At 39.1% G+C, this 238188-nt stretch overlaps 5 protein-coding genes and 1 long non-coding RNA gene across 10 annotated transcripts; 3 read left to right on the top strand and 3 right to left on the bottom strand.

Annotated features, from left to right (window-relative positions):
• Nucleotides 1-15090: 15090 nt before the first annotated feature.
• Nucleotides 15091-18694, bottom strand: nts (neurotensin). The gene is made up of 4 exons (XM_057837582.1): nucleotides 18497-18694; nucleotides 17516-17577; nucleotides 15732-15998; nucleotides 15091-15376 (listed from the first exon to the last, which is right to left on the bottom strand). The coding sequence occupies exons 1-4, from the start codon at nucleotides 18558-18560 to the stop codon at nucleotides 15230-15232; spliced, it is 540 nt and encodes a 179-aa protein (XP_057693565.1). The 5' UTR covers nucleotides 18561-18694; the 3' UTR covers nucleotides 15091-15229.
• A 3304-nt stretch (nucleotides 18695-21998) lies between these two features.
• On the top strand, nucleotides 21999-41353 carry rassf9 (Ras association domain family member 9). Its single transcript, XM_057837858.1, has 2 exons — nucleotides 21999-22133; nucleotides 38748-41353. The coding sequence occupies exons 1-2, from the start codon at nucleotides 22087-22089 to the stop codon at nucleotides 39913-39915; spliced, it is 1215 nt and encodes a 404-aa protein (XP_057693841.1). The 5' UTR covers nucleotides 21999-22086; the 3' UTR covers nucleotides 39916-41353.
• Nucleotides 41354-87208: 45855 nt separating this feature from the next.
• alx1 (ALX homeobox 1) lies at nucleotides 87209-97589 on the bottom strand. The gene is made up of 4 exons (XM_057837006.1): nucleotides 96818-97589; nucleotides 96417-96673; nucleotides 94051-94179; nucleotides 87209-91147 (listed from the first exon to the last, which is right to left on the bottom strand). Exons 1-4 carry the CDS (start codon nucleotides 97017-97019, stop codon nucleotides 90809-90811), a joined length of 927 nt encoding a protein of 308 aa, XP_057692989.1. The 5' UTR covers nucleotides 97020-97589; the 3' UTR covers nucleotides 87209-90808.
• Nucleotides 97590-97705: 116 nt separating this feature from the next.
• Nucleotides 97706-184297, bottom strand: lrriq1 (leucine-rich repeats and IQ motif containing 1). 5 transcript variants are annotated; one of them, XM_057837292.1, is made up of 26 exons: nucleotides 184236-184297; nucleotides 181178-181261; nucleotides 175497-175573; nucleotides 172442-172532; nucleotides 172279-172376; nucleotides 172140-172214; nucleotides 169807-172053; nucleotides 169497-169649; nucleotides 169258-169408; nucleotides 161560-161753; nucleotides 160455-160585; nucleotides 159126-159199; nucleotides 158455-158548; nucleotides 142941-143117; nucleotides 135663-135938; nucleotides 135211-135322; nucleotides 132529-132654; nucleotides 132016-132099; nucleotides 125878-126002; nucleotides 125674-125742; nucleotides 125385-125461; nucleotides 124630-124731; nucleotides 105731-105821; nucleotides 105321-105381; nucleotides 105140-105251; nucleotides 97706-102290 (listed from the first exon to the last, which is right to left on the bottom strand). In XM_057837292.1, exons 4-26 carry the CDS (start codon nucleotides 172476-172478, stop codon nucleotides 102178-102180), a joined length of 4779 nt encoding a protein of 1592 aa, XP_057693275.1. In that variant the 5' UTR covers nucleotides 172479-172532; nucleotides 175497-175573; nucleotides 181178-181261; nucleotides 184236-184297; the 3' UTR covers nucleotides 97706-102177. The 5 variants fall into 5 exon arrangements, 3 of the variants coding, with proteins under 3 accessions (XP_057693275.1, XP_057693274.1, XP_057693276.1); XM_057837291.1 differs by lacking the exons at nucleotides 181178-181261; nucleotides 184236-184297 and adding exons at nucleotides 177560-177656; nucleotides 178067-178300; XR_009063293.1 differs by lacking the exons at nucleotides 97706-102290; nucleotides 105140-105251; nucleotides 105321-105381; ... (1 more) ...; nucleotides 181178-181261; nucleotides 184236-184297 and adding exons at nucleotides 124854-125079; nucleotides 177560-177656; nucleotides 178067-178300 and having other exon boundaries at nucleotides 124646-124731.
• LOC130916511 (uncharacterized) lies at nucleotides 125939-132667 on the top strand. The gene is made up of 4 exons (XR_009063296.1): nucleotides 125939-126102; nucleotides 126184-126343; nucleotides 126443-126481; nucleotides 132466-132667. It is a non-coding gene; the product is annotated as an uncharacterized LOC130916511 (long non-coding RNA).
• A 7848-nt stretch (nucleotides 184298-192145) lies between the features above and the next one.
• Nucleotides 192146-233229, top strand: slc6a15 (solute carrier family 6 member 15). The gene is made up of 12 exons (XM_057837286.1): nucleotides 192146-192329; nucleotides 193941-194396; nucleotides 202937-203094; nucleotides 203182-203308; nucleotides 204590-204780; nucleotides 216483-216593; nucleotides 219280-219521; nucleotides 219769-219961; nucleotides 222697-222889; nucleotides 223011-223170; nucleotides 230174-230336; nucleotides 231566-233229. Exons 2-12 carry the CDS (start codon nucleotides 194090-194092, stop codon nucleotides 231959-231961), a joined length of 2241 nt encoding a protein of 746 aa, XP_057693269.1. The 5' UTR covers nucleotides 192146-192329; nucleotides 193941-194089; the 3' UTR covers nucleotides 231962-233229.
• Nucleotides 233230-238188: the final 4959 nt, after the last annotated feature.

The raw sequence follows: 238188 nt of genomic DNA, 5'->3' as shown, positions 1-238188 counted from the left end.
AGAGCTGTTTTAATTTTTTTGCAGTTTTGCCAAATAAACAAATGGAGCAAAATTGCAGTGAGCAGATGTACATGACTGTATTGCAGCCAAAGGTGCACCTACAAAATACTGACTTGAAGGGAGTGAATAATGATGCAAACAATTATTAATTCATTTATATATTTTATTTCATTAACATCATTTTGAACAAATCTGTTTTCACTTTGACATAAACAGATTTTTTGCTAAATTATTTTTATTATGATTGATTTATATATGCAATTAAAGTGTAAAACATCCACGAGAGTGAATGTATATATATATATATATATATATATATATATATATATATATATATATATATATATATATATATATATATATACTCACCGGCCACTTTATTAGGTACACCATGCTAGTAAAGGATTGGACCCCCTTTTGCCTTCAGAACTGCCTCAATTCTTCGTGGCATAGATTCAACAAGGTGCTGGAAGCATTCCTCAGAGAGTTTGGTCCATATTGACATGATGGCATCACAAAGTTGGTGCAGATTTGTCGGCTGCACTTCCATTATGCGAATCTCCCGTTCCACCACATCCCAAAGATGCTCTATTGGATTGAGATCTGGTGACTGTGGAGGCCATTTGAGTACAGTGAACTGATTGTCATGTTCAAGAAACCAGTCTTAGAAGATTCCAGCTTTATGACATGGCGCATTATCCAGCTGAAAGTAGCCATCAGAAGTTGGGTACATTGTGGTCATAAAGGGATGGACATGGTCAGCAACAATACTCAGGTAGGCTGTGGCATTCCAACGATTGGTACCAAGGGGCCCAAAAAGTGCCAAGAAAATATTCCCCACACCATTACACCACCACCACCAGCCTGAACCGTTGATACAAGGCAGGATGGATCCATGCTTTCATGCTGTTGACGCCAAATTCTGACCCTACCATCCAAATGTCGCAGCAGAAATCGAGACTCATCAGAGCAGGCAAAGTTTTTCCAATCGTCTATTGTCCAATTTCGATTAGCTTGTGCAAATTGTAGCCTCAGTTTCTGGTTCTTAGCTGAAAGGAGTGGCACCCGGCATGGTCTTCTGCTGCTGTAGCCCATCTGCCTCAAAGTTCAACGTACTGTGCGTTCAGAGATGCTCTTCTGCCTACCTTGGTTGTAACGGGTGGTTATTTGAGTCACTGTTGCCTTTCAATCAGCTCGAACCAGTCTGGCCATTCTCCTCTGACCTCTGGCATCAACAAGGCATTTCCGCCCACAGAACTGCCGCTCACTGGATATTTTTTCTTTTTCGGACCATTCTCTGTAAACCCTAGAAATGGTTGTGCGTCAAAATCCCAGTAGATCAGCAGTTTCTGAAATACTCAGACCAGCCCTTCTGGCACCAACAACCATGCGGCATGCCACATTCAAAGTCACTCAAAGCACCTTTCTTCCCCATACTGATGCTCGGTTTGAACTGCAGGAGATTGTCTTAAACCATGTCTACATGCCTAAATGCTCTGATTTGCCGCCATGTGATTGGCTGATTAGAAATTAAGTGTTAACGAGCAGTTGGACAGGTGTACCTAATAAAGTGGCCGGTGAGTGTGTGTGTGTGTGTGTGAATATATATATATATATATATATATATATATATATATATATATATATATATATATATATTAGGGCTGTCAAAATTATCGCGTTAACGCGCGGTAATTAATTATTTTAACTAATCACGTTAAAATATTTGACGCAATTAACGCACATGTCCCGCTCAGACAGTATTCTGCCTTTTGGTAAGTTTTACAGCAAGGCTTTTTGTGCTGTCTAACAGCGAACTCTTGTGGTCGCTTTGCGACATGGTTTATTGTTGTCTTGCCAGTTCAATATGGCTGCACGACATCTCGGGCTGACGCCTACGTTGTAATGTTGTGCTTATATGATCCTTGGACAAGATTTGTCCGTAAGTATGGTTGTTGTAAAGAATGTACATATTATGTTAGTAAGCGAAATGTTATATTTTTTGTATGGGACGCTTTTTGTTTATGTTTAGTGAACCTGTATAGCGTGCTAAGCTAACGTTGTTGCTAATGCAATGCTTGTGTACTTTTATTTTGTAGTTTTACAACGGTCTAAAGAGGACAATGGTTTGAGGCCATTTTATTAATAAATCAGATGAAAAAGAAAGAAGTCTGATTATTATGGCGTCGTTCACTAGCTGTCTAGCTTTGGAAAAAGTAGACGCTTCGGAGAGAGGACAGCATAGACAGATTTAAATGACAGTAGAGTGAAATGCCCACTACAGTCCTTATGTACCGTATGTTGAATGTATATATCCATCTTGTGTCTTATCTTTCCATTCCAACAATTTATTTTACAGAATATATATATAATTTACAGAAAAATATAGCATATTTTATTGATGGTTTGAATTGCGATTAATTGCGATTAATTACGATTAATTAATTTTTAAGCTGTAATTAACTCGATTAAAAATTTTAATCGTTTGACAGCCCTAATATATATATATATATATATAATATATACATACACACAGACCATATTTTTCGGACAATAACTTGCAGTTTTTTTTTATAGTTTGGTTGGGTGTGCGACTTATACTCTGGAGTGACTTATGTGTGAAATTGTTAACACATTATTATATCATTTCACATGTTATTTTGGTGTTTTGGAGTGACATTGATAGTTAGGTAAACTTGTTAGCATGCTCTTTATGCTATATTTATCTGAATAACTCTTAATAGCTATATTACGTTAACATACCGGCCACGTTCGCATTTCGTTGTTCATGCATCATGTAGTATTATCATACTGTACACTTATTCGGCATGTTGTTCTCTATTGTATTTTTTATCTTAATTTGCCTTTCAAGATGACATATCTGTTCTATGTGTTGGATTTTATCAAGTAAATTTCCCCCAACAATACGACTTGTACTCCGGTGCGACTTATTGTCTTTTTTTGCCTCTTCATTGCGCATTTTTGGGCTGGTGCGACTTATACTCAGGTGCGACTTATAGTCCGATAAATACGGTATACAGCATGTATACTGTATTCTCCTCATAATTAAAATACAGTACTTTCTTGTGACTTTTTACCCCCTAATCTATGCTGGGGAAAAAATTAACCTCCTTTTGGATGGACTACAATTGAGGACTGGGTGAACTACAACTTGGCCCATTTTGTTGTAAGACTCTCAATCATTTTTTGATGGATAAAATTTTTCGAGAAAGATGTAATTTTTTTTTTTTTTTTACAAACACGTATATAAGAGGGAGACGTATTTTCGTAGGAACATTGTTAAAAGGTTGGAAAACCACTGATTTAGATAAATGACTGCAATGGAAGGAACACTTTCATCTACTAACATCACAACTATTGAAAAACTTTCAAGTTGAAAAATTATAGAAGCTGCTTGTATAACAAAAGGCTGCAATTGTCTAGGGGGGGAGAAGGACATCAAGTGAGTCATTTTAATTAGTGTAGGCAGGCAAAGATACTATCTTTGACTCATTGCCACAATTACTGACATCCCCGTGTTTGTAACACAGCGAGCCATCTGGCTACGGGATTGGGACGCGCCTGGCGTACCAGCAGAGACCTCAGCATCGTGCAAATATGTGTTTTGTCGACAGGGGGAAACGTGTGCAGGGCCTTGTTGCTGTCACATAGCTGCACATTTTCATGTCACACCATTTCCAGGCAGCAGAACACACACATATTTCCTGGGAGTGATAAGGTTAGTGCTACAGCAGAATCACTTTTCCAGGTTACTTCCTGACAGCTATAGCAATGTAACTGTTATATCTGGCATTGGTATTGACAGAATTGACAGACATTACTGTTATTGAAATTGAATTGAATGAAAGGCTGAATTGAATTATCTATTCTTCAATGGGAGCCTAGGATGTCTCCATCATTGAAAGTTAAGGATGTTTCCATTATTGGATTGGATGGATATAGTGATTGTTATGGCCTCCATTTGAATTGACAGAATTGACTGATTGAATTGACAGACATTTCCATATTCGCATACAGTCGGCCTTGGAATTGACAGATATTTCTGTTATTAGAATTGATGGATATAACAGTCATTGAAATTGAGTTGGAAAATCATCATTTGAATTAACGTGCATATGCTGGATATAGGCTATATCCAGGGTTTGCCTGTCAATATCTATATATTATAGCCGTATAACAGGTATATTACAGCCGTTTTTTGGAATTGACGGATATTTGGGTCATTGGGAATAACGGTTAAAGCCATCATTGGAATTGACAGATTTGACTGTCTTTTGGATTGACAGGTATCATATCATTGGAATTTACACATATAGACACAGTTGAAATTGATGGGTATGCATATAGTAATTATTTGATTTTTCTGTTGTAAGAATTGACTGATATTGCCATCATTGTGACTGACTGATATAGCCGTCATTGGAATTGACCAATGTAGCCATCTATGGAATTGATGGAAATACAAAGCCATGAGCGGAATTAACATATATAACCGCCGTTGGAATTGACTGATATTGACTAATCCCAAACATAGCCCTTATCCTAGCCATAAATTGAATTTAGAAATAACTGACTTAGATTTAGATGCAGATTTAGTTAAGTGAATAATTATCCAAGCGACAAATGCAATGTTCAAAATGAAATAATGTCCTGAACGTTGAGTCATGATGTTCAAGGCCCACCATGGTATTGTATAAGGAGTTGACACTGTCTGTGAGGGTCTTGCAAGACGCTGAAGTTGGTTTATAATATAGCTAAACCGATGGAACTCTCCATGGTGGCTGTTTTGCCCCTTTCCCACTGAAACTAGTGGGTCAACGCGCGCTTTTTTCCAAGCCGATGCAACCCACTAGCAATTGGCATTTGGCACCTTTCCCATTGACAAAAAAAAAAAGCCGTGTCTTTTTTTTTTTTCCGACCCGTCTAACCCCCCACCCCTCCTCAGCCGTGCGTAAGGTTGCGTCACATCACCACGCTAAAATGCGCGTCAACAATTCATTCAGATCAAGGAAGTAAACAATGCAGAGCAACATGTAAGCTTCCTTTCCGTTTGTGTTGTCCGTTTTCATGCTTTTTACTGCCCTCAAAATGATCGAAATGAAGCAAAGGATCAACACTCTGCTTGTGCTGAGGCAACGTAGGCAACGTGAATTCTTCTTCTTCTACTAGCTTTGTTGTTAGCATCGGTGTAACTACGGTTGTGGGGCGTGTTAAATAGGAGGTGACTGGCACGTTGTTATGACGCATCACGTAAGAGCCTATGTCACCACGTAGAAAAGGGTGTTGACTGTTGACCCGGGGTTTTGCTTTCAAACTGCAAGATGATCAGAGCCGAGGTGATTTTAACGCGGGTCGCTTGCCGGGTTGATTGACATGGGTCCAGTGGCGCCTCCAGAAATTTTTCATAGGGGTGGCCAGATGGGGCCCCTTAAAATTTGGGGTGGCCAAAATTAAAAGCCATAATTTCAGGTTTTCATTATATTATTGCAGTAAAAAGGTCAGGGGAAAACTAACAGAAAGACTTAAGGACACGGCTACTGATATACTTTGTGTAATATTTGATGTTACTAATGAATTAATGTGCATAGTCCATAACTGTCCAGTCAACATTTTGAGTTCCACAGCAATTCTGTTCTATTGTGTTATGTATATATTAGGCATAAGGTGTACATTTAACAAGACAAAATAATTACTGGTGAAAAGCAGGTGCTGGCAGATTTGCATTTGGGATGAAATGCATAACTGATGCTACAACAATCTAACGATATACTGGCAAGCGAGGTGGCCAGTGGGGTGGCTGCACTGCACGGGTCGAGGCGGGTCGCTGCACCTTTCCCACTGCCACCAAAAGCCAATTGTTAGTGGGTTGACACGGGTTGTTTTGGCCAGTGGGAAAGTGGTATTAGATTAAGAAATTAGGACTACGGTTTGGGGTTAGGGTTGAGGTTTAGGTTTAGGTACAATTTTTAAAAAGGTTAGGGCTAGGCTCTGTTAGATTAAGAAATTAAGACTACGGTTTGGGGTTAGGGTTGAGGTTTAGGTTTAGGTACAATTTTAAAAAAGGTTAGGGCTATGCTCTGTCAGTGTCAGTAAATTCAAATGACGGCTATTATCTATCAAATCTAATGACAGCTATATCCGTCAATTGCGAATAGAAATACAGTACCAGTATATGCGTCAATTCAAAAGACAGACATATCATATTCCAAATCCTAGCAATGCATCCTCACAATTTCTTTCAATGCAAATTAATGTCATTTATTGTAAAACTCTCCCCCCACACTTGTAACATTGTGGGTTAAATCCAATACTTGTAGTATTCCTTCTTCCCTCTGGGCTTGTGCCTGCCCACCAGGAAGATGTGACATCACCATAGCAACAACTCTGGTGTCTGACTGAGGCAAAGATGTCATGGGTTCTGTCAACGCTCACGTAGGCTACAGTGTCATTTTTTTCACAGCTAGTACACATTCATTGAAAAGGCACATTGTTCTCTGCAAAGACATTACGGCGCGTAAACGATGATTAGCTCGGAGTCAAGTGGTGGGGGCGTGTCTAATTAACTGCTGATAATCAAGAGGATTTATGGAAGAAGAGTGAGCATTTGACCCAGCATGGATATGCTACGCATTACATAATGTGAAGGCAAAGTTTATTAGTGAAGGAAAAAACATTTTGGAAAAAAAAATATCGAAGGCAACACGATTTCAGTCTAAAACAATTTATAATGATCTAACTACAGTGAGGACCAGATTTATTTGCACCCCTTGTGATTGTACAAGTTCACCCACTTAGAAAATAGGTAGAGATCCTGAAATTCCAATCATAGATGCATTTCCAGTTATAGCGACATAATTTAAAAAATAATTCAGAAGTCACATTGTTTGATTTTTCAAATTTATTTGTAAATTACTGGGGCTCATAAGTATTTGTACCCCTCCGAAAATCAGTGCTAATATTAAGTGCAAAAGCCTTTGTTTGCAATTACAGAGGTCAGACGCTTTCTGTAGTTCTTCATCAGGTTTTCACATATGGAAACAGCGATTTTGGCCCATTCCTTCACACAAATCTTTTCTTGTTCTGTCAGGTTTCGGGGCTGTCATTGAGAAACCTGAAGTTTCAGCTCCATCCAAAGATTTTCTATTGGATTAAGGTCTGCAGACTGGCTAGGCCACTCCAGAACCTTGATATGTTTTTTTATGAAGCCAGTCCTTGGTCAGCTTGGCTCTGTGCTTGGGATCATTTTCATGTTGGATGATCCAGCCACGACTCATCTTCAAGTCTCTGACTGAGGGAAGGAGGTTGTGGCTCAAAATCTGACAATACATTTAACCATTCATCCTTTGCTTTCTACAGTACAGTTGTCCTGACCCCTTTGCCATAAAGCAGCACCAAAGCATGAGGTTTCCACACCCGTACTTCACAGTGGGGGTGGTGTTCTTGGGATTGTACCCATCCTTCTTTTCCCCCACGCACAACAAGTAAAGTTTGCACCAAAAGGTTCTACTTTGGTCTCATCTGACCACATGACTTTCTCCCATGACCCCTCTGAATCATTCAGATGGTCCATGGCAAACTTCAGACAGCATTCACATGTGCTGGCTTCAACAGGGGAACCTTCTGCGCAATTCATGATTTTTAAACCATTTCACCGTAGTGTTCTACTGACAGTAGCCTTTGAAACTGTGCATCCAGCTCTCTTCAGGTCATTGACCAGCTCCTGCTGTGTAGTTCTAGGCTGAGCCCTCACTTTTCTCATCATGAGTGATGCCCCGCAAGGAGAGATTTTACATGGAGCCCCAGTCCAAGGTAGATTATCAGTCATGTTCAGCCTTTTCCATATTCTAACAATTGCTCAAACTGTTGATTTAGTCTCACCAAGCTGCTTTCTAATTGTCCCATAGCCTTTTCCAACTTTGTGGAGCATAGGCGGAGTTTGACGTTTGGGGCAGGGGGGGCACAACACGTTGATGACCCCGAAACGCAGTGTCAGCGATAAAATTAACTTACAAGAATATTTACAATAAAAAGTTGACAATGAGCGTTTTTTGTTTGCCATCATTATTGAGGGGAATTCTAAATCAGGCTTCTTAGGCAATACTTTTCGCCAAGATCGTCATCCATTGAATTTGGTACGCCCGCCGGTGTCGTGCCAATGTAGTTACCCCAGTCAAAAATTGTATCCCCTGGGCAGAGCCATATGGAAGTAGATTTGTGTCTTTATTATTCAATTTTTAAAAAGTTGCGTCAATTAAAAAAAAAAGAAAAGTTGCTTCAATCCAAATATAGATTTCCAACCAAAAAAAAGTCGCTTCAATCAAAAAAAAAAGTGTTTGAATGCAAAAATAAGTTTGAAACTCAAAAAACTTTAAAAAAAAAAAAAAAAAAAAAAATGCATGTGAAAGCTATTTTTCTTTGATCAATGTTTATTTTTTTATTTATTTTGATTGAAGTCAGGTTTTTTGTTGATTGAAGCAACTTTGTGATTGAAGTAATGTTGATTTGTGTCTGGGCCACATTTTGGCTAGGACATTTTTGTCTTTATTATTCAATCAAAAAATAAGTTGCTTCAAAAAAAGGTTTTCAAAAAGAAAAATCACTTCAATCAAAAAAAGAAAATTTTCAATCATAGAAAAAAGTTTTTGGATACGAAAAAATATTTGAGATTGAAAAATTTGCATTTGAACACTTAATTTTTCATTGAAAACGTTTTTTTGATTGAAGCAATCCTTTTTGTTGTTGGGCCATATTTTGATTATGACATTTGTGTCTAAATCATTCAATCCCCCCAAAAGTTGCTTCAATCAAAAAAAAAATATATATATATATATATATATATATTTTTTTTTTTTTTCCAATCAAAGAAAAAAATTCATTTTATATTTTTTTAATATTATATATGTATATATATGCATATATATGTATATATGTATAAATATTTGTTTCATTTTTGTTACAGTCTTAATTGCTTTACAACTTATATATAGGAAAGTCAATTACATGCAATGACAATTTTTGGCCACCAGGGGGGTCCTCCCCCCCCTTAAAATCCGCTTATGTTGTGGAGCTCAACAATTTTTTTGCTCTAGTGTTCTCCGAAAGCGCTCTGGTCTTGCCTATGGTAGCAGTTGGATTATGACTGACTGTGGGATGCACAGGTGACAATATTGAGCTCAAACAGGTGGTGGGTGGGTACTCATGGAGTAAAGGCAGATTTTTTAAAATAATAATAATACATTTTATTTATAACGCACTTTACATTTGAAAAACAAATCTCAAAGTGCACTGGCTTTTAAAGTAGACTAACAACTCTTTGAGTGTCATCATTATTGCTGATTCTCAGGGGTACAGCTACTTATGAACCCAAGTAACTTACAAATGAATTATTAAAAAAATAAGCAATACATTCTAATTTCTGGATTTTTTTTTTTAGATTATGTCTCTATGAGTGGAAATGCATCTACAATAGAAATGTCAGACATCTGCCTATTTTCCAAGTGGGTGAACTTGCAAAATCGCAAGAGGTGCAAATACTTCTGCTCCTCACTGTATAATCATGATCATCAATCATAATCATTCAGATACATACACACAAAAAATACAACTTCAACGTTAAGAATTTTGCTCACAAAATATCTGTTATAAATATATGTTTGTTTTTCTTAATACATGAGATTTTTTTTCCAAACAAAATACAGAAGGATAGTATATCTCATCTCTGAGTGTACCTGTACTCGTTTGCACCACTGTCATGAAAAGCGACGACTTGAATGACATCTAAGAATTGTTTTCTAAGGTTTGTTCAACACGTCCAGAATATGAGATTCTGTCTTCTGGCTTTTTAGTTGAGGGGAGGCACACACACGGATACACACACACGCGCGCGCGCGCGCGCACACACACACACACACACAGTCTTTGTAAAGTTAACTTTCTGGGCTTCGGAAGACAAAAAAAAGACAAGTGTTCCTTTGTGTTTTTTCAAAGTCGCCTCCGAATGTCTTTCAAATGAAAGTCAAGAACTTGAGGTGCCTGCAGCTCTCCAAAGTCGAAGTCTTTCTCGTTTATTCCTCACACATTTTTATTAAACACAACACGGTTAGGCATACAATTGTGCGGGAATAACCTTGGGCAGTACTCCACATGCTGCTTCACCGTCTCAAGCAAGAAAAAAAGCAATCCAAAAAGGGCAGGTGAACATGAGTTAGACAACACTACCATCTGCTGGCTGCAATAGCCACTCAACAGACATTTCACTTCAGACGGACAGTGATTCCATTGCTTTCTCAGTACCGTGGAACAAATACGTTATAGTCAGGGGTGCACATAATTTTTTTGCCCAGGTACTCAGAGGAGGACCTGGAGATGTGACATGGTCCTCATTGAGCTCGAGAGCCGACCCGCCTGATGCGATAAATTTATGACAAGCTTTACTTGGAGCCAATTAACTTCAATTAATTATATTAACAATTAATGCTGGATTAACATCAACTGGCACAACATAATTGTCATTACTTTGAAGTGAAATGTAAAGAAATAAAAAGCACCAATTCCAAATAAAGGGCATTATGCGGCTCCCACATTAACTCCAAGCCTTTTTAAAAGTGGGATGTCCTCCTCATAAGACCTCATTGAACGTGCATGTTTAGCTTTGTAAAATTCGAGCAAAAACACGTTTGTCAGTGCATGTCGCTGTTCATTACCTTTATTCCGCCACCTGTCCATAGGGCGAGTGGGGTCCTGTTTGACATCGATAGTTTGCTTAATTGTCACATGCTCTCTGTTTTTTTCGTGCTTTTCAAAGTATGGATGGCTGAAATTCTTTGACCCTACATAAATTGCGCTGCTCTTATCGGCGACATTGGGATTCTCACGGCACATTTTGTACCGCATTTCCGTGCGAGCATCATTTGCTTCTAGCCATGATACCTCTTGTAGCCACTTTTCAGCAAAAGTCCTTTTTTTCGGTAGCTCCGGTGACGTCGCTGTCGTCTGTCTGTCTTTTGACGGGGGTGGGGGAACACGGAAGTAATTACTCAGTGTGGCCTGCCTCTTCGACATTTTGAGAAGTTATTTTCTCGTGTCCGCCGCAAATACAGTGGTCAGCCATCGGTACGCAAAAGCGTATGGAACCCGTTGAGGGCCAGCGCCTTTGTCTACTTCCAGTACGCATGCGCGCATGCAGAGCACTTATGTGCACCCCTGGTTATAGTACAATACTTTATAGAATTTTTACTGTCATCGTCCTAAAGATATATACTGTATGTAAAAAGATGTTTAATACTGTGGTTGTAGTTCACGTTAGTGTAAAGCAGCAACAGTATAAAAAGTTCAAAACTGGTTTCCATATTTGTAGGGAAGTAACAAATTACATTTACTCTCGTTACTGTAAGTATTTTTCTTTAACTCGTTTTTTTTTTATTAGTAATTTGGGTTTTAATTACGTGAATATTTTTGGAATTGTAAAAAATGCATGTGCATCTGCTTGCCAGTACATACGCTGCTGGCCAAAAGTATTAGAACCCCTGCAATTCTGTCAGATTATACTCAAATGATCCCAAAAAATGATTGCAATTACTAATGCTTTGGTAGTAATATCTTCATTGATTTTGCTTGCAATGAAAAAACACAGAAGAGAATGTTACCTGTTACTTACCTGTGGCACATAACAGATGGTGGCAATAACTAAATCTCACTGGCAGCCAGTTAAAATGGATTAAAGTTGACTCAATCTCTGTCCTGTGTCCTTGTGTGTACCACATTGAGTATGGAGAAAAGACAGAAGACCAAAGAACTGTCTGAGGACTTGAGAAGCAAAATTGTGAGGCAGCATGGGAAATCAAAGGCTACAAGTCCATCTGCAAAGACCTGAATGTTTACCGTACGCAGTGTCATCAATAAGTGTAAAGCCCATGGCACTGTGGCTAAACTCCCCAGATGTGGAGAGAAAAGGAAAATTGACGAGAGATTTCAACGAGAGATTGTGCGGATGGTGGATAAATAACCTCAACTAACATCCAAACAAGTTCAAGCTGTCCTAAGTCCGAGGGTACAACAGTGTCAACCCGTACCATCCATCGGCGTCTGAATGAAACGGACTCTATGGTAGGATACACAGGAAGACGCCGCTTCTTACCCAGAGACATAAAAAGCCAGGCTGAAGAGTGCCAAAACCTACTTGAGAAAGCCAAAAACGTTTTGGCAGAATGTTCTCTGGTCAGATGAGACAAAAGTAGAGCTTTTTGGGAAAAGGCATCAACATAGCGTTTAAAGGGAGAAAAACGAGGCCTTTAAAGAAAAGAACACGGTCCCCACAGTCAAACATGGCGGAGGTTCCCAGATGTTTTGGGGTTGTTTTGCTACCTCTGGCACTGGGCTGCTTGACTGTGTGCATGGCATTATAAACTCTGAAGACTACCAACAAATTTTGCAGCATAATGTAGGGCCCATTGTGAGAAAGCTGGGTCTTCCTCAGATGTCATGGGTCTTCCAGCAGGACGATGATCAAAAACACGCTTCAAAAAGCACTAGAAAATGGTTTGAGAGAAAGCACTGAAGAATTCTAAAGTGGCCAGCAATGAGTCCAGACATGAATCCCATAGAACACCTGTGGAGCGATCTGAAAATGGCAGTTTGGAGAAGGCACCCTTCAAATCTCAGAGACCTGGAGCAGTTGGCAATAGAAGAATGGTCTAAAATTCCAGAAGAGCATTGTAAGGAACTCATTGATGGATCCCGGAAGCAGTTGTTCGCAGTTATTTGGTTTAAAGGTTGTAATACCAAGTATTAGGCTGAGGGTGCCAATACTTTTGTCCAGCCCATTTTTGGAGTTTTGTGTAAAATAATAATGATTTAATTTTTTTTCATTCTCCTTTGTGTTTTTTCATTGCAAGCAAAATAAATGAAGATATTACTGCCAAAGCATTTGTAATTGCAATCATTTTCTGGGAGAAATTGAGCATTATCTGACAGAATTGCATGGGTGCCAATACTTTTGGCCAGCAGTGTAGCGTCTTTCTGATTGGCTCTGATAATTGCAGTGCCAGACAGCAGCATATAGTAGAAATCCTGTTATGTGTGAAAAAACGTTCCACAATGCCGCCGTATTGGATGTTTTTGCTCACGATAGATATCACGTATACGTTTGTAAAGAAACAAGTTAGATGTTTACATTATGTTTAGTAAGGTGAGTGCATTTTCCATGTAAACTACACACAATACATTACAAACACGCACTCATATACGCACATCAATTCTGATGGCCAGATGTTAGTCTATAAAATGCATGGGACAGAACAATAATTATCATATTATCTTGTCTATACAGGTAGTCCCAGGGTTACGAACGAGTTCGGTTCCTACGCTGGCGACGTAACCCAAATGTCAACGCAAGTCGGAATTAACCCTTTAAGTACCCCTAAATCTCAAAATAACAATCCAAAAAGTCCAAAGGTATTGTATTTTGTTTAATGATGAAGAATACACTGCCCTCTGGTGGCAGCATTGGGTCTGGCTGGACTGTCGCCTTGTATGACTGACAAGCAGACTCAGAAGTCTAACATGGATAAAGGATAGCTGTGCTCTGGTTTGGTCCACATAAGTTATTTCAGCAAATATATGTTTGTCTATTAATTTGTGATTAAGTTTACAGCTACAGTTATTGGAGTTACGTGTCAGCGATTTGCTATAAGAATTTTGAATAAATTAGCATTTGCAACATTTAAGCTAACAGACTTTTGTTAGTCAAATTAATTAACTAATTTAATCCACTTAACATACATATTGATCAAACTAAATGGACGTTTGAACACCAATTGTTTTGTGTCAAGTGTTTTACTGTTAAAATGCGGTTGTTTTGAACATAAGCGTACATATGTTTGTTACAGCTTTAAAAATTGTCAAAAGTGAAGGTAAAAAGCTTCAAAAAGCACAGTTGCCTTGTTTGCTGTCTGTAAAGCTGAACAACTTTACGTTTAGTGAGGACAGAAATACGTACAAGTATATATCGAGTAGAACATAATATTTAATCAGACAATGATTTAAATAAAAAGAAATATGTGAATGTAAAGTCATTCAGGGGCCCCAATGGTCTTGAGGCCCGGGACTGCCTGCTGTACTGATTAAATGTAAGCTAAAAGTGGAGCAAACACTAGCTAGCAAACAATTACAGTATTTCATTATGGACTAGGCTTAGCTCCATCTGGAAACTCGCAATCTCCACTATAGGCTATAGCTCCGAAGTGAGGTCCCTTGTTAACAAACTAAACTAAATTCAATTGATGACAAACTAAATTCAATAAATTCTTGAAAAACTGTATTCAAGCCGATTTTAAAAAAAGAAAATTTCCACACCAACTTTCACCATCTGTAGGATACCAAAAAATGCCGTTATTATTTGGAATTCATGTTTTTGAATGGGTGAATGTCACTCATTGAGGCCGGGAAAAACCCGTATTTCTTATGGAGTGAGCTGGGACCTTGCTTCGGAGCTTTGTAATAGACATCGCAAGGTTCCAGATGGGGCTAGAGTGGGCGAAGATAATAGGTTAATTTTCAACATTACACTGACACACACCAACCTTCCTTTGTGAAGTACTTTTTCACATCCTGTTGGCCTTTTCTACCCCTCTCCTGTTTTGCTTTCTTTTCTTTCCTCTTTTGATAACCCGATTTTTGTTTTGAAAACATTTCTGCAGTACCGCGCACTCAGAGTCATTGACTGGTGTAAATGCGCACCGCTGCTCCCGGTCTGCTCGAAGGAAGGGCGGACCAAACCATTTAATGCAAATACGGGGGTTGGAGGGATGGCTGGCAATACATATGCTCTCTGGGTGTTTACTTTTTGCCAAAAACAAAACAAGAAAAAGAAATCCTTCATTTTATTCCAATTAAAATTATAATGATTAATATTTCAATTTGCAAACAATTACCTAATGTTCTAATTTTCTTTGTGGGCCCCATCAGGGCATGGGTCCTGAGAATCAATATCACTTTTCACACCATACAGGGCCCCTGGCTACCATACTTGTGTACCTCTGAAGTAAAAGAGACATGCTTTTTTACCATGATTCTTTAATGATGTACATAAACAAATCCAAAGAAAAGTGTCAATAAAGAAATATAGCTTATCATCCAATGTGATGCCGGACTATTTTTTTTAGTGAGAGGAGTGGCAGTGCGGGAACAAGTCAGCAGATTGGACGGGAAATCAGTAAATGTCACTTCGTTTCAAGATGTACGGCCTCCGAGACTTGGCTGCGTGGCTTGCTTGCCTCTTTAGGATGTACGGCGACTTGCGCTTGAGTGGCGCGTCGCCATCATTTCCCAACATGTATTCGCGGGACTCGTGGCGTAGCTGTTTGGAGAAAGGAATCGCGTTATTGGCGGGTTGTTTTTTTTTTTGCTTTGATAGAGAGAAACACCATCTCACAGATTTTATGCTGATGTTTGTGATTTTTTGCAAGTGCCTGAGGTTTTTGAGTTATGAGCCATCGTATACTCGATTTTTCTTGCTTTGTGTTGCGAGTAAAAATGTGACCTATGAGTAAAGCTATATCACCACAAGATGGCAGCAGAAAAATTAACAGCATTTGCCCAACATCTATTTGTATTTCTTACTTTGCAGTCAAATTATCAATCGTGTTTTAGGCTTATATTTTGTTGTTTGCTGTATTTGCCACAAACATGCCTGTGCTTTTTGTGTTACTCACCCTTCCCTGGCGACTGTGCAGCAGCGCCCTGCAGATGTGCTTCAGGCTGTAGAGTTCCTCCAGCCTTTGATTGCTCCACTCCCTCATCACTATTTGCTGTTCTGCCTCCTCTTCTTCCTCCGACTCCTCGTCTTCATCCTCCTCTCTGCTCTTCCACCACGCTTCTTCTTCCCCCTCGACGTCGTGCCGCAGAATGCCTGACAGCCTGCACAGGTTTTCCAGCGACAGCCGCCAGTAGGGGGCGCTCTGCTTCCCTGTCTCTTTCAGCTGTTTCAAAGAGAAAACAGATGTTTTTGGTATGGCTTCATGGGACATTTTTGTGGGTTCTCTCATGAAATCCCTTTTTTTTTTTTTTTTTTTTTTTTTTTTTTTTTTTTTAACAATTAGTGTTTTAAGTTGCAAATTTGATAGCAATTGGGCAAACTCTATAGAGGGCAAGTCTATTTTTGAGGGATCTTTGAGAGTGGCCAGATGAGCTTAAAAAAATATGTGCACATCGAATTTCATGTTGTTTCATAGCATAAGCTTCAGGGGTTACATTTAATCAACATTATGATACTCATAATCTAATGGCGAGTCATCAAACTTTGCCGCGATGCTTAGCCCTCAGGTTAAGCTGAAAATGCAAACCTTTTGCGATTTTTCGTGCCCTAATAGTGTATATCTAATAAATTTCTTTGTAATTATACAAAATTGTGTTTGAAGGACCTACAAAAATGATCCAAAACTGACTGCTTCAAAGCAAAATGGGCACCTTTTTGTGGGCTTTCAGACATGACCATGGGAGGAAAAATCTTTTTTTAATGGGACCCCAGTTAGCAGACTGACGTTGAAAAGATGATGGATCAACATTCTGCTGTCGATCTTATATCGTTGAATCAACATCACTTTTGCATCCTCAATTCATGTTCTTTCAACGTCGACATCCTTGCAAAACCTAAATGTTATTTCGATTATTAATAATATTGGAACAACGCTGAATCAATGTTATCTTTTCGACCAAAACGCCTGCTCATCCATAATTCAATGACTTTTCAAACATATTTCCCGGTCAATCATAAATCAACTATTTGTCAACATTAGTTCATCAACTATAAAACAATGTTAACCCAACCATCGCCTGACACACCATAGTACAACATTGTTTTAACGTCATTTGACATTGAAAATTTCGATGTCAACCATACTGATGATTTTGATGGAAAATCAACGTTTATTCAATGTTGGTCTGGGACCACACCGGGGGTATCCATTACGTCGATCAAAACGCCCCCCCCCCCCGAAAAAAAATCATAATTACTTAATCTTAATTAGTTAATAATCCGTTAATAATGTTGTGTGAGCACGTTGCTCACGTAACATATTGCACATGCACATTTTTAAAAAAATGTTTAGGTTTTTTTTTTTTTTTTTTTCCCCCTCCCTCAAACCCTCCCTTTCTCTCGTTTAGGTAGATTGCAGGAGGTTGTCTCACTGAAAAGTAGATCTTGGAGCAAAAAACAATGAGCACCCCTGGACTATACGAACACGACAATGAGGCTGCATCATGGGACAGAGGTTGTAGTCACGGCCAGAGGGTGTTACTGTTTCTCAATATGTACTTAAATCATTTGATGCAATTGACAGTAATAGACGTCCAATGCATTTGAAGTGTGAGAGCTGGCAGAATCACAGTCAGTGTCAGCAAGTGACTATATAATTAATACAGTGCAAGAGTTGAAATTTTGCTGAAATTCCTCATTTGAGCTTTTCCTTTGGCTTTACTGATGAGCGTGTTCTCATACCTTAGAGGCAAAGAGGCTGCTGAAGAGATCCTCTCCCATCGATCGTTGCTCCTGCTCCATATCTGAATAAATACGCAACACAAGCACAGGACACAATATTATGTAGACTTGCACGAGCAAATGGGGTGTAAGTATTAGCACTTTTGCTTTTGTTAAAATAAGGGATGTCTTTATTATTATTGGTAGTGGTAGTGGTGGTGGTAGTAGCAGTAGTAATAGTATCGGTATTTAAAAATAAATTAATTAATAAATGGGAAAAACCTTTGAAATCTATAAACTTTTTATTTAAACTCATGATTACCATTGCAATATTATCACCATAAACAATTGCATCTCACCCATTTATCACCATCATATAAAAGTTAGTTATAATTTTAGAATTCTATTATGAATTCAAAATAACTGTATAGTCTGGCAAAAAAATAAGGCTACAAATTATAATCATGCCTGTAATAATAATCAAAATCAAAAACAGCTACCAAGGCCATGAAATTTGCAATAATATTAACTTATACTGTAACCGATATAAATCGTATACAGTACTTCACATGACAGAGAAACAATGAAAGTGAATGTAAGAAACAAACAAAAAAAGTTGTCTTGGCTGAATTACTTGCCACTATTCAATATTTGTCAAATGTTGATCAAAATAATACCAATTATTTGTGTAAAGAAGAAAGTTTTATGGATTTTTTTTTCATTCAATTGGTTGATAATTACTTTTAAATTTTGCATTTACGTGCAACAAGGGTCTTAACACATGTTCAATTCGTTAGGTACACCAACTAACAAGATCCAACATTAAAAATTTAAAGAGGTAATGACACACTGCATCACACTGAAGCTTACGCTTCAGATTAAAACATTAGGAATATGTCTCAATGTGTTTGAGGCACAGTGTGTGAAGTGAATAATAAACGACTTCCATTCTAAACTAACATCACTCCCAAGTGAGCATTTTCCCACCTCGCTGCATCTTACCTGCACATAGTCCACTGCAGGTGAAGCACAGCAGCAACAGCAAGCCAGTCAAGTGAGCCTGCATTTCGTCGGCCAAAAAATAAAAATAAAACACACACAAAGAAAGAAAATTCAAGTAAAACAAGAAAATCCCCAAAGTAGCCTTATGTGATGTGAAGGAGCCTTTTAGTCCATGGAGTGAAAGTTTGAAGGAGGCTTCTCGTCTGCTTCTGATGAGGATTGCTTGGATGTGCGTCTCAGCTATATACAAGCCCCCTTCAGAATCCCCACCCTCTACACCGCCACCGTCATATCTTCGTACAGATGTGTCATCACACGTCATTCTACCGTCATTGATTAGTTTGTATTTTTATGAGTGTTATCTTATTTATGTATTTGACATCAAAAGTGTTTTGCTGAGTGATGATGGGATGGGGAGGGTCTGAGGGGGCTTGAAATAAGCAGATATTAGTCCTCAACAAAGCATCACTGCAGTTGTGCATAGGAGATTCCATTTTCTATAGCGATCTCATCGCAGAGAATGCTCATGTAGTAACAGCGATCTCCTTGTCAATTGCACTGAATTACTTCATCAAGCCATTTTAACACTGAATGTGTCGGCGGCGACACGTTCATGCATATCATCTTTGAAGCCTCATCAGGCTGTAATGACGTCACCCACGTGCCAGTGGTTGGTTTCATTTGAAAGTGCGGAAGTTGAGGTCCACGGCCATTTTTACTTGAAGTCACTCGACCAGGTAAAACTGGAGATAATGTTATTTGATTTTTAAAGTTTTATTGCCCCCATAAATAAACATTAAAACACTGCATAGACCATGTGTTTATGTCCATATTTCCATCATTTCTTATCCTTTTTCAAAACTGAGAGCACCACAAAAAACTACCGTATTTTTTGGACTATAAGTCGCACCTGAGTATAAGTTGTACCAGCCAAAAAACGTGCAATAAAAAGGAAAAAAACATTTATAAGTCACACCGAAGTATAAGTCGCATTATTGGGGGAAACTTATTTGATAGAATCCAGCACCAAGAACAGACATGTCATCTTGAAAGGCAATTTAAAATAAATAGAGAACAACAGGTTGAATAAGTGTACGGTATGCTAACATTACATGACGCATAAAGAACGAACTGAGAACCTGCCTGGTATGTTAATGTAAAATAGAGTTAATGTGATAACTATGGCATAGACAACATGCTAACAAGCAACAATGATATAATTATGTGTTAATAACTTCACACATAAGTCACTCTAGAGTATAAGACCCTCTGCCATACTATCAAAAGAAATGCGACTTATAGTCCAAAAATACGGTACATATCCCAGGAGCCAACGTGAGGTCACGAAGGATGGACGTAATGTGAGCATTTTTAATAGCGACTTTGAAACGTGCAGAATGAATCGAAAACTAAATTTAGCCATAGACTTCATAATGATATTGATGGGTCACATTTGCCAGACACTGTGCCACGCCTTCAAGTAGGGGGTCGTCCTACACTCCGTTTCAGTCGGTCGAAGTCGGTCTCAGTTATTCAACACATGCAGCATTCCAACGCCGGATTTAGGTTGAAAAAGTACGAAAGCTGTACAAAATACAAACAGGAAGGATCGTCAAAAAAATCAATAGGAGAAATTAACAATATTTACGTAAAATAAATGCTAACTGCCTAGGTTTTTTTTTTTTTTTTTTTTTTTTTTTTTTTTGCTTTTAACCAAGAATCGAGACTGTTGTACATCCATATCTATAAAGAATTCAGGGATTTAAGCATTTATTTCCAAAAAATTCAATGAAAAAGCTCTTTGTCATGGTAAGGTGGTGCCACAGTGAATAAAAAACTAGCAGCACATTCGACATATTTACAAAAAATAAATGCTAACTGCCCGTTGTTTTTTTTTTTTTTTTTTTGCTTTTAACCAAGGATCGAGACTGTTTTACATTCATATCTATAAAGAATTCAGGGATTTAAGCATTTATTCACAAGAACTTTCAACGTAAAAAGCTCTTTGTCTGTGTTTCCACTCGGTCAGCTTTGACGGAGATAGGCCCCCTGTTAATCGGCGCCGCACCCCGTGACCCGTCAATATCATTATGACGTCTACCAGTATGATTTAGCGCAAGGTAATGCATTATTTCATTAACTTCAGGAAGAGGATGGGCCAGATATGTCGTTGTTTTCTTTGGATGAGTCGGCGAGTGCGAAGTGACAGCAGTAGAAAAAACGGCGGAAGAGTAGGTTGTGTGACGTAGCGTGTGACGTAGCCCTGTATCCTGTACAAGAGGAAAAAACTAAGTGGCACGCCTGAAAAAATTGAACTGAACTAGTTTATTGTCATTATTTTTGAAAAGACGTTTTCTCAATGTTATATATACAGTATATATTTTCTTTTTACTATCAATCTTTTCAATTTCTATACACATGTATGTGTTCGAGAAGCTTGATTGTATGTACAGTATATACTTTTGATAAGGTGATGGGTGCAATATTCTTCACTTTTGGTCTCCTGTATGTAACTTGTTTTGACCGAAGTATGTAGAGACAATAAAAACGCCGATGACCATACCTGCTGTTTCTGTTGAATTATCAAATATAAAACTATTCATTCAACCTCTCATTTTTTTCTGTTGAATGTTTATCCAAACAAGTTGAATGAATATCATCAAGATTTAAAACGTTTCATTCAGCATGTTTGGTTGTCATTGGGACATCAATATTCCAAAATGTTGATTATAATTGGTCAGTGAAGAAAACAACAGCTTGGACATGAAGGTTATAGTGTCCTAAAAAAGGGAGATAACCAGGCCACTGTGAACATTTTTTTTCTTTGAAATGTAATGGCAACATCAAAGGCATTCAAATTTGGACAAAATAGCCCCAGGTGTTAGAGGGTTAAAGGGAAGGCCTATACTTTTTTTTTTTTTTAATCCAAAGACAAATTGTGAAAAAATATATTTAAAAAAAAACTAACTAACAATATGATGTCCTATTACGCATAATCCTTCGTTTATTAAATCAAGATACTCCTTTGACCCTTCAAAAACCAAAGTTGCATGTTACTTTGGGAAACTAGAATGCAAATGTGGATAGAAGATGCACAGTTTTTGGTACTGTTTTTAACTCCGAGTGAAACTGCTGTCATACAAAACAGATACTAGTACATATACAGGTAAATATTGTAATCTTTTGCTGTTTCAAAAATCCCCCATGATGCTTTAAAGACAAATAGATGCCCGTGTGGAAATGTGGTGGGAGCACAGAAAGTTCTCAGGAGTGTTTCAAAAGCTCATTTAACCACGGTTCCACTTTACCATTAAAAAGAAATGTAGCCAATGACTTTAAGATGCACCTGTCGTATCTTCAAGTACAACAGGTGCACGCACATTTGTTGTAATACCTCGAGTGACCCTTCAGGTGTTTGGGGGCAGTGTTACGCCAGGATAAAGTTCCACCATTGTCTCCTCCTTCTCCCTCCCGTTCTCCTCCTCCTCCTCCTCCGCTGGAGTTCCTGCCGGGACAACAAGGAACTTTTTGTCAGTCTTGCACAAGAAAAAGCACGTCGTGCTACTTGTGAGGAGTTTGAAACTTCTGCTATGGCTCCATTCGGGAAGAACTTCCTGAAAGCTCGTCAGAAAAACAGGTAATTTAATACTGCTGCATGCGCTCCTTCAGGGGGGTAGATTGTGTGGATAAGGTGGGCTTTTGGGTGGGAGTTTCCGTGCAAGTGAAAACCAGGTCAGGCATGTAAAGTGGTTTAAAAGTGTGTGAAACTGGTAATATAGGTGGGATTAGAATGATGCTAAGTGTATTACAGTGATATGAAGTTAATATTTGAATGAAAACAAGGGATCACAATCATTTTAAAATATATCATGAGATGAAATTGAGTCTTTCCTCTTTTAATGGATTTTCATTGATAATTTGCTATTGTAAAGTAGCAAAATACTCAATACTTGATACCATTTTCAATACTACATAAAAAAACATTAATTATTTGGTTAATTTTTGGGGCATCAAACACAGTTCTTGCACGCCCTCCCAAATCAAATGCACTGGACGTCTAGTGCAGTCAATGGCAGCCAATGAGTTAAGGAAAATGCAAAAACATTCTCAATTACTATCAAGAGTAGTGGAAAATCAAATTTACCCCATGACAACAAATTTCTGGTGCCCTGTTGCTGTGAGAAAAAAAAATAACTGAGTTGAGATACTTTTGCGCTTTTACAATCGCATATTGTATCCGGATTCAACATTTCAGTATCGATACTTTGTGATACTTTTATACCCATACCTACAGTGGTATGAAAAAGTATATGAACCTTTTGGAGTTTCTCACTTTTCTGCAAAAAATCATCAAATTTGATCGAATCTTTGTCAAAATCACACAGATGAAAAAACGGTGTCTGCTTTAACTAAAACCAAGCAAACATTTTTAGGTTTTCTTATTTTAATGAGGATAGTATGCACACAATGACAGAAGGGGGGGGGGGGGGAATAAAAAGGTGAACCATCGCATTTAATATTTTGTGCCCCTCTCCATTTGGCAGCAATAACTTCAACCAGACGCTTCCTGTAGCTGCAGATCAGTCTGGCACATCGATCAGGACTAATCTTGGCCCGTTCTTCTCGACAAAACAGCTGTAGTTTAGTCAGATTCCTGGGATGTCTGTCATGAATCGTTGTCTTAGGGTCATGCCACAGCATCTCAATGCAGTTCAAGTCTGGACTTTGACTTGGCCACTGGTATTTTGTTCTTCTGAAACCATTTTGAAGTTAATTTACTTCTGTGTTTTGGATCATTGCCTTGTTGCAGCATCCATTCTCTTTTTAGCTTCGACTGTATGACAGACGGCCTCAGGTTTTCCTGCAAAACATCCTGATAAACTTTTGATTTCATTCTTCCATTAATGATTGCAAGTTGTCCAGGCCCTGCGGCAGCAAAACAGCCCGAAATCACTCGCTCCACCATGCTTCACGGTGGGGATGAGGTGTTGATGTTGGTGAGCTGTTCCATTTTTCCTCCACACATGACATTTTGTGTTAGTCACAAAAAATTCAACTTTGGTTTCATCAGTCCACAAAATAGTTTTGCCAAAACTTCTGTGGAGTGTCCAAGTGCCTTTTTGCGAATATTAAACAAGCAGCAATATATATTTTTTTAGACAGCAGTGGCTTCCTCCGTGGAGTCCTCCCATGAACACCCTTCTCGTCCATAGTTTTATGTATAGTTGATGTGCGCACAGAGATATTGGACTGTGCCAGCGATTTCTGTAAGTCTTTAGCAGACACTCTAGGGTTCTTTTATTTACCTGTCTGAGTATTCTGTGCTGAACTCTTGGCATCATCTTTGGTGGACGGCCACTCCTTGGGAGAGAAGCAACAGTGCCAAACTCCATTTGTAGACAACTTCTCTGAATGACGATTGATGAACACCCAGACTTTTAAAGATGGTTTTGTATTATTTCCCAGCTTAATATAAATCAACAATCCTTGATCGCAGGTCTTCAGACAGCTCTTTTGACCGAGCCATGATGTACATCAGACAATGCTTCTCATCAAGACAATTCTTGTTTTATAGTGGGCAGGGCAGCTGTAAACCACTCCTAAGTGATTTCGCGCACACCTGACTTAAAATGTTTGGTAAAAATTGGTTTCAATTGCTCTTTACGTCTCCTTAGGCAGAGGGTTCTTATTTTTCCCCCTTCTGCCCTTGTTTGCATGCTAACCTCATTAAAATATGAAATTTATAAAAGCTTGGGTGGTTTTAGCTAAAGCAGGCACTGTATTTTCATCTGTGTGATTTTGACAAAAATAAGATAATATCTGATGATGATTTTATGCAGAAGTGTGGGAAATTCCAAAAGCTTCTGATACTTTTTCATACCACTGTAATATAAAGTAAAACCTAATACAAACCAATCAAATTTGAATGTTTTGTGTAACATTTTATATGAATATTACTACAAAAAAGACATATAGTGTATACTAGTATATCTGTACTTATATATACTGTATACATATATGGTGTTAGTGTTCTTGAATTCATAGTTTTGTCACATATTCTCACCCTTTCATATTCACAAGTATACAATGATTCCATGGAGGTTCTGTAGTGTGCCACTTGTATGTAATTACCAGCAAAATGTTCTGTGTCTTGATAGCCAAGGCCTTAAGCTCTTCCTCCAAGAATCTGCAACAGCAATTTAATCAAGTGGCTCACTCGGCCTTTTCATGTGTTTTTATGGTGACGCATGTTTGGAAAAAGCGAGAAAAATTAACATACCACCTCCAGAAAAACGCTTCTAAAAGCTCCTGTTGAGTGGCCTGGAGTGAGCCAACGCCATTCTTGAAGAGGTGAGGGCAGCAGCGAAAGCCTCAGCTGGCTCACAATTGGAATTAATTGAAATACGCTCGCCTTCTTCCAAAACACGGTTGGCAAAAGGGAAGCTTTTCTAGCAAAGTCCAGACGGTCTGTACTTCTGCACCTAATTACGAATGTTCTGGTCAGCCACATTGTCTAATGACAATTGTAGACCAATTTATTAGGTACACTTACTAGTCAAGAAGCTGTATATGAGGATATAATGATGATGAATGACATGGCCCATGATGACATGGGAATGGCATCTTTAGTGGTTTAATATGCATAGAGTGCATAGAATTACACGATAAATGAAGAAATGAATTTTAAAAATTTGGGGGGGGAACAGAAAATGACATTGTTTGATTTTTAAATAATTAATTTGCAAATCATGGTGGAAAACAAGTATTTGGTCAATACCAAAAGTTCATCTCAATACTTTGTTATGTGCTCTTTGTTGGCAATAACGGAGGCCAAACGTTTTCTGTAACTCTTCACAAGCTTTTCACACACTGTTGCTGGTATTTTGGCCCATTCCTCCTTGCAGATCTCCTCTAGAGCAGTGATGTCTTGGGGCTGTCATTGGGCAACACGGACTTTCAACTCCCTCCACAGATTTTCTATGGGGTTGAGATCTGGAGACTGGCTAGGCCACTCCAGGACCTTGAAATGCTTCTTATGAAGCCACTCCTTTGTTGCCCTGGCTGTGTATTTGGGATCATTGTCATGCTGAAAGACCCAGCCACGTCTCATCTTCAATGCCCTTGCTGATGGAAGGAGATTTTCACTCAAAATATCTTGATAAATGGCCCCATTCATTCTTTCCTTTACACAAATCAGTCGTCCTGGTCCCTTTGCAGAAAAACAGCCCCAAAGCATGATGTTTCCACCCCCATGCTTCACAGTGGGTATGGTGTTCTTCGGATGCAATACAGTATTCTTTCTCCTCCAAACAAAAGAACCTGTGTTTCTACCAAAAAGTTCTATTTTGGTTTCATCTGACCATAACACATTCTCCCAGTCCTCTTCTGGATCATCCAAATGCTCTCTAGTGAACGGCAGACGGGCCTGGACGTTTACTGGCTTCAGCAGGGGGAATGGTCTGGCAGTGCAGGATTTGAGTCCCTGGCAGCGCATTGTGTTACTGATAGTAGCCTTTGTTACTGTGGTCCCAGTTCTCTGTAGGTCATTCACGAGGTCCCCCCTTGTGGTTCTGGGATTTTTGCTCACCGTTCTTGTTATCATTTTGACGCCACAGGGTGAGATCTTGCATGGAACCCCAGATCGAGGGAGATTATCAGTGGTCTTGTATGTCTTCCATTTTCTAATAATTGCTCCCACAGTTGATTTCTTTACACCAAGCGTTTTACCTATTGTAGATTCAGTCTTCCCAGCCTGTTGCAGGTCTACAATTTTGTCTCTAGTGTCCTTCGACAGCTCTTTGGTCTTGGCCATAGTGGAGTTTGGAGTGTGACTGGCTGAGGTTGTGTCTTTTATAACGATAATGAGTTAAAACCGGTGCCATTAATACAGGTAATGAGTGGAGCTTCGTTAGACCTCGTTAGAAGAAGTTAGACCTCTTTGACAGCCAGAAATCATGCTTGTTTGTAGGTGACCAAATACTTATTTTTCACTCTAATTTGGAAATAAATTCTTTAAAAATCAAACAATGTGATTTTCTGGTTTGTTTTTTTTTCTTTTTCACATTCTGTCTCTCATGGTTGAGGTTTACCCATGTTGACAATTACAGGCCTCTCTAATCTTTTCAAGTAGGAGAACTTGCACGATTGATGGTTGACTAAATACTTATTTGCCCCACTGTAAATGTACTTTTAAGATGGATGTTATTTTTCAAAACAGAGGAAAAAAACTTCTGGTTTGCCTGACAATTTGCGTTGAAATGGCTAGAATGTCCTTTCTAAAAAAAAATTTTCATTGGTCATTTTTGCCTGCCTTTACATCCATGGAACCTGAGTTGATGATATTGCTCCTATTGTCCTGAGCAGCCAGAAAAGTCTTGAATGTTCATTTTCTGTTCTACGATTATTGTTGCATGCTCACTGAGCTGAAGTCTCAATTGCTTGGTGACACCAACATTCGTGTAACCGCCCGAGCCAAAGTGTCTCATGGTTGTTTTTGTTAGATAAAGAGGGGAAGTTCTGTGTTGTGTTTCTGTACCCACATCACAAGAACGACTCATCTCACAGATTAAGATAATGTTTTTTTTCCATCATTCCCCACCCAGATAAGCCCCCTGCCAGGAAGTGCTATCCTTCTTTTCTTTTCGAATACTCAAGAAAAGTTTACCCGTCCGTTTCTTCAAAAGACCCAACAACCCCATTTTACACTTCCAGATTTTGGGATCGTACGTCACATGTGTGTCAGCTGTGTGACAACCGTTTTATACATCACAATAGATGCTGGGCTGTGCAGTATGTCACGGAAACGCCTTTGCCATACAATAATCAGACCAAGGAGGCTGCTCATATTCACCCTGTGTTAACACACTGAGCATATTATTGTGGAAAAAAAAAGAGGTGAGGGCCATTCTTGTACTTCCTGTCTGGCACAGGAAGAGGTGATTGTGCCTGAGGAGAAATACAGGTGCTTCCCCACACGCACGCATGCACCCTGCAAACACATATATGCTCTTCCTGCTCTGAATGTGTTTATCTAGCTGTGTGTTAATATTACTTGTTTAAAATAACTTTTATAGGATATGACATGATTAATGACTAGTATTTTCCAGATGAACTTGTAACATTAGATACTAATACTCATACCTGTCAAGTTGTACGCTTTCTGCGTCATTTGTACAAGTGAGCACAAACTTTTAAATATGTACGCCGTACGTTCAAAACCTGTACGTTTTTCGTGCATTACGTTTTTTTTTTTTTGCCCGTCCGGATTTTGTCACCGTTTCGGCAACGGGACAATGTGCGTTACTTTGCGTTACTACGTTGGTTGAATGGACGCAAGAAAAGTCAGAGACACGAAGAGAGAAGAGTGTTTGTTGTGACGCTGTAGCAAACGCGATGCTAGGCTAGATGGCTCCAATATTTCCTGACTGTAGCCCAGGCCCGGCCCAGGCCATTTGGGGGCCCTAAGCAAAATAATGCAAAGGGGCCCATATTTTTGGCCCACCATTTCGTCACAGTGTAGTGAAACCCATACATGCAATCCAAGCCATACGTCCATATTTTGTATATTAATCAGATTTTGTTGCACTGCATACTTCAAACTTCTCACCCACAATGATTGTCAGTACTTACAGTAGATAGCGCCAAACCTTTTTCTAAAAGAGGAAAGAGAGAAGTTAAGAACTTTCATTTTTTTAAGCTTGTAATCAAGTATCAAAACTCACAAAAGTCAAATAAAGCAAACTGCAGTAAACAAAATAGAATATAAATTTTAAAATTGCCAGATTGGGGGCCCCCTAGTGGTCAGGGGCCCTAAGCAGCTGCATAGTCTGCATATAGGCTGGGCCAGCCCTGCTGTAGCCGACAGCCTACAATCTACACCTAGATATCACATGCATATAGAACTACATGTGAAATGACAGACTCGGCGGCGTTAGTAAACAGCCGCCATCTTAAAGCAGTAGATTTCTCAGAAGGCACTGTTGTAGTGAACCTTCCTAGTGAACCTAAGTAACTCTCTATCTAAAATACTCAAAATCTTGACTTGAATCTATCTTTAAATTATGAAACAGTTTTAAAACTTTCACATGTCGAAAGTTGACAGAGGGGAACTAATTCAAAAACAGGAGCAATTTTAACAACTTTATCAGTTGATTCACACCATTAAATGACTTCTAAACATAGCAAAGGTTACTATGTTTTGTTTTGTTTTGTTTGTTTTTTTGTTTTTTTTTAATGAAAAAGAAAAACATGAAAGGTGTCCTTGCCCGTGTATATATCCCCAACCTCATAGAGTGTATAGTCTTTTAAGTACTGTTATTTTATTTTATTTATTTATTTGTTTTTGGTCCATGAGAGCTGCTATTTTTTAATTTCGTTGTTTCTGTGTTGGAACAATGACAATAAATTATTCTGATTCTGATTCTGATTCTGATTCTGAACACCAGTTACTTTGCCAAGTAACTAATTTGTCTTACATTCAGGTCAATTACCTTTTGGGAGAAGTAATTTGTAACTGTAATTAATTACTTTTTAAAAGTAAGATTGACAACACTGGTCATGAGGATGAGGTCAGCGAAATGTAAAGTGACGAAAGTGGAGATTTAATTCTGCCAATTTGTTGCCGAGCACAATTTGCCTGTAACTATTGCTGATCACTTCTCAGAATAAGCAAAAGAAATGTTCCCTGACTCAAAGATTGCACCGGTAAGTTAATTTTATCAATTGACCTTTTAATTTATAATTGGACACACTAACGAACTACCTTTAAGTCAAACTGAATTGCGGGCTGAAGTGCAGCCATCAAGACATGATCGAAATTGCCAAAAGTGCTACATACAATTATAACAAAAGTCACTGTTAAATTTTAGTAATCATGATGATTGCACCAGGTTATATGTTACAATATTACCAATAAATTCACATTACTTTAAAATTGAGTTTTATTTTTGTTTCATATTGCACGCCATATGCAACGTTGTAAGATTAGTCACCAAATTGTAAGGGCATACGTCAGTATTTGTAAGATTGCCAACGGCCTCGGGTTGACAGGTATGAATACTGCACTGTAATAATGACAACTGTGTCGTCACTAAAGGGGAGAGGTGGGTAATAACGCATTACATGTACTCCGTTACATTTACTTGAGTAACCTTTTGAGAAAAATGTACTGCTAAGAGTAGTTTTACTAAGCCATGCTTTTTACTTTTACTTGAGTAGATTTGTGAAGAAAAAATGCTACCCTTACTCTGCTACTTTGGGCTACACAAGAGTTGTTAGATTTTTCCTCTTTATTCTACATATTACATTTATTTATTTATTATATGCCAGCGATGCCAAGTGTAGCTCCATCAATTTCACCAATTAGATGTTGCAACAATAATCGCATGACTCCATTACACCAATCTGACACAAGCTTGCCGTTCTATGATGGCAGCCTGTTCAGTCAAGTGGCATCTTTAAAGCACCCTAAAAAATGAAGTATTTGACATAGAGCTCTGCCCTCAACATGACTCAAAGCACGGATTTAAACCTATCTCCCAGTTTTTATTTGATACGATCCTTTTCATTTCATAATACGAATAATACGGAGGAACTTCTGCATTTTACTTGATAAAATCCAACACATAGAATCGATATGTCATCTTGAAAGGCAATTCAAAATAAAAATACGATAGATAACAACGTACTCAATGAGTGTACAGTATGATAATGTTACATGATGCTTGAACAACAAAATGCGAATGTGGCCGGTATGTTAACGTAACATAGCTATTAAGAGTTATTCAGATAAATATAGCATAAAGAACATGCTAACAAGTTTACCAAACCATCAGTGTCACTCCAAAACACCAAAATAACATGTAAAATGATAATAATGTGTTAATAATTTCACACATAAGTCGCTCCAGAGTATAATTCGCACCCCCAGCCAAACTATGAAAAAAACTTATAGTCCGAAAAATAAGGTATTCACTATTCAAATTAGGAACTATTTTCTCCACTAGAGGGCACTCATGCTCTTTGGACGAATAATGCTTCATTTCTGTCTTTTTTTTTCTCTCTCGCCGGAATTTAGTGATTTTTTTTCCCCCTTTGGCTTAATGTGTTTATGTAATGGGTTATTGTACAGTATCATTACAACAACAGTTCATTTAGATACGTTTGTGTGGAGAGAAAAAAAATGCCATTGTTTAAAAAAAACAACAAAAAAAAGCAGTTACTCACAATGTTACTTATTATATGAGTATTCTTTACTTTTTTAGTTGTACTTGTGTACATTTTTGGATGACTACTTTTACTTGAGTAATATTATTTTGAAGTAACGCTACTCTTACTTGAGTAAAAATTTTGACCATCCTACCTACCTCTGCTAAAGGGGAATGGTGTGCATACGTTTATTTAATATGTAACTTTATTTTCCTCAAATGTATTTAATATTTTACTTTAATTTAAGGAATGTTTGGGGTAGAAATATATGACTGTGATTTTTTTTTTTTTTAAGTCGAGTCGAGTCGAGTAAGTCTCAGGGGTTCGGTGAAGGTTAAGAAACACACAGCCCTATTTTTTATGCTGAATAAATCTAGGCAAAGTGCCTCTTTAGACCATGTTTTGCACTGCTTTGCCCTCAATTTACAGGCTTTATTCTATTTCTTTCAAATGCTAGCCCTCTATCAGATAGGAGGAGAAATCGGTTTGCTTAGTGGAAAGTTGACTGCTGGCACTTGCAATAACAGACCTACAGGCAACGTAAACTGCGAAAATAATTTAAAAAAAAAAAAAAAAAAACTTATTTTATGCCATGAAAATAGTATGTGATAAAGGATGCAACAATAAAATGAGAATGTAGACATGACAACAACAAAAAAGGAACAGCGTGAAATGTAATTTAATTTAGTAAAATCAACTGCAAAAAGCAAAATTATTTTTCGTAAATTGGAAATCTGGAAGAAATTTGAACAGGAAGTCACTTAGGTGTTAGCTTTTTGGGTTTTGAATTCGTAAAGAAAAATGGCTTTATTATGAAATTCCAAAGGGTTCGGCGAATGCACCTGTGAAACGCCAGGGGTTTGGTACCTTTAGCAAGGTTAAGAACCACTGATCTAATATATAAATGTTTTTATTTTCTAAAAACAAAATACTGTATCATTGATCTGTACAAAAATACTTCTCAAAATATTGAAGAGAGCAAATATTCTTCGAGAGCAAGAGCACGAGAGAGAATTCTATCTCTATTTCAGTGTTCATACTTCATTGTGACATTTTGGGGGGGGGGGGGGTTGCTGCTCATCAAGTGAACAAAGTAAGCACTCCTTTGCCATGTTTAGTTCCCCACGTGAAAGTAACTACAATGTGTCATGTATGTGATTCAAGTGGAAGTGGTGAACAAGTTGTCAGGAATGTGACAAGTAAGCAACAAAGGGAGTTAATTGTTACGCGGACCCCTAGAGCAAATAGCTGAGCGACACACTCGACAAACAAATGATCCAAGTTCAGTAAGCGAGCATGACTTTAACCTCACTGCGTTTTTGTGGCTAAGTAGAAAAGAATACAACATAATTACACTTTCAGATAAAAGTCATAATTTTTTAAGAATTATGAGAACAATTTGCACTTCTTTTGTTTCAGTTATGGTACAAGATTATGTTATGTTGGCGCTATCATCATCAGTAAGGCATCTCACCAATGTTCCCTCTAACTTTTCATGTGTCGGAGCAGACACACAAGCTCCCTGAGCACACTGCGGATTACGTCGAGCAACATCAGATGTGTACACTGTGGCCACACACTAGTATTGTGCCTGTTCAAAACCTTGGATCATAGCAAGCAGGGCCATTCCATTTGGGGGCCCTAAGCAAAATAATGCAAAGGGGCCCATATTTTTGGCCCACCATTTCGTCACAGTGTACTGTGAAACCCATTAATGCAATTCAACCCATACGGCCATATCTTGTATATTAATCAGATTTTGTTGCACTGCATACTTCAAACTTCTCACCCCGAATGATTGTCAGTACTTACAGTAGATAGCGCCAAACCTTTTTCTAAAAGAGGAAAGAAAGAAGTTAAGGAAGAACTTTTTTTTTTTTTTTTTTAAGCTTTTAATTAAGTATCAAAACTCACAAAAGTCAAATAAAGCAAACTGTAGTAAACGAAATAGAATATAAATTAAACAATTGCCAGATTGGGGGCCCCCTAGTGGTCAGGGGCCCTATGCAGCTGCATAGTCTGCGTATAGGCTGGGCCGGCCCTGATAGCAAGTTACATGGCTTATTAAAAAAATGAAATTACAGCAACAATTTTCATTAGTTTGCTTTTAATATAATTGATTAGGCCAACTTAAAATGAAAAAGACAAAAATCTCGTTGTTCATGAGATGTGTATCTTAAATGTGAGAGTCCTGCTTTTGTCTGGTTAATGTCCAGTTGTAGTATGGTTGAGTTAACATAATGAACAACCACAATGGTAGTACCGTAGGGCTGCAGCTATCGAATATTTTAGTAATCGAGTAATTGACTGAAAATTCTGTCGATTAATCGAGTAATTGGATAAAACATTTTTTTTTTAGGTAAAGAGCAATTATACACATAGATGAGAAAACGACATTTCATGTAATATTGAACCATTTTTAGTCAATCAATGTCTTTATTTTCGATGTACATTGTTGAAAACAGCCAACAATTGCATTTCAAATGTGACTAAAAAAAAGACTAATTCACTGCTTTCACTCCAAAAACTTAGATCTTATAATATATATAAATATATATATTTCTTACCTAAAAATGTCATTACGCTTGATAACACACATGACTTAAAAGTTAGGTGTTTTTCCCACGTGTTTCAATTGAATTTCCACTTGTGTCAAGCTATAAGTTCTAGTTAAGTTTTAAGTTAGTCTAAACTGTAAGTCTTGATAGGATTTTGAGTTTTTGCAGTGTTATAAATAAATGCTGTGCTGTATTGGAGCACATTAGGCATCAGTGCTACTTGGTGTTTTATCCAGCAATGACTACTGAGCTAAAATTGACAGTTAGCATTATTATGTTTTTATTTTACACCGTAATCACTCTACAGCGCTGTTTTCACAGTTTAAATAAAGCCTGTATGTAAGCGTTAGCCACGCATCGACAGTGGTCATAATGAATACAAACCTAGCCCTCCGCAGGGATAACGTTACGTGAGCGAGTGAAAGTAACGTTAATCTTATTTATGAGCGCTGAGAAGTGTACTGCTTTAAGATGGCGGCTGTTTTATTAACGCCGCCGAGTCGGTCATTTCGCATCTAGTTCTACGTACATGTGATATATATGACACGCGTCAGACGCTACCTGCTTGGCTGCTACCACCGTAGCAACATGCGGGCGTAGTTTTTAGCAACGTCGGCGCAGTTTGTAATGGCTGTCGGCTGCAGTAAGGTATTTTTTTATTGCTGTCATTAATACGCACTTGACACTGCGGGGTGCGGGGGGGCATGAATGGTTATGTAAATTTATCAATATTTATTATTATTTATGGTGGGATTGTGGGGGCACTGGGGACACTTTACCTTTATATTGCTCTGCACCAAGCACTTTAATGGAAACTAACTCATAGTATTATTGTTGGAACTCCAATCTGAATTTCGTTGTTATCTTGACAATGACAAATAAACTCTGAATCTGCAAAATTAAACGATTCCTCGAGGTGAATAAAATTACTGGGATCAGTTTTTAAACTCGAGTTACTCGAGTTGCTCGAGTATTCGTTTCAGCTCTAGAGTACAGTATATCAAAATCCCACATTAAAACTGTTCAGACAACAAGGACACTCAAGATTCCTACTCCCCGTGTCTGAGCAGCTACACTGCTGTGTCGGCCCTGGCCGTTTAATAGTTAATTTTCTGAGATTCTTCCAGTCAGCTGATCGTTGCCTCCACCAACTGACTGCTTCCCCTCCCACTGTGACGACAGCTGATCGACGCAGGACGGACCGACGACGTCACCACCGCTGATTGGCCACCGGAAAAGGCACCAAGCTTCCTAAACCTGCCGCTGTCAACGCTCTAGGAGGTCGCATTTGACAGTATTCTGCCGCGGCCCTCCTCGCCAGCTATTTGCTCGCCATTCACGCTCGTTTGCATTTGATCACTAGTCTGATACACTCCCGCTTTTTTCGGTGAGGTCTTTCGTGTTTATTCGTTTTTGGATCGTTTTTGTTCACCACTGTAAATAAGAGCACTGAAGCAAGTAAGGGTAAGTCGCCATTTCTGTTCAACCCGTTTTCTCCTGTTTTGTATAGAGTAGGAAGTTAGGTTAGACGCTGTCTTTTCTTTGTTCCTTTTACATAATCAGGGTTTAGTTAGCGGGTGGGGTTTAAGTGTAGCTCCTTTTGTTTGTTGTTTTGGCCTGGGCTTACCCTGAAGTCACGCTTCGTCGGCATTCTGTACATATTCATTGCGAGTTTGATTGTGTGTAAATAAATTTGTGTCCACTCGTACATTTGTGTGGCTTGTTTTATGTCACGCCCTTCGCGAGCCGTCGTTGGCACGTAACAACTGCAAAAACACATATCCTTAAAACAAGCAAAATTCCCTAGTTTTCAGTGTACATCTACTATAAATAAGATTTCTTGAAATAGGAAAAATAACTAGCTGAAAATAAGTTTAAGAACTTAAAAAAAGCTTGCTTGGAAGAAATGTTATTAAATCAAGAATAGATATTTTTCAAAACATTATTTAAAAGCATTTTTATCTGAATTTAGGTGAAAAATGACCAACTTTTACATGTATGGGTTTAATAAAAACAAAGTCATACACATATACACATTCAACTATAGTCTTTAAGACTCAAAACAAGACGGAGGACTAGATTCAAGAAAAGTTAAGACTTTATAAATTTGCAGTGGACAGGTTAAAAAAAGGGGGGGGGGGGCAGAAAAAAAAAGCTCTCAGTTTCACCGCTTGTCCTTCTATTTGCACATTCTCCGACAGCCATTCTATCTTAAAAGAACTGGATTTTTTTTTCAAATTTGGCTTAATGAGTGTAGTATCGCTGCCCATACCTTTTGCCATTTGCGTCTCTTACCTCTGCTACAATTAGGGATAGGAATTGATACGATTTTTACGATTCCGATTCCATTATCGATACTGCTTAACGATTCGATTCTTTATCAATTCTCTTATCGATTCTAATTTGGGGGAAAAGAACAAACGTTTTCATTGGCATCGAGTTTGTTTAATCAGAAGTCACAACCTTACAAACTCACAACGAGGTCAAAAGAGGCCCAAAGCCTCAATGTTAACTGTGGCAAAAAGTGGCAAATACACAAGAATGTGTAACATTTTACTGAAACATTTTTCTAATAGAAATAAAAAATATTGGTATATATTGGCATATTGGTCGTTGTTCTGCCTTTGCCAATATGTGTTAAAGTGTATTATTTACCATTATATTGAAATGCATGCCTTTTAGTTTTTATGGTGCTTTCACGCTCAAGTGGGGGCGCCCTTGCGCTTCCTCACGCGAAGAGGAACGCACTCACGTGAAGAAGAAGAAGAGGAAGAAGTGCAGCTACAAAGCATCCAAGCGAGTGAGCGAGTTAGTGAGGGAGGGAAACACTGCTACAAGCCTACGTTCTTTGTTAATGTTTGTAAAATATCTACAGAGGCAACGTCTGCATGTATCATCTTTTGTGTTGTTGTTGTTGTGTGTTTCCACTCGCGATAGGACACTTAAATCCAGTTGTGTGATGGTTTGAACTTTGTGCTAATGCTAGCAAACGCATGCTAACCGTTTGTGTTATTACTGTATTAGCAGCTAATCATCGCTGATTTACGTTGATGCGAACCTGTTTGTTATTGGGGACGAAATTGATTTGTTTCATTTCTATTTTTAGTTTCACTCTTCAAGTGATGGTTGAATAAAGTCAGCAAATTATACCAACGTCTTCTGCATCGTCATTTGGGGGTTTAGCTAGCTGTATAGCCAGGACTGAGCCTTAGTGTCTCGGTGAGGACAGTACAGTCGTATTCCCTCCTGATGCAGTTATCTCCACCTTGCAATGACTGCAAGTCGCTTTGTTGTAATTTTTCCTCGTGAAGTGAAGACACACTTTCGAGCGTTTGAACCTATGTGCTGTTATTGTTATGTTTACGGCTGCAATGCTTGTGCTAAACCATAACTTTGGAGCGTGTGGTTCTTGGCGCCATAGTTTGTTGCGTCTGGAAAACAAGACACGTGATGACACAATACTCGTGTTTAGGAATCGTTAAAGGGATCATTAAGGCTTTTTCATTGTGATGTCAAGGCCTCGAAACACTAGGAACCGGTTCGGAATAGGAATCGGATTTCGATTCCCATCCTTGGCCACAATATTGTTAGCTAGCTAACTTGCATGATGCGTATGGGCAGGGCACATATGCACAACACTGTTAATGTTATGATTGGCTGCGCAGCGTAAGTGAAGTGAATTGTATCGGATTATAGGCTAGACACCTGTGGTTCCTTGAGTTATGTTGCAAAATGGTACAGAAAACAAATTTGTTGGTCTAATTAACTAAATTATGTCAGTTCTAAAATTAGATATTAATTAATACTGTAGCGCTTGCAAAGATTGGCAACGGAATGTTTTTTCAGTAAATTAGCACAGGTGTCAAGTTCACTTTTCACAACCAATCGGAGCGTCGCATTGCTGTATCCAATGCACCAATAGGATTGTCACGCCGACACATTACTGCAGCGCTGACAGTGATGTGATAATAAGTTTCTGTTTAATTTTATTTTGTGCGCTGCATAGATTTTGAGTATGTGCAAGCAGTGCACGATTGCGCATGCGCGCAGCTTAGCGGGAACATTGCATCTCACTAAACCTTATCTTGAGTTAAAGGTTTTATTTTCGTGAAAACGGTTTATTTCTTTGAAAAGAATGTGAGAAATTTGTTTGGTTGAGTAGCAATTGTTTCCTACAAATAAATACTATATCTTTCAGAAAAATGCTGTTTATTTTCGAGAGAAGTGTCGTAAACCATTATCTGAATTCTTTTTATGACTGTGGCATAAGATTGTCATAATCATGACATGACAACTGTGATGAACACGAATAAATGCTTATGACATTAAGAGATTACGTGTCCTAACCCTTAAAGCGAAATTATATCGCATCCGTCACGGCTCCGATTTGCCAGCAAACGGCAGCCAGATTGAATTCACAATCATTAATAATCAACTTTACAGCACATCTGACCTGCAGAAGGAATTTGTCACTGGATTTCACCCAAAGCGTGAATTTACGAGCAGCGATAAGATGTCAACTGCAATGACGCCAACACTGTGTCTTTCATATGACTACTAAACATGACGCACAAATCCAATTTCAACGTCTGGAAATGTCATCACATTATTTGATTACCAGCTCCTGCGCCTTGGACATCTGTGCCATTGAAAGACATATGTATTAGCCACGGTACATTAGCACTGGTCTATTAGCCACAAATTGCATGGACATATATATAGATATATATATATGTATATATAGTATTTTAGGGGGGGAAATAAGATAATGAAGGTTTAAATTGTAATGGAGGATGAGGAACAGTCTAATAGGATGAAGACACTATGACAGAATGTCATTTCCTACTCGCTGAACTCTATCAGATGTGCAAAATGACGTCTGAACTAGCCGAATGTGAATGTGTCAAATAAATATACCATATGTATATATACTCTATATTTCACAGGCAAACTAAATCTCAAAAGTTCTCCCCTTCAAAGTAATGCCCTGGGGTTTACAGCACTTTTTCCAGACACCTTTATACTTCATGCAGTCTTGGAAATGCAGTCCCCAAATGAATAAAACTTTCAACTTTTATCGGGAAATATAGCAATGTTGTTGTTTTTTTTTTTACAGAAAATGAAATCTACAAGCTTTTTGGTTAGGTAACAACTGCTCTACCATTGCGTGTCAAATTGTTTGATGTTCATTTTCATTCACAGGACCTTTGACCTGTGTTCCTGAAATGTACTTTTTTCCCCTAAAATTGCTATTGAAATACTTTAAAATACATTTTTTTTTCTTTAAAAAAAAAAAAATAATAATAATAATACACAAAAGGCTTAAATGCCATATATGTTATATGCATACATCTGTTTTCCTCAAGCAATGGAGACTTTTCCTTGAAAATATTTAACTTTGGGATTGTTTTTATTTGACAACTTCCTTAAAAGAGGAACACATTAAATGTAAAAACTTGAGGCATTCATGTTCCTATCTTCCCCAGGACTAAAGACAGCCAGCCCATCGCTGGGAAGGAAATCCAGGTGACAGTGTGCAATGAGGAGAAGGTGGTCTGCGGCGTGTCAAAGCACACTACCTGTGCTGACATTATTCAGGCATTACTAGACGATCACAGATCAGCACCGGAGAGCAAGCAGCTCCTGCACGGAGACCCCAAAGACTTCAGTCTGGTGGAGCGCTACAAGGGTTTCGAAAGGGTCTTGCCACCCCTGAGCAGGATCCTGAGGCTGTGGTACGCGTGGGGGGACCAGAGACCCTTCATCCAGTTCATCCTGGTCAAAAGCAACGATGCTGTGCCTCAGCGGGCGATGAAGGCAACAAAGACCCGGAACAGATACACCAGAAATCCTCAGGTTCTTCCTGTGGAGAAGCAGAAACGCGTAGTGAGGAAGGCCTTTAGGAAGCTTGAGAAACTTCATAAGGAAAACAAGACGTCCGCCGGCACTGAAGAAATCGATCGTATGGTGCAGCTCATCCTAAACCAGGACCAAACCATTCGGGAGCAGATCCTGCGTATGGAGGATCTTGAGACAGAGATCCAACAGCTTCAAGGGCAGGACGACCAAGAAGACATGTCGGAAGCAAGCGGGGTTAACTCGGAGGAGATGGACAAGCTCCTACAAGCAAGCGATGATGTTCAGCAGCTGGAGGTTCAGGTCCAGAGGCAGCAGGCACTCATAGCACAGCTGTGTCGCGACATAGACATTGAGCAGAGAATGGCGGCTGGTGGCGAGCAAGAAAAAGCGTTACCTGCTCCCCACGCATCCTCCGAGGGCAACGAGTCGCTCCTGGCCGAGTTGGAAAGGATGCAGGCGGAGCTGAGGCGTAGCTACCTGACCGGCGTATCCCTCCATAGTCAGGTGGCCGAGATAGACAAGCAAATACGCTGCTGTGAGGCCGCCTGGCTCACCAGGGATCAAGAGTGCTGGCAGCTGGCAGCTCAGCTTAGATCGCTGCAAATGAGCGACGCTGCCCAGGAGACAGCCGGTGGAAACGTGGGGGCGAAAATGGAGGCCATGCCGGTCAAGCACGGCTCATCTCCCATCGACATGACGGACACGGACTCCGACACTGGAATCAGTTCCACGCACAGCCAGGACTCTCTATTGCCCAGCATGGACTTCCCTCCACCGCTGGATACGGATGTCTAAAGAAACTCTGGACACAATTTTCAATCACTGTACATTTGTCAAGGATATCTGGATTAAACATATTTTCACTACTGAACTCAGAGTAGAGATCTACAAGATATCTATACCACTGGACATGGATGTGTAAAGGATGCCTGGACACAAATGGCTTAGGAGGCATTAGGATGTTTCTACCACGAGACACAAACCAGACTTCTAAAGAAAGTCTACCATTAGAAACAGACCTTCAAAAGATGTATAAAAGATTTCAACACCACTGAGTGTCTCACAAGTAATTTTAATGTCCTGTAGGGTAGAAAAAGCACCAATGATAACTGTTGTAAAAGGTCAACTCAAGACACTCACATTTTTTTCCCCAAAACCTGGTTTTTCAGGCAAACAAACATTCATTACCTGACCAAAAAACTACAGCCAAACAATCCAAAAGGATTGAATATAGATTTTCATATTTTCTGTAAAAGCCATACTGCACTTAACGTTTTTTTTAAACAATGTTTTATATTAAAACTCACCAGATATACTGTATATAAAGAAAATTTGATTATATTTGATCACATTCATTAAGGCCACAATTGTGAATTCTGTATTCCTAATGTTGATATCTGTATTCTGTCGGTTTTCCAAAAATAAATTTGTAGCTTTAATGCTATGCTTGTACAAAGATTATATATTTATTTATCCTGCAATTGTAATCCACAAAATGAAGTTGAAATTTGTAAAATTTACACTTTCGTAATAAACTTGAATAAAATGTGACAGAAGCGCAATTTAATTTATTTGCACAGATAAAAAAAAAACATTGAGATGTACAAAAATTCACAGCTCACTTTTTACCTTGAAGGTTTCACTCCCCTTGCAAGCCAACGTTTACAAAATTGTCTAATTTTGTTAAAGCCATGCTAGTTGCAGCATTATACACTGCAACGCAAACACAATGTTAATCAGAATGCCGTGTTTTGACTAGTAGCAATACACACACTTGAGAATACAATGTGTTAAAATTCCCTTTTTGTTCCGCCAAAAAATGATGTCATTTAATGATCTGATTCCGAAATGCAAATGTAGGAATATCCTTCTGCTCTGCGTAAAAAAAATAAATAAAAATAAAAAGTGTACCCTTCTGGTTTCAAGCATCTGAAAGAGACTAAAATTAGGGTGTAACATATCATCAAAAAAGATCTGTTGGATTTTTTTTAAAAGGCTTTTCCTGTCAAACGTTCCGCTAACAGACTGCCTCTTTGTTCTCGAGGCAGACGGGCCACACTGGAAGTAGGTGGGGTGTGTGGGGTTATCTATTTCACTCACAAATTGCTAAAGAACCCCCTCTACCATCCCCTCTCCAACTTTTGTGTTTGAAAGAACACTAGTCTCTTTAACATAAACGATTTTATGTTTGGAACATATACAGTGGGGTAAATAAGTAATCAGTCAAACCACCAATTGTGCAAGTTCTCCCACTTGAAAATATTAGAGAGGCCTGTAATTGTCAACATGTGTAAACTTCAACCATGAGAGACAGAATGTGAAAAAAAAAACAGAAAATAACATTGTTTAATTTTTATAGAATTTATTTGCAAATCATGGTGGAAAATAAGTATTTGGTCAATACCAAAGTTCATCTCAGTACTTTGTTATGTACCCTTTGTTGGCAATAATGGAGGCCAAACGTTTTCTGTAACTCTTCACAAGCTTTTCACACACTGTTGCTGGTATTTTGGCCAATTCCTCTATGCAGATCTCCTCTAGAGCAGTGATGTTTTGGGGCTGTCGTCGGACAACACGGATTTTCAACTCCCTCCTGACCTCGTGGCGTCAAAATGATAACAAGAACGGTGAGCAAAAATCCCAGAACCACACAGGGGGGACCTAGTGAATGACCTACAGAGAGCTGGGACCACAGTAACAAAGGCTACTATCAGTAACACAATGCGCCGCCAGAGACTCAAATCCTGCACTGCCAGACGTGTCCCCCTGCTGAAGAAAATACACGTCCAGGCCCGTCTGCGGTTCGCTAGAGAGCATTTGGATGATCCAAAAGAGGACTGGAAGAATGTGTTATGGTCAGATGAAACCAAAATAGAACTTTTTGGTAGAAAAACAGGTTCTCGTGTTTGGAGGAAAAAGAATACTGAATTGCACCATACCCACTGTGAAGCATGGGGGTGGAAACATCATGCTTTGGGGCTGTTTTTCTGCAAAGGGACCAGGACGACTGATCTGTGTAAAGGAAAGAATGAATGGGGCCATGTATCGAGAGATTTTGAGTGAAAATCTCCTTCCATCAGCAAGGGCATTGAAGATGAGATGTAGCTGAGTCTTTCAGCATGACAATGATCCCAAACACACAGCCAGGGCAACAAAGGAGTGACTTCGTAAGAAGCATTTTAAGGTCCTGGAGTGGCCTAGCCAGTCTCCTGATCACAGTCCCATAGAAAATCTGTGGAGGGAGTTGAAAGTCCGTGTTGCCCAACAACAGCTCCAAAACATCACTGCTCTAGAGGGGATCTGCATGGAGGAATGGGCCAAAATACCAGCAACAGTGTGTGAAAAGCTTGTGAAGAGTTACAGAAAATGTTTGGACTCCGTTATTTCCAACAAAGGGTGCATAACAAAGTATTGAGATTAACTTTTGGTATTGACCAAATACTTATTTTCCACCATGATTTGAAAATAAATTCTTTAAAATTCAAAAAATGTTATTATCTGTTTTTTTTCCCACATTCTGTCTCTCATGGTTGAGGTTTACCCATGTTGACGCTTACAGGCCTCTCTAATATTTTCAAGTGGGAGAACTTGCACAATTAGTGGTTGACTAAATACTTATTTGCCCCACTGTAGCTTAATTGCTTCATTAGCCTACTGTGATTTTTCAATTGTGTAAATTGAGACATTTTTAGTTTAGTTGCTGTAATTAATTTTTCGCCAAATCCAGCTATGTCTAGACCTACTGTAAATAAACTGCTGGCCAAAAGTATTGGCACCCCTGCCAGATAATGCTCAATTTCTCCCAGAAAATGATTGCAATTACAAATGCTTTGGTAGTAAAATTTTCATTTATTTTGCTTGCAATGAAAAAACCCGAAAGAGATTGGGGAAAAAAATCTTTATCATTTTACACAAAACTCCAAAAAATGGGCCGGACAAAAGTATTGGGACCCTTTGAAAAGTCATGTGATGCTTCTCTAATGTGTGTAATTAACAGCACCTGTTACTTACCTAAGGCACATAACAGGTGGTGGCAATAACAAAATCACACTAGCTGCCAGTTAAAATGGATTAAAGATGACTCAACCTCTGTCCTGTGGCCTTGTGTGTACTACATTGAGCATGAAGAAAAGAAAGAAGACCAAAGAACTGTCTGAATACTAGAGAAGCAAAATTATGAAAAAGCATGGGCAATCTCAAGGCTAAAAGTCCATCTCCAAAGACCTGAATGTTCCTGTGTCTACCGTGCACAGTGTCATCAATAGGTGTAAAGCCCATAGCACCGTGACTAACCTCCCTAGATGTGGACGTAAAAGAAAAATTGACAAGAAATTTCAACGAAAGATTGTGTGGATGGTGAATAAAGAACCTCGACTAACATCCAAACAGGTTCAAGCTGTCCTGCAGTCCGAGGGTACAACATTGTCAACCTGTACTATCCGTCGGCGTCTGAAAGAAAAGCGACTCTATCGTAGGATACCCAAGAAGACCCCACTTCTGACCCAGAGTCATAAAAAAGCTAGGCTGGAGTTTGCCAAACTTACCTGGGAAAGCCAAAACTGTTTTCGAAAAATGCTCACTGGTCAGATGAGACAAAAGTAGAGCTTTTTTGGGAAAAGGGATCAACATTGAGTTTAGAGGGGAAAAAAACGAGGCCTTCAAAGAAAAGAACACAGTCCCCACAGTCAAACATGGCGGAGGTTCCCTGATGTTTTGGGGTTGCTTTGCCACCTCTGGCACTGGACTGCTTGACCGTGTGCATGGCATTATGAAGTCTGAAGACTACCAACAAATTGCTGCATAATGTAGGGCCCACTGTTAGAAAGCTAGGTCTCCTTCAGAGGTCATGGGTCTTCCAGCAGGACAATGACCCAAAACACACCTTAAAATGCACTAGAAAAATCGCTTGAGAAAAAGCACTGGAGACTTCTAAAGTGGCCAGCAATGATTCCAGACCTGAATCCCATAGAACACCTGCGGAGAGATCCGAAAATGGCAGTTTGGAGAAGGCACGGCTTCAAATCTCAGAGACCCGAACCAGTTGGCCGAAGAAGATTGGTCTTAAATTCCAGCAGAGCATTGTAAGAAACTCATTGATGAAAGCGGTTGTTCACAGTTATTTTGTCTAAAGGTTGTGCTGCTGAGTATTAGGCGGAGGGTGCCAATACTTTTGTCTGGCCCATTTTTGGAGTTTTGTGTAAAATGATAATGTTTTGTTTTTTTTTCATTCTCTTTCGTGTTTTTTCATTGCAAGCAAAATAAATGGAGATATTACTATCAAAGCATTTGTAATTGCAATCATTTTCTGGAAGAAGTTGACCATTATCTGACAGAATTGCAGGGGTGCCAATACTTTTGGCCCGCAGTGGAGACAGCTGGTAGGTACTAACCCAACTAAATAGCTGGATAACTAAATAAGTGGTGAACTAATAAAATAATTAATAATTCTATTTTCTAAAACGCGATTCCATTTCATGTTTTAAATGATAAAGCTGCTCGCACTGTGCCACCACAGATTCTCTTGTGTGTTACGGGGTCCGCAGAATAAGAGTTCCAATAATGACTAGGTGTCACATCTGAGTTCAAGCTCCACAAGCTGAGACGCGTCCGACATGTTTGAGGGCCTCACCGATAATTGGCAGCACATCCAACAGGCGTGAATCATTTCATCAAACAACGCAAGAGGCAATAAAATGGCACTAAAGTACCACTACGCCTGCAAAGAAGTGTGTGGTTGTGTGAGTGTGCGTATAGTAGCACGGGCAAATTTATAAAGGCAGGAAATTATAACAGATCCCCAATCCTGAGCTTCAAGTGCTTTATAACTTTAGCACGATGCCAGTCCTTCTCAAATAGTGGGACGGGGTCCGACAGGGGGGCGGCAGAGCGATGCCAAGGGGGGCACATGTGACTTTGGGGAACATACTTTTTTGCCGTACTAAAAAAATGTGAAATTGCACATCCACTCAGTGGATGGCAGTGGCACTCTCATTTTCAGAGTGTACGTAGTATTTTTGAACCAAACAAGAGCACACAGGAAAGAGCACCGGAGATATGAAGAGCTTAGACGAGGAAATATGACGAAGCCAATGTGGCGTTTGGCTTCACTTTTAATACAGTGGGATAATAGGAAAGACCAATATGTTTACTAGGGATGGGAATTGCTACGATTTTTACCATTCCGATTCCATTATCGATATTGCTTAACGATTCGATTCTTTATCGATTCTAATTTCGGAAAAAAGAAGAACAAACATTTTGATTGGCATCAAGTTTGTTTAATCAGAAGTCACGACCTTACAAACTCACAACGAGGTCAAAAGAGGCCCAAAGCCTCAATGTTAACTGTGGCAATAAGTGGCATAACATTTTACTGAAACATTTTTCTAATAGAAATAAAAAATATTGGTATATTTTGGCATATAGGTCGTTGTTCTGCCTTTGGCAATGTCCCCAAACCTTTTCCTGTGAGGGCCAAATAACTTTTCCCTTCTCTGATGAGAGGCCGGGGTCAGTTTGTAACAGAAAAAGTGTGACGATTGCAGGAGTGCGTAAATGTAAAAAAAATTATTATTTTTCAGAAAGCCACAATCAAATAACCCTCTGTGGATTCTTCACGGAACAAAAGTAAATAAAATAAAAATAATAATATCATAATAATAAATCATAATAGCACTATTAATTAAATAGATAATAAAATAACCCTCTCTGAGTTATTCACTGAAAAAGGCCAGGAAATAAATAACACTACTTAGGGAGGAAAAAAAAACAAAAAAAATTCAAAATGCTCTCTGGAATTGTTCAGGGGGCCGGACCAAATATGGAGCCACGGGCCGTAGTTTGGGGACCCCTGTTTTTATTTACCAGTATATTGAAATGCATGCCTTTTAGTTTTTATGGTGCTTTCACGCTCAAGTGGTGGCGCCGTTGCGCTTCCTCACGCGAAGGAGAGCACGCTTACACCGAAGAAGAAGAAATGCCGTATCCAAGTGAGTGAGCGAGTTAATGAGAAAGGGAAACACTGCCACGAGCCTACATTCTTTGTTAATGTTTGTAAAATATCTACAGAGCCAACGCCTGTATGTATCATCTTCTGTGTTGTTGCTGTGTGTTTCCACTCGCGATCGGACACTTAAATCCAGTTGTGTAGTGGTTTAAACGATGTGCTAATGCTAGCGAACGCATGCTAACTGTTTGTTATTACTGTGTTAGCAGCTAATCATCGCTGATTTACGTTGATGCAAACCTGTTTGTTATTGAGGACAAAATTGATTTGTTTCATTTCTATTTTTAGTTTCATTTCTATTTTTAGTTTCAAGTGATGGTTGAATAAAGTCAGCAAACTTTACCAACGTCTTCTGCATCGTCATTTGGGAGTTTAGCTAGCTGTATAGCCAGGACTGAACCTACGTGCTGTCATTGTTATGTTTACGGCGGCAATGCTCGTGCTAAACTATCGTAACCTTTCATTTTCACCCTTTTTCCTGGTGAAGTGTAGCCAAACTTTGGAGCGAGTGGTTCTTGGCGCCATGCTAGTTTGATGCGTCTGGACAACAAGACATGTCACGACGCAATATGCGTCTTTAGGGATCGTTAATGGGATCGTTAAGGCTTTTTCATTGTGATGTCGAGGCCTCGAAACACTCGGAACCGGTACCGAATTGGAATCGGATTTCGATTCCCATCCCTAATGTTTACTGTGTCTAAAAATGTTGGCAGTGGACAGAATGAAGCAAAATTAATTAAAACCTCACTTAAAGACATTAGACCACTGTCACATTGATAAGCTGCTTGATTTTTTTCAGTGAAAATGTGTCGAATATTGCTAACAATCGTCCTAGTTTGTGAGTATTACATGTAGGCTTGGGCATCGAGCATCGATGGGAACCGGTTCTAACACTCCAATGCTCCCGGAATCGTTCGAATTTTTACATTTCGATTCCTTGTTTCGATGCCCTGACCGCCGAGCGGGAAAAAAATTCTCGAGTTTAAAGACTGATATTTACAGTGGGGCAAATAAGTATTTAGTCAACCACTAATTGTGCAAGTTCTCCCACTTGAAAATGTTAGAGGCCTGTAATTGTCAACATGGTTAAACCTCAACCATGAAAGACAGAATGTGGGAAAAAAAAAAAAAAACAGAAAATGACATTGTTTGATTTTTAGGTAATTTATTTGCAAATAATGGTGGAAAATAAGTATTTGGTCAATACCTAAAGTACTTTGTTATGTACCATTTGTTGGCAATAACGGAGGCCAAACGTTTTCTGTAAGTCTTCACAAGCTTTTCACACACTGTTGCTGGTATTTTGGCCCATTCCTCCATGCAGATCTCCTCTAGAGCAGTGATGTTTTGGGGCTGTCGTTGGGCAACACGGACTTTCAACTCCCTCCGCAGATTTTCTATGGGGTTGAGACCTGGAGACTGGCTAGGCCACTCCAGGACCTTAAAATGCTTCTTACGAAGCCACTCCTTTGTTGCCCTGGCTGTATGTTTGGGATCATTGTCATGCTGAAAGACCCAGCCACGTCTCATCTTCAATGCCCTTGCTAATGGAAGGAGATTTTCACTCAAAATCTCTCGATACATGGCCCATTCATTCTTTCCTTTACACAGATCAGTCGTCCTGGTCCCTTTGGAGAAATACAGCCCCAAAGCATGATGTTTCCACCCCCATGCTTCACAGTGGGTATGGTGCAATTCAGTTTTCTTTCTCCTCCAAACAAGAGAACCTGTGTTCTCTCTACCAAAAAGTTCTATTTTGGTTTCATCTGACCATAACACATTCTCCCAGTCCTCTTCTGGATCATCCAAATGCTCTCTAGCGAACCGCAGACGGGCCTGGACGAGTACTTTCTTCAGCAGGGGGACACGTCTGGCAGTGCAGGATTTGAGTCCCTGGCAGCGCATTGTGTTACTGATAGTAGCCTTTGTTACTGTGGTCCCAGCTCTCTGTAGGTCATTCACTAGGTCCCCCCGTGTGGTTGTGGTCTCTCATGGTTGAGGTTTACCCATGTTGACAATTACAGGCCTCTCTAATATTTTCAAGTGGGAGAACTTGCAAAATTAGTGGTTGACTAAATCCTCATTTGCTCCACTGTATATACAAATTATAATTAGCTCTGTGAGAAGTTCATTTAATTTCAAAAGGTGTCAAGAAGTTAAAACTTTAATATACTATGCAATTTTTTGGACCCTGTATTTTTTTTTTTTTTTTTTTTTTTTTGACCCTGTTTCTTAAAAGAATCGGAATCGGGAATCGTTCGGGACTGGAATCGAAACATGGAACCGGAATCGGAACCGGAATCATTCAATTTCAAACGATGCCCAACCCTAGAAACGTACATGTCAGTTTAACCCTTCCATGCACAAATTGTTTATTAAAAGGGGAAAAAAAGTTTGATTACATTAATAAAGTGTGGTGTCAAACGTGCAGCCCAGGGGTCAATTGTGGTCCGATATTTTGTGGCCTCCGTCTGTCATCCAATTGTAGTATTAGTGTTGTCCGCATTTATTCTGCAAAGGGCAATTTAAAAAAATCTATGAATAATTTAAAACAAAAACACACAAAAGCAATTAAAGTGAGTAATTGAGTAAATGGAAATGATTCAAAATAAAATAAAATAACTTCAAAAATACTGAAATGTTTAAAAAAAAAAGAAGAAGAAAAGAAAATTAAAGACATTAACTGGGATGGGCGGGAAGCAAGCGAATGATTGCTTCCAGCTCTTTCCAGTTATTGGACGTCTACTGTTGTCAATAAGTGTTTTCAATATCATTTTCACTGTTTAACTACCACAACACACACTTTGTGACCTGAGCTGGCAGTGAATAAGTTAAACTAATAATAACTTTTGAATAGATGTCAACTCTGGTGACCACTAACATAAAAGTTCTAGTGCTAATTTTCATGTTTATACATAGATAGCATTTTAACATCCAAACCCGTCATTAAAGAAAATAAAGAAAAGGTTGGAACCATTAGCATGTGTTCTTACGCAAAGACGCTAATATAAAGGCATATTACAGCTCTCTTAGACTCCGGGGTACCCATTCATTGAACCAGAAGCTTTTGAAAGCTTTTCCAAATAGGCTACTGCTGTCTTAACATTTAGTAACAATATCATAAAAATGTCACAATTAATGTCATGTTGTTCCAGGTTAACTGCACCTCCGTGTTTTGTTGTATCTTTTGATTGAATGTAGACATCACTGCAGGATAGCAATTGCCAAACTGATGAGTGTGGAAAAAAGACTGAATAAGTACCTCGAAATAAATGAAAATATCCGCACTGAAGTATTTCAAAAATTGCTATCGATTGAGAGAACTGTTATGAGCATCGCCGGATTGTGCCGCTTGTCAATGAGCTATTTTTGAAAACATGAAACATGTCTATTAGCCCGTTGAGCCTGACCTTGTGCAGCTGAATCATTTGATTGTGGTTCAAACATGACATACAGTAGAGTGTTTCCCCTACACATTCTATGGAAACTGGTTCCTGCAATTTGCACACAATTTTTTTGAGCCAAACAATCACACAAATTAAAACCCTAAAATATTATAAGTGGGGGCTAACTAACTTCCTCTATAAAGTAATGTTTAATCTGTGTTTTGGGAGATTCATGGTTGTTATCCTTTTTTTTTAATAGCCAGCTACTTTCTGGAGGTTATCTCATTATACGACAAAGACACAGCTGTCTTAGGCTAAGTTCATACCGCAGGTCTTAATGCACGAATCCGATTTTTTTCCTGTTTTTCCAACTTATGAGAGGCATTAACCTGACAGTCTGAACGGGAAAAGTCGCATTAAAGTGGACCATTTCAAATCCGATTTAGGTCACTTTCGTATATGGTTTAAATACGATCTGGGCCACATTTTTCCAGAATGTGGCTGTGGTCTGAACTGTCAAGTCTCCCAAATCAGATTTCATGCAGCAATTATGTCAGCAAAGAGCCCTATGGTGCTATGGTAGCGATGAAGCTGTGCATTAGCTTTAGCGCCTAGCTTGAACACACTTTTTAGGGAAGAAGTGGGCTTGACAACAGTCATAAATAAAAAAATAAATGTTAAATATAATAATAAATAAATAAATACTTTATTATAATAATATAATAAATAATGTTCGGAGGATAATCCTGGGAATGCTCGATTTTCATATTTCGAGATCGCTCACACGGCCATGGTAGCGATGAAGCTGTGCATTAGCTTTAATGCCTAGCTTGAACACACTTTTTAGGAAAGAGGTGGGCTTGACAACAGTCATAAATAAAAAAATAAATGTTAAATATAATAATAAATAAATAAATACTTTATTATAATAATATAATAAATAATGTTCGGAGGATAATCCTGGGAATGCTCGATTTTCATATTTCGAGATCGCTCACACGGCCGAGAGTCAAGGCAAACTGTGTGTATGTGTGTGCGTCATGCACACACAGTGTGTGAATGCTATCAATCCATGTAAACTTTGGGTAACACTTTACAATAAGGGTCCCTTAATTAACGTTGGTTAATGCATTTTTAGACAAAAACTAATGTTTAAGTAACATTACAATAGTTGATATAATTGCTTACATACAATTTCTTAATATATTAATTAACATGAGTTAATGCATTAGTTAATGCATTAGGTAATGCATTAGTTAATGCATAACCAGACAGTAACTAATGGTTTAGTAACATTAAAAAAATATATATAGGCCTAAATAGGGTTAGGGTTTGTTAACTTAGCATTTATAATTTCTTAGTTAAGGGACACATGTGCTACACTTTACAATAAGGGTCCCAAAAGCATTCAGTGCTGTATTTGTGGGATGGCTTGGCTCAGTGGTAGAGTAGTTGTTCCCCAATTGAGAGGTTGTGGGTTTGATTCTCTGCCCTGATGATGCCTAAGTATCTTTTAGCAAGATACTGAACCCCATATTGCTCCTGGTGCTGCGTCACCAGTAGGTAGATGGCTATGTAGTGTAAAGTGCTTTGAGCGCCTTGAAAGGTGGAAAAGCGAATACTTATGTGGTACGTTCACGTGAAATAATACCATACTTAAGGTTAGGTTAGCAGCACCCAAGGACTCACAGAGCAATGTTTCTCATTTTAAAATAACAATGACTTACTAGTACCAGTATATATTAATAAGTATTTATTAATGCACTAATGTACATTGGGGAGAATCATTGGCAGTGTATCAAATACTTGTTCGCCCCACTGTTTATGTGAATTAATGTTAAGTAATGTATTATATATATTATAGATTATAACCTAACCTTAAGTATGGTATTATTTCACGTGAACGTACCTCGTAAGTATTACTTAACCTTAATTAACCATTACTGAATGTTTTTTGGACTCTTATTATAAAGTGTATCACACGAGTCCCTTAACTAAGAAATTATAAATGCTTAAGTTACCCTCCCTTAACCTTTATTAACCATTACCAAATGCTTTTTGGACCCTTACTGTAAAGTGTAGCACGTTTTCCATAATTAAGAAATGATAAATACTTAAGTTAACAAACCCCAACCCTAAACCCTAACCCTACATGGGCCTATATATATTTTTAATTTTACCAAACTATTAGTTACTGTCTGGTTATGCATTAACTAATGCATTACCTAATGCATTAACTAATGCATTAACTCATGTTAATTAATATATTAAGAAATGTTATATAAGCAATTATATCAATTATTAACTCATGTTAAATAATATATTAATAAATGTTAGATAAGGGATTAAATGAATTATTGTCATGTTACTTAAACATGAGTTATTGTCTAAAAACGCATTAACTAATGTTAATTAAGGGACCCTTATTGTAAAGTGTTACCAAACTTAGAATATAAGACTAAACGTTGATTATTTATGTCTGTGATTTTTGTCCTCTTTTTGGAAACCAAAATATGATCACCCAAGCATTCTTGGGTTGAGCCAACATCTGTTATGATGCTACTGCGCATGCGCAGGTCAGTTTGATCAGGCATCTTGGACTGCGAATTAGTGCGCATGCGTGATACTTGAAAGTGCTCAATGGACAAAGGCAGTCTGAACAGGCACGGCAAAAAACACATCTGACAAAAAATTGGAATTTTGCACTAAGACCTGTGGTATGAACCTAGCCTTATTGTACCTAAAGGGGCAGAACTTGCTTTCGGCGAGTAAGTCAATTTGTAGACAACTGAGTGTTCAGAATATGAAAACAATCCCAATTCTTTGTTCTTTGGCAGATTTGTCCGAACGACACCGGTTGCCTGGTGAGAGCCTGCTTTTAACCTCAGCGCCTACTTTAAACCGCTTTAAACCCCACTCTCTTGTTTTACCGGGAGTTGCCATGGTTACTTAAATAATATTCATCTTATTGTATATGCAGTTGCAATGTTATGGTGGTGCATTTGGAGCACTTTAATCAGATTCCCGCCAAACAAATAACACTCTTTACCATAAAGACGCCATTGGGGATAGAGACCATTTTGAATAAATAACTTTGTGTGGTCGTCTTTGCTGTGACGGGCAGTTACTGAGGACTAGGGATTTACGGCGGCCGACTGACGTCATGCAACACAAAGACATGCATTCCTCCTACCTCAGAGTTTGTGCGTGTGTGCTTCCCGTCAGTTTTCCCGTCTAAAAGGCAAGCCAAAAGGAATGCGAAAGGCAGCAAGTGAACAGGCCTGTGTGATGACCTTGTAGCCACACACAGGCATAGTTTACGGTTGTTATTGTTAAGACAACATGCAAAATGTGTGAGAAACTCCTGTAAATGTCTAAATTATTAAAACACTAGGTAATCCTAATGACAATTCTAAAAAGCTGTGCAGGTTAGACTATCATGAATCGCGAGAACAAATAAGACCATAAATCTTTAAAAGTTATGCAAGTTTCAAGTGATCATGACTTGTATAAACCACAAAATGTCAGTGCAGGTAGACACTCGTGAATTGAGGGGAAAGAAATTCAGGAATTCAACCAAGACGACTTGACGAGCCAGTTGTTTAAAAAAAAAAAAATGTAATCTGGATCAAAATTATCCGGATTTGGAAATCCTTTTATTTTTTTTCCGATCCAAAATCGGGTAATTCTTTTTACTGTCATGGTATTGTGGCTCAAAAATCTACGTAACGTAACGTCCTGACCTACATTGCATGGCTGTTTTTCTAGCTCCTTATCATTTCTGACAAATGTCAAGAACCCGACAGATTTTGATCAGCAGCCGACTGAAGCTGCTTAGAAACGGCACAGGAAGTTCATACAGGAAGTGGTGTGTTTGTGCAAAGAAAGGTCGCCACCCATTATTGAAACACACACACACAAGCATAACTTTATTGAAAATTTTGTGTCAATAACAGTGAAGTGTGAGTAATAAAAGTCTTAAAGAGTTTCAAGTTTATTTTGACCTAGGATATTGTGTCAAAGCATTCCAGAAAACAAATTTATTGTTTTGTTTCGCGGTTTTTTTTTTTGTCTTTTTTGCCTTTTTAGATGATGTTAGTGTTAGCAGGTTTAGTCGTGTTTTTAGCCATAATGCTTCCCTAAAAAAATGTTGAGCTATCAAAAGTATCAAAAAGTGACAGAAGGCTAAGACGCAATACTGTGTAAAAAAAAAAATATATATATATATATATATACATTGCACGCACCTGTCGCTTGGATTGTGGTAACATGATTAAATACTTCTTTAATTGTTTTTGTATTCCTAAATGAGATTAGCTGCTGCAGCGCATGAAACAAATCAGATTTATTTCTTTTGATGATCAACACGTCACACTGCAGGCCGATCACATTACTCCTGTATAAAATTATCTTTGCAATAACTTCTTGTCATTCATCTGAGAGACTTTTCACACTTGAGTCTCTTTGGAGGAAAATGATTGACTCCCGTCTCGCTCCATCAGGTCTTAGGACAGAGTTCAAGCAGCACATTTATACTCTAGGAAGATTTTTTTTTTTTTTTTTTTTGCTCTAAAAGAAAAATCCATTCAGAGATTGATTTGATGCTCAAAGGAATGTCATTACAATATTTTGACCCCACAGTTGTATTCAGTTTCGCAAAGCCCCCAAAGAAGAAAAGGAGCTCAAAAATCTCTTGCTCTAATTCTTAAGCACTTTATTCTATCAACTCTTGTAGCTAACAGCTAACATCATACCTGACAAGCTGACTAACAATATGAGAATGAAAACATCAATAAAGAGAGAGTTTAGTATTATACATTTTGTCGGAGTTGTTCATTTTATTCCATTTTTTCTCACCTACACTGCTGGCCAAAAGTATCGGCACCCCTGCAATTCTGTCAGATACTGCTCAATTTCTCCCAGAAAATGATTGCAATTACAAATGCTTTGTTAGCAATATCTTCATTTATTTTGCTTGCAATGAAAATAGACAATAGGGGGGAAAATTAAATCATTATCATTTTACACAAAACTCCAAAAATATGCTGGACAAAAGTATTGGCACCCTTTGAAAAATCATGTGATGCTTCTCTAATTTGTGTAATTAATAGCACCTGTTACTTACCCGAGGCACATAACAGGTGGTGGCAATAACTAAATCACACTTGCAGCCAGTTAAAATGGATTAAAGTTGACTCAACCTCTGTCTTGTGTCCTTGTGTGTACCGCATTGAGCATGGAAAAAAGAAAGAAGACCAAAGAACTGTCTGAGGACTTGACAAGCAAAATTGTGAGGTAACATGGGCAATATCAAGGCTACAAGTCCATCTCCGAAGACGTGAATGTTCCTGTGTCTACCGTGCGCAGTGTCATAAATAAGTGTAAAGGCCATGGCACTGTGGTTAATCTCAGTAGATGTGGACGGAAAAGAAAACTGACGAGAGATTTCAACGAAAGATTGTGCGGATGGTGAATAAAGAACCTCGACTAACATCCAAACAAGTTCAAGCTGTCCTGCTGTCCGAAGGTACAACAGTGTCAACCCGTACCATCCGTCGGTGTCTGAATGAAATTTGACTCTATAGTAGGATACCCAGAAAGACCCCACTTCTGACCCAGAGACATAAAAATGCCAGGCTGGAGTTTGCCAAAACTTACCTGAGAAAGCCAAAAACGTTTTGGAATAATGTTCTCTGGTCAGATTAGACAAAAGTAGAGCTTAATGGGAAAGGCCATCAACATAGGTTTTATAGGAAAAAAACAACGCCTTCAAAAAAAAGAACATGGTCTCCACAATCAAATATGGCAGAGGTTCCCTGATGTTTTGGGGTTGCTTTGCTACCTCTGGCACTGGACTGCTTGACCGTCTGCATGGCATTACAAAGTCTGAAGACAACAACAAATTTTGCAGCATAATGTCTTCCAGCAGGACAATGACCCAAAACACACTTCAAAAAGCACTAGAAAATGGTTTGAGAGAAAGCACTGAAGAATTCTAAAGTGGCCAGCAATGAGTCCAGACATGAATCCCATAGAACACCTGTGGAGCGATCTGAAAATGGCAGTTTGGAGAAGGCACCCTTCAAATCTCAGAGACCTGGAGCAGTTGGCAATAGAAGAATGGTCTAAAATTCCAGGAGAGCATTGCAAAATAAACTCATTGATGGATACCTGAAGTGGTTGTTCGCAGTTATTTTGTCTAAAGGTTGTGCTACCAAGTATTAGGCTGAGGGTGCCAATACTTTTGTCCAGACCATTTTTGGAGTTTTGTGTAAAATGATAATGATGTCATTTTTTTTTCCCATTCTCACTTGTGATTTTTCATTACAAGCAAAATAAATGAAGATATTACTATCAAAGCATTTGTAATTGCAATCATTTTCTGGGAGAAATTGAGCATTATCGGACAGAATTGCAGGGGTGACAATACTTTTGGCCAGCAATGTATGTTTAGTGATAACTGGTGGGTGTGTAGATAAGAAATAGTCCTTTGAATGTTAGTCAAACTCATCTGAAGCGTGCATGAATTGCTAAATGCATAGCTAACTTTAGGGCGAAAGCTGTAGTTTAATTATAGTATTGGTCTCACTTTAGTTAACACCGTATAGTTGTCGCCTACAGTTTTATACTTTTTTTATATCACATTTTTTCATCTTTTTTAGACATGTTAGGCCGTGTTTCAAACATAACCTTTTGCAGCTGTACCATTTTCATTAGCCAGGGACCACACAGGGGACAAAAAGCAAATGTCAAACACAACTTTCACTTCAGTTGAAACTTTGGTTAAGTTTACGTTCCAGACCATTCCATTTTTAATTTCCAGCAAGTATGTGTAACACGGACACGAACGCGCACACACACTTTGGTTAGAAGCTAACATCAAGGTCAAAGGCCATGATAGCATGTTCTTGTGATCATGTCTCTGTTTATGTGGCATAGAATTCAGGGATTAAAGCATTTATTCACAATAATTTAAACGTAATAAGCTCTTTGTTGTGGTAAGGCGGCACCACAGTGTGACTTGAAGACGAGCAGCACATTCGACATATTTACTTAAAATAAATGCTAACTGCACGCTTTTTTGTTTTGTTTTTTTGCTTTTAACGAAGAATCGAGACTGTTTTACAACCATATCTATAAAGAATTGAGGAATTTACGTATTTATTCACAAGAATTTTCAACATAAAAAGCTCTTTGTATGTGTGTCTACTCGGCCAGCTTTCATGGAGACAGGCCCCCAATTAATCGGCCCCATGTCCCGTCAATACCATTATGAAGTCTATGATTTATGAACTAATGTCGACAAATACCGTATTTTTCGGACTATAAATCGCACCAGCCATAAAATGCCCAAGGAAGACGAAAAAAACATATATAAGTCGCACCGGAGTATAAGTCGCATTTTGGTGGGAAATTTACTTGATAATATCCAACACATAGAACAGATATGTCATCTTGAAAGGCAAATTAAAATAAAAATACAATAAAAAAACAACATACTGTACGGCATGATAATGTTACATGATGCATGAACAACATATTGTGAATGTGGCCGGTATGTTAACATAGCATAGCTATTGAGAGTTATTCAGATAACTGTAGCGTAAAGAACATGCTAACAAGTTTACCAAACCATCAGTGTCACCCCAAAACACCTAAATAACATGTGAAATGATATAATAATGTGTTAACAATTTCACACATAAGTCGCTCCAGAGTATAAATCGCACCCTCAGCCAAACTATGAAAAAAACTGCGATTTATAGTCCGAAAAATACCATAGTTGATTTATGATTGTGTTCGTGGTTGACCAGAAGGACAGAGAATCTACTCGAACGAACTCCGATGGAAATGCCTCATTTAAGGATAGCCATATTTAAAGGTAAGCCTGTTGCTCTTCTTCGGAGTCTTTAACAACAATGATGTCTTACAGTAGAATGAACCGCGTTTGTAATTATTACTTGTATTTAAAATGCTTTTCCTGACACAACGCGACTAAGTTGCCGAAATTGTAAGAAACTGTACATTTGCTGTGATTGGCATACAAGCGAAGATTTACTTAGCCTGGATGTTAGCTGAGTAGAACTTAGTTAAGGCAAAAAGTAGAAATGTAATAATACTATACAGTACATTTTAATTTTGTCATTTGGTATTTATTTATAAACAGTTTTCCATTCGGATCCAATGGGAAAACCTTTTTTCCCTCGATTTAGAATATAATTTTCGCATGCTCCATAACTCCTCATCAAAACAGGAAGGAGATGCGCTGTGAGGCATGTCCTTGCTGTGCCGCTTGGCACGCGGTGTAATCTCTCAGTAACCCTGTTGGTATGCACGGGAAACAGTGTGTCTCTGTTCCTCTAAATATAACAAATAAAACACTCTGATGATAGGCCCAGTATTTCCATAATCTGGGTAATGTATGAAATGTTTTTCTGAAACGTTTTTAAAACTTTTGAATTAATTGTAAAACGGCTAGAAATAATTCACTACGTGAGGCCTGTCTCACAGGACGGCAGAAGGCGCCTACCATAGGTAGACTATGAGCCGGTGAACTAATGCGCTGCCTTTAACAAAGAAGAAGAAAGAAAGAAGTAATAATGCAAAAAATCTGACTGAGCGGAAAGGATGTCCTATGAGAAACTGCCTTTTCTGCTTCTCGTCTTCTGTTTTCAACGAGTGGCAGTGTCTGGACACAAAATGGATATTGCGATATGAAGAATTTGCCTAAAGCCGAAATAAAAATGAATAATCAGCCACTTATGTTAAAAGTCAGCGCTAAAAACGTAGTCCTTTTCAGCATTAACAATAAACAAAATCAAGACATACAGCTGGAAGAGGACTAGTCAAGGACAGCTTTCATCCCAGGCAATGATCTTTAATGAAACAGAAAGACTTTTAAAACTGAAGGACAACAAGGTGGACCTTTTCAAAAAATAGACATTTTTGTCCAGAAGGATCATTGTATGGTGGACCTCTTCAAAAAATAGACATTTTTGTTCAGAAGGATCCTCGCATGGATTTCATGTACAAGTAAAGGTAAAACCATAAAGTTATTTATTTTGACTTGAAATAAGTTAAATTGGAATTAAATATATAGCGGTATATCTTTTGTGCGTGTATGTCAAGGGCGTAGGTTTGCATAAGGATGGTATGGACATAACCCTACCAACTTTTCAGGATGCTCAAATTGTCCCCATCAACTTTTAAGCAACCTTATTTGCATTTTATATATATAAACCCTTACTTAATTATATAGGTAATTTAGATTGTCTTCCCAGATGTTGTAAGGATAGAATTGACCCGGCCATTAAGTGAATTACAGTACTTTCATTATGTTTGGACTTACATTGACCCCTTTTAACTTGCTGAATGTGCCATTCCATCCCCCCCGCCCCCCTCAAACGCACGTTTGATTGGCTGATGACTTTTTTTTTCCACCAGCAGGAGCCACTGTAAGTAATGTAAAGAGACGTCAATGTTGTGAGGTGGGGAACACACCACTAATTTTGCTCCTGAAAATCTGACCTGCATCAGAGTTAGCATGAAATTAATCTGCACGAATTTCTCGAACTCGAGGAGGAAGCTGCTTTGAGAGAAATATCCTCCTGGTTGTTTTCTACTGTTAACATGAATTTAACTGTAGGAAATGAAGCAAAATAAGGTTTACCCCCTCCTCCCCAGTTTTCATTTTTATTTTAATTATGTGTTCTTAAAAAAGCCCAAAGGAGATTTCTTTTTGTTGTTGTTGTTGTGTTTGGGTGTGCTTGTGGACAAAAGCAGTAGTGTTTTACCTAAAGGAAGGCTCCATTTTTATATATTTTTGTTATTCCCTGACTAAGAAGTTTTTTTTGTCATATTTAATTTATTTAGCCCGACAATTTGGGGTGGTATTAGGACAATTTTTTTTTTTTTTTACATTCCTGGATAGTTAAGAGATAATTAAGAAGTTTGTATTCTTTGTGTATGTTATTATAATTTGTGTTCAAATATTGCAATTTAAATTTACTAATATAATCCGGACATTTAATCTCAAAATGTTTCTTTTTTAGTTGTAGAAAACAAAGGTTTGAATCGAACGGTGTATCACCTGAACCAATGCATATGCACTGCAAAAACCGACCTCTGTAAAATCGAAAGGAAAAAAAACCTTTGTTCTCAATGTAACTCTACAAGAAATAAATGAAATTATCTGTCAGTGCTTCAAGTAAATTTTACCGAGATTTCTTGAAATAAGAAAAATAGCTAGCTGAAAATTAGCTTAACAGTGTTAGGGCCTCCACCCCTCCCTCCTGAGGCCTGACCCACCTTGGGCAGGTGTGCACATTTTTACCTGATTACAGGTTGGGACGGGTACAGTGGCCACAGATCCTTAAAAGCCAGGGGACGCTGCCACCTCATCGCCTGATTATCTCGTCTGTGTCCTACGCCAGTTGTATCTCGCATTCCTTTGTTATATCTCTGATCAACAGCTCACAACTATTGTCTCTTGCCCCAGGTCCTGTCTTCTGCGCACTCCTTGTCGGATTCAACGCCCCCCTCCTTCCGAGCTTCCACGATCGGCACCCACCACTTCCTTTCTTGCGGTCACTAATAAAATACCACTCGCCACAACCCCCGTGTGTCTGCATTTGGATCCCCTCTCATCACACACCCTAAAAAACAGACTTGTTATAAGCAAAAAGTTTGTATATTTGATCTTTAAAATAACTTGTTAGTTAGAAGTTTTCTTTATTCAAGAATGGATATTGTTCGAGACATTTTTTGAAAGCATTTTTTTTTTATTTAGGTGACAAATGACCAACTTTTAGATGTATGGTTCTTACTGAGAATAGTAATATTTACTTAAGTGGAAGAATCTGACGCGTTAGTCTGTTAGCTAGCCTTTAACACTCAAAACAAGATAGAGAAAATTATTCAACGAGATTTAAGAAAATTTATCAGATTAAAATGTTATAAGTTTGCAGTGTGAAAGTTAGTATACTAGTAAGTTAACACAGATTTACTTCACATTAATCATTTAGTCAATTATTTAGGTTCATATTGGTGAGAAATGTAGCCCTGACCCCCGTTTGCCACTCTGTTTGGTCTTACCGTATTTTCTGACGAAAGTCGCACCTGAGTTTAAGTGGCACCAGCCCGAAAATGCGCAATGACGAGAAAAAAACACATATAAGTCACATTTTTGGAGGAAGTTTACTCAATAAAATCCAACACATAGAACAGATATGTCTTCTTGAACAGCAATTTAAAATAAAAATACGATAGAGAACAGCATGCTGAATAAGTGTACAGTATGATAATGTTAACTGATGCATAAACAACGAAATGTAAGCGTGGCCGGTATGTTAACGTAACATAGCTATTAAGAGTTTTTCAGATAACTATTGCATATACCATCAGTGTCACTCCAAAACACCAAAATAACATGTGAAATTATATAATATTGTTCATGATTTCACACATAAGTCGTTCCAGAGTATAAGTCGCATCCCCAGCCAAACTATGAAAAAACTTCGACTTATAGTCCAAAAAATACGGTATTAATGTCTCTTTCCCAGCAAAACGGTGTGGGTGCAGGTTGTGCATATCGTCCCTACCAATATTGAGACCAAACCTGCGCCCTTGGTGTATCTGTTTGTAAATCTGACTGGAAGCCAGTGCCTCACTCGTCATGAACCTCACCGCACATCACTGATTAGTACTGTCAAAAATAAAACATGATATAGTGTAGCGGGGATGGGGTTTCTCTTACCTTTTCAATTATTGTTAGCAGGAGCATCCTACGTTTGATCTAATCAAAACATTCAATGTTGTCGTCTATACAACAAAGTAAGCTTTAGAAGATATGGTGTCGGAGTATCTTTTAATGTGGAGTTTCAGCCATGAAAAAGAGTTAAAAGCATTTCATATAATTGATGTTTGCTGTTAGCACAGAAACATTTGATTGAACTTGTTAATGAGTGTTGCTTGTCTGGAGGGCGTGTTCATCAACAAGTCATCACGATGGGTTTGAATTACAGCAGCTTTGCGAATGGCTGAACAAGAAGTGGGCAATTGGAACCATACGCGGAGTTTAAGGGGGGGCCGGAGGCGGGCTGTCCCCCCTTGTGGCCGAAAAGTGTCATTGCATGTAATTGACTTTCCTATATATGATTTTAAAATTAAGACTTTTCTGGTAAAATATTGTCCATAAAAGTTGTTGAGCAATAAAACAAAAATGAATGAAATGAACAAAAAAAGATGTTTTCATAATGGCTCAAAATTATTTTTCGAATAAATCATGTGACTAGCACCTTAAACGGTCATTGACTTTGCCTAGCCAAAACCACCCTAGGACCGAAGAGGAAAGATGGATATACGGAATTTTGCCCAACCTAAGCTTTCAAAAGCGACAACAACCACTGAGCAAGAACCAAGGATTGAAAATGTGGACTATAAACACCAGAGAGCACTGCCAAAATGGTGATCGGCGTTTTAATTTGCCCCACTATGGACGCTAGTTGTACAACAGAGCCACCACCGGTGTATTGCGAATGTAGTTACCCCTGTCAAAAATTGTATCTCCTGGCCACGGGAGCGCACACACACATTAGTTATGAGTTAGGTCGACTTAAACAATTAATTGAAGCCAGAAAAGAACCACAGTTATATATTTTGGACATCGACATTTATTAAACTGGAGAAACTCCATAGAGGACTTGAACTACAGTAATAACAGTTATAGGTCATCCTATGAGTAAAACAGTAAAACATTGCCTTTTTTTATGTTCAGTGCGTATTTCATGTTATACAACAGAAAAAAAGTTGTTTTTTTATTGCCTGGCACGGCCAGACTGTTCTCCCTGTATTTTTCAAACACTGAGAGAAAAGTCTGGGAACCATCCCATTAACGGCCTCTCGACAGGTACAAAATCAATCGACAAATCAGATTCATTTCTTTGCGTGACGTGTTCTTAACGAGCAATGTCACTCTTGCGCGTCGGAAGTCGTCTCCACAACAACACAGATGGTGAAGAGGAGAGCCGAGAATATGTTCCAATCCACGGTAAAATCAGTTTTAAATTACCAAAAACACATCGACACGAGTCATTGACAACAGTCCGTCTCGCGCTAGCCATGTTGAATAAACTCCGCTCTCCTCGTATGTTTACTTCCGCGCGCAAGTCCCTCGTCCTGCCCTCGTCGTTTTACTAACGTCACGTCTGCCCGTCGCTGATTGGTCCACTCCGCTGTCTGTTTGCTGTGGCTTGCTCCGTCCTGGAAATTGTATCCGCTGAATGGTAGCCAGACTCAATAGCTGGAACAACGGTGAGACTGGTGTACCAGGCAAGTTTTTTTATGGATGGGCCACAATTTAAAACCTCGTAGATAACTACATCATCAAAACACAGAATTTTAAAAAATCAGTGCAGCGCAGTGGGTCCGCCCAGGGGATACCATTTTTGATGGGGTAACTATATTGGCACGACACCGGCAGGCGTACCATATTCAATGGATGACGATCTTGGCGAAAAGTATAGCTGCCCTAAGAAGCCTGATTTAGAATTCCCCTCGAGAATGATGGGAAATAAACACTCATTTTCAACTTATTATGATAAATATTCTTGTCAGTTAATTTTATTGCTGACACTGCATTTCGAGGTCAACAACATGTTGTGCCCCCCTCCTGCCCCAAAAGTCAAACTCCGTCTATGATTGGAACGTTGGAACATTTCTGCGAAATGGTGGAATAATGCATGGCGGCACACTCAGCGGCATATTACAGTGTATCACAAAAGTGAGTATACCCCTTGCATTTCTGCAGACATTTAAATATATCTTTTCATGGCACAACACTGACAAAATGACATTTTGACACAGTGAAAACTAGTCTGTGTGCAGCTTATATAATAGAGTTAGTTTATTTTCCCCTCAAAATAACTCAAAATAAGCCATTAATATCTAAACCCCTGGCAACAAAAGTGAGTACACCCCTTTGAAAAAACGTACATCCCTAAATGTCCAAATTGAATACTGCTTGTCATTTTCCCTCCAAAATGTCATGTGACTCGTTACAGGAGTGATGTCAGCATTGCTGCAGAGATTGAAGAGGTGGGGGGTCAGCCTGTTAGTGCTCAGACCATATGTCGCACTTGACATCAAATTTGTGTGCATGGCTGTCACCCCAGGAGGAAGCCTCTTCTGAAGACGGTACACAAGAAAGCCCGCCCGTCTCATCAGACCATAGGACATGGTTCCAGTAATCCATGTGCTTTGTTGACATGTCTTCAGCAAACTGTTTGCGGGCTTCCTTGTGCACCGTCTTCAGAAGAGGCTTCCTCATGGGGTGACAGCCATGCACATGGAGGGAAAATGACAAGCAGTACTCAATTTGGACATTTAGGGTTTTACGTAGTTTCTATGGGGTGTAATCACATTTGTTGCCAGGGGTTTAGATATTAACAGCTATATTTTGAGTTATTTTGAGGGGAAAATAAATTAACTCTATTTTATAAGCTGCACACAGACTACTTTTTATTGTGTCAGTTTCATTTTGTCAGTGTTGTCCCATGAAAGGATATACTTAAATATCTGCAGAAATGCGAGGGGTGTACTCACTTTTGTGATACACTCTAAATGATTTTGTTGGACTCTGTTGTATTTATATAATTTAAATATACGTTTGGCTTATGTTTCTGCCATAGTTTAAAAACTCAAACTATTTTTTTCATTATTTCCTTTTATTTGGAGAATTACATTATTTTGACAGGTATGCATGAGGAATGTTATGTCAGGCTTTTGGTTGGGCTGGGCATCGCAAGCAGTAGAGAACAATGGAGGGAGTTTCCTGTTCAATCAAAGCAAGCATCTGTGTGTGTGTGTGGGGAGGGGTATCCAGATGCTTCCACCTTAATGACATGGAGGGGTCGTGACTCCATGGGCCGACCGACAAACAGGTGCTGCCTTTGCCCATCAGGACATGGCGTCACCATCAGAAACCAGCGTGTCGACCAGATGCATGCACAAACTCACCCATACTAAGGCTGTTGCAAACATCATGGATTACATTGTGGTTAATGCTACATCTGCTCTGCAGTAATTTTAGTACAAAATCACCTCATTGGTTTCCATTGACCGACAGTCCTCCCAGTTCAAACCGATTGGAAGTCTATCGTTGTCAATGACACGGAAACAGGATGATTTACTTGTTTGTTCTTCGTAGTAATAGCGTGTGTGTGGTGTCACTGTTTAGTCTGCACTGGTTTAATCGTCAAGGCTGGGTCGCACGTCTCGTCTTGTTTCAACACCATCTTTGTTCTTATCTTTCCTATCCCTTCTCTCTCTGAACTCTTTGTTCTTCATTATCACCTTCGCTTTGCATCATAAATCACAAGATCTTTTACGCTCATATTTCAATCTTTTCATAATTTTATTCTTTTTTTTTAAACTTAACTTAGTCACTGAGCAGATTTACTGGATTTAAATTCACTTAACATGTAAGCGATACCTTAACACTTTCAGAGACTGTGGTTACTAGAATGAACATTTATTCAAAAGTTATTATCAGCTTAACTCCTGCATTGCCAGCCCAAGTCGCACAGTATTCATGTGGTAGTTAGTAAAGAGGGAAATTGATGTTGAAAACACCCATCGATAGCAATAGACGTCTAATCCATTTTGACTGGGAGGGGCTGTAGACAGGGGTTCATTTGTGGTGGATCCTGCTGGAACAAGATCCGGCACCTCTTGATTTTGGCCTTCCTGTGTTCCGGGACTTATTTGGGCAGATCCAGCACCTCTCGTGTATAGAATATAATAATAATATAAAAACGTTTTTTTAAAAATGTATAAAATAAAATAATAATATGCATAAATTCAGTTCCAGAACAAATCCCAAGAATTGCATGTTGTTTATAAAAAGTTAACATCATTTGAAAAAGTCAGAGATTTGCATATGCACTGAATAGCTGGACCAACAAATCACGCCCGTGACATAAAAAAAATAAAATAAAATAAAAACTTTGGAAATTTGCGGCATCTGGGGAGCAAGCAGTCAGGATCAAACGGTATTTCAGCATGCCATGCCAAAAAGACAGTTGCATTTACTGTCTTTTTATAAAAAGAAGATGATGGTTCAAAACAAGTCAGAAAAGCAACAACCGGCGATGAGGGCAGCTGTAGCGATCATGCTAACTGGCTTGACCAGGTGCAGCAGGAGGCTAGCGCCACAGCAGCTAACCAGGTTCACGGACATCCAGCCAAACCGGGGCAGGAGGCTGCTACCGTGGCAGCAGCTAGTCAGGTTCCGCGCCACCCGGAGTGGGGGGCAGCTATAGCGCCAGCAGTAAGCCAGATGGATCACCAACAGCCGGGGCAACAGGCCAGTAGCCTGTAGCCAAAAATTCGGGTTTGGGATGCACAATTTGTAAGGCACAATTTGTAAAGCAGTGGGAACTTTGGGGCCAGAGGAGACGGGGGGATGAAACTCGCAAAATAATGGGTTTGTGTGATCGTAATCTCTTTTTTTAAAATGTTTTTCAAGTTAGACCTGTTGAGAATCTAATTGCTGACTGTATACTGTAAGTCCCACCTGGGGTTATGTGGGCAATTGCCCGTTTTGTGCAGAGTATTGCCTAAATAATTGTAAATTGTTGTCATAACATTTATACCATGGATATTATCTGAAGTTGAAGCTTGTAAGTCCCACAGCATGGCAAGTGGGCATTTTCGCATTGTTTTCAGCACCATTTTCTGCGTATGTTTTGGGACCTGTGCCCGTCTAGTCATCCCTGCGCTGTCATATGTACTGTGCGTTCCAGCACCTTATGCTTTAGAAATTAAGCACTGGCTGTAGGTGATCGAATGATCGTTTACAGCCCCTCCCAGTCAAAATGGTAAAGGTAAAATGGATAAGTCTATTGCCGTCAATAATAGCCAAATAGGCTATATGAGGTGACAAGACATTTATAAAACAAAATCTTCAAAAAATTAAAATAAATGAATAAAATTCCCATAGCAAAATCACATGGGCCATACTTATTAGGGCCCGAGCACTAAGCGTGCGAAGGCCCTATTGTTCTGCAAAGGATTTTTTTTTTTCTCAGCAAATGAAAACGGCCAATTCAGAGGCTTGAAAATGCTCAAATAATCACCAAATTTAGCACATACGTGCGAAAAAATTTAAATTTCGATAATTTTGCAACGTTGCAAAAAAAAAAAAAAATGTAACAAAATGGCTCAGTGGCGCCCCCTTGAAATTTTAAAATTGGCCTATAACATTAGGGTCTGTCAGCGTAGAGCGATGAAATTTGGGGAGTCTATACCTTGTCCAAAACTGCTCCAAAACAGCTTTGGCACCCATATTCCCAACCCAACAGGAAATCGGTTATTTTGGATCGAATGTGTGTGATTTACAGGGGCACATTTGAGACTTTTTCGCCGATGGAGTTAGTTGGATCGTCTTCAAAATTGGTGAGACTGTTCAGGAGACATATGAGACCTTAAGTTTTTTAAATGGTGTGTTTTCATTCATGGGTCTGGCCTGGGCGTGGTGTCAAAGTCGGCCATTTTTTCGGCAAATTGGAAAATTCAGAAATGACTAATACTCCTTGACACAACGTTCAATCTTTTTCATATCTGGCATGTATGTGCAGTATCCCACACTTAACACGAGTGCATTGAAATATTACCCATTAGGCCTAGCGCCCCCTAGTGGGAACAGGAAATGCCTTTTTTTAAGCGACAGGCTCCTCCTCCAAGGGAAAAAATCTATTGACCTCAGACTTGCATCAGGGGAGCCTTAAGACATGTGTTCAAGTGCCTGATGAAAAATATTGAGGTTTAGTTGAAGCAGAAGGGTCCAACAGGAAAGTGAAAATGAATGTCAATATTTTGTCTCGCCAAAAATTTTGAACAGTCATAACTCGGCAGATATACAACATATCTGCCCCAAACTTCCCGTGCTTGTTGAGAGTCATACTCTGACGGGTCTTGTAGGGGTCATTTGCATCAATCCTACAGCGCCAACTAGTGGTGACAGAAAGGAGTTTTAAAAAAGGTCTGTCCTTTTAGGTTTTTTCAACATAGAGCAATGAAATTTGGGGAGTCGATATCTTATGCAAAACTGATCCAAAAAGTCTCTTGCACCCATATTCCAAATCTAACAGGAAATCGGGTATTTTGGATCGAATTAGAAATTTTATCAATTTATAGTACAGTTTATATTTGGAGACCTGAAAACTTACCACATTTTGCACGTACATGCGGCTTTGGGTAAATTTCGCTAATCTTGTGACATTACGAAAAAAACGTAACAAAATAGCTCAGTGGCGCCCCCTTGAATTGACGCATGTTTTGAGCAAGTTAGGTTCTCATGAGATTATGAGAGGGGGACAATCTGCCACAACCCTGACCAGCGTGCCGTCCGAGTTTGCGTGACGTCCGAGTTGCGCCAAACTGCGAGGGCCTGTTCAGTCCTGCTTGCTGGCCTAGTTCAAATTGGTGTCCTTATTCTTCTTTAATTTTTGTATTTATTAACTTTTATTTTGCTTAGAATTATGTATCATTTTTATGAGTTATGGCTTTTCCTAAAGTTGCAGTTTTTTTCCTTTTCATTTATTTCTATTTAAATATTGTTTTTTTTTCCCCCCCAAAATGTATCCTACAATTAATTCATTTACCTTATTTATTTATTTATTTATTTATTTATTTTCAATTGCCCATCAAGTTCTGCGTGCAACACGAATGCTAGAATTGGATATCAAATGGGGGCTGCGAAATGTTGTTCCACAGACCGCAAGTTTGAGCTTTTTGTAATCTAAAATTTTTGTTCTAATATCCAAATCTAACAGGTGTGATAAACACATTGAGTGGTCAGCGAGTGGGTCTGCTGCAAGGCAACATAGCGACGGCTGGATTTTGTTGTAACAAGAGATCTATTTTTTGTGTGAGCGTGTGTGTGTGTGTGTGTGTGTGTGTGTGTGTGTGTGTGTGTGTGTGTGTGTGTGTGTGTGTGTGTGTGTGTGTGTGTAATATAGAGACGTCAGCCTGTTTAGCACAGCTCAAAAGGATTACAGGTCTCCGTGGTTACCTGTTTGGATGCCAATCCTCCCTTATTCACCCACCCGCAAACCCCCATCCTTTAAAGCCAATTCTCCTGGTCTTGAAGCCCCCGGCTAAAACGTGACATGCACACACAATCACACAATAATCCTGTGAGGCTGAAAAGTGTCTGCGGTGCAATGGATATGTAAGAAGAACAACAGAGGTTGACAATGCATGGATGAAGCAAATATCACCGAGTGCACGGATCAGATTGAAAGTGTGAATATTTTCATACACTACCACTTTAAAATGGACATTTTAAAACACCTCAGTAAATGATGACATATCTGTTCCATTGACAAGGACTAAGCTAGCAGTGAATGATTACATTTCAAATGACAATGGCAGTTTGTCAAACAAACAATTTTGACAGTTTCGTTGATTAACCCTGTGGCTGGTATTAAGAGAGGTGGACAAATCAGAGTTGATCTAAAAGTGAAGAAATTTTGGCATATTAGCACTTGCAACACTCAAGCTAAGTAAACATCAACAACCGGCCCAAATATTACCGTATTGGCTCGAATATAAGACAATGATTTTTGCATTGAAATAACAGCGCAAAAGAGGGGGTCGTCTTATATTCGCGGTCTAGACATTATACCCATTCACGATGCTAGATGGTGCCAGATATCATTGAAGCGATGTTCTGTCTTGACAGATCTCAGCTACTCTCCCCATTCACGACGCTAGATGGCGCCAGATATCATTGAAGCGATGTTCTGTCATGACAGATCTCAGCTACTCTGAAGTTTAACCAGTTTGCATTATTTTTTTTATTGCAATGTTTTTCCTTATTCAGATTTGTTTCAAGAGTACAGTTACAGTTAGACTTCACTTTGATGGTAAATGCAGTTATTGCAATTTTGTCGTTTTATCACAATAGATTGGTTTATTTACATTTCAAAAACCAGAAGCCTTTCATTTACGAATGTGATTGCACTTTACTTTACATATTTAGATGTTCCGATATTAAGATTTGAATGAGGCAAAATAACATGCTTTTTCTCTCAAATATATTGTTATAATCATTTGTTCTGGATGTACTGTCATTATTTTCTGTATAAAAATTAATTTGGTGTTCAAAAAGTCTTTTTTTCAAACTTGAGTCTTATAATCAGGGCCAATACGGTATTTCATAAATGAACTCATTAGCTTGGCGAACGATTGACGTCCAATCCATTGTGACTGGGGGAGCTGACAGTGTTAACGATTGTCATTCATTGCCAGCAATCATAAGCGGATTTTAAAAGGGGGCCAGGGGTGCCAGGTGCTGGTGCCCTAGTGGCCGAAAAGTGTCATTGCATTTAATTGACTTTCCTATTTATGATTTTAAAATTAAGAATTTTCCGGTAAAATGTTGTATATAGAAGTGGTAAAGCAATAAAACAAACAACAAAAATGAATGAAATTAAAATGAAGAATGAATGAATGAAGTAAAAAATTATAATGGGTCAAAATTATTTATCGAACAGATCATGTGACTATTGTAATGATATGAGCAAATCGTATCTGCATGTTCGATTAGTAATGTCTGCTCGTCACAGCACACGAAAGTTAGAGATATGCAGCGAGCTCGAGACAGCTGATAAAAAGCCCGCCAGTGGACAGTTAATGTTGATGATGCCGCTCTTCTGTAACTAAAGATCTGTCAGTAAAAAACATCAACCCTTTCAGCAAGTTGTCTTATTCAAGAAACCCACAAATATAAAATAACACAACTAGCACGGCTTGGACGGTCATTTGCTTTGCTTAGCCAAAACCACCTGAGGAACCAAGAGGCAAGATGGAATTACGTAATTTTTTCAAACCTAAGCTTTCAAAAGCGACAAAAACTATTGAGCGAAAACCAAGGATTGAAAATGTGGAGCATGAAAAGCCAGAGAGCACCGCCAAAATGGTGAGCGAAGTTTCTATTTCCCCCACTAAAGACGGTAATTGTACAACAAATTTTGCACCCTTATAATATTTTGCTCCCAAAGCTGTTGTGGCGGTGAATAAGCCCTCTTCTACATTCAATTGGATTCTCAATGTTATCCACAGGTGCTAAATAAACAAGTAACATCGTAAACATACACTTTCCACGCGGATATGGCGTAAATTAATGCTTAACTACACAGCGAAGACTTAAACAGTTAGAGAGAGGTGTGCAGTTGTTGTGTGCAGCTAACATGGCAGGATGTGTCTGAGGAGAACTTTTCTACTTGTCCGTCCATGACCAGACGTAAGTAAATGTTCCGTTATTTAAAGAAAGTTTGTCGTGTTTACTTTGTAACCGCTGTGTTTGTGGTTTTATCAAAAATGCCCCTTTCCCACTGAAACTAGTGGGTCAACGCTCGTTTTTTCCAAGACGGTGCTACCCACTAGCAATTGGCATTTGGCACCTTTCCCATTGACAAAAAAAAGTCGTGTCTTTTTTTTTTTTCACCCGTCTAACCCCCCCACCCCTCCTCAGCCGTGCGTAAGGTTACGTGATGTCACCACGCTAAGATGCGCGTCGACAAGTGCGACCGAATTCATTCAGTTCAAGGAAGTAAACAATGCAGAGCAACATGGAAGCCTCCTTTCCGTTTGTGTTCTGTTTTCATGCTTTTTACTGCCCTCAGAAAGCCTCAAGCTTTTAATTTACCAGCAATATTTTTATAAATTGCTGTGTCTCGCACGGTCCCTGACATCTGTCGCTGAATCTCCTCTTCTCCAAGATGGAAAGGAGCTGGCAGGTCTCATCATCTTTCCAATGCTGGGACATGTTGTTGAATGTGGTGCGCTACTGGCTCCTTCTTCTTCTACTAGCTTTGTTGTGAGCATCAACGTAACTACGGTTGTGGGGCGTGTTAAATGGGAGGCGACTGGCACATTGTTATTACGCATCACGTAAGAGCCTACATCACCACGTATATTAGAATGTTGACTGTTAACCCGGGGTTTTGCTTTCACATTGTATGACTATCAGAGCCGAGGTGATTTTAACGCAGGTCGCTTGGCAGGTTGATTGACACGGGTCGCTGCACCTTTCCCACTGCCACCAAAAGCCGATTGTTAGTGGGTTGACATGGTTTTTTGGGCCAGTGGGAAAGGGGTAAAAGTAGCAATTTTTGATGGGGTGTAAAATTTGACAGAACCCCTGTTAACACCGGCGGGGGTACCATATTCAATGAATGACGATCTTGGCGAAAAGTATAGGTGTCCTAAGCAGCCTGATTTAGAATTCCCCTCAAAATGATGGGAAACAAAAAAACGCTTATTTTCAACTTATTATTATAATTATTCTTGGAAGTTAATTTTATTGGTTTTGGGTTCATCAACATGTTGTGCCCCCCCTGCCCCTAATGTCAAACTTCACCTATGCCAGCAATCCTGGTTAAAATGTATTTGATGTCTATCGCTGTCAATGGCAGTAAATTAGTTAATGAAGGAGTGTGTCAGCAGTACTTTTGTCCGTGTATTTGCCGTTAAGTGACGCTAATGAACGCGTGACAGCGTGACAATGGGTTAGAGTCGTCATTTAGGATCACTTAACGTGTTAATCGGGCGTAAGCGTAAACCGCAGCTCTGTTCGCTCGGTTGCTAGTGCGTGACCAAAAAGTATTTTTTCACACCATGAAAAAGCGCTGAGAAATAAATGAGGAAGAAAAGCTCGCTTCTGTGCGCTCAAATCTTTTTTTTATTTTTTTTTATTACTGTACCAATTTACTCCCTGTCATCGGGACACTATTTTTGCGTGCGTCATCTCACGCATCTTTGTATGTGTGTGAAAAAGAGACGGGTGTTCCGCTTCGACTGCATGTGCCTCTATGCCCCATCTGTACCATCAACTTAATGCAACACAGTGAGCTTTCCCACAATATCACATTATCGTACCGTGACATTGTGATATAGTATAAATGTGAGCTTAAGAAATCGATACATCCCTATTAACTCATTCGCTGCCATGAACGGTGATAAATGTCAAAGGAATTTTAATTGGTAGGGATGGTAGTGATCATTCATTTCAAGTCCACCCAATCTGCGGTAGGTAATCGGTTATCCTACAAGTAAGAGTATGACCATTTATCTCGATAGCTAGTGTGAAAAGCTGTCATGTCACACTGTCACACTGTTGTGTCAACATTATTTTAGGGTCAGATGCACTAGCTAAACTATGGTGAGCTAAATTCTTCAGATGTGGTGGGACTAGTTCTAGTCAAAAGTTAATTTTCCACAAGAAATTTGTTTCATTGCCATATTTATTCCAAACCACATTCCTTACATAACTTCCCATGATTTAACAGACAGAATGTGGGAAAAAAAACAGAAAATCACATTGTTTGATTTTTAAAGAATTTATTTGCAAATCATGGTGGAAAATAAGTATTTGGTCAATGCCAAAAGTTCATCTCAAATCTTTGTTATGTACCCTTTTTTGCCAATAACGGAAGCCAAACGTTTTCTGTGACTCTTCACAAGCTTTTCACACACTGTTGCTGGTATTTTGGCCCATTCCTCCATGCAGATCTCCTCTACAGCAGTGATGTTTTGGGGCTGTCGTTGGGCAACACAGACTTTCAACTCCCTCCACAGATTTTCTATGGGGTTGAGATCTGGAGACTGGCTAGGCCACTCCAGGACCTTGAAATGCTTCTTACGAAGCCACTCCTTTGTTGCCCTGGCTGTGTGTTTGGGATCATTGTCATGTTGAAAGACCCAGCCACGTCTCATCTTCAATGCCCTTGCTAATGGAAAGAGATTTTCACTCAAAATTTCTCAATACATGGCCCCATTCATTCTTTCCTTTACACAGATCAGTCGTCCTGGTCCCTTTGCAGAGAAACAGCCCCAAAGCATGATGTTTGCACCCCCATGCTTCACAGTGGGTAAGGTGCAATTCAGTATTGTTTTTCCTCCAAACACGAGAACCTGTGTTTCGACCAAAAAGTTCTATTTTGGTTTCATCTGACCATAACACATTCTCCCAGTCCTCTTCTGGATCATCCAAATGCTCTCTAGCGAACCGCAGACGGGCCTGGACATGTACTTTCTACAGAAGGGGGGCACGTCTGGCAGTGCAGGATTTGAGTCCCTGGCGGCGCATTGTGTTACTGATAGCAGCCTTTGTTACTGTGGTCCCAGTTCTCTGTAGGTCATTCACTAGGTCCCCCCGTGTGGTTCTGGGATTTTTGCTCACCGTTCTTGTTATCATTTTGACGCCACGGGGTGAGGAGGGAGTTGAAAGTCCGTGTTGCCCAACGACAGCCCCAAAACATCACTGCTCTAGAGGAGACCTACATGGAGGAATGGGCCAAAATACCAGCAACAGTGTGAGAAAAGCTTGTGAAGTTACAGAAAACGTTTGGCCTCCGTTATTGCCAACAAAGGGTACATAACAAAGCATTGAGATTAACTTTTGGCATTGACCAAATACTTATTTTCCATCATGATTTGCAAATAAATTCTTTAAAAATCAAACAATGTGATTTTCTGTTTTTTTTCCCACATTCTGTCTCTCATGGTTGAGGTTTACCCATGTTGACAATTACAGGCCTCTCTAATATTTTCAAGTGGGATAACTTGCACAATTAGTGGTTGACTAAATACTTATTTGCCCCACTGTATATATATTACTGTAAAATTGTAGTACATGCATATATTGTTGTAATATATGTATTTTTTTCTAAAATAATCCATGAAAGAAACTTTTGGAGTAAAATTATGAAAATAAAAAGAGTAAAAAAAAAACCAACTAGAACCAAACTAAAGATTAGTTTTCTTTAAATATTTTCAACTATCTTTTTTTTTTTTTTTTTTTTAATCAAAGAGTCTTTTTTTTTCATAAACACATTTTTTTTCCATCACAAAAAAACTCTACAGTAGTTTTGTCTTGAATAAATTTCACCTGACTTTTTCCCCACCCATAATTGGACTTCTTTTCTATCCCCAAAATAGCCTTTCCCTCCAGAAAATGTTTGTGCAACAATTTTGTTGACCAAAGTTTCTGCTGCGCATTGTCATGTGTACACATCAAGAAGAGCTGACCCAATAAATTGGATTTTATGAATTAATGTAAAAACTAAAAGATCACAGCAATGTTGATATTGTGTTACGTTCTTCCTTTTAGTCGGCGATGCTTTAATCGGATAATAAGTAACAGAATATAGTGCAGACTACAGTATTTCAACGCATCGATGAATATGATATTCATTTGATAAACAGTAAATTTAAAAAAATGCTGTTTATGTATTCTTTGGCTTGCTTTTTGTTGCTTAAATCCTTACTTTTAAAGAAAAAAAGGCTACAACTTCAACTTCTTTTTCTTAACATTGGAGTATGTTCAAATTGGTGCTGTCAAATTTATCGCGTTAACGGGCGGTAATTAATTTTTTAAATTGATCACGTTAAAATATTTGACGCATTTAACGCATGCGCGGAATGACCCGCTCGTGCATTGCCTCAAACAGATTACAATGATGCCATTTTTTGCACATTGAGAGCTGAGAGGCAGAGAAAGGCGAGTGGACACAGGCGTTCATTGGACCGTGCCGTTTATTGGCATAAGCTTCACCATCTCCTTCAATACAAACATAAGTATCATTTAGTGAAAGCACAACAACAAAAATATTCCTAACTCTCAAAAAAAAAAAAAGGTTCACAAAAAGAAAAGAGAACTGGCATTCCCAATCAAAATAGCTATGCAAAATACACATAAAACTTACTCAGACTTTGGTCAAACTTTATTCAAACATTTCGTTTAGCGCAACAAATACACTGGATGGCAATATTTAGTCACAATATACAAACTATCAGAGGTCTCGTACATTGTGAAGCCAGCACTCAAATGACCGTGGATGGACCAGTAAACAGGGAACTACGGCGTCAGTCGAGGGACAAAACACACTCATTGGCTTGATTTCGCATTTAAAACTCTCCATTGACACCTTGTGGTGTATTTCAATCACTACCTTACATAGTTAAAGACACTGTGGAAGAACGGCAGGGAGCCCATGTGACGTCACCGCTCAGCGATGTCAACAATGGCGAGCTACTAGTTTATTTTTTGACTGAAAATTTTACAAATTTTATGAAAACGAAAACATTGATAGGGGTTTTAATGTAAAATTACTATAAACTGTACGAACATTTATCTTTTAAGACCTACAAGTCTTTCTGTCCGTGGATCCCTTTAACAAAAAGAATGTTAATCATTTTAATGCCATCTTGTGGATGTATTTTATAATAAACAAATACAGTACTTATGTACAGTATGTTGAATGTATATATCCGTCTTGTGTCTTGTCTTTCCATTCCAACAATAATTTACAGATTTTAGAGATGGTTTGAATCACAATTAATTACGATTAATTAATTTTTAAGCTGTGATTAACGCGATTAAAAATTTTAATCATTTGACAGCCCTAGTTTAAATATACAGGGTGTCAATCCATTTCCCCTTGAAGGATTATCACAGGGCAATCAATTCCAAATCAAATATCATTTAAATGGAAATAAAAAATGTAAGCATTTCAATTCCTGTTTGTCAGAAATCTTGAAATTACACAACAGAGCATGAAGGGCAATTCGGCCCTACAAGTAATTAAAAGGAAAAAATACATATATATGGCGGAAAACACTCAGGTGACTTGTTCCGCTCTGAGACCCCCAATTCAGCCAACTTTCAAAATTGTCCGATATGCATGTGTGATACATCATTGGAAAACTTAAAATCTCAATTTTCTGGAGGAAGAAAATTTTTGAACAGGAGGGCATTTTAAAAATAATAATAATTTAAACAGCAAAACCCTATCTGGAGGTGAGAGCACGCGAGAGCAGAATTACAGACGCCATGATTTTAATGAGATATTATCGCGTACTTACCTTGTTTCGATCCAAAAACTCCATGTAGCATGTATCACTGAGTGTCAAGATACAGCTGTGAATGGCCACAGCTGGATTTTTGGGGGATTTTATGCGTGAAACATGGTAATATAACAAGGGTCGCGATGCAGAAATCGCAGACATCAAGGAGTGGTCGAGATTTTCTTTTTCATATATTTACGTACCTTTTTAAACATTTTTTCCCGATTTTTCTTTGTCTGGATCGATTATTTATCATCTAACTAGAGCTGAAACGAGTACTCGAGCAACTCGAGTAACTCGAGTTTAAAAACTGATCCGAGTAATTTTATTCACCTCGAGTAATCGTTTATTTTGACAGCTCTAAGCATCACGTTTTGCTCGGACTACTTTTAATGCGAGACAACGCGCTTTCACGTGCGGAGAGGAAGAAGGAGAAAAAAAAAAAAAAACTTACTGCAGCTGACAGCCGCCACAAACGACGCCGACGTTGCCAAATACTAGCCCGCACGATGCTACGTTGGTAACAGCTAGCGTCTGATGCGTCTCATAAAGATCACATGTATGTTGAACTAGATGCGCAATGACAGACTCGGCCGCGTCTGGGCAGCGTTATTAAACAGCTGCCATCTTAAAGCAGTACAGCGCTAAGCGCTAGTAAAGAGCGCCAAGCGCTAATAAATAAGATTACGTTACTGTCGCTACTAGCTCACGTAAAGTTAGCCCTGCGGAGGGCTAGGTTTCAATTAATTATGACCACTGTCGATGCGTGGCTAACGTGTCTTACATATAGGCTTTAACATAACATAGCATTGTGGAGTGATGAGGGTGTAAAATAAAAACTTTATCATGCTAACTATCAATTTTAGCTCAGTAGTCATTGCTGGATAAAACACCAAGTAGCACTGGTCCCTAATGTGCTCCAGTACAGCCTGTATCATACATTTATTTTGAACACTGCAAAAACTCAAAATTCTATCAGGACTTACAGTTTAGACTAACTTAAAACTTAACTAGAACTTAAAAATGGCTTGACACAAAGAGAAATTCAATTGAAACACGTGGGAAAAAATCCTAACTTTTAAGTGATGTGTGTTATCAAGCGTAATGGCATTTTTAGGTAATATATAAATATATAATTTTTTTTAAAAATAAGATCTAAAAGTTTTTTGAGTGAAAGCAGTGAATTAGGTTTTTTTTTTTTTTTTTAATTCTAGCTACATCTGAGATGCAATTGTTGGCTGTTTTCAACAATATACATCGAAAATAAAGACATTGATTGACTGAAAATGGTTCAAGATTAGATGAAATGTCTTGTTTTCTCATGCTCTTCACCTAAAAATATATTTGTTTTATCCGATTACTCGATTAATCGATAGAATTTTCAGTCGATTACTCGATTACTAAAATATTCGATAGCTGCAGCCCTACATCTAACATATCGGAAAAAATGCGACAGAAATAAAATAAAAAAAAAACAATTAAACGAGTTGAGGTAAATATCCGTGACTTTTTTACAGACACCATTTTTTTCATTGTGAGGTAATTTGTTTAAAAGTTTAAAATATGCGAGTGAATAATTTTTTAGTCGTTTTTTTTGTTTTTTTTTTAACGAGATATTAGACATCGATTAATGATTCTAAGCTAAAAATGACATTTTGAATAATAAATATATCGCCTCTGCAAAGCCCTTTGAGACAACGTTGTTGTGATCCAGGGCTATACAAATAAAATTGAATTGAATTGAACAGTTGTTTTGGCTTAAAATACAGCAAAGTGCAAGAGCAGAAACTGCTTTTTCAGTCTTGTCTGTGTTTTCCGCCATATATATATATATATATATATATATATATTAACTTTGCCTGAAGTTAATGAAACTTTCATGGCAGCCACGATATATTTACATGGAATCCATATTTGCTATAAATATGTACTTCAGCAGTACCCGGTGAGTCCTTAATAAGCCTAAGTGTTTTCTTCTGCCGTTTTAGCAATTAGCTGCAATTAGTATGAGCGCTTTACATAAGGCACACATCTGTGCTTTGTGATGAGGTCCGCATCAGCCAAAACACACACAAACACACACACCTCATTTACTCCCTCATTGACGATGATGATGATGCTTTCATTAGAACAAACATCAGCTTGTCTGTGCAGAGTCCCACAGGGGTCCGTCCTTCACACTCATAGCTCTGTAGCCACATTTGACACTGCAGGGAACGAAACACAAAACCAATTTGAGTTGGGCATGTGAAAATGGAAATGAAAGTGATTTTCGATTCAGCAACCAATGACAATGCTCATGTAGTACCTTTTGATTTGTTTCTTTGCCCAAGTATTCATTGCAAATTGAGTGGCTCAAGTGCTATGAAAACGTTATAAGAGGCAGGTTAGTTGCTTGGTTAGCAGGTTTGGCCATGTGAGTTTGGCATTTTGAGAAGAGCCAATGAATGTGTTTGACCTTTAGTGAGCACAGTGCAGTGGCGTTAACCTTATCTAAGAGTCGCATAATTGCGTTGTGGCGAACGCTCAATCACTCATCCATGCTATGATGACACTTGTGCATGACAACACACCACGCATGGACAGATAGATGTATGATACAGTGGTGTTTTGAGCTGTAGGTGTAATTCATTCTGTGACAATTATCAAAACTCAAAAGCCCCCAAATCCACCAAAGATTCCTACAATGTAGATTTTGATGAAAAGAAAATAACACCCAATAATATTTATACTCAAAATCTTGTTTGTGTCTCATGATTCATTCATTGCAGTTTCTTTTGGTGTGCACAGGTTGGCCACCAGGAGCAAGTAGACCACATTAAAGCAAGACAAAGAAAACTTTTACAACTACTGTAGAAGAAACGTTAGTTGATTTTGGTGAAGAATCATGAATATGCTCCTGTGAGTGCCATCGTATTATGTGTGTAAAGGTTCTACTACACAATTTGTGATTGAATATCAAGTGTAAATAATTCTCTTACTAATACCTACATACAGTAAAGCTGGGTTTTATTCGTTATAATTAGGGCTGTCAAACGATTAAAATTTTTAATCGAGTTAATTACAGCTTTAAAATTAATTAATCGTAATTAATCGCAATTAATCGCAATTCAAACCATTTATAAAATATGCCATATTTTTCTGTAAATTATATATATATTCTGTAAAATAAATTGTTTGAATGGAAAGATAAGACACAAGATGGATATATACATTCAACACACGGTATATAAGGACCGTAGTGGGCATTTCACTCTACTGTCATTTAAATCTGTCTATGCTGTCCTCACTCCGAAGCGTCTACTTTTTCCAAAGCTAGACAGCTCGTGAACGATGCCATAATAATCAGACTTCTTTCTTTTTCATCTGATTTATTTGTAAATGGCCTCAAACCATTGTCCTCCTTAGACCGTCGTAAAACTACCAAAAATAAGTACACAAGCATTGCATTAGCAACAACGTTAGCTTAGCACGCTATACAGGTTCATAAAACATAAACAAAAAGCGTCTCATACAAAATATATAACATTTCACTTACTAACATAATATGTGCATTATTTACAACAAACATACTTACGGACAAATCTTGTCCAAGGATCATATAAGAACAACTTTACAACGTAGGCGTCAGCCCGAGACGTCCTGCAGCCATATTGAACTGGCAAGACAACAATAAACCATGTCGCAAAGCGACCACAAGAGTTCGCTGTTAGCACAAAAAGCCTTGCTGTAAAACTTACCAAAAGGCAGAATACTGTCTGAGTGGGACATGTGCGTTAATTGCGTCAAATATTTTAACGTGATTAATTTAAAAAATTAATTACCACGCGTTAACACGATAATTTTGACAGCCCTAGTTATAATTTATTTAAAATTTTAAAGAAATTAATGATTCTGATAGAAACAATAAAACACACATTGCCTTTCTCTGTAACTACTTTATTGAGTTTATCACTTTTTTTTTTTTTTATTCCCTCAATACAATGGCAGTCATTGAATGCAACACTTCTGACATTTTGTCACATTCAGATGAAGAAATCATGGTAAGATGAGTTCATGGGTCGCGCAATGCAATTAAGTGTTTTCATGCTGCAGGTGGAAACATTTTGAAACCATGTCCCAAGTGTATAAAAAGAAGTACAGTGATTCGAGAGATTGCTAATGGAGGTGAAAGGAAACCAAGACCTCTATCGATTTGTATTTTGATGATGAGGTGACGCCATAATAATTGAAGTTTAAAGGTTAAATGAACACATCAGAGAAAATCAACGAAACCCTCCATGTTTCATGGTTGAAAAGTCCTTTTGCATCAATAACATTACAACATATGATCAATATGCACTGAACATAATCGTTGGGTGATTTTTTTTTTTTTAATTACCATTTAAACCAGTGTAAAGTGTACTTCAAAATAGTGATTATTTTTTTATTTAGTACCTATGCACAGCATACTAAGAATCACTGGCAGGCAGACCTTACACCGCGCTATGAGAATCATATATACGTAGAAACTGCTTTGCCTTGCCTCATCATCATGAAGATTCATGCAAAGGAACACACAACATAGAGGCGACACGACAAGAGGATGGTTCTCTGGGGAGTACCACACACCAGCTGAGACCCAGCTAGCCAGCATCTTCTGACATGCACACGCCACCAGTCATCTAGTAAAATCATAATATTTCCATGTTGCAGTGGGGAGAACAAGTATTTGATACACTGCCGATTTTGCTGGTTTTCCCACTTGCAAAGCATGTAGAGGTCTTTAATTTGTATCATAAGTTCTCTTCAACTGTGAGGGACGGAATCTAATACACAAAAAAACAGAAAATCATGTTGTATGATTTTTAAATAATAAAATTGCATTTAATTGCATGAAATAAGTATTTGATACATCACAAAAACCAAACTTAATATTTGGTACAGAAACCTTTGTTTGCTATTACAGATAGCAAACGTTTCCTGTAGTCCTTGACTAGGTTTGCACACACTGCAGCAGGGATTTTGGCCCACTCCTCCATGCAGATCTTCTCCAGAGCCTTTAGGTTTCGGGGCTGCTGCCGGGCAACATGGATTTTCAGCTCCCTCCATAGATTTTCTATCGGGTTCAGATCTGGTGACTGGCTAGGCCACTCCAGGACCTTAAGCTTCTTACAGAGCCACTCTTTAGTTGCCTTGGCTGTGTGCTTTGGGTCGTGGTCATGCTGGAAGACCCAGCCACGACCCATCTTCAGGGCTCTCACTGAAGGAAGGAGGTTGTCAACCAAGATCTGGCGATACATAGCCCCATCCATTCTCCCATCAATACGGTGCAGTCGTCCTGTACCCTTGGCAGAGAAGCAGCCCCAAAAAATGATGTTTCCTCCTCTATGTTTCACGGTTGGGATGGTGTTCTTGGGGTTGTACTCATCCTTCTTTTTCCTCGAAACACGACGAGCCGAGTTTAGACCAAAAAGTTCCATTTTGGTCCCATCCGACCACATGACCTTCTCCCATTGCTCCTCTGGATCATCCAGATGGTCAGTGGCAAACTTCAGACGTGTCTGTACATGCACTGGCTTCAGCAGCGGGACCTTGCGTGCGCTGTAGGATTTTAATCCATGACGGCGTAATGTGTTTCCGATGGTTTTCTTCGAGACTGTGGTTCTAGCTCTCTTCAGGTCATTGACCAGCTCCTGCCGTGTAGTTCTGGGCTGATCCCTCACCTTCCTCATGATCAGTGATGCCCCACGAGGGCAGATCTTGCATGGAGCCCCAGAACGAGGCAGATTGACTGTCAACTTGAACTTCTTCCATTTTCTAATAATCGCTCCAACAGTTGTTACCTTCTCACCAAGCTGCTTGCTTATTTTCCTGTAGCCCATCCCAGCCTTGTGCAGGTCTATTATTTTATCCCTGATGTCCTTACACAGCTCTTTGGTCTTGGCCATTGTGGAGAGGTTGGAGTTTGTTTGTTTGAGCATGTGAACAGGTGTCTTTTATACAGGTAACAAGTTCAAACAGGTGCAGTTACTTCCGGTAATGAGTGGAGAACAGGAGGGGTTCTTAAAAAAGAACTAAGAGCCGAAATATTTATTAGTTGGTAATGTATCAAATACTTATTTCATGCAGTTAAATAAAATTTATTATTTAAAAATTATACAATTTGATTTTCTGGATTTTTGTATTAGATTCCGTCCCTCACAGTTGAAGAGAACTTATGATACAAATTACAGACCTCTACATGGCTTCCAAGTGGGAAAACCAGCAAAATCGGCAGTGTATCAAATATTTGTTTTCCCCACTGGATAAACATATTGGTGCTAACGTTATCTAATTCTATTTACCCGTGGATTTCGTGCTGAAGCTCGAATAAGCGGGAGAAAATGAATTGATGTAGATATATAGTACAGTACATTTAAGTGGTATGAAGAAGTATCTGAAACTTTTAAAATTTCTCACATTTCTGCATAAAATCACGATCAAATGTGATCTGATCTTTGTCAAAATCACCCAGATGTAAAAACAATGTCTTCTTTAACTCAAACTACCCAAACATTTATAGGTTTTCATATTTTAATGAGGATAGCATGAAAACGACAGAAGGAAATCACTGGTGCCAGTCCAATATCTCTGTGCACACATCAACTATATGTAAAACTATGGCCAAGAATGGTGTTCATGGGAGGACTCCACGGAGGAAGCCACTGCTGTCTAAAAAAAAAACAACATTTTTGCTCGTTTAATGTTTGCAAAAAGGTAGTTGGACACTCCACAGAAGTTTTGGCAAAATATTTTGTGGACTGATGAAAACAAAGTTGAATTGTTTGGGAGTAGCACACAACGTCATGTATGGAGGAAAAATGGAACAGCTCACCAACATCCACACCTCATCTCCACCGTGAAGCATGGTGGAGGGAGCATCATGATTTGGGGCTGTTGTGCTGCCTCAGGGCCTGGACAACTTGCAATCGTGAATGGAAGAATGAATTCAAAAGTTTATCAGGATGTTTTGCAGGATAACCCAAGCCTGTCTGTCAGACACTTGAAGCTTAAAAGAGAATGGATGCTGCAACAACATAATGATCCAAAACACAGAAGTAAATTAACTTCATAATGGTTTCAGAAGACCAAAATACACGTTCTGGAGTGGTCAAGTCAAAGTCCAGACTTAAACCCCATTGAGATGCTGTTGCATGACCTAAAGACAGCGATCCATGCCAGACATCCCAAGAATCTGACTAAACTACAGCAGTTTTGTAGAGAACAATGGGCCATGATTAGTGCTGATCGATGTGCAACTGATCTGCAACTACAGGAAGCGTCTGGTTGAAGTTATTGCTGCCAAAGGAGGGGGGAGCATAATATTGAATGTGATGGTTCACTTACTTATTTTTTCCCCTTCTGTCATTATTTGCATACTATCCTCATTAAAATATGAAAGCCTGTAAATGTTTGGGTGTTTTTAGTTAAAGCAGACACTGTTTTTTCATCTGTGTGATTTTGACAAAGATCAGATCACATTGGATGGTGATTTTACGCAGAAATGTGAGAAATTCCAAAAGGTTCAGATACTTTTTCATACCACTGCATTTTATTTTTCATTATCTCCTACTTTTGGTTTCAACCATCTAAAATGCATAAACAGTATTTGATTTATCCCTCTTCAATTTTGAAACAACTTTTTCCACTAGTTTGAGGGGTTTTGTTGGATTATGTTTACTCATTCTCCTGCCTGACATTTTGCTGTGTGGTGAAGACGCTCATCCACAAACTTTGAAAGATGACTCATCAGAAGCTGATTTTGCGCAACAAACCTAACACGAACGCAATCAAACAGAACGAAATCCTTATTTCATGCTTAAAATAATTTGCACCACGCCATGATGTACCTTACGTCTTATGTAACATACAGTTATGCGGGGAAAATATGTATTTCTTTTGAAAGGATGGGAAAACGTTGTTATGTTGAGGAAATAAGTCAGTCTATAAGTTTAACTTTAATAATTTCTTTGAAAAGATGCATTTGTAGAAATAATTCATAGGCTAATAAGTCTTTTTGTGTGTTTTGTGGGAACGAGACTGCCTGCCTTGTTTATTGCTGCCATTTTGGCTAGCATCAGCAAAAAGAACACATTATTTTAAAAATATTTTGTATCATTATTATTGTAGTGAACATACAGTGTTTTCCATTACATTCCTATTATTGGGTACTTTCAGATTATAGTATTTGATACTGTATTATACACATCATAATCCATGATTAGTTTATTAGAATGTGCTTTCATTTCAAACATATCAGTTTCATTGTTATGTGTCATTTAAATTAAACAGCAAGAAACCACAAGCTTTTTATTTCAATACACATTTGCTCAATATGTGCCCACAAATTTGAGGTAATTACATACTAATCAAGGAACATTATACTGTACATTAAATATATAGTATTGGATGAACATTAGATAGCGAGCTAATGTAATCCAAGAATAATGAGAGATGAATGAAAATGTATCAGGTTCCTCAAGTCACGACTGCCGTCTTGCGTCTCCCCATCAGAGGCAAACAAAGCCCACTTGCTCATCACATCCATATGAAAAAGATTTTCAATTAAATCTGGAATTTGATGTTTTTTGAAGGAAATGACTGATAGAAAAGAGAGACAGAGAAGAATGGATATTAGTATGAATTTTGAAAATCAAACTGCAATATTAACTGAATTTGTTGTCAGGAAAAATTAAACACATTTAAAATTATTTTCCCAATTCTATTAACTACATATTTTGGTGTTGATTTACCAGTATTTTAGGAGGAATATTCATTTTGTAGAAGTGCACTGAGGCGCCGAGGGTTACAAACAGGTTTACTGGCATACGACACCATGGGTGACCACCAGTCAAGGTCTTCTTGGACGCTAACAGAGTCCATATCACATCAGATGAGCTTCTGTATTAACCAGGGGCGGACTGGTAATCTGTGGGTTCTGGAGGATCACAGAACGGCCGGTGCCCTGGACGGCCGGCGGCCGCCATTCATTATGCATCACTGTTTTTATCCCCCCATCCTCTGATTATCTACAGTTCGCATCCAATCCGACAGGTGGCAGCAATGCGCCTGGCTTTTCACCGCCAATCTGATAGACTAGGAACGACGAAAGCACAGAGTAGCCTTCATTGGTTCCTTCCTTGTGGAAGCAAAATAGCGACGAGTGTTAATGCACAATATGGATGGTGGTGGCAAAAAAAATGAAAAGAGCAGGGTGGCGCGGAGAAGGTTAGAGAGAAAAAATTAAAGAAACTGGAGAGTGAAGCATTAAAATGTTATAAATCGACAAATATTTTCGCAAGCAGCAGTCTGGCTGCAACGGCCACGTCGGGTAACAACAGCTCAGCTCCCGGCGATGGTGAGAGGGAGCTGCAGCCGCTCTGACGTGCAGACGGTGCTGGGAGAGAGAAAAGAAGAGGGAGGGGGCAACGATAAACTGTTGGAAGTTCCCCAGACAAGCGCAGGGCAAGTAAATTGGTATGAAGAGGGTTACTTGCTCTGTAAACTGGCAATTGTTATCCATCAGGTAGCTACATTTTAAATCAAATAAATGACAATTAAAGGGTTAGTGCCAGCTAGTCGATGTACCCGTTTGCAATCGTGTCAAGTTACAGTATGCTAGTCCTACTATCCCTCTCTTAAGAAAAAATATTTTAGCCGTAAAACAATGTATGCACACGCAGCATAGCAATATTAATTCAGAAGAAATATAACAAAATATTAATAAAATGAATGGTTTTACTTTAAAGTTTAGGTAGTTAAATTGATGTTATATACATTATTAATCATTTATATATCGTTTTGTTTTCTGGTTAATACTTTCCAATGAAGTTTATGTATACAGGATTTGTCTTGAAATGTGTATTGTATTTTCATTGAAATTTATTATTTGTATGGCAAGATTAATTATGGCAGGGGTCTCCAAACCGGTCCTCAAGGGCCGCTGTGGGGCCTGGTTTTTGTTTTAACCGATCGAGTACCGACAGTTTAACCAATGAAGTTTCTGCTAAAACAAGCAGCACCTGACTGCAATCAACTGATTACACTTGTAAGACACCAGATTGGTGCAGAGGTTTTGTCTTGTTTTGTTGGAATGAAATCCTGCGCCCGCCGCAGCCCTATGTGGAATAGTTTGGAGACCACTGAATTATGGCATAAACAATGAAGTCATTTTATAGACAGAGATCTATAGAGATATATTATAATCAATTGGATACGTAAAACTTGCTTTGAAAAATAAATTCTTTCATTTGTTTATTCAGGTTGATCATAGAGCTAGTACAGAAAATGAATCCAACTCCAGTTCAGCATTGCAGTACTTTGAGCGCCCGTAGTCAGACAGTCACAGTCTAGACACATTTTCTTCATTTTTCTCTCAAAGTGCACGAAATTGGTGCATTTTACAATAAAATGTAAAAAAAAAAAAAAAAAATTCTCCCGGGAGGGGCATGTTCCCGGACCCCCCTATGGGGTCTGTGTTTCCCTTCGTATAGCGATTCTTATGGGCTGGGCTGAGTCAAAGTCCAGGGCTGCTTTTTAGTCCCAGTCCGCCCCTGGTATTAACCCATCAATAACTCCTAACAATGAGGAATAACATTAGATGATATAAAAATCCAATACGTAGTTGGTACTATGACTTTATAGTGGCTACCACTAGGGGGGGCAGATGTGCACTTACACTGGCTCCCTCTCGGTGCTACACCAAAGGATCGTTGCTCTTGTTCCGTTAGTAGAATACATGTGTATTTGTACTTAACCGCTTGTTTTGAACAGTTTATAATTTGTTTTTAAAATTTTGTGCGAAACATTTGAATCAACTGCTATTGTCGTTTAACTCATGGGCTGCCATGAACAGCAATACACGTGCAACCCATTTTAACTGGGAAGGCTGTCAGTGAGGACTCACAGTTTAAATGAATCAGCGTCAAATCAGTGAATGAGTTGGAAAATCAATAAATAATTGCATAGTGTAGTATTTTTATTAGGTTGCACTCGATGTAAAACATTTGAGAAGTCATTTTCTAGCGTGAGTACAAAAGCATTGACATAGTTCTGCTGCCATCTAATGGAATGAAGGTGCACTGGCCAGCCCCCCAAATTCAAACAGAACAGAACGTACTGACTCGGCACACAGGGACCAAGCCAGAAAACAAAAACAATGCCACAAAGTCAACAACTGTGCTAATTAGCTCAACTTGGTCCGAAACTGTAGTGGTTCTGATCATTGCCATACTACACTGCTACAAAATAGTACGCATCTTATTTTACCATTTGTCGGTTTATTTGTCACATCCAATGCAGGGCACTACTATACGTTATTATTGCTGTTGTTGTATTTACAGTCGTGTGAAAAATTAGGACAACCTATGGAAGCCTGCGTGTTTTCTAACATATTTGGTCAAATGGATATTTAATGTCAATTTTAACAGTCTTGAGAGATTCAAGTAATAACACTGAACAAAAGTGGGGGGAAAATATATTTTATAACTTTCTGTAAAATGTAATTTTAAATAAATGCAATTTCTGTTGAGGAATAAATAAGTCACCCCCACATTCAATCACCGGTAGTTCCAGTGTTAAAATGGCTAAAATCACACACCGGGGTATCACATCAGGTGAACATGATTAGAACATCATTACCATGTGTTTTGAAGGAGGCTTGCCTTATTTAAACCTCACATTGTTTGGTGTGCCCCTGACTGTTGAAGTAAGAGAAAACACCATGGTAAGATCAAAGGAGCTGTCTGAGGTCTTCAGAAAGAAGATTGTAGACGCTTATGAGTCTGATAAGGGATTTCAGAAGGATATAAAATCAGCCTTCCACTGTCTGGAAAATAGTCTACAAGTGGAGGAAATTCAAAACAACTGCCAACATGCCCAGGTCTGGCCGTCCAAGCATGTTCACCCCGAGAGCAGACCGCAAGATGCTAAAGATGTCTCCAAAACCCTAAAATGTCATCACGGGACCTACAGCAGGCCCTTGATGTGAAACTGCATGCCTCTACAATCAGAAAGAGACTTCACAAGTTTAACCTTCATGCGAGGTGTGCAAGGAGGAAACCTTTGCTCTCCATGAAGAACATGAAGGCCAGACTGAAGTTTGCCAGAGTGAATTTAGACAAAGACCAGGACTTCTGGAATAATGTTCTTTGGACAGATAAAACTAAAATTAAATTATTTGGACACCAGAACACAAGGCACATTTGGCGTAAACCCAATACAGCATTCCAGGAAAAGAACCTCAAACAAACTGTTAAGCATGGAGCTTTAATTGTCATGGTTTGGGGATGCTTTGCTACAGCAGGACCTGGCCAGCTCACCATCATAGAATCCACCATGAATTCTATCGTGTATCATAGGGTGCTTGAGGAACATGGGAGATCATCTTTGAAAAAAGCTGATGCAAAACTGGACCCTGCAACATGACAATGACCCAAAACAAAGCAGTAAATCCACCAGGGACTGGCTGAAAATGAAGAAATAGAAAGTCCTGGAATGGCTGAGTCAAAGCCCAGATCTTAATCCATTGAGATGCAGTGGGGTGACTTGAAACGGGCTGTACATACACGAGACCCCTCAAACATCTCACAGCTGAAAGTATAGTGGGGCAAACTGTCTTCAGACCGATGTGAAAGACTGGTATATTGCTACAAAAAGCGTCTCACTGAAGTTATTTCAGCCAAAGGTGGTAACTCTAGCTATTAGGTGGTAGGGTGTCCTAACTTTTTCCTCAGTTAGAATATGCATTTTTGTTGATATATTTGGTTTAATGAGTAAAACAATGCTAATTTTTGTTGTTTACCTGCAGTTAAATCCCTTTCTTTTCCAGAGATAAAGAAAAACAAGATCAGACATTGATATGTGAACATTTCTTAATAAAGAACTGAATATTTCATGGGGTGTCCTAGTTTTTTCACATGACTGTATACAGTATGTACGGTACATTTGTCAGTGACATGCTGCAAAACAAACTGCCCTACAACAGACATATTAAAGTGAACTGAATTGATTTCATGTAGAGTGACTGTGGGTTTTTTTGCTTTCAGAAGTGCATTAGAGTGCTTGGTTTTGGCCGTCCAGAAGCAGTGTCCTTTATTTTTGTTATTGCTAGAAGCAAATCTGCATAGGTTCAGTACCGGAAATAGGTCGGTATTTGAGGAGTTTCTAAAAGGGAGGCCAGGTATTTTTCTTTAGTATTTACTCCAGAGCTGGATCAGAATTTTGTATTCCAGGAGTGGTTCAGAATACTTTTGGTTCCAGACAAAAGCATGAAAGGATTTCCTTTTTCCAGAAGCAGTGTGCAGGTTTTGCTTTTATTAAAGAAGCGGAACCATGTTTTGTATGTTTTCCAGAAGCAGGCCCATGTTTTTCTAATTTCAAGGAGGGAACATTCAAATCGTAAGAGTGTGCACTCTGAGAGTCCAACCAAACGTGCAACCTCATTGGCCTTCAAACACAAGCAGTGTCTTTCATTTCATTTATGTGTCTTGAGTTCACATCACTTTTACACCCTCAATAGTGGTTCTTTTGGGCCTTTTTGATCCTACAAGCCGGTCAGCGTGTGACCTAATGAGTGATCACCACAACAACATTTTTTAATTGCTTTTATGGGCACTTTCTGGTTTCTACCTTCTTACTCAAAAGCCTCATCAGTGGTTCTGTAGGTCCTTGAAGTGGATTACCACATCCAACTCTGGGCTAACACACACCTTGTAATTTATTTTATATATCTGTCCTTCTTGTGCGTTTCCTGAATCAAGAGTACCTAATTCTTGGGCCTCAAGAGTGGTTCATTTGGTTCTAGAAGTAGGCCAGTATGTGACAATGAAAACATGGAAGGTACATTTTATCTGCCCAAGTGTTGATTTAATTGCTTTCCACACATTTTTGGGCTCCAGAAACAGGTTTGTCTCTTTAGTTGTAATAATTAAAGGGTCCAACTTTGGTAACATGTTGTTCCATATACTGGAACTGTGTTTCTTTGCTCTCCTTCATGCGCACTATACACATTGTATGCCTTACTCTTGACCTCAAAAGGGTATTGTTTGGTTCTTGAAGCGGCTCAAAATTTCTTTGGTTCTTGAAACTTGTCCGTATCTCACCATGACAACGTCAAAGTGCATTTGATAAGCCTAAACTATTTTTTATTGCCTTCATGTAAAATTGAGTCCTCCTCAGTTTTGAGCCACAGAAGTGTGTTTTTTGGCTCCAGAAGCAGGTCAAAGTTTGTTTGGTTCCAGGAGTCGGTCAGCATGTGACCGCGGCTTCAACAATTGTTATTTTTAGTGCATTAATGTGCATCAACTGAAGTCAGTTGCACTCACTCCTGAACCTCAAACGTGTTCCTTTGGTTTCAGCAAGATCACATGGCCCAGGAGATATTGGCTGCGTGCTCCTTGGCCTTCATGCGAAGCACAGCAATGCTGGATGAACGCCTCTCAAACTCAGGCTTGGTCTCGAAGGCGTGATGGCCATTGGCGGCCGGAGAGAGAAGCGGGTCGCCGCAGAAATTGTTGAGCGATACGTGTCCAAACTGGTTCTGCTGGTTGGGGAAGTAGCCATGGCCGTGGTCCCCGGCGGCAGAGGAAGCCGATCGCGGGGAGTAGGAGGCCACGCAGGGGGGCGAGCCCCGAGGCAGCATGCAGGGTGACACCACAGAACTCGCCACAGAAGGGGGGCCCGACCACAAGTTGTTGGGAATCTGTTAAGACGAAAAGGAGTCAGGAAAGGAGGACATTATGCGGTTCATCATTTCATTCTGTTGAACCTCAACTCACCAGGTTTTTGAACACCATTTGGTCAATTTCTTTATGATTAGTGCTGTTAGCCAGAATTTGAGGTATAAAATGCATGAAACTTTAACAGAAATTTCTAGCACAATAATATTATGTACAGTACCTCTATTTACAAAATTAATTGGTTCTGGAAGTAGTTTCTTAACTTGAAAATTCTATAAGTATAGATGCGTTTTCCATGTGAATTCCCTAATCCATTCTAAATCCTCCAAAAATCCAGACATAAATCTTTTATAATGCATAAAAATGCATCAAAGCATGTAACAAATACATGATACAATTAGATTATTGCACAATAAACATAAAATCTGAGCTGTGCATCATGTAAAAAACCAAGAAGTAAAAAATAAAAGTCAAGACACTCATGTAAAGCTGTTAGAACACGAAGGGCGAATGAACAGGAGGCTGGGATACACACATACACATATAGTAGAGGTCCCCCTTAGCCAAATGGATGTCAGGAATGCTAGGCAATAGCCAATGGCAGAGCAGCTATAAGTATGTTACTTTCAGTAAACTCTGTGAGCTGGGAGTACCAGCCCTGCTGTATTTTTGCCTTTTTTGTCCTGAAATTTCTTTCTTAACAGGTGGCAATATTTTCCCATTGAGGCGTGTCTCAACCTGAAAATTTTGTATGTAGAGATGTTCTTAAGTAGAGGTACACTTAAAAGCTTAAATTTTTTCTCAAAAGCCGACAGTGCACCTTATATTCCGGTGTGCCTTATATATGAATCAATATTGAGCCACAACAGGTCTCACAGCAACTCGGAGCGCAGCTTCATCTAATGGATGCATAACGTAACCCCAGCCTCTCCTGTAGCGTCTATGCTATTCGCCTTATAATGCGGTGTGCCTTGTAGTGCGGAAAATACGGTAAACAACTTAAACATTTTTACTGGTCTTTGTAACTATGTATTAACGCTATCTTGAATTAAACAAAACGCTTAAATTCACAGTAGACCGTATAATAAGTTAAAGTGAATTGACACTTTTCATTTTTTCCCCTGTTATTTCTCACAATAAGTTAAAGTCGTATTATTGCTGACAAAGTGAACTAAATCGTATAAGTGTGTCACCATTTTTGTCAGCTTAAACTTCTTAAATTCATTATCTCACTGTCATTTGTTTAGATAGCTACGACACATTTAATTGGTGGTCAGTCTTTTTGACGTATGTTTATAACATGTCATGTAGGGCTGTCCCAAACCACTAATTTCCTCCCGACTAGTCAGCAGACTATTTTTACGATTAGTCAACTAATCAAATTTTTTTTTTTTGGGTACTACTTTAATAATTAATTTTTTGTTCAAGCTTATTCATTCACAAAAAAAAAACATTTTGGAACACCTAAATTCTTTATCAACGTATAAATAAATACCATAAATACCAATAATAAATCACAAACAATGAGGTGAAATGCTGCTGGCATTAATTAGTGCAAAAAAATGTAAACGGAAACACTGTGACTTCACCTCTTTAACAGGAGTCAAAACAATTCTTACTCTTTTTGTGGTATGTCATTGTCTATACATTTATAAATGTTAAAATGAATTGCAATGTCCCGGACAACCATTTTCAGAATACTTTGTGTGAGTTCAGATGCTTTTTCTGGTGTGCATGTCTCATTTTTGGGGGATGGGAAAAACTTCAACTTTTGTTTGTTTTAACCTGAAAATAGATAAAGTAGAGGGCACACTGAAATATTACAATTATTTTGAATGAAAGGCACACATACCCACAGTAACAAAAAATAAATATATAGTATTAATTTTACAGTATACTACTATTTGTAAAATTTTATAATATTAAATAACTAACATTAGTGCAGTCATGGATTACAGTAAGCAGGCCAGTGGTGTTTCCATATATATTTTTATATTATTTATATCCAGGATATATGTATATATTTTCCCCAAGTGGGAGCTTCCATGATCCTAATAAATTTAATAATAATTAAAAATATATATATAATTATATTAATTATTTTATTAAATAAAAATGCACGTTGATACGACGCACATAAAGGCAACTTCCATTTAAGAAATCGTTAGAAAGTTGTATGAACTTACAATCCGCTAGCTTGTTGTTTCTTATTGTCTTCGAAAATTATACTTGGGTGACGGCGCTTCAAGTGTTCGTTCATAGGTGACGTGCTACCGTGGTATGAGAGCTCAGCTTAGCAAAGAGTACAAAAAGTGGCACCCTCCATATTTTCCTTGAAATAATTCCAGGCTCTGGCAATTCTGGTCCGCTTTTTTGGCTTTATGCCGCTTTCACGTGTTACCAACTCTGCCCTCTTTGGAAATTGGCGATGTTTTCAACTCCTCACCGGCGATTCACTTGGCTCATTGTTGGCGATTTGTCTGGGTCAGTCCGATTTCCTCCTCAGGAAGGCAGCGCGTGCATAAAAACACCGAGAGGCGTCGGATGGCTCTTTATGGATACTTTTATTGACCAAAACAAAAACGTGGTGGATGAAGCCACTCAACTCGGCGCTACCCGCGCACTTATCTAACTCGCTCGCTCGCCCACTTTCTTCCTCTTTGCTCAATCTGACAACACCGGTCACATGGAAATAACAGCAGCCCTTGGGGGTGCCAGTAACAACCGCTAGTATCGCAAGCGCTCGCCATTCTAAATTTTATCCACATGTAATTTTTTTTAACCCGTCATTACCCGTCGACGGTATGCTTTGCCCGTCGACGCATTTACGTCATCGATGACGTCGACGACGTCGACTAGTCGGGACAGCTCTAATGTCGTGCCTATATATAGTATATTAAAATTGTCAGGAGTTGGCCAAGCGTACCTGCGCATAGCTGTCAGTCCGAGGCAGCACAGATAAGTCGTAGGTGGAGGCAAAGTGACTTTTAGCTTGCTGAATTTGTCCATATCGTTCCCGCTTTCTCCACTTGGCTCTTCTATTCTGGAACCATACCTGACACATGCACAAGCACAAGCATACACAACAATATTATTAATAACAGTTAAATGAGATTTTTCACTGACAATATGTAATACATATTACAAAATTTTATTGAGAGCAAAGCATATCTGCATATCTTTAGTACAACCAATCATTGATTAGAGCAAATATTTAATAAAAATCTTAATCATTATCTATCAGGATACTTAGGATTTCTTATTGATGTTTGAAACTAATTTGTTGATTTAAAAAAAAAAAAAAAAAATGTCATTGACAAAAAAAAAATAATGTGAACCATTACAATATGAAAATTTTAAAAAATAATATTGAGCTCAAATGTGGATTTTCTTTTCAAAGTTTGAGGAAAAGAGTTATTTAGAAATATTTTAGAAAAGAACAAGTGTATATTTTTGTTTAATTTTTCAGGGAAAAAAATTAAACGGTCAGAAAAGTGTTTTTATACATACACGGTGTTTGTGAGTAGAAGTCTTGGCCAATTATGATGAAGCTGTGCTTTTTTAAGGCCAGGGTTACAATTTGACAACTTGAGAAACGGGATTAAAAATATTTATAATTTTTTTTCCTGATTTTTTTTTTTAAAGTATATTAACACTAGTTGTATTTTTAATTAGAGGCAAACATATCAATACCAATAATACTAGCAACCATACAGAGTTATACAACAATTTTCTAACATTTTAAAACACTAGGAAATAATAATAATGTTAAGCGTGGAAAGGAATAAAATATAGTCCTCATGTTTTAAATTCTTAACTGACCCTCTTCAATAATGTTGCATAAGCAATAGAAATTGACCATATAATTGACACCTATAGAAACACATGCAGCCATTTGTTTTGAATGATATGCCAATAGTGAAAACAGTTTTTAAAACAAGTCAAAACTGTACTAATTGAAAGCATAAATGACAGAAATATGCTGCTGAAATGACCGTTTTTGAACGTTGATGACGTTTGCTTAGAATTGACTAAAACGTCTCTAAAAATAAGAGTTTTATTAGAAAACAACTCAATGTACAAATAAAACAATGAAAAATATTTTTATCAAAATGAAGGGGGGGGGGCGGGGGGGGCTTTACGATATTTGTTTTCATTTACACACCAAACCTGTATCCCACAATAACCATTAGAGAAGAAGCTTGATTACATTTGTTGACTTACACAAAGAAAAAAAAAACATTCAAGCAACATTAGTCATGACACTTATCAAAATGAAATTACTTAGAAATTGAAATTGAATATTTTGCTAACAATTTCAGTTCATTCAGGTATGTTTGAAAACCGCTTCATTACATGAGTTTAGACTTGTATGGCAAACATTTAAACAATAATAATAATAATTTTTTATTATTATGAAGTAGCTGAAAATATGCTGAAAATGCAAAACAAAAGAAAGAAAAGGAGTGTGTCATTCACAGGTATGGGAAATATTTGGAGAGGATTCAGATTTGTTTTGGAAAGTTTCAAAAGGCCATATTTGTTTTAAGTATTTGCCAAATACCCTATGGAATTAAGTTCAAATATAAAACTAAACAATAACCTATTGAATTTAAAAGACACTTAAAATATTTAAATAAAATTGGGATGTCTTGTTAAATTTCGAGATGCTTGACTACATTTGTTTTGAATAATGCAACAAACATTTAGCTAAAATTGTGATTTATATATGAAATCCTGACTTTATTTGAATTACAAGCCAAACACAAACATAAATGCTAACAGTCATCACAATAAATAACAAATCGGATACATATTTAAGATGCACACTTTGAAATGAGTTTTTTATTATTTATTTTGTTTTTTTAAGCTTTTTTTTAACTCTGAACTTTATACCTCACATTCAGACAATTATTTTTTTGAAGAAAGAACAGATATAAAGGCATTAAAGTTTTATATTTTTGACGTTTAGCAATACTAGACATTTGTTTTGAATTACACGTCAATCAAAATAGTAATCATCACGTTCAATAATAGAAATTTGTGAAATAATTCAAACAAAACAAAAACAGAAGAAATTAACTTCTTCGTTGGGGAAAAGAAAAACAAAAAAAAAAACTTCGTCTGCAGCATATCTGAAAAGGCTTGTAGTGTAGTTGTTTTGAATTAGAGAGCACCACTCCAGTCTCTTAACGTTCACTTTTAGGAGAACTATAAAGTTTTTCTTTTTTAAATATTCGTCCAATGGTCCAAAATGAATGTGCATGGTTGAGTGCGTAAATGCGTGCATACCTGCACCCTGGCCTCGGTCAGTTCGGTCCTTGTGGCCAGCTGCTCGCGCACGTACACGTCCGGGTAGTGCGTCTTTTGGAAGACCTTCTCCAGCTCGTCCAGCTGCGCGCTGCTAAAAGTGGTCCGGTGGCGCCGCTTCTTGCTACTCGTCACCTTGTCGTCCCCCTTGTCTGCCGCCGCCTCATCCACCTCGTCGCCGCGGCAACATGACGCCGCAGAGCCGGCCATCTCCTCCGCTTTGGCTGTGCCATAACCGGCTGGAAAGAACCGACCGGAGTAAGCAAATCATTATGATAGAAAAACAAAATAATTTAATGCAATATACTAGAGTTGTTTACTATTTTGTTACATTTAATTAAAGCAAGTTTAACGAAGTAAAAATATTTCACTGGTAAATTTACCGTGCTGTTCCGAGCGAGATGAGGCGCGGTGTTCGCCGAAGGCCTGCGTGCATTTGGAAGGAGACTTGGCGAAGTACATGCCGCCGTCCAGGCTTTCGATCGTCGGTTCCAGGAAGTAGTCCGCGGCCTTCATGCTCTGGTTCTTCAGGCCGAACTTGTCTTCCATGAAGTCCATCATCAGCATCGTTAGTGCAGCAGTCATCACGGCAGCGGAAGGACTTTATAACCCTCCAAAAAAAGTCTTCCAAGGCGCCCCCCGCCATCACCATGCACATTAACAACATTCAGTCTCCCTTCTTGCTCCTCCCTCCGGTGGCTCAGTCCACCACACCGATTCGAACCACACAAACAATCTGGTTTCACCAATGAAATTACGATTTCTTCTTAAAGATTTTTTAAATCAGAATTCCAAATGAAATGTTTATTTTTTTTCCGCACACCAGTATTTCAATGCACAATTTGATGGCGTTTAAATGATTGATTTATCGAATAATTAGTATGGTAATCTTGGGGAAACTTTCTTGTGGAATGTCTCTGTGCATGGAGAAATAGGTCATAGACATAGACTTAGGTCATGACCCAGTTCGTTAAGTAAAATGAATATTGCAAAATATGATATCAACTGTCATTTCTGCTTGGCATATATAATTTCATCATCCCTTCAATAATCAGGCAATTGCATCATGAAACAGAAAATTTTGATATGGACTGATGTACTGTAAAACTTTCCCACAAAGGTCAATGCAAATGTTTAAAATAATTGATGTTTTGAGGTTATAGATCGACAAAAAAAAAAAAATATTCTTGATGTGTTGTTTTTTTTTTTTTTTTTTTTTTTTTAAAGAAGACGACATTTAGAAGTTTGTTTTTTAAAAAGATGTCAATATTGTCACATCAAAATTCTGACACTAAATTTGCAGTGTTATAACTTGTCTTAATGTGGATGAGTGTATATTACTTATGTGTACGTTTTTTATATTATATACATATATATGATGAGACCAACTGTGCAGTACCCTAGGAGGAGAAGTGAAAATAAACATCAGTATTAGGGAGCGTGGTGGGGGTCCGAGGGTCTTTTTGGACTTCTGAAGTGAGCGAGTGAGGTGCTACGACATGCTGAGAAGGAAAATGTGAAAAGTTCATTGAGCCTTCTGTCATTTGGGCATCGGTAGAAAACACCGTTCAACGTCTGTCCAGGAGACCGTAGCTAACTTACAAAACTTTTGTTTAACAAATAATTAAAAAAAAAAAAAAAAAAAATTGTAGGTAGTGAAATCTCCAAAATATCACCATCGTATCGTATCGTGTGTCTGTCAATTCCTGCTTTTACAATCCATGCCAAAAATGTTCTTAAAATGCTCAGATTTGCAATTCACAAATCACTGCTGGATTGTAATACCAACAGCATTGAGTACAATAATTGAATCATTTGTATGCATGAGGATAGACTTTTGTGTTCCTCTAAAGTGAGCTAAAGGTCAAAAAATACCTGACGCTAGCACTTCCACCAAGTGGACAACACTTGGCTAACATTCTTTTTTAAATTAAATTTGTAGAAAAACATCCTGCAGCCCTTATTTGAGCCACCAATTAGCTCGGACATTTTACCCACGGTTTCTGCTCGCGCCATGTTATTCCCTCAACGTAGGTTCAGGTTTCTCGGGCTTTTTTGCTGTCGCACATTCCTCGCCGAGTTCAATTTTCTCGGCAACAGCAAAAAGGTAAATGCTTAATATCCACTTTGGAATCTTATTCCTTGGCATTTTTATTTGACTTCACATGTATTGCTCATTTAAATAACAATGAAGGGGATCATCTGCAATGGCTCACTGTGAGTGCATTCAAGTGCCATGGTCTCAGTTTTTGGGCGAGTCATGAATTTTGCCACTAAGACGAAGGCCCTTTCACATTCAAACAACAAAACTAAAAATAATTTTACTTTTTGCCATCAGTCAATCTAGTGCTATATACTGTCTTAAGAATCCATGACTGAAAAGATACAGGAAAACTCCCTATTTTTGTTTGAAGCTGCCTTTTTAGGGTATTTTTTTGGTCACCTAGCGGATCGCACGAATGCTATTTTTAGACCTTGACGTCACCATTGTAAAGCGGGAGTGGGACATTACACACACGTCCTCGCATACAATCCATTATATTTCTGCTTGTTTTCTCTGGTAGTCTTTCAAAAACAAACATGCCGATCAAACACTGCTGATATGGAACTTGTAGAAACGACTCTAGACATTACGACATATGAAGGATGTTTTCTTCAAACTTTTCCCGAAACTAAAAGGAAAAAATGTGAAGAATAGGTCAACTTCTCCAAAAGACCAATTTAACGCCAGCAACATAAAGCCATTCACATTTCATATGCAGTAAACATTTTGTTGGGGGCCATGGTCCTTCTGAGGATGAAGAAGTAAGCCATTTTGATATTTTTACTTACTTTTTAGCGTGGCGTTTTACCGTACTGCTTTTGTCTAACAATGAATGACCTGAAAATAAATTAAAATGGTATCTGACTGCCACTGTTACCTTTTCTGTTGTAAAAAAAAACTTTAGTAAGAGGGAAGTGTAAATAAATTATGGAATTAAGATTTGTTATTAATGAAAAAAATTAAAAGTGTTCGTTGTCTGTCACCAAATAGCATTTGCGATCACTACACAAAAATAGCAATGTAAATTGCGCCCAAGAACGGTCAGAGGCTTAAGACAGCCAGATGATATAATATATAAGAAAGATAGGGCATACGCTAGTAAAGGATAGATGGTTGAAACAGGAGAATGTCATTGTCAGTGGCGTAAGAAAAAGGTGTGGGTAAAAAAGCTAAGGCTAAGCTTAGGTGGCTCTTATTCCCGTCTTTTTCAGCCCTAAACACTCAAGCCATCTCTTTAACTGAACATTTGCATGTTCTTCCACATCTTTACCAGTGAATTTGGCACCAGGGACATAATTTTCAGACAGAAGTGATAGGTTTAGCTCAGTAAACATCTCGTTCGTACACTATTTCCATTCATTTACTATTGGAGACAAACAGGAGGTTGACCTGCCTAGCCACAATTGCTAACGTCATGAATATTAATGAGCAAAAGTGACGTGTTGCTTGCGGTACGCCATTGTCCTTCCAAAAATTTAGAAATAAGGGAAGTTACCCTTATTTCTAAATTTTTGGTCATCCCTAATGTGGTGTTTATGGAGACAGTGCAGATGGATAATAGATGTTTTATGAGGACGGACAGAAAGAAAGGACAAAGGACTTAATATATTCGTACATGTTACCTAGTTGTAAATAGCGATAAAAATTCTTTACGACTTCCTTTACAGAGGTAACACCATGTGAGGAGTGGATACACCTATTAAATCATAGGAGAGGAAGAGGGAAGAGCGGTCAGATTAGGGTATGACAGGGCAAACTGAGTGTGCGAGCAGTGCTTACAACATGTGTGGGGAACCCTGTATTAAGACTAATCACCTGTAAGAATTAGTGAGTTTTCATCCTAATAGTCACTGTGATGTCGTTAATCCCAGCACCAACAGTATGTGTCTTGCTATGCCTATTATAAGTGTACCCATTCTAACTTGCGTGTTAGTCAGTAACAGTCATATGGTAAACAGAACTGCTGTTGCAGACACCATTGGAAATGCTAAACAGTGCACCAGCCACTCTTAAGTAGAGCAGATGAACACCATTTAATAGTGTACCGCACAAATGCTATTTTTAGACCTCAAGGCTGCGTGATGTCACCATCATAAACTGGAAGGGAGCCAACATAGAACCGTGCTCGCATACAACTAATGCTAGTACTGCTTGTTTTCTGCTGGTAATCTCTCAAAAACCAACATGCCGATTAAACACTGCTGCTATGGACCTTGTAGAAATGACTGTAGACATTACGATTTTCCACATATAAAGCATGTTTTCTTCATACGTTTCCCGAAGCCAAAAACTCAAGAGGGAAAAAATTTCAACAATCGATTAACTTGTGCGGACGTCAGAAAGATCAGTTTAACGTCAGCAAGGTGAAGCCATTTACCTTCATATGCAGTAAACATTTTGATGGGGGCCACGGTCCCTAAAATCGACAATCCTGCCCCGAAGAGTTAAGCCATTTTGATATTATTACTTATTTTTTAGCGTTCCGTTTTGCCGTGCTGCTTCTGTCTGACAATGAGTGACCTGAAAAAAATTCAAATTCTATTTATATATCACAACAGCCAGGTAGGCCTATTTTTCTGAAATACGGATATTTAAATAAATTAGCCATGTTTGGCCTTGTTTTTTTGTTGTAAGCCTGTTCATGCCTTTCATTTATAGGCTCTAGATTTAACAGCTTTAAATTTCCTGTTGTAAAGAAACAACCTCAGTAAGGGGAAGTGTAAATAAATTAACAGAAATAAGATTTGTTATTTATGAAAAAATTAAAAGTGTTCGTGTTCGTTCATCACTGAGTAGCATTTGCATTTTACACAAAAATAGCAATATAAATGGCCTCCAAGAACGGTCAGAGACTTAAGACAGAGGATATAATATATAAGAAAGACAGGGCATATGGTGGTAAAGGATAGCTTGTTGAAACAGTAGAATGTCATCGTCAGTGTCGTAAGGCAATACACACAAGAAAAAGGTTTCTTTAAAAAAGCTACCTCTGGATCAGGTCGGCTCTTTTTCCCGCCTTTTTTAGCCCTCGACACTCAAGCCATCTCTTTAACTGAACATTTGTATGTTCTTCCAAATCTTTACCAGTGAATTTGGCACCAGCAACATCATTTTCAGACAGAATCGGTAGGTTTAGCTCAGTAAACATCTTGTTCGTACACTATTTACATGCATCTAAACTGAGACAAACGCGAGTTTGACCCCCCTAGCAACAGTTGCTAACGTCATGAATATTAACTAGCAAAGGTAACGTGTTACGTGCGGTACGCTATTGCTATTACATTTGAGCTGTCGTCATTGTGTGTGGGAGCATAGCAGCATAGCAGTTAATAACTCAGCATATAACAGAAAACTCTTATTCACTTCTGCAATGGTTCTTTACAGCAAAATATTTAAAAAACAGGGCAACGAGAATAATTATGAGTTCTTTAAGACATGGGACGTTAGGTTTGTGGTTTCAAGACTGGACTTTGTAGCTTAAGGAAAATGAACTGACAGGTTAGTCAAAGCTTCTGCTTCCTCTTTACTGTCATGACACAAACTACGTCATGTATTTAAATTGTTTGTTTAGGCCATGATACTTAAGGTAAGAGCCTAAAGTTACTTGAGCTGTAGGATGATAATATGATTTTAAAATGCCTTTGAAGCTCAGCAGCAAATTTATATTGGTCGTGTCTCCTTTTACTGACAAAAGATGCTTCAGTGTTTTATTTTGTCTCTTTTCTTCCCTCCACCCCAGCCACTGCTGCGACGCGTAGGCTCATCTCGGAATGAGATGCGCTCCTTTTTCCACGGAATAGCGACACCTTGTTCTGGCATGAAAAAAAAACAGGGAAAGAGAAAAACATGATTGAAAGGCACAATGTCTGAAAACATTGTCACGATGTGTTGATTGATCCATAATGTAATTACAATTCTGCACTTGCTGACAAATTTCTGCTCATTATGAAATGAGTTGAGATCACTCAATATCTCAAATTTTTGCTCCTAAGTCATAGAATAGTAATCATTCAAACAAAAATGGGTATCTCAAATCATGAAAGTCATGTCACTCATAGAATATTTGCTGGGGGAAAAAAATTAAAACACATTTTTCTGACAAAAAAAATGTGATCTTCAGATCATATTATCTGATAAGATATTACGATCACAAAATAGATCAAAATTAATTAGAACATGTGCTAATAATTTAGTGCACGAAGCGAAGAAGCCTTTTCTGACTGACCCATCCTTCCCTTGCCAGCAAGATGGTGAGGATAGCGGCAGTGGGACAAGGCACTTTTCTTCTTGTGGGCCAGCGCACCTCGTGGAAATAATTTTAAAATCATCATCAGAATCCAATTAGGCCTCGTTAAAGGGTTGAAGGGGGGACAGGATAGGACAGGGCTCTCCTTCACGCCGCCTCCCTGAGATGCTTTCATGTGCTCATCTTCCCTCACTGGCATCTTTGTCAGCCCCCTCGGACCCTCACACAAGGTCCAGTCATCATCCACCTTTCTTTTTTTTACTCCCATTTCCTGCCATCGGAGGAACACCGTGTCCCTCGACTGACCTTGTGGGCCCTTCTTTGCCCCCTCCTACCTTTGCTTTGGCCAACCTTTAAAAGTCTCATCAGGGAACTTTTTAAAGCACATTTCCAAAGATGGGACATTTTAGCCTAGGACTGAGAACTAGTTACAGACAATAGTGAGTTTAGAAAGGCTTCCAAAGGTCCACAATTCCTTTTTTGTTGTTGTTTTTATCTTGTTGTTTTTGTTTAATTTTTTAAAATAAGAATTTGAAATGTTTAACACAATTATGTAAGGGAAAATGAAAATAATTCTGAATACTATTTTTTTTTCTATTTCATGGCCCTCAATATGTTCCAGGATGAAGGGTAAAGAGAAAAGGACCTTTGACTTACAGAAGTATTAGTAGCAAGCACTAACAAGTTCCTGAAAGAAATGGAAGAGAATATCAAAGGTCCCCCCCCTCACCCTACGCTTTCTTCAATTCCATATTAAGTGATCAGGGAAAAGATCATCAACTGCTCTTACGCATTTCTGAAAATTGTATGTGCGCAGTATGACCTCTTTGTTCCTGGAATTGTGGTACCAAGATCTAGTTGTTAAAGACAGAATTCATCTTTACATTTGGTTTTTGGAGGACAAAATAGTTCTAAAATCATGTTGTGTAATACTGTCTTAGAACAAGTTACGGTAACATTTTATAATAACGATCCGTAGTAACTAGTAAATAGATCTTTACTAAACTGTTAATAAATGATATATTGTCGACTTTTTAAGTGTTTGTTAACAGTTTGCAATCATGTTTGGATGTTAAATGCCCCACATAACTTCAGTTTATCCTATGTTTAGCACAAAAATGTTCCCAAACATATGTACGATATTGTTGTATTGTGTTGTTCTGCTGTGGGATGGTTCAGTATGTGTGTTTCTATGCATTAAACAAAATGTTCAACATTTCATCTGTGGTGTTTCTTTGGTAAAGTACACCACATAGAAAGGTCTATGGCTGAAACAATCTTGAGGTACAAAATTTTTATATGTTAAATATCACGTCAAAATTCTGTACCTTGAACTTGCTCAACCTAACCTAACCTATGTTTAGTAGATGGTTAGCACACTATTTACAACTGATCTCTAAATTGTGAGTTAATAAATTAAGTATTATTTAAAAGGTTATATATGTTATTGAGACGTTATTCTAAAGTAGTACTTATTCCCCCTTTAATTAAGAAATGAGGAGTAGTTGCAACTTTAGAAGAACGTCCCAATAACATAAATAGATTATCAACTGATACTTAATAAGGCATTAGTTAGTAAGTTACTAATAGCTTGTTTATAATATATTACTAATTTATAATGTGTAGGCATAAATCATTGATATACTGCTTACAAGTCATTTATTACTCATTAAACATCAGTTTATTGATGATATCGTAATTATAAGTCATCATTATAAATTATTAACAAACTGTTAACAAACACTTAACAAATAAAAAATCATTAATGATCAGTTTACTAATTGTCTATGAAGTACCGTATTGGCCCGAATAGAAGACGGTGTTTTTTTGCATTGAAATAAGACTGAAAAAGTGGGGTTCATCTTATATTTGTGGTCTAGAAATTATACCCATTCATGACGCTAGATGGCGCCAGATATCATTGAAGCGATGTTCTGTCATGACAGATCTCAGCTACTCTCAATTTTAACCAGTTTGCATTATTTTATTGTAATGTTTTACAGTTAGACTTCACTTTGCTGGTTAATGCAGTTATTGCAATTTTGTTTTATCACAATAGATTGGTTTATTTACATTTCAAAAACCAGAAGCCTTTCATTTACGAATGTGATTGCACTTTAGTGTACATATTTAAATGTTCAGATATTAAGATTTGAATGAGGCAAAATAACATGCTTTTTCTATCAAATATATTGCTAAAATAATTTGTTTCAGATGTACTGTAATTATTTTCTGTATAAAGATTAATTTGGTGTTCAAAAAGTCTTTTTTCAAACTGGAGTCTTAAAAACGAGGGGGTCGTCTTATAATCAGGGCCGTCTTATATTTGGGCCAATACGGTATTTATAACGGATAGTTATTATAAAGTGTTACCCAAGTTACATTAAAATGTGTGTATATTTAAAATAACTCAACTTTTTTCAGTGCCACATCCTTGAGCGTTTTTGTACACTCTCTCTGCTTTGGCAAGTAAAGTGTCGAAGGTCCAAACTCTACTAGAGTGATGATCCGTACATCCTTCTTCCATCTACACACAAAATAGTGATCATGCAAGAGCATTAGCATTACAGGCATGTGGTTGAAGTGGCCGACTCACCGCACATTGAAGTCGTCCACTGCTTGCAGCGTCGGTGGCAATCTCTGGTAAGAAATATTTACTGAAGAGGAAAAGATGGAAAATAAAGAATTTGATCTGATCAGAAAGATGAATGGCTAATTTTGCACCTAAAAAAATCAAACCCATTTCAAGAACAACTGAAAACAAAAAAATATATACACTGAATAATATAGTGTATCAGTTCTAAAGGATAAATCTGATCCGGTGAAGCTGTACTGCACTAAATTTAGCTATCTTCTGTAATTCATACGTCAAGTGGGCTATTATTGTACACTTCTGTTGTGCAAAAATAATGCATTTATTGTAACCAAGGGGATATATATTTTCTGTCTGAAAAAAAAAGACAAAAGATGGGATGGTAGCCGTATAACTGAAAAGCTGCAGCTAACCTCTCTGAATGCCTTAGAGTGTTCTGATTTCGAAGCCACTCCCGTGTCCGCTCCCACCTCACTCGTCCTGGGCCCACCTTTGCCCGGTGAACTTGCATGGCAAAGAAAACAAATTCAAGATTTAACATGTATTATACTCTAATTATTCCTAGAAATAAATCATTTCCCTCAGCCTATCCATCATTTTATCATCATTTCCTTCCGGGTGAAGGGTTTACCGCATAAAAACTTGATGTTACAGTAACAAGCAAATAAATTAGTCACACTTAAGCAATCAGCTAATGCAATTTAAAGCAGCACTTGGTAAGCTTTAAGTTTTGGTCGATTTTAGCGACGCTGGTGGACAAAAGCGGTAGTGCTTTGCCTTAAGGAAGACTGCGTTTCGCATGAGGACCAGCACAGCATTTCCCATGAAGACCAGCGCACACCCACACAGTGTTATAAAATCATCAATCAATCAAAAATCAATCTCCCGGTTGCCTGCAGATGGATTAAACAAAATTTCAGTTTACAGCTGTGTGAAGGATGAATAAAAATAAGGTAATGAATCCAGTTGTGGCTAAACAATAGCATATGACGGTTAGCAACTGTGCGGCTTAGTATGGCTAACCCCCCACCCGAACTCGTTGAGGCAGCAGTGGCATGCCAACGAGTGAAAGCCGGGCCAATGTTTATTTGTATATTCTGGTAAACTCCCTATTTTTTTCCTCCTCAGACAAAACTTTTTGCTTCTTTTGTTGCTCTGCCATCTTTGCAGGGTTCGCGCGAAAGCGTTCGCACCGACTTCTTTCTTGAATGGTGTAAGGGGGAAGTGACGTATGCCGTAAAGCAGTTGGCACATTTGTAGTTTTTTTGTTTGACAGGGTTCCTGCCACCTTCCTCAAAGTTATTTAGTGCCGGTGAAAGTGATACGGACCCCCTCAAGATATAAAAGAGGTGTCATTCAACTAGTTGTCAGTTGACATATCATCACAAATGTTATGAAAATGTTTTATAAAGGTTCAAAAGTTAGTCAGATCAGTCAACTCATTATGTACAGAAAATATTATCAAATATATCCGTTGTTTAAAGACATGTGACTCTCTCCCCAACTGTTGTGGTTTTCTCCAGTAGGACAGCTTTCTGGAACAAGAGAGAAACCAGCTGATTTATGAGGCGTGTTGAAATCCCATAATAAGGCCGTAATTCAGAGTAAATATTTGCGTTGTGCTGACAGTAGGGCAGCCGAAGACGGGTGTGGGCTAATAATGGATTCTGACGGGCTGTCGCCGAAACAAATGACGCCTTTATTGCTTGCTTTCGCTTCAATGCGTTGAGGGAAAGTGTTGCAGTTTTCATGGGTTAATTGCCGGGGACCATTAAAAGTGTCAAGTGATGGATGGTCCCTCTCGGAGCTGTACAAGTGGGCCCGGAAATGGATGCGCATGCTTCCAATTTCGGAAAGATGAGGCCATCGGGAGTGACTTTCCACTACTATGAATACAAATTTTAATTATGTGCATACTTTCATAGCTAAATGTTATTTAAATTAATGTCATGGGAATTTTATGAGCTAAAGCGGCAGCAAACTATGTCTTCGTTAACCCTTTAGAGTCGAAGGACGCGCCGGCGCGTCCTCAGCGCACGTCGTCTTTGAAGCGCCCTCACGTTTTAATTACGTCACCCACATGCCGTTGGTTGGTCTCGTTTTAAAGTGCGGAAGTTGCGGTTTACTCTCGTTATTATGTGAAGTCAATCGACCAACTAAAACGTGAGATATTGTCATTTAAGTTTGATAGTTTTATTGTCATCTCAAAAAAACATTAAAACGCTGCATGGATCATTTGTTTATGTCTATATTTCGATCATTTCTTGTCCTTTTTCAAAACGGAAGCTCCATGAAAAAAACACAAATCAAACGAACCCTTTCGAAGTCACAGTGGAAGCACAAAATGCGTTTTTTTTTTTTTTTTTAATAAATAAAACTGCCGTGCGAGGTTCCACCGAACGAGAGGGAGGAGTGTTCTGAAGCAGCGAGGTGGCGAGCGACGGCCGTTTGGATCAAGCAGCGACTTTGTGTGACTTTGAGAATGAACGGAAAACTAAATTTAGCGCAAGCAATTGTGCTTTTTGATCAACTTGAGGAAGAGGATGGTCTAAATTCGTCATCATCGTCTTCTTCGGAAGAGTCCTTGAGTGAAGATAGTGATGGATTGAACACGTGGGTGACGCCATCGACGAGCAGAGGTAAGCCAACTCACTTTTTTTTTTTTTTAATGCTGAAAAAGTTTCTTTTGAAAGTTTCTTTTGATATTGCAAGACAAAGTTAATTTTGATGCAATATAAGTGTGTGTTTGTGTATATAATAATAAAATTTGCATATCAGATCAAAGTCGTACGTGCACTGTGTGTATCCCAGGCAGGAATTTATAATTTGTGTTCTTCTTTCTATATGAAGATTAGGGATGTAGCACATATTCATCAGCTATGGTATTGCTATGGTATTCTTTCTATTGTCATACATATAGATTTCCATTATTATTTATTGCTGTATATATTTTTATTTTATACTTTATTATTTTCATAAATACTGACTTTTTTTTTCATGTACATTTATAGTGACAATGAAAAATCTACATTCACTGCCCGAATGGAAAGAGGACGAGGGAGAAGGGGTCATCACGGAAGAGCGATGAGATGTCAGCGGAAGAGAGGCTGGAGAAGTCAGCGCGGCAGAAGCCGATCACCACTGGCTCAGCCTGCACCTGTGCCATGGAGCACAGAGCAAGACACAGACACTGCCCCACAGTGCAGCCGGTTCACACCCCGGAGACCACCAGGACCTCAGGTGAATCGTGAACATGCATACACCCCAAAAGAACTTTTTGACCTGTTCTTCACCTCATCGACAATGATGAATAAGTGCAAACACACAAACCAGTATGGCAGAGTCCGAAAAGAGATTGGGAAAAAGTTTGTGTGGACAGACACTACAGCGGAGGAGCTTGAAAAATTTATTGGACTCCTCTTGTACATGTCTTTGGTTTCACTTCCAACTGTGCAAGATTATTGGAAGGCAAAGAATTCCAGGACGAAACAGCTTTTCGAAGTGGCATGCCTGAAAAAAATTTAACTTGTTTATTGTAAATATTTTTGAAAATACTTTTTTTTCCAATGCTATATTTTTTTTTTTCCCCACAATCAGTCTTCTCAATTTGTGTATGTGTGTTCAAGAAGCTTCATTGTGTGTACATAGTTTTCATCAGGTGATGGGCCGCAATACCTAAACTCATAAAGAGATGGCCTCTAAACACTTTTTGTGTTAGATGGTATATATTTTTCACTGTTCTTCACTGTTTGGTCTGCTGTATATAACCTGTTTTGACTAGAGCATGTATAAAAGCAAAAAACGCCTATGGCTATACCTGTTGTTTATGTTGAATTGTCAAATATAAGACTATTTATTCTAAATTTTTTTGGTTGAATGTTCATCCTAACATGTTGAATAAATATTATAAAGTTTCAAAACGGTTCGTTACGCATGTTTGGTTGTCAATTGGACATCAATATTAAAAATTTTCACAAAACGATTTTGGAATTTTTGGTCTTTTTGGGCCCAAAATGATGATTTATAATTGGTCAGTGAAGGAAACAACAGTTTGGACATGAAGTTCAAGGTGTCACAAAAAAAGGGACCAAACCAGGCCATCGTAAACAATTCTTTCTTTGAAATATAAAGGCAACTTCAAAGGCAGGCAAAATCAGACAAAATAGGCCCAGACCTTAAAGGGTTAATGGTGATTTTTTATTTTTTTTTTCACATTTATTTCATAACTTTTGATGACATTTTATTAAGTTTGCAAGACAATTTACATTGAAAATGTCTACAATGTCCTTTTATAATCTACTTTAGATATAGTTTTTTCCTTTCCTCTGTAAACTGTCAGACTGTAAGGCTAACTGGACCGAATTTGAAAATTTACAGTTGTCAGTCATTGCCTCTCATTAGCTCTAATAAAGTAACCGTATGGTTAAAGGGTTATCATATAAGGTTCGTTTTATGTTTGGAGGTTGAAATTAATGTGTTTGAATTAAGGGGTTTAGGATTTCAAATCATAGGGTTAGGCGTCAGGGTAAGATTTTGAGGTAGGGTTTGTGTCAGGCAAACAAATAGGATTTCGGGTACAGTTAAGGGATTAAGATTGGATTTGTTAACATCATAGTAATAATGGTTGTCCAAGTGCAGAAAGACAAGTATAAATTCATTTCTAAAATAAACGGCAATTAAAAATATGATTTTAAAGGGGGGAGTCACTTTTTTTTGACAAAAAAAACTCAATAAAAACTGAAATTAGGCAAACATTTTGGCAAACCAGTTCAATCCCCAGGCATAACAAAGATATGTTTAGGTTTGTTAAAATTAGGGCTATCAAACGATTAAAATTTTTAATCGAGTTAATCACAGCTTAAAAATAATTCATCGTAATTAATCGCAATTCAAACCATCTCTAAAATATGCCATATTTTTCTGTAAGTTATTGGAATGGAATGGAAAGATAAGACTGATATAAACATTCAACATACTGTACTTGTTTATTATAACAATAAATCCACAAGATGGCATTAACATTATTAACATTCTTTCTGTGGAAGGGATCCACAGATAGAAAGACTTGTAATTCTTAAAGGATAAATGTGAGTTTGTATATTGTGACTAAATATTGCCATCTAGTGTATTTGTTGAGCTTTCAGTAAATGATACTGTAGCGGCTTAACTGTTCTGCCCTAATGCATGATAGGAAGTGGTGCAACCATGACTGTGTGTGGCTGCTGCAAATTCTATCTTCTCTGCCTTGGGTACAATGCAGGGTGTTAAGAAAATGATCAATTCCTGTCATTCTTCCCCACGGTGCTTCCTACAATAACTATAAGTGTTGTGGGAGAGGTGTTAACGCGGTTGCCAATTAAAAGTATAGCCTCGGCGAATGCTTGTTCATACTCCACTAATTTGGGAGAGATGTTAAAGCTTGTGCCAATTGAAAGCATGGCTCCAATGAATACTTATATCTACTCCACTCACTTGACGCTGCCTCTTAGCTCTGAATATAAGTAAAACTGCGCCATTGTAGGCTGTTTGCGGCAATGCATGAGTGGGTCGTGCCGCGCACGCGTTAAATATTTTAACGTGATTAATTTAAAAAAATAATTACCGCCCGTTAACACGATAAATTTGACAGCCCTAGTTAAAATATATGCTTTTACAACTACACAGAAAAACTAAGGAGTAACAAAAGTAAAACAAGAAACATAAAAAAATAAAACCATGGACATCTTCCTGTCAATGTATACGTGAGGTCAGTGTTGGGTTTGGGTTTAGTGTTAGGACAAAAATTGTCAAAATAGTTGAAATCCAGGTTGAGGTTAGGTTTGGAGGTTGATTTTAAGATTGATCAAATGACTCGTTCCTCCGTCGACCACAGAAGAATTTGAGCAAGCGGGCAAGAATACTACATTCAACAAGGCAGTAGCGCGGAGACAACTCACCCCCCCACAACAACACCCCACGAACCTTCCAAACCTCCTGAGACATGCTCTGGCACTCCTACAGGATATCAGGCTGGGGGCCCGCGAAGGAGTCACGCCTGTTAAGAGGGGCTCTTAAGCTTATTAAGTGAGCTCGTCTCTGCGCTGAGGAGAAGACAGAATATATCAGAAGGTCGCGAAGAGGAACAGAGGGTGGCCTGCAGCAAACAAGGGCTCAAAAAATGACATGCTGCTTTCCCCCCTGCCCCCCAAAACCCCGCAATCTCAGGGGGAGCATCAATCTCTCAACAAGTACTTATTCTTCAGCCAGTTTGAGAACAACCTACAGTGTAAATGTATGGTAAGGCAGGACCATAATACCACATTGTGCACCAAATGTACTGCATGCTGTAATTGTATAGACTGTACAGTATACTGAATACATTAGTGGACTTTTGGACTGTAGGAACCTGAGTACTTAATTCCTATAACTATAAAAAAATCTTTCGACAGGTAGTCATGTTCGCACATGGGTACTGTGCCTAATACAAAGTGCTGTGACGTTGTAGTCTGCGCTAGTGACGCTTAATTTACTCACCACACCCACTTCTGGCAAAATAAAACTAAGATGAATGGAAAACAACGAAATGGAGACCATCGAGGACACAGCAACAATTCTTGCACGTTTGAAAAGAAATCATTTCCATCAGCGAGCTCATCCAGCGTCTAATGATGAGACTGGTAGAGCACACAGATTTAGTACAGGGTAGTTTTTTTTTAAATATGGCGGCTCCTTGAGATGTATGAGTAGGGATGGGAATTGATATGATTTTTACGATTCCGATTCCATTATTGATATTGCTTAACGATTCGATTCTTTATCGATTCTCTTATCGATTCTAATTTCGGGAAAAAGAGGAACAAACATTTTGATTGGCATCAAGTTTGTTTAATCAGAAGTCACAACCTTACAAACTCACAACGAGGTCAAAAGAGGCCCAAAGCCTCAATGTTAACTATGGCAATAAGTGGCAAATGCACAAGAATGTGTAACATTTTACTGAAACATTTTCTAATAGAAATAAAAAATATTGGTATATTTTGGCATATAGGTCGTTGTTCTGCCTTTGGCAATGTCCCCAAACTTTTTCCTGTGAGGGCCAAATAACTTTTCCCTTCTCTGATGAGAGGCCGGGGTCAGTTTGTAGCAGAAAAAGTGTGACGATTGTCGGAGCGCGTAAATGTTAAAAAATTATTGTTTTTCAGAAAGCCACAATCAAATAACCCTCTGTGGATTCTTCACGGAAAAAAAGTAAATAAAATAAAAATAATAATATAATATAATAATAATATATAATAATCGCACTATTAATTAAATAGATAATAACCAAATAACCCTCTCTGAGTTATTCACTGAAAAAGGCCAGGAAATAAATAACACTACTGAGGGAGAAAAAAAACAAAAAAAATTCAAAATGCTCTCTGGAATTGTTCAGGGGGCCGGACCAAATATGGAGCCGCGGGCCGTAGTTTGGGGACCCCTGTTTTTATTTACCAGTATATTGAAATGCATGCCTTTTAGTTTTTATGGTGCTTTCACGCTCAAGTGGTGGCGCCCTTGCGCTTCCTCATGCGAAGAAGAGCGCGCTTACGCGCGAAGAAGAAGAAATGCCGCATCCAAGCGAGTGAGCGAGTTAGTGAGAAAGGGAAACACTGCCACAAGCCTACGTTCTTTGTTAATGTTTGTAAAATATCTACAGCGCCAACGGCTGTATGTATCATCTGCTGTGTTTTTGTTGTGTGTTTCCACTCGCGATCGGACACTTAAATCCAGTTGTGTAGTGGTTTAAACGATGTGCTAATGCTAGCGAACGCATGCTAACTGTTTGTTGTTACTGTGTTAGAAGCTAATCATCGCTGATTTACGTTGATGCAAACCTGTTTGTTATTGGGGACGAAATTGATTTGTTTCATTTCTATTTTTAGTTTCAAGTGATGGTTGAATAAAGTCAGCAAATTATACCAACGTCTTCTGCATCGTCATTTGGGAGTTTAGCTAGCTGTATAGCCAGGACTGAGCCTTAGCGTCTCGGTGAGGACAGTCCAGTCTATTCCCTCCCGATGCAGTTATTTCCAACTCGCAATGTCTGCAAGTCGCTTTGTTGTAATTTTTCCTCGTGAAGTGAAGACACACTTTCGAGCATTCGAACCTACGTTCTGTCATTGTTATGTTTACGGCGGCAATGCTCGTGCTAAACTATCGTAACCTTTTATTTTCACCCTTTTTCCTGGTGAAGTGTAGCCAAACTTTGGAGCGAGTGGTTCTTGGCGCCATGCTAGTTTGATGCGTCTGGACAACAAGACACGTCACGACGCAATATGCGTCTTTAGGGATCGTTAAAGGGATCGTTAAGGCTTTTTCATTGTGATGTCGAGGCCTCGAAACACTCGGAACCGGTTCCGAATTGGAATCGGATTTCGATTCCCATCCCTATGTATGAGTATGAAAGGGGCATAGCTGCTGATTTTAGCGGATCACCAAACATCTACGTAAGTTCCTAGGAGCTCCAGCGACACAAACGTGGACTCAAACAACATTCTTAACCACATGTCAGAATACACTTTAACGCAAACCCCTCTTACAGACGTCCATATAAGATTTGAGACAGACAGATAAATTGCCTAACTCCTCGGAACACAAACATGGAAGTAGAATTCTAGGAACTACGTCACCCACTCTGGCACATTTGACAACAGGAATCATCCAAGGAATGTTTTTTTTCCCTTCACAACAAAACATCTTGAGGCTCGTCACCCCCCACTCTATTCCATCCTCTTCCCCATCTCTCCGTGTAAGCCGATACCCGTTTCAAGTGGGTTACTCATGTCCAGCACATCCACACAAAGAGCCCGGATAAAATAAACACGCCGCGTCAGATATCTTGGAAAGAATCTGTCATGGCTTTTCAGGACTAATCACCTCCATAAGGGCCTGGACTCGAAAACCCCTGAAATGTTAACCCCTGTTGGGGAGAGCGTGTCGGGCCGAGCCAAGCCTGGTTCTCTACACAGGCCCCGGGCACTGGGGGGGAGAGATCCGGACAAGGAGGAGGAGTAGGAAGGGGTGCCTTCCACAGGTCATGGCCAGTGGTGCGCCTGGGGAGGTCGGCACGGGCCTATTAACGATCACAGCACCAAAAGCCAGTCGTTGACACACCATTGGGTCATTACTGGGAAATTATTCAAATTGGCTTAATTGCTTAGGCTTTTATTATGTATTCGTATCTTTGTTCCTCCAGCTATGCCAACAATGTATCGTGACATGCAGAATAATTGAACACAATATGGCAGAAGCTATACTTAATGTCTGTATCTATCCACCAGTTGCCATTTATGCAGCAAAAAATAGCTTTGTCCAGATCTGTCTTGGACCGATTTGGAATAATCAGACAATGAAGACGAGAACATCTTTATTTTAGTCATCAGAAATACCAGTTTCCGTCTGACGAGATGAGAATGAGACGAAAACGCGGCATAGTTTCCATCATATATTAACAATGTTTGACATTTCTTATTGTATGTGTAGTTAGCCTGCATCGTAGTAGTATTTGGTTGTGTCACAACCTGATATGCTGCACCCCCCCAACACACTCACTCACTTCCATGCTTGCTTGTTTTGAAACACATGGTAAAATAAGATTTGCTTTCTAATCTGGCAAGAGAGAATATACACTGTTGCTTTAGCCTTTAAAGGTCTGTGTTGAGTAGGAGTGGGAATCTCTTGGTACCTCGCGAGACGATAAAGTTTGCAATACAAAGCTCACGATAACGATGATCTGACAATACGGCGATACAACGATTATCGAAACATTGGTCAGGAAATCATTTTAGGATATTCTAATAAAAAAAACAACTAATAAACAGAAAAACAAGCTTCTGCTGTGAATTGGAATGAGTTTATCACTTGTAGACGTCCAATCCATTTGAACTGGGAGGGATGGCAGCGAATGAATCACTGCCACCCTCCCACTTCAAACAGATTGAACGTCTATGGCCGTAAGTAGGAGCCAATGCCAGGCAATGTGGTAATTGTGGGCCATTTAAGGTCATTTACCTGTTGATTTTCATTTATTTGATTGATTTGATTCATTTGATTTTGCAATATTTTAGGGGTCACTTCCTGTACATTTCGTGTTAAAGAACAGGAGTGACCTGGGAATCACCCAAGTGAATAGGCAGTGCCTGAAACTCAACAGGAAATGACCTGGAAATGCCCTAAAATGAACAGCAAGTGACCTAAAAATACCCTGAAAGTCTGACAGAATGACTGTGAATGCTGTGGTTTCTAAATGGACTGGGTGTCGAGCACCGTCAAGGCAGCCTTAGAGTTAACTAAGAAACTATTATGGTGGAGGATTTTGGTAGCGATTTGTTGGTTCCTTTTTTTTTTTTGTTTAGATATTGATATTGACCCTTTTTTCAAATGATATCTTGATTCTTGCAGGAGCATATCGATAACCTTTTGGGATACAAAGTATCTCGATATATCCCCATTTCGATATTTTGTCACATCCCTAGTTTTGAGTGACCATCACGCACTAAATATAACCCGTAGCATTAGCATTGCATTCGCATTAGCAGTAACTTCAGCGTGGTGAGCGTAAAGTTTCCAGTCCGTGGCGTCCAGGTTGGTATAATTAATTGAAAATAATGTATTGTAGAGCTGCAGCTATCGATTTTTTAAGGAGTCAATTAATCGGTGAACCAGTTGGTTCGAATAATTGAGTAATCGGATAAGGAACATGAAAAATTTAAATACCTGAGCTGAGCCTCGAACAGTATAAAATACATAAATAAATGAGGATCTATGCACAACAAAAGAACAATTGGCTAACTTACAGAGCAAAAGTCTGCTAGCTTAAATGCTATAAAATGCTTTAAAGTTTAAAAAAAACTTATTTTTTTTAACAATGCTCTTAACAAATGGTTGAGACACATACTCCCACAAAAAATGGCTTAATATACCTATAAACTAAATTACGAATGCATTTAAAAAAAAAAAATTAGTTCACACAAAAACTTAGCTTATGTTGGTCTTAACAGGGAGCAGCTGGATTCAGCCATGTGAAATTAGGCAGTCAAATCAATCAAACTAAATGCAAACACCTTCAAAACAAGCCATTAAAACACCACTTTAATTAAACGAATACTCGAAGCAGCAATATTTAATTGGAATTTTTTTTTCAAATCGAATACTCGAGTTAATCGATTAATCGTTGCAACACTATTGTATTGCTTTCCTGCTGAGTGTGTATTATAATCATAGGATGAAGTGCTATGTTCGGTGGTTTGGACATAACTTATTAAATAACTGAATAACAATAAACTAATATTTTAATAATGGCAGTCGTTAGACAGCCCTGCTCCTGATTTAGTGGTTTTGACTTAATAATTTGCATACATTTGTCAAAACATATGCTGTCAAAATTGTTGGATTGTTTTTTAATATTGATAAAGTATTTGAATTTTTGAAGACCAAAATATCTCGAGTATTTATTGACTAAATAACCCTAGAATACTTAAGCAATAAAATCTAGACGAAGAGTAACACGTTTTAAAATGACTAAAATATGACTAAGACGAACGAGCATTTTGGTCCAAAAGGCTAAGACTAAGACAAAAATTAAATGGGCTGCCAAAAACAACACTGATCCTGAGAATGGAATTGAACTCAAAGTGGCATTAAAAAGCTCGAAGACTCGATTGTGGTGCATTTTGTTCAGTGTGTTGTGTGGAGTTGCGTTTCATAGGGTCGTCACTGCTCAAATCCACACTCGAAAATGACATTCCTCTCAGAAAACTATCTTTTGAAAAAATTGTCAAAACATATAGAAAATCGGGCATGGTCAACTCTTTTTGTAAACTATATGTTAAAATCAGGTTTGAAAGGGTTGTCCCGTCCTGAACCCCACCAAGTGAAGCAAAACTTTCCTTCTTGTCATACCTCAGCAAGGTGGCATAATTCAAGTGGGCACTTATGCCCGAATGACCCTCTAAACATTGCTCTCGGAATGAGACATTAAAAGCCAAATTGCACTACCCTACCACTCATCACTCTGTATCCCTGTAGCTTCTTCTCCCCCTTTAAATTCTGGTTGTCGATGTAGCAATGTCAAATCATTTCTCCACCGCAGGGCAGGCCACAAAGGCCAGGGAAGAACTTTGTCTTTTCTTGAACTTCCTCAGAGCCAGTTACAGATATTTTGCATGATCTGAGTGCAATAGGCTTGCCTATTAATTTTACACCAAAGGCTGGGATTTGTTTGTGTGTTTTGGAAAAATGCTTTGTAAAACCAAGAATTTAGTGATATTACAGTTACAACAAAGGTAATATGCTGCCTTTTGTTAAGACTATTCCGATGTGGCGTGTAAGGTTTAACACTATGCTCATTCTGCTGTTGTGTTGAAAGCAATTTTATGCCCCACCAGACATTTACGTTATCAAATGATCTGACTATGGGATTGCTTAATCACACTACATCAAATTACACTCCGACACTGCTGGAACAGCACTGTGGGTGTTAGGTTTTGTGTTTGGTTTCTCCTTGTGTGACTTGTCCCTGTGATTACCCATTGCTCTCACCTGTGTGTGTTTTCCCAGTGTATCCTGCAATCTGCATCCACCTGTGTTACCCAGCTGTTCCTCGTCTCGTTACCCCTTGTCTGCGTATATAATGACCCAGTTTCTTGTCACTCCTTGTTGCGTCATTGTCTATGTCCGTCTTTGCCAAAGTCAAGTCCGTTCCACGCCCTCGTGTACCAGTCCCTCTGTTTAAGTAAGTTTTGGTTTGAACCTTGCCTTTTGATCCCTAGTCTTTTTGTTTGTACTTTGTGCTTTTGTTAGTTATAATTAAAACCATTTTTTGAGTTCTCTGCCACCTGCTTTGCTGCTTTTGTTTTCCTGCGTTTGGGTCCTCACACACCTGCCCGCCCAGCAATCCCTGACAGAATGACGCAACCAATTGTGGACCCAGCGGGAAAAATTCATTTTCGGCAGGCACGCCGACGGCCATCAACCCGAACCCGACCACAGCATATTTTGTTAGACTCTGATTTTTCTGATTTTGAGGAGGATCATAATTTATACGATCTCCTATTTTCTGATTCTGACTCTGACCCGGATTTTGATTTCACAGCCTCTGTTTCCTCTGATCGTTTTTCTTTCTACCCCCCTACCACTGTGTCCCGTTCGGAGCTCCTGGCCAGAGACTCCTACCTGGGGTCCCGTTGGGCCATCTATCGGGGACCCCCCCGGGGTGGTCTGCGGGGTCGCCCTGGGACAAGGCGGCCTCATGAGGCTGTTCTGCCGCCCCTACCACCTGAAGGCGCTCACCAAAGGCCTCGGCGTGGTCATCAACGCCGACGGCGTGCGGCGGTTCCTCCCGCGCCGACTCCCCGCAGTCAAGTTCTTCCCGCGCCGGCTCCCCGCAGTCAAGTTCTTCCCGCGCCGGCTCCCCGCAGTCAAATTCTTCCCGCGCCGACTCCCCGCAGTCAAGTTCTTCCCACGCCGACTCCCCGCAGTCAAGTTCCTCCCGCGCCGACTCCCCGCAGTCAAGTTCCCCCAGCGCCGACTCCCCGCAGTCAAGTTCCCCCAACGCCGGCTCCCCGCAGTCAAGTTCCCCCAACGCCGGCTCCCCGCAGTCAAGTTCCCCCAACGCCGGCTCCCCGCAGTCAAGTTCCTCCCGCGCCGGCTCCCCGCAGTCAAGTTCCTCCCGCGCCGGCTCCCCGCAGTCAAGTTCCTCCCGCGCCGCCTCCCCGCAGTCAAGTTCCCCCCGCGCCGCCTCCCCGCAGTCAAGTTCCTCCCGCGCCGGCTCCCCGCAGTCAAGTGCCTCCCGCGCCGGCTCCCCGCAGTCAAGTGCCTCCCGCGCCGACTTCCCGCAGTCAAGTGGCTCCCGCGCCGACTCCCCGCAGTCAAGTGGCTCCCGCGCCGGCTCCCCGCAGTCAAGTGGCTCCCGCGCCGGCTCCCCGCAGTCAAGTGGCTCCCGCGCCGGCTCCCCGCAGTCAAGTGGCTCCCGCGCCGACTCCCCGCAGTCAAGTGGCTCCCGCGCCGACTCCCCGCAGTCAAGTGGCTCCCGCGCAGACTCCCCGCAGTCAAGTGGCTCCCGCGCAGACTCCCCGCAGTCAAGTTCCTCCAACGCCGGCTCCCCGCAGTCAAGTGGCTCCCGCGCCGGCTCCCCGCAGTCAAGTGCCACCCACGCCGACTCCCCACAGTCAAGTGCCACCCGCGCCGACTCCCCGCAGTCTTGTGCTCCCGCCAGCAGACTCCTGTGACTCCGCTGCTGTCCCGCCAGCAGTCTCCTGCGACTCCGCTGCTGTCCCGTCAGCAGTCTCCTGCGACTCCGCTGCTGTTCCGCCAGCAGTCTCCTGCGACTCCGCTGCTGTCCCGCCAGCAGTCTCCTGCGACTCCGCTGCTGTCCCGCCAGCAGACTCCTGCGACTCCGCTGCTGTCCCGCCAGCAGACTCCTACGACTCCGCTGCTGTCCCGCCAGCAGACTTTTGCGACTCCGCTGCTGTCCCGCCAGCAGACTCCTGCGACTCCGCTGCTGTCCCGCCAGCAGACTCCGGCGAGTCCGCTGCTGTCCCGCCAGCAGACTCCGGCGACTCAGCTGCTGTCCCGCCAGCAGACTGCTGTCCCGCCAGCAGACGACGACGACTCCGCTGCTGTCCCGCCAGCAGACGCCAGCGACTCCGCTGCTGTCACGCCAGCAGACGACGACGACTCCGCTGCTGTCCCGCCAGCAGACGACGGCGACTCCGCTGCTGTCACGCCAGCAGACGACGACGACTCCGCTGCTGTCACGCCAGCAGACGACGACGACTCCGCTGCTGTCACGCCAGCAGACGACGACGACTCCGCTGCTGTCACGCCAGCAGACGACGACGACTCCGCTGCTGTCACGCCAGCAGACGACGACGACTCCGCTGCTGTCACGCCAGCAGACGACTCCGACTCTGTTCCTGGTCCGCACGACGACTCCGACTCTGTTCCTGGTCCGCACGACGACTCCGACTCTGTTCCTGGTCCGCACGACAACTCCGACTCTGTTCCTGGTCCGCACGACGACTCCGACTCTGTTCCTGGTCCGCACGACGACTCCGACTCTGTTCCTGGTCCGCACGACGACTCCGACTCTGTTCCTGGTCCGCACGACGACTCCGACTCTGTTCCTGGTCCGCACGACGACTCCGACTCCGTTCCTGGTCCGCACGATGACTCCGACTCTGTTCCTGACCCTCGCCCCGATGATGCTGCTCCCCGTTTCCTGCCACAACGTGGCGGTATGGACGACCGAGCACTACCTCGTCTGGGACGCCCGCCTGATCTGCCCGTGCGGTCACCCAATGTCTGCCGCCCCGGGCGCCCTCCCGATCGACCCGTGCAATCGGCCCACGTCTGGCGTCCTGGACGCCCGCCTGACTGGCCGTGACGGGCTGGTGTTGCTCCCTCCTCCGAGCAACCTTCTGACTTTTTGTTTCCTCGGGACATCTGGGATCCGTCCCTTGAGGGGGGGGTACTGTTAGGTTTAGTGTTTGGTTTCTCCTTGTGTGACTTGTCCCTGTGATAACCCATTGCTCTCACCTGTGTGTGTTTTCCCAGTGTATCCTGCAATCTGCATCCACCTGTGTTACCCAGCTGTTCCTCGTCTCGTTACCCCTTGTCTGCGTATATAATGACCCAGTTTCTTGTCACTCCTTGTTGCGTCATTGTCTATGTCCGTCTTTGCCAAAGTCAAGTCCGTTCCACGCCCTCGTGTACCAGTCCCTCTGTTTAAGTAAGTTTTGGTTTGAACCTTGCCTCTTGATCCCTAGTCTTTTTGTTTGTACTTTGTGCTTTTGTTAGTTATAATTAAAACCATTTTTTGAGTTCTCTGACACCTGCTTTGCTGCTTTTGTTTTCCTGCGTTATGGGCCTCACACACCTGCCCGCCCAGCAATCCCTGACAGTGGGTAGTCGTCCGGCAGCTTGGTGGAATTATTCTGGCCTTACGCTCATTGCCGGGTTGTACGATAAGGTGACCTGGTTTCCGGGCTTGAATGGATTTATTCCATTTCCATTTGTTTTAAAGGGAACCTCGGCATTGAAGACTTGTAGGCTCTAATAAGCCACAATTGTTCTCTTGTATGTTATTGGAAACACATAAAATTTTGCCATTGATTTAAAAATCTACAATATTTATTTATTATATATTTATTTCCTTCTACTCGGCGAGACATCCAACACATGCGCTCATCGGTTAAAAGTGGCGAGTACTTACTTTTTGTGTTTTTATCGAGTCTTTTATTACCTTTTCATTGCCTCAAAATACTTTTTGAATGTGTTTCCCTCTCATACTTTCAAGCATTGTGTTTTCTTGTAGTAGCTTTAAAGCAGATTGTTGATCTGTTGATTGACCTCATTAGTCACGTAGCATATTTAAATCACCCTTATTTGACAATATTACCGTATTGGCCTGAATATAAGATGGCCCTGATTATAAGACAACCCCCTTTTTTTCAAGACTCAAGTTTGAAAAAAGACCCGTTGAACACCAAATTAATTTTTATACAGAAAATAATTGCAGTAAATCCGAAACAAATGAGTATAACAATATATTTGAGAGAAAAAACATGTTATTTTGCCTCATTCAAATCTTAATGTCTCAACATTTAAAAATGTAAAATAAACTACACTCACATTCGTAAATGAATGGCTTCTGGTTTTTGAAATGTAAATAAACCAATCAATTGTGATAAAACAACAAAATTGCAATAACTGCATTAACCATCAAAGTGAAGTCTAACTGTAACTGTAGTCTTGAAACAAATCTGAATAAGGAAAAACATTGCAATAAAATAATGCAAACTGGTTAAACTTGAGAGTAGCTGAGATCTGTCATGACAGAACATCGCTTCAATGATATCTGGCGCCATCTAGGGTCGTGAATGGGGAGCGTAGCTGAGACCTGTTATGACAGAACATCGCTTCAATTATATCTGGCGCCATCTAGCGTCGTAAATGGGTATGACGTCTAGACCGCGAATACAAGACGACCCCCTCTTTTTCATTCTTATTTCAATGCAAAAAACACCATCTTATATTCGGGCCAAGACGGTACTACGATTAAGTATTTTCTTAAGGCATCTTCAGTATGTTCTGTCTGTATGCATCTAAACAAAACAAGCTGAAAGTGCACGCTAGCACTTTGGGTGTCAAATTCACCTCTTGTAGAACGTTTCGCCGGTGTAGCACATTTGGCGGAACACCGTTTCTTTTTTCTACCCTCATCTTGTCTCATCCAGTCTTTCCTTTTTATTTTGCTTTTGCTGCTCGTTTTGTGAAATATCTACAGTGCTGTCATGCTGATTAATGTTCCTCTCGGGTTCAAATTGAACAGATGACATGTTTGTCCAGTCTTACTCCACAAGCCCGACAGCGTAACCATGTGACGTCGCCGCCCTGTGACGTCAACAACAATGGCGACCTACTTGTTAAACTAATTTTACAAATTGTATAAAAACGAAAACATCAAGAGGGGTTTCAATATCTTTTTTTTTTTTTTTTTTTAACTCATAATAACATTTTGATTGGTTATTTATAAATTTTGTGACAGTGACTGAGTGTGTAAAACAGGTATATGGCAATCAATGTTAATGGGTTGGAGAGTGGCACATCAAAAAAAAAAATGATGATGCAAGCAGTAATCGTAAGCATATTCAAAACAGCAGTAGTTATGCTATTGGAAACAAAAGCAAAATCCTTACAATAGAAATTGAATTAAACATACAATGTACTGTAGTAAGTACAGTGGGGCAAATAAGTATTTAGTCAACCACTAATTGTGCAAGTTCTCCCACCTGAAAATATTAGAGAGGCCTGTAATTGTCAACATGGGTAAACCTCAACCATGACAGACAGAATGTGGAATAAAAACCCAGAAAATCACATTGTTCGATTTTTAAAGAATTTATTTGCAAATCATGGTGGAAAATAAGTATTTGGTCAATACCAAAAGTTCATCTCAATACTTTGTTATGTACACTTTGTTCGCAAAAACGGAGGCTAAACGTTTTCTGTAACTCTTCACAAGCTTTTCACACACTGGTGCTGGTATTTTGGCCCATTCGTCCATGCAGATCTCCTCTAGAGCAGTGATGTTTTGGGGTTGTCGTTGGGCAACATGGACTTTCAACTCCCTCCTCACCCCGTGGCGTCAAAATGATAAGAACGGGGAGAAAAATCCCAGAACCACACGGGGGGACCTAGTGAATGACCTACAGAGACCTGGGACCTCAGTAAAAAAGGCTACTATCAGTAACACAATGCACTGCCAGGGACTCAAATCCTGCAATGCCGGGCGCGTCCCCCTGCTGAAGAAAGTACACGTCCAGGCCCGCGTGCGGTTCAGTAGAGAGCATTTGGATGATCCAGAAGAGGACTGGAAGAATGTGTTATGGTCAGATGAAACCAAAATAGAACTTTTTGGTAGAAACACAAGTTCTCGTGTTTGGAGGAAAAAGAATACTGAATTGCACCATACCCACTGTGAAGCATGGGGGTGGAAACATCATGCTTTGAGGCTGTTTTTCTGCAAAGGGACAAGGATGACTGATCTGTGTAAAGGAAAGAATGAATGGGGCCATGTATCGAGAGATTTTGAGTGAAAATCTCCTTCCATCAGCAAGGGCATTGAAGATGAGACGTGGCTGGGTCTTTGATCCCAAACATACAGCCAGGGTAACAAAGGAGTGGCTTCGTAAGAAGCATTTTAAGGTCCTGGAGTGGCCTAGCCAGTCTCCAGATCTAAACCCCATATAAAATCTGTGGAGGTAGTTGAAAGTCCATGTTGCCCAACGACAGCCCCAAAACATCACTGCTCTAGAGGAGATCTGCATGGAGGAATGGGACAAAATACCAGCAACAGTGTGTGTAAAGCTTGTGAAGAGTTACAGAAAACATTTGGCCTCCGTTATTGCCAACAAAGGGTACATAACAAAGTATTGAGATGAACTTTTGGTATTGACCAAATACTTATTTTCCACCATGATTTGCAAATAAATTCTTTAAAAATCAAACTGTGATTTTGGGTTTTTTTTTTTTTTTCTTTTACTTTCTGTCTCTAATGGTTGAGATTTACTCATGTTGACAATTACAGGCCTCCCTAATATTTTCAAGTGGGAGATCTTGCACAATTAGTGGTTGTCTAAATACTTATTTGCCCACTGTATTCATAACATATTGATTAAGCATGGCAAAAGAATACTATATTTAGTTTTAGGTATCTGTGTGGAGCTCACCCCTGCCATGCTTTAAGACAGAAACCCGAATGGACATCCCACCGTAACCCAGCCTGTCTTACCTCTTGTAGCACTTAAGCGATGCCGTGCCAGCCTGTTTGGAGCCCCAAGCTGGTGAGTGGTGAGTGGGTGGTTTCGCCAGGCCTCCAGATGCCCTGACAAATCTACAGAGGGAGGGCAGGAGTAGGTTAAAACAGACCTGAAAATGCAGAGAACCGCAGCCTCACTTCTGGGAAGTATGAGAGCACGGCTCTGCTTGCCACCACGAGTTATAGTCGACAAAGACCTGGCCGGTGTTGGGGTGGTGTGACAAGATGACATGCCGATCAAAGGGTTGGACTACTGTTAGAGCAGTGCGGCAGGGCTACGTCAACCGGGACCGCACGAAACCCAGACGACGAGGACACGAGACTTGTCCTTTTCCCCAAATAAAGCTCAATAAGAAGCGACAGAGTCTGGCTTCTGCTATGCGTTACGGCTCATTAGCGCACGCGAGCTGGAAAGGTGCTCTGCTGTCAAAGTGTAGCCCAGGGAACAAAAAGGACAAGCAAACTAAGTAAGGTTTTATTTTTTTTTCTTTTTAGGAAATGCAGTCAGGACTAGTTAGTCTTAAAAGACGTATATTATGCAATTTTTCCACTTGTCTAAATGTCAAAGCAGCCTGAGGATCAAGAATTAAAGAACACGTCTATTCCTTTTACATCACTTTAATAACCAGCCTATGCTTCCGGTATTCTGCTCATACAGTATATTCCACTCGTAGGAATAAAAACAAAAAACACACATATGTGTTTTTCAAAGCTCAAATTATACACACCTGGGGTTTTCCGCTTGGACTTCATCTTCTGGGCTCTCTTCAACATAAGCTCAGCTGTGTGCCTATTAGTGAAACCCCTGCAGGATAAAATGACCCCAGTCTTTTGAAAAAAAGAGCATTATGCGTGATCTTAAAGCCTGAAGTACCGTAAACAATGCAATATTTTAGCACATAAACTTCAAATAGAATAGAACTGAAAAGTGAACCATGTGGGACTCTGTAGCTTGAACCACTAGTTGATACAAATGGGCTGCACATCATGGAAAAATAGCCTTTTGAATCCATTTACCATTCGTCCAGAATTCTATCTGATTTCTCAGAGAAGTCGCTTGCCACAGAGGTTGAAGTAGATTTGCTCCTAAAATAAAAAATATATATACATGATTTCTAAATATATGGTTTTCTCATTCACAATACCAAAGATGATGGCCTGGAGTATAGATATTTAGATTGCTACATTAGCCTCTGGTTAGCTAGAATTTTGAGAGCTTACCTAGCGAAGTTCTGTGGTGAAACCCTCATGTCCTCATGTTCTTCGGCTTCCCAGGCTTCCATAGGCCTCCGTTTGGGCTGAGGTGGTCGAACCCACTGGGAATGTTCCGAATAGGAGCCTGGGAGCTAGAATGCAAACAATACTAAAAAACAGCTGGGCTGTTTCAACCTCACATGATGTACAACGCGAGCGAGACCCTGAGCCAAAGAAAAGATCCAACGGGAGGTAAATGAAGGCAGAGAAAACAGTGCAATGTGAAAAATGACATAAGGCCTCAAAGAAAAAAAAACTTCCATTTTTTTTCAGGGAACATGTTTAAAGATCAATCAGGGAAAGATGGAGGGAAATCCTGTGTGTGTTGACGAAAAGCAGCACGACAAAAGGACATCGAAAAATTCTCGTGACACGAAATGGACAATAAATACCATAGGCACACAAGCAAGAATTGATGGCATACAGTGTACAGGTAGTTACCGGGTTACGACGTACCCGACTTACGTGATTCCAACTTTACGGCGCGTGTTTCGTCCACTGATTTTTCTCAATTTGTTTTTTTTTTTTTAAGTCACCCAGCAGGGTCACCCGCCACCACTCAGCATTGATGGTAAGTATAGTATATTATTCGTCATTTAATTTAGTTCTTTATTAGGTTTAATTAATCTAAATGGTTGATCTCGACAGTAATTGCTATGTATATCTGGTATTTCATTATACTGCAGTGTACAGTGGGGCAAATAAGTATTTAGTCAACCACCAATTGTGCAAGTTCTCCCACTTGAAAATATTAGAGAGGCCTGTAATTGTCAACATGGGTAAACCTCAACCATGAGAGACAGAATGTGGGAAAAAAAACAGAAAATCACATTGTTTGATTTTTAAAGAATTTATTTGCAAATCATGGTGGAAAATAAGTCCATCCATCCATCCATCCATCCATCCATCCATTATCTTCCGCTTAGTCCGGGGTCGGGTTGCGGAGGCAGCAGCTTTAGCAGGGAAGCCCAGACTTCCCTCTCCCCAGCCACTTCAGCCAGCTCCTCCAGCGGGATTCCAAGGCGTTCCCAGGCCAGCCGAGTGACATAGTCTCTCCAGCGTGTCCTGGGTCGACCCCGGGGCCTCCCGCCGGTGGGAGATGCCCGGAACACCTCTCCAGGGAGGCGTCCAGGAGGCATCCGAACCAGATGCCTGAGCCACCTCAACTGGCTCCTCTCAACGCGGAGGAGTAGCGGCTCGACACCAAGCCCCTCCCGGATGACCGAGCTTCTCACCCGATCTCTAAGGGAGAGCCCGGACACCCTGCGGAGGAAACTCATTTCAGCCGCTTGTATCCGGGATCTTGTTCTCTTGGTCACGACCCACAGCTCGTGACCGTAGGTGAGGGTAGGAACGTAGATCGACCGGTAAATCGAGAGCTTCACCTTTTGGCTCAGCTCCTTCTTCACCACAACGGACCGGAGCAGAGTCCGCAACACTGCAGACGCTGCACCGATCCACCTATCAATCTCCCGCTCCCTCCTACCCTCACTCGTGAACAAGACCCCAAGATACTTGAACTGCTCCACTTGGGGCAGGATCTCATCCCCGACCCGGAGAGGGCATGCCACCCTTTTCCGGCTGAGGACCATGGTCTCGGATTTTGGAGGTGCTGATCTTCATCCTAACCCAATACCAAAAGTTCATCTCAATACTTTGTTATGTACCCTTTGTTGGCAATAACGGAGGCCAAACGTTTTCTGTAACTCTTCGCAAGCTTTTCACACACTGTTGCTGGTATTTTGGCTCATTCCTCCATGCAGATCTCCTCTAGAGCAGTGATGTTTTGGGGCTGTCGTTGGGCAACACGGACTTTCAGCTCCCTCCAAAAATTTTCTATGGGGTTGAGATCTGGAGACTGGCTAGGCCACTCCAGGACCTTGAAATGCTTCTTACGAAGCCACTCCTTTGTTGCCCTGGCTGTGTGTTTGGGATCATTGTCATGCTGAAAGACCCAACCACATCTCATCTTCAATGCCCTTGTTGATGGAAGGAGATTTTCACTCAAAATCTCTCGATGCATGGCCCCATTCTTTCTTTCCTTTACACAGATCAGTCGTCCTGGTCCCTTTGCAGAAAAACAGCCTCAAAGCATGATGTTTCCACCCCCATGTTTCACAGTGGGTATGGTGTTCTTTGGATGCAATTCAGTATTCTTTCTCCTCCACCACAAACAGGAGAACTTGTGTTTCTACCAAAAAGTTCTATTTTGGTTTCATCTGAACATATCACATTCTCCAAGTCCTCTTCTGGATCATCCAAATGCTCTCTAGCGAACCGCAGATGGGCCTGGACGTGTTCTGGCTTCAGCAGGGGGACACGTCTGGCAGTGCAGAATTTGAGTCCCTGGCGGCGCATTGTGTTTCTGAGAGTAGCCTTTGTTACTGTGGTCCCAGCTCTCTGTAGGTCATTCCTTAGGTCCCCCCGTGTGGTTCTGGGATTTTTGTTCACCGTTCTTGTTATCATTTTGACGCCCCTGGGTGAGATCTTGCATGCAGCCCCAGATTGAGGGAGATTATCAGTGGTCTTGTATGTCTTCCATTTTCTAATAATTGCTCCCACAGTTGATTTCTTGACACCAAGCATTTTACCTATTGCAGATTCAGTCTTCCCAGCCTGGTGCAGGTCCACAATTTTGTCTCTGGTGTCCTTCGACAGCTCTTTGGTCTTGGCCATAGAGGAGTTTGGAGTGTGATTGACTGAGATTGTGGACAGGTGTCTTTTATACCGATAATTAGTTAAAACAGGTGCCATTAATACAGGTAAAGAGTGGCGCCTCGTTAGACCTCGTTAGAAGTAGTTAGACCTCTTTGAAAGCCAGAAATCTTGCATGTTTGTAGGTGACCAAATACTTATTTTCCACTCTAATTTGGAAATAAATTCTTTAAAAATCAAACAATGTGATTTTCTGTTGGGTTTTTTTCCCCACATTCTGTCTCTCATGGTTAAGGTTTACCCATGTTGACAATTACAGGCCTCTCTAATCTTTTCAAGTAGGAGAACTTGCACAATTAGTGGTTGACTAAATACTTATTTGCCCCACTGTATGTGCTGTCCCCTTTCCTTTGTTGCAGTCGGACTTGTTTGACGTCACGCTAGCGACATTTTATGTTAGTTTCGAGCGTTGCTTTCCCGTTGGGAAGCGGGGGTGAACGCCAGTTAACATTTGAAGAAGGCAGAGAAACGGTAAACGGCGCCGGCTCAGCGATGCTTGCCCCCACCCGTTGGCTCGCTGTTAACTCGCTATCTTATTGAGCAGCATTCGTTTTTCCACTAAAACCTGCCGTTTTCCTTGTTGAATTGCTCAATATTTGGACCTTATTTCCCTCAGTATTATTGTCCAGCCATTGAGGTATGTGTTTGTAAGCAAATATGTGAATATTGATTGACTTTACAGCATTATTGTACACTGTTTGTCATCATTGTATTTTATTTTCTAATAGTATGTTTATAGTTTGACAATGACAAGTTAATAAATGTCAGTTATAAGAAGACTTATGGTGTGATCGGTGTTACCAAACGGAAGTAATACCCATCTATCATATTTTTCTTACTTCATTTTATTACTATGACAGATAATAAATGTTTTTGGATCGTTAGGTATTTAGTGGTACTCAAAGGGTTAATTCAGACTTACGCGGAAATTCGGGTTACGTCGCCAGCGTAGGAACGGAACTCGTTCGAACCCGGAGACTACCTGTATTTTTTAAAAAATGCTAAGTCACCCTTTACTATAGACAAGTTTCCTGAGCGATATATGGGCGGTGCCATCTTGGAAAATGTCTGCTCTGAACTTCCGGTTTAGAAAGAAAAACATGAATTGCGGTTGAAGTAAGCAGTGTGTTGGCATAGTTAAAACTGCACAATCAAGCCAGAGAAACCCACGGAATCTCCAAAAATGGATTCAGCACGACGTAGATGAGACGTTGATGAGATTGTATGATTGTTCTTATCACTTCGTTGATCATTCGAGGACAAAATTATAACAACCTGTCAGTCTGTGTTGACGTGAGATATATATCTATACGTCGGCCAATTGAGTGACCAAAATAAGGTGAAATTACAAATTATATTACATTTGCCGAATGCAGAAAGGCTGACACGTATTTTGTTGTTACAAGGAAATACTACAAGGTATGTACATATAAGCAAAAGTAGCATGTCATTGTTTTTTATAATTGCAGGTATTGATCGCAATAAAACATTTAGACAACATGATTACATTTCTTGTTTTATTTAAAATAATAGGTGCATGTGCAAGACAGATCAATAAATTACAATTTATAAAATTATTGGAAAAATAGCATACGAGAATGTGATATCAGACAGCAGAGCTCCGGAGCCTTGCCAAACTTTCACCCGACACTACGGCCTCCAGACAGGCTTTCTTCCGCTGTGCACAGTAATTCCAGCTCCAATAGTGTATCTTAAAGTTGCTGTAGTTAAAAAGCTCGTAGTTGGCTCTCAGGATCGAGCTAACAGCCTGCCACGAGGCGAGCCACCGCTTCCAGCCCCAGCCTCTCGGCCGCTCCCGGGTAGAACGACGTAGTCTCGATATATGTCCATAAATGTACAGTTAGTGTTGCTGTGAGGCCCATCAACTTATCTTCCCTTGCCTAACAGCGTTTTCCACCTGTAAACAAACGAACAAAAAACTTGTAACACCTGCATTAATGCATTGACATAATTGTGCCATCTACACGTACTGATTAGCAACAGGCTAGCAGCAGATACAATAGGTGTTGTAAATAATAATAAAGATCATTATAAGTACAATCATCATCGTAATAACAATATCAAAGGCAACAAGTTGTTTCATGCGCAAGATTTTAGCTTTAGTATTTTTTGAGCACCAGACACATAAAAATGCAGGGATACCTTCCATAACACAGCGGCAACGTGGCTACAAAAACACCCAGTCTTTATGGTGACACGAGCTTGGTTCCACATCTGCCTTCATGAACATGTTGTCCTCCCCTGTCGTGATTATGGCAGATGGATGCGATATTTCCAATTGTCTTTTTTTAAGGGATTTTGATGAGTAATGTTACTTCAGCTTCACTGTTGTTTTGGATGGAGAAAATCTTTGCTCTTTATTGTCATCATCGGTATCATTGACAGTTACAATATAGCATTGTGATAAGATTAACCCGAAGAAAACCGAAGAAAAGACAAGGGCTCACGGGTGAAGCCTGGGTTTATTTAATCTCGTCCCCAATTAAACCAAAGAATGCACATCATTACATGATAGCGTAGGCATTTCACATTGTGGTACAAGTGCTATATTTGTTTTTTTTTTTTGTTTACACATGAATTATCTTCCCAAAAGTCATTGATTCGACGTAACACTTGGGTCAAGTTGTCTGTCCTATGTTTGCTCATTGATTAAGGGTAGAGTTTGCCTGATTTGTTGAAGGAGGATAGCCGAGGGAGACACGGAAGCCCACCTCCGCCGCAACCCGCACAGGTGGTTCAGTCTTCATCAGCCCTGGCTTGGTTCCCGCGAACAAGCCTCTCTTGGTCCCGAATCCTCGTAATTAATTTTCGTCACCATTTGTGCTGCGGCAACACTTGACGCTGCTCGGTCCATCTTCACCTGTGACAGATTATCACAGGCCTTGTTGAGGGTGGCGCATCCCGCATTGATAGCGTCGCCGATGTTGCGGGAGTTGGAATGTTCTGTCTTTGCGACAGAGCTGATTATTACGGCATGTTATGACTACCTTATCTTTAGTCTCTGAAATTCCTCCACTTTTTGTTATGGGAACACTATGTTGTGTCTGTGTGTCTGGCAGAACGCCCTAATTTGATTCTCAATTCTAAAACGGAAGTTGCTTGCAGACATAAGAAAGTAAAGCGGAAGTACCTCGGAAACTTGTCAATAAATATGCATTTATTAATGACCTGTTTTTGTTTTTTTCAAAGAAGCTTTAGCAAGATGTGGTGTTTGTCTTTTCAAATGCATGACAAACCTAACAGTTATCTTCATATAGATATAATAGCACCCTGTTACTTCAACTTGTTGGGAGGCGACATGTCCACATAAAAGGCAATGCTCACATTTAAAAGCAATTAAATCTTATCTGGCGATGTTGGCCGTATTACCTGCGGAAACGACGCCTGCTTGGCCACCGATGAACATTTGGCAGGTGCATCCTCACATAATGTCCAGCTTTGCTCTAGCATTTCCTTTTGATATACATACATACAGACAAAGGACACATTTACTTATATAACGTACATATTTTTGGACATAAAAGAGTAAAGTGTGCCTGTTAATTTTTGACTTACTGTATGTATTCAAATGACTATGCAGATGGACCTGCAGTGTTCAAGATTTATTCTAGATCGCTCTGCTGTGTACCTTTAATTCTTTGCCAAATGGTAGATTGCTGGGTCAAAGCATAATAAATAACTTTCTGTCCAGTCGCATAGCCTTATCAATTAGTCAAGTGGTACACATCTTTGTCAGTATTTTAGGAATTCTAATGACTATTTAAACAGTCACATAGCTTTATATTGGGTAATGAGTGATGTATTTTTATTTTTTTTCAGTGGCCTACCAAATTATGAGGGTGTGTGACTTAACAAAAGGTGCACTGTACATACTATACAGACCTCATCCAGGACAAATTCCTCCACGTCCACCACCTCAAAGGCATCATCATCATCAGTTTGTAGGGATGTGACGGCAGCAAGAGCAGCCGCCAGCTTCTTCCTCAGGCAGAAGCCTCTCCATCGCGCCTGGATGTGGCACACCGACAAAAACTTTTTTATTGACCATTAGTCATGACGCTAAAGTACTGTGTGCTATCCCATTTGGGAAATAAAACATGTTAACCTCTATTTTTTCCTTTTTTTCCCCTGAACTCCGCTTGACTTTGGGCTGCTCCAAGATAAATGGAGCTCCATCATGCCTCTAAATCCTATGAGTCCCCGTGGGAATTGGGGGCGGGGCTAATGGTGGGGACTCCAACTACAACGCTGCTTTGGAATCTGATAAATCATTTTCCACATTTCCAAAGTATGTGAGCACACACACTCAAGGTGAAAATAAAATTTTATTCTTAGGGGTTTAATGTTTTCCTTTTTTAAACTTTAAAAAAAAATAAAATAAAATAAATATTTAGTGCTGATAAAATTAAATGAACTAACTTTTTTTTCAATGAAAATACAACTCATTGTTATCAAGTTGCATTATTTTTTCTTGTATAAATAAAATTTTATTGCCATAATAGTATGGATTCTTTCCTTTGGAGTAACAATATTACCGTTGTAGAAAGATTTTTTTCTCTCCCCAAAAAAAACCCTTAAAATTCTGCCAGATACTTAAAAAAAGGACTTGATAATTTAAATAATTTGCAAACTTTTTCCGCATAAAAATGAAACCTTAGCCCTGTTTGATTTTTAAAGAGGAGAAAACAAAAATTCTCGTTTTCTTAGAAAAATTAGGATTTCTTCGCAACAGAAATAAACTCAACACCATTCTAATAAAACCATGTCTTTTTTTTTCTTTCAGACAATCTTTTTTCTGTTCTCATTTACATGCACTAACACAAGATATCATACAAACCTCCAAGGACTCATTCAGCACTTGTGTGTTGGATAATATATCTGTAGGAAGTATTGAATTGAAAACGTTTTGCAAAAAAAAAAAATCCTTTGGAGAATTGAAAAAGGTTGCATAGCACATATGAGGCTTGCAAGTTAGACGCCAAGCGAAGAACACATGAATTCCTGAATGAACAGATACTTTAACAATAATTCATTTGTACAGAGGGGAAAATAAGTATTTAGTCAACCACTAATTGTGCAAGTTCTCCCACAAATATTAGAGAGGCCTGTAATTGTCAACATGGGTAAACCTCAACCATGAGAGAACGAATGTGGAAAAATAACCAGAAAATCACATTGTTTGATTTTGAAAGAATTTATTTGCAAATCATGGTGGAAAATAAGTATTTGGTTAATACCAAAAGTTCATCTCAATACTTTGTTATGTACCCTTTGTTAGCAATAACGGAGGCCAAACGTTTTCTGTAACTCTTCACAAGCTTTTCACACACTGTTGCTGGTATTTTGGCCCATTCCTCCATGCAGATCTCCTCTAGAGCAGTGATGTTTTGGGGTTGTCGTTGGGCAACACGGACTTTAAACTCCCTCCACAGATTTTCTATGGGGTTGAGACCTGGAGACTGGCTAGGCCACTCCAGGACCTTGAAATGCTTCTTACGAAGCCACTCTTTTGTTGCCCTGGCTGTGTGTTTCGGATCATTGTCATGCTGAAAGACCCAGCCACGTCTCATCTTCAATGCCCTTGCTGATGGAAGGAGATTTTCACTCAAAATCTCTCAATACATGGCCCCATTCATTCTTTCCTTTACACAGATCAGTCGTCCTGGTCTCTTTGCAGAAAAACAGCCCCAAAGCATGATGTTTCCGCCCCCATGCTTCACAGTGGGTATAGTGCAATTCAGTATTATTTTTCCTCCAAACAAGAGAACCTGTGTTTCTACCAAAAAGTTCTATTTTGGTTTCATCAGACCATAACACATTCTCCCAGTCCTCTTCTGGATCATCCAAATGCTCTCCAGCGAACCACAGACGGGCCTGGACGCGTACTTTCTTCAGCAGGGGGGCACGTCTGGCAGTGCAGGATTTGAGTCCCTGGCGGCGCATTGTGTTACTGATAGTAGCCTTTGTTACTGTCGTCCCACCGCTCTGTAGGTCATTCACTAGGACCCCTCGTGTGGTTCTGGGATTTTTGCTCGCCGTTTTTGTTATCATTTTGACGCCACGGGGTGAGAAGGGAGTTGAAAGTCCATGTTGCCCAACGACAGCCCCAAAACATCACTGCTCTAGAGGAGATCTGCATGGAGGAATGGGGCAAAATACCAGCAACAATTTGTGAAAAGCTTAAGAAGAGTTACAGAAAACGTTTGGCCTCCGTTATTGTCAACAAAGGGTACATAACAACGTATTGATATGAACTTTTGGTATTGACCAAATACTTATTTTCCACCATGAGTTGCAAATAAATTCTTTAAAAATCAATTAGACTTTCTGTTTTTTTTTTTTCCACATTCTGTCTCTCATGGTTGAGGTTTACCCATGTTGACAATTACAGGCCTCTCTAATATTTTCAAGTGGGAGAACTAGCACAATTAGTGGTTGACTAAACACTTATTTGCCCCACTGTATGTGAGTTTAATCTTAAAATGTTGACATTGTTAGCTAAAAGCCAAGGAGGACTTAATGACAGGTTGCATGGCTAAAACATTTGCGATGTCAAATCTTTACCTGGATGACAGTTGCAGCACGATGGAGAGCAACGTTGCTTCTGCTCACAGTGGATCCTCCTTTCTCCTCATCTGCTGTTTTTCCAACCTCAACTTCAGAGGTAAAAGATGTGCTAGAAGAAATGGTAAAAAGAGAAAATTAATTTGTCCAAATTGTTAACCAAAGAAAAACTATAATCTATCTCTCTAAACTTGAAATATTTATCTTCTCAAACCACAGGTGCTTGCAGACTATTGAGAAAAGGGGATGACTCAAAATGGTGAAAATGGCCATGTCTCAACTTTGATGAGATTTGTTGACACCAATTCAAAATCAAAGTGCCCAACTTTTCGGGAATCTGCACTTATTGTGTAATCGGTGGGGATTTCATTATTCGCTTAAAAAACTGTGATCAATACATCTCCACATTTGGTGGAAATATTTTTTTTTTTTTGAAAAACCTAGGAAATTACCTTTTAAAGTCAGGTTCTTGATGGTGGGGCACCATTTTTACACTGTCTGTTCCCTTTACCGTTGATGCTTGAGTATCGCAAAATGGCCGTGCACCGCCCCTGCCGGAAGTGATGATTGAAACCTCAACAACAGTTTCCTCTGAGGTTGACTGGTTAGCGGATGTTTGATCAACGTGGAAGCATTCCAACGCCCGGCGCTGATCCTCGGCCAAGCACAAAGCTTCCGCCGAGTGTCGGCAGGAAAGTTTGACGCCTTCCAATGGGTGCGAAGATTTGCTGTTCACAAAAAACATTTTACACAGTGCTAGCATATTTTATTATCATCCACCAGCAGTATGCCTTATTGACAGTTAATCTAGCAAGGCATTCATCATGGTTCCTTAAAAACTACTAGTTTGGGGGGGGGGGGGGGGTGTAATATCTCAAAGGGACAACACGGATGATAACAGTAAAGAGCTGAGTCTAAAGCTTTGCATGGTATGTTGTTACGACTTTGGGCTTGTTGTTGGGTTAAATCGCATACAGAGTACTGAACTTAGAGAAATATTAGACAATTATCATTTTCAATAGCAGCAAAGCAAAGCAACTTGGATGCAGCTCAGTGGTCAAACTATATTTTCACTTTGTGACGCATCACTTAAAATATTAGGGGTGCTTTCTTCGCGATATATTTTTCCTATAACAAGCCCATAGGATAATCCTACGATCTTAGAGGGCCTGCATAGTGCACATGAGCACTACATTGCAGCTTCTGTACAGAACTGCAGATCTCCAATATGTGTCTCTCTTAACAGCACATAATGACTCTTTCATGGAGAGGATTAAGTAGCTACAAAGGCACCTCAATTAAAACTTAATGAATCTATTAGCAGCGCGACTCTGATTCCTCACCATCACCACCCCTTTCTGTTCTTCCGCCTTGGGGGCTCTTCTAGAGTTGCCGGCCAGTAACCTGTAGACCACAAGCCTTTCTACAAAGACCTGTCTTTTCCCTTAGAGTGGGAAAAAAGAGGGGTAGGCGTCTAGAAGCCAAAGGGATTGTGACCCCGGTCACGCTCCCTCTTTTACCTGCTGGTTCACAACAGGGTCACTCTGAGAATGTAAAACTGCTGCACTCAAGTATTCTACAGAAAACCTTCTTATAGTTTTAATTGGTGATTGAAAATCCAAAGGAATACAGAGGAACCTGAGTAATGCCCAAGAGAATGTAAAAACAAATTACACCAACATCAGTTTCACAAATAATCAGACATGTTTATCATAACTGGAGTCAAGTCTAAAGAAGTCTGTCATATCTGTGTGCGTTCTTAGTTCTTGTTTTTCATTGCGACACCTGATTAAGCTGGATGGGCAGGGCCGTGTGACACACCTATGGCTCATTAGGAGCACTCGATATACGTATAAGGACACCTGTCACCATCTGCGAGTGTCGGACTATTGCTTGCGCACTGCTTTGTGCATCCTCTTGAGTTCTCCTGCCTGCTTGCGGTTGTGTTTGTTACAGTAGCTTTGATGTTCAGCTAGTATTTTTGTTTGACTTTGCTATATTTTGTTTTTGCCTTTTCTGGCCATTGTTGCTCTTGGTTCTTTCGCCGACTCGGTTCGTGCTTTTTATGTTCGTATTTTTCTCCCATGTTCTGGCGTACCCCCTAAGTTGTTTTTTATGTAATAAATACAACACAAACTTCCTTGTCTGTGTTTGGATCCATCTTTAACGGCTCGCCGTTTCACCCCAGGATAGTCCGACACAAAATTTAAAAGGAAGCTGCAAATTTTGGTTTGATTTGAAGGTAAACCCTAGGGCTCCTACTTTGACAATGACTAGGGAAATCGCTCAAATGAGCAGCAATTAGAAGCAAGCATACAAGACATGTAGGTGAAGGTAGCACCAGCTCTAAGATAAAAAATAAATTGAAATAGAACCATGGCATACACATTCCTAGAATTTTAGCTACCAAATTTATTTCAGATCTATTCACAAATAGTAGAGGACTAGCAATTTTAGCAAGTATCCCTTACAAGAATAAGAATGAGATCAACAAAAATAACAAAGTAAGCAAGAGCTCCTTTCAGTACAGAATGAAAATCGAAACCATGTACAAAATTGAACAAGAGGTTGTGTATTTAGGGTTGAAGCAGACATTTTAATAAAATTCGGGGGCTCATATTTTAGCAAAATCCGAAGTCCAGAGGAATTCACCAATTGCTAAATTTTAAATACATTTTTGCCCAATTAGGGATGCTAATTTCACAGATCAATAGTCAATTAGTCAGACATAACTATCTTAAGAGGATGCAGTAAAACCAAACCCGTGCTACAGCACACTAAAGGCTGAAGGCTGTGACAATGAGCGCGAAGAAGGTGTTTTTGTTTTGAATAAGTTGTGAAATAAATGATAAAAACGTGGCGAAGTTGGCGATTTCTCTGGAGATGTTACCACAATAAGAATTGTCAGCTTAACTTATAAAGACTGGCGAACGATGGTCGGAGGAGGACCGTGGAGATGTATTGTTGAGCCATTTCACAGATGCCCACCCTACGCTCATATTTTTCTGTCATTTGCATCTTCATTTAGAAGGTAACGTCAACTTTTTCCTTGTTTCACCTCCTGTACCAACCTTTTCTGAAACCAGTGTTGATTTGTCACACAAGAAAATCCGCCCTGCATTCTTCTGCGGTGCTGCCATTGTCGTCGTATTTCGAGCATGTCGTCGGATGTAGAAACAAATGGCGAGTCAAATTTTACGTCGGATGTCGAAAAGTTCGTGTGTCGAAGCGATCGTATGTAGAGGTACCACTGTATTTTAAACATATAAAAAAAGATTAAAGATTAAATTAAACAATTTCATACCAATGTTATGTTTTATTTTTTTATGGAAAAAAAATAAAGCTTACTATATGACCGTCATTTTGTTGGATGGGATTAATAATAAAATAAAACTCCAGTGACAGACAACAATGAAGTGCAGTAATTTAATTACCGTATTTCTTGGTGTTTTGAACACAATAGGTAAGTAATTTAAGTGCAAACTTTCAACGTAAACATCGTACAAGCAAAAAATATTAATTATATGCAGCAGCTCTAGAAAAAAAGAATTAAACCTGCAAGTGTTATCATATATAAATAATAAATTATGCTTTACCACTGGTATACATGGGGGAATAAAAACATGGGATTTTAGACAGACAGGTCTATAATGAATCATTACTTTAACCTTATACACAGCAAAGTCATTCACTTTTGCCTGTACTTCCACATTTTTTATTCCTCATCACTGTCTATATCTTTTTTGAAGGGCAGATTTTTCTTGGGGAAGATCAACTGATCCAGATGTTCATGTTTAAGGAGACTGCGTTTCGTGGAAACAATATGCTGCCCTTTCCACCTTTGTAGTGGGTTATTTTTCAGGGTTAAAAACTCACGATCTCTGTACCGCTTCACACTTCACACTAGCTCTGTCCCATGCGAACAGATCTGGCTGCCTTCATCACTTCAAAGTCCGACTTTCATTTTCCGGGGTGCGTTGAAAATCCATCGCTGCACGTCGCAGGCGTGGTGTGCAAACTGTCCATTGTTTTAGAATGTTGCTTCGTTGCCACTACTAGTTTCGTTTTGGGCTGTGAAGAAAACGTTACGGAGTGTGCGTTACAGTGGTTTTGGTTAGCTCTCGCGTTGTCATGACACGCCCGTGACGATCAGGTAATGACGGCGACTACTAGCGGTTCTGCCGAAATCAATGGGAAGTTGAGGCAACCACAACGGCGGTCACAATCTAAGTGCGCTGTGTGGTGAATGACACAAGCGCAGCATGTGAAGTAAAAGCTAAATTATTATCATATTAAGCAATGCATTGAACTAGGCATTAGAAGCCGTTTCATGTGCTCGCGATAGCCGAATTCTATCTCTACTATTGGTTCATTGAGTATTTAATGGCTAATTACTGTCGAATGTTAACTTTACTATCAACACAGCCGTATCTCTCACCTGTAAAACCGGATATCCGGTCGTATCGGTTTATCGTTCTCAAGCTTAATAAATACCGTTACCAGCCCTGATACAAAAATTTAAAAATTAGGCTCAAAGATCGAGCGATACTGGCCCATGCTACATACAGTGGGGAGAACAAGTATTTGATGCAAATATCAAATATCAAATACTTGTTCTCCCCACTGTAGCTACCAAGTTTCGGTTCATGAATAACGGTAGAGTAGGACTTCAAAGTTAGTGTCCATAAGAAGTACAAGAAGAAGAACAACTACTACTTGAGTGGCTACTTGACATACTTTCAGCCTGTAAAAACCGCAAGGATCAAATTTAACAACTGTGACAATGGACTTTACCTGTATAAGGACCAATCTGAAACAAGCATATAAGAAAGGCAAAACATTTTTTCTAAAGCATCTCATGAGGGTGGGAAATCGGTCATGTTTGACAATTTCGAGGATTTAAATTTAGCATTAGAAAAAAAATCTGATCCCCAGATGTCCGATCCTGACAGACTACACACCAGTCGATGGAAAATTTTAATTTTGAGGAGCAATTCTGGGTGAATCAAGGGGGCCGGAGTGCAAATACATACTGGTCTGAAACATATTAATCAATGAAAAAGGCTTATATTTTGTAATAAGGTCCCACATGCGATGTGGGTTGGGGACTAAGTGTATGAACCAGAGAATTTTGGTTCTACTTCTCACCAGACAGCCTTTTTGTGAACCTTTAACTTTCTAGTTTTATGTGTCTTCACTGTATCTTTATGTATCAGTCCAACATATTGGATCACTTTGCAGCAGTCTTACGTGAATTGACGTTTAAAAGTAAAAGTGATATTGCCTACAAGTGCTCTTTCATCCTGCGTCCTGTTGGGAAAAGTTGTGAAATCGTACCCCTTCAGACCCCATGGTTCCTCCACCTTAACTGGACAGACGTGTGGGCAATGCGCTCAAACTCGTCTAAACGTCGCAGTGACACTGGGTCAGGCCAAGGGTTAAATGGCGGTGCTGGTCCATGCAAAGGCCACAGACTGGCTCATTGTCCAGTGACCAGAGGGGGGTAGAGGGCACACTGTGAGGGGTGAGCAACGCTAGTAGCCCTCCCTCAAGCCACAGCGGTCCTCAGCGTGACCCGTGCAAGTCAACGACGCCACGTTTCATCTATTGTGCAATGTAATTTGGACGGGTCACCAAGACGAGGGGAAAGTTGACCAGCGTTTTAAAGCCTTGGTGGTCCGACAAGCACCGCGGGCCAGCTACATGGAAGGCCCTGTAAAAATAGATGGACGTTGTCTTAAGGCTCACTACACCCTGTGCATCAGACATAACAAGAAGGTAGCTCTACATTCCTGGCCAGCTTGAGGCTCGCTCAAGACGAGACAAAAAATATTAGGTGGCCTTTGTACCATCCAGGTCAGATATTTTGTTGCTTGCTTTGCTATTTGGTTTCCTGGTAAAGAAAGCTAGAAAGTAGGGTTGTTCCGATCATGTTTTTTTTTTTGCTCCCGATCCGATCCCGATCGTTTTAGTTTGAGTATCTGCCGATCCCGATATTTCCCGATCCGATTGCTTTTTTTTTTTTGCTCCCGATTCAATTCCAATCATTCCCGATAATTTTTCCCGATCATATACATTTTGGCAATGCATTAAGAAATAAATGAATAAAACTCGGACGAATATATACATTCAACATACAGTACATAAGTACTGTATTTGTTTATTATGACAATAAATCCTCAAGATGGCATTTACATTATTAACATTCTTTCTGTGAGAGGGATCCACGGATAGAAAGACTTGTAATTCTTAAAGGATAAATGTGACTTTGTATATTGTGACTAAATATTGCCATCTAGTGTATTTGTTGAGCTTTCAGTAAATGATAATGTAGCCATTTAACTATTATGACCAAATGCATAATGGGAAGTGCAACCATGACTGTGCGTAGTGGCACCAATTGATATATGTTCTCTGCGTTGGGAAATAACAGGGTGTTAAGATAAAGATCAACTACTACCTCTCTTCCCCTCATTGCTTCCCACGATATTTCTAATTGTTGAGAGAGGGATTTTAGGGCTTTAGCCAACTAATAAAAGGCTCCAAAGACTGCCAAAATTCACTCTACTCATTTTACGCTGCCTTTTAGCTCTATATATAGGTAAAATGGCGCCTTTATAGATTGAACGCGTCAATGCGTGAGTGAGTCATGCAGCGCATGCGTTAATTGCGTTAAATCTTTTAACGTGATTAATTTAAAAAGAATTAATTAACGCGATAAATTTGATAGGCCTACTTTAAGCCAAAACTAAAGACTCTGGATGAGTGCAAGACATTTTGTCTGTAACGCTAAATACAATTAGAAAACAATTTAATTAAATATATATATATATGGCCTTGGACCAAAATACATGCTTGACTTGTAAGATTCCTATGAGACATCTAGACCCCTAAGGTCATCTGGAACCGGTCTTCTGCATATTCCAAGAACAAGAACCAAGCAGGGTGAGGCAGCATTTAGTTATTATGCTCCTCACCTCTGGAACAAGTTACCTGAACGTCTGAAGTATGCTCAAACTGTTAGCTCTTTTAAATCAGGGCTAAAAACGCTTTTGTTTAGCTCTGCATATCCATAACTGGGTATATATTTCAATCTACCTGCTTTCTATTCCTCTTGTGCTTATCTCCATTGCTGATTTCAATTATTATTAGTAGTAGTAGTTTTTGTTATATTTTTGTTTTATTTTTATTTATTTATTTTTATTCTCTTTGTGATTAAATGCGATCTTTTGTCTTGGTTTTTACGTTGTATTGATTTAAATGTGATTTTTATGATCTTCATGTGATGTAAAGCACTTTGAATTGCCTTGTGTTGAATTGTGCTATATAAATAAATTTGCCTTGCCTTTGCCTTGCCATATATTTAAAAAATATATATTTTTGGGCCGATTCCGATACTTTGAAAATGTTGTGATCGGACCCGATCGATCGGCATCATCCTTACTAGAAAGTGACCACATCCAGGTTTAATATCACTAAAACCATTTTAAAAAAAAGAATGCAATACATTTATTCAGGCAGGATGTTTCCACTAAGTAAAGGTAAGACTTGCAGCTAACGAATTATACAGCATACCATTATCACAAAATTTTACCATATCTACAGCAGGGGTTCTCAATCGTCTGACACCAAGTACTGCCAAGAAAAATTGCAAATTGTACACGTGCAGCCCTCTTGTTTCTTTTACATAATGGTGAGAACCTGTATTGAAAGGATTATTTGGTATATACCTGAGCTGTTCGCTGTGTTGTAGCTGTAACTCATCAATCTGCTGACGCTGTGTCCGAATCAAGCTGAGGAAGCCATCTGAGCCAATGTGCCGGGCTACTGCAGAGTCTTTTCTGAGGATGTCTGCATCAGTTCCATCGATGGTCCTCAGACTAGATTGTGCTGATTGAAGAATGCATCTGACAATAACAGATAACTGAGTTATCTACATTATGTAAGTATACCTCATGAACCGTGATTCTCAAAGAATGGTAAGGTCATACGGGCACCCTCTAAAGTTATAAGGAAGATTCACTACTCATAAGATTGTATATAACTATGAAGTTAATCAAATTCTTCCTTTATTTCTGGCAATATTGTTTGTTTATATTCAGTCAAATGTTTCATGAATTATTGGATGCTGCTTCACAGTATAGATGGACAATTACGTAAAGTACATTGGGAATAAAGTATACCGTAGATGCACCGAAGAGAAAATTCTTGGCTAGAACGGAAACAGAGTATGAGAAAACAGACACTGAAATGACACTCAAATGTTTTTAAAATGTATATTTTTCATATTCATATGACTGAAAAAGCAGTTTCTGCACTTGCACTCCTTTTTAAAAAAAACTGCTGTATTTTAAGCCAAAATAACAGTTGTGTTTGATAGAACAACATGTCTATATGCTGCCATAGCAGATTCATGGCGCATTAAGCCCCCAAACTATTTTTAATTTGTACCCTGGAAACCCCCGTTTACAGACATCGCGCAACCGCTTTTGTTTCAACCCAGCCATAAAACGAATTAATTATATTTATTATTCAAAATGTCTGTCATTTTTAGTGTAGAATCATTAATTGACGTCTAATATTTTGTTTAAAAAAAAAAAACACTTTAAAAAATTATTCACTCGCATATTTTAAACTTTTAAACAAAATACGTCACAATGAAGAAAATGGTGTCTGTAAAAAGGTCACTGATATCTACCTCATAACTATAGCTTAATTGTATTTTTTTTGTTACTGTCGCATTTTCTCCGATATGTTAGATGATAAATAATCGAGCCAAACAAAGAAAAATTGGGGGGGGGGGGGGGGGGGGGGGTTTAAAAGGGTAAATATATGAAAAAGAAAATCTCGACCACTCCTTGATGTCTATGATTTCTGCATGGCAACCCTTGTTATATTAACATGTTTCAACCATAAAATCCCCAAAAAATCCAGCTGTGGCCATTCACAGGCGTGTCTTGACAGTCAGTGATACATGATACATGGGGTTTTTGGATCGAAAAAAGGTAAGTACGCGATAATATCTCGTAAGGGCAAATCATGGCCTGTGTAATTCTGCTCTCACATGCTCTCACCTCCAGATAGGGTTTTGCTGTTTAAAAGATTTTTCTTTTTTTTAAAATGCCCTCCTGTTCAAAATTTTTCTTCCCCCAGAAAATTGAGATTTTAAGCTATATAATGATGTATCACCATGCATATCGGACAATTTTGAAAATTGGCCAAATTGGGGGTCTTAGAGTGGAACTTCAAGTCACCTGAGTGTTTTTCGCCATATACTGTATATCCACTGCTGGCCAAAAGTATTGGCACCCCTGCAATTCTGCCAGACAATTATCAATTTCTCGCAGAAAATGATTGCAATTACAAATGCTTTGGTAGTAATATCTTCATTTATTTTGCTTGCAATGAAAAAACACAAAAGAGAATGGGGAAAAAATTAAATCATTAACATTTTACACAAAACTCCAAAAATGGGCCGGACAAAAGTATTGGCACCCTCTGAAAAATCATGTGATGCTTCTCTAATTTGTGTGATAGGCTAACCTCCCTAGATGGGGACCGAAAAGAAAAACTGACGACAGATTTAAACGAAGGATTGTGTGGATTGTGGATAAAGAACCTCGAGTAACATCCAAACAAGTTCAAGCTGTCCTGCAGTCCGGGGATACAACAGTGTCAACCCGTACTATCCGTCGGCATCTGAATGAAAAAGGACTCTATGGTAGGATACCCATAAAGACCCCACTTCTTACCCAAAGCCAGGCTGGAGTTTGCCAAAAATTACCTGAGCAAGCCAAAAATGTTTTGAAAGAATGTTCTCTGGTCAGATGAGACAAAAGTAGAGCTTTTTGGGAAAAGGCAGCAACAGAGTTTACAGGAATAAAAACGAGGCCTTCAAAGAAAAGAACACGGTCCCCACAGTCAAACATAGTGGAGGTTCCCTGATGTTTTGGGGTTTCTTTGCTGCTTCTGGCACTGGACTGCTTGACTGTATGCAAGGCATTATGAAGTCTAAAGATTACCAACAAATTTTGCAGCATAATGTAGGACCCAGTGTGAGAAAGCTGGGTCTCCCTCAGAGGTCAAGGGTCTTCCAGCAGGACGATGACCCAAAACACACTTCAAAAAGCACTAGAAAATGGTTTGGGAGAAAGCACTTCTAAAGTGGCCAGCAATGAGTCCAGACATGAATCCCATAGAACACCTGTGGAGAGATCTGAAAATGCCAGTTTGGAGAATGCACCCTTCAAATCTCAGAGACCTGGAGCAGTTGACCAAAGAAGAATGGTCTAAAATTCCAGCAGAGTATTGTAAGAAACTCATTGATGTATACCGGAAGCGGTCGTTAGCAGTTTTTCCGGCTAAAGGTTGTGGTACCAAGTATTAGGCTGAGGGTGACAATACTTTTGTCCAGCCCATTTTTCTGGAGTTTTGTGTAAAATAACAATGATTTTTTTCCCATTCTTTTTTGTGTTTTTCCATTGCAAGTAAAATAAATTAAGATATTACTACCAAACGATTTGTAATTGCAATCATTTTCTGGGAGAAATTGAGCATAATCTGTCAGAATTGCAGGGGTGCCAATACTTTTGGCCAAAACTGTATACATATATAAATCCCCACAAGCAAATTATTATCCATTATTAACATATCCTCACGGGTGATGGAGCCTTTTCCAGCTGACCTCGGGCGAAAGGCAGAGTCCACTCTAAACCGGTCGCCACCTACCGGTATTATTTACATTTTAGTGTTTTTGTTATTTTTTTTTTTAAATACTTTTTAATGTAATTCTTAATACTCTGAATAACAAACGAATGTTTATTTGATCATATTTAAGTTGCGCTATAGCACTTTTCAGTTTCTGTACTAATATTTCGGTACAAAAGTGTGAAACCAAAACGACATTTTTAGTCACATTTCGGCCAAACATTTTCTACCACTGAATTTTCTGTGCATATCTTGAAAACAATAACTAAAACGTTTTTGAGGGCAAAAAAGCTTAATGTTTTAAAGCAGCCAGGTTAAATACACAATGTAAATCCGAAAGGAAGCAAACAACAACAAAAAAGGAACCAGACAACATTGGGTAGATATGCCATAAATGTTCCAAGGACCCACACCCAAATTTCTTCAGAAATCCTAGAGGGTCCAGTAACCAAATATGGTAATATGTACTCTAATAATAGTAATACATACTCTCAGATAGTCGTTTTGTAATATGAAATAATCTCAACAACAGTCATGCACCAAAAAAAGTAGTTCAGAACTTTCAAAAGTCTAAGAAGTGCTTCTAAGTAGTAGGCTTTTAAGGGTAGGGGACCCAATGAGTGGCAGTGTCTGTTGTGATTATAAAGGCGGCCCGAGGCTAAGGATGTCCAAGAGAAGGAATCCCAAGTATCTGCCAGAGAAACAGACTTTTCTGGGGCATTCAAATGTGGGAAAATATAGAGCTCGAAACTCTGTGAGACACTGGGGAACGCCAATAATAATTCTTTTTTTTTTTTTTTTTTTTTTTAATTGTTTTAAACCCTTGGGCTACAAATTTGTTGTTTAAAGAAAAAGATAAACAAAAGATATATTCATAATAGATACGAAGAACAGCATACGATATTTCGCTGAACATGAGATGGGTTCTTAAAGAGGACTAAATCAGAAAACGCCGTATATTTATAAAATGGGGACTATACCTTGGCTATGATCTTCAAAGCATCTTTTGAATAGGTCCTTTTTCAGCAAACTACTCAACCCCTACAGCAACACTGTTCAAATGCTTAAGGATTATTCACCATGAAAGCTAACGGTTAGAAAATTATTTGACACAAAATACAGCAAGTACTCCCAAGCGATAATTGCAATTGAAAGTTTAAAAAAAAGAAAAAAAAAAATTAAATAGGAACCATTCCTTTCAGTAAAACACTAACATTTTGACATAAAATGAAAAAAAAAAAAATTTTTTCTGTGTGTGTGTGCAGGGGCCAGGAGGAACGCCAAAAACACTGAAACATTGAAGTGGGCTTGTCATTTTTGGAAAAGGCTGCTTTATGGTACTCAAAATTAAACACAAGATGTTTAAAAAAAAATCCTATTCCTATTCCTAATTGGTGATTGACAGCACATTGCCGCCCGCCACAGTCTAACGGTGTTTTTGTTTAGCACGTGTCGTCTCGCTGACACAGATTTGGATTCTGTTGCATGCCTGTGGGCATGTTGTCTGGGGCTCTTCAAACGTAGACCAAAACCTAAATAAATAAAACCCTCTCCGACCTCATATGAGCTCACTGAGGTGGGGAGTGTACAAGTCGAATGGAAAAAAACAAATCATTTATGTCCGTGCGCTGTTACGGCAAATTCTCATCTTCGTCATTTTGTCATTGAAAAACACTAAATTAAAGGAAATATAAAAGATGCATAATGGATTTCCTTTCGTCAACTGGAAAACATTTCATCTGTGGTATGTAGGCAAAAATTAAGTGACTAAAGTGGTGTATTTGAGCTCAGTGAAAGGACAATTTGTTGAAATACAGTAATATTTTTCACAAAAATGCCAAAAATGTTTGAGTTTGGATCATGAAAAAAGTGGGGATCAATGGTAGCCTACTGATGGTTCCAATATTAACATAATCTTTTGCTGATAGTCTCAATTATATGAAGAAAAAAATATAACCTGTAGACCAATTTACAATTTTATTTATTTACATAATTTAATTTTTTTTGCTGTGCACCTTGTTTTTCCAATCTCCAACATTTAATTCAATCACACAGTGAGTTAAGAGACCTGACTGATCAAGCAAGTACTTTGGGATATCATGTATACTGGGTTGTCTTAAAAAGACATATAAAAGTATATGACTTAATACAAACAAAATATCATGATTTGAAAAATAAATAAATAAATAAAATTTGGGTTAAAAAAGTATTCCGCGGTATTCAAGTACATACTATGAAGCTCTAGATCTGGGGTGTTCACAATTTCTTGCTCCAAGATCTCAATCCCTTTGTTGGCAATAACTTCTTCACAAGCTTTTCACACATTGTTGCTGGCATTTTGGCCCATTTCTCCATACAGATCTCCTCTAGAGCAGTGATGTTTTGGGGTTGTCGTTGGGCAACACAGACTTTCAACTCCCTCCACAAATTTTCTATGGGGTTGAGATCTGGAGACTGGCTAGGGCACTCCGGGACCTTGAAATGCTTCTTACGAAGCCACTCTTTTGTTGCCCTGACTGTGTGTTTAGGATCATTGTCATGCTGAAAGACCCAGCCACGTCTCACCTTCAATGCCCTTGCTGATGGAAGGAGATTTTCACTCAAAATCTCTCGATACATGGCCACATTCATTCTTTCCTTTACACAGATCAGTCATCCTGGTCCCTTTGCAGAAAAACAGCCCCAAAGCATGATGCTTCCACCCCCATGCTTCACAGTGGGTATGGTGTTTTTCAGATGCAATTCAGAATTCTTTCTCCTCCAAACACGAGAACCTGTGTTTCTACCAAAAATTTCTATTTTGGTTTCCTCTGACCGTAACACATTCTCCCAGTCCTCTTCTGGATCATCCAAATGCTCTCTAGCGAACCGCAGATGGGCTTGGACGTGTTCTGGCTTCAGCAGGGTGACACGTCTGGCAGTGCAGAATTTGAGTCCCTGGCGGCGCATTGTGTTACTGATAGTAGCCTTTGTTACTGTGGTCCCAGCTCTCTGTAGGTCATTCACTAGGTGTGGTTCTGGGATTTTTGCTCACCATTCTTATTTTGATGCCACGGGGCAAGATCTTGCATGGTGCCCCAGACTGAGGGAGATTATCAGTGGTCTTGTATGTCTTCCATTCTCTAATAATTGCTCCCATGGTTGATTTCTTTACACCAAGCGTTTTGCCTATTGCAGATTCAGTCTTCCCAGCCTGGTGCAGGTCTACAATTTTGTCTATGGTGTACTTCGACAGCTCTTTGGTCTTGGCCATAGTGGAGTTTGGAGTGTGACTGACTGAAATTGTGGACAGGTGTCTTTTATACCGATAATGAGTTAAAACAGGTGCCATTAATACAGGTACAAGTGGAGCCTCGTTAGACCTCGTTAGAAGAAGTTAGACCTCTTTGACAGCCAGAATTCTTGCTTGCTTGTAGGTGACCAAATACTTATTTTCCACTCTAATTTGGAAATAAATTCTTTAAAAATCAAACAATGTGATTTTCTGTTTTTCTTTCCACATTCTGTCTCTCATGGTTGAGGTTTACCCATGTTGACAATTACAGGCCTCTCTTATCTTTTCAAGAAGGAGAACTTGCACAATTGGTGGTTGACTAAATACTTATTTGCCCCACTGTATGTTGCAAGCTACTAGCTTGTTAGCTTTGCTGTTATGATTTGGGACAAAGTCCTTTCTGTTGATATATTTCACTCACTTTTTCCTAACTTCTTGGTCCTCTGCGTGTCCAGGAAATTGATGTAAACTTTATGGCAACGTGCATGGGCAGTCTCTTACTTGGGCAGTGAAGGTTTGTGTTTTTCACATACTGTACTTTTTTTCCATTGTAGAATTTTCATGCTATTGTTGGCACAGTTGATGTCGGAACATGTATGTCCACTTGACATCATGAAAATATATGTATCCACAAAAAGAAAACAGGTCTAATTCCGCTGACGAATTCAGTAACCCGTAAGGTTAGCTAATGTTAGCTGTGAGCGGGGCGGCAGCACACTCCTGCAATGGCGGACAGGGTACTTCCGGTCGTTTTGCTCGGATTAGTCTGTAGAGCCATTGTTTGATCATGCAACTAGTGCATGTCACCTAGCTGTGACCTAAGTGTGGATTTTTTTTTTTTTAAATGTATTCTATTATATTCTGTTCTATTCTATCTATGTGTCCACCACTTCTCCCTAAATACAAATGATGGTTTTCCACTGGAGGTCCGTGCGCCCCTTGGTAACATGCTTCTCAGCACAGAATTGTTAAAACAACACATAGACTTTTGTGCACTGCTATATATCATCTGCATTCCCCTCTTACTAAATTTCAAGAAGCGAGGACTTTCCTTCATAAAGCCTCCTTTTAAGATGGGAGCTAAATTTATCGGATCAGTGTTACCTTCTACAGTGATAAGGTTCTTAATACTCGCCACTGTTTTCACTGGATCTGGATGAAAGGCAGCCAAGTGAAAATACAAAGTGTAAATTCTACTTTTAGGCACCTGAAGGGGTCAAACTAAGTTGAATGAAGCGTGGGGGGACAGTCTTTTCCATATCCCATTTTGAAGCAGTCATATGAAATAAAATTTACTGTACTTTTTATCTGTTTTTAGAGTCTAACGAAGAAAAAAACTAATGGGCACATCCATGACTATTTTAATATAAATTTAAACACTGAATAAATTATGATTAGAGCCATGTTTTATAAATAGTTTTACAGTATACTGTATATAAAAAAGCAACACATTGCAAAATGTAAGACTCATGATGTAACTCACATAAAAATACCCATTTCTGAGTAAATTGTATTTGTAATTAGGGCTGCAGCTATCGAATATTTTAGTAATCGAGTATTCTACTGAAAATTCCATCGGTTAATCGAGTAATCGGATAAAACAGACTTTTTTTTTTTTTTTTTTAGGTAAAGAGCAATTATGAATATACATAAGAAAACAAGATATTTCATCTACTATTGAACCATTTTAGACAATCAGTGTCTTCATTTTACAGTGCCCTACATAATTATTGGCACCCCTGGTTAAGATGTGTTTTTCAGCTTCTAATAATGTTTTTTTTTTATTCAAATAATATGGGACCTTAATGGAAAAAAAAGAAAAAAATCAAACCTTCAATACAAGTGCATTTATTCAGTGGGGGAAAAAATCCCACCTACAGAAAAAATTATTTGACATCAAATAATGTGTGTCACAATTATTAGCACCCCTGGTGTTAATACTTTGTACAACCCCCTTTTGCCAACAAAACAAGGTCTGGGGACTGAGATGGCCATTGGGAGGAGCTTGATTTTGTGTCTGGTGAACCATTTCTGTGTTGATTTGGCCATATGTTTAGGGTCATTGTCTTGCTGAAAGACCCAGTGACGACCCATCTTCAGCTTTCGGGCAGAGGGCAACAGATTTTGGTTTAAAATGTTCTGGTATTTCAAAGCATTCATGATGACATGCACCCTAACAAGGTTCCCAGGGCCTTTGTAAGCGAAACAGCCCCACAGCATCACTGACCCACCCCCATACTTCACAGTGGGTATGAGGTGCTTTTCAGCATGCGCATCTTTCGTGGCACGCCAGACCCACTTAGAGTGTTTGTTGCCAAAAAGCTCAATCTTGGTCTCATCTGACCAAAGCACACAGTCCCAGGCTTCAACTGGGAGCCTGGGACCCAGGATCCCAGGCTTCAACTGGGACCGTGATAGATGCACATTGTTGCCAACAATTGCATCTCAGATGTGACTAGGAAAAAAAACGACAAATTCACTGCTTTCATTCAATAAATTTAATATCTTAGAAAAGAAATTCTTATTTCTTACCTCACTTAAAAGTTTTTCCCACCTGTTTCAATTGAATTTCCATTTCTGTCAAGATATTTTTAAGTTCTAGTTAAGTTTTAAGTTGAAGTCTAAATTGTAAGTCCTGATAGGATTTTGAGTTTTGCAGTGTTCAAAAATAAATGTATGATACTTGCTGTATTGGAGCACATTAGGCACCAGTGCTACTTGCTGTTTTATCCATCAATGACTACCGAGCTAAAAATGAGAGTTAGCTTTATTATGTTTTTATTTTACACCCTCATCACTCTGTAGCTCTGTGTTTTTACAGATTAAATAAAGCCCGTATGAAAGACACGTTAGCCACGCATCGACAGTAGTCATAATTAATAGAAATCTGGCGTACCACAGGGATAACGTTACGTTAGCAAGGTACAGTAACGTTAATCCTATTTATTAGAGCTACGTTAGCTTAATTTTACCTTGTCCCGAGTATCGCCCCTCCGCTTTCGGAGTAAACGGGGTGCCTTCGGTGGAGGGGGACTAGGCGGACGGGTCACGCGGTGGCGCCCGGCCCAGGTTTCGGGGGCGGTCATTAGTTGTGGGGTCCAGCCGGAGGTGCGGAAGCGCCAGCGGGGCCGCGGGTAGCCAGGGCCGGGCATGGGTACTGTTATGCAAGCACTGTCTTACAGTCAATACATGAAACAGTGTTCGCCTTGGTCTCCATCTTGAAATGCTCCCAAACTTTTGACGTTTTGTGCTTTTACTTGGTGCCTTACTCTTCGCTTTCGTCGGCTTCTTAGTCGTTACCTCTATATTCATGCGTGGTTGAAATCAAATGTATCCACTGCCTCTCTATTCCTCCTGCACGCATGTGACGTCAGCGCGTTATGCCGCATCAAAAGTAGTCTGGGCAGAACATCATGCTTAGAACTGGCAAAATTAAACGATTCTTCGAGACGGAGAAAATTCCTCGATCAATTTTTAAAATCAAGTTACTCGAATTATTCGAGTAATCGTCTCAGCTCTATTTGTGATTGTAAAAAATTAATCAATTTTCCTGCTATTTTATAAAATGTGACAATGCTGTCAGGGATCCAGTCTAAATTTCTCAAAATTGGATGTCACCATTCATGTTATTTAAACAACATTCCCTCTACAGCAAGTTTCCCTTCCCATGTCTAGCAAGAACTTCAAGCGAAGCTAGACGTGAGGGATTCAAAAATAATCGCAACATATGATCTATTCAGCAATCATTTTTGGAGCTTCCGTACGAACTGAGTTCACTTATAGCCAGCCACATGATGGAGTCTTACCATATCATTTGACAAAACATTTAACTGGATTTTCATGCAACTTTGAATTCTAGAACACAGTGAGAATTGTTGCTGGTCTCTCCCAGATCAGTTTTGTGTGTTGTCTCAAGTTAAATGCAATGTTTTGCAACATGGCCACACACTGTACGTACAAACAGTAGCCAAGCATAGTTAAATCAAACAAAAATATGCGGTGTGTGGCTTGAAAATTATTGAAGCTACCAATTCGTTTTCTGTAACCCAGTAATGTCAGTTTGCCTCTCCCACTAACAATTCTTATTATATAACTTTAAATTTGAAATTCATTTTGTACTCTTGTTGCTCCCACAAATGTTCCCTGGTGGAAAACATCACATTTTAAAGCCCTCAAACCGAGCAGTTGCCAACAATGTGCAAAATCTCTTAGTGTGACTGAGAATGCAATTTAGCACAAAATGTTTGAGATAGTAGTCAAAGATTGCAATCTTTGTAAATCATGTACCACACAGCAACCAGCAGTGCTCGCAATCTGTGTAAACAAGACATTTAGCATCCATCATAGTAAAACAGGCCTACAGTTGATCACTTGACAACACTGAAGCTTACAATGACTCAATCGTCGTTTGCAACAAACTGCATCTCCAACATGACAAAAGACATTATTTCAAATATTGTGGTACAAGTCATGTTAGTTATGTTGAAATGCCAGGGAGGTTTTATTTATCCACTTGTTTTAGAGAACTGTTTTAAAGTGGTGGAAAACTTCACAACATGTGTTCTTAAACACATCAAGGGGTTACCATCTTAAAACAAAATCATCCCGCTTGTGTTTGGCTCCTCAAATTTTGCTCCATGAGACAAAAATTCTAAACACAATTATCACAAAGCCAAGCATTAATGGCTTTTTTGGCAGGAAGTTCATTTTTGTTTTGGACCTGTTGTCATTACAGAATGGTCGTTTTGGTCACAGACACACGCCCATAGAAGGGTTCTGTGCATATTTATTGTATAAACTCATGGAAATGTGATTGTGATTTCTGTGCAAATAGCATGCAAAATGCTGAAGTGGTGATGCTGAAATGACATGGTCTGTATCTATTTCGCTTAACCTCACTATGGTCATCAGCCTATGCCCTCTGACTAGATGAAATGAAATGTGGAAGAAGAAGGATAATGTGTAATGTCTCTTTATGCACCAACTATTGAAAGTTGAAAAAGTCTTCTCAAACTGTCCAGTGTGAGCTGATGTTGGAATGGTTTTAGTCTGCTGTGAAATGTGCGAAGAGTGATATGTAAATTTTCAGTGTTAATTTGAGTATTTTAATTAAATGCAGTGGTACCTTTACTTGCGAACGTCTCTACAAACGTAATTATCAGGTTACGACATGCCTAAATGGGAACATATTGCCTCTTATTAAGAAAGAAATTACAGGTTACGAGAGGCAAAAATACTATGCAATACTATGCCATTAAAAGATACGGCGGAAAACACTCAGGTGACTTGAGGTTCGGCTCTGAGACCCTCAATTTGGCCAACTCTCTAAATTGTCCGAAATGCATGTGTGATACATCATTGGAAAGCTTAAAATCTCAATTTTCCGGGGGAAGAAAAATTTTGAACAGGAAGGCATTTAAAAAAAAAAAAACAAATGTACAACCCTAATTGGAGGTGAGAACACGCGAGAGCAGAATTAAAGACGCCACGATTTTAACGAGATATTATCGCGTACTTACCTTGTTTCGATCCAAAAACTCCATGTAGCAAGTATCACTGAGTGTCAAGACACAATTGTGAATGGCCACAGCCAGATTGTTTTTTCATTTTATGGGTGAAACATGGTGATATAACAAGGGTCGCAATGCAGAAATCGCAGACAACAAGGAGTGGTTTAGATTTTCTTTTTCATATAGTTACCCTTTTAAATGTTAGTTTTCTTTTTTTTTTTTTTATGTTTGGATCGATTATTTATCATCTAACATATCGGGGAAAATGCAACAGTAACAAATAAAATACAATTAAGCTATCGTTATGAGGCAGATATCCATGACTTTTTTACAGATGCCAATTTTTTCATTGTGACGTAATTCGTTTAAAAGTTTAAAATATGTGAGTAAATAATTTTTTTAAGTCGCTTTTTAAACAAAATATTAGACATCAATTAATGATTCTAAGCTAAAAATGACAGACATTTTGAATGACAAATATAATTACTCACCTTCTTTTTATGAATAGGTTGAAACAAAAGCGGTTGCACGACGTCTGTAAACTGGGGTTTTCAGGGTAAAACGGACAAATTAAAAATAGTTCGGAGGCTTAGTGCGCCATGAATCTGCTTTGGCAGCATATAGACATATTTTTCTATCAAGCACAACAGTTCTTTTGGCTTAAAATACAACAGTTTATTTTAAAGAGGGGTGAAAGAGCAGAAACTGCTTTTTCAGTCTTGTCTGTGTTTTCCGCCATACGTATGTACTTCCTGCTTTTCAATATCGCGCCATAAAGATCATGCTGCCCTATAGGTCATAATCTTTCTGATCATGCTATAGTAATGGGATTCTGCTCTCCTATTGGCCTATTGTTGATGACGTTTCAATTTGAGTGTCGCAGTATGATGACGTGCAAAGGCGCGACTGTGTTATTATTGAGGGTCGACGACTGAGCCAAAAGAGAAGAAGTCTCGCGTTTTTGTCTCGTTTTTTTTTTTTTTTTTTTTTTTAAGCCCATACACGGTTCACTACATTAGTAGCACATTAGAGCACAGGTCACCTCACGTTTTTGTGTCATGAAGAGTGGGATAAGAGTTAGGTACAAACGATCTCGTGAAAGAGGACACTGCCTTACTCGAAATGTAAGATTTTTTTTTTCCTTTGCATTATGTTTTATTATCAACTTAATTACAGATATTAACAGTTGGGTTAGGTATATGGAATGATTCAAAAGTGTTTGTCTGTTGTTTTATTCCGGTTTTACCCCAATTATAGCATTTAACATGGCATTTCAGAAGTGCTTGGAACAGATTAGAGCATTTACATGGAAAACACGTCTTACGTAATTTTCGGGTTACGAGACTACTTCCAGGAAGAAGAAGTACCAGTGTACCGGGAACTTGGAGAGTGAGGAAAATAGTTTAGTAGATATCCTGAAAATGTTGATCATTTTGAAGTTGGACTGGTGTGAATTGATTGACAATATGAGAAGCACTAAAAATGGTTTCAATAACAAAATTTTAAATTGAACATTTTTAGGTTCGAATGGTTTAAATCAGTGTTATTCAACCTTTTCTGAGTCGCGGCACGTTTTTACATTGGAAAAAATCTCGCGGAACACCACAAACCAAAAATGTTCCAAAATTACTTTCTGTACAGTATCTTTGATTGTAAAAACATTAGGGCTGTCAAATTTATCGCGTTAACGGGCGGTCATTAATTTTTTAAATTAATCACGTCAAAATATTTGGACGGAATGACCCGTTCATGCTTTGCCGCAAACAGTTTCCAATGACGCCGTTTTAGCACATTCAGACCAAAAAGGCAGAGAAATGCAAGTGGACACAGGCGTTCATTGAACCGCGCATTTTTTTGGCTTAAGCAGTCACTACTAACAGTCATGGTTGCCCAACTTCCCATCATGCATTTGGGCGGAGCAGGAGACGATCTTTTTCTTAACACGCTTAATTGAACACAACACAGACCATATTGTATACCATTTGCAGCCACTACTGACAGTCATGGTTGACCAACTTCCCATCATGCAATGGGGCGGAGCAGGAAACTATCTTTTTCTTAACACGCCTAACTGAACACAACGCAGAACATACTGTATACCATTTGCAGCCACCACTGACAGTCATGGTTGCCCAACTTCCCATCATACATTTGGGCCCAACAGTTAAGTAGTACAGTATCATTTAGTGAAAGCACAACAAAAATAATATTCCTATCTCTCATAAAAATAATGTTCACAAAAAGAAAACCGCTCGATGCAAAGAGAACTGGCATTCCCAATCAAATAGCTATGCAAAATACACATAAATGTTAATAATGTTAATGCCATCTTTTGGGTTTATTGTTATAATAAACAAATACAGTAATTATGTACTGTATTTTGAATGTTTATGTCTGTCTTGTGTCTTATCTTTTCATTCCAACAATAATTTAGAGAAAAATATGGCATATTTTAGAGATGGTTTGAATTGCGATTAATTACGATTAATTGATTTTTAAGCTGTGATTAACTCGATTAAAATTTTTAATCGTTTGACAGCCCTAAAAATAATTTCTCAGTAATTATACTTAATCAGTGTGAAACTTAAGCCTGTTTAGATGAATACAAAGCCGATATCCTGGCAGGAACCTTCTTCATCAGCTCTTAGTGTCTGTTTTTATTTTTTAGTAGTTAGGCTTGAAAAGCTAAGAATTATCAGACAGGAACACTGTAGCAATGTCTTTAATGGCATTAGGGCCGAGCATCACGCTGACAATAGCTTTGCAGATAGATAGTATTTATGTCCCTGCCACAAGGTGGGACTTTTTGGACTTAGCAACAAGCTAACTGTCTTTATTGGGCTTTCTCATTTACCTTTGTAGTTTTTCTCAAAAAAGTTGCCTTTTTCTCTGTGTTTTCACAGAGGCGAACAAAATAGTCCGTAGTTTGAAGCGACGGGTATTTCGTTTGGAGATGATGTTTAAGCTTGCTTGGCACCATGGAGCTGTTCAAGAACTGCTCGGCTTTCCACCCATCAGCCACACACAGGGGGAGGATTGACGGTCGTCACATACAGAGAAAACAGAAAGGACACTTTCGTGTACATCGACACTTGACGCGTCATCTAATCAAATGATGTACAGTAGACGTGCTGGGTTCCACATTGTCACGGACAGCAGGGTGACTGATGGCTAGAAATCTGAGTAGTTTTTGAACGCAACACGAGCAATACCTCGCTCATCTGCACACAACCGAGAACTTTCGGCCTATTCCTTCCTTCCTACTGCAATTCCGCCTGACAAAGTTGAAAAAAAAAAAAAAATGCTATTTTGGATAATTTCTCGCGGCACACCTGACAATATCTCACAGCACACCGGTTGAACAAGATTGGTTTAAATGATAATTAACAAAGAGGAATACAGAAAGATGAATTAATTTAGGAACTTGTCCTCTGCATTTTTTTTATTATTATTATGTGTGCTATGAATGTCTGCGTACAGTGAAACGACGACAGCACTAAATAATGGAACGTATTCGGAAATTAAGGAATATTGAGGTTATATGAGACAATGGAATGCTTCAGGATATAGAGAAAGTCACTGCATTTACCACAAAACATCAGTAGCAACGAAATTAAACTTCAAGTTGGAATGTCGCTTGATACTTTATTGATCCCACAGGAAAATTCTGAAAAATGTAGGGAATGTGTTGCTCTGACAAATCACACTGATGGGCTGGAAGTGATATTTCATTGTGCGTCTTTTTCATCTCACCTCCTGCTGCTCTCCTTCTGCAAAGGATTCCCCGCGATGTGTACCTCCTTCAGGGAACAACATCCTTCCAGACTCTGGCATATGTTCTTCACGTCTAGGAGAACATTTCTGCTAGTTAGCCAGTTGTTTTGAACTGAGTAAATCCCAGACAGAAGCGCGACAAAAGGGTATGCAAACAAAAATAAATCCTGATGTTAAACTACCATAACAAATAGATCTGAGAGCAAATGATGAAGCCTGACAATGAGGAAAGAGGCCAAGGTTATTTAGGAGCAAGATGGCTACGTTAACTAGCATAGACAACTAATATAATTAAGCCCCACCATGTGCAAGTTGGTCTGTCGATGGAATAGGTAAGCACATCTCTCATATTAAATTTAAATCTGCATAGGAAACCGGTTAAATGATTAATTGTCATTAATGACAAACTACAAAATGCAGCAGGTAAGACCTTTCATTCAGCTATTCACATATACACAAACATGCCAACACTGTATAGTTGACAAGAACAAAAAAACAATGCGCAGAGGTGTTTTGAGACACGGGTTTAAATTGTTCCTCAACCAAAGTCCTAAATTAATAACCAATTTCTTAAATCCTCTTTCCCAAATGAAACCGTTAGAAATTTCACTTTTGTCACACATTCTCAGGCAATGCACATTTTCAATTACCTGACAGACAGTTGAAGCGCAGGTCCAGGTTAGCAAGAGATATGAGAACAGCCATGTTAGGCAGGTGTGTGAGCCTTGAATACACAAAGAAACACTTTATTAACACTGCACATGCGCACATAAAACTTGACAATCTTATGTCACTGGAGGACAGTTTATTTTGTACACAATCTAAAAAGACCCAATGCAAACTCTTGTCTTCACTTTTGATTGACATTGTCAATCAAGAGGTAATCATTCACATGGCTTGTTATTGTACTTGTAGTTTTATGCCTACTGCATCAAATAGAGAGCTGTTCTTGATATTTTAGTAATCTGACAGCTACAAGTTTATTGTGGGTATTTTCAACAAAATATACTCTATTAAAATACACATTCACTAATTTTCAAGCTTTTCAGCAAATAAAAAGGTGACATAAAAACAGTGTCTAAGTAAAATGTAAACATGTAGTCAACCAAAGATCCAATGAAGTTGGGAAACACTGTGAAATGTATTTATTCATTCATTCATCTTCTGAAGCACTTATCCTCATAAGGATCACGGGGGTGCTGGAGCCTATCCCAGCTAACAATGGGCAGGAGGCAGGCACCCTGAAATTGTTACCAGCCAGTCGCAGAGCACATAGAGACAACATTCACATATACACTCACACCTACCGACAATTTGGAGTGTTCAATATGGGATATGGGAGGAAACCGGAGTACCCGGAAAACCCATGCACATACGAGGACAACATCTAAACTCCACACATGGAGACTGGAGCTGGGATTAAACAATGTCAGTACTGTGAGATGGACGTGCTAACCACTCTTCCACTGGGTCATGTGAAATTTAAACAATTAAAACAAAAACAAAATAATGATGTTAAAATCCCCTTCATAATATACTCAATTTAATACACTACAAATACCATACATATTAATGTCCGATATCAATTCCTATTCCTATTGTATTTTGTGTTGTTGTTTTTTTGTTTTGTTTTTTGCAAATATTCAATCATTTTAAATGTAAATCCCTGTTCTTTTTTTTGTTTGCTTGTTTGTTATTTTCCCAACTTGGGGTTTGTACATTCCTTCACTTGATTGAAATGAAATTTTTAAAACCTATCTGTAGGTGGTCGTCACTTAAAAAAAAAAAAAAAAAAAAAAAAGGAAAACAGCATATTAATTAATACATCAAAATTGTAAAGACATTTTGCATCAGCACTCATTTGACTGCATACTTTACACTGCAGCATCTAAGTCGGTGCTACTGAGTATGTGTATATATATCTACTATATGCGTATACTATATTACTGAATATTATTCTTCATTATTGTTTAGTTTACCTGTTGTGAGCCAGTGTGAGCATGTGCAAGTGGGGCAGCCACGAAGTAGCGATGAGATGCCGCAGTGAGGCTAGGCTGTTGTCATCCAGGCGCAGCTCCCCGAGGAGGACATGATCGTGCAGAGCTGGCGGCTGATTGAGTGGAGGAACACAGCCTAGTTGTCACTTAACGACAGGACCGTTCAGGGGGTTAGAACAACGTTAGCCTGCTGATGGTAAGTGGGGTCCATCCATCAATGTCAGATGGTGCAATCACCCAGAAGAGGACAATTTAATCAAGAATTTAAACGATTAATGGCTTCTTGTGTCTTTTAAATTGCTTAGATTGTCACTATTTCCCATAATTGCATTAACAGTTTTATACACACTCATTATATATACTTTTGTACACAATATATATTATTTTCTTCATTTTTGCATCTTGGTAAGATAACCTTCTGATTTACTGACCTGACAGATTCATCCCTCTATAAATTATCTTTTGAAAATGTCTCAAAATTATACATTAATGTTGACTTTTTAACAAATGAATTTAATTTCAAGTGGTAATTTTAACAAAATCACTATAAAAAATCTTTTTATAATACTTTTTAGACACTAATTTTATTTTTAATCACAGAAAATGACATTTTTTAAGTGTTGGGGGAGGGGGGTTTATTGGATATTTGGTCTTTTATTTTTTGATATACGTAAATAAACTTTGAAAAGTATAATTTAAAAATGATTGCAAAACAAAAGTTTTAATATCGTTTTTTTCCTTTATATTTTCTAATTTTGCTCATTAAGAAATGTTCGTCATTGACTTTTCTACATACATATACATACATTTCATTTTTCCAGTTCAGTTTTAAATCATAATTAAATTCAGTTTTGTTTTAAGTATTTCCAAATCATGTTTTTTCAATGTATTAAAAAAATATGTTATTATTATTATATTTATTCATATAAATAATTTCAATAATGATATTGAAAATTATTATCCTTTTAATTTTCAATATATTTTCTATACCTAAGACTGCAGTGACCTAAGAGTTTTAAAAAGTTTCAGATATTCTAATTCTGTCATACATAATATATTCTAATATCAAAACATTTGCAGCGAAAACCTCAGTGAGGCTGTTGCTGGTCAGGTCCAGCGTTCGGAGAAGAACGTTACTCTCCAGACCCTCCGCGCTGACCAAATGGTTGTGGGAACAGTTGAGGTGCAGCAGGCTGCAGACGTCCCTCAACCCTTTGGTGCTGACAAGCTGATTGTGGTCTAGACACAAGCGCTGGAGTTTCCTCAAAGAGCTCAGTCCAGCTGAGGATGAAAGATATACATACTGACAATTACGATTATAGCTGCGCAAATGGTCCGATATCTGCCCGCAAGCTTTACAAAAGAACAAGTAGCGCCATCTGTTGGACAAATGTAAAATATGATAAAATAAGTATTGAAAGCCAGTCAATTATTAATTAAAAAACTAAATGTCGCAGAATGTAAAATAATATTTTTGAATAGTTTTCAGATGAGGGTCTTTTTTTTTTTTCATTCTTAGATTTTGAAATTTACGCGAGACTGTCTTTAAATATAAACAAGGTATGTGCAAGTACAGTGCCTTGCAAAAGTATTCGGCCCCCTTGAATCTTGCAACCTTTCGCCACATTTCAGGCTTCAAACATAAAGATATGAAATTTAATTTTTTTGTCAAGAATCAACAACAAGTGGGACACAATCGTGAAGTGGAACAACATTTATTGGATAATTTAAACTTTTTTAACAAATAAAAAACTGAAAAGTGGGGCGTGCAATATTATTCGGCCCCTTTACTTTCAGTGCAGCAAACTCACTCCAGAAGTTCAGTGAGGATCTCTGAATGATCCAATGTTGTCCTAAATGACCGATGATGATAAATAGAATCCACCTGTGTGTAATCAAGTCTCCGTATAAATGCACCTGCTCTGTGATAGTCTCAGGGTTCTGTTTAAAGTGCAGAGAGCATTATGAAAACCAAGGAACACAGCAGGCAGGTCCGAGATACTGTTGTGGAGAAGTTTAAAGCCGGATTTGGATACAAAAAGATTTCCCAAGCTTTAAACATCTCAAGGAGCACTGTGCAAGCCATCATATTGAAATGGAAGGAGCATCAGACCACTGCAAATCTACCAAGACCCGGCCGTCCTTCCAAACTTTCTTCTCAAACAAGGAGAAAACTGATCAGAGATGCAGCCAAGAGGCCCATGATCACTCTGGATGAACTGCAGAGATCTACAGCTGAGGTGGGAGAGTCTGTCCATAGGACAACAATCAGTCGTACACTGCACAAATCTGGCCTTTATGGAAGAGTGGCAAGAAGAAAGCCATTTCTCAAAGATATCCATAAAAAGTCTCGTTTAAAGTTTGCCACAAGCCACCTGGGAGACACACCAAACATGTGGAAGAAGGTGCTCTGGTCAGATGAAACCAAAATTGAACTTTTTGGCCACAATGCAAAACGATATGTTTGGCGTAAAAGCAACACAGCTCATCACCCTGAACACACCATCCCCACTGTCAAACATGGTGGTGGCAGCATCATGGTTTGGGCCTGCTTTTCTTCAGCAGGGACAGGGAAGATGGTTAAAATTGACGGGAAGATGGATGCAGCCAAATACAGGAACATTCTGGAAGAAAACCTGTTGGTATCTGCACAAGACCTGAGACTGGGACGGAGATTTATCTTCCAACAGGACAATGATCCAAAACATAAAGCCAAATCTACAATGGAATGGTTCAAAAATAAACGTATCCAGGTGTTAGAATGGCCAAGTCAAAGTCCAGACCTGAATCCAATCGAGAATCTGTGGAAAGAGCTGAAGACTGCTGTTCACAAACACTCTCCATCCAACCTCACTGAGCTCGAGCTGTTTTGCAAGGAAGAATGGGCAAGAATGTCAGTCTCTCGACGTGCAAAACTGATAGAAACATACCCCAAGCGACTTGCAGCTGTAATTGGAGCAAAAGGTGGCGCTACAAAGTATTAACGCAAGGGGGCCGAATAATATTGCACGCCCCACTTTTCAGTTTTTTATTTGTTAAAAAAGTTTAAATTATCCAATAAATTTTATTCCACTTCACGATTGTGTCCCACTTGTTGTTGATTCTTGACAAAAAATTAAAATTTTATATCTTTATGTTTGAAGCCTGAAATGTGGCGAAAGGTTGCAAGGTTCAAGGGGGCCGAATACTTTTGCAAGGCACTGTATTTGCCTTTCAACAGTTAAAACTTTCTAAAATATAATTAATATTGAATATATTGTTTAATTTTAGGGTCCTCTTAAACTCAGTATGATTCCCCAGACTCAGAAGCAGTGAGCAAAAGTGGGGTTTATAAAAAGAGTAACGCTGCCCCCTGATGGAGAATTGTAGACCTTAGTAAGCAAACACTCTTAAACCCCTTTAAATGGTAAAATAAGGTAATACCGGGGTGAAAGTGGTCTGAATTTCTTGCCAGAACTGCCCGACGTGAAGGTCGCCACCGAGCCAGAAATTTTATATTTATTTATTTTTATTTTTATTTATTTATTTATTTATTTATTTATTGGGGGGGGGGGGGGCAACACTCATGAAATGCAAAGAAATAACACATTCTTTAACACATTAAAGAACTGATTTTCATTCAAAATTGTATTTTTTTCAATGATTTGCAAAATAGAAGTAAACAAAAACAGCTATTACCCCAACCTCCATCTCCTAATTTTTATTTTCCCTCATTTCCTCACATACTAAATGCCAAATCTCAAAGTTAACTACTTAAGAACATAGGATGTGTATTAAAATTGAATATAATGGAAACATTTACTTTTTGTTGTGTTTTTTAATAATACATATATGAGTAACATACATTCTGAAAAATGATTTATATTATGCAGAGTGAAATGCAACATATTTTGAAGATCGCGCAGACTTTTTTAAATCATAAGGAATTCAATAAGTAGCCTAACATAAATGAACAAAGATAAGTCCAAAGTGCACATTGACAGCTAAGATGTTCTGAACCTCCCCACCAGAGCAAATAAAACTAAATATGATAAATAAGCCACCTTAACTCTTTCCTTTCCTTTCCTTTTTTTTTGTTTTTTTTTTTTTGTTGCTGTTTCAGAAAACATGAACATTTGAACCTATCCGAGCTAACTATCTCTGGTGATCATATGTATGTCAGCCAATTGAATGGATAAATGAGTCAAGGCATTTTGCTTTGCTCCGTGCATTCGCACAGTGTCGTGACTCATCATCGTCAGACTCTGATAATTGCAGCAGCTGGGGAAACCTCCATGCCGTCCGTGGAATAAACTAAATAAATATTGGTGGAAACTGATTACGCTACACAAGCACTTTATTATGCTTGTTGTTAACACTTGTGTATGTAAATCTGATGTTGGTAGATTGTTTTCTTATTGGAGATGAAATGCATGTGTGGCAGCGTTGTATTTATGTATTTTTTTTACATAGCATTTTGACAGTTGCCGTCATATTTTCGGAATAAAGGCACCGTATACCGGAACAGCGTTCCTGCCCTGAATCTTATATCGGAACTGCGTTCCTGACCGTTCCTGCCCACTTTCACCCCTGGGTAATACTATTATGAAAAAGATTTAAATTTAACAGATAAAAAGGATAAAACTATTACCGCATTTTAAGATTTAAGGCCCATATTACACAAACTGCCGGACACTAGTGCAATTGTGCAGTCCTGCACCTGTGATGCTTGTGTGCAATACCCAATATACCACACTACTGTATTTTTTTGCTTCCAATCCTGTACTCTATATTTGCACTGCCGCACTGCCACCTATTTTTTCCTCTGTACTATGTACAGACTTTTAGAGTGTTTTCATATTTATATGTGGTAACAAGGGGGTGGTAGGTTTGATTAGGAACGGTAGGGACATAACACTACCAACTTTTCAGGATGCTCATATTGTCCCCACCAACTTTTAAGCAACCCTATTTGCATTATATAATGGCTTCGGTTATATAGGTCATTTAGATTGTCTTCCCATATGTTGTAAGGATAGAATCGACCCGACCATTATTAAGTGAATTACAGTACTTTCATTACTTACATTGACCCCTTTAATTGCTGAATGTGCCAGTCCATTTTTTTCCCCTCAAACGCATGTTTGATTGGCTGATGACTTGACCCACCCCCGACACTCACACAGCCCGGACAGAAATACATGTCGACAACATGCTGCCTCCTCCGCCCCCTTCGAAGACGAGGGATATTAGTTTTTTTTCACCAGCAACAGCAGCCACTGTAAATAATGTAAAAAGATGTCAATGTTGTGGAGGTTGGGAACACACCACTAATTTTGCCACTGAAAGTCCGACCTACATCAGAGTTGGCATAACATTAATCTGTGTGAATTTAACAAACTCGAGGAGGAAGCTGCATTAAGAGAAATTACCTCCTCTAATTTTTCAACTGTTAATGTTAATTAAACTGTAAGAAATGTAGTGAACGAAGGATTACCTTCTTATAGATAATTAATTGCTGATTAACAAGTTTATATTTCTTGTGTATTTTAATATAATTTGTGTTTAAATATTGCAATTTAAATTTGCTAATAAAATCCAGACATTTATTCTGGAAGTTTTCAAAATGTTTCTTTAGTAGTTTTTGGAAACAACTGTTTGAATCGAACGGTGTAACACCTGAACCAATACACATGAAAGTTAGTTTAAGTCAATACATATTTATTTTGCATTGATGATTTAGCCTATCATTGATAAGGTTCATATTGGTGAGAAATGTATCCCTGACCGGGCTGACCCTCGTTCACCCAGTCTGTTTGGTCTTATAAATGTCCCTTCCCCAGCAAAAAGTGTATATGCAGGTTATGCTCTTATATCGTCCCTACCAATGTTGAGATCAAACCTGCGCCCTTGCTTGGTAAATACTATCTAAAAGCGTCAACAATAATAAACTCAAATAATTTGGGTAAGATTCACTTAATCTTTTGAAACATATTATATCACTTAATACCTATTAAAATTTAGCATTATTTACTCATGGTTGTAGCATAGACATCATCATTATTGACGGGTCAGCTCAGCAGGGGGCCGCCCACATCAAGAGGAGCTATTCACAAACACACGCACGCAGCGAACTAACGGTGGATTTTGGTTCAAAAAGTACGACAGCTGTACCACATACAAACAGGTAGGATTGTCTAAGGAGTGATTTGTTTGGGGATTTATGGTAATTATTATATTTTTTGTACCATGCTTGCATTTTGAAAAATGGGGGGGTGGAAATGGAGAAATTAGCCGCTATGGCATTGGCATCATAGTTAGCAATATTTACGTAAAATAAATGCTACCTGCACGTTTGTTTTTTTGTTTGTTTGTTTGTTTGTTTTGCTTTTAACCAAGAATCAAGACTGTTTTACGTCCATATCTATAAATATTTCAGGGATTTAAGCATTTATTCACAAGAATTTCAATGTAAAAAGCTTTTTGTTGTGGTAAGGCGGCGCCACAGTGAACTTCAAGACGAGCCGCACATTACACATATTCACATAAAATAAATGCTACCTGCACGGTTTCTTATGCTTTTAACCAAGAATCGAGACTGTTTTACGTCCATATGTATAAAGAATTCAGTGATTGAAGCATTTATTCACAACATTTTCAACGTAAAAAGCTCTTTTTTGTGGACTTGTGGTAAGGCGGCGCCACAGTGAACTCAAAGACGAGCCGTACATTCGACATATTTACGTTAAATAAATGCTACCTGTGCGGTTTCTTTTGCTTTTAACCAAGAATCGAGACTGTTTTACGTCCATATCTATAAAGAATTCAGGGATCTAAGCATTTTTTCACAACAATTTCAATGTAAAAAGCTCTTTGTTGTGGACTTGTGGTAAGGCGGCACCACACTGAACTTAAAGACGAGCCGCACATTCAACATATTTACGTAAAATAAATGCTACCTGCACGGTTTCTTTTGCTTTTAACCAAGAATCAATACTGTTTTACATCCTTATCTATAAAGAATTCAGGAATTTAAACATTTATTCACAAGAATTTTAATGAAAAAAGCTCTGTTTGTGATTCCACTCGGTCAACTTTGACAGCCTCCCCAACAATGCAGGTCCCCCTATTTAACGGCCACGCGCCCCGTCAATTACATTATGAAGTCTATGGTTGTAGTGTATTTGTATTGTATATTTTGCTGAATCTTTAATAATAAATATTAATTTAAATATCAACTTAATTATTAATATTGCAGATAAGGTTTGTTTTACCCTAAAGTCATTGTACACAAGAGAAACATTTGATTGTCAACTGTTTTTTATTGACAATATGCTCATTAAATTTAAAATTTAACAAATTGTCTGCCCAACATAAATTGCACGCAAACATTTTTTCCTCATAGTATGAGTTCAGGTACAGTTTTACTGATGAGTAAAGAATACAAGGGCATTAGTCCAAAATAAGTAATATGCAAACAACATGAGTTTCAGAACAGTTTTAACTGAACAGTGAACAACACGAGTGCATCAAACATCTTTCAGTTTGAGACAAGTAAGGCAAAAATGCTGTAGCATAGATGTTTGAACCCCACAGGAGTGCTATGATGTAGCATGTTAAACTACAGAGCAAAATAGTTTTATGAAATTAGTGTGCAAATTTAAGAAACACATGTAAATGAAATACATTATGAGCAGAAAAGACTTCCTAGAGCAGGGGTCACCAACTCCAGTCTTTGAGGGGACCTATCCAGTCTGTTTTCCACGTCTCCCTCCTCCAACACACCTGAATAAAAAAATCGGGATAATTATCAGGCTATTGGACAGCTTCTTAATGAGTTGTTTCTTAATTCATATTAATCCGAGTTGTGGTGGCCTCTAGTGGTTGCTGCCATTACTGGGTGTTTGTTTACATGCCTCAGTAGCAACCCAGCGTCACTCAATTATACTGAAAGTCGAAACATTTGACAACTGAATGCCGTAACTGAAAAGTTAATTAGAAAAAAAACGTTGATGGTTCATATTAAGCCACATTATTAGCAGTAACTCATGTTGCTATACTCTGAAGAACATTGTTAGCTAGCTATCAGGAATGGCTGTTGAAAGGCAGGAATAAAATGTTAACTTTTTTTTTATTTTATTATTATTATAGGGGCTTCTTAATTTAACACGCAGCATACCAGGCTTGTTAATGTTTTCACATTATCAATTTTAAAAGAAACAGTAAGTTCAAACTTACCTGTTACTGTACGATGCCATCCAAGTTGTAGTGTCCCACAGAACGAAACTGTCCTCCTTTCACTTTCAAGGAAGACGCGTTGGCGCATGCGCAGCCTTGAGCACACACCTAATATTTTTGGGTAGATATTATCTTGTTTGTTCAAGTTGAAGTTTATACTGATTAAAATTGGGTAAAGAGAGTTCATTTTAACCCATCTAATACAGTGCACTTGCTTACCTACAGTAAATACTTTTAGAATAATTTATACAATTTATATGGATCACAATTACTACCCACAAAAATCATTTTTATAGTGTATTTATTTCAAAATATTGTTTTTATTTAATTTAGACCATTTTGGGGTTCCATAAGCGCCAATTCCAAAACCTGACTATTTTATGATGAACTTCACAACATTACTCTGTTGCACACAACCTGTATACTAGTACGTTTAAGGTATGATTCTGCAAGAATTGACTTAAACATTCTAAGGGCAAAGGTTGAAACATTTAAATTTGGGAATAAACTTGGATTATGGAGCAGTGGAAAATTTACTACATTTCAATAAGCAGAAAGATATGTTTACCGATGCGTGTAATGGAGTTGTGCGAAAGTTCTAGAAGGTGCAGGTTCTCTGCGCCACGTAGCCCATGAATAGATGCCAGCTTGTTGTAGCCCAGCTTGAGGACTCTCAGGCAACTCATATTCTCACAGTCCACCCTTGTAATGTTGTTTTCCTGCAAAAAAAAGTTATAACACCCACGAAATGGAGATATTTGCCTTCAAATAATGGACATCATTGAAGACAGCCTGCTAAACGCTCACCTGCACGTCAACATAGCACAGCTCCTCTAGGTGACTGATGCCTTCTAGACACTTCAACCCACATCTTCTAAGCGTAAGCGACTGCAGTCGTGCGCATTGAGCCAGAGTAGACAAACTGCAGCCTGGCAAGTCCTCCAGAACCAAGATGTTCACCTGGAAAACACAAAATGGTGTCGTTTTTTCAGTCATTTCTCCATCAGATCTGCCTCCAGTAAAATAGTGAATAAGTAAAATGTGATGAGAAATGCTTGTGTGAAAGGCAACTTTTTTAAAGCATTCTCTTGAGGAAAACAGGGCTTTATTGGTATACCTCCTGCAGCGATGTCCTGGCCGCAGCCCTTAGTAGTGTGCTGGGACAAAGTGGAGGAAGGTCGTTGTCCTGGGCGGGCCACCTGGACTCTCTCCTGGACCCGACAGAACTGCTCCGCCTGCTTCTGTTCCGTAGTTCCGTCCAGACAAGGTGTCCTTTGGTCCAGGAAAGCCTCCTCTGGTCCATTAACTGTGAGAGACAGGGGCTGCCACTTTGGGATGAGAAGTTCTGGTGGATATTCTCATGAATGTTGTCATCACTCTTATGATGGGTGTTCTCATCAATATTTTTGTGAACATCCAGGAAAATGTTCTGCTTGGTGTTCTCATCAATGTTTTCATGAATTGTCTCGTGGATGTCCTCATGGACATTCCCATTGATTTTCTGGTGAGTGTTATTTTTAGTATTTTCATGGATGTTCCAATGGATGCTCCCATGGATTTGTTGATGAATGTTCTCATCACTGTGTTGTTGGATATTCTCGTTTATCTGCTCATGCATCCTGTTCTTAACAATGTGATGGCTGTTCATTTGGTTGCTGTCATCTTTGTTGTCATAGTTGTTCTTGAGTATATTTTCATTCATGTCATTTCTGGTGAGTCTTCTCACATCCCTCTCTTCGTGACTTTTCCTCATAGGTTCTTTAGCGTCTTTGTCTTCCTCTCCTCTCTCCTTTTTTATGTGGCTATTTCTTATCTCCTCTCCCTCAATTACTCTAGTCATCTCATCATTCTGTTTCATCTTTTCCTCCTCCCTTTTTTCCTTCTCTGGTACCTTAACCTCTCCGCCCTTCCTTTCTTCCCTTTTCTTCAGTTCCTTTACGTTCCAAATGTCTTCATCACATTTCTTTCTCTTCGCTTCCTTCATTAATTGTCTTAGGAAGTCATCAATTTTCTCTCTTTCTTCCACATCCTCGTTTCTCCTTAATTCTTCCTCAATCCCTGTATATTCATTTATATCCCTACAGTTTTCCTCTTCCTTACTCGTCCTCATTTTTTCTTCTTTTTCAATGTTCCTCTTTTCTTTTAACTTCACATCTGCCCTTTTCTTCTTTTCCACTATTTTTCTTACTACTTCACTTTCCCTCTGTTGTACTTGCTGAATTTCGTGGGTACTTTTTTCCACTTCCTTCGTCTTCATCCTCACATCTTGTTTCGCACTCGTCTTTCTTTTTTCTTCATCCTCACTTCCCTTAGCTGCGCTCTCTTTCCTCCTCTGTTCCCCCATCAAGCTATTTTCCTCATCCTCTTCTTTTCGCTGTTTCTGTCCATCTCCTTTCTTTTGCTCTTGCTCCAGTTGTTTTTCCACTTCCTTTTTCATCTTCTGTTCTACGACCACAATTTTTGTTGTCATCTCCTCTTCACCCTTATCTGTTATCCTGGCTTCTTCTTTCATTTGCTTATGGCTCTTTCCTTCTTCCTCCCCTGTCCTCCTTCCATTTTCATCCCCCTCAGTTTTCCGGCATTTTTCTGCAACGCTCTTACTCTTCTTTCTGTTATCTTGATGGTCAATTTCCTTATTTGTCTTGCTCTTTCTGCTCTCCTCTTTGTCCTCCATTCTCCTCTTTGCTCCCTCCTCCAGCAGTATGCTCGCTTCCTTTCTGCTTTCCCTATTTACTTCCTTCCCCTTTCTCATATTTTCTTCTGCCTCTTCCCCCTCCTTCTCCTCTTCTTCTACTCTACTTATTTTTTGCACCTCTTTTTCCCAGACTTCCCCTTCCCACCATTTTTCCTGGTACTCACACTCTACCTGTTTCCCATCCTCCTCTTCCTGCCTCATCATTTCTTCATCCACTTTAAGTTTCCCGTCCATGTCTTTCCTACGCCTGTCTTCTTCTTCCTCATTCATCTGTAGTATTCCTTTTATTTGTTTGAGTTTATTTGCGTCTTCTTCCTCTATCTGCTTCCTTTTTTCCTTTTCCTTTATAGTCCGTTCCACTTCCTCTTTCAGTTTAAGTTCTGCTATTTTCCTCCTGTCTTCTTCCAACTTCTCACTCTCCCTTTGCTCTCCCCCTATTTGTTTTCCCTCTGCCTCTTTCTGCTTTTTATCCTCTAACTCATCATTCCTCCAAATCTCTTCCTCGTTTAGCTTCCCTCTAGCCTTTTTCTTCATATCTTCTTCTTGGCCCCACATCCTGCTCTTTTCCGCTTCCTCCTTTTCATGCTGTTGTTGCACTACCTTCATCTGCTCCTCATTCCCCTTTTTTACCTCCTCCTCCACTTGTCGCTTCAGGTCATTGAGCAGCTCCTTTTGAGCAGAAAAGATTTTCTTACAAAATTGTTGGAAATATGTTTTTAATTCTTCCTCTTTTAGATGTTCTCAACAAAACCAACCTGCTGAAAACGAAACTCCTGCTCATTCACTTCCTGAGCCCTCAACTCCATCATATCAGCCTCCTTCATACGCAGCTGCACAAGGAGGATAAAAACAATATTGCTCCTGGACTTATTGGAAAGACTTTCTTGAACTTACCTTCTCCACCTCCATCATCCTCTTAAGTTCCTTCTCAAAATCTAATTCCTGTTGTCTCTGTCGCAATCTCTCTTGAAGAAACTCTCTTCCACCAGCCTCTGATAGGAGATGAAAAATAAATCATCTAAGCGCATATAAGAGTGATCAAGTACCGTGGCGTCACCTTGAGACTGTTCACCGTGGCACACTTGTTCCTCCATATCAGTACCAGTGGAGGCGCTGTCGTCTTCACTTTGTTCTTCAAACTTGTCTGCCTGCACCAGAGCCCAAAAAATAACACAAACTATACATCCAAAAGAGACGCATATTTAATAAAAGTAATTTGTGAATACATTCCAAGGTATCTTATTTAGGATCTTCCAGCTTCTTTTTACTGTGCAAGGTGGCCTTGCTAAGAAATCCAGCATTATGCTGGTTTCTGAACCAGCGAGAGCAGTGCCAAACAACAATAAATCCAGCAGACAGCAGAAGTTTTCTGGAATTTTGTTTTGGTACTGGTTTGCTGTCACAGAAATCAGAATATGCTAGCTTTCTTAGCAGGGGGCGGCTATCATAAATTAACTGCCAAAAAGAGCAAGCACATAATTTATACTAAGCAGTGAGGTAGACTCATTTTTAAGCCACATCATAGTTACAGAAAGCAGTGGTGGAATGTAACGAAGTAAAAGTACTTCATTACTGTACTTAAGTACACTATTGTGTACATAAGCGGATTTTAAGGGGGGGCCACCCCCCTTGGTGGCTGAAAAGTGTAATTGCATGAAATTGACTTTCCTATACATATAAAAGTTGTAAAACAATAAAACTGCAACAAAAATGAATGAAACGAACAAAACAATATTTTTATAATGGGTCAACATTAGTTTTCGAACAGATCATGTGACTAGCACCTTAGACGGTCATTTGCTTTGCATATAATTTTCAACAAAAACAAAAAAATAGCAGAGGGCAATTTTAGTTTTCAAATGATTTTTTTCATTGATTGAAAATATTTTCTTTGATTGAAGCAACTTTTTGGGGGATTGAATGATTTAGACACAAATGTCCTACCCATAGTATGGCCCAAACAAAAAAAGGATTACTTCAATCAAAGAAAACTTTTTCAATGAAAAATTGTTTACATGCAAATTTTTCAATCTGAAATATTTTTTGGCATTCGAAAATGTCTTCTATGATTGAAATATTTTGTTTTTTGATCGAAGTGATTTTTCTTTTTGAAAATATGTATATATATTTTTAAGCAACTTATTTTTTGATTGAATAATAAAGACAAAAACGTCCAAGCCAAAATGTGGACAAAACACAAATCAACATTACTTCAATCCAGAAAAGTTGCTTCAATGTTTCAAAAAAAAAAAAAACTTGACTCCAATAAAAAAAAATTTAAAAAATCAATCAAAGAATAATAGCTTTCACATGCATTTTTTTGAGTTCCATATTTATTTTTGCATTCAAACACACTTTTTTTAATTGAAGCGACTTTTTTTTATTGAAAATATATATTTTGATTGAAGAAACTTTTTTTTTACTGAAGCAACTTTTTTTTGATTGAATAATAAAGACACAACTCTATCTCCATATGGCTCTGCCCAGGGGATACTATTTTTGACTAGGGTAACTACATTAGTACGACATCGGCGGGCATGCCATAATCAATGGATGACGATCTTGGCAAAAAGTATTACCTAAGCAGCCTGATTTAGAATTCCCCTCAAGAATGATGGGAAACAAAAACAAAAAAACGCTCATTGTCAACTTATTATTATTATAAATATTCTTGTAAGTTCATTTTATTGCTGACACTGCATTTTGGGGTCATCGGGATGTTTTCAGCCCCCAGCGCAATCGATAAGCCTCTGTGCCACTGTACCGTAATTGAGCTCTAGAGGCAGCAAGACGAGTACTATAAGGATTAGGTAGGTGAACAAGATACAGTTAGTCCCCAGTCTCCGTTACTATGCTGCCGACTTAACCCAAATTTCGACGTAATTCGGAATTACCCCTTCAGTACCCCTAAATACATACTAAATCTCTAAATATCCAAAAACATGTATTATAAGTCATATTTAAAAAAAATAGTAACAAAAAAGATACTGTATTTACCATCAATGCTGAGGGGTGTTACAGTTCCACGACAAAAAATAAATAAATAACTTTTTTTTTTAAACAACTGGAGACCAAAGACCAGTGTTGTTAATAACGGCGTTAGAATATAACAGCGTTCCTAACGGCGTTATTTTTTTCAGTAGTGAGTAATCTAATTAATTACTTTTGTCATCTTGGCAACGCCGTTACCGTTACTGAGGCGGGAAAGGCGTGCGTTACTATTCGTTACTAAGTTGGTTGAATAAAAAAAGTCTGAGAGAGATGGACTTATGGAGACGAGAGAGCAGAGCAGGAGTGGGGACGACGCCGTTGCAAACGCGATGCTAGGTGGCTCCAATAATTCCTGACTGTAGCCAATAGCCTACAAATTACGCCCAAATGAAACAGTGGATATCACATATTTTAGAACTAGATGCAAATGACAGACACGGCTGCATTGGCAACATGTTTTAAGGACTACATGCGTTAGTAAACAGCCGCCATCTTAAAGCAGTAGACCTCTCAGGAAGGCTCTGTTGTAGAGATCCTTCTTAGCGAACCTAAGTAACTTTTTATCTAAAATGCTCCTAAATTGGCAAAATCTTGACTTAAATCTATCTTTAAATGATGAAACAGTTTTAAAACTCACACAAGTTGAAAGTAGACAGAAGGGAACTAATGCAATAACGGGAGCAATTTTAACAACTTTAACGGTTGATTCACAACTTTAAATGACTTCCACACATAGCAAAGGTTACTATCTAGTTATCGCAATACCCTTGTGTTTAGTTAAGTGGAGGGTAAAGAATTGGGCTAGGGCCAAATGTCCCAAAAAGCCTTTAAACTTTACATTGTGTGACCTGTTTTTTGTTTTGTTTTTTTGTTTTTGAGAAAAAAAAAACATGAAAATTATCACTAGTTACTTTGCCAAGTAACTAATTATTCTTACATTCAGGTAGCTGAGTTACTAACGCAATTACTTTTTGGGAGAAGTATTTTGTAACTGTAATTAATTACTTTTTTATAGTCAAATTAACAACACTGCCAAAGACCCTTTCAGACTTCAATCCCGCTAATGGTTACCCCTGCATATGCACTTCCATAGTTTTATCCATGTAATGAAAGACATTTACTTGCTCATATGTTGTCTTGTCAATGAGAGTAAAATTTGCTTGCGTTGTTTGTTCATTGGGCTGCAATGCAGAGAGACCTGAAAACACACAAATTCTCATTTATTATCTTAGAAGATCGAGAAACTTATCATGCTTGAATTTTTCATGGTCACTGTCAGGGGTGCTGGAAGTCAATCAAAGCAGGGGGTGCTGAGGATCTTATTTTGTTTTTCCCATCCAAAAACAGCCGTTTCGGTCCAAATTTGTCATGCTCGCGCTTTTTCTCCATACAAGCTGTGCACAATGGCAGCACACACGCATTCTGGATAGTTTATACTGTATACTACTACTAGCCTACTTCAAAGACAGCATTCTATTTGACCTACAGTGTGTGTTGGACTTTTTGTATTGGAAATAAAAGCGCCTGTGTATTATAATGTAAATCCCCGCAGCTAGACAACGCAATGACACAAAAACGTTTTCAAAACTAAAAGATACAATAAACCTCGGTTTAACACCAACTTTTCACAACTCTCAAATGAATTGCACACGAATATCTAACAGCGCTCTGCACACTTGCAGCTCAACAGCAACAACAAACAAAAACAATAATACGGCTACAATGCAAGCCATTTGAAGTTCTCCACAGTCTGAATGTGCAGCTAACTTTTCCTTGATGAGCATTATTATAAATTATGATAATCATCTTTATTTTTTACCTCAAATTTAATTTGAGAAGATTTCCCTGTTTGTGTAAAGAAAAAAAAATCGCTAATTCATTTTTGCGGCATGTTAACGCCTCCTCTGTCAACTGTTAACTTCCGTTCCAGTAGTGCCTTATCCAACGTGACCTGGTAGCAAGCAAGGTGTCAGGTGGCGACCATGTTATTGACATTAAAAAAATCAACATATATATTCAATCCAAGGGCGTAGGTTTGCGTACGGACGGTAGAGACATAACACTACCAACTTTTTAGGATGCTCAAATTGTCCCCACCAACTTTTAAGCAACCTTATTTGCATTATACAATGGGTTCAGCAGTAAAGGTAATTTAGATTGTCTTCCCATGTGTTGTTAGAAAAGAATTAACCCTACCATTATTAAGTGAATTACTTTCATTATGTTCAGACTTACATTTACCCCTTTTCACTTGCTATTTATTAGTGCCGGTCCATTTTTTTCCCCTCAAACGCACGTTTGATTGGCTGATGACTAGAACCCCCACATTCACACAATCCAGACAGAAATGCATGTCAATATGTCGCCTCCTCCTCCCCCTTTGAAGAGGAGGGATATTAGAAGTTTTGGTTGGGTTTTTTTTCCGGCCAGCAGCAGCTTCTTTAAGTAATGTAAAAAGATGTCAATCTTGTGGAGGTGGGGAGCACACCGCTAATAATTTTGCTACTAAAAGTCCAACCAGCATCAGAGTTTGCATAACATTAAACTGTGTGAACTTGCTAACCTGTAAAACTCGAGTAGGAAGCTGCTTAGAGGTGTCTTCCTGTATTTTTTGTACTCTTAATGTTAATTCAACTGTGCATTTTGTGCATTTATTCATTAATTAAAATGTATTTATTTTCTACATCATTAGAAAAAAAAAATATTTGCAGCCTATGCACATATTACCCCCCCCCCCCCCAAAAAAAAAAAAAAAACTTCAAAAGCACAACCACTCTAAATTTCCTTAATATGAAGCAAGCATTACGAAAAATGACTTTCTCACTCTGAAAATACTGTTTTTGTTTTTTTTATGTACGAACCAGCCATTTTTTGAGAAATGTACCCAAACTGTTTGGTCTTATTAATGTCTCGTCCCCAGCAAAAAGTGTACATGCAGGTTTTACTGTTATAGCATACCTACCAATTTTGAGACCAAGCCTGTGCCCTTGATTCAATCCCAAAAGTTAAATACGCTATTGCTTCAATATGTTTTATTTATTGGTTTTAGAAAGAAAAAGAATCTACCAAAACACTCCCCCCAAACACCAGGAGGGTGCTGCAGCACCCTCAGCACCCCACTTCCCTCGCCACTGGTCACTGTTCATGTGTCAGTTCTGTATAGAAGAATAATAAGAGATCATACATTCAAGGTCCTCTAGGATGAGCTTCTCACAGGCAGCAGCTCGCCTTCTGGATGCCTCTAAATAGGTGAGCAGTGAGGCTGGGATCTCATTCGGGGCCTGAAGTAACCAAATGCACATTAGATTGCTAAAATTTCTGTTGTGCATTATTTTGGTGACTTTATTTAACAAAATCAAAGGTTTGAAATGGGGTGGGGACGAAATTATATAAAACTATGCATTGATGTTCATAAAGTAAATTTATTCGTGAAAGATAATGATATATGAATAGGAATGTATAACTTGAATAAAGGATAAACTAAACTTAAAAATAATCAATATTAAGCACATGCAGTCTCTCCGTCGATCTTCCTTCTTTGTTCAAAGGAATAAATTACAAATATAATTGTTCCACTTTCTTTGCTGTTATAATTCAATCTACTTGCAGTTTCCCGTACGACTCCAAATTAAAGTATAAATGTAAACGAATTAACCTGCTTAAAAAATACTTGGGGGAAAAAAACACGAACCTCCTCTTGTTCATTCTCTTCACTGACGTCTTCCTCCTCCGTGTCAGAAGAGGAGAGAAGCACATCCGACATGTTGTGGCGCTGGTTATCGACCAGAAAGTATATATTTGAACTGTGTCGCAACAGGTAAGTAGCTGCTTAATTGTCACATTGGCCCTCCTGTTACGAAAAATGGCTTTTGACGCGCTTTTTTTGACGTTCAATAACAAACGTTTACTTCCGCGTCCAGGAAAGTTTTCGTTGCCATAGTAACAGAGTTAGCTACGGAACATTACAAAGAACAATTTAGGGCAATGGAAAATTCATAAGTGAGAGAGAGGGGGAAATAGCTTGCAATTATTCGAAATTAGTCATATTGTTTTGAATACCAAATAGATGTTTCCGAAGATCCTATCTTGACTGCAAAAATTAAAAATAAAAATAAAAAAATAAAAAAACGGAAATATCATGAGTTCACAAAATAATATTAATCCTGGAGAACTAGGGGTCCACGAAATCCATTTTTTGAAATCGATATCAATAACTTCCTGCTCCTCAAGGCAGATACCGATACGATAACCAATAATATATACATAATTTTTAAATATACAACCCCTACAAAAAGTATGGAATCACCAGTCTCAGACGAGCACTCACTCAGACGTTTTATTATGTAGAACAAACTCAGATAAAAAGCTTGAAAAAATAATGAATTAGTTCAAAAGTGCAATTCATTAGCATTCAGAAACACTAAAAGAAAAACATGGTGGTGGTCAGTAAATGTTACTTTGATAGAGCAAGTGCAGGGAAATAAATATGTAATCATTCCATTCTGAGGAAAAAAAATATGGAATCATGACAAAGAAATAACAATCAAAACACATCTCTAGTATTTAGTTGCACCACCTCTGGCTTTTATGACAGCTTGCAGTCTCTGAGGCATGGACTTGATGAGTGACAATTTTTTTCATTTTTTATTGTTCATCAATTTGGTGCCAACTCTCTTTGATTGCAGTAGCCAGATCATCCTTGCAGGTCGGAGCCTTGCTGTGGACCTTTTTTTTTTTTTTTTCCCCCTCAATTTCCTCCACAGGTTTTAATAGGGTTGAGATCGGGCTATTTGCAGGCCATGACATTGACTGGATGAGTCTTTCTCCAATGAATGCTTTAACAGTTTTAGCTATGTGGTATGATGCATTGTCATCTTGGAAAATGATTTAATTATCCCCAAACATATTTTCAATTGAAGGGATAAGAAAGCTGTCTAAAATTCGAATGTAAACTTGTGCATTTATTGAAGATTTAACCACAGCCATCTCCCCAGTGCCTTTGCCTGACATGCAGCCCCATATCATCAAGGACTGAGGGATTTTTGATTTTTTTCTTCAGGCAGTCATCTTTGTAAATCTTACTGGAACGGCACCAAACAGAAGTTCCAGCATCATCACCTTGTCCAATGCAGATTCTTGACTCATCACTGAAAATAACCTTCATCCAGTCATTCACAGTCCATGATTGCCTCTCCATAGTTCATTGCAGTCTTGTTCTTTTCTGTTTAAGTGTAAATGATGGTTTCCTTTTAGCTTTCCTGTATGAAATCCCATTTCCTTTAGGCGATTTTGCACAGTTCTGTCACATACCTTGACTCCAGCTTCCTCCCATTTCTTCTTCATTTGTCTTGTTGTACATCGTCTGTTTTCAAGACATATGGCCTTTAGTTGTTTGTCATGACGTTTGGATGTCTTCCTCGGTCTACCACTACACTTAACTTTAACAACCTTTGCCATGCTGTTTGTACTTGGTCCAGATTTGTAATACAGCTGACTGTGAACAGCCCACATCTTTGGCAACCATAAGTGTAGCGTTACCTTCTTCAAGAAGTTTGATCATCCTCTCTTTGGTCTCAAGAGACATCTCTCTTGTTGGAGCCATGATTCTTGTGAATCCACTTGGTCCAGCAGCCCTCCAAGGTGTGATAACTGCACTGTTTTTAACTGCTGACTAACGAGCAGATCTAATCTGAGGCAGGGGCCCAATTAAGGAAAGGAAATTGACTTGGCGTGTCTGTATTTTCTACTCAAAATGGAGTAATTCGATTTTTTTTTTTCTTCAGAATGGAGTGATTCTTTATTTATTTCCCTGCACTTGCTCTATAAAAGTAACATTTACTGACAACCACAATGTTTTTTATTCATTTCTTTTAGTGTTTCTGAATGCCATAAAGTTGCACTTTTGGACTAATTCATTACTTTTACAAACTTTTTATCTGAGTTTGTTCTACACAATAAAATGTCTGAGAGAGTGCTAGTCCGAGACTGGTGAGTCCATACGTTTTGCTAGGGGTTGTATATTCACCTGATTCACCTTTTGAAAACTTCCAGAATAAATGTCTGGATTTGATTAGATAAATGAAATTGCAATATTTGAACATAAATATATAAACACACACACACAATAAATACAAACTTGTTCATAATCTCTTAACCATCCAGGAATGCAAAAAAATAAACATTTGTCCAAGACCATTCAATATTGTCTGTCTAAATAAATAAGTTAAATATAACTGAAGAAAATTCTTAGTCAGAGTATAACAAAAATAAATAAAAATGGAGCCTTCCTCAGGTAAAACACTACTGCTTTTGGCCACAAGCCCAGCCAACTCAACAAAAAAAGAAAACTTTTTACATCGATTATGATCAATGTATGATTATCTGAGAAAATGTCTTCGTAGGCTGCAAATAACATTTTTATAGGAATAATGTAGAAAATAAATTAATACATTGTAAATAAATGCAAGTCATCAGCCAAACAAAAGTGTGTTTGAAGGGAAAAAAATGGACCGGCACATTCGGCAAGTAAAAAGGGGTAAAGGTTAGTCTTAACATAATGAAAATAATTCACTTAATTATCGTAGGGTCAATTCTATCCTTACAACATATGGGATGACGTCTAAATTACCTGTACAACTGAACTCATTATATAATGCAAATAAGGCTGCTTAAAAGTTGGTGGGGACAATTTGAGCATCCTGAAAAGTTCATAGTGTTATGTCCCTACCGTCCCAATGCAAACCTACGCCCTTGATTCAAAGAAAAAATAATAAAATCAATTGTGTGACAACATGAAACACACCTTTTGACAACTTGTGGTCATTTGTCAGCTACAAGCTGAAAATTGGACTTGTGATGTTGATGGTGGCTGGACCTTGGTCAGCAACTGTAATTGACAACCACAAGACAAAAGTCACACTGTGAACAATGCAAAGTTTTCCCTTGGTTCCCCTCTCCCGCAGTGAAGTCTCCGTGGTCGTACTGACTGGACTTTGATGAGATTCCAGCAGGCCTACGCCGCTTTTCCCGTTTGCATTCCCACCATTGCCCTCCACAAGGAACCCAGTCTCCTTCCTCTGCCTTTCACACGGAGGAACGGCACGTCCAGAGTGGACTCGCAGAGAAAAATAACAGGAACATTGTCTTTTGCTTCAAGGCACGACACTAACCATCCCTGCACCTGTGCTGCTTCCTATTTGTGCTCAAAGTTCCAAATACTCTGCATTCAGTGTACAACCTAAACATGCCTGATGATTTTATTTTGCAGTCACATGCTACGACATTAAAATCAAGGAACTAATAAGTGCAGTAATTTTACAAGCAAGTAAATGAGTTTTATTTTTTTAGCTTTACTTATTTCTTTAAAACACCGATGCTACGACTGTCAGCAAAAGTGTGTATGTATATGTCCCCTCGGGTCACAGGACAACTTCAGTGGAGGTCGTGGCTTTTGTTTTGGCTAGCTCCATGGAGCAAGATGAATCAGTAAAAACCCCTCCATCAGCAGGTCTTGTCCACTCCAATTAGTTCACGCTGGGCAAGGTGTTTGCAGCTTTTGTCTGAGTTCAGGCAATACAGACAGTGGCCAGACAGCAGCCAGCCATAGATTTGCACAGCAGATTACACTCGTCAATGGTAGTTTGAACAGCGTGTTTTTACTGTCCAAGAGTTCTCTGAAGCCATTAACGTAGGAGCTCTATTGACAAACTGTCCCTAGGCAAATTGTGCCAACCATGTTTTAGAAAAGTCAAGTAATTAATCCACCAGAGGTCCCCACTCCAAGTTCAGTTTTTCCTTCATGCTTTACAAAATTGGGCTGTTTCTTTGCTTCAGTTAGCAAACCTACTCAAAATTTAGAGAGAATAGTGTTTGATGAGTCACAACAATGTTAGCTTGGAAACAAAGTCACAAATGTGTCCTGAGCTTGAATTCCACTTGAAGAATACACTGTGCACTGAGCCGGATAAAAGGCTGCTATACTTATTTATATCAGCCATGCATGAGAGCTAGAGAGGGAAAAAAATTGAAGTGAGCTAATCCGCCGCAAACCCGTGGGTCGCTGTGTTGCATTCTTTAGTTCTATCAGGTCATAGCTCACCCTGTTTGGCCCCAAGTACTACGCTTTCACCCTTCAGCTTTTTCCTACATCAGTGTGACCGAAGTACATTCAAACTGATCCTGGGATTAGTCAGAATTCCACAAAAGTGTAAAAAGTTCACTAAGTCCAGCCTTTCTCCTCCCGATTAGCCTTATTCTTGGTTCTTATTTCCTGTATGATAAAAGGATTGTAAGTTTGAACACACATCCTCTTTACGGTCACATGCATCTCAGATGATTTGCAAGATGCACCAAATACCACAAGGTACATGCATCATTCAATGGCACACTGCGTTAAGTGCAATGTTAGAAGGTCTTAACTAGGAGTGGGAAACTGTTGGTACCTCACGATACAATTTGCGATACAAAGATCACCATAATGATGATCTGACGATATGGCGATTATCGATACATTGGTCAGGAAATCATTCTAGGATATTCCACAAACAACTAATAAACAGAAAAACAAGCTTGTGCTGTGAATTGGAATGAGTTCATCACTTGTAGACGTCCAATCCATTTGAAGTGGGAGGGTTGGCAGCGAATGAACAGTTCATTCGCTGCCACCCTCCCACTTCAAACGGATTGAACGTCTATAGCCGGAAGTGGCAGCCAATCCCAGGCAATGAGGTAATTTTGGGCCATTTATGGTCATTTTCCTGTTGATTTTCAGTTACTTCCTGTTGATTTTGGGGTATTTTATGGTTCTCTTTCTGTTTATTTTGAGTTACAGAACAGGAAGTGACCTGGCAATCACTGAAACGCAACAGAAAGTAACCTGTAAATGCCCTGAAAATCGGACAGAATGACTGTGAATGCTCTGGTTTCGAATGAACGAACGTTCCCAGTCTACCGTATTTTTCGGACTATAAGTCGCAGTTTTTTTCATAGTTTGGCTGGGGGTGCGACTTATACTCAGGAGCGACTTATGTGTGAAATTATTAACACATCATTATGTCATTTCACATGTTATTTTGGGGTTTTGGAGTGACGCTGATGGTTTCGTAAACTTGTTAGCATGTTCTTTATGCTATAGTAATCTGAATAACACTCAGTAGCTATGTTACGTTAACATACCGGCATCGTTTGCATTTCGTTGTTCATGCATCATGTAACATTACCATACTGTACACTTACTTAGCATGTTGTTCTCAATTGTATTTTTATTTTAAATTGCCTTTCAATATGACATATTTATTCTATGTGTTGGATTTTATCAAGTAAATTTCCCCCCAAAATGCGACTGATACTCCAGTGCGACTTATATATGTTTTTTTTCCCTCTTCGTTGGGCATTTTATGGCTGGTGCGACTTATACTCAGGTGCGACTTATAGTCCGAAAAATACGGTGAATTGATTGGGCGTCGAGCACCGTCAATGCTTCCTTAGAGTTAACTGAAACACTATTCCACACTATTATGGTGGAAGATTTTGATAGCAACTTGTTGCTTCATTTTTATTTATTTTTTTAGACATTGACACCTTTTTAAAACGATATCTCGATTCTTGGCTGGAGCATATCGATAACATTTTGGGATACAAAGTATCATGATATATCACCATTTCGATAGTTTGTCACACCCCTAGTCTTTAGGCTTGCCAGTTTACTGAAAAAAAAAAAAAAATGAATGAATAAAAATTAGCTCATCACCCATGAACAGTTACGGTATCATTATGGGAATTCTCCTATGGAAGGAAAAATACAAAACTATCATTGAAGGGTCAAAGACACAACATACAGATAGAATAGATGTTTTCTTTACCTTTTATCGCAGTATCACAGCAGTCCAGGCTTCCCAGAAGACATGAAAAAGACCTTGTTCTCTGCACAGTGAGTGCCTCAGTCCCACGACCCTAAAGTTTATTGTGCCACAATGATATTTTGAATAATTGACGTCGATCAAAGCTTTGGACCGCGGGGGCAGGATGTTGTCCCTTTTTGGGGTGAATACAAAAGTATTGTGAGTAAATATTGTGTGATGTTTTAAACAACACTTTGTAGTACTTAAGATGCCTACTGAGGGTCGAAGTGAAATTACAGGATTGTGTTATAGGTGAGAAAAATATACCCATGCTACATTTAGTTCCTAAAAATGTTGACAAGCCAGAGGAAAAGGACAAACATGAAATGCAAATGCACATGAAAAGAACACGTTTATAATAATAGACTGTAAAAAAGAGCGAGACAGGTGACCTCACCCGTAGCGTATATTAAACACTTCACTGATAGCTGGACGGTATGCGAGTCATCTGAACACTCCAATTCTTGGCAGGAACGTGCTAACTACCGCTGGGTCTTATATGATTGTGAAAAGAAAATATCAAATGCAGCTACAGTGCTGGCCAAAAGTATTGGCACCCCTGCAATTCTGTCAGATAATGCTCGATTTCTCCCAAAATATGATTGCAATTACAAATGCTTTGGTGGTAATATCTTCATTTATTTTGCTTGCAATGAAAAAACAGAAAAGAGAATGTAAAAAAATTAAATCATTATAATTTTACACAAAACTCCAAAAATGGGCCCGACAAAATTATTGGCGCCCTCAGCCTAATACTTGGTAGCACAACCTTTAGACAAAATAACTGCAAACAACCGCTTCCTGTATCCATCAATGAGATTCTTACAATGCTCTGCTGGAATTTAAGACCATTCTTCTTTGGTCAACTGCTCCAGGTCTCTGAGATTTGAAGTCGTGTCTTCTCCAAACTGCCACTTTCAGGTCTCTCCACAGCTGTTCTATGGGATTCAGGTTTGGACTCATGCTGGCCACTTTAGAAGTCTCCAGTGCCTTTTCTCAAACCATTTTCTAGTGCTTTTTGAAGTGTGTTTTGGGTCATTGTCCTGCTGGAAGACCCATGACCTCCAAGGGAGACCCAGCTCTCTCACACTTGGCCCTACATTATGCTGCAAAATTTGTTATTAGTCTTCAGACTTCATAAATCCATGCACACGGTCAAGCAGTCCAGTCCCAGAGGCAGCAAAGCAACCCCAAAACATCAGGGAACCTCTGCCACGTTTGACTGTGGGGACCGTGTTCTTTTCTTTGAAGGCCTCGTCCCCCCCCCCCCCCCCCCCCGTAACATCCATGTTGATGCATTTTCCCAAAAAGCTCTACTCTTGTAGCCTTGAGATTGCCCATGCTTCCTCACATGTTTTCTTCTCAAGTCCCCAGACAGTTCTTTTGTCTTCTTTCTTTTATCCGTGCTCAATGTGGTACGCACAAGGACACAGGACAGAGGTTGAGTCAACTTCAATCCATTTCAGCTAGCTGCAAGTGTGATCTAGTTATTACCACCACCTGTTATGTGCCACAGGTAAGTAACAGCTTCTGTTAATTACACAAATTAGAGAAGCATCACATGATTTTTCAAAGGGTGCCAATACCTTTGTCCTGCCCATTTTGGGGGTTTTGTGTAAAATGATAATGATTTAATTTTTTTCACATTCTCTTTTGTATTTTTCATGCAAGCAAAATAAATGAAGATATTACTACCAAAGCATTTGTAATTGCAATCATTTCCTGGGAGAAATTGAGCATTATCTGACAGAATTGCAGGGGTGCCAATACTTTTGGCCAGCACTGTATCAGAATTTGAAAAAGCGTAGTTTTGATAAAAAGCTAAGTTAAAACAACAAATAGAATGACAGGTATTGGGTACTTTCAGGGTTATAGACGGCCTGAAAATTGTTAAAGGTGACACGAATAATTCTGAAAATGTACGTGGCCATAGCATTGCCATGTGGAAGAAGCTAAACATGACTGTCAATCTCCCTCGGAGGGTCTCGATGTTCCCAAGAATGGTGAGGAATCAGCCAAGAATTACACAGGAGGAGCTGGTCATTGACCTGAAAGGAGCTGGGACCACCATTTCCAAATTACTGTTGTTAATACACCAAGACATCATGGTTTAAAATCCTGCATGGAAGGTAAGGTTCCCATGCCTAAACCAGCACATTTTTGCCAATGACCATTTGGATGATCCATTCCAGGGGAGTCATGGAAGAAAGTCATGTGGTCATATGAGATCATAATTAAACCTTTTGGTCTTAATTCCACACATAGTGTTTGGACGAAGAGTACCATCCCAAGAACACCATCCCAACTGTGAAGCATGGGGGTGGTAGCATCATGCTTTAGGGGTGTTTTTCTGCACATGGGACTGGACGACTGCACTGTATTAAGGAGAGGATGCCCAAGGCTATGTATTGTGGGAATCTGAGGAATAACCTTCTTCCCTCAGTTAGAGCATTGAAAATGGGTCGTGACTGGGTCTTCCAACATTACAATGGCCTGAAGCAGACAGTCAGAATTACCAAAGTTTTGGAGTGGCCTAGCCAGTCTCTAGCCCTAAACCGAATAGAAAATCTTGGGAGGAAGCTCAAACTCCGTGTTTCTCAATGACAGCCCAGCAACCTGGTTGGTCTAGAGAAGATCTGTGTGGAGCAGTGGTGCAAAATCCATGCTGCAGTCTGCGCAAATCTGGTGAAAAGTTACCAGAAACATTTGACTTCTGTAATTGTAATCCAAGGCTATTGTACCAAATATTAACATTGATTTTCTCAGGTGTTCAAATACATATTTGCAGCAGTATAATACAAATAAATTGTTAATAAATCATACACTATGATTTCGGGATTTTGTTTTAGATAGTCTCTCGCAGTGGACAAGCATCTACATGAAAATTTCAAACCAGTCCATCATTTCTAACTGGGAGAACTTGCAAAATCGCAGGGTGTTCAAATACTTATTCTCCTCACTGTACTATATACATGTAATAGTAATAGTAATACCGGTAGAAAACAGGACTTCTGGTCACCTCCTCCTCCACCTCCTAATTAATATGATGTCCAATACTAGCCCTATTGCAATTATATTTTAGGCTGAGTGGCAGAGTTATTGACTAATTCATTGATTCATTGATTTTTGCCATGACAGGGTGGTCCCCGTTGGCTGAGATGTAAAGTGTTTCTGTGATACATGGCTTGAAACAATACACCCAGACTTTCCATCAGCTTCATGTTACCAAAGTCACAAGCGCGCCATCAACTATTAAATAGTTGTGCCCAGTGAAACACCATACGCACACGTGTATTTTGTGGTCATGGACGAATCAAAACAGCAACTTTGACAACTCTTTAGACAGCAAACATGATTGCTGTGAAGAGTTTGGTTTAAGTCACTGTTAAATGGTTAGTCAATCTGTAAGGTTTATACAAAAGAGCAGAGGAAGAGAATGTAGAAAGCGTTATTTGACTCTTTTATCTAGCATTCCAATTTATAACAATGTGCCAAAGCAAGAGGTTCAGAGTAGATACAGAAAATAAAATGAAAGTTGCGGGTTTACTGTAAACTATGCTTCATTTGTGAAGTTACTAGTCATACAGGTTTTTTGTTTGTTTTAACAAATTTTCACTTGCAATGAGGTCGGGAGTAGTCAGACGTGCTATATACATATTCCTGTCACCTAAAGACCAACAGTGGTATTAGATTCTTCCAAGTTAGTTTTCTGAGCATTGCGTAAAAAGCCATGTGCAGGATAAAATAAAGTATTTCTGCCTTAAAGGAAGAATGGTTCATTCCTTTTTTCCACAAAACTAATCATATGACAAACTGCACAAAGGATGTGTGAAGTATGAAAAGATCACTTTGCCTGGAGGAGTGGCAGCATGATAATTCTCAACAAATCCCCATGCAGTTCTACAACTTTGTGTGTTTTCATTAAGCCTAATAAATTTTCGGGTGACTGTCTGTGATTCTATTTCATCTATATCCAGGCATGAAAATCTCTCACCTTTCGGCGAAATTCGCCGTTTTGAAGTAAAAAAGGATGACCTACGTGAATCGTGTAGATCCGAGGAGAAAAATTTTAAGGGGGGGGGGTCGTTTGTAGGCATGTGCCAGTTACCTTCACGGATTACCATGCTATGAAAACATCGCGGTTACAAAACCACTAAAATTTTCCGTCATACAGTAGTAAGTATTCGTTATTTTTCATGTGTCGAAAATGCAGCCAGAATTAGCTTGGCGCGGCAGCGCTTACCCCTTCCCCTGTTTGATGCTGCGTGTGTCAGTGACGCTATTCCAGCAAACCCAAAAACAAGCACTCCAAACGCAACGCGTAAATTCTTCAATTTATTGATCTCTCAAATCGTGGTAACTGAAATATACCAAATGAATACATTTAAAACGTTGTACACTCGTATTTTTCCACATGTGAGTAGCTTCAACAGTTTAGCTTCATGAAAAAGTTCGTCAAAAACAGAACACACATTTTCCTTTCAAATTCAATACACAAAGTTACTAAAAACTTACAAAGACGAATGATAGGCAAGGCTTAGCTAGGACAGCAACTTCATTGAGGTTAATCACAGCCGCTGAGAGAGAAACAAGTTTGTATGCGGGGAGGAAAAAAAAAAAAAAGAGCGTCAAAGATCGCTAATTGCGACAGATGATCTTGTACTAAGCACAAATTCACATTCGCTGGAGGAGGTAAAGTATCACTCCCAATTGTTTTTAGATGAATGCATTTGCCAGCATATTGAATTTAGTGAGTAATGGTTTTCGTTTTCATATTTTGTGGTATGACAAAGTTACTGCCGTTCGTTGCAGCTTGCGATGAACACTGCCGGAGCGTCCGGTGAAAAAATAGCTCCCGTTAAGGTAGCGTCAAGCTTGTGTATTTAACGGTAATATAAAAGCAGTGTTGTCAATAACGCAGCATCGTAATGCGTAACTAATCTGATTACTTTCTTTCAGTAAAGAACAATCTAACGCGTTCATTTTTCTAAATCAGTAATCTGAGTAAAATTACTTTCCTTGATGCCTGTGCGTTACTATTTTGTTATTGCCCCATAATGTGTGTAGAATGAAGAATACTGTAGTCATGGGAGTGACATCACATGTCACATTTTTTAATCGGGGATGGAACAAAAAGGGTCACGTGTATTACCATGATGTGTGAGCGCTGGGAGTTTGCGGCCAAAACAACATAGCCTTGCTACCTCGCCAGGATGCAATGAAATAGGCAGGAGATATACTACAAACGGCTGCATTTGCACACTGGAAACACAGCCATTACTTCACATTTTTGTCCAGTAAAGATAACAAAAATATCTCCGTGCGCTGCAAACTTTGCACTGGCTCAAAAAGACTGTCCACCGCTATAAGCATCCAATTCAAGCACCACTTGGAATTACAGCACAACAGGTAACAGGACAGCCAGGACTTTTTGATACTGCTCGTGCTCAATCCTTGGTTCAAGCTCAGTTGTTGTTGAGGGATTTGAAAGCTTAGGTTTAAAGAAATTCTAAATATCCATCTTGCCTCCTCAGCTGTAGTTTTGGCTAAGCAATGCAAACGGCTGTCTCTAAGGTTCTATAGTCACATGATCTGTTCGAAAAATAATTTGGACCCATTATGAAATACTTTGAAGGATTCCTGTTCATTTTATTCATTTGTGTTGTTTGTTTTATTGCTCTAAAACTTTTATAGACAACATTTTAAGGGCCATATTCAATGGTCTTTATTTTAAAGGGGAAGTTCAGAATTTTTTACATTAGGCTTAATCTTTGAGTTAGCCGGGGTTTAATTAGTCGTTGGAAATGATTTGAACACATTCTGTGCAGTTTGACAGTTATTTGTTAGTTTCAGGGCTCCGGAGTGGCTAAGCTAGCGCGAGTCAATCGTGGTTGAAATCAACTCCTTCAACTAATTAAACCCCCGTTAACTCGAATATTAAGCCTTATGTGAAAAATTAAAATGGTCAAATTCGCCACATGTAGGACGTTTTGCCGACGGCGGACATTTTGGCAGAACGCCGGAACATATTTCCTCCACACCTTTCTCACCTTTTTAACCCCTGACCCATTTTCATGCCTGTATATCTTTTTATGTACTAGTAATCTTGTCTTTATCAGCAATGCAGAGTACCATCATGTGGACAATATAGCGTCATTTAGCCTTATTAAAAGACGAAATAAAGGTTGTCATTTACTGGCGAGCAGGTGTTTGCAGGTATGCAGTTTCAAAACAATCTTCATCCAACGACATTAAAAAAAACATAACATTTAATTAGGATGCAGCCAAAGGCGTAGGCTTTGTCTCAAAATTGGTAGGGACGATATAACAGCATAACCTGCATGTAAACTTTTTGCTGGGGACGGGACACTAATAAGACCTAAGAGATTGGGTGAACGGGGGGGAGGGCTACATTTCTAACGAATATGAACTTAATTAATTGATAGCCTAAATGATCAATGCAAAATAAATCTGTATTGACTTATACCGTACTAACTTTTATATGTACATATTGATTCAGGTGATACACCGTTCGATTAAACTTTTTTACTAATTAAACTAGTAAAAAACATTTTGAAAACTTCCTGAATAAATGTCTGGATTTTATTAGCAAATTTAAATTGCATTATTTGAACATAACTTATATTAACATACACAATGAATACAAACTTGTTAGTAATCTCTTAACTATCCAGGAATGCAAAAGCATAAACATTTGTCCTAAGACCACCCAACATTGTTTGTCTAAATAAGGAAATTAAATATAACTCAAAAACCTTAGTCAGGGAATAAGAAAAATAAATAAAAATGGAGCCTTCCTTCAGGTAAAACAAGTACTGCTTTTGTCCACAAGCACAGCCAAACTCAACAAAAATTGAAAGCTCCGTAAGACCACATAAATAAAATAAAAATGAAAATCGGAGAGAAGGGGGTAAACCTCGGTTCTATACATTTCTCACCATTTAACTAACGTTAACAGTGGGAAACACATACAGGAAAACACTTCTCTCTAACCAGCTTAGCACTTCTCTCTAAGCAGCTTCCTACTCGAGTTTTGCAGGTTAGCAAATTCATACAGATTAATGTTATTCGAACTCTGATGGAAGTCAGACTTTCAGTAACAAAATTAGTGGTGTGTTCCCCACCTCCACACAACATCGACGTCTTTTTACATTACTTACAGTAGCTGCTGCTGCTGGCCGAAAAAAAACCCCTTCTAATATATTGGTTAAACTATATGTGCTGGGTCAGTTGGAACAAAGACCAGGACCCACTGCTGCCCTCGAGGACCGGTTTGCCCACCCCTGACCTAAACCCACACCAGTGAATGTTGTGGGACATAAATACCTCTATACTAATACATTCATTTTGATTCTTCAAACACGAAACAAAATGTTCAAAAAAGTTTAACATTAATTTTCACAAGGTTAATGTCAATTGTACAAAATAGGGACTTTTTTCCAATTAAAAAAAAAAAAAAAAAAGAATCATGACCACCAGAAAAGACCTTTAGATAAATAGCTTCAAAGTGGTTATATAGGAGGAGATTCTATACTAGCTTCTTTCCGGTTTACTAACAGAAACACATTGCTTGCTTGGTAAGCGCCAACCTCTTACAGTAATGACAAGCTAGTAGTGGAACGTACCAAAGCGGAGACAACAGAGGGGGCATTTACGCTTAAAACAGGTGCAACTGACACTATAATACATCGATAAAATTGCATTAAAATACAACTAATTTGTTTTAAATGATTAGTTAAAACATATGCGGTGAAAAAAACGATGAAAATCTGTATGTGACGATTTTACGACTTTAGGTGTGAGTGCCAACACCCCTTTGCTTCATGAGTCGTGTACTGTGCCGGTTGGCAGCGAATTGACTGTGTCGAAGAGCGGCAGCACCGACACATCAGAATTAACTGAACACGGACCACAGTACACCGATTTTGGACCCTTTAAGAACGAGTGATAATGTCCGCCCCGTGCATGTGTTCTCACAATTTCATCCCTTGAAACGTCACCGATTTTTCTGGGCATTTTTTCGTCTTCATTTAGGTGAGTTCCCGCCATGAAGCATCCCTATTATGTGAATGTGCGTGCGCGTGCACGTGAGGCTACTGAGGTACCAACGCGGGCGTGCGTGGATGGGATGATGAAATATCACATGTGGACGCCTCAGAGGCAGTAAAGCTCATAAATGGCTCTTTGTAGAACCTGACAACGAGTTCCCTGGATTTTATATTATGAAAATACTCAAAAAAATCAGTCATTTTGCCAGAACTGCATTCGATTTCAGCTAGAATGCGTGGTTCTTTATGGGTTAAATAATTAATTTTTTTCCCCACAACCCTGTCGACGCAGTGAAGGTTACTCAGCAGCATCCATCTACAGTAGGAAAGCTAGGCTAATCTGAAACTCTGTAAATCTATTAATCGGCCTAACTCTTGTGTTCTAAATCCTTGTGTTCTGTGAAGACGTACAGAATTGAACAAAATGGCCTGATGTTGCTCGTGGTTCGTCGTCCACACCCTAGGGTCCCCCCATCACTCATCAGACACCGCCAGGCAATGTATTAGGTAGACTCTTACAGTCTGACACCAGCGGAAACCCAGAGACCTGCCTTGAGTAAAAAAAATCATTTAGATTTAGTGTGTATAGACAGTTCTCTCTATGGATATTAATCTGGTTGAATGAGAATATTGACAGCAATATATGTTTACAGGAAGGTTAGCTTTGAAAATGGGAATTACCAATATGTCGCATCTGAATATTTAACCTTTAAACAAATTTAAATAAACTTGCATGACATATTGCCAATTGAATGAAGCAAAAATCTTTGGAGAAAGCATTGCACACAAAACTGTCGAAGGCATTCCATATTATTGGATGACGCTACGTAATGAATAGTACAATGAAAAACTACATCTTCCAACTCTCTGCAATTGCCACCCGAGATGGAGACAATCGGGGTTGTTGGGTCGATAGGGTTTTGGGGTTTTATGCAAATCAACCGCCCCCCCGGATCATTTATTGAGAAGGCGGGAGAAACGCGATAGCTTCTGTCCTGCCGCTTCACCCACCACGTGGTTTGTTTTCACAGTAATGTAAATGATTTCCCTTTGTGGGAATTTCATGGGAAAAAAAGCTATATTATCCCATTTTTCCTCAGTTTAAAAGAGTTCCCAGGTGTCTATAACATGCTCTGGTAAAGATAACCCAAGGATAACAAGAGAGCAGCGGCGCAAGGGTATGAATAGTACAAACCTATCTTAAAAGTATTTCTATTTTTCTGTCATCTGTCTGGAAAAAAACTAATGTTAGAAATCTGGGGGGAAAAGCTTAACCTATTTTGAATGTTGTCTTTTTCTGTTAACCAAGTACGAAAAATTATTACTGTTCAAAAATGTGTATTTTTGTAAAAACAAAACTGCCCTATTTACTTAGCTATGTGATTTATTAGAACACTTTCCAACATGTGTATAAAGTGACCTGTACATGTACCTGTACGTGTGGAAATACATGAGTTCTATAGAACTCGAAATCACCAACTCAATTAAGTTCTGAGACTTTGTTTGCAAACTGAAGCAATGTTTTCATTTTGGAATGAATAGAAAGGGAAAAATTAGTTTGTGATCGACTGATTCATTTTTCTATTGCACTCCACAGATCTGGTGATAATGACTAACTAAAGGCTTCGAAAATCAGTTCGGAAATTCCACAGACTCAAACAAGCAGAAAAGTTAAACAATTGCGTAATCTTGAGACAACCAGAACAAGAAGCAGGTGGCAGCCCTCGCCCTCGTTTGCGTTATCAAATGCCCAAAAACAGCAAGGCCGTCAAGAGAGAGCTTGACGACGATGTCACAGAGTCGGCACGGGACCTGCTTTCCAACGAGGACGCCTGTGATGATTCCTTCAAGAAGAGTTCGCTGATCATCGGCGGCCATGACGGCGACGGCAAGGAACGCGATGTTGAAGAGGGCGGCTCCGATGGCGATGATGAGGAGGAAGAGCGACCAGCCTGGAACAGCAAATTGCAGTACATCCTGGCTCAGGTGGGCTTCTCTGTAGGCCTCGGCAACGTCTGGAGGTTCCCGTACCTGTGCCAGAAGAATGGAGGCGGTGAGTGAAATTACTGTTAAATTTTGAACTGGTCACTTCACAGTGTTGTGTGCCGACAGTTCCATTTTGGAAATCAAATACCCAAACCCGCTTGAAATATAACTAAACCTGTTATTTCTAATAATGTTTCATTCATTGCCTTTAGTTAAATATAGAAAAAAAAGATATCGCAAAAGTTAGCGAGCACTTTGTGTTTCACATTCCTGCCTCAGTGTCTGTGTCCATGGGTTTTTATTAGGGCTGTCAAAGATTAAAATTTTTAATCGAGTTAATCACAGCTTAAAAATTAATGTAAATTATTGTTGGAATGGAAAGATGAGACACAAGACTGATATATACATTTAACATACTGTACATAAGTACTGTATTTGTTTATTATAACAATAAATCAACAAGATGGCATTAACATTATTAACATTCTGTTAAAGCGATCCATGGATAGAAAGACTTGTAGTTCTTAAAAGATAAATGTTAGTACAAGTTGTAGAAATTTTAAATTAAAACCCCTCTTAATGTTTTCGTTTTAATAAAATTCATAAAATTTTCAATCAAAAAATAAACTAGTAGCTCGCCATTGTTGAGGTCAGTAATTACACAATGCACATGGTGCTGAAACATAAAATCCGTCGCACCCAAACGCCAGCAGGGGGCGACAAAACACCAAAAAACAAGTAACAAGTGGACATGACACTGTGCTGTCATTTTAATCTGTTTGAGGGGGCATGGGCGTTAAATGCGTCAAATATTTTAACGTGATTAATTAAAAAAATTAATTACCTCCCGTTAACGCGATAATTTTGACAGCCCTAGTTTTTAAATTACCCACCAAAACACAGCTGTTCTGTTTCCTCAATTTATTATTTTGTGAGGAGTTCAAATATTCAATATCTATTCCAAAAGGTGATGGATCACACTGGTTGTGAACTAATTTTTCAGATGTTTTAAATGAAAAATGCAGACAGGTTGTGTCCCCGAATAACCTTTCTGGGCTGCTGGTTAAATCAAACATAGGAAGTGTCAAAAGAAAACTAAATCAAAGTATACCCACCGCCTGACAGGATGGAAAATGTTGGCTGGGGAATTTTGTCAACCTCAAGGTTTTAGTATTACACTACAAGAACACAGTTATTGCTTGTACGGATTCTTATATAACTCTTCAAGACATACATTGTTCTCATTATGATAATATCATTATATCTGAATATTTTATTATCATCATAATACTTTTCTTATAAGTTGTCAATAGTACCCACAAAAATCCAAAGACTGTGCAAAAGGATTTAATTGTTTAGTACACAGGTTTTGTATTAGATCTAATGAGATTGATTGGTGTATCTATTCCAATCTAATCTAGGCCTGCACAATATATCGTTTGAACATCGCCATCGCAATGTGTGCATGTGCAATAGTCCCATCGCAGCATGTGCGATGTTTTTTTTTAATGTAAACTTTAGTTTTGCTTCATAAAAGCAGCAGTTGTGCAGAGACATGGCTTCCTAGATCTCTTTTACATAAATCAATCTTCACAAATAAACTCACTTAGCCTTGATCGCATATTTTTGCACCAGAGTCACCTGATTTTGAGTCCCGATCCGATACCAATATTTTTTTTGCTTTGACGTGCAATCTGCCGAGAACAGCCTCTCACTTAGACAATGAATGAGTTGCCTGAGTACTTTTGTACCAAGCTTAAAATCGAATTAACACATTTGTGCCCTTGATGATAGAGCTACCAAGGTGTCTCTGCCCAGATCAAAGCTACAAACCTGTCAATCATCTCTAACTTTAAGTACCAAACGCCAGCTGCACTGGTGACCAAGAAAGTCGCACTGCTTAGCGGGGAGGGGGGGGATGAGATGATGACATAAAAATAAATATATTTTTTTGAATTAAAATTCTTCATTCACACAATTCCGATCCTTTGAAAAATGGTGCGATCAGCCCGATCATGTGATCTGATCGGGACATCTCCAATGAATACAAAGTGGTCATAGTGAGTCAACCAAAGTCTTCCCAAACAGAGCACTTTAAGTCATCTGGTGACAATTCTTCTAGTTTTTATATTGCTATGTCAGTTTTTTACAAAATCGTTCAGACCGAAAGTGATCTAATCTAATCTCACTGCTCTAATCGAATGTAATCTAATCTAATCAATGTGTCGGTAGTAGAATTTTAGTAGTGTTGTAGTGTACTAAAAGACGTAGTAGTAGTAGTACAATAGTAGTAGTAGTAGTAGTAGAAGGCGTAGTAACTAAATTAAAAATGTAGCATTAGTCAAGCAGTAGTAGTCGTGCTGCCAAAGTAATAGTAGTTGTTATGTGATAGTAAAGCATTATTGTTATTCTAATCATGGTTATTATTGGTAGCAGCGGTGATGAAAACGAGTATTTGTCATAAACTTGTTGTAGCATAAGTAAAGTATTGAATGTAAAGTAGTAGTAAATTATTAATACCTACTACTATTAGTAGCAGTAGTGGGGATTGTAATGAATAGTACAGTAGTAGATTTAAAACTAAATTAGTAGTTTTGTATGCTAATTTACATGAAGTCAGTCAAATCCAAACATTTTCCAAAATGTGCTGGTGCTCAGAGGGCCTGCAAAAGCCAGTTAGTAGTCACCCTTTTGTGTTTAGCTTATGAAATGGCAGATTTAGACTTGCGTGCTAAGTGAAGGTTCACGTTACTGTTCCACTCCTGTACAGTGAAATGTCTCACACAGTCATACTGTGAGTCATGTTGCTTCAATGATTCACTGTGGGAGTCAGGGCTGTTTTAGACAGCTCTGGTCACCCTGCTGCGTTCAAGTGTAATTAGGTTAAAGCGACACTGGGGCCTGAGCCGCCCCTCCCTCCCTGTGTGTGTGTGTTAGTAGTGTGTTAAATATAAATTTACGCACACACCAGGAACTTTATTGTAGTTAACGTCATCAAGATATACATTTCTCTCCATGGTGCACATTGGTGTTCCTTTACGAAGGCAAAGGCCTTTGTGGCAATTTATTTTCAGGGCTACCAACTGAATTTTGTCCTGTAAAGCAACCAAAATGTAGGAAACTGCAATAGGTAACCAAAACAGCAGAATCTGAAATAGTGAGGCATTTAATTAACACATTCACAGACAATTAAATTCAAGAAGTTCTTAAGAATCAAAGATGATTTTACATCTTTTGCCAATGATATTTGACATCAGTTAGACATGAATGAATGAATGCAGTTTATTCTGTTGTGTGCTCATGAGCCCGTAGTTGTGGATTCACCATTCAGCAGGAATGAGGTTGAATATGAAATCTTCTGTTCTGTTTGTGAGCCACGCACTGTTTTTTCCATCATTGCTCCTGTTATCTTTAACATAAGTTATACACTTTGAAAATCTTGCATTAAGCTACGGCCACAGAGACTTTGGCTTTGTTCACACACCGCAGATCTATTCTGATTTCTGTGCCCAAATGTGACACCTGTCTGATTTCTTTACATCCAGTGTGAACAGCCCAATCCCGATTATTTCATTTCCGCCCTAGGCTTGTTCTTATATGGCTAAAGATCTACTGTCTATCTGACACCCCTGTGGTATGACGGCATAGACGCATGAATGTCACCAGCAAGTGAAATACATCATCACTGTTCGAGAAACGAAACAACCGATGCGAACGAGCAAAGGCGAACAAAGTTGGAGAAAATAACTTTTTCTTCTTGATAACGAATGCGAAGCTATCAAGTTAAATAAATGTTGGTGTTGGTTGGTGTTGGTGTTATACTTGTATAGCGCTTTTCCACCTTTCAAGGTGCTCAAAGCGCTTTGGCTACAGTTGCATAATTTCCACAAACGCGCTATGTCTGAGACCTCCTAAATGGACCGGATTTACTTCCATAAACTATGCAACACATGACGAGTCGTATATGTTTTAGCAATATGAATGAATACACACAAAAAATCGGAATTAAGAAAAAAGGATTGGGCATGGAGCCCTGCAGTTTGAAATCGAGTCAGACCCCTGATGTCTCTCTGACAAACCAAACAAATAGATTGCACAAGCATTAAAAGATCCATTCAACTAGTAATAAGTTTACAGTAGGCCTGCATGATATAACGTTTGAACATCGCCATCGCGATGTGCGTATGCGATGATGCGAAATACCGTATTGGCCCGAATATAAGACTGTGTTTTTTGCATTGAAATAAGACTGAAAAAGTGGGAGTCGTCTATATTCGGGGTCTAGACATTATACCCATTCACGACGCTAGATGGCGCCAAATATCAATTAAGCGAATGCTGAACTTGAAGAGTAATGTTCTGTCATGACAGATCTCAGCTACTTTCAAGTTTAACCAGTTTGCATTATTTTATTGCAGTGTTTTTCCTTATTCAGATTTGTTTCAAGACTACAGTTACAGTTAGACCTCACTTCGATGGTTAATGCAGTTATTGCAATTTTGTTGTTTTATCACAATAGATGGGTATATTTACGTTTCAAAAACCAGAAGCCATTCATTTACGAATGTGATTGCACTGTAGTTTACATATTTAAATGTTCAGATATTAAGATTTGAATGAGGCAAAATAACATGCTTTTTCGCTCAAATATATTGCTATAATCATTTGTTTCAGATGTACTGTAATTATTTTCTGTATAAAAATTAATTTGGTGTTCAAAAAAGTCTTTTTTCAAACTTGAGTCTTGAAAAAGAGGGGGTTGTCTTATAATCAGGGCCGTCTTATATTCGGGCCAATATCACAGGAGTTGCAGTGTTTTATTAAGACACATCTGAGCGATTAACGTTTGTGAAAGCTGCCAAAGTGTGTCTTAGTGTGTACTAGGCTGTGTTAAGAAACTGCTCTTTTATTTTTTGGTTTAAAATATGTTTGATATTTTTGCTGCAGTTGAAGTGTCAAATACATTCATTAATTAAGTTTCCAAGCCGCTTATCCTCACGAGGGTCGCAGGGATGCTGGAGCCTATCCCAGCTAACAATGGACAGTAGGCGGAGTACAACCTGAATCGGATGCCAGCCAGTCGTAGGGCACAAGGAGATGAACAACCATTCACTTACTAACTCATCCCTATGGACAATTTCTCACTCTCTATCCAGCATCGACTTTGTCGCTTGCTGACCGTGCTGCCTCGTTGGTTAACTGTCTCCAGGTTTTTTTGTCCTCTGCCCTTCTAAAAGCTTCCTGTATTGTGCTGTTTGTCCATTTCTGGATGTTGTCCATATATGCCGTTCTTGGTCTTCCCGTTACGTCGACCCTCTACCTTTCCTTGAATTACAGTATGTCTTGTCATGCTGCACTTTCTGTTCCTACTTTTGTGTCCAAAGTAAGACATTTTCTCAATTATTGCTGGTAAAGGCTTTCGCTTGAAGTTTAGTTCTTCGAGAATGCTTAAATTTGTTCTTTTTTCATTCCGGCTGACTCGCAGTAGTCTTCGGTAAAACCACATTACTGCTGCATGTATTTTGTTTTCCTCTTTGCGTTTGATGGTCTGTCCTTCTGCTCCGTATGTTATCACTGTAAAATGAGGCTCCTTAGTATCTTGAGTCTGAGGGCATTGCTTAATGTTCTGTCTTTCCAAATGTTGTTTAGCTCAATCATTTTCCTTATTGCTATTCCAATTTGTCAGTTGATGTCTTTCGTGCAGTCTGCTGTGTTGCTTTTAATTGAACCTAAGTATTTAAAGTCTGCGACCGTCTCTAGTTGTTATCCATTGTCCGTCAGATTTTGGGTCTGCTGTTGGGTGTTGTTGGACAATATAGAGAGTTCAGTCAGCTTAGCATGCATGTTTTATGTTTTGGGGATGTGGGAGGAAACCGGAGTACCCGGAGAAAACCCACACAGGCATGGGAAGAACATGCAAACTCCACACAGGAGGGCCGGAGCCTGGGATTGAACCCTTGATCTCAGAACTGTGAGGTGGATGTGTCAAATACAGTGTTAAATAAATCATCTATTTTGTGCAGAGGCATAGCCTCCTGAACCCCCTTTTATATACAACAATCTTCATGATTCACAGATGAACCCCCCATAGCCTTGATTTAACGATACTACCATATTTTTCGGACTATAAGTCTATAAGTTTTATTAACTCTCAACAAATTCCCGTGCAGTTTTACAACTTTGTGTGTTTTCATTAAGCCCAATAAATTTTAGGGTGATTGTCTGTGATTCTATTCCATGTATATCTTTTTATGTACCGGTATATTAATACGATGGGTTCATGGTGAGTAAACGAAAGTCTTGCCAAAAAGATTTATTCAAGTCATCTGGTGAAAATTTTTGTAGTTTTAACATTGCAATATACTGTATATCGCAATATATCGCAAACCCCCAAAAAGTCGCAATGGCATTTTTTTTCAATATTATTTTTTCTTAGTTCACAGAATGTGATTTTTTTATTTGTAGTACTTACCAGCTTCTGGTCATTAATCCATTGTAGGAGGGTTAGGTCTACAGAAGTTGATTTTGTGGGTTTGCAAGTGTTTGTGGTCCTCTGCTAGTAGGTTTGTGATTTTTTAAGTTTATCGTTGCACACATTTAGACAGGATACACAAGGACTTCTCCAAAAGTCCAGAGGCTATTTTTGGGGAAGATAAAAGGTGCTAATATCAGAATGTTTCCTTCTGGAAAGACAATGGGAGACCACCTAGGAGGTCGGTGTGGGTTTGATGCTGACTGATATCTTAGCCTCTCCCCGGAATGAGCTAGAATAAGATCTAATTGTTAACACAACATAAACAAAAGCATTACACCTGGGAGGGGCAGTGTGACTCAAGGAATATCCTGTCTGTCCGGGAAAACAATAAACAAATCTTATTTTAACAAGGATAAAGGGACAAAAAGAGTAATCAAATACATATGTGGCTGCATTATGTAAAGCGGTGACGCGGAGCTAATAATGTCAAAAATGCTAACATAATTTTGCCTGTGTTTGTTGTATGAAAAACAGCGGAATCTTTTGTCAGATTCTTTAGTTTTTAAAAAAACATGTTGCAATGGTACTCGAGATGATTTTCGTGGTTTAGAAGTCTTAGCAGAGTAATACCCCCTGCTGACTCATTTTAGTCTCCCCTTTTAAGATTACATTATTTGATATACCAGCACCTATGGAGGCTTGAAGACATACACCTGCATTGTAGGAAATATGTCCATGTTATTTCAGTTCCCACATAAGGGTGGTTTCACATTTAAATACCGCTTAGAAGCAAACGATTTCCTCTCAAAGCACGCCAAAAAGTGAACGTAATTTATCGTTTTAATTAAGTTAAACTGTCAACGGAATGAGCGAATGGCTGGAACAGAGCTTTTGTAAGCACTTTTAGTAAATATTGGTGAATCTACTCATCATAGAAATGGACTTAGCCTAAAAACAAAAATAACTCCAAAATAATTGTTCAGATTCAAAGAAGCAAAATCAAAAGAAGTAAACCTTTCTATTCGACAGCCATCTTCTTGCTGGGCACTATGTCATGTACCGTATATCCGCCAAGTGTAAAAGCCTAAAATAGCCAAGAAAAAAGGGTTTCAGAACTCTTATCTGTTAATTGCACAGCGAAATAATTGTAAGGATTACCGGTAAATGAAAACAGTTAAGTTTTCACTTATTTCAAATAATGTAAATAGTCAATACATTGAAGGTACACAACTCTAACTTCTAACTTGTTGATATAGAGTACAAAAAGGTTTGCAATAGCTGTAGAGCAAGAGTGCCCAAGTCCAGTCCTCGAGAGCCCCTATCCAGCTTGTTTTCCATTTCTTCCTCCTCCAACACACCTGACTGAAATAATCAGGATCATTATCAGGCTCCTGCAGAGCTTGCTGATGAGCTGATCATTTGATTCAGGTGTGTTCAAGGAGAGAGACATGGAAAACAAGCTGGATAGGGGCTCTCGAGGACCGAACTTGGGCACACCTGCTGTAGAGTTTAGAGATGTCCTGATTGCATTTTTTTGCACCCGAATCCGAGTCACCCGATTGTGACAATCTGCCAATACCAAGTTCAGATATGATACCGGAAAAAAGTTTTTTTTTTTGGCCCTATTGCCGACCATACATAAACTAGTATACAGTACATTGCTTTAAACGGATTTCTATCCTTTCCACCAAGCCAAATGCCCACTTACACCCCATTCGGTGGTGAAATATTTCCACACAGCAGATATTACCACATTAGCAGCTACACATTAGGTACCCGCGTTAGCTTCCAGAACGTTTTCCTATTGGGACTGTTGACAGTACTTCTTCTTCCGTTTTTTCCGGGAGTGTTGCGGAGTATAATACGTAGATATTTTTGTTTGTTTTGGCAGTGCCATTGTATTTCGTGTTGCTTTTTGGCCCTTCAAAAAATGAAAAAAAAAGTTTTGTTGTTTTTATTAAAAACCCGATTCTGATTCTCTGAAAAACAGCGCAATCAGCCCAATTTCCGATCACGTGATCGGATCAGGAACATCTGTAGTAGAGTTAACTAATAATTTCATTTTCTGGAGGAAACGCTGTAACTGATTTTTTTAATGTAACTGTGCTGTACTGGTGTGTTATTTAAAACAGGGGCTTACCTGGTGCCCTACTTGATCCTGCTGGTGTTGATTGGCATCCCGCTTTTTTTCCTGGAGCTGGCCGTGGGTCAGCGCATCCGTCGGGGAAGCATCGGTGTGTGGAACTATATCAGCCCTCGACTGGGGGGTATCGGCTTCGCTAGTTGCGTGGTGAGTGTTGTGCTGACCGATAGCTGGAAACGGTAGTCATGCGACTTCCATAAAGGCCTGTCTTCCAATAATAGATGCTCTTTGCAGGTGTGTTTCTTCGTGGCTCTCTACTACAATGTCATCATCAGCTGGAGCCTCTTTTACTTCTCACAGTCCTTCCAGCAACCGCTGCCTTGGGATGAGTGTCCACTCGTCAAGAACCAGAACAGCACATGTAAGATGAAATGCATACGTTGTCATTATAATTAGAGATGTCCCGATCACGTCATTTTCAAAGTATCGGAATCGGCAAAAAAATATCGGCCATGCCTTTTTTTAATATATATATATATTTTAATTAAATCGTTTTCTAATTGTATTTAACGTTACAGACATAATATGTTACACTCATCCAGAGTCTTTAGTTTACGCTTAAGGTAGTGTTATCAACTTTATCCCGATAACGGCGGTAATTAATTTTTTAAAAAATGTATCACATTAAAGTATTAATATTAATGCATGCGCTGCACGACCGACTCACGCATTGTCGCACTCAATCTGTAATGACGCCGTTTTACCTATAAAGAGAGATAAAAGGCAGCGTAAAATGAGTAGAGTGAATTTTGGCAGCCTTTGGAGCCTTTTTTTAATTGGCTAAAGCCTTACAATCCTTCTCCCTACGATTAGAAATATCATGGGAAGCAATGTGGGGAAGCAAGGTAGCGATTGATCTTTTTCTTAACACCTTATGTTATTTGCCAACGCAGAGAAGATATATCAATTGGAAGCACTACGCACAGTCATGGTTCCACTGCCCATCATGCATTTGGGCATAGCAGCAGTATCATTTACTGAAAGCTCAACAAATACACTAGATGGCAATATTTAGTCACAATATACAAATTCACAAGTCTTTCTATCCGTGGATCCCTCTCACAGAAAGAATGTTAATAATGTAAATGCCATCTTGAGGATTTATTGTCATAATAAACAAATACAGTACTTATGTACTGTATGTTGAATGTATATATTCGTCCGAGTTTTATTCATTTTTTTCTTAATGCATTGCCAAAATGTATATGATCGGGAAAAATTATCGGGAATGATTGGAATTGAATCGGGAGCAAAAAAAAAAGCAATCGGATCGGGAAATATCGGAATTGGCAGATACTCAAACTAAAACGATCGGGATCAGATCGGGAGCAAAAAAACATGATCGGAACAACCCTAATTATAATCATGCAAAAAGTTGACAGCTGTTTTTTCCTAATTATGAGAACATGTTGAAATGTGACAATAAAGTGCACAAGTCCATAAAAAAGTCTCAATGATTTGGCAATAAAGTCAGAAAGTTTTACTATGATAACCATAATATCTCAAAATGTGAAAAATCTTCATTTTAATTCATAAAAATCATGTTCAATTTTAAGAAACTGTACTGTAGTTGTGTTGAATTGTATAACGTCTGAATCAATAACATCATACGTAGCAAAAATAGTGACTTTTTATCGTACAGATCCACCGTACAGGGTGCCTGAGTGCGATAAGAGCTCAGCAACGACTTACTACTGGTACCGTGAAGCCCTGGACATCTCTGACAGCATCTCTGAGGGCGGAGGACTCAACTGGAAGATGACGCTGTGCCTCCTGGCCGCCTGGTCAATGGTCTGCCTGGCCATGATCAAGGGCATCCAGTCCTCTGGGAAGGTATGCTTACCTTCTATGTTCTTTGATGGAACTGGGAGAAAGGTCGCGGCCTGCATAGCTGCTTACAATGCAGCGTCAGATGTTGGAAATTGCGCATAAAACAATAGGCCATTTCTTGCAAAGTGTTAGGGAAATTCTCTAACTGCTCGTTAGCTCACGTTAAGGCGAAAACTTATAGCGCATTAACTATGTGGACGCCAGATCTACACAGGTCTTAATGAACAGTAATCTCAGAATGCTCAGTTAGCGATGAGGTCATAATATAACCAAATAGTTTCAATATTGTAAAAAACGGTTGCATGTTAAAAGGGTTAGGCTCCAACATTATGAAAATAAGGAGATAAAATAGAATGAGGAGGAAAAAATGCAGCTTTACAATAATAAACTTGCAAAATCTGGAAAAGTACTGTAATTTTCGGACTATAAGGTGCATCTGACTATAACCCGCCACCCCCCAAATTTGACACGAAAACGGCATTAGTTCAGGGATAAGTTGCACTGGACTATAAGCCAAAGCTATTCTCACTGTATTATGGGATATTTACACCAAAATATATTAACCAGTACCACTTTATTTGACAGCAGCATCATAAGACCAACACCATAAAGCTTTAAACTATGCCTGTCAACAATAATGCGTTAACGACCATGATTAATCTGGAAATAGTCATTCATTCATTCATTCATTCATTCATTCATTTTCCATGCCGCTTGTCCTCACGAGTACGCATTAAAAAAAAATAACGCAATTTACCGCTCACACTAAGTTTGGCCACAGCTGCCTCCCGTAGTCCCATACGGTGATGTTTACATTCTCCGCGCGGCAATGCAGGACAAAATGCAGCCAGCCACGATGAGTGAGGATGATTACCCAGGACTGCTCCATGGCAAATTCCGTTTTAAAAAGCTCCCTAATGGAAATCTGGATTAAACGAAAGTTGTGTGCACATACGGCTGTGATGAACTGTCCTTCCATCGAAGCACAACTACTAGCACAACTAAAGTACAACCTTCAGGCAAAGCATATCTTCGCTAGTGTTAGCAATGACGCTAACACCGCAAACACAAGCCGCAGTCATCTAGCTACACTGGCAGAGTGCGGACTCGGACGTGTCAACAAAAGGACAACAAGTAAGTTGACTACTGCTATTGCTAGATGGGTAGCCAGAGACTGTAGACCTATTAACTTAGTCGAAGACAAGGGCCTTGAAAATCTCATCCAGATAGCATCGGGCGATCCAACATACAGAACACCTTTACGGGCAACTGTTGCCACAAAAATTCATGAACTTTTTGAAAATGAAAAGGCAACAAAGGTGGAGCAACTAGCCAGAGTTACGTTTGTTGCACTGACAGGAGACCACTGGACAACAAAAAAAAGGGTATGACTGGCTAACTTAAGCAGTGCTTCTAAACACCTTTACACACATTTTAGAGTAATGTTTTTCAGTTAAGTGTGTGAAAATTGACAAATCATAATTATTTTTTTTCACACAGCTTTCAGGCCATTTAGTGTAAAACTGCAAATGCTGCATTTATTTGTGTGAAATGTTTAATTTAACAGACAAGTTGTTTACACATTTTTTGAAACACTAGCTATTGTTACTGTATTGTGCTTGTCTGCTCTTTAAGTTGGCAGTTAATTTTGGGCAATATGCCAAACGGTACTTGATCCAAATTGTTAATCTGAGGCACTTTAATCTGTTAAGATCTTTTCTGTATAATACTGACATTTTATTTTATACGAGCTGAGTTGTTAGATAAAATTTTAAAACTCTGTTTGGTTAAGTATTAATTCATTCATACATCATACATTTCATCTGAAAACAAATTTTAAGTCAATTATAGTATTTTCCTAGATTTTTTTTTTCCTGAAGAGCAACTTTATTCATCCCGAGGGAAATGTGATTAATCATGATTAATCACACAGTTGACATATGATTAACTAGATTAAATTTTTTAATCATTTGACAGCACTACTTTAAACCAATTGGCTGCAAAGCATCATTGCTACTGGTAGCTTTATTTGGCCATCACTGCTCCCTTGGAGGAGACAGTCAACCTCTGCTGCCACCTGCTGTCAACACTGTTGTCGTCCAACATGCCTCCTGGCATGCATTGCAGCGCTACAGACAAATTCATGTTCTGTGCTAATTATTTCTTCAGTTACGATTATGACATGAAACCGTCATGAGCATTAATGAATGCTTATAACAGATGTCATTTAGTGTCATCCGGGAAATGATCCCACTTTTGAATGGATGTAAAATGTCCAAACTGGACATAAATGGAGTTGGTGACATAATTTGCCAAATGACACTTATCTTTCATAAGCATTCAGTAACACCCATGATGGTGTCATGTCATAATTATGACAGTCTTATGATGCTGCTGTCGAATAAAGTGTTACCTATTAACCCAAATAAATCAACAAATAAGCTGTAGTGAACTATAAGCCGCCGGATTCAAAATAAGGGAAACAAGTGTATAGTCTGAAAATTTCAGTAAGTTGGGAGTAGACTCAGAGACTAAAGAATTATTACCTAAAAAAACCCCAAAGTAAATCGCTAATATTTCACAATTTAAAAAAAAAGGTGTAGTCATATAAGAAGAAAGTAACAATATACATATTTTTTTAAAGTTGTAATGTTAAGGGAATAAATCACAAATTTGGGAGTGTAAAAGGATGTTGAGGAGTGTCATCCTAGGTCGTTCATGTGATTTTTCCTGAAGGGATTCTAACTTAAGCTTACCTACCTGCGCTGACCCCTGCTTCAAAGCTGACAGTAACATGACTAGCATCCAGAATGATTAAGACCTTTTGGTGCCTCCCCTTTTTTTTTTTTTTTTTTTTTTTTATCTTTTCAAATTTGTCATATGACAAGCATTAGCCGCTGGACTTTAGGGGTCAAGCTAGAGCTAATTGGAAAAAATGGGCACAGTATTTAATCTTACAGCAGGAAAGCTTTAATACTTTTTATGTTTGAATTTGGTTTAAGTCCCTTGTGTTACGTCACACCTCCACTATGCTGAAGATCTACCATGTAATGTTTAATTAACCACTTTATAAGTGCAACATTAATTTATTACTGCATGAAATTACTTTTGGCTTCAGTTAACTGGATCCAGTTTTTCTTTATTATTTGTAAAATACAAAACTGATACAACTAATAAGTTAGCTCAAGTTCAGAATGACTGTAACCATAGACTTCACTATCAGTTGACGGGACATGGGGCTCGGGGCCGATCCGTAGGGGGCCTATTTTCAAAAACTTAAAATTCAAATATTTTCAAAACCAAAGCTGCCTAAAACTAAAATAGTCACCTCCCTGAGGCATATATGAGTCTCCATGAGCAGCGACATCAACAAATTCAAAGTCGTTCCCGAATAAAATCCCGATGAATTATTTTTTCATACAAGTATAACAAAACTTTAAATTTCCAGATTTTACGCTAGATGCACAAACAGACAAATACAGAGATTATCACCTATATTATCAAGATCAATAGCAATAAATAACATACCATATACGTTTTTTGCCCAAAATAGCAACTAACAGTTTTTTTTTTTTTGTGTGCAAGTTATGAACCTCTAATAAATCACTCAATTTTCACATCAGAAACGTAATACTTAGGAAAGCATGCCGAATCATCATAATTTTACACATTAAAAGCCAAATTTGCATTTTTCCATATACAATCACAATTTATTTTGGTTGAATTGTTGAATTGAATTATTACTATTGCCTCAGCACGGAGGCACGTTTTGCTGGCTATCTGGCCCTCATCGTTTTTAGATTGAAATGTTACATAAAACGTAAAAGTCAATTTTTTTTGTATGGATCCAGAAATATCTAAATTACTATTTTTCTTGCCAAAAACGGGCAGTCGGCTGAAAATTACCTGATCATTTGAATGTAAACTTACACTACTCTCTATGGATAGAGCATGGCGGGTATCACAAAACAAAGAGCTTTTTAAGTTGAAAATTCTTGTAAATAAATGCGTACATCCCGGAATGTCCATAGATTTGAACATAGGACAGTCTAGATTCTTGGTTAAAAGCAAAAAAAACAAAAAAAAAACGGGCAGTTATCATTCATTTTGCATAAATATTTCAAGCTAAAATGACAGTATTATGTAAATCCACCGTGGCGTCCATCACAAAACAAAAAGCTTTTTAAGTTGAAAATTCTTGCAAATAAATGCGTACATCCCTGAATATCTATAGATATGAACATATAACAATCTAGATTCTTAGTTTAAAGCAAAACAAAAAAACAAAAAACAGTCAGTTACTATTTTACGTAAATATTTCGACTCGTTTTCGAGCTAAAGTTATGCTAATTTTTTTCATGCATTTTTTTCACAACGTTTCAAAGTGCATGCATGGGGCTATTTTGTATAACAATTAGCTTGAATCCTCGACCAAATCACTCTTGAGACACTGCTGCCTGCTTGTATGGAGGAAAAGTTTTGTCCTTTTTCCACCTAAATCCAACGTTTTATGGTGAAGTCTATGCTGTAAGACAAATTGCTTCACCTTTTGATGATGATATAGATTATTGTACACAATCGTTCAGTAGGACTCTTATCATACATTTGATGGGAAGAAATGGTACCAGTGTACATGCATTTTTCGACAAAATCCATATAAAGTTCGTAAATGTATTCAATTATTAAAGATATTGCTTTTTGAAGATGGCTCTTAGCTCTAAACGGTTTAAGCCGTGACGTTCTTGTGGTGCACGCGTTTGTTGGCGAACATGTCTATTGCACGGCCGTTAAGTAGACACCAGAACTATAAAAAGGGCTTAAAAATTTTAAATAAAAAATATCTCCAAAGATGTCTCGTTTTGCATCACTTACCAATTTGAATTCCACAGACAGTAGCCATGTTTACATGCTGACTTTTATTCATACCGATTCAAATCATTCCGAATGGAAATTTCAGATCAGCTGTTTACATGTCACTTCATCTATTCCGATCCAGCGTTTACATGTGACTGCCTTTATTCCGAAAGGACGTTTGACAACTGCCGTCTGACATGCGCAGATTAATCAAAACAAAGCGTCACGTTGCAAAACATGGAGATCGATCGTCAGATCAGCTGCTGTTTTAACTTTTCGAGTGGAAACAAAACTTCAGAATGACACGCCGTTCATTTAAAAAGTTGTGTGGGTGCGCTGTGCGTGTGCTTGGAAGCCATGTTGCAAGTGACGTTACTTACGTCACCAAGTGACGTCACCACGTCAGTACGGAGCATGTGCAGAAAGAACGCAACCAGACACCATTCCGCTTCCCTGTTTACATGATATAATTTTACTTCTAATCGGTTTGGGAAAAGGAATATTCCACCCCTGTGAAACGGAATGAAATTCCATTCGGTTTGGGCCTGTTCATTCCGAATGAGGTGTTTATATGGAACACATTTATTCGGTTTGAACAAATATTCCGATTGTAATTGGAATATTTGGCTCCATGTAAACGTGGCAATTGCTGAGTCATTAATCGAGAAAAAAAACATCATAAGAACCACTTTTATTGCCGTACACAGTTGCCACGTTTACATGGAGCCAAATATTCCAATTACAATTGGAATATTTGTTCAAACCGAATAAATGTGTTCCATATAAACACCTCATTCGGAATGAACAGGCCCAAACCGAATGGAATTTCATTCCGATTCACAGGGGTGGAATATTCCTTTTCCCAAACCGATCAGAAGTAAAATTATATCATGTAAACAGGGAAGCGGAATGGTGTCTGGTTGCGTTCTTTCTGCACATGCGCCGTACTGACGTGGTGACGTCACTTTGTGACGTAAGTAACGTCACTTGCAACATGGCTTCCAAGCACAGCGCACCTAATTGGAGTCCGGCGGAAAGATTGTATTTAATTCAAACTTTAAAAGAATTGAATATAATTGCTCGCTTAGACGGGCGTAAAACAAGGAACAGTGAACTATTTAAAAAAGTTCACGAGAGGTTAGACGAAGCCGGAATAGACCGGAGCGCTGACCAGATTAGAAACCGGTGGAAAACCGGCTACTACAAGGCAAAAGAGCAAAACAGCAGAAGCGGATACGACCCCACAAACACAACAAGTGGGTTAAAGTTAAAACAGCAGCATTACGACGATCGATCTCCATGTTTTGCAACGTGACGCTTTGTTTTGATTAATCTGCGCATGTCAGACGGCAGTTGTCAAACGTCCTTTCGGAATAAAGGCAGTCACATGTAAACGCTGGATCGGAATAGATGAAGTGACATGTAAACAGCTGATCTGAAATTTCCATTCGGAATGATTTGAATCGGTATGAATAAAAGTGTAAAAATGTAAACGTGGCTACTGTCTCTTTGTCATTTTGATGAGCCGGCTTACCGTTATGACGTCACAGATAAAGATTTTTCAGAATCATACATTTTCAAACAAAGTGTCTCGAGTCGTAGAATATTTTGAACCACTTGTGAGAAGGTGCCATACTTGATTTTTGCCTCATCTAAGGAGGAAAAAAAACGTGATACACTTTCAATTTTTTTGTTTTCTCGGTCAGAAAGTCTGTCTTGGCATTGTTATCAGCTCCGGTTTTATCACGGGGAGCCGTCTTGCTGTTTGTGCCACTGTCCAACATGGCGAACGCGAACAAAACAAGATGGATGCTGAAATCACTGCCATCTTGATATGTCCAGCCAGACCGTCCCCGTTTGAACTCGCTGGCTTGAAATGTGGCCGATAGCCACCGCCTTTGTCAAGCCGCTATCTCCCGCTGCCATTCTGGTCTATTTTAGTGCTGCCACTGCAGTAATAGAGGAACAATAGTAAAAATAATCCCTGAAGAAAACATATACAGTACATATGTGGATGTTTTACCAGGTGTGTCTAGATAGGTTTTAGAGACGCCATGAGTCTAAACTTTCTCCAAAGTAGCCCCCTCCCAGTCATGTTACAATTGTGAGTACAAAAGAATATTAATGGTGCTTCTCCTCCTCCCGTGTGCACAAAGACTTTTTTTTTTTTTGTTGCAAGGAATATCCTCAAGTGAGTGTGGGTGGGCGTGAAAAGGGATCTGGTTGCCATGGTTACACGCGCTCTTTCAGCTTGGCTTGATTGTCAGAGATGGCGAGGACGGGGGACAGAGGGCAGCATGGTTTAGCCAAGAAGAATAGCTCATAAATCTTAAAAGGCTCCTTTAAAATAAAAGTTGTCCAACAGATTTTGTTGCAATTGCTGACAAATTTTGAGGCAGGTTTCGCTGATCAGCTATTAGCATATTTCCTTTTCATGTTGTTTATTATTTCATTCAAATGTCCGATCACGGGATCGGATCAAGAACGGACGTACTTAAACTACAATTTAAAAAAAATAACTTTACAAAATTCATGATGTATTCGAGATAAAAAAATGCATGAAAAAAGTTGTGATCATGTTTTTTGGCCAGATTGCCCAGCACTAGACATGTGCCGAATACCGGAATCAAGACATACCGTGGTATGAAAACGTCAAGGTTTCAAAACCGTGAAAATTTTCCTTCATACAGTCCTTAAGGTATTAGCGATTTTTTATGTCTCAAAAAATGCATGGAGAAATCCCTCGCTTGCAGCTGCAACGCTCAACCATCCCCCACCGGTTGTTGCTCAGTGTTAGTGAGTCAGGTGTGCTACATGATAGCTGAAGGAGGTGAAACTCCTGAGACCCCCCCCCCCCCACACACACACACACACACACACACAATCGAAAACTAAATCGCTGGTATGGGAATACTTCGACTAGAGAAAAGTTACATTTATACGAAATTAAAGGTTAGTAAACACTAAAAGTGCGAAATTTCCGATTCTTAGATTATTCGTGATCCGGCCGTGGAAGAGTCGAGAACGATTCACAAACATCAAAATTCAGATTATTGAAATATGTCAAGTAAAGCGGAACTAAAACACAGTCAGCGCGGTATTCGGGACGCAATGAGGAATGGACCGAGATTAACGTCATGCTTGTCATTCTCTGGGTAATGACAATGCTCAACTCAAGGCACTGGCTCAACTCATGCCGCTAGATGAAAAAAAAAAAACAATAATACCTGACTGCTGCCGACGGCTGCTACAGACTACGTCCACATAATGCTATGGTCGATATCACATGTATAAAGAACTAGATGTGAAATGACAGACTCGGCGGCGTTAGCACCACATGTATAGAAAACTACATGCTAAATGACAGACTTGCCGGCGTTGGTAAACAGCCGCCATCTTAAAGCAGTAGATTTCCCTAGAAGGCTGTTGTAGCGAACCTTCCAAGCAAACCTATTTAACTTTTTATCTAAAACACTCCTAATTTGGCAAAATCTTGACTTGAATCTATCTTTAAAACAGTTTTAAAACTTTCACATGTCAAAAGTAGACAGAAGGGAAATTATGGAATAACGGGAGCAATTTTAAAGTGAGCCTCTAACTTAAATACATGTAGGCTCTAATAATTACATGTAGGCTCTAATAAACCACAATTGTTCTCTTGTACTAAAACATGTTGTTCTAAACACATAAAATGTTAAATCAATGGCAATATTTTATAATATTTGGTCCATATTTTGACCGTTAGTTGGCGCCATGGTTTGCGGGCTCACAGTGATGACGTCATTGGTATATTTCGTGTTCAACAATTGCTTATTGCTGCCTAAACTCGCGAAGTAAAATGCCACGTTGTGCTGCTTTTGGATGCAATTTCCAGTCAAATGGAAACAAGGGGAGTGAAGTGAGTGGTCAAGGTGGAATTATTATTTTTAGTGAATAAATGTGCATAAGTGGAAGCTTCTCCCCCTTTTTGGTCCCTGTATGCACGTATCCTACCCACCACGCGTTACAACTAGCGCCCGAACATTTTTCCTGGATCCTCAGTCAAGTAAGGGATCCCTCTATTTTCTGGATCCGACGGTCCCGCCGCGTCTGCAATATTGGTTTCGGATCTGTCCATTTTTTTTGATTCGTCGGTCCCACAGCGGCTTTTCGGATCAGTCTATCTTGTGGAATCGACGGCCTAATCGCGGCTGCGACATTATCATGGGTTTGGGTGATCATGGGATACAGTGACGACAGTGACTCTGACGTGGACCTTACAACAATGTTGGGAGTTCGTCAGGTGAGCTCCCGAGTGAAGAGTGGTCAAGGTGGAAATATTATTTTTTGTGAATAAATGTGCATAAGTGGAAGCTTCTCCCCTTTTTGGTACTTTTATACACGTATCCTAGCTACCACGCATTACAATGTTCAAGACATGGATTACACAAGGTGTGCTCTTTGGCCTGTACTGTAAGCACACGACAGCTCTGGATGCTCACAATCTCATAATTATATTGGGATAAGTTTGAAAACGCAATATGCTTACCTTGAATATCTGCTAATAAAACCGGACAGCATACACTCTCGCTCCCAACCGGACTTCCCAACAGGACTCTCTCGCATCACCAGTTTTGCCCAACTTTTGTCTTATCAGGTATTTGCTGCACGCATTTTTCCCAGAAGCTCGTCTTGTGAACTACCGACAGTGCTGTCCTGCTCTTCACTTTTCAGATCTGGTTCAAATAGGAAGGGTAGAACTGACGACATGTTGGGAAAGCTAACGAGTGACACGCTGGAATTTCGGCAACCGGACCAGTGACGTCACGCACTGCAACGTAACAAGAATGGCGACCTATCACTTAAAATAATTTTACAAACTTTATTAAAACAAAAACATTAAGAGGGGTTTCAATATCAAATTATTATAACTCATACTAACATTTATCTTTTAAGAATTACTTGTCTTAAAAACAGAGGATCCCTTTAACAACTTTTAACGGTTGATTCACAACATTAAATGAATTGAATGTAGTTTAAAATCAAATTGGTGTGCATGGCTGTAACCCCAAGAGGAAGCCTCTTCTGAAGACGGTACACAAGAAAGCCCGCAAACAGTTTGCAGAAGACATGTCATCAAAGCACATGGATTACTGGAACCATGTCCTATGGTCTGATAAAACGGGCGGGCTTTCTTGTGTACTGTCTTCAGAAGAGGCTTCCTTCTGGGGTGACAGCCATGCACATCAATTTGATGTAGAGTTCGGCGTATGGTTTGAGCACTAACAGGCTGACCCCACCTCTTCAATCTCTGCAGCAATGCTGACAGCACTTCTATAACGAGTCACATGACATTTTGGAGGGAAAATGACAAGCAGTACTCAATTTGGACATCTAAGGATGTACGTAGTTTCTAATGGGTGTACTCACTTTTGTTGCCAGGGGTTTAGATATTAATGGCTATATTTTGAGTTATTTCGAGGGGAAAATAAATTAACTCTATTATATAAGCTGCGCACAGACTACTTTTCATTGTGTCAAAGTGTCATTTTGTCAGTGTTGTCCCATGAAAAGATATACTTAAATATCTGCAGAAATGCAAGGGGTGTACTCACTTTTGTGATACACTGTAAGGTATGGTAGATATCACATCTATAAAGAACTAGATACAAAACGACAGACTCGGCAGCGTTAGCACATGTATAGAAAACTCGATGCGAAATGACAGACTCGCCGGCGTTAGTAAACAGGCACCATCTTAAAGCAGTAGACTTTGGAAGACTGTTGTCGCGAACATTCCGAGTGAACCTAATTGACCTTTTATCTAAAATACTCCTAAATCGGAAAAATCTTGACTTGAATCTATATTTAAATGATAAAACAGTTTTAAAACGTTCGCATGTCGAAAGTAGAAAGAAGGGAAATTATGGAATAACGGGACCAGTTTTCACAACTTTAACGGTTGATTCTCAACATTAAATGATTTGAATGTAGTTTAAAGCTGTTGATACAGAATGGGGACTTGAGTATTTTATTTACTGTTTTGAACTATTAACTTGATACTGAAATAGTTGTTTATTTAAGCCTTAGAGGCTTTTTGTAGAATTTTTGTAACTAATGTACGAAACATTAAAAGCAGCTAACAGCTTGGGAGGGGGGGTGTCATCAACAATCGATTTATAATCAGATCGTAGCCTCTGAATCGTAATCAAATCGTTAGGTGCCCAAAGATTCCCACCTGTAGTAAACACTGTCATGAACGTTTCGTACCAGCTACGAGAGTTAACTCCAGCGTGTTTAGTGTGTCTAGCGGTGGTAAAACGTGATGCTTTTCTTCTCTCTGGCAACTGTCTATGTTGCGAAAGAGAGTGTGTGTATAATGGAAACACAGTACGAGTCATACACACGTGCTTTTAATGGATAATAATTCAATTATTTTGTTTCTGATGGTAATAATGTTGAGCTGTGGATGTGGGTTGAGGCGTACTTAAAGGACTGCATTTATTTTAATTTTATTTAGAATATTTTTTTTACTTACATACGTATGTTCCAATTTGCTAATATGTTTTAAAAAATAAAAATCCTGTTCAATGGGAAAAAAATTGTTTTTTTAAACCCAGATATCTCAAAGTAACACATTCTAGAGCTGTAATTGCACTACCGTGATATTTTGGATTATGGTTATTTTACGGTCAGATTATCATACCGGCACATGCCTACACTACAGTTAACTTTGTTTAAAATTTTGAATGATGAACTCGGAATTTAACTAATTTATAAAATGTGTGAACTGAACTTTGAACTAGTTTGTCTACTATAAAATTGTTTTTGAAATGTATTGATAATCTTATATGCTCTGCTTGTACATACAGGTTATGTACTTCAGTTCATTGTTCCCATACGTGGTGCTTATCTGCTTCCTGGTTCGTTCACTGCTCCTGGAGGGCTCCATGGATGGGATTCGCCACATGTTCACGCCCAAGGTAAGCCGTGAGATTAAAGCCATCGTCTTTTCTTCTGCGTTCAACATTGAGCATTAAGTAATCACTTTGGTTTGTCCTGGAAAGATGATCAAATGATCACTTTATGAAAGCAAAAAAATCAATTTTGAAATGTACAGTATTTGAAATAACCCAGTCTGCCTGAGGGGGAAAAACAGAAGAGAAAAAAAAGTGAGAGGTGATTGGCTGACATCTGAGCAGTAACACACCAATCGCTCTGAGGCTACAGATTTGGAACAGCTTCAATCGCCATGGAAACAAGCGTGAAGACCGGTCATAATTCACACTTTTTGATTGACAACTGCTTCATTGGCTCTCTAACGCCATCTTGTGTATTAACACGTAAAACGCAACAGTGTGACGCAAGACCAGCCATGTACGATTATATGTATATTTTTTTCTCTAACTTGATAAATAAAATATTTTCTTTCATCTGGAGGAAAAAAATAAATGTAACCTTGCTTTAAACTAGTTTTTTTTATTTATGTTTTTTTTTTTTAATAAAAAGTACCTTTTTTAGATATTTTATAACTTTTAAAGAGTAAGAACATAAATGAAATAAAGTTGACTTGCGTTTGATTTTTCTTTTTTTTTTTTTTAAGAGTCATCTTTTTATAGGTGTTCTTGGACAAAGAACAGTATTAACATTAAAGAAATTCACTTTTTTTCCTGGAAAATGATATATTTTAACATCTTGTTAAAACGACAATAAAACTTAAAAAGTTTTACTCTTTATACAGAAAAAGTTGTGTGTGTGGTATTTTTTTTTTAAGTGGCACTGACTGATTTTGCGAAGTAGCAGCATGAATCGTCTAAAGTCATTGTTTTAAGATTTGTGATAGAATTATTGTGCACACAGTGAACATTTATGCTTTGAAAGTCAAAATTCAACTTGTCAATAATATTGTCAAAGTTGCAGTACACACTGGACATGCAGAAGATTGAAATAGCATTACTCTCCTCAACTGTTAACTTTTGTTTTTATGATGCTTGCTTTTATTTTTGCGCAGGAAGCGTAGAGCAGTTAGTACGTCCGCATGCGAGCGCATGTACACACGTGCCCACCCCATGCGCTTACACATAAGGAAGGGCGCAGCCGAGTAAGAGAAGTGACAACCTGTGCGCGTATTTGTTGCTTGTGAAGCATCCAGGGGCGACGGCTGTATATAACCCATTTTTATATTGTTTATTGTGTGTGTTCAATTGTGGTCGAATATTTCGGGTGAGTGTTTTTGATGATGTCCGGACACTAACTGATACATGCCAATCGTTTGTAATTGCCGTATCAGTAGCTACTTATAAACGCAAATTTGAATTGCTGTTATTGAAGATGAGACTGATTTAATATAATTTTGTTTTAGTTTCATTCTGCAAGTGTTGATGTCATGAGCAGCTGAATAACGTCAGCAAACCACAGGACCCCTGACATTGTCATTTCGGAGCTTAGCTCGCTGTCTAGCTAGGACTTAGCTCTTAACGTCTTGGCGAGGACAGTACAATGATGTATAATACATGTTTTTGGATAGTTTTATTTTTATTTAGAGGGTGTTTGGAGGTGTTTAAAGGGTTAATTCTGACTTGCGTGGAAATCTGGGTTACATTGCCAGTGCAGGAACGGAACTCGTCCGTAAACCGGGGACTACTTGTACAGTATATGGAAAAGACCTATGGATATAGATGGTAAAAATAATCATAATAGCATTAGTGCAAAGTTAGCTTATACTGTAGTTTGATTTAAGGTTAAAGTGACTGAGCAAGTTAAGGTTCACTACAGTGTCAAAGCACTTGAGAATTCAGAGAACGTTGTTTTCGTGCGTGCAGAGGCAGAATAGGGGGGGCTGAGTGTGGAGTGAGTTCAGCTTCCTGACACCCTGGTGGATGAAGCTGTCTTTTAGTCTGCTGGTCCAGGCCTGGAGACTACGCAGTCTCCTTCCTGATGGCAGCCGGCTGAAGAAGATCTGTGTTGGGTGTGTGGGATCATTCACCCGCAATGCAGAGGGCTTTATGGGTGAGGCGAGAGTTTTATATGTCCTGGAAAGAGGGCAAAGAGGCACCCGACGATCGTCTCAGACGCTCTCATGATGTGCTGAAGGGTCTTGCGACTGGATGCAGTGCAGGTCCCGTACCACGTAGTGATGCTGCTGGTCAGGATGGTCTCAATGGCACCTCTGTATAAGGAGTGCATGATGGGAGGCGGGGCTCTAGCTCGTCTTAGCTTCCGGAGGAAGAAGAGATGCTGATGTGCTTTATTGACCAGTAATGCTGTGTTAGTGGTCCAGGAGAGGTCTTCAGGGACTTGTACACCCAGGAACTTGGCGCTGCTCACCTTTTCCACTGAAGCGCTGTTGATGGTCAGAGGGCTGATGTAGTTTATGTCTTCTGTTTTATGTGGCTTTCCTGCCCCTCCCCTCCTTTTGTTTCTACTGAATTTGTCAGAGGGCAAACCAGGGCGTGCAGCAGCTTATAACCAAAAAGCTACATCGACTTCCTTCTAGGTCTTTTTAGCCAAGTTAGGAGTAAATGAACTTCATATCTAACATTTTGTTTTTATGCTCATGAATTTATGACTACAGTTTTATTCTTGCTTTTCAATGAGGATCCTTATTGAGACAATTCATGCAATTACATGAGGTAACTCGCTAATCATAATCCTTTGTGCATGTCCTAGCTGGAAAAGATGCTGGAGGCCAAAGTCTGGCGCGAGGCGGCCACGCAGGTGTTCTTCGCGCTGGGCCTGGGCTTCGGCGGCGTCATCGCCTTCTCCAGCTATAACAAGCGCAACAACAACTGCCACTTTGATGCGGTACTGGTGTCCTTCATCAACTTCTTCACATCCGTGCTGGCCACTTTGGTGGTGTTCGCAGTGCTCGGCTTCAAGGCCAACATCATGAACGGCAAATGCGTGGAGAAGTGAGTTACCGCCTCCTCATGGCTTTCATTCATCAGGCATTAAAGGAAAAGTCAGACACAAGTAAAGGACAAATAAGGAAATGTGTGAAGCGGAAGTGGAACTTTGACTCTCATGTAGGAACATACTGTATCTGGTCACACCTCTACAACTGCAAAAAGAACAAGACAAAGGATTCAATATAAACGAAACTTTTTTCGTATGAAAAATGGTTAAGTGTGTTTTGTATCGTTTTTTTTTTTTTTTCAGCAACAGCAAAAAGATTGTGGGTCTGCTGGGAAATGGTATCGAGGCCAACCTGATCCCCAACCACATCAACCTTAGTCACAAAGTGAGCGTGGATGACTACCATCAGATGATTGCCATCATCAAAGGTGTCAAGGAGGACAACTTTTCCAAATTTGGACTGGACTCTTGTAGAATTGAGAATGATCTCAACAAGGTACAACAACAAATGTCGCCACAACTAGAGGGGGGAATCATGGGGCACCTAACAATTCGATTACGATTCAGAGGCTACGATTCGATTATACATCGATTGTTGATGCACCCCCGCCAGCTATTAGCTGCTTTAAATGTTTCGTACATTAGTTACAAAAATTCTACAAAAAGCCTCTAAGGCTTAAATAAACAACTATTTCAGTATCAAGTTAACAGTTCAAAACAGTAAATAAAATACTCAAGTCCCCATTCTGTATCAACAGCTTTAAACTACATTCAATTCATTTAATGTTGAGAATCAACCGTTAAAGTTGTGAAAACTGGTCCTGTTATTCCATAATTTCCCTTCTTTCTACTTTCGACATGCAAACATTTTAAAACTGTTTTATCATTTAAAGATAGATTCAAGTCAAGATTTTTCCGATTTAGGAGTATTTTAGATAAAAGGTCAATTAGGTTCACTCGGAATGTTCGCGACAACAGCCTTCCAAAGTCTACTGCTTTAAGATGGTGCCTGTTTACTAACGCCGGCGAGTCTGTCATTTCGCATCGAGTTTTCTATACATGTGCTAACGCTGCCGAGTCTGTCGTTTTGTATCTAGTTCTTTATAGATGTGATATCTACCATACCTTACAGTGTATCACAAAAGTGAGTACACCCCTTGCATTTCTGCAGATATTTAAGTATATCTTTTCATGGGACAACACTGACAAAATGACACTTTGACACAATGAAAAGTAGTCTGTGCGCAGCTTATATAATAGAGTTAATTTATTTTCCCCTCGAAATAACTCAAAATATAGCCATTAATATCTAAACCCCTGGCAACAAAAGTGAGTACACCCATTAGAAACTACGTACATCCTTAGATGTCCAAATTGAGTACTGCTTGTCATTTTCCCTCCAAAATATCATGTGACTCGTTATAGAAGTGCTGTCAGCATTGCTGCAGAGATTGAAGAGGTGGGGTCAGCCTGTTAGTGCTCAAACCATACGCCGAACTCTACATCAAATTGATGTGCATGGCTGTCACCCTAGAAGGAAGCCTCTTCTGAAGACAGTACACAAGAAAGCCCGCCTGTTTTATCAGACCATAGGACATGGTTCCAGTAACCCATGTGCTTTGATGACATGTCTTCTGCAAACTGTTTGCGGGCTTTCTTGTGTACCGTCTTCAGAAGAGGCTTCCTCTTGGGGTTACAGCCATGCACACCAATTTGATGTAGAGTGCGGCGTATGGTCTGAGCACTAATAGGCTGACCCCCCCACCTCTTCAATCTCTTCAGCAATGCTGACAGCACTCCTGTAACAAGTCACATGACATTTTGGAGGGAAAATGACAAGCAGTACTCAATTTAGGGATGTACGTAGTTTCTAAGGGGTGTACTCCCTTTTGTTGCCAGGGGTTTAGATATTAATGGCTATATTTTGAGTAATTTTTAGGGGTGGAAATAAATTAACTCTAATATTTAAGCTGCACACGGACTACTCTTCATTGTGTCAAAGTGTCATTTTGTCAGTGTTGTCACATGAAAAGATATAAATATCTGCAGAAATGCGAGGGGTGTACTCAGTTTTGTGATACACTGTATGTGGGCGTAGTTTGTAGCGGCTGTCGACCGCAGTCAGGTATTATTGTTTTTTTTATCTAGCGGCATGAGTTGAGCCAGAGCTGTGAGCTGAGCATGATGTTTACTCTCGGTCTGTTCCTCATTGCGTCCCGAAGACCGCGCTAACTCTGTTTTAGTTCGCTTTATTTGGCATATTTCAATAATCGGAATTTGGATGTTTGTGAATCGTTCTCGAATCTTCCACGGCCGAATCGCGAATGATCTAAGAATCGGAAATTTCGCACACCTCGAGCCACGACCACTAATATGTCATTTTGTTTTTTCCAGCAACAAAATATTTTATTTTTATGAAAATAGTAATGAGAATATTTTTATTGAAATAATTAACATTTTTAAGGGAAAAGTAGGAGCAATGTGATAATAAATTCAGAATTATTGTACTAGTATATAAGGTTGAAAAGTCTTGAATATTATATGAAAATACATTTTTCTGACAAAAGGATATTACAAGAATATTTTATATTTATAATATATGACATTTGTCCAAGAATAGTCCTTCATTAGGAAAATATATAGTAGTGTGTTTTTAATGTATTTGTTCATAAAGTACTTAGTCCTTTTCCAAAATAAAATTGTTTCTTTATTACTAGTAAATAATGTTATAATTATATAGAAATATTATTCTTACCAAAAATAAATTGGGAAAAAATGTCTGATGATTATTAGAATGAAGTAACATTTCTTCTCTCTTTACAGTAGTTCTTTACACCAGCTGCCATTGACAGTGATAGACGTCCAATCCTTTTAAACTGGGACAAATGTTCACTTGCTGCACACCTTCCTAGTTCAAATGAATTGGACTTCTACTAGTGACAAACTCATCTAAATTCACAGCAGATAGATGAGAAGAACCTCATGATTGGACTTCTATCATTGTTAATAAAACTCTAGTTAAGAGAAAAAAAAAATGCAGGTATTTTATGGTACATTCTTGTTTTTTTAAAAGAAAAAAAGTCAGAATACAACCCATCTCTGTAGTAGCAATAAAGGTAAGAATTCAATCCTGTTTTCCATTTCAAAAATTGTCTTTTAAAATTAAGTAGTAAACTTACAATCATTTTTTTGGAAGATTCAAAAAGTATCATCTCCTCCTTCCGCCACCAGACGGTGCAGGGCACAGGCCTGGCATTCATCGCCTTCACGGAGGCCATGACGCATTTCCCTGCGTCTCCCTTCTGGTCGGTGATGTTCTTCCTCATGCTGATCAACTTAGGACTTGGCAGCATGTTCGGGACCATCGAGGGCATCCTCACACCTCTTATCGACACGTTCAAAGTGCGCAAGGAGCTCTTGACCGGTCAGAGAAACGCACACCCTTATTTTACTAATTAGATTGTAAAAGTACTCACAATCAGTAAAGGTCATGTAATATTTGTATGTTCTTTTCCACCGCTGTTGATATGATTACCTGAGAGCAGTGGGCTGCTGCGTGCTGGCCTTCTCCCTCGGCCTGGTTTTCGTGCAGCGCTCAGGGAACTACTTTGTCACCATGTTCGACGACTATTCGGCCACGCTGCCGCTGCTCATCGTGGTCATCCTGGAGAATCTCGCCATTGCTTGGTTCTATGGCATCGACAAGTACGTACTTTACTACTTGCTAATTACTGAAACATAGAAGGGAGTATTTTGAGGAGTCCATCTCCAAGAACAATCACTGTTACAGAAACCCAATAAGCAGCACATTAAGTCAGATTGAATCCTCTCAGCAAGTTACATTGGTCTGTAATATGAAAAGATAACACACCATGTGCAGACTGATCAATTTATTTTTAAAAAAATGTGATTTTAACCAACTGTAGATGTAGGTCAGACGTACGTTTTCATGTTTCAAAAGACATTTCAATAAATAATCAAGTTATAATTCATTATTCCCATTTAATTGTATTATTTACTGCTATTTCAACTGAAGATGCCGTTCGATCGGGTCCGATCACGTCATTTTCAAAGTAACGGAATCGGCAAAAAAATATCGGACATGCCGTTTTTTAATATATATATATATATATATATATTTTATTTTTATTAAATCGTTTTCTAATTGTATTTCACGTTACAGACAAAATGTCTTACACTCATCCAGAGTCTTTAGTTTTGGCTTAAAGTAGGACTGTCAAATTTATTGCGTTAACGGCGGTAATTAATTTTTTTTAAATTAATCACGTTAAAATATTTAAAGCAATTAACGCATGCGCTGTACGACCCACTCACGCATTGTCGGGTTCAATCTATAAAGGCGCCGTTTTACCTATATAGAGTTAAAAGGCAGTGTATAATGAGTAGAGTGAATTTAGGCCGTCTTTGGAGCCTTTATTTAATTGGCTAAAGCCTTAAAATCCCCCTCTTAACAATTAAAAATATCGTGGGAAGCAATGTGGGGAAGCCAGCTAGTAGTTGATCTTTTTCTTAACACCATATGTTATTTCTCAACGCAGAGAAGATATATGAATTGGTGTCACTACGCACAGTCATGGTTGCACTTCCCCTCATGCATTTGGGCAGAACAGTTAAATGGCTACAGTATCATTTACTGAAAGCTCAACAAATACACTAGATGGCAATAATTTAGTCACAATATACAAAGTCATATTTATCTTTTAAGAATTACTTTAAGAAGAAAATAAGAAAGTCTTTCTATCCATGGATCCCGCTCACAGAAAGAATGTTAATAATGTAAATGCCATCTTGAGGATTTATTGTCATAATAAACAAATACAGTACTTGTGTACTGTATGTTGAATGTATATATTCGTCCGAGTTTTATTCATTTTTTTCTTAATGTATTGCCAAAATGTATATGATCGGGAACAATTATCGGGAATGAGTGGAATTGAATCAGGAGCAAAAAAAAAAAGCAATCCGATCGGGAAATATCGGGATCGGCAGATACTCAAACTAAAACGATCGGGATCGGATCGGGAGCAAAAAAACATGATCAGAACAACCCTAATTTCAACCCTTTCATGCACAAATGAAGACTTTTTTTCTAACCCATTTAACCCATTGACTGCCATTGTTGGCACTTGACGACCTAAACATTTTGACTGGGGGCCAATGAACGAAAGTGAACGGCCAATCCTCCCAGTTTAAATGAATTGGACGTCTGTCGCCCTCAATGGCAGCCAATGTGTTACAGTTAATTTCTGTTCTTAGTCATTTTAATTTCATTAATTTAGCTTTCATAAACATTGTATTAATTGATATATCTAATTATAATTATACAAAATAATAAAAAAAAAAAAAAATACAGTAATGTTTTTTTTTAATTGCATATCCATCCATCCATCGCGGGGTCAGCAGCTTTAACAGGGAAGCCCAGCCTTCCCTCTCCCCGGCCACTTCAACCAGCTCCTCTGGCGGGATCCCAAGGCGTTCCCAGGCCAGCCGAGAGACATAGTCTCGCTAGCATGTCCTGGCTTGTCCCCGGGGCCTCCCGCTGGTGGGACATGCATGGAACACCTCTGCCCAACCCACCTCAGCTGGCTCTTTTCAACTCGGAGGAGTAGCAGCTCGATGCAGAGTCCTTCCCGGACGACTGAGCTTCTCACCCCATCTCTAAGGGAGAGCCCGGACACACTGCAGAGGAAACTCATTTCGGCCGCTTGTATCCGGGATCTTGTTCTTTTGGTCACGACCCACAACTCGCGACCATAGGTGAGGGTAGGAACGTAGATCAACTGGTAACTCGAGAGCTACGCCTTTCGGGTCAGCTCTTTTTTCACGCATTGCTGCTGACGCTGCACCGATCTGCCTCTCGATCTCCCGCTCGCTCCTACCCTCACTCGTGAACAAGACCCCAAGATACTTGAACTCCTCCACTTGGGACAGGATCTCATCCCTGACCCGGAGAGGGCACTCCACCCTTTTCCGACTGAGGACAGTGGTCTCGGATTTGGAGTTGCTGATCCTCATCCAAACCGCTTCACACTCGACTGCGAACCGCTCCAGTGAGAGTTGGAGGTCATGGCTTGATGAAGCCAACAGCACCATATTATCTGCAAATAGCAGAGATGCAATGCTGAGGTTCCCAAACCGGACCCCCTCAACGCTTCGGCTGCACCTAGAAATTCTGTCCATAAAAATTATGAACAGAATTGGTGACAAAGGGCAGCCTTGGTGGAGTCCAACCCTCACTGGGATTGAATTTGATTTACTGCTGGCAATGCACCCTTACCAAGGGGCTCGGTACCCGCACTCCTGGAGCACCGCCCACAGCACTCCCCGAGGCACACGGTCGAACGTCTTCTCCAGATCCACAAAACACATGTAGATGGGTTAGGTGAACTCCCTTGCACCCTCGAGGACCCTGCCTAGGGTGAAGAGCTGGTCCACTGTTCCACGGCTGGGACAAAAGCCACACTGCTCCTTCTGAATCCGAGATTCGACTTCACGACGGACCCTCCTCTCCAGCACCCCTGAATAGATTTTACCGGGGAGCCTGAAGAGTGTGATCACTCTATGATTGGAACACACCCTCCAGTCCCCCTTCTTAAAAAGGGAGACCACCACCCCGGTCTATCGAGGGTCCAGTCCAGAGGCACTGTCCCTGATGTTCATGCGATGTCGTAGAGGCGTGTCAGCCACGACAGCCCCACAACATCCAGAGCCTTCCGGAACTCTGGGCGGATCTCATCCTCCCCCGGGGCCTTACCACCGAGCAGCTTTCCAACCATCTCAGTGACTTCAACCCCAGAGATTGGAGAGCCTACCTCTGAGTCTCCAGACTCTCCTTCCTCAAAGGAAACCTTGTCGGTGGAATTGAATTTTACCAAGTTTGCATGACAATTTGCATTGAAAGTCCCAGAAGTGATTTTTGATGCCATTTTAGTTGGTCCTTTCCTTTGCCTTTCTGCAGAAAAAGTGACAAAGACATGATCTGGTTGTGCGACAAAAGTATCGTACTAAACCATAGCAAATGCACATGTATAGATTTAACTATCTATTATTTACATACTGCATGCTTGGTGCTTCTCGGTTCAGAAGCAGGAAGTAGCAACATCCTTTTAACCTATCTTTTGCGTGAAACAGTTGTCATTTTCCAATATTTTAAATACCTATGGGAAAATGACTTACGGTAAGTACTTCTATTTTAAAAAAAATAAAGGTAACATTGGTAATGTTTATTTCATTATGAAAATACCATGTTTCTTTCTATTATGTCAGTTTAATCTGAGTTAACCAATTATAGAACCAAAACATAAATAATTAACATGCCAACTTATAATGGTTTAGTGACTCAATTATAAAAATAAAAAATAATAAAAAGACCTGTTTAATGTAAAAGATGTACTTAAAAATATGAATGTAAATAAATTAGAAAAAGAATATTGTACACACAATAGTAATTGTTACCATTACTAAACAATAATGATTGTTTTTTTCTCTTAATAATCAAATAGATGAACATGACTTATTACAAGACTGATATGTAACAGGATATGGGACAAATCAATGATAACTTAAGACTTTATTAATATATTTTATATATCGTGATAAAATAAATCCTGTCTCAACAAACTTCAAATGCGCATGTCTAGTATTCATCTTAAAGGGAACCTCTAACTTAATTGTAGGCGCTAAAAAGCCACGGTTGTTTTCTTTTACTAAAACATATTAGAAACACATATATTATTGCCATTGATTTAAAAATCTATAATATTTAGTCATCACGTTTTGACCTATGGAGGGTGCCATGTTTTGCGCGGGCAATGCACGCTGGGGGTGATGACGCCGTTGGGCTAGACAGGGAGAATAGCTGTGCTAGCTGGCAAGCGGAGCTAGTATGATGGCTGGCATGATTATGTCACATTCTGCTGCTGGTCAGATTGTTTTGTTGCAGAGCTGTGGAATGAGTTCCCAATGTCATACCTGCATCCAATTCCAGCTCATCAGCAGTGTCTTTAAACCGATCCTAGGCAGCTTGCAGAGATATTGACTTGCTGCCATTTGAGAGTTTGTATATTTCTTCGTTACTACTTGCATCATTGCCTTGTTGTTTTCGTTTGTCTGCCTCTCACCGTGGTTTCCCCTCGTTTTTTTTATTTATATTCATTTATCCCGACCTACTGTCACGGACCGTTTTTGTGTCTTCCTTTTTGCGATCGCGTGTTTTTTTTGTATGTTCAAAAACCCTTTTAAGTAATCCCTGTTATTGCTGTCTGCTTGCTGTCTGAAGTGAGCCACGTTTTCTAATTCCATGGTCAAGCCAGCGAAACTTTCTTTTCAGTTGCGTTTAGAGCTGAAATGAATACTCTAGCAACTTGAGTAACTCAAGTTTAAAAACTGAGCCGAGTAATTTTATTCACCTCGAGGAATCGTTTAATTTTGCCAGCTCTAAGCATCACGTTTTGCCCGGACTACTTTTAATGCGGGACAACGCGCTGACGTCACGTGCGTAGAGGAAGAAGCAATAAAAAAAATAAAATAAATAAATCTCTGCATCCGACAGCTGCTACAAACTACGCCGATGTTGCTAAAAACTACGCCCGCATGCATGATGCTAGTGTGGTAGCAGGTAGTGTCCGTTGTGTCTCATAGATATCGCATGCATTTAGGACTAGATGCGAAATGACAGACTCGGCCGCGTCTGGGCAGCGTTTGTAAACAGCCGCCATCTTTAAGCAGACTTCCCATTGCTAATAAATATACAGTAATGTTACTGTCACTCGCTCAGGTAATATTAGCCCTTCAGAGGGCTATTGATTATGACCACTGTCGATGCGTGGCTAACGTGTCTTACATACAGGCTTTATTTAATCTGTAAAAACACAGCGCTGTAGAGTGATGAGGGTGTAGAATTAAAACATAGTAAAGCTAACTGTCAGTTTTAGCTCAGTAGTCATTGCTGAATAAAACACCAAGTAGCACTGGTCCCTAATGTGCTCCAATACAGCAGGTATCATACATTTATTTTGAACACTGCAAAAACTCAAAATCCTTTCAGTACTTACAGTTTAGACTAACTTAAAACTAGAACTTAAAAATAGCTTGACACAAATGGAAATTCAATTGAAACACGTGGGAAAAGCACATAGCTTTCAAGTGATGTGTGTTATCAAGCGTAATTACTAAGGCTGTCAAACGATTAAAATTTTTAATCGAGTTAATTACAGCTTAAAAATTAATCGTAATTAATCGCAATTCAAACCATCTATAAAATATGCCATATTTTTCTGTAAATTATTGTTGGAATGGAAATATAAGACACAAGATGGATATATACATTCAACATACGGTACATAAGGACTGTATTTGTTTATTATAACAATAAATCAACAAGATGGCATTAACATTATTAACATTCTGTTAAAGCGATCCATGGATAGAAAGATTGTAGTTCTTAAAAGAAAAATGTTAGTACAAGTTATAGAAATTTTATATTAAAACCCCTCTTAATGTTTCCGTTTTAATAAAATTTGTAAAATTTTCAATCAAAAAATAAACTAGTAGCCCGCCATTGTTGATGTCAATAATTACTTACACAATGTAACGGGTGCTGAAGCCTATAAAATCAGTCGCACCCAAGCGCCAGCAGAGGGCAGCAAAACTCCAGAAAACAAGTGAGCGTTTCACTGCACTGTCATTTAAATCTGTCTGAGCGGGACATCTGCGTTAATTGCGTCAAATATTTTAACGTGATTAATTAAAAAAATTAATTAACGCCCGTTAACGCGATAATTTTGACAGCCCTAGTAATTACATTTTTAGGTAAGAAATATTTTTTTTAATAAGATTTTAAGTTTTTTGAGTGAAAGCAGTGAATTTTTTTTCTAGTCACATCTGAGATACAATTGTTGGCTGTTTTTTAACAATGTACATCGAAAATAAAGACATTGACTAAAAAAGGTTCAATATTGGATTAAATGTCTTTTTTTCTCATGTATATTTATAATTGCTCTTTACCTAAAAAACAAATGTTTTATCCGATTAATCGATATAATTTTCAGTCAATTACTCAATTACTAATATATTCGATAGCTGCAGCCCTAATTGCGTTTCCCTATCAGGTTTTACCGCACTAACAGACATCGCATGTGGGCTGCGACTGCTTTATTAGGAAAATCATGACTCACGTCACCCCAAAATATAGTCCTCTGGTCTACGCGCTCGTCTGTCGCACGGGAAATGTAGGTTTAAATCCCGCTGGAGACCCTCTTTTAATTGCTTTTGCTGCTCGTTTTGTGAAATATGAACAGCATTGTCCTACTCATCACTTTTCTGCTTGGGTTTAAGTTGGAAGGGCAGAATCGACAAAATGTTTATGTAGGTAATGAGTGACACTGGATGTACGGCAGCGCTGCCCAGTGCCGTCACCACCCAGAGTGCATTACGTTGTCAACAACAATGGTGACTCGATAAACTAATTTTTCAAATTTTATAAAAACGAAAACATCAAGAAGGGTTTGTATGTCAAATTATTATAACTCAGACTAACGTTTATCTTTTAAGAACTACAAGTCTGTTTGTGGTTCACTTTAAAATGATGACATGAAATGGTCCTTTTCTCTCGCATTATATTGCAAAATGTTGAGATCAAATGCTTAGTGAGCTGACCTGTGTTGCGCTTCTACGCCGTCGCCATTAGGTTCTTTGAGGACCTTAAGGACATGCTGGGCTTCACACCGTACCGCTTCTACTACTACATGTGGAAGTTTATCACGCCCATCCTGCTGTTGGTGCTGCTGGGCAGCAGCTTCGTCCAGCTCATCATGAAGCCGCCCGAATATAGTGCCTGGATACAAGCCCAGGTAAGTTGCATTCCAGCAGAGGTTTACTGTACCTGTCCTCAAAGGCTCCAGTGGGTCCTGGTCTTTGTTCCAACAGATCCAGCACTGACAGTTTAACCAATTATGTTTTTGTGGAAACAAGAAGCACCTGACACCAGGTTGATGAAAAGGTGTCCTCCTGATGGGTTGGAACAAAAACCTGCACCCACTACACCTCTTTCTGGAATAGTTTGCCCACCCCTGGTCTAACTTGATGTAAAATCAAGACAAGCCAAGGCATCTATAACCAGGGGTGCACGTTATTTTTGCCCAGGTTCTCAGAGGAGGACCTGGCGATGTGACTTGGTCCTCATTGAGCTTGAGAGCCGACCCGCCTGATGCGAAAAAATTATGACAAGCTTTACTTAGAGCCAATTACCTTTAATTCATTATATAAACAATTAACGCTTGATTAACATCAACTGGCACGACAAAATTGCCATTACTTTGAAGTGAAAAGTAAAGGAATAAACATAAAAGCACTAATTCAAAATAAAAGGCATTCATATGCGACTCCCACATTAACTCCAAGCCTTTGTTAAAGTGGGATGTCCTCCTCATAAGAGCTCGTTGAACGTGCATGTTTAGCTTTGTGAAATGCGAGCAAAAACACATTTGTCAGTTCATGGCGCTTTTCTTCAACGACTTTTTTCCGCCACTTGTCCATAGGGCGAGTGGGGTCCTGTCTTAACATCGATAGTTTTCTTAATTGCCGCATGCTCTGTTTTTTTTCGTGCTTTTCAAAGTTTGGATGGCTAAAATTCTTTGACCCTACATAAAATGCGCTGCTCTTATTAACGACTTTGGGATTCTCACGGCAAATGTTGCACCACATTTCCATGCGAGCAGCATTTGCTTCTAGCCATGGTACCTCCTGCTGCCACTTTTCAGCAAAAGTCCTTTTTTCCGGTAGCTCCGGTGACGTCTCTGTCGTCCGTCTGTCTTTTGACAGGGGTGGGGAAACACGGAAGTAATTACTCATGGGGCCTGCCTCTTTGACATTTCGAGAAGTGATTTTCTCGTGTCCGCCGCAAATACAGTGGTCAGCCATCAGTACGCAAAAGCGCATGGAAACCGTTGAGGCCCAGCTCATTTGTCTACCTCCAGTACGCATGCGCGCATGCGGACCACTTATGTGCACCCCTGTCTATAACACAGATAAGCATGTGTTGCATTCCTCTGTGTTAACTTCAGTGCGGTGTGCATTGCAGGCCAAGGAGGAGATGGTTGGCTTCCCCCCGTGGGGCGTGGCGGTGTGCGTCTCCCTGGTGGTGGTGGCGGTGCTGCCCGTGCCGGTGGTGTTCGTGCTGCGCTACTTCAATGTGATGGCCGACGGCGGTGCTGGCGGCATCTCGGCAGTGTCCTACAAAAAGGGCCGCATCATCAAGGAGAGCGCCGCGCCCGGCGAGGATGACGACGCCAGCCTCCTTCGCGCCAAGATCACGCCTAACGAGGCTCCCTCGCCTGCGCCTGCCAACGGTATCTACCGCAAGCAGAACGCCGGCCGCGGCGACGGGGGTCCCGAAGTGGACGCCACGCCTAACGGTCGCTATGGCATCGGCTACCTGATGGCCGACATGCCGGATGTGCCTGAATCGGACTTGTAGAGCTGCCCGGCCCCCTTCTTCCCTTCTCCTCGTCCATGTGTGCATCGCGTTAAACAGCCTGGCTGCTTTAGTTCCTCTCATTTCTTTTTTTGTCGTCTGTGAACCTTAGCATAAACGTAAAACAACAAAGAGCTGGGAATATACACTCACAGGTGACTTCATTAGGTACACCATCAGGGTATGACCCTTTAAAAAAAAAATGACGTGAGAAATTGCAAAACATTTCATTAGAAAAATTCAATACAAAAACACTTGACATGAGTTATAGGCAAGCCTTCATACACTGTATCGTATTGTATTGCATCGCCGGCTGCATCAAATGCTCTGGGGGACCGCTTAGGACCGACAAACCATAGATTAGCCACCATGGCGCTAAAACCAAAGTGAGGCACAGGAGTGTTTAGATCGACTATTGTTTTTATCAGTTCATCTGCCTTAAATGAAATGATGAAATATATTTTTTTTACTTTAAGCACTGAAAAACAACTCATTGGCTGTCATTGATGTGGATAGATATTCAAACCAATTGAACTGGGAGGACTGGCAGCGAATGAACAAATGGATTGGACGTCTACTAGTGAAAAACTAATTATATTCACATAAGAAGAATGAACAAAAGACACATGATTAGACGTCCCGCATCGTCAATGGCACTGAACGAATAACTATTCACCATACAAATCAGCCGTGGGAACTTTATTTTTAACCATGAACAAACTACAATTTTATACAAGAATTCATAATTAGATGTACCTAATGAATTTTCCAATGAGCTTGAGACTTTTCCCAGCTTCCCCCCACCGACCCGTTACTTGAACTTTGGATCCCGCCTTCTTGCTGCCTAAGAGTGCGAGCAATAAGGTGAACGTGCCATCGAGCCAATGTGAAGAAGCAGTCAGCAAGAAGGCGCGCGTATACGTCCGTGCGTACATTACACGACTCCCGCCATTCTTCAAGGCTAATGTGTGCCTACAACAGCAGTTATAGAATACGCCACGTTTGTATAGTTAGGCTATTCTGTAAATATCATATAAATATATTTATCTGCCTCATTTGGATACATGTTATTAAGGTTCAGTCATCAAATCCTCATTATTAACGTCATTGTTTTTTGTACTAATGTGTTCATGAGGGCCGAGTCCTCGTTCTTGTAAATAGTTTTTATCCATGAAATGGCTTGAAAACATGCAGCAGAGAAATGTCTTTTCCCTCCTCTTCTTCTACACTAAACCTCAAATAAAAACAAAAAAACAAAAGCAAGACTCAAGGCCTTTACTGATTTTTTATAACTATTAACCTAGAAGGTCAAACGTAAAAGTAGAGTGGTATGAAAAAGAACCTTTTGGAATGTCACACATTTCTGCATGAAATTACCATCAAATGTGAGCTGATCTTTGACAAAATCACACGTGTAAAAACTCTGCTTTAACTCAAACCACCCAAACATTTATAGGTTTTCATATTTTAACGAGGATAGCATGCAAATAAAGACGGGGGGAGGTGGGATGTAGATAAGTACGTGAGCCCTCTGCCTAAGGAGACCTAAAAAGCGACTAAAGCCAATTTTTACCAAACAATTTAAGTCAGGTGTGTGCCCAATCACTGATGAGTGGTTTAAAGCTGCCCTGTCCACTATAAAACATACACCTGGTAAGAATTGTCTTGATAAGACGCATTGTCTTATGTGCATCATGGCTTGGTCAAAAGAGCTGTCTGAAGACCTGCGATCAAGGATTGTTGATTTGTATAAAGCTGGGAAAGGATACAAAACCATTTCTATAAGTGTTGATGTTCATCAATCAACAGTCAAATAAGTTGTCTACAGACGGAGTGGCCGTCCACCAAAGATGATGCCAAAAGTTCAGTACAGAATACTCAGAGAGGTAAAAAAGGAACCCTAGAGTATCTTTTGTTAAAGATTTACAGAAATCACTGGCACAGTCCAATATGTCTGTGCACACATCAACTATACGTAAAACTATGGCCATGAATTGTGTTCATGGGAGGACTCCACGGAGGAAGCCTCTGCTGTCTAAAAAAAAAAAAAAAACGTTGCTCATTTAATCTTCGCAAAAAGGTACTTGGACACTCCACAGAAGTTTTGGCAAAATATTTTGTGGACTGATGAAACCAAAGTTGAAATGTTTGGGAGTAACACACAGTCATTTTTGGAGGAAAAATGGAACAGCTCACCAACAGCAACACCTCATCCCCACCGTGAGGCATGGTGGAGGGAGCATTATTAATTTATATTATGTAGAGATGTAGAAATTGCAGACATCAATGAGTGGTCGAGATTTTCTTTTTCAAACATTTCCCCTTATAAAAAATTTTTCCCCAATTCTTCTTTGTATCGATTATCACCTAACATATCGGGAAAAATGCGACAGTAATAAAAAACCAAAAAAATATATATAATTAAGCGACAGTTATGAGGTAGATATCCGTAACCTATTTACAGACACTTTTTTCATTGTGACGTAATGTGTTTAAAAGTTGAAAATATGAGACTAAAACATTTTATAAATTCGTTTTTTTTTTTCCAACTAGATATGAGACATCAATTAAGGATTCTAAACTAAAAATGACAGACATATTAGATAATAATTTTAATTACTTACCTTCTTTTTATGGCTGGGTTGAAACAAAAGCGGTTGCACGGCGTCTGTAAACGGGGGTCTCCAGGGTAAAACGGACTTGTAAAAATAGTTCGGAGGCTTAATGCGCCATGAAACCGCTCGGGCAGCATATAGACATATTGTCCTATCAAACAAAGCAGTTCTTTGGCCTTAAATTAATAAACAGCAGTTTATTTTTGAAGAGGGGTACGAGAGCACAAACTGCTTTTTCAGCCTTGTCTGTGTTTTCTGCCATAACTACTTTATTTGCAAAAAAATTGAGTCAATGTTTTTAAAAAAAAAAAAAAAGTATATTCAATAGATTGACAAAATTTCTGGATAGGCTCCAGCCAGGGAGAAGCGGTACATATAATGGATAAATGAATACATAATTATTTACAGGCATGAAAATGGGTCAGGGGTTAAAAAGGTGAGAAGGGTGTGGAGGAAATATGTTCCAGTACACTGTACACCCCAACAAAATATTGAGCTCTGTCGACCCACAGTGTTTCAGCAGGGCCGTGCAGAGACCGGTGGAGGGGCGGGTGCTCGTAGATCAAAAGGGGCACATGAACAAGTATTTAATACACCTTAAAACAACATAACTTCAATTTTAACCAGCTTTAGATAATAATTGGCTGCGACTGTGACATACTTTAATTGGGAGGGGGCAACAGTGAATAGAAATCAAAACTGTCATCCACACTTTCTGGCTGTGACTCAGTCAGTCTGCCTCTTTTCTTCCTTCAACCTCTGCATCAAAACTTCCTTCCTCAACTTGTTCATCTGAGATCAAACCACATCAGATGGTCACTGAGCCACCAACAGCACAGTTTTCTCAAAACTATTATTTCATTATTATCCATACTTAACAACTCTAGCACCTAATGATTAATAAAGCAATGACATAAAATCTTATAGAAAAATAACATTGTAATTGTGTTTATAATTGTATTTAATACCCGACTATCCTTGCAAACTTGTTCTTACCAGGTCTGCTATTCACCCAGCTGATGAGGTATCCACTGCCTTTAGCAGCCTCATCCAACTCCTTTTTTATATCCCTCAATCTCCTTTCCCTACGAGGCATGTCTATGTAATGAAATTTTTTTTTTTTTTTTAAACAAAAAAAAACAGACTCCCCGGTGGCTTTTAGTTTTAAAGCTTTAATTTCTTTCTCTCTCAATAACGATGGAGGTAGATTTGTGTTTTTATTATTCAATCAAAAAACAAAGTTACTTCTATCAAAAACAAAGTTGTTTCAATCAAAATACAGTATATACTTTTAATCCCAAAAAAGTCACTTCAATTAAAAAAAATTGTTTTTGATTGCAAAAATAAATTTGAGACAAAAAAAGCATTTGAAAACTATTTTTCTTGATTGAAACAAATTTTTCCATTGAAGTAATGTTGTTTTGCGTTTGGGCCACATTTTGGCTAGGACATTTGTGTCTTTATTATTCAATCAAATAAGTTGCTTCAAACAAAAAAATATATATAAAAAGAAAAACTTTGCACATGTGTCAATCACCGTTTAACAAAGCCTTCGAGGGTTTGAGTAGAATCACTATGAAGCATTTGATAAAGCCAAACATTTTCTTACTACTTTATTCTTGTTTAAAAATAATTTGGTGGGGCAGTAACATGTTTAAAACTGATCATAATTCTTACATTTTGAAGTGTTTGAAAACCATTTATAAATGATACTTTGGTGAAAAAAGTGAAAAAACATGTTTTATATATATGTATCTTTTTTCCAATGTAAAATCTGAATAAATCCATTGAACGCACAAAAAATGGGGCGGGGGGCTACTTCGCGGTTTTCACTTATTGCGGCGGTTTCTGGTCCCCATTAACCGCGAAAAACGAGGGATCCCTGTATTTCTGAAAAGCTTTAAGAAGCAAGAGTCATTCCCACCACTCGTCGGGCTGGTGTTGTGCCGACACCGGCCGTCAGCTCAAGTCCCAGCCGAAAATAACACGTCTCAGGCGGACGAGGGGAGCGATGCGCTGCGAGGCGCCCCCTCCATCCGAGAGCATGCCGCTTAATTTGACTCAACAGTGTGTTTCTTCGTTTATATTACCGCTAAATACACAAGCTTGACGCCAATTTAACGGGAGCTATTTTTTTTCATGGGAGATTTGCCTAGCTCTGGCAGTGTTCAACGCAAGCTTCAACGAATTGCAGTAACATTTTTTATATCGCAAAATGTGAAAACGATTGAAACCATTACTCACCAAATTCAATCTGCTGGCAAATACAGGCAAGTGTGTATGCTGCGCTCTGGTCTGCCCCGGTGTGGATAAGGCCTGCTTTCTGTTTTCGCAGCTTTGCAATGCAACCAAAGGCTCTCCGAGCACTCCATGTACATGAAAGGAGTGCGTGCGTTTGGAATAATGGAACGCAGCTTGGGCCGATGATTGGTTCTCATCAACGAAGCATCTAGAAGGATTTGCTGACTGTCCAAGCGTCACTTTTTTAAAGAACCGATTTCTTAAGTGCTCAGTTTACGTACTAAGTTAATCACATGATGATAATAATAATAATAATTAAATAAAACCTCCCGACCCCCACCCCCTCCTCCCAAAAAGAATTTCTCCTCGGATCTACGCAATTCACGTAGGTCGCCCTTTTTGATTTCAAAACGGCGAATTTCGCCGAAAGGTGAGAGATTTTCATGCCTGTATTTACGATGTACTAACTGAATACAAGTTTTTAAAGCGTTGAATGTATTTTTTTCGGGCTGTCAAACGATTAAAATTTTTAATCGAGTTAATTACAGCTTAAAAATTAATTAATCGTAATTAATCGCAATTCAAACCATCTATAAAATATGCCATATTTTTCTGTGAATTATATATATATTCTGTAAAATAAATTGTTGGAATGGAAAGATAAGACACAAGATGGATATATACATTCAACATACGGTACACAAGGACTGTAGTGGGCATTTAACTCTACTGTCATTTAAATCTGTCTATGCTGTCCTCACTCCGAAGCGTCTACTTTTTCCAAAGCTAGACAGCTAGTGAACGACGCCTTAATAATCAGACTTCTTCCTTTTTCATCTGATTTATTAATAAAATGGCCTCAAACCATTGTCCTCTTTAGACCGTTTACGTAAAACTACAAAAAAAAAGTAAACAAGCATTGCATTAGCAACAACGTTAGCTTAGCACGCTATACAGGTTGACTAAACATAAATGAAAAGCGTCTCATACAAAAAATATAACATTTTGCTTCTTAACATAATATGTACATTCTTTACAACAACCATACTTATGGACAAATCTTTTCCAAGGATCATATAAGCACAACAGAGACGTCGTGCAGCCATATTGAACTGGCAAGAAAAAAATAAACCATATCGCAAAGCGACCACAAGAGTTCGCTGTTAGACAGCACAAAACGCCTTGCTGTAAAACTTACCAAAAGGCAGAATACTGTCTGAGAGGGACATGTGCGTTAATTGCGTCAAATATTTTAACGTGATTAATTTAAAAAATTAATTACCGCGCGTTTACGCGTTAATTTTGACAGCCCTACATTTTTTTATTTATATCTATATAAGGCTGAAAACACTCAGGTGACTTGAAGTTCCGCTC

This window comes from Corythoichthys intestinalis, chromosome 5 (assembly GCF_030265065.1).
Source record: "Corythoichthys intestinalis isolate RoL2023-P3 chromosome 5, ASM3026506v1, whole genome shotgun sequence".
NCBI lineage: Eukaryota > Metazoa > Chordata > Actinopteri > Syngnathiformes > Syngnathidae > Corythoichthys > Corythoichthys intestinalis.
The sequence above is the reverse complement of the archived record's forward strand: the minus strand, read 5'-3'. Positions and strand labels throughout refer to the sequence as shown.

What these genes read in the sequence shown, in the direction of transcription:
- nts (XM_057837582.1), bottom strand. Translation starts at nt 18,560, where the DNA reads ATGCAGGCTCACTTGACTGGCTTGCTGTTGCTGCTGTGCTTCACCTGC. An exon ending in CTGCAGTGGACTATGTGCAG is followed by an intron (nt 17,578 to 18,496) that starts GTAAGATGCAGC and finishes GTATTTATTCAG; the next exon opens with ATATGGAGCAGGAGCAACGA. An exon ending in TGCACAGTCGCCAGGGAAGG is followed by an intron (nt 15,377 to 15,731) that starts GTGAGTAACACA and finishes TTCTCCAAACAG; the next exon opens with CTACGCCACGAGTCCCGCGA.
- rassf9 (XM_057837858.1), top strand. Translation starts at nt 22,087, where the DNA reads ATGGCTCCATTCGGGAAGAACTTCCTGAAAGCTCGTCAGAAAAACAG. An exon ending in AAAGCTCGTCAGAAAAACAG is followed by an intron (nt 22,134 to 38,747) that starts GTAATTTAATAC and finishes TATCTTCCCCAG; the next exon opens with GACTAAAGACAGCCAGCCCA.
- alx1 (XM_057837006.1), bottom strand. Translation starts at nt 97,019, where the DNA reads ATGACTGCTGCACTAACGATGCTGATGATGGACTTCATGGAAGACAAG. An exon ending in ATCTCGCTCGGAACAGCACG is followed by an intron (nt 96,674 to 96,817) that starts GTAAATTTACCA and finishes GGTTCTTTCCAG; the next exon opens with CCGGTTATGGCACAGCCAAA. An exon ending in GGACTGACAGCTATGCGCAG is followed by an intron (nt 91,148 to 94,050) that starts GTACGCTTGGCC and finishes TCGTCTTAACAG; the next exon opens with ATTCCCAACAACTTGTGGTC.
- lrriq1 (XM_057837291.1), bottom strand. Translation starts at nt 178,138, where the DNA reads ATGTCGGATGTGCTTCTCTCCTCTTCTGACACGGAGGAGGAAGACGTC. An exon ending in TGTGCTATGTTGACGTGCAG is followed by an intron (nt 169,409 to 169,496) that starts GTGAGCGTTTAG and finishes TTTTTTTTGCAG; the next exon opens with GAAAACAACATTACAAGGGT. An exon ending in AGGATGTGGCACTGAAAAAA is followed by an intron (nt 102,291 to 105,139) that starts GTTGAGTTATTT and finishes TTTTCATGCCAG; the next exon opens with AACAAGGTGTCGCTATTCCG.
- slc6a15 (XM_057837286.1), top strand. Translation starts at nt 194,090, where the DNA reads ATGCCCAAAAACAGCAAGGCCGTCAAGAGAGAGCTTGACGACGATGTC. An exon ending in GTGCCAGAAGAATGGAGGCG is followed by an intron (nt 194,397 to 202,936) that starts GTGAGTGAAATT and finishes TATTTAAAACAG; the next exon opens with GGGCTTACCTGGTGCCCTAC. An exon ending in TCGGCTTCGCTAGTTGCGTG is followed by an intron (nt 203,095 to 203,181) that starts GTGAGTGTTGTG and finishes TGCTCTTTGCAG; the next exon opens with GTGTGTTTCTTCGTGGCTCT.